The sequence below is a fragment of the Coloeus monedula genome, assembly GCF_965178545.1.
Source record: "Coloeus monedula genome assembly, chromosome: 6".
In the NCBI taxonomy this organism is placed as follows: domain Eukaryota; kingdom Metazoa; phylum Chordata; class Aves; order Passeriformes; family Corvidae; genus Coloeus; species Coloeus monedula.
Window position 1 is genome coordinate 37,946,943 of NC_138786.1, and position 288,358 is coordinate 38,235,300.

General features: G+C 36.5%; 2 protein-coding genes across 8 annotated transcripts in view; both read left to right on the top strand.

Moving 5' to 3' along the window:
* The first annotated feature begins 7,650 nt into the window (after positions 1–7,650).
* On the top strand, positions 7,651–227,736 carry AKAP6 (A-kinase anchoring protein 6). 2 transcript variants are annotated; one of them, XM_082284080.1, is made up of 15 exons: positions 7,651–8,086; positions 10,138–10,495; positions 43,486–43,737; positions 48,807–50,588; positions 72,336–72,458; positions 88,596–88,692; positions 89,952–90,115; positions 143,843–143,991; positions 149,849–149,969; positions 178,234–178,380; positions 181,800–182,024; positions 198,653–198,868; positions 218,282–221,333; positions 221,448–221,742; positions 226,787–227,736. In XM_082284080.1, exons 2-14 carry the CDS (start codon positions 10,172–10,174, stop codon positions 221,699–221,701), a joined length of 6,906 nt encoding a protein of 2,301 aa, XP_082140206.1. In that variant the 5' UTR covers positions 7,651–8,086; positions 10,138–10,171; the 3' UTR covers positions 221,702–221,742; positions 226,787–227,736. The 2 variants fall into 2 exon arrangements, with proteins under 2 accessions (XP_082140206.1, XP_082140205.1); XM_082284079.1 differs by having other exon boundaries at positions 218,282–221,742.
* A 52,908-nt stretch (positions 227,737–280,644) lies between these two features.
* NPAS3 (neuronal PAS domain protein 3) overlaps positions 280,645–288,358 on the top strand; it is a gene marked incomplete at its 5' end in the record, with an annotated part of 598,664 nt that continues 590,950 nt past the window's right edge. For 5 of the 6 annotated variants that reach the window (XM_082282977.1, XM_082282979.1, XM_082282980.1 and 2 more), the window contains one exon: positions 280,645–280,756. In XM_082282977.1, coding sequence (XP_082139103.1) covers positions 280,707–280,756 — 50 coding nt within the window. The remainder of the gene's footprint in view (positions 280,757–288,358) is intronic. The other variant, XM_082282976.1, reaches the window with a different exon arrangement.

Below are 288,358 nucleotides of genomic sequence, written 5' to 3' on the forward strand. Positions count from 1 at the left end.
AGAAAAGGACGTGGGGGTGCTGGTTGGAGCAGCTGAACATGAGCCAGGGTGTGCCCAGGTGGCCAAGAAGGCCAGTGGCATCCAAGCCTCTATAAGAAATAATGTGTCCAGCAGGACCAGGACAGTGATTGTCCCCCTGTACTGGACACTGGTGAGGCCACACCTCAAATCCTGTGTTCAGTTCTGGGCCCCTCACAACAGGAAAGACATTGAGGTGCTGGTGTGTGTCCAGAGCGGGGCAGTGGGGCTGCTGAAGGGTCCAGAGCACAAGTCTGATGAGCAGCTGAGGGAGCTGGCATTGCTAAGCCTGGTGAAAAGGAGGTTCAGAGGGGACCTTATTGGTCTCTACAAATACCTGAAATGAGGTGGTTGTCAGTCTCTTGTCCCAGGTAACAAGTGACAGGATGAAAGGAAATGGTCTCAAGTTGCTCCAGGGAGGTTTAGATTAGATATTAGGAAAAAATCCTTCATGGAAGGGTTGTCAACATTGCCACAGAAGTGGTGGAGTCACTCTCTCTGGAAGTGTTCAAAAAACCTGTGGATATGCCACTGGAGGATGTGATTTATTGGTGAACACAGTCAGGTTCTAGGTTTACAGTTGCACTTGATGATATCAGAGGTCTTTCCCAGCCTTAACGATTCTATCATTCCATGATTCTAAAGCAACTCTATTCATTATCTTTGGTGCCAATTGACTGATTACACAACAGGACTGGATATCTATTTTTGAGTGACCAGTAAGTCCACATCTAGTGGCAGGATTTTATCCACATCGTGATTGAGGAGGAAAGAATTTGCAAAATAGTGAAGCCATGGTTCGTCCTTGTAGTACATCAAGTGTCTTATTTTAATGTATATTAAAAATCATTCCCCAAAATAAAGAAACCATTTTACAGTGCACTATTACTGTGATAACTGAATGTCTGAAACAACTGAATGCACACATTTGATAGTGTATTATTGATACGAGACACTACCATAAACCAAAACAGTATACCAGAACCTTTCATGAGCATGACTCAGTACAAAAAACCAGCTTGCACTCCAAAGAACTTAGTCTATTTCTGTGAATCCCCAAATTGAGAAAAAAAGCAATTGCTATGGTGTTCTTCTAAAGAAGACCTGAGAAAATATTATATTTAACAGCTAAATTATTTATAGTAAACTTTACATGATAGTGAGAATTTACAGGACCAGCTAGTCATAGAGTGTTTTGTCTCATATAACACGGAATTCTGCTGTTCAGAAGGGCTCTCTGGTCTCAGCTGCATTGTGCGTCATTCCAAAAAGGAGGAGTTTCTTCAAAAGTCTGTCTTTATTATCATAAAATTGTGAAAATTTAGTGTAACAAAACTAGTTTCAGAAATGACAGAATGTCTTGTGGCTGTTTTGACCTATTTTATCATTAGGATTGGGGCTGGGGCAATTTAAATGCATCAAGTTTCACTGTTGGGTCTAACATGCTAATATTGTGCCCTGTAGAATTCTGCAGGTAGATTGTTGTTGGTTTGAGGTTTTTTTAATAATGTTCATACTGACTGACAGAACATCCAGTATTGCAGTACCTGTAACATATTTAAGGAAGAAGCTGAAATTATGGTCTTTCAGCTAGAGAAAGATGTGAGACTTGCACGGCAGGGAGACATTGGCTGTGGCTGACATACTTTGTCTAGTACATGTGAGGAAGTTCTTCTTATCTGACCTTTTATGAGGTCGTATTGTTCTTGATACAAGTAATTAATTTATTATAATCAACTTCCATAATGAAAAGGAATAAGCTCATTTAGCCCCTGGAAATTTTTCCCTGAAACAATGTTAAGATTTCTCCTAAGTGATTAGCATTTATTTGCAATGAAACTAGAGTGTGAAATTGAAGTGAAACATTATTTTTATTTGCCCTAACTTTGAGCTAAGAGTTGCAGCAGTTTCTTTCATTCTGCTATGATAGGAAAAATCCTGAAAATACTGCTTTTGAGATAACATCTGGGAAAAAGAACAGGACTGGGTGGAAATATTCATTGAAATTTGTTTGCATCAAAACACTGTTTTTTAACTGCCATTATTTGCTGATTTTTTTTTAATTATTATTTTTTATTTTCTATTTTGGAGGAGAAAAGGAAGATTTAAAAAAAAAAAGGTCAGAAAAAAACAAACTAAAATTACAACTGGCAACAAGTGACAACCAAGAAAAATCTCACCTATTTTTTTCTGAAAAAATTTAAAAGCTATATAATTGATCTAAGAATTCAAAGAGGTTATTTATAGGAAATTTTCGGTATAGGATTTTCCTGTCTCAAATCTGTAAGCTCAGACCAGTGTTGCAGAATGAATTAACCTTCATGTAAAAATACCCTGTTCCCAGCCACCAGATAAATATATAATTAAAGAAGCAAACTTGAACTTGGGTTCTGTGAGTGATAAGATATTTTCAGGTAGCTGAAACTAAATAAGGTGTTTTTTTATATTACTAGATGTTGAGTGTTTTCATAGCATTGAAATGAGGAAGTTTCCTTTAATGCACAATTCAAATAAAATTTAGTGTTGCAAAACAAGTGGGCTTTCACATTTTGCAGCATCAGCTCCTAGAGAGCTACTTGTGTCTAAGCTAGCTGTGTCTAAAGAGAATTAAGAGCAATCCTGCTTGGAGCAAGAAAAGTTTATTACTGACCTCCTGCGCCACTTACTTGGTGGAACGCTGGTACCCATGAGTGGATGAGAATTTCAAGAAAGTGACACATACAGATGTGAAAGGAAATGCAATGTTTGTTACTTGTTTCTTTTAGGGCATGGAAATAATCTGTTTGGTATTTTGATGGTGGATGACTTCTCAGAAGAATTTCTTAGTGACTAAGGTGTTTAAGATCATGGACATACAAATGCATAGAAACAATTGTGGATCTTTCTGCTCTCCTACCTGCCTGGTTATGAGTCAGATTTGGTAGGCAGTCAAGGACCCTCTGGTGTATACACTCAAGTGAATAATCAGATCCTCTTTTGAAACAGAGTGTTCTCACTTATATCTCACTGTCTCTGTCTGTACTGAAAGACCATTTTAAATCCAGATTAGTATTCAGCCAAGCCTAATCTTCATTTTGCTATCTTCCAATTTAAAAGATGTTTCACACTATCTCTTTGGAGAAAAATTTTGGAACAAAACACCACCTTCTTACTAGAATAGTTATTTTTCATCCTTTACCATCTGACTTTTGTAGCTGAAGGGAAAAACTATTTTATGTTTGCAAATGTTTTGCTCGCTCTTAATCACTAGAATGACAAAAATGGCTTTATCCAGGGAAGCTAAAACAACCTGTCCAAAAACACAAATCAAAAAAAACAACAAAAACCCACTCACGTGTATGCTGAAAAATCAGCATATAAAAGTTGCCACTATGTACTGCTGGTTTTCTGGAGTGAAAATTAGGACAACAAAAGCCTAAGGTGGTGTAGCTCAGTTAGCTAATGAAGGGTGCTGAAGTAATGATGAGTTAATATGAAACAGCTAATTTGTCTTTGTCAATTTTAATGCTAATCTCTTTGTACCACATCATCTCCCAGACACTGGTACTCACTGCAGGGCAAACCTGCACTGACTTAGAAAGGACCAGAAAACACAACTGCTCATGACAATATGTTTGACTCTCTGAATACATTCCTCTGTCTGTATGAGTCTGGCACTACACAATTGTTTTCAATGTCTGTACATGTTGTAGTGTAGAATTTTTTTCTCATGCACCTCACAGCAGTTGTCTAATGGGATCATTTCCAGCTAGTCTCCCTGCTTTTTTATAACTGAGAGCATAAAATTATATGAGCTGGGAGCATATAAATTTAATGCACTGTTTTGGGCAAGACTTCACTTTTTTGTTGATGGACTGGTTTTTTTTTTTTTCATGCACATATCTTAATATTTGTCTATATTAAGTTTAATCATATATGTTATTGCTCAATTTTTTTGCCTTGTGATGTCTTTCATTTACTCAGCATTTCTATTTGTCCCCAATATTTCAATACCTTTTGCTGACTTTTTTTGCTTGATTTTTCACCCATTTTTCAGGTCATTGATCAGTTTATTGAGAAGCACAGTGCTTAGAAGAGGTTTCTGTGAAACCCAGCTTGTGACCTGCATTTGTTCTTCATTCCACTGTTTATTGTTTCTGTTATTTGTCCATTCAAGGACCTTCCTTCTTATACCATGGCTATTTAGATTCATTTAGCCTTTGGCATTGGATCTTGTCAAAAGCATTTTGTTGGAAAACACCAATAATATGCTTTTCAAAAGCAGCAGGGGGTCTTCCTCTAAAAAATGGTGTTGCCTCATTCTGCTACAGTTTCTACTAGTTTTCATGACATAAACATCATGTGAAAGGATCTGCAGAGCCTTTCCTTACAATCTAATATCCTAAGAACCAAAAGAAGTTACAAATGAAAACCACGCACACCACAACCAGCAATTTGCCTATTTCACCAGTGGCTTCTTGCAGGTTGCCTGGGTGTCTAATGCCTAGACCTTATGGACTACTGGTTTGTTTCACAGTCTCTCCTGCTAGGCCATCAGTTTCAGACAGATCCTTTGCTAAATCCTCCAGTAGAATTTCCCTGATTTGCCACAGTAATTTCCAATTTCTGGCTGAACACTTGCCTTTTAAGTTCCACATTTGCCTTCACCTTGTATTAGAAAGAGAAACAGTAGATAGCAAAGAGTATGTTGGGTCATTGCAGTGTCCTCTGATTTATTCACATAGACAGGAACTTGAACATCCATGGTCGGATTTCCACTGTTAAAAATTGATGGTCTGGCTTTGCTTCCATTAAGCCTTGGGAGCAGACTTTTTAATGGACTTCAAATCAGTCACATTAAAAATTGTAATCATGATTCATGTTGGTGTTCAGGTTTAATATTGGAATTACTGTGCAAGCCTCTTTGGTCTATATCCTCAAGGAACTGAGGCACCATCTTATTCCCTATCAGATATACTTTCTAAGAATCTCACATATGAAATTGGAGGCCAAGCAGTCCTAAATGAAAAATTATCTGAATTGTTCAGAATTTTGTATGTAATAATAAGATAATTGCAAAGGAGTAATTTTTGAAGCGCATTCACGAGGAATTATGTGAATAGAAAAACCTAAATTGGGTCCATTACAATTCAGCTCTTTCAAAGCTTTTTGAAATTTATTTCTTAAATCATATAGCAAATCAGCAGCAGGATCAGTGTAGCATGGATAGTGTTACTGTAATATTAAATTCAGTTTGCTCTATATGTTACTGACATGATATATTTCAGGTTTTTTGTGTACTGACATAGTTTATCTTTGCAGTTGATACAGTTAATTACATTTTCAAGGAAAAGTATAATGAGCTTTATAACTTGGCAGAGAATTCCTAAGACTACTGAAATGGAAAAGACATTATAATATAAGTTGCCTGTGTAAGACATTCATTTTCACTCTATCTATTCAAGAAAATTTGGCATCAATGAACTCATAAAATCTGATGTTAAAATTTACATTATTAGACTTCAAAGTCAGCAAGCAGACAAAATTATTTAGTCATGGAGTTTCTCTGGGTTTTTTGTGGCATTTTTGAGATTGAAATAAATTGTTTACTTGACAGACAGGTGGCTGTAAAGTGATTACAGCTGATTTAACAATATGTGACAGTAAGGGAAATTAGAGCTCATTAACATTCATTAGACCCAGTGTCTGCACCACTGATCAATGACTGGACTACTCTATGGCTTAAAATGCTTAATGATTCTTTGTTTGACAGGAACTGCTACTGGAGGAAAATGTGGATGATCTGATAGCTGGCAGAGTGAATGTGGCCTGCACTTTATAAACGGGGGAAATGTGAACAACTGGGGAGCAGAATGAGTGCGAGAAGCCTTTCAAGGCTTGTGGTGATTGATAAACTATATTATAGTTGGCACAGACATTCTATGTTCTGCATAAGAGTGTTAGCATCCGACTGAGCAGAAAAGCAGGGGAAAGTGAGATTGTCTGTGTGATTAGGTGAAGGTAATCAGCCATCTGTTAGGCATAATGCACTTACTAAAGATGAAGATAGAAAGCATATGTGTGCATGTGCTTACACAGGATCTCTAACCTTTTATACAAGTATCCATGACAATATAAGACTGTATATAAAGAATTAACACAAGGCAAAAAAATATGCTCGATTCATCTATTTTTTTTCTCCCAGCAGAAGGGATGCAAGCTGGTAGCTGTGTTGTGTAGTTCTTAAATGTGTCCTTCAGCAGACTGAAAGAGTAGCTTTTGAAGCGGCAGAAATAAATAATTTGAGGAGTATTTTTAGAAATAATGGTATCATAACTCGCGGTCTGATTGTGACAATAAAAATAAAGTTATGCCCTGCAAATATTGAAAGATGAACTTTTTATTGATCAGGATATTTGACATTGCATTTTCATCTGTTCACCTGCAAATTTAAAATCAGCTGGTTTGTACAACTATTCTGGGTACAGAAAAGGCTTGGTTTAGAAGAAACCTGAAATGTGATTTAGTACGGCTTACCCACCTAAAACTGTTATTGATGCTACCAGGATTTTTCTGATGTAGAAAACGAGACTGAGCACAGCTTTTAAGTTTCATTAAAAAATTTTGGCAGCGATAGAGGTCCTGCTTAGAAACAAAATAATCCCTTCTTTACCTCATTGCAAAAATTATTTTTGCAAGGTATAAAGATTGCCTCGAAAAAATTTATTCAATTTTAATATGTGTTCTAGCACTTATTGTAGTGGTTTACAATTCACAATTTGTACGTCCTACAAAATCTGGAAAAACGAAATTCTCCAGAAATATAACAAAATGTAAGGCCAGCATTTACATCATAAGTATCAATATATGACCCCAAAGTATTGTTTAACTTGATCATCCCTTCTTATCCCGTTTTTTTTAGCAGATGTTTTAAGTCTGCTATACGACAGCTTGCTACATTGTTCTTAAATACTCTTTTCGAATTTAAAATTAAAATTGGTTTTACTAAAATTTATCGTACGTCCCTTATGGTACGTTATGCAAATAGTGGAACTGATGGGGATTTCCATGCTCTATCTTGCTGGTTGTACCTTCCATATTTCAGTATGAAATTGTTCTAAATATTGGAGGAGAAAGGATACAGCTAGATGACAGTAGATGCAACTGCCCCTATGAGAATGGAGTGGAGAATAGACACTTGGGTCCTCTTCAGTGGCTGGTGGCTTCACAAAACTTCATGAATACAAGGCTTGCACGTGGTCAGTAATCCAAAAGGCAGAACTTCTGATCAAGAGTGTTTCGGCAAGTTTTATAACTCCTAAATTGCATAAAATAGATGTGTCTATGAGGTTGGCTGCTGCTGCTGGGCCTTGTTGTTTAATACTTCGTACTTCAACATCAGAATTTTGTAAAAACACCTCTGCACTGGGGATTTTCCTATTCTCCTGCCATACGCAGGGCGTGCCGGTGCCCGCAGGGTGCCCTCCCCGCGCCCTGTCAGCGCCGGCGGGACGAGGCAGAGCTGTCGCTGCTGCTTTGCTCCCGGGGCAGAGGCGCTGCTGCGGGCGGGAGGTGACGCGGAGCTTTCGGTTTCTCCGGTGGTTTTAGGAGCTCAAGTGTGACCGCCCTCCATCAGTGCCAGTGTTCTTGGAGAGTGCAGGAGGATCTTTCTTTTGTCCTTTCTCGCAGCGTAGTTGGATGATGATGCCTTTTTATTCTGCCAAGAATCAATTTAAAGAAATCTGTGTCCTAGTGCTTGGATTCAGTCATTTCCAGCTGCAAGTTTCTCCTTTCAAGCATTTGTGAGCTTTTTAAAGCTTTCACAGGCCTTACTAATTCGTATCCACAGAGTATTTTATTACATTTGCAGAATTTTTAATTTTTTTTTTTTTTTAAGAATGTGAAAAGAATTATTTATTTTAAAATTTCTCCACATATTCTTAATTGAAGTGTTGCAACTTCTTCTGATCCGGCAGAAAGGAAAGGATTTAAAGGACTTGACTGTAAGAGCTACTAGGATTAAGGAGGCATTAGCTGTAATGCTGGAGAGCCACTCTTAGAGAGTCAAGCACATCGTAACAAAAAACAGGTCAGCAGGTTCCTAATGGTTGCTAATTGCACACTCAGTGTATGAAAGCTAGAAGTGCGCTCTGCATGCAGCATGGGCTAGCTTTTGTTTGCTTCTGCAGGAGCATGTTTTCATTTCTGTTTGCTAATTGCTTTACTAGAGCTGAGTCATACTGCAAAACTCTGTAAGAGTGCCAGGGGTTATTTTATGTGAAAAACTACGAAGCAAGCACTGCTCTTCCTGCGCTTTGGTATCGTTTAGTGATTCACAACCAACTGTTTTGCTGATCGGCATGTTTAACAATAAACATGCAGAAACAAGGACCACATGTGTTTCACCAAAATTTCGTTTTCAGGAGGAAATATTGTAAAAAAAATGTTTTAAATATTGAGATCGTTTTGGCTGTTAGAACAGATGAATTCTACGCTTTAGAACTGGGGCTATGATCAGCAGTGTCTAAGACAAAAATGTTACTACACTGATTTTTCTAACAGTATATGTTGAGTATTTCTGGCACCAGAGTTTAAGCTGAAAAATGTAGGCAACGTAGAGAGATGAGCTTAAAAAATACTCAGTTCCCTGGAATGTTAATTTCATCTGGCCCTGCTGCAGAACTTTTTATTTAACACCATTTAATTTGGAATTTTTCAAACTTTGAACTGAAAGACTTGGAAATTTTACAGCAGGCATGGAGAATATTTGCATTCTTCTTTCATTCCCTTTGCTTGATTGCACTGATAGAAAATTTTGTTCTGAAGTGCCAAATTAATATTTAGTAATAATATTTAGCATAATTTAAATATATTGTTTTGTGAACATGTAGATGTGCAAACGCTGATTTACTAGGTAGTGGAGGGGTAGGAAATAAAATCAAATTAACATAAAATATAATTTTTTTGTCCTTCCTGGCTATGATAAGTGAAATTGTCACTGGGTACTTTGATACTCTCACTGCCTGCAGGAGTAGTCTTTAGATGCTGAGACTCCGAGTGAAATATTTAGGAATATAACTCAGTAGTCAAGTGTAGTAGATTTAATAGTGAAAGGCACTGTTTTTTCTACAATCTTATAGCTTTTGTGTTAAGTAAGTAAAGTTGTTTTGGGTTGGTTTTTTTTTTGGTTTCTTGTTTTTGGTTTTGTGGGGTTTTTTTGGTTTTTTTTTGGTTTTTTTGTTTTGTTTTGTTTTGGTTTTTTTTTTTAAATGCATAGGGTTATGGCAGCCTTCTTCTTGTGTAGGACACATGTAAGTAGAACACACAGAAGAAGAGGTACAAAGTAAAATGTTTCATTTATTTACTTTTTCCAGTGGACCTCATAAGTGTATATTGATGACACAGAACTTGGGCTTTCATAACGACACTTTGTAAAATGGTGTTTTAATTTTCGGTATATATTTTCATATTTGGGATTATTATATCTACATTTTGCTAGTGTTGTTGCTTATTGCAACTGTTCTTAATCTAACAAAACGACCAGAATTTAAAATTCAAAATGAAAATCAATAAAACAACCAAGTGTCCTCAATAAGTGCTTCAAGTTTGCCTGCAAATTTTTTGTTGTACATGATCAATAGTAGAGTTGGAAATTTAAATAAATCTTGAAATAGTCTGTGTTTAGTCTCAAATTTCAGGCCAAGGAATATGTTCCAATATGTACTAGTTTACAAATACCAGTTTTGTATTAACTTGTGGAGTTCAGCAAAGTTCTGCTGACTTTGTCAATGCTCATTTATTTGTATTGCAGTTGTAGAAAATCAGAACGTACTTTTCATTAATGAAAACTATAATTTCCAAGGTGATTGGAAATTAGATGAGAAATTACAATTGGAAATGGCTATGAGAGAAGTGCAGTATTCGTTATTTTTCTTGTGCAAAGGCCTTGTTTGTTCAAATCAAAAAAGTTATTTTGAAAAAATCTATTTAGCCTTGAACTTCCAGTATAAATTTTTAGGGTGAAGAATTTATTTAGATGTGCAATACATCTCAGACATTATCATTTACTCCTTGTCTTTGAATACTTTGTTGCTAAATTTGGTCTTAAAACAGCAACGTGTTTTCTTTTTATCTTTGCAGCTATTTTTGAAAGAAGTATGGTTTAGTCTTTCACATGTTAGCCATGGATGTAGCACTTTCTCCCATGAGAACACAAGAACTGGATCCGATGCCATCTGATGCCTCTCCCATGCTCATAAACATGACTCCTACAGTGGAACAAGATGGGGAAGGGGATGTCATGAAGGACCTTGACTCTGGCCAGCAGTATGAAAAGCCTCCTCCTCTACACACTGGGGCTGATTGGAAGATTGTCCTCCACTTGCCAGAAATTGAGACCTGGCTTCGGATGACATCTGAAAGAGTCAGGGATCTGACCTACTCGGTCCAGCAGGACTCGGATAGCAAGCATGTGGATGTGCATCTCGTACAGCTGAAGGTATGATGAAATTTATATTACAGACTTCTCAGTGAAGGTGTCTCATTCAACTCTGCCATTAGTAAAATAAACAAAAGGGCTTTTCCTAACTGCTGAAGCGTGTCTGACAGCCTGTGTTAAAAAGTGAATCAATCCTTTTAAGGGAGATAATAGAAACCACTTAATTATCAGATTTTTTTCAATGTTATTCGCTCATCACTTAATTCAACAGTCATAACCACATTCATGAACATATTCACATTCCAAAAGTAGGTAATAAAACATTAGCAGTAACCTGACTGGACATCTCACAGGGGCCCAGAAATATTCCCAGTGATTTTAATGGGCTTCTATACCTAAAACTCCCAAATAAAAGTCCAACAAAATTCCAACAGAGCCACTCATTTGAAAAATATGCAAGTTTCAGAGGTAGTAGGATACACATGTGATCTAATGTCTGGCCTTTCAGTTATGGAAAGATTACATTGAAGTCTGAATTCAGGTAGAACTGCATTAAAAATTTTAAATATTAAAAAGTTTTTCTCAGATTTTTTTCAGATCAGAGACTTGGTGAGAAATATGAAGTGATGAGAGTTGAACAGTAAAAACCAGTAAATCAACATTTTTCCTTTCTTTTTCCAGCAAGAAAATGCATTAGCAAGACTGGAATTTGTCTCCCAAAAACGTGGGTTTTTTTAAGCTTTAAGAGCAACAATCTCCTTCCAACCCAACGATTGATCTCAAGTTTCTTTAAACAATTATCTCCGTCTTGGTCCCAGATCTAATTTTTGCTAAATCATTAAAGTTATTAAGGAAATTCAAGGCAATGTTCAAATAATTAGTGCCTGGGACCGTAAGTGTATGTTCATTTGCACGGCCTGGTTTGCTGCAGCAGATGAGGCACGCTTTTGAAAGGCGGCAATCTCCAAAAATAGCACAAATGTTATCTCTTCAGACTGAGCTGTCTTCAGAGTTGCATTCTGAGGCCTGTGTATGTGAACATAGTCTTCCTTCATACTCAGTGCAATGGTATTTTATTTGTGTTTATTTTAGGACTAGAGCTGCAAGCTGTCTTAAAATACAACACTGCATACTAACACTGACCAGGGTGATTGTACCGTGATCAGTCCTAAGCAAATAGAGAGCTGATCTTGATTTTTTAATGGTCCCAACATTTTTCTAAAAAATTTAGGGTAGACATTGCCAGCTTTTGACAAAATCTGCAATGTGCAGTAAATTTTTAGCAGATCCTGTGAAAAGGTATTTCTGCAGTCAGACTTGGGAAATCTTGCTGGACTTGGTGCTAGTTCTGATCTGGAATTGCTTGTGTCTGTATTAGTGCAGCGCTGAGCTGAAACTGAAGGTCTGTGGAGCTTGTGGGTGGTGTTTGCACCCAGCTTTGGGCTGGTTCAGAGCACAGGCAGAACTGCTTACGAAATGAGAATATTCTGTACATACAGCTCACCCTCATATGTCCACTAATACATTCCTCATGGTTTTTCTTCTTTTTAGAGTTTATTTGTGAAGTCACAAGAGTCGATGGGAGTTCATAAAATACTTTCCTAAGGGTTTTGTCTATGTAAACAAATGAAGCAAAGTTTTAACAAGCACATTAGGAATACAGACCCTCTGTAACCTGCTGACCTTTAAATCTGTATACAGACAAAAAGAAATATAACTGTAGAAACAAGTGTTGTGAAATTATTTTATATAGTATAATATAATATAGACTTTAGATGTATTTTGAATAGTTTATCTACTATATAACTAATGAAACCTAAGCAAAAGCCAAAACAAAACAAAAAAATCCAAACCAAACAAAAACCCAACTATAACTTCATACAGGTATTTTTTTTTCTTCTGTCCTCTGATAATATTCCTGAGGGGCTGCTTCCAAATGATGTGTGTCCTTCTGCAACTGTTGTGCCCAGGCTTGACACTGTGAAGCTTGACCGTTGCTGAGGAGACTGGAAAAAGTGTTTCCCATATCTCTCAAGCAAAACCTACCAGTTTAGTATTTTCTTTTTTTCCAAACCAGCAGGAGATGGTTGATTCAAGTTCATCTTGTAATTCACTCTAGTTCCCAATTGCCTTTCCCACAATATGTTTTTTTCACCTCACTCTTGCCCATTTTATCTGTGAAATTATACATGTAGGATTTTACCATTGTCCATTATTGAACTTTTTTTATTTTATCTCATTCCACGTCTCCTCCAAGCCCATTAATTGTTTTCATCTGCAAATTTAAGAAGTCTTCTTTCTGGTCTTTTGTCCAAATCATAATGAGAAAAATGAATTATACAGACTCTGGATAAAAGTCTATAACATAGTGGCTTCTGTATATAATTTTCAAAATGCAAATGTAGCAGTAAGACAAGCAATTTTTCATTTTCTCGTAGTTTTTTTTCCTCAGCCAGGAGATGTCTGATTCCATTTTCATGAAGCTTTCTATTTGTTTTGGATGCTTAGAGTTGATTTCCTTCCTCTGGCTGTCAGTTGGCTTGTGGTGATAAGAGTGGTTTGAGGATCCGGGCCATAGCAGACTCTTTATATTATTCCTTGGAAAAATTGCTCAGCACATAGATCATCTCTTTTGTGAAAATTTTCTCAGTATCTCAGTTGCAGATCTATCTGTGCTTCTGCTCTTTCTGTAATCAAGAACATTGCTTCTTTATTGTGGCTTGTTCCTTAGGGATTTTGGTGTTTGCTGCTAGTCTCTTTCTATGCTACATGAATTAGGGTTTTACTAACCACCACTGATCCTTTAAAAATACTTATTTGTCTCACTTTTGCAATGTCCTTTCTCAGAACTAGCCACATAGCATGAGTGGGAGGTTTTCCTTACATTGTCCCTTGGGAAATTTCCTGGAAAGCTCAGCTTCACATGAGTGCTCCGGGAAGATAGTTGAAACGTAACTCTTCTGATTCCAGAACGCCCTATTTTAGTCGTTCATCTGGCATCACTCAAGCTGTTCTGTGATACATTTGCATCTCTCTAACACATTCAGTGTAGCTGTTATCAATTGCAAATATTGTAAAAGAGATTAAAAAAATTATGGTTTTTCAACAAGAATTTATAGAAGTGCTCTCTTTGTCCTTGTATTGTCTTAAACAGTTGAGATGCTTTCATGATCCATTTAGTTTTTTATATTTTTAATAAAATATATTTGCTTTTACAGCAAAATCTTTCTTGGAATCCTTCTGAGGTATAACCTGGATTCTTCTGCTTTACATTATATCCCTTAACTCTCACAAGGAAGGGTCTACTGTTTCAAATGATTGATAACTGCTTTCCATCTTTTTGAAAAAAAAGGTAATTTGGGATGACCTAGTATAACCTTCTGTATCTGAGGTGTCTGTTAATTTCTAACTTATTTTGGAGTAAAGCACTCCATCATTTCTTTGTGACTTAAATATCTGAACCATATATTATATATTGACATCGAAACAAACACAATTTATGCTGTGATAGTGTCTCTTTTGCAGACCATAGATGTTTTCTCTCTTTCCAAGTAGAGAGATTTCAGTCATCTTTTTCCAGGATACCTGGGTCCGTCTCAAACATCTCTTGACTGGATCTCTCATCTTTTCTCTTGACTCCTACCAAAAAAATTTCATGAATTTTGGATAGAGATCAAATATCATGTAACCATTATTCTTTCACTATCTCTGTTTCTACATTTTGAGGGACACAGAATTTTTAGTTGCTCTTTTTCCTTGAATTTAAATTTTGGGTAAGAGGAGAGTGTGAGAAATTATCAAAACAAGATATTAAAGTGTATTAGAGTCTAATATATCTGCAGTTAGATACAGGTTATTCCTTTCTTCATTACATTGTGAGCATTTTGAAGAAATGTAAAACCCAGGGTAGAGTATATACCTTTCTCATTCCCTCCTCTTTAATTAGCTTTTTATAATCTTCTGAGTAGTTTAGTTTAGTAGGCCTACATATTTAAATTTTCACTCTTCTCCTGTGGCCTGAGCATACTCCTTGATTTGGAAAACGTCAAAATGGAAATAATGTAATAGCAGAAATTAATCTGTGTTTCTCAAGTTCTATCTGGTCAAACAATCCATTGCTTAGAAACCTTCTAACATGTCTGGCAATTCTACAGTCTTGCTCAGATGGAAGTTTTTTGGAAAAAAAAGTGACTTGTTTACCACATCTTAATGTGCTTTACTACAATAATAGCACACCTGTAAAAGTCGTCTTGGTTTTGTAGCTGTTAGGCTAACCTCTCTTCTGCCTAAGAGAAGAAAAATCACTTTTTCCACATCCCTCAAAAATTGTCCTAATCCCTTGCTATGTGTTGTCAAACAAACAGAGGCTAGTGCTCCCTTCTGTGCAGAGTGCAATCCTGGATGTGTTGGACATGCTGCTCACTTGCCTACCAGGTCAGTGCCTCCAATGAGGAAAGTGATGATCAAGTCAATTTTCTAGGTACTAATTAAGTTTAGAAATTAGGTACAAAATTATTTGTAAGGATTTATGGTAGTCTGAGTTCAAAAATGCAAAATTTTAGGCAGCAGAATACTTTCACTGAAATGAGCAACAGGGGTATTCTTGTGGTATTTAGACATCTACAAACTAATTGGCAACTGAGCAAGATGATGCAGGGCTGTGCTTTGTCTGAACACAGAAAGAGCATATGTATTTTACTGGAGATTCAGCTGCCTTCTAAAGAAAGCAGAATCAAATTAAGATAGAAGGCTGCTGGTTAGAGTAAAATAAGAAGCTCCAAGAATTGGGAGCTAATAAAAAGTGGAAAAAAATTGAGAAACAATGAGAAATTCCTATCTGTTTCTGAGTAGAGAAGAGAGTACTACTTTGGTTAGTCTGCTGTTATATATGTATCAGGGGAATAAAAATAGCTAAAAGCTGAAGTAGACTAAACTGGTAACCCCAGTGATAATGGAAGATCTGGCTTGCATAATTTATCAGGATAAATGAATAATTAATAAATGTTGCAGACAGCATTCTGGACTCTTTTAAGCTCGGACTCTCTTTTTGAAGAGCCAGGAAAGGTGACCAATAAAAATTGTTGGAATTAGTGTTCTTGTGATAAAGGGATTTGCATATTCCTTGGAGAGGTAGGACATCTGCACTGGATATTCCTTCTGGGCTTGGGCAAAACATATTAAAAAAAAAAAAAGAAAAAAGGAAAGGCATATGTTGCCTGATAGACTCATTTGAGGTCCATGTACATGGCCGTTGGAAAGGAATTTTGAACAATGTGTGAAGTATCTGAGCCCTCCCCTTAATGCAAGGGACAATATGAACACCTCCTTTAATCAGCTAGAGTTTCTACAAAGCAAACCACTAATGACACACTGAGCAAAAATTCTGCAACCTGTGACATTTCTTCCAAGGATAGAGACGCATTCATTAGTTCTGAGTGACGTATTTGGACATAGAAGGGTGATGTGTAATTCAGGGACATTGTAGATAGGAGTACAGTAGCATCTGCAATGCTGTGGAGGTCTTAAGGTTGTCCTAAAATAGACATTTGCATTGTTCCGCAGTCAGGAGACTTGGAAGAAGAAAGGTGAATATTTGTCTGTGATGAGGAAAAAAGTGGGTCTTCTGCCACTCTCAGTTTCTTCTAGTTCTAAAATAAAAACTCAGCAAAATCTCACTTTCATTTGGATATTTACACTTTTGAAATATATACTTACTCCAAAATTTCTCTTTTACATGTCAGCAATACATGAATGCATGTAAATGCACTTCTACCCAATACAATTATTATTTCTTCCTCTCCTCTCTCCATATTACTTTACATTAAAATATGGTAATACAGGCTGTAGAAAATGAACTAATAGGCTCTACCAATGGTCTCTGGAGAAATATTAAAGTAACTATAAGATTCCAGCACAGATGGTACTTATTACAGTCTCCTCTAGCCTATATCCTAGTCTGACTCAAATACAAATGTTTACTGGATACAATGCTGCAATGATATAAATAGTTTTCATTATGAGGAAAAATTCTGTATGTCAAGTCATCGTGTAAATTCATTAACAAAAATATTTGCTGAGAGAATGTATTTTGTTATATTGTATTTGTGTATGTGATGATAATAACACATACTGATGTTCAGAGTTCCTGGAAAACCCTACATTAAAACTATTCCAATGGTGTGAGTAAGATTTAGTGTTGTCAAATTTAAAAATGACAGGTCATTCACATCATATAATTATTTTTATTCAAAAGTAAGGATGCCAATGGGATTTTTTATTATGAAAGTTGTGACTTTGTTGCAAGAATTTTTTTAAATGAATATCTACGCTAATATATATGTCTGTGTAAACAAAGGCATAAGCACAAAAGGAGTGCCACATAAATCATAGTGGTGATCTTTTTCTTGATGATTTTTTTGAGTCTATATGTTATGAGGTAGGACAATATGACGTATTATAAGAGTCACCTATTTCTGATCTGCATTGTGAACTATTATGTTTATAGGTGTTTTCTTGCTTTGCGTATTTCGGTATTCCGTGGATGTATTTCTTATTAGTCCTTATGCTGGCTGGGTTTGTTACATTTTCAACTTACAATTACATGTCACTTTTAATAGATATCCAAAATCTGTAATATGGCATAAGGGAGCAGTCACAATCAGGCACAGAAAATTGCACAAAATGGAAGGAATTTTCGGTTTGTTACGTTATGTTTAAAATTTCCTTATGGGCTTTCATTATGGGAGAATTGACAGAAGAAATTTCAGGTTATTGGATGATTGCTGTCTGAATGCCAAAAATGCAACATGAATGTCTCAGTAACATAACAAACTTGCGTTTTAGTAAGAACAGGTTCTGAAAGTTAGTGATTTTTAAACATCCTTGGATATTTGCCTCTTGCATCATGTGAATTATTCCTCAGAATGAAATCCTTTTCGTAAATAACCATTAGAAACCCTGCAGTGAATTGATATGATTCCTTCATATATCAGCAAAGCAAAAAGGTTCTGTGTATTTTCCTGTGGAGAAGGCAACGTGTCTGTATAGCGACACTTATGCTTTTAATTGAAATGTTGTTGTACGCATAGCAGTCACCTTGTGACTGAGGCATGGGAGGTGCCTTCTGGAGGATTGAGATGAAGTTCATGTGACCTTGCCTGAGCTTGATCTGTCTGCTTGGGGCAGTCTGGGAACCATACTGGACCCTGACCTTAAGGATTGCTCTGCAGCTTGCCCTTGTTTGAATCTAACAAATACAGCTGGATGGCAAGTCTGGGCAGGAGCCTGGGTTCAGGCTAGTGTCTGACTGACACTGTAGATGTAGTGATGTCATCTGCTTCAGAAAAGGTTGTAAATAAACAAAAGATTCTTTTTTCATGGCTTGTCTAATGCTTTTTTGATTTGTATGTAAAAAAGCATTAGCAGGATTACATACATACATCCAAAAATGACTTGAAAATTTTGATGTGTTCCATTTCTCTAGTGAAATTGTGCAGAATTAAAGACTGATGAACAAGTTTTCTCTTTGAACAGGAGCTGAACCATTTACAATGGACTGTGAAGAAACAGGGAGGAAAAGGAGAACAAATACCTGCCAGTTTCTCCCTGTATATGATTTCCTGGAGAAAGACAGTAGTTTTCATGTAGTCAGTTATGATTCTCTATCTTGCATTTCAAAAGATGGAGCACTTCTTTTTTTGGAAGTGTTTCCATCTCTTTTTGGAAAACACATATAATTCAAAAGGCATAAAGCAGCACTGCATTACAGCACCACTACTACAGCAATCATAGCACTCCAAAGTTCTGACAGATCATTTATAAGTTTTCACAAAATATAAAATCTACTGAATGTAGTAGTACATTGCAATTTCCCTTTCCTGCTGAGCAGTGTACTTACTTTTCATAATCTGTATTAGCTGAGAAAAGGTATCACAAAGATGTCTGAGCTATATCCTTTTATTCTCTTCAGTTGGCTCTGCAGCCATACATGCCCTTTGCTGTGGTTCCATACTTCAAAAGGGACTTGAAGCAAGCTTCAATACATATTCTTCTCTTTTGGTGTGGCCTTTCGTCTCTTTGTGTTGAGATGAATACATTTGCTTGAGATAACAAACACTGCAGATGTTCCACAGGCGAGAAAGCAAGTTTCTTCAGAGTAGGTTCTGTAGGTTTAATCATAGTTTATCTGCTAATGTAGAGGGAAAAGATGATTTTCTATGTGCATTTCCAGTGTGACTGTGATCTGACATGATGAAATATGTTATTTTTATAACCGACAGACATATGTGGGCATATATATTCGTAAGTATATTTGTAGTACCGTAACAGAAATACAGTGCCACTGCTACCTCAGCATTTGCATATGCACTTATTCCTCATGCATTTCTGGTTTTTCTGAAAAATTCTTCTGAATTACCTGCCCTGTAATACTAGAGCAACTATACAACAGTTCATTGTAGTGCACCTTCAATGTGTGTGAGTGTAAGACCTCTGTGTTTGCAGCTCGCCTTGAGCTTCATAGATATTGAGAGGTTACTCTGTGTCTATGTCTGTTTATACACTGACAGAATAAAATCTTCTGACATGACAGAGTACGGTTAGTACCCTTTGAGAAGAAGGAATTCTAGTCAAGGAGAAATGTTATATTTTAAATGATCCCAAGTATCTGTACTTTTGAATAAAGTATTCAAAAGACCCACCAAAATGAAGACATAGAATCATATTTTAAGACCATCAAGCTGTGTGGGGTGGGCAAAGTGGTTTATACACCACATAATTGGCTTGTATGAAAGGTGTGGCTGACATCTCTTTCTACATCTCAGCACTGTTGAGCAGCTGAGCAGACAAAATCATCAAATGGAAGTCTGCAAAATCATTAATGAATGATGCTCTAAAATCATAGAGCTGAGGTACTAAACTGAGCATTCTTACTTGCTCTTCCACAGTTATATTGAGGAAGCAAGCAAGGCTAGAATCCTTTTAATTAAATCCAGGATTTTTAGGCAATAAATGAATTTCACAATCTGGACATTTAAGAATATTATCAGATATTGTAAGACTCATAATAAAACAAAGGGAAGAGGGATATTTCCATGGGCAATTGTAGGATTTCTACAGACATTGTACCACTGAAGCTAGTTTATGTTTTCTTTGCTAAAGTTGTCTGCACTTCTTTCATACAGTATTTATGGGGACTTCCTGAAAGCTGAGATGCCTGGTTTAACCGTGAAGAAAAAACAGTTTGCTACACATTTGTTTATTTATTATCAGGTACAGGATCCCTTTTTCACATGGGACTAGGATCCTAACTTGAAATAGATAATTTTGATACATTGGATTAAAATATCAACTTTTACACAGTGCATTACCAGTAAATGTGGGTAACCTCCTATGTATTACTAGAAATATAACCTTCTCTTCAAAGGGTACTTTAAGTATCCACCTTGTTTATGAACCTAGACCAGCAGTTCAGTATGAGAGATTAAAGCAGAGGTAAATAGAAGAACACATGGGAAGGGAGCCACTCTCTTTTCTCCAACTGAACATTGCATTTCTGGTTACAAATAGGATTGTCTGCTTTCAAAACACCTCACAAAATACTGGATGCTGTAGTACTTTCAAACTTCAGGTAGAGTAAGTAGTGCTGAAAACATGGGGTTTTTTTACCACATTACAATTTAAGTTATATGCTTTTGATTTTCAGCTGAGATCTACAAGAATATCTTCCCTGTCTCAAATCTGTTCAAGATTCGTTTTTTGATCCTAATTATGAATGAAATATTTATAGTATCTCTCAATGTCTGTTTTATCTTCCTTTTTTTTTTTTTGTTTTTACGCTAATGAATAGCTAAATCACCAAACTAAGCATTTGAGCAGCAAACACTTTGTGGTGATCTCCACTGCAATTCAAATTACTGTGCTCAGGTTTGTAGTTACAGTATCTGGGTGTGATCTGTGAATTTTGACCAATTCTCAATTATTAGATGGATTTTCTTTGCTATTGTGTTATCTTATATTGGAGACAGCAAATCAGAATGAAAGAGCCTCACCTCTAAGTTATTAAAGAGGTTGCTTGAAAATTACCAAAGAAAGACCTGTGTTGTAGAGGTGTCTTACTTCTGAAAAAGACATTTTCCTCAATTCACATGAATACATGTTGGTGCAGATTGGCTTGGGACTTTTACTTGTTAGGTTGCAAATTTTGTTCTAATTGTTGGTTGCCAGCTCTATTTTCCAGCCTTTCTCCTCTGTTTTATTTACCTTTCAGCTATGTTCAGGTTCTCTCTCACAAAGATTTTGTCCTTCAAAACCCCTATCTGATTCCTGTCCTTTTTAATTTTCTTCTTCCTGTTTGTCCCTCACTGAAGCACAATGCTGAGTCATCTGCTGCCATGCTGAATTGCTGCTTCAAAAAAGCTGTGCTTTCTTTCCTAACCTGGGCCAATGCCACGTTCTGTGGAGAGAGCAGGAGCCTGACAGAGCACAGGTTTAAGAATACTTACTGCATTAAAAATTAAGGAGGGAAGTAGATGACAGCACTGCTCTCTACACATGGGCCTTACTTCTGTGTAGAGCATTTTTTTTTTTGAAATCTGGTCTTGTGTAATGTCTATGACCATAAAAGGGTAAAGAAAAAAATTAAGTTTAAAGTGTATTATACCTTTTCTAGTATGCTCAAATCAATGAGTGCATAGGTTATTAGGATGCAGGACTTATTTTGCTTCAAACACTTTTGAGTATGGTCTTGGTATGTTCCTGCAGCAATCCAGGTTGTCAGCAGCTGGCTTTGTGTTGACACACAGTCCTGCATTACTAGAATCTGACCTTCCTGATTTTATTGGAGGTTTTATTCTTAGTTTTGTTTGTTCCCTTATTATAGGTGAAGATTCAGTTGTTATAATTGAATGAATGATGATTTTGTTGCCTTGATGATTGAATAATTTGTCCTTGAATAAGAGATACAGCTTTTAGCATTTATAGAAAGGAGGTGATTTTGGTAGTGAAATACTGCAACTGAGGAGTAACTACAAATTAGACATCTACAAGAATTTCTAGGAATTCTGCATTAAATGGGAATTATTAAATAGTTCAATTCTTCTTCGAAGACCTCACTTTATGAAACTGTTCCTGGCAAGTGGACTTTTCTCTCTTACAGAACCAGTTGTGATTGGCAAATTACTCAGTGCATGGAATTCTACTTATCAGGGCCAACCGAACAGGAGGAATAATAATAATAATAATAATAATAATAATAATAATAATACAAAAAGTAAAAATCTTTGGTTTTAGTAATACAAAGAAAGCCAGGAAATGAATGGACATTTAGGATGTAGTTTTGCAAATGTTCACATAGGCAAATTTATACTCCAGGGAAGCTGCTGAACTGTATGGAACTACAGAAATGGGGAGTTTAATAACACATTTGAATGACCTTTTAACGTGTAAATAACATATTTGTAATGTTGTACTTTGTTTAGTTATTTCAGTATTTATTTCATTGTATTTCTATTAGAAAAATTACTTTCACAGGTACAAGTTTTGTGTTGTATTGTAGGAAAATCTTTGCTATTTGTCTTCTTGGTTCACTGTATAAGACAAAGTAGGTAAGTCATAAGCTTAAAAACATTACTTTGTGGGTAATTAATTGCGTTTATTATGTATGTCAATTTTCTTCTTCTTTATTTCTATCCTTACTGCATGGACGAGAAAACTACACAAAGCATAGTGTCCTACAAAGTTAGAATTTATGTTAAAACAAGGCGAAAAAGCCCCCCAACAAAACAACATGAAAACCCAGATAGTCTATCCTGGGCGATAGTCTTGAGTAACATGTTTAGTAACTTCAATATTAAAAAGAGCAGTGAGACATTTCAGATCCAGAGGATTTCAGAGGCAGCAGGGTCTGCTGCGGCTGTGCTGCAGCACCATCTAGCGCTGTAGGAGCTGCCCAGCTGCTGCCCGTGCTGCTGGGGAGGGAAAAAAGAAAAAAGGGAGGGATGGGAAAGGGAAAAGTTTGCTGTCATATGCACAGAACTTTGCAGCATTACAAATAGTAATTTGCAAGTTTTTAAAAATATTTATCTGAAAAAAAAATTCTTTTCTAACGTTTCAAGTTTAGCATGCTTGCAAAATAATATGCTTGATCTTGTAGTGGTAAAGCTGACATAGAACCCCCAGAGAAATGTGTGTGCATTTATGTACATGTATTTATAAATACATACACTCTTGCTACCTCAAAACATTCAATATCAACAGTTAATTTCTGCTATTTCTCTATGTCAGAAAAATACCAATTTGGTAATATCACTAACAGTAGACAGTGTTTAAATTAAGGGTGTCCCTGAAGATGAAGATACCTATAACCCCAGACCTTTCTACTTGGATACAAAATTGAAGCTTCTTCAGGTTTGCATGGGTCACTGGGTAAATTAATATTTTAGTTTGTTTTGCCTATTGTTTTGAAGTTGTTTACCCGGCACACCCACTGTACACTTGATAAAGTGCAGTCCTTACAGACACAACGTGACTTTTACGATGTTCAAAATAAACTGGCTGCAAAATCAGCAGTAAGAGCAAGTTATTGCAGTTCAACCCATCCATGAGACCACTGCTGTTATCACCCCTTCACTCTCTCAGGCAGCCCCTAAGGCAAGCTCTTTCTCTGTAACAGCGTGGTTCTCTTACTGTTTTGCTTACAGTTCACAATTTATTTAAATCCAAATGAGCACTTATATTTGTGGTGTTATTACAAAATCAGTTTTCTGGAAGAGGAGCAGACATCAATTTAACAACATCCTGGAAACATAATGTACCCAACATGATAAAATGCCAGCATGAGAAATGTCCTTATGCATTAAGGAGACTAATGGATTTTGTTCAGCTTCCTTTGAAAAGTTTATGACCATCTAAATACCTAATGTCTAAATATGTTTCTAAATAGCAACATGATAAACTCCTTTCATCCAAATGTACTTATCCTTCACTGAAAGAACCAAAACAATCCAAAACAAAACCAGTGAAAAAGATATAAAATAAGCTGAATTTGAAGCAGCTGATTATGAGAGCTGGCACGGATCTTCAAAAGTATCTGTGCTCTGTCTTAAAAATCTCTGTGTGTGCTTTCCCTTCCTTTCTTTCTGTCTATGAAGTCCTGTAAGAATTATTCACACATAGCACATACAGCTGTGCACATCAAATGCTAATAAGAAGCAATGTGAAATATGCAACAAAATACTGCACTGATTTTGCATGTGGGGTGAATAGGGGACTTCCAGTCCATTGAAGCAGTGATAAGACCAAGATTTTTGTAGGTTTTGTTTTCTTTCTGTTGCTTTGGAACAATACGTGCATTCATTTAACTACGGTATAAAACTGTTTGGTCTTTTGCACAGTTTTATTTCACTGCAACTCACATGGACTGAAAGAACAGCTGAATAACTAGATATGGAAAACTTACAGGTCATGAATATTGGATGTAACAGCTGTTTTCTTTAAAAAATTTGAATGGTGTAATCCCATTGCTTAGAAATGTCTAGAATGTGACAACCAGTTGTTTGGAATATGAGAAGGAAAACCAGTTTTAGCCAGCCTTTCATTCCCTAGGAAAGACCATGTTTAGAGTTTTTCATTATTAAATCCTTCAGAGCAAAATCTAGAACTGTTTTTGTTTTATGAACTCAACATTTTTTATATAAAAGACTGAAAATGTAGTCCTTGTTCAACCTATTTATTCTATTTATTCTCTGTGAAATTTTAGAAATGGCAATTTAGAAAAAGGGTTCCTCTGCAGTAAACTTACTTACCTTTTGATTTGTTAGGAGGAGGGTGAAATGTTATAACAGAGAAGTCTGACTCCACTTAGAGTTTTGAATTGCAGTATATATCTTTAAATATGTCAACTTATACTTTGTAATGATAATGGATTGAGGATTTTTTAATAGGATACTAAGCTTGAATGGTGCGAGTGAAATCTGCAGCTCCAACTGTTTTCGGTTCAGTTGTTTGTTAGAATAACGAGGGAGTCAACGTGTGTGTACACCAAGCAGGTCCATTTAATTCCTTGTTTTCTGGAAGAAAGAATTCGAAAGTGTAGGGAGGAACAGATTAAACCTTCAGTCTCTGCTGTGTTCGTGGAAGATAGGCTGCTAATAGGTATGCAGTGAAAAAAGTGATTCTCCATGAAACTCACTTTAAATGACAGTAATGAAAATGCCAAAGGCAGTATTCACTGATGTTTCCTTTATCAAAAGGAGAGGTTAATGTCTGCTATCTCTCCTTGCCTCACATAGGTGCATTTCTTTGTGTAGTTATTCTGAAGATATTAAATAAATGCAAATATAGGCAATTGGACAATCACTCGGGACAGATTTGTTATTAAACTTTAATTTTTAATTATGGAGGTAGACTGCAATAACTGTATTGTTAAAATTCATCTGCTTTGCTTTCAATCTATTTGTTGTTTCTAACTGAAATATTTTCCTTTTCTGTTTATAATGAAAAGGAAACACTTCTCAAAGGTGGGACACTTAGGGAAAAGTTTAGGTGAAGTAATAAAACTGTCCATTAACTGAATCTTCATTAAGTTTGAAGATTCCCACTCCTGTATTTAGACTTGGTTATATTACCTGCAAGAGAATAATACCATCCTATTCTGGTATTTCAAAATCCACAAATCAGATTTTACCTTAAAAATTTTAGAAGAAGAAAAGACCACGCATCCAACACTTTTCTTGATACCCACCTTGAATTATTGTGCGTAGGTCTTTGATGTACTCCATGCATAGCTACACTTGTGTGAATTAGTAAATACCAAGTGTAAAAAATACCTGAATTTTGGTCTCTTTTATTGCCATTGAGAATTACAGAAACATAATAGGCTGTAAAGCACTTTTTTTCAGTCATACACATTTGAGTCCCATATACAAAGTGGATACATGGAGAGAAAGCCTATTCTGCTTTTGAGAAGCTTTTCCAGGTGAAATTTATTTGCAAAATTTTAATTTAAATTAATAGATTTTTTTCCAGTGAAGATTTCTTTAACTGGAAAATTTGAAACTAGCTTAACACATCTTGTCCAGGTCTGTTTGCTATATTCATAAAAAAATCAAGTTGGTTGTTAACAAGGACTGCATTTTTAGTCTTTTACATTAAAAATGCTGAGTTCATAACACAAATTTTGTAGGCTGTCTGGTTAGTAAAGGTTAGCTCAAGGGAAAAAGCAGAGGAATTAAACCTCAAGCAAAAGTGTGTAATTGAAAAATGATGTTACAAGTTTGAAATTAGAAGCCTTTCATATAATTTCTGACATTTTCCCCCCTAAAATAACTGCCAAACCCCTCATTATTAACAAATAAGTTAATAATAATAATAATACACCACCACCCCCCTTCTGCTCCCCCCAGTAATTCTATTTAGACTGTGAAAGTCAACACAAGTGAGGAAATCGATCATGGGTGTCACTTCATTGAGTATTTGCATTTTACCTAACCCTTCCAAAAGTATTTGTATTTTTGGGAAAACATATGACTCATTCATTAATTCTAGCCTCAGATGTTTTCCTTCTGGCCTTCTCTGTTTTACATCTCCAGAATAACTTCCTGAAAATGAGCCCCATTTTGCAGAGCTAGCAATAAAGATCTTCCAAAACACTTATGATGAAAACTTCCACCTCTGCTGAATTGCCCTCCTACTATGCAGTGTTTCGTTATTAACGTCAGACCATGTATATTATTCTGCTTATATTTCTTTCACCATGGTTTTATTTAGGATTTTTATAGTTTTCCTAATTAAGATGGTAGTCCATTTCCAACTCATCAGTAGACTACATGCTTTTCTCACCCAGCTTGACTCATCTACTTCTCCCTCCTGGAATAGGGAGTGCAATCAGCAAGTAAAACTCTACCTAGTAATGCAAACAACATTCTGAGATGTGTCTCTTGGAGTTACCTGATATTCAAAGGAAATGGATTTCCTGCTATTAGGCAGGTATGAATCAAGTTTCAAAGAGAGAACTGAGCCACTGACGCTCAGTTATTCTGTCACAAGTTAAGCCCCAAACCAGAGGAAATCCCTGTAGAATCACAGCATCTCAATGTATCATGCTATTTCTGCCTATAAATAAAATTGTGATTTTAATCTATTTCATATTGCCAAAAGGATACAATCTACTGCAGCCTGTGTAGCTACCTGTTTAAATACTAGCAGCTGATGAAAACTGGCATTTTTCCTAGGAACGATATAATATTTCCAGAACCAGAATTTTTTGAAGCTGAAAATGAAGAGAATTTCAACTGAAATGATTTGAAATAATTTTGAGCAATGGTTTTTTTTAAATTTTGCCAGAAATCTTCATATACTGTTCAAATGACTTGAATAAAACAGGTAATGCTGTGCAGGATATAATCTTTCAGCACAGAGCAAGCAACCTGGAAACACTGTTACAGTCAAATTTTTCTCCCCTCTACTTTGAAGTCAAAAGTCATAATCTGATTTTTTAGTAAGCACTGGAAGAACATATTGGCCTTACTGGTGATTTTACTGCCATTTTTCAATCAAATAATCTTACCCTAATTTTTTGAGACTTCTGCTTACTCCTACAGAGGTCAACCTATTTATATGTTCAGGAATGGATTTTAAATGGAAAAGATATTTATTTAAATGCAGATTTTGTGGTTCCCAAGTTTTTAAAAAGAGGATATCCAAGCAAGAAAAAAAAAAGTCTTTTTTCTTAACTTCCTTAGAGTTTTTATTGGCTGAGGCTATGCTGCAGTAGCAAGCCTATGCTTTCATGATGTCTTCAAATGGCCAGGTTATGGTATTTCATAAGAAATCTTCTCTCATAAAATAATTATTCTGAAGGAAGGTAATTTGTGTAATAATGTCAATAAGGTTTCTGTTGTTATGTTCAGTGTTCGGCTGTGTGTATGTATTCAGGTACTGTACTATCTGGGGTGACTATATTATCCTTCTGAGGGTTGACCATATCAAAAGTACATGAATGGTCAGTTACCTCAAAAACTCCAGCTATTGATCTTGTGATATATTTGAAGACTTTGCCTGCTGCCTATATTGTACTTTGAATTTTGCTATTTGGGATACCTCTAATGGTTAGCTTGTTGCTAATTGTTTTGAATGCCATCTCAAGTTTGTATGTAGCTCGGATACATTTGATATTTGAAAAGGACAACAGGAGTTTATGTTGTTTTCACCATTGTTTTCTTAATATTCTTAATTCTCCAAAGTACGTTTTGCCTCTGGTGAATTTTGATACAATAACAAATAGCAGTTTCATTGTGATAAGAGAAGTGTAGAAGTTATGAAATAATTTGCAAAAGCAGCAACTTTTCTTGGGTTTTGTTTGTTCTTCCTTTCATTTTCTCTCCTTTAAATGAGCCTCTCTCATTTAATAGTGTTTCCGATGGTAGTGCTTTCAGAAAAGCTTCTGTTGGGTGTATGTGCACACAGATGAGCTGGCTGACCAGTATAGCTCTAACCTATACAGTGAGAGAAGCTGTTTGTCATGGTTCACTTTGTGAGGTTAGATCTGCCACTATTGGTATTATGAGGATGGGTGGGAACAAGAAACTGACCCATGAATAAAAAAAAAGAAAGAAGTGGGGGGAGGGAGGGGGGAAGGGTGGAGGAATGAGAATGAACAGCAAATGAGGGTGTGGAGGTATGACTGAGCCTTTAGACATGACTTAGAAATAGTTAGACAGCCAGAGAATTCCAAAGGAATCCAGGGCAAACCAAATTCCAGGGTTACCAAAGGCCTGTACAGAAGAGGGAGCCCTTTTCAAGATAGCCAAGGAGAAACTAAAATGTATTGTTGTAGAGTCTGGCTGTAATAAGTTCAACAACTTATTAAATAAGTTATTTTCTCCTCCCATTTAGAATGTAATAGTTAATTATTACAAATGTGAACACTGCAAAAGTAACAGTCTCTGTTTTGTAAGCAGTGAATCTCTCCATTAGGGAAGTAATAATTTCCTATTAATACATTTGTTCCAAGCATATGATCTACCAGGTCCTAAAATAAGTTCTAAGCTTCCTAATATTAACCAGCTAGATATTTCCACTCTATCCAAAGCTTAAAAACAAAAGCTGAAGTAAATTCGGGGTCAGATATTTAGTTTTATGCTGTGAATTAGAGAGTCTTGTCTCCAAGATCAGCTTTACAAGGTTACCGAGTGACTGATATGATACTAGATTCCTTCCTGTCATAATGCCATAAACATTCTGCTGGAACTTAGGTCAGTGCTTAAAATAACCTTGCTAATTGCAAGTCTCCAAGTGTGGGCTGAAATTTCAGTGAGCTGCCACACAGCAGATCTGAATGTTGAGAAATCACTACTGTAGCTCGGAACGTGCAGGGGAAGAGCAGACAGGCCTAAACTTGATCTGCACAATAACACAGGTAGAGGCAGCAGACAGTTCTCTATATTTAATGTAAAACAAAAGCTGTTGACTCTGGACTGAAGATGGATTGGGTTACAGATCATCTATGGCTTACTTGTCTGTCTTTTAAACAGACATATGTTTTTTGAATTGCGGATTGCATGTAACTCCTTTAGCTGAGGAAAGGAAATGGGACAATCCTTTTTTTGCAAAGCTGATACCCAAAAGCTCTCCTTCCAGTAAAAATGAGGTAAGACACCATTAAGCTGAAATATTTTACAAAATGCTAAAAAAAGTGTAAAGCAATACATTTTCAGTTTGAATTTTCTTTATAAATAAAAGTATTTGTTTTAAATCAGTTGGTTTTCAAGTTCTTTAGAAGTATTGCCTAAATGTGTTTGGCTTGAAACAGTACATTGCATTTCCTGTGCACTGCGAATATAACTTGCAAAACTGACAGATTTTTTTCTCTGTAGACGTAGATTTCTGAATTCTTAAGTCTCTTTCACTCCCTGTTCTACACTGTAAAGTTTCTGCAATTACAATCTTAGGCTTAAACAGTTAAAACCTTTCATTTCAGAAGGTAAAAAAGATGCTTGTCATGTGTAAAGCTCTTGGTCTCCTGTTTCCATGTGAAGATTTTAGCTTTTTTGTGGGTGTTGAGGTGAAACTTAATGCTCAATCTTCTCTATTCTCTTAGACATTACTCAGCTAACTTTTTATAGGTCACAGTATAATTAGAAATAGACACTTTAAGATTATAATTGCATTACTTTGGCTACAGTTTTGACCTATATTGTAAAGAGAAGTGTTTAGTAAAGGCTTAGGAAACCAACAGACTAGAAATAATGTAAGTAATAGAAAACAAGGGACTTCATCATTATATGCAGGTTTTACTATTTCTACTAGAACTTTAATAAATTCTGTAGCTTTTCATAAGGAAACTGAATGTGCTGAACAATCTGGTGTTTATCACAGTTGCGCTAGTTTAGTAGACTATTTAAAAAGTATTCTGAGAGTTGTATGCTCTCCAAAGGCCCTTTGTTTTAGTTTTGTTCTCAGCTCACAAAATTCTGTGTGTGCCATATCCTGAGGAATATGCTCAGACTGCTCAAAAGCATCTGTTCTCTCTGAAAAACTATTCATTTTTTGAAATTTTATCTAAAGGAAAAGTTCAGGAAGTTTTTGGTTAGCCAAGAACTTTTTCTTCAAAGATTTGCATTGGATTAAGATGATAAAGCTTTTTGACTTCTCGGAAGCAAAAGTTGGCACTGGATAGAGAATTGTTGACTGATGCGTGGTTTCTACAAGGTGCCAGAAGAATGGGAAATCAGCCCATAGATTATGGCAGCAGTTGCATCTGTTATTTGGATAGGAATTTTTCACTGACTTTTAAAAGGTTTTTATTTTTGCTCGTCAGCTGCCCATGCATCAGTGGCCAATTGCTCTTGTTTAGACTTTGCTGGCTAAACAAGTTAGTACTTTCACCTCTATACTGGCAGTTGCCATATTCTTCTCCAAAGTGCTATTTGTGAAAGTTTCATTTAAAGCTCAGAAAGAAGGAGTGGAAAATTCTGCTACAGCTTTATGTGCTTAGTACTAGACTGAGAGTAGTAGGTGGCTATTATTGCTCCATTTCGTATCCTTTTCTGAGTGCTGCTTCAGATATTGAAATGAATCGGTAAAGTAGGAATCTGAATTCATTCTGTTCCATAGAAAAACTAGAGAGGTGTTTTTGCTCTTCTGTGGGCATGTCTATATTACTATTTTAGTTTGGTTTGGGAGTGTGATTTTGAAGTGGATCTGCTGTTCATCCCTATTCAGCCCTCTTGGGTTCATGCTGGAGAGCAGTCCCCTCCATGCTCAAAATGCTTGCTATTGCTCACAGTCTTTTCCATTTAGAGATTTCTTTTAAAAATTCGCTTTCTCAATTCCTTTGTCTCAGCTTATGTTTCATTTGTTGTCACTTCTGCAGTGATATTTTCTTTTGCTTTTTTTTCTTACTTGATAACTTTTTGTGCAAATGGATTTTGCATTTAATGTTGATGTGATTGCCTTGAATGAGATACATAGTTGGTATAGTAATTGCCTCTTTCATATCTATTGTCTGTACTGATAAGTGAAGAAACTTTCTCAGGAATTAATACTTATCCTGCTTTACTTTGTTTTTGCAGTGTCCTTACCTCAGACACAAAATCAGAAAGTGTAAAGTTTGATTCTGATTATTACCTGAATTTCATTTTAAGTCTGCAAAATGGTTTTCATAAGTTATAAACATCTTCAGCTGAAATTTATGGATTATTTTGATGATCCTGATGCCATCTGAAGTTGTAAAAGACATAATGAAATATAAACAGTAATGGTAAATTTTAGAATTTCTTCACACTGAAATTCAAAGGAAGGTAGGGTTAATGTTTTGGGAAAGGGTCATTACAATGAGCAATTGTAATGTTCTGTCATCCTTCATGCTTGGAGTGTGATACACCTCTATTAAGCACTATGGCCTCTCTTGACCCCTTATTAGAAGAGCTAAACAGTTGGTATGGGTTTTAGTATGTCTTCTTGCTGGAAGTTAATTTATAGTAATGGCTGAGAGGAGTCACAATGTTCTACATAACATATTAATATTTGATTAATGTAGGACATGTTTGATTAATGTTGGGCAGGATATTGAATTATAGTCAGTGGTACAATTTTAAGAGAATGGATGAAGGGGGGATATATAGATATATTATGTTGACAGACTTGCTTTTATCAATACTATTTCAAGAATTTCTCAGATGACCAAGCTTCCCATTGGCTTAGAGTAACTCAGTTTCTCACAAAATTATTGATAAAGTGGTGAAAATGTGTCTATGAAAAGGCCTCAATATTTAGGAGCTGTAAGAGAAATAAAAAAGATTGTTTTAAAATACCAGTGCTCCTTCCATTTTACCCAAACTTGCCAAGATTGACTGACCTGGCTGTGGCTTGTCAAGAAAAGGAAAACATTTTTTGTTTTTCTACAGCTTTATGGATTTAATGCTTTCGTAGAAGATGACCTGCACAGAAATATATTGTATTTTTGAAATGTGTTGAAAATACAAAAAATACAGGAGCCCCTAAGAACGTAGGCTTTTGGGGTGTGTGGGTGGGAGGGGTGTTTCTTGTTACCAGACCCAGACTAGAAATCACAGTTTTGTGGTCAGGGCTGCTTCAAGTGTTCTTTTCAAGATTGTTGTACAGTAAAACTGTAAAGATTGTTGTACTGTAAAACCTACCAGGGTTAGTCTCAGTGTCCATGGGCATTTTATACTGCCTGTGCAGGGGGTGGAGCCAGTGCAGCTGCCCTTGCTGGGCAGGGTGAGCCAGGCTTTGGCAGGGCTGTTAGCTCCAGGGGTTACTGTATTTCCAGGCTCACATCCAGCCCAGCGGCCGCACAGCCGCTTTATCACACAGCAAAGCTTGTGACCCAGCTAGGGCTCTGCAGAGCCAGCCCACTTGTTCCAGGAAGAACACGGAAATATGAACACTTGCAATTTATGTGCCCCTTACCTTTCCTATTCCCCGTCTATATTTCAGAATGCCATGATTCAGGGATCCAATGCCATTTATTGTGAACCTTATTATCAGAGGAAGATAAAAGATTTGACTTTGTCTAAATTCAGTCCAAGGCTCAATTGATGATGACTATTTTTGCAGGAAATATAAATATTTACACGTGACTAAAATGCACAAACACTTATGAGAATCTTAAAGCCACTTACATTCATTAGCTCCTGCACAGACCAGTTTGGCTATTGAATTTCAAAGGGCTGCTTTACAAGCCCAGGCATGGAAACACCCTTTCTCATTGAGCCTGCACAGTGGCGAGAGTTACACTCATCACTGAAAGCTACAGTCTACAAAAAGATAATTTATAACTTATTTCTTTAGCTTGAAAATAAAGTGTCATATAAAGAACCAGTGTGTCCAGAGATAAAAGTGTTTACTGTGTGCACAAGAAAAAATTTGTCTCACAGGCCATGCTGTCTTGCTTTCCTAAAGATGCAAATGACACTGACTAGGAAGTGCATTATAAATCAAGGATCTTATTCCAGTTAGCATCATATAATAAATATATTTGCCTATATATATGCAGATGTATATATAAAAATGAATAAATATTTAGATAAAAACTGCTCATTTCCTCCTCCTTTCAAGGCACTTCAGGCCTACTGTGTAGTGCACAAGTACTTTCTCAAGCAGCAACATCTTAAAAGCTGTTAAGTGTGTCAGTGCTTTACACTGGAAAATTCTCTTGTAAAGCCAAAAATCGGCACCATTAGAATTATCCTAACAGAGCGCAAGCTGTCTTCTCAGAACTGTCACACTGGAATGTTCCTTTTAGGAATATATTGTTGGAATGTGCTCCACAGTGTTGTAACATGTTTCTAAATTACAAGTACAGTGTATTTGAGTAGTTCTAACCAAAATATTATGTCTAATTTTAAAATTAAATATTTAGACCCAATTCTAGTATTAAAATGCTAACGTCTGTCATGCTTATATTTATAAGCAGCCAGGACAAGCATTATTATTAATGACAGAGAATTTTAGTTTGCTTAGAGATAATTTAATTATAAAGAAGTGTTGTAGATATGACAATTTTTACTAGCTTATGTTAGAAGTATTTCTGACCAATCTTCTGCGAATATTGTGCAAAATCTGAGTTTGTGATCATTTGCTACTTATACAGCACACTTTTTACATCTAAATCAAAAATTCAAGGATCTTATGGACATGATTTTGTTTGAAAAGAAGATACTATAGGCAGACTTTTAAATATACATTTGTATTAGTATTATACACATGTGTGATGAAAGTGAGATTTGGAAATAATCATAGCGTGAAATACTAGTTAATATATGTTAGTTGCTTTTGTATGTAAAGTCCCATGTAAACATGTGGTTTGAGTGGTTCAGATAGCTCTGAATGTCATGCCAGTCCCATAATTACAGGTTCCAATTTAATCTCCATTATATTCCTTCTAAAAAAGCCTGCAAAAACCCCTACCCTATTTTTCCTTTTGTGGATGTAAACGAGAGGATTTTTTTGTTAGGTTTTGTCTTTATTGTATTTCAGGTCAAAAACCACAGGAACATTCTCTGTGACCTATGTTGTACATATCAGAAACTAATGAGGAACAATTTTTAATGTATTGTCTAATCTGGAACAATAATAATCATAATCATCAGGAACTGTAGTGACAGGACAAGGGGAAATGGCTTCAAACTGAAAGAGAATAGGTTTAGGTTAGATATTAAGAAGAAATTCTTTATTGGGAAGGTGGTGAGGCTCTGGAACAGGTTGTCCAGAGAAGCTGTGGATGCCCCATCCCTAGAAGTGTTCTAGGCCAGGTTGGATGGGGCTCTGAGCAACCTGGTCTAGCGGGAGGTGACCCTGCCCATGGCAGTGGTGTTGGAATGAGATGGTCTTTAAGGTCCCTTTCAATCCAAACCATTCCATTGTTCTGTGATAAGGGACTTGATTAGTCTGCTCAAAGAGCTCTTTCTCTAATGAAAGCAAGAAATTTCATGTTCAATTTCAGAATTGAAATTAGAATAAAAATCTTGTACATTTTAGATGTCTTTAAGACATATAATATTTTCCCTAAAATTTGTTCCTTTATTTCTTCATTCACTTGAGATGTTAAGCATGTAAAATATCTTTCTGCCAGACTTTCAAATTGTTCTTCCTCAATTTGGCAAATATAGGTGGTTTTGTTTGGTTTGGTTTTTTTGTTTGTTTGTTTGTGGTATGTGGGGTTTTAATCCTCTTTCCCTTCCCTTCCCTTCCCTTCCCTTCCCTTCCCTTCCCTTCCCTTCCCTTCCCTTCCCTTCCCTTCCCTTCCCTTCCCTTCCCTTCCCTTCCCTTCCCTTCCCTTCCCTTCCCTTCCCTTCCCTTCCCTTCCCTTCCCTTCCCTTCCCTTCCCTTCCCTTCCCTTCCCTTCCCTTCCCTTCCCTTCCCTTCCCTTCCCTTCCCTTCCCTTCCCTTTACACAGTAAGTAATATCCAGAATGGAACAATTCTCCTAGTATGCTGGGTAGGTGGTAGCTGTTTCAGACTACAGGAAGTGCCTCCAGATGCTCTAAGCGCTTTGTAATTGTTGCTAACACATTGGGAGTTCTACAAGGGCTTTCCAGCTGACTTGAATATTTGTTGTTCAGGAGAGAGGGAAGGAAGGTCACAAACATCAAGCAGCATGCAAGATAGACTCTACGGTTTCTTTTCCATGTTTCTAAATCAAGCAAAAAAATCTCAGTAATCCCCATAAGATTTCATTGATTAAATGTTAGCTTTTGGTCTTTTCCAACCAAAATGATTCTATGATTCATTGAACAACATAAAAGGGAACCAATAAAGTGAAGTCTGGTAATAAAGAACAAGACAGTTTCTGTCCTTTTTGCTGTCCTAAATAATGACTGATGGAATATAACTTCAAAAACATGTCACAGAATCTCTCAGAGGCTTAGCTGCAATGATATAAACAGCCACTTATCTTGAAAACTTCCTATCATGCTATCAAGTTTCATATAGAAGACCTGGCACAGATGGTAGTTCTTCACTTCTGACTCTTCCTATCTCATTTGAGATGAGAGTAGAGTCTCAGCATCCTTTATTAAATTCTGTTATAGTCACTGAGCTTCAGTCAAAGAGAGTGAATGAGGTTAGCATTCTTTGGCTTTAGCAAGTCCAAATATTTCGAATAAAATTTTTCTGTTATGTTCTGCATGTCTATGCAGAAGGCCTGAATTTTTGTCCTGTGGGAACTTGAAGTTCCTTTTATTTATTTATTTATCCTGATATCTTATGTTTCAGTAGTTCACTGCTGCCCAAAATACTTTGTGCTATTTTGTTTGTAATTTAAAACTTCATTATTTCAAGAATGAGACTTTTTTTCCAAGAAATTTTTCTCTTTTACCTAAACTCTTCTCTTAAGAGCAGCTGTTCTCAAAGACCCTAATTACATATATTGAATTTAATAAAAAACAGAGTCTTTCTAAAGAGGTCTATAAACTGAAAAAATATTTTAAGATAGATTTTAAGATATTTTCTTGTAGAAACAACAAAGACAGATTGGCTCACCAGAAAATAAAGCTCAGACAATGAAGCACTGGAGAAATCTTAAACAATTATAGAAACTTTCTTATTCTATGCCAAGATTAATTCCAAATATTCTTCAAACTAAAAATGAGGAGAGAACAAGAGTGGGACACATTCAAAGCTGAGCTGTCAGGGTAATAGTTTGTCAGCATAGATGTTTGAAATTCAATGTTTTCAGAAGGATAATCAGTTTTGCTGGAAAATTATTGAACTATTAGTACAATAGCATTGAATTCTGCTATTTATTTCATATAGTAGATAAAATTATAGAAGTTATGATTGAATAATAGGAGCGGTCTTCTTTCTGTTTCTTCGTCTAGCTGACATGATTTTTTGTCACATTAAGTTCTTGTATGTCTTGCATGAATTGGTAGTAGGGGTTTCCTCATAGCCATTGAACTACTCTCTACAATGAGGTCAGAAACTACCTAGTCCTGGCTAGCAAGAGCTGGTTGGCTTAGCTACTGCAGAGTATATATGTTCACTGTGAGTAAAATGTACTTCCATTTCGTCCTCAATTTTTATTTGTGTGTGGTTATTTGAAATAGTTAGAAATGCTTCTAAATTACACTTAGTATATATGTATATAGAAAGCAAGAAAGTGCTGGGTAAAGAGAGTAAAAAAAGTAAGAATCAAAGGTAGGTATCAAGAGAATTGGAAAATATGTTCTACGTTCTTCTATTACGGTATAAAATGTAGAGTTATGTGAAGAGAACTATAAGGTATTTGAAGGATGTTTTAATAAGTCGTCTCTCTTCCATTTCAGACATGAATAGATATTCCACTTAGAGATATGAATGTATAATACATGATGAGTGTGCTTAGTATAAAGCTACCTCATAATTTTTTCTCATTTCTTTGTGGTCTTAAATAATCAGTATAATTTAGAAATATATATATAATTACCATTATCCAATGAACAGGCATTTGAAAAATGCATTTTTGTTCCCAAACTTACCTCTACTACCACTTGCTTGACTAGGTTTTCATAAGAGCTAGGTATTTTTCTTCTATTGTCAGAAGTAGCTAGAAACAAAACCTGCTACTCAATTGCACAGTTCAGTACTATTTATCTTCTTGCATGAACTGTTCTAGAGTACCTGTGCAATGATGTCTTCCAGAGTGTAGTGCAAATCCAGACTTCAGTCAGCACAAATGTAACATTTTATATCAATTTTAATTATTTTAAAATTTTCAAAGTAGCCCTAGATAAAAATCAGTTTGCTTTAACATGCTTAAAGTAAGATAAATGAAAATTTGTACAGTTATGCATGGAAGGAATGTTGTACAGCGATAACTTTATTGGAAGATTCCAATTGTGGGCTTGGGGATACAAGAACATATCTTTTATTCTGAGTCTTTCAAAGGGTTTTTAGGTTGTAGCTGTAGGCAGATTGCACAGTAGACCCAGTGGAAGTTCAGGAATATGAAAACAATATTTAGTTGCAGAGGTTGCATCTCTTCCCACAGCAACTTATTTGCTATATTCACCTTGCATTTGCAGTTTCTTACACAAATGCAATTCATGCGCTAACTTTACCGTTGTCAGGAATATCCCAGAAGTGGCTAGCCCAGACTTGTTTACACAACACTCTTTCACACTGATGTCCCTCATTTTACTGCCATAACTTCTCCTGTGCCTCTCCAGTTCCACCCCAGGCCTTAGAGTGGTTTTGTGCATCAGCTATCTGAAGCTTCCTGGGTGAACAAAATGCTTACCTTAATTAAGATTCTGGCCTGTGGTGAATGCTGTGTTCAGAAAGACTTTTCCCATTAAATTACTGGTTAAATTTAGTAGGGGAAATAAACATTTGAAAGCAGTCTCTCTTCCCTGCGGCCATTCCCTCCTACAGAAAAGGTACAGGCTGGACTAGGTTTGTGAGACACTGCAGCTGGTCCTGGCAAGTGAGCTGGAATAACTTCCACCAGCAACTGCCCTGTTTCTGGACAAAAGGATCCTTTTGCATGTTCCCAGTATGTTTGATCCTTTGGCCCCAGCAATGGTCCATATGGCAAAACAAATGCAAATTGCTGGAATCCCAAGACAGGAGTTTCACCATTAACATTTCAGACATTTTTCCTCAGCCTGAAGTGCTTAGCATGTGACGTCATATTTTCCTTTCTTCTTGCTCATTTTCCTTGTAGATAGATAGTCAACCAATGTACTTGCACAACAAACAAACAAATAAAACACATCGCATAAACAACTAATATATTATTCCAGAGCAAATCTGTGTTTGTTACAATCACATAGAAACCATTACTATTTTAGCAGCTGTGTCAAAGAACTGATGATTTGACATCTCTTTCACATTATTTCTAAGTACAGGGATATAAGAATGTAACTCATCAATTCCTGAGATAACAAAACGCAGTAGAAACATGCCTATTTAGAGTTCACTAAACTGAATATTTGTTTTCAAAACTTTTTTGAGAATTTTTCAATATTCGTACAATAGAAAGTGGATCATCTTAGATCCCCTTACTGGAATTTTGCAATAATTAGAATTTTGCTCACTTAAAATAATGAGAGTAACTTAATCAAAATAAAAGCCAACCTGAAAAAGAGAATAATGTGCAGAAAATGATGGAGCAGAAGGCAGGGCCAGTGATCTCAGAACCCTCTTGGTAGCTGCTTTCGTTTGCATTCTTCACCCAGTAAAATGCATTCATTTCCCTTAGTCACTGAATGCCACAGCCGTACCAGCTTCATTACTTTAGTACTTCAAACACTTTTTGACTAGATGGTAACTCAAAGTCAGTCCAGGTCTTTCCCTTGCAGTTGATTTTGCTTATTCAAAGTCTGGATTTTTCACATATGGTTATTTTGTTTGACTTAATTGTTTACTTTAAAATAGCTGCAAAAAATTTTGTGTAGAATTTGCTCTTAAGGTTTCACCAATAATAGAAGAGAACAGTTTTATCCTTATTATAACATTGAATGTACAGCAGGTAGGGATGAAAAAAATGAGAAATGAACTCTTTGAGAAGTCAGAGTGCATTTTAAAAGAAAAACACCATTCTAAAAGATGCATAAGCATAAAAGAGTAGTGCAGAGAATTAGTTTAATGTATAATTTTCAAGTTCAATTAAAGTAACAAATCTAAAAATTCTCTGGCATATATTCTAAATTTTTTTTCTAAAGAGAAGAATTTGTACATTCTGATTGGAATATTTGTCTTCTGAGGAATTAAAAAGCACTTAAAAGGAAACACCAAATAGATAGACATTTTCTTAAATCATAGATTATGTTTGCATGTACAGCAGTTGTAAGATGCAGTAGCAACTGTTTTTCCTGCAGAAGTTTCACTGCAAGATCAAAGAACAAAATCTCCAGTAGAGCTTCTCTGTCACTGATACTAACTCAAAAGCAACATATTCCAACCTTTCATCTTTCAGTAGTTTCATGTACATCTTAACACAATTTCTTGAAGACCAGACAGAAAATATTTTTAAAAGTCAACATCAAAGCTGCTTTCATTGACTCTTGCGGGTTTGTTTATGCACTTTTTCTTCATCCACTGCAGGGTTTGCAGTTCGGGCTATTTTAGTTGACGTGGGGGGGCAATGTGCAGGCTGATGGATTCAACAGCTGCAAATTACAGGATCAGCTGTCTGGAAGACTGAGTGAAGTGGGCAGTTGGCAGCCAAATGGGGTACAACCTCTGTAGCCTGAGAAATTCCAGTCAGTCCTACAGGAAAGCCCATGAGAGGATGACAAAATCTTTACCTTAATACCACAATGAAAATATGTAAAAATAAAAATGCCTAGCTGACATGTGAGATTAATGATCATAAAAATTGTTTTGGAAATGGTGCTTTCTAAAAATCAGATGATAATATCTTATGAAACTATATACTGTTAGAATGGGGAAGATTTTGCACACTTATATGTATAGGCTTTATATTACTATCAATGACCTGGACCTATGCTTATTTACAAATAGATGCCAACAGATTATTACTTAAAAGTGCATGATTTATTTTATCTACCCGCCACTTCTGGTAAGAGCAACTGGCACTCATGACAGCATTTAGCTACTATCTTGTGATACTGCTGATCTTTATAAATAAACACAAAGTGTAAAAAGGCACAAAACAGTGTTCTGCTGGTTTTGCTCTAGCTAACGCTGTCATCTACAAGCAGCTAGGAAGGATGAGAACAAAACCATATTGTACCAGGTCTTGATACTGAGCCTCAGTAAAATTGTGAACTAACATAACATAACATAACATAACATAACATAACATAACATAACATTTTTGTGCACTATTTGAACTGCATTATTACAGAAAATTATTAAATTAAAAGCTGCGCTAGGTGCAATTATTTAATTTTACTGAATTATATGTAAATCTAGACATCAGGTACAGTAGTAAGAAAAAGTTTTACTAGAAAATGTCCAGTGGATTTAACATTATATTGTTTCCTCTTGAGACACTGGTTTGTGCCAGGTGAGTGTAGAGAAAAGGTGCAAATAAATAGGATGCAGCTTTATTAGTGCCATTCCTCTGAACACTAATCAGAATTAACTTACATGGCAGAACTTAGCATTTCTTTGTAATTATTTTCTCCTGAAGGCTAGCATTAACCTTTACAATGACAGTTATTAATGACAGTTATTCTGTCATTGGCACAGCCTTCACCTTCACACCATCATATGACAGTTAAAATCAAATCAATAGGAGCCTAAATTATTTTTTTACAAGCTTTATTTAAGCCACCCATTCTGCCTATAACCTAAATCCTTTAAGAGCTGGTGCTTAGTCTTTTACTGACATGGTAGTCTTATATGATAAGATCAGGGAATGTGACCTTGGATGTGACCAAGTTTGGGCTTAAGTTCTCTCCATGTTACTGAAGCAGTAAGAAGCTGATAATTACCTTGTTAGTACATAAAGCACTTGGCTGTTGCTGTGTGCCACAGTAGTCTGTAAGCAAATAGGCTTTGCTTTTTGAGGAAAATGAGCAACTTCTAGCAAGCCATGCAAAAATTAACAGTGTATATTTCTGAATATCTGCTTCTTTCAAACCCCTAGTGGTGCTGGGATTTGCATTTCAGTATAAAGTTGGTTTGTTGTGCAAATTTTGTCTACTTCAGAAATTTGAAGTGCTTTGGTAGTTAGCATAATGGGACATCAAGAGAAAACTTATTTGAAGTATGGGTCTGAATTCTTGATTTATAGTATTATCTAGATTCACTAACCAATATTTTCAATACATTATCAAACAGTTGTCAGAAGACAATTGTCAGAAGATTTGTTCATTGATAGTTCTTTCTTCTTATGGCTTTGTTTTCAACCAGTCTGAGAATTCATATGGTAGTTGAATTCAGCATGTAACTGTATGTATGAAGCTGGAATATATCAAAAACTTGTTTTGGAGTCTGGCATATCTTTAAGCTCGTTCACATAGAAAGTCTAAATGAAGTATATTAAGTATTTTTCTATAGATTGTGTCTAATTTACAAAATTACAGTTAAAGGACACAATCTATTTTTTAATCACTGAAATTAAAATTAATTAATTAATTATTTCCTCTATTATGGCCAAGAGGAAAAGACATTAACAATCTTGGAGAAGTGAATACAAGTTCAGTTATACTAATTAATTGGAAATATTCTTTGAAACAACATAGAATTTCAGCTATGCTTTTCAGTCATGTGTCAGTTGTAGTTGGCTAAATGGATAATATTAACTTTTTCCAAAGCTCAGAGAGTTTTAGCTCTGTGTGTCTGTAGCATTAGATGAGCATGCTAATCTGGTAACTAGAGTGTCCATTTGCTCACCCGGAAGCGTGTGGATATTGGAAGCCCTGAGCACTAGCAGCACTACATCTTGGCAGGTGTTGTACTTGCAAGTACAGATGCTGCTTGTTACAGCAAGGTGACTGAGGACACAGGGGAAGAGATACTGCCTTTCTCTCAAGGCAGATACAGTGATCTGCTCATTGAAACTCCAGAGTTTTGTGTTCATCTGGCATATCTGAGAACTGCTCCTGAAGAGGACTTGATGTAACTGTCAGTGTTTCATTAAAATGAGTAACCACCAATAGCACCTGATGACAGCTAATATTGTACTATCTATTGTACAAAAATATTTAATATTATCTAGAGATATGATTTTGGTTTAATATGTTACATATGTGCAATTAAATATTCAATACTTCGTCTTTACTTTCATACTGAATGTGCCAAATCTGAACTTAAAGAAATTACTGTATTGTATTATTAATTTAGAAATAATCAGGTTTACTCATTTTCCTGTTATGCTATTGCCATACAAAACCCCAAGAGTATAACCAGAGACACAAAATTTCATTGTAATTTTCTGATAGAATTGTTTCAATAGGAAATTTGAAATGCAAAATTATGATTATTCTCACTTTTACTTGTATCTATATATATATCTATCTATCTATATCTATCTATCTATATTTATAAATGAGATTTCTGAAGGTTTGAATTAAATTAATATTTTTTTTTTTAAGAAATAGGTGTTGGATTTAAATATGCTATTAAGTCACCTTAATCTTAGTCACTTCAAGTCACTGCCAGAAACGTAAGAGAAAAAATTTTAGGGTTCAGTGCCAACTTTTTCAGTGTTTTAATCACATTTCCTTACTTGTATATAACATGCATTTTACACATTGTTTTCACGGAATTGTTATAGAGTGTTGTTTGCTAAATAGCATATGCCTAAATGTTCTTTATTATGGTGACTTGCCCTTTCACAAAGAAAATGAAGAGTAGACTGAAATTATTTTACTCTGTATGCAGCACAACCATAGTAATCTGTAATTAATTTTAAATTTGGAGGATACCATCCCATCAAAAGTTTAGCTTTATAACCTGGTAATCCATATTTTCTTTCTCCTTTCTCAACACAGCTGTTCACAGCATTTCTGTTTTCCCTCTTTCTCCTTTTCCACCCATCTTCTGCTCAGTTTTGTCCCCAGAGCAAGACTATATAAAAATGAGCACCCTGTCACCATCACAGTCAGCAGTGGGTAGCAGAAATAGCTTATTCCCATTGAGTCTATCCCAGAATTTTGTCCTTCTTGGTTATAGAGGTTAGATTTGAATTCTGTCCAAATGAATTTTTTTGATGATGGCACAGACCAGATTCTTTGTATTTTAACTAGTGTGTGTGTGTGTGTGTGGAGCAGAGAGGGAGACAGCTCCTGGAAATCTTATCACTTTCATTCCTATTGCTGTCTTCTAGGATGTCACATTATGGTGTTAGTTTTCTGCTTCTGATTCATGTGATCTTGTTGTGCCATCCTTCTTTATTGTATGCTGTCTCTGCACTTACTGAGCAGTACTGCCAAACAGGACAGCTGCTGGTTCAGTTGCTGTAGCATTGCCATGAATAAAAAGAGAGAAAAAAATCTGTATGTATTAATTACAGTATATTTCCTCTATGAAAAATATTTATTCTGCATTTAATTAAAAGTACATGAAAAATAGATCTGATCCATGAAAGGACCATGACCATACCTAAATATCTACTTTATTTTTCCATTACAGGATATTTGTGAAGATATATCTGATCACGTTGAACAAATTCATGCTCTGTTAGAGACTGAGTTTTCCCTGAAGCTTCTGTCTTATTCTGTCAATGTGATAGTTGATATCCATACAGTGCAACTACTCTGGCACCAGCTACGTGTTTCTGTCCTGGTTCTGAGAGAGCGTATTCTCCAGGGACTACAAGACGCCAATGGAAACTACACCAGGCAGACTGATATTCTGCAAGCATTTTCTGAAGAGACTAAGGAGGTACAGTAACTAAATCCAATTAAAAGAATTTCATCTGTGTTCAAAGCAGCTCATCCCTCTTGCACATTTAAAATTGCTAGGATGACAATTTTAAGGATGACTTACTTCTAGATATTTTGCTAAATTTGTTTTAAATTATTATTTTTTTTTAATCTTCAGCTGATACCTGTTCTTGTTGAACCAAATTAGTGCAAACTAAGATCAACTTTCAGAAATGTCGTGTTAGTGGCTAGCAATGTTTTCTCTTGATTGAGATATTTTTCAGGAAGGATTTGAAAGACTTACAGAGGTGCATCTGTTCCGAGATGTTCATCTGGTCACTCAGGTATTTAAGGTTTATAGCCAATTCAAAAGTTAATTTCAGTGTGCAGTGGTTTCTTCAGTGAAATTTAGACACTTCCTGCCTGCATACAGAAATCTGAACCTTACAAAATATTTCCAGAAGTTTCCAGCCTAGGTCAGCATTCCTTTATAGCAAGAGGATTGTCTTTGAGTGGCAATTCTGCACTATGTCTTTACACAGTCACACATTTTGTCTGAGAAACAATGATGAAATAATCATACATTGTTTACTCTGAGAGTATGCCAGATTCACACACATGTAAATGGTTTGTAAACCTGGGTTCATTTAACTAAAATGCCTTATCCTTTGAATTTATCGTTACCAAATTAACTTATCATTACCAAATTAACAGAAGAACTGGCCTAATTTTTTAAACTTAAAGAAGATGGACATTTTTAATAGTTAGGGCAATTAATGGTTAATAGATAGCATGTGGAAGATTTTTCATTTGATGGTCCGAAGATTAAGATAAAATGCTTTTATGATTAGATGCATTTACAGAAAGAGAACTCTAGATCAATGCAGTGAATTCTGTGACCTGTGTTACAGAGGAAGTCAGAAGTCCTCTAGACATATCCTGAATTTCATAACACTCAAGTTCAAAGAGAATGTGAATATTTCTCTGCTCCATGTTGGGGTTTATATTTGTCTTTGGCACAACAAAGTGGGTGGTCCAGAAATCAATGCCCAGAGATGCCCAGGCCCACCTTCCACACCCCCTCTTCCTGATGCGTACATACCTGGCTGCTTCAGATTCAGTTTCTGCTTTGCTCTTTTTGGTAAACTTCTGGCATGTCTGAAGGAAATCTACTCTTGTCTTAATATTCAGATTTGTGATTTAGTGGGAAGTCATTATTTTATGACAAGGCCGTGGTAATTTCAAGACATAAAGAAGGTGCATATTCAGATACTAAGGAACAGGAAATGTTCCATCTGGATCTGATTACAACTGCTATAAAAACATCCTTGCTATAGAGAGAAGGACTAACTGGGGAAGGAAAGATTATTTTTCAGTGGGGAAAACACATGTGTCCAAGTAGGCTTACATGGTAATATAAAAGACAAAATATACTGACATCATTTTTTTTATCCACCCCAATTAAAACATAAATAATATTTGATAAATTTAATGGCTAGCAATAGCAGGGACACAAAGTTGATAACATGTTTCTGCCCTATTGCTTGAATAGGTTTGGGAAAATTGCTCTGCAGTTTCTAACCTTGAGGTATTCAAGCTTTTTATGAGGTATTATGATAGTGGCTTTAGTTGATGACTATAAAAAATAAAATAGAATGTAGGGGCAATTGTATCTACTCCTACAATTGTATCTTTTTGGTGTTTCTCCCCCATCCTTTCCCAGACATGACTGCATTGTAAGACTAGTAAGTGCCTCATGCCTCATGATACAAATATTTTCCTTTAGGGATTTTCATGCATAGGTGAATAGTGAGTCTGTTTGAGAAAATCTAGAAACCTTTGCCTACACAAATAACTATTCCCTGGAGAAACATCCTCCTAATTTTCAGTACCCCTTTGGGATTATGAACCAGGAATGCCAGTTTATTTTCTCTCCTAAGACTGAGAACTCCTTGGTTTGCAATTAAAAGAAGGAAGATTTCACACAGTAATGAATTCTATTTTGAAATTCACTAGTATAGGACACTTAGAAGTGCAAATAAGTTTAAAAAAATGTGAATAAGCAAAGATTAGAGGAATTGTAACCTCCAGATGAGGAAATCCCTATGCTGCTCCCTATGGTTGGTAGAATCTGGGAGTGAGGGTAAAAAAAGTGTGTAGAAGGCCCATGTGTATATTCCCATGTCTTAGAGCTCAGCTAGCAGAAAATGTTTTGAACTGATGCAGAAACATGATACTGGGCCAGATGGAAATTTGATCTGAACAAATTTCACATGCTATGCTTTTCTGTAGTTCATGAACCTATAATTTCACAAAATATTTAGCTCATTCCTTAAGTCCAGTGTTCTGCATGATGCTGAAGAGCAGCTTTGGCAGCCAACTTTAACCAAGGAGTTCCCTAGAAGTGAAGTGCCAAGGTTTCCTTGGTGTTAAGTGAGACTGTTTGATCATGTTAATATTCACTGTCAGTTCATAGAATGCACAGTCAATCACAGCCCCACCTGGGCTGTATTTACACTGTAGCTGTAACACCCATAAATATGCACAAGCTGTCCTCAGCATAATGGACAGGGATAACCCTGGTAGACTAGCTACCAAAATCCACGAGTGTACAGCACAGGCTGCACTGCCTGGCTTAGGTACCCAGCTCACCACTGGGCAGGCAGTAAGTGTGCTTTAGGCTGGCCCAGCAGTGCCACACCCAACGGGATGCAGCAGGAAAAGGCACACAAAGCTTTATGGTTGGAGGAAATAGAGGCAACTGTGATGCAAGCTGTCTGCCATGACAGAGGTGCAAAATTAAGAAAATAATTGTTTCAATAAAAAAAAACTTTGAAAAGTTAAGATTTTGAAGGACCATTTCTCCTTCAGGACTTAACCAGAGATAGTTAAGAAGGAAAGAAAAATAAGTTCTGTGCAGCCTGAGTTTTATGCCAGAATTGAGAAACCAGGAAAAAAGAAAAAGATCAGGCTTTGGTAAAATACAGCAAATTCCTGTGTTCTTAAACAGAAATATCTTACACATTGAATAAGTTCATTTGAAAAAATAAAAAAAAAGGGCTGAATTTTACTGCTTTAAATATAAATACAAGAAGTATTGGAAACAGCCTAGAGACCTTTAAAGGAAGCATTACCACATGAAAAGGGAAAAAAAATTAACTAGGGCTTTTCTATTGGTAGCTGTACAAATAATTAATTTTTTTTCTGAGATAAAAACAATGAAAACATGGTAATATTGGCATTAAATAAAACTCATCTGAAGCACATACTTCAGAGGCTGCTTGGAAAATGACAAAGCAAGATGGTTTAATACATATGATTGTAAATTTTATTAAAGTTAATAAACACATTTTTAAGAGACGAAGGAATGGAGCTCATTATTCAGAAAATATAAAGGCCTTTAGGGCCTTGGAAAGGGTTTTGATTTATATATATGGCTTTACCGTTTCTAATAATTTCCTGAGATTAGAAGGACAATGCAGTTGTAATAGTGGTCGTTGTTTAGCCACCATTTTCCTTAACAAATGAAGCTCCAATATATAAATTTGACAGATTTATAGAAAATTCTCCTTTTAATTCTGAGCTGTTGATAGTGCCAAATTTGTCGCATGGGATCTACATCTGGATAGAATGTCTTAAATAAGAAATACATTCAGTATCCAAGATTATGGCTGATAAATACCCTTCTAGTAAATTTTTTCTATAAATATTTTTAGCTGGAGGATTTTTTTCTATTTTTACTTTGAGTAATGCAAGGGCGGGGGGGGTGGATGGAGTACAGGGCTTGGATATTTTATGTTTTTATGTTTATGGGAGTTGCCAAACAATAGCCTTCTTTACTGAGATGATTCCTGTTCAGGAAAAATCTGAGCAGTTTATTGTGAGATGGAGAGATTACTTGGTTATTGCACCTTCTTCAAGCATGATGCTAAAGGTCTTTCAACTATGGATTTGGGCAATGTATTGAGACAAGTTGTTCCAGAGAATAATTCAGACATAAACCTATTGTGGATACCCAGGAGTTTGCTTCAAAAAACTACTATGAGAACAAACCTGGAAAGACCAGTATACTGATTTAGGCATGTAAATTTAGAATCCTAGAACATGAATTTCTCCCCTTCATGATGTTTTTTTAAAGTAGTCTCTGTAAGCAAAAGTCCTATATATATATTAGAAGATCTACTGAAAATGTGCTTACACTGTATACTAAATATAATTTTGCCATGATTGTTATTCATCATGCAGTTTTTGGATCTGAATCTCATCAGATTTTTTTTACTGTCCTTCAAATAAGACCAAAATATTTATAAGCACTAATTTGACTTTGATCTTAAAATCTCATTTGCCACCTGAGATGGTCTCCTCTGGCTATGTCCATGTTTCTGAGATTGAAGGACTTCCATTGAGAAAAAATGGGAGGCTGGAGGCTTAGCATTCGTGGCTATAGTTTCTTTTCCTTGTGCAGTTCTTAATTTGTGCTCTAAATATCTGGCAAATAAATTTTCAGGTGATAATGCTACAAAAAAGTGAAATGTAATTAGCAATCTCTATTTTACAATTATGGGAAAAAATGTCCATCATTGCTACATGATGCTTGGAAAAAACATTCTGCCAATCAACTGAAGGACCGTAGAGCAGCATGAATTTTTGAGAACACAAGATTAACAAGGACACTGGTACACTCAGCAGCCTCCAAGGTACTCTCCCTCCTGCTCGAGGTAGTTAACACAGAAAATACTTCAAGTCTGCTGTATGGAATTTCTGAGTTCCCGCCTACACAGTAAGTAAAACTGAAAGCAGAATTAAATGAGGAAAATACCAATAAAAAAGTGAATTGCCGTTTTTAGACAACTTACTGCACCCGACTGAAATGAAGCATTTTTCAGCTTATTGCCATTTTTAATTCCCAAATACTTCAGAATGGTTAGCTCATCTACAGGGTACTGCAAAAAAAGGCAGGTCAGTGATGAATCCTTTTCTAGATCTTAGGCAGTGAAAAACAGGAAGTATTTTTTGCTTAATTACTTTGTGTGTTCTGTATATGAAAAATAATCTTCTAAAAAAGTACCAATTCTTTTTGTATTTCAGGATCGCCTTGACTCTTTAACTGAAGTTGATGATTCTGGACAGTTAACCATCAAATGTTCTCAAAATTACTTGTCCCTGGATTGTGGTATTACTGCATTTGAACTATCTGACTACAGTCCTAGTGAGGATTTGCTTGGTGCTCTGGATGATATGACCTCCAGTCAAGGGAAGGCAAAATCATTTGAATCCTGGAACTGCAGTGAGATGGATAAGGAATTTCCAGGACTTATCAGAAGTGTGGGTTTACTTGCAGTAGCAACAGATTCCATTGCTCCCCAGTGTAATGAAACATTGAAGGAGAAAGAAAATCCTGTACCTCTTTCAGCAGAAGATGGAGAAGAAAGCAAAGACAAGAAAGCATCACATGACCTCTCACTAGCATCTCCTTCTGCAAATTCCTCTCTTTCTAAAGGACCTTACTCTGAAAATGGTGTTTTACCTACTGACAGCAAAGCAGTTTCTGTATCAAAGAATCCAGAATGCAATCTCCCACAGCACACTGGGGAAAAAATCAAACACTGTGAAAATTCAACACCTAAGAGGTCCATAAGAGACTGCTTTAACTATAATGAAGACTCCCCTACGCAGCCTACGTTGCCAAAAAGAGGTCTATTTCTGAAAGATGATGTGTTTAAAGATTATATGGAAGCCAATGATCTAAAAAGGCAAATCTCTCAAATAGTTAAAAATGAAATGAGTAGAAGTACACCCTCATTGTTAGATCCACCAGACAGGTCCAAGCTTTGCCTGGCTTTACAGTCGCCCTATACTAACAGCCCATCTGCAGTTAGTCAGTCATACGATTGCTTAAATACAATAAGTGATAAAAATCTTGAGTACACAATAAATAATCACTTTAAAGACAGTCCCATAATTCTAGGAAAGTCTACTTTCTACACTAGTAAAGAAAAATCAAAGCACAATAAGTCTCATGATTCTCCAGAGAAAGTGAAAACTGACAGAACACCTGGAAGTATATGTAAAACAGCTCCATCAACACAAGGCAAGAAAAGAGGATGTTCTCTACAGAATGGGATTACTTCTCATAACTCTAAGTCTCTGGAGGAGACAGAAACAGATTCTTCTGCATCGTCAGATTCTTGTAACCAGAGAGATCCAAACGGGCAATCACAAGGTAAAGCTGAGCCCTTCGGTTCAGCAACGCATAGCCAAAAGAGTGCTTCTTCAGCTGGTTCTGAGCTTTCCAACTCATCCCCTCTTCTACTGAGAAGAAAGAAAAATAAAAGCTTATCCTCAACACCAGATTATACTCAAAAAACCAGTAAGGACGGTAGTGAGGTGTGGTATGGATCTGATGAATATTTAGCACTTCCTTCACATCTCAAACAGACTGAAGTATTAGCTTTAAAACTAGAAAATTTGACCAAGCTGCTGCCCCAAAAGCCCAGAAGGGAAACCATTCAAAACATTGATGACTGGGAGCTGTCAGAAATGAACTCAGATTCAGAAATGTATCCAACATACCAGACAAAAAAGCACAAAAAAAAGGGCAGAATTTCACCAAGTTCTTCAAGTGATATAGTATCCTCCTTAGGTGACAGTATTGAATCTGGGCCTCTCAGTGATATTCTCTCTGATGAAGATCTTTGTATGCCTGCATCTTGCATTAAAAAATACATTGAAGAAAAGTCAGAAAGAACTGCTGCCACTCAGCTCACTGGGAATGAGACTTCTCCTTCAAATAAATCAGCTTTAATTCATCAACTGATGCAAGATATACAACATCAAGAGAATTATGAAACCATATGGGAAAAAATTGAGGTAAGGCAATAATCCTATATTCTTTTGCTGTGTTCTTGAGAAGCCTGTATGTGGAGATTGAGCTGCTGGCAGGGATAGGGTTGCTTTCTTGTTTTCTTTTAATGCTGAAAATAGTCTCATCCAGTGGCTGCTGGAAGTAGAGAACAGCAGCAATTATTCTAATTATAATAGATTGAAGTTAACTTTAACTAACTCTACAGAATTTGCCTATAGTATTTTACTTACATCAATGCCTTTAAACTTGGTAAAACATTGTTTTACGAACACCACTTCTCTTTGCTGAGATTGGGTACATGACAAGTTATTTTTTGTAGGAAGGGAAAAATAAACATTAGAGAATCAGGGATCTTCATTGTATTTGAATGAAGCGATATTTAATATTGTCTACCTATTTTCTTCATTTAAAAGATTTGTTTTAGTCCAAGAATAGGAATTCCTTTTAAATTAAGTATAATAATATTTCTTTTTAATTACTTCTCTTCTCTTGCAGTGATTATTTTCCCTCCTGTGTTGGTGGAACTAAGCAAAAAACTAAAAAACTTTTTTAATTTACTTAAATAATCATTCTTAAATAATAGCAATGTATTAGTGCAATATGCTAGAGCAATAATTACATACTATTCCATTAAACTTCAGATGAGATGGGATTTTGTTGAGACGTTTTTGAGAAAAAAGATAAACTTTGGAAAACGAAGAGAATTTGAATGAATAATCAGATAAAGACCTAGCCATCTCACTAATATAATTCTTAGATTACATTTACAGCAAATGTTTGTTTCAGTTTTCTGATGCGTTTGTCTTCCAGGCCACTGTAGAGAGCTCTTCAACTCAGAGCATTTCATGGCCATCCTCAACAGCATTTAAGTTTTCAGAAAAGGAAGCTCCATCTCTATTAGATTTCAAAGTGTTTTAAAATTCATAGCACATCCATTGGAGGGTGACATTGGCATCTAAATGCTAAATCTGATATCTGCAATATTATCAAGTTGTGTATGAGCTGAGGAAAAAAAAGGACTTGTTTTATGTGGCCAGAAAGTCCTTCTTACAAGCATGATTTCTGTAACTTTTGAAGGCATGGGAAGTATTATGACTAGTAGGAAAATAGTTGAGCTAGAGGCGTTTGAGTATAAAGTCGGGGTAGAAAAATACGGAAAGTGAGATTTCTTCTTAAACAAATGAGGGTGCAGCAGCTGTCAGCTCTACAGGGCAGTGCTTAATGATGCAAGTTGTTCCTTCCATCTTCATGGGTGGGGTTCATCTTCCAGACTTTGATGAAAGAACTGTCTTTGTAAGTGCAAATTGTTTCTGTCCTTAAGTTTGTGTAGTGCTGAAAATTAGTCCATCTGAAGCTGGCAGATACAAGGCCCTTCATTCTGTGAAAGCAACAAAGCCCATCAAAGCTGCTTGTGAATACATAAGATGCTGTCTTTCAAATGACACTACAAGAGCCTGTTTAAGAATGGAATTGTTGAGTGTCTAGGGACCAGTGCCTTCCACTTGATGCTGACTTCTTTTGGCAAGAAACAGGTGGCAGAGAAACTTTTTGTATCATACTCTCAAATCATCATATTTATTTTTATCAAACTTTTAAAAAGGTAATTCCCTTTTGAGGGTCCTTCTGTCTTTGTGTGATTCCTTGCAGCTGCAGTTCAGTCCTACCAGAATGGAGGAGTAAGAATCAGCTGTAACAACTGGCTGCAGCTGTAAACACTCTCTTCTTCTCCATACCCACCCTTTCCTCACCTCCTCTGTAGAGTGGATTGAGCTTGTGACAGCTGGTAAAAGTAGTCAGCTGTTCTGTGGCCAGAGTAAACACTTCTAGGTAGTCACTCCAGGTGCTGCTCTTGTCCTTGAGGAACTTTACTGCTGCTGACACTGCTCCTTCTACAATTTCTCAGTGTTCCTGGTTGTGGTAAATGTTTGGAAAATGTTAATGTGGAGTTTGAAAATAATCTTATGAAGTATGTTTGGCTCATAGTAAAAGAAGACCTTTAAACAGAAAGAAGAGCAGATGCAAAGAGGACTGCTAGGAAAAGAGAGAGAGAGAGAGCTCAGTATCCCATGCACTCAAAAGCAGCACATAAGTAAGCTTCATATTTCACTAAATATGCTTCCTGAATAGTGGATAAAAATAATCAGGTGAAAATGTTTTAAATACTTAAGAAAAATTATGCTACTTTAAAGAAATATAAGTTTTTCCCAAGCTGCTTGTTTACCCAAGTTTTTCTATTGTTGCTAGTTATTAAATTTTTTGCTTGTAAGACTAGTTAAAAACCATTTTTTCACTTTTTCAAAAGCTCTAACCAAGGTAAATCCTGCCTCAGTGACAACATGGTGCCTTGCTGAGATACTTTAATTTGACATAAGTAATAAGAAAACAGAAAATTCCTCTCTTAGGTGATGCTATGAAATATTGTGAACAAAAATGAACCTAAGTAAAAATACTGTACCTGTGTCACGATTAAGTTCTTTCTTTTTCTATATCTCCTGTTTCATAATTCCCTAAGACAAGAATCAAAAATGTGCCATTGCTTTTTTCAATTATTTTAAATAGGCAATTGCATTAATTCTGTTATCCAAGAAGATATATCCCACTTGAAAAGGAGTTTCTTAATTTCACAAATACATGTCTTAGCAATAATTCAATACTGCTTTTGCTAGAGCAGTTTTGTGCTGAAGAAGTCAGATCTGAAAGGTGAACTTCATTTTAAGTACAGAAGAAGCACGCTTATTCCCATTTGCAATCCAGTTACACTGGTGTAGATGTCTAGCATGATGTATTTTGTTTATTAGGATTGTAAACAAAACTAAAATAACTTAGTCTTTCATTTTGGGATCACGACACCTTAGAAAAAACTGGCAGCCTCAAAATCATTGAAAGTCATGTTTTAGCTCGGTAATAGGAATAAAAAGGAAATTCTGGTATTTTATTATGATTATTATGGGAATAAATTTGAATTTGTGTAAATCTGGTGATATCTTGATAGAAAGCAATTTGTTGAACATATGCTAAAGTACTTATTGGAAATTTTATTAATTTCTTAGTTATAGGAATGATAGTCATGGGCAGAAACTGATAAATTGTTATTTTTCGTACTTGCAGATTATGCAGATCTCCCTGCACGGGCATTATCGTCCTGTTAATCTTCCTGTCTGTCTACAGATAGAATTCTGCTCAACTGCCCCATTTGCTGCTACATAGGGCCAGTTTTTTCCTTTGTAATAAATATTGCATAATCTTGTCATATTTTGTCTTGCACTGCAGGTAACCCTTTGGCACATGCTTCTTGTATCCTTAGTAATGGGCACCTTCACTCTGGGGTGCAAAACAATTTATGTGGCTGTTTCTTTTATGTTTCAGAAATTACTTTTTGGAGTGAAATGTGAAAATGAGTGATCCCAAATTATGAAAGTTCCTCTCACCGTTTTAGTTCAGCTTTTAGGAGCTACCCCAACTGAATTTTTAGAATGCAGATTAAGCTCTATATTTCCTGTTACACTAGCTGAAAAGGGAACAGATATAACAGCAGCATTCTCACAGATAACGCCAATAGAGTTCTTCACTATAAGAATTTGGCTGATTGCCACTTCTCACATGTAATACTAGGATGACAGAGTATCGGTTTCAGAATGCTTCAAGGTTTGTTTTCTGAAAGAAAGCTAAGTTTTCCTTAAAATCATATTAATAATTGGGTTTTTTCCCCCTTTTTTATGTGCAAACGGAAAAATTTGGAGCAGAAAATGATCTCAGACTGACCTAATGGCAATGCATTTTCAATCATTTTATGTGAATAAAATACAATAACAATAAAGTAACCTTGTTCAGGTAGTTTTATCTCTTTCTCTAGAAACTGATACTAGATTGACCATACTGATATCCTTGTGCTGTAATCTGTGGTCATTGATAATTCCATCTACTTGTTTTTTTTGAGGACACTATCACAAAGGTTAAAAATGTAACCATTTGCAAGAGATGTGTTTGTTTTGTAGGCTTCAGAGTTAATTGTATGGAGGAAATTGCTGATTTTTTTGTTGTTGTTGTTACATAGATTTATAGCTTATTTTATCACAGGCTCCATTTCTGCAAAAGGCCGCTGAATTTCCTCTGCAAGAAGAAATTTGATATCTATTGATCCCATATTTTCAGTTCATCACATTTCATAAATTTGCCCTGAACTCCACTGGCTCTATATTTTGTTTGGGTAGGCCAGTCAGACTTGGTTACCCACCTTCTTGATGTGATAAGGAGGTAAAATAATGCTGCTCTACAAGTTTTTCAGCTGTCAGTTACAGCATGCCCCAGGGATCCTACAGCAAAGACATGGATAAAAATTTTACTGCTTTCCAGGACCCTGGCAGGCAACCCCTCACCCTTCTGCAACCATTTATCCCAGCTGAACCTAGGATGCCCTAGTAGGGCAGAGATCCAAGACCCCTGTTTTAAATTGGAGTCACGGGAATAACTTTCCTGTTAAAAAGGAACTAAGGATCAGTGCAGCCTGCAGAGGAGACTGCAATATCATATCTAAACTTGTTACTGTGACAAATAGCAGGTCTGTTGGGATGGGAAAGATCTTCATTTTTAGAGAATAGTCAGAAAAAGTAACTAAATGATAAACTTCTGCAAGGGCTTAATGGACTTGTTAGAGCAAATTTGTGTTGGAGATGTGGCTGGAAGTCCATTTGAGTAGTGGAGAGCCAGTTTGCTAGAAAATAGTTGGAGAGCTGACACAAAGGGGAAATAATTTGATTTGATTGAAAGGGGACAGAGTTGCTTCTGGACGGAGAATTGACTGAAAACACACCAGTACAGCTAAGGTTGAAGCTGGATTGCTTTAGGAGAAGTTTACTTGTGTTTGGGGGTGATTTTCATCATTAGGGGGAAAAGCTTGCACAGAGGTCAAATGCAGTTTGAGCTGTGGAGCTACAGTAGTGAAAAACTAATAGGAACTGATAACTCTGATGAAGCTTGGTAACAAAGAAAAACATGGAACCGAAATCAGTGATGTCAGAACAGGTGTAAAAATCAAACATAATCAACAGGGCACACAACTGGCTTTTTTGGATTACCAGAGAAAGGATTTTTAAAGTGTTGTAGTGCTCCCCTTACCCCTCTTACTTTCAATAACTAAGTGCTTCTAATATTTGCTCTCTTAAAATAAGTGGATTTCTTCATTTTCCTAACAGTGTGCTTGCCAAAATCTGTTCATTTCTGAATCTTACTTACACTGCTTCATACAATTTAGATTGAAATACTGCTTTGGTTGATGACCAGTTTATAAAAAAAACAGTAAGTGAAAGAGGTATCAGATCCAGAAATTCCTTGGCAGCTCTGCAGTTTTCTCAGCAGTCTTGCTGCTTGGTCCAGCATAATTGAAAATGTCATTTCACATTTTGTACTGAGACACAAGTTTGTGCTTTGCTGTTTTGAGTCTGATGATACTCCCTTGCTTCAAAAGCCCATGCCTCAGCTTTCAAGCTGGTCAAACCATTATTAAGCAATAACGTAGCATACATGTGGAACTCTCACTTTTAGGCAGACAAATAGAGCTTTACTAGAAAATTATATTGAAATACAGTGAGCCCTCTGTTCCTCCAAAACAGTTCCTAACAGTTTGCTTGAATTTTAAACAGCTCCTCCAAGTACATTCACTTTTCTTTGGCATTTGCTTTACCAGAAATAGTTTGAGCAAGTTTGTAATCAGCAATTTTTGCAAAAAGTGGCAACTTCCATCTAAGCTGTGCAAATTCTGAATTATTACATCTCTAACTGACTGCAGGAATTATGCTTGCTTAATGAAACACATCTATTGTGAAGCATATGCTTGTTCAGAATGGTTTGAGTTTCCAATGTAAAGACCTCAGAATGATTTGGTAGTGAGTAGTTTTAGATCAGGGATTTTTTATATTCAGGATTTGGCAAGTCATTCCAAATAATTTGTGGTGGGGGGAAAGGACAGGAGGGGAAGACAGAGGAAGAGAAAGAAATAGAAATCTGCTCCCAAATCATTTTAGTAGCATTGATTTGAGGGTCCGTCTTTACTAGTATTAAGAACTGGTGGTAGGGGATATGCCTACATCCAATGTTTGGCTCACATCTGATGTGAGACCTTTGGCTGCAAAAAGTCTCATAATTCTGTCCTTTTGTGTACATAGTTAGATGCCACAGGGCATTTAAGCTACAAACAGCTTAAATGAACCAAGGAGCAGCTGCTTTTACATAAATGTTTCTGTGATCCATCCACTTCCATTCTTATGCAGTCACTCAGATCAGCTTTACGTGACCACTGGCTTTATGACCTAGAGTCATGTCTTAATCATCTGTACCACAGCCTAGACACAGGCTGGAACCAGAGCCATCCATGTTATTTTTTTATAACTGGAAATTTCTTGATATTGCTAGAGGATCTCTGGATCTCTGCTAACAGGCTAAGGGGTGTAAAAGACTTGAGGGTGGAGAGAGGGAACAGTAAGACCACAAGAGGTGGACTTCTTGCTCTCATTGTAGCTAAGGATAGGCAGGAAGGTGCACAGTGGATGCCAGGTAGCTTACCTGGACAGCCAACAGAGGCTCCAGGTTCAACAGGGATGCAGCTGTTTTTGGACAATGAATCACTGGTGACTTCAGGGTGATCTTATGATATACTTGTTTGTATTAGTGTGGAGACACTCTATTGTCTGTAATTGTTTGGTGCATTCAGTTTTCTCCTGAAGGTAGAGAAAGACACTCAGAAGCCACTGAAGTAGGTTTGGAAGCTTTCAGAACGCAGATAGAGTCAAATTGCTATTGGAAATTTACCTCAGTGTGAGTGTGGTGGTTTAAGAAGAATCTTCTGTTATTTAGGACTGAATCATCTGTAACTGCTGTCTTATAGGTGCAGGTGCTGGGGAGAAGTTTGGTTCATTATGAAGAGTTTGAGATAACTTCAGCTCTGTCCTGTTAATTACTTACTGTATTGATCTTATGGCTCCTTGAAGTGCCTCCATTATTAAACAGAAAACTATTACATTTGAAATTATGGCTACTAATATTCCCTTAAATATAGTAAATACAAAGGGATGAGAGAGAATGCTCACTGCTTTTTACATTCATAGGGGTATGCCTTTCACAATGTTTTAAGGTCTAGCTGTTCTGTTACATAATATACTTAGTCTCTGGGCTACTCATGTTTTATGTATCTTCTGTGAGGAAGTACAGGATATTCCAGAAAGATACAGTATACCAAAATCACCATGCTCTATTCTAAATATTTAATTTTTTAAATAATACATTGCTACTAATTTCCACCTAAATCAAATTCCAGTCTATCTACTGTTAACACATCATTGCCTTAAAATGTGTACATGCTAGAGATGAGTCACAGGAAGACAAATGAGCAAGGGTCTTGAGAGGATTAACCTGAAAGGAAAGATCAAATCCACTTATATAAGATTATTGCATAACTTCTCAAAGTCTCTTTATATCTTTTTCATCTTGTGTGTCTTTATATATTTTGACAGCAACTACTTTTCTTTCTTTCATCCTTTCCAGTATCTTATGATCAGGAATGAGCCATTAAATCATGTTGACTCTCAAATCACAGTTGCCATCATTAGGCATCAGAGTGAATATAATTTGTGGTAAATATGGTCAGGAAACTGTCTCTCAGAGGCTTGTTTCAGACTGTCTGTCTGCTTATGCAGGTTTTCTTTATTTATTTTGAAAGTAACCAAAAAGGCAAAACCCCTATTTTCTTGCCTTTGCTTCAGGATTTGGAGCAGAGATGATAAACCTCACAAACAGCTGAGACATCCTTCGTGTATCAAACTTGAGTTGTATCTGAATTTTCCTAAATTGTTAGTAATGACTTATTTTGATCACTGACTCACTTTCAGGTCAAGTAAGGTTTTCCCAAGCGAGAGCCAAATTTGCTTCTGGTTTCCTTTGGCCAGTATTTGGAGTCTTTCCAGGCTGACACTGGAGAACCACCAAGCAGACAGATTTTTGGTAGTAGACAGTGTAGACGTTCAAGTCATAGTAACTTAATATTACTAGGTCCTTTTTCTCTGCTGATGCCAGCATGTGACTACAAGAATGTTTCCTCAGTGAGCTAAGTAAGACCAAAGACACACAGGGTAATTTAAAATCATCTGCTGCACCAGTAGGTGCAAGAGAACTATAGCACCTAACCTAAAAATATCTCAAGTAAGTCCAAACTAGGGTCATGTATTGTAGTGCAAATCTCTTACAGCTTTGTAGAGGTAGAGAAAACCAGGAAAAAAATATAGCGAATGTGTTAAAACCAGCAAAGCTTCTGCAATTAAAAATAAAGAACACAAAAGGAAACAAGACCTGAGATTGTTTTTTAATTTTGTTCTGTAAATATATCAAAATCTCGGGATAAAAAATGGTCAGAATTAGGGCCTAAAGAGGGTGTAAAGGAAGGCCCCCTAGAGACCGCTAAAAAAAGAAGCTATCTAAAATGGAAAGTTGATGAATTAGGAAGCAAATGAAAAGCAGTTAATGGAGGAACTAATAGTGACAGGATTTCTTTGGAGACTGCAGGTGAACAGGAACCGAGTGCATAACAGGAGGCTAAATGAGGGAACTAGAGGAATAATAATGGAGTAGAGAAGAGGTGGTGAATCTTAATCTCTCCTCACTGTTGCCATATTTAGCAAAGAGTGGCAATCACCATTTCCCTATTTTTAAATTCAGAAATATTAACTGCAAAACAAGTTCATGGGTCAAAGAATTACAATATCTCTTGTGAGGTGACAGACTTAACCTCTTCTAACCAATTAGCCTTGAAAAATAGGAAATGCTGAATTAAACTTTCTGATTTTGAGGGGGGATGGTGGTCATTATATCTTAAATCATGTCAGTGATGCAGCAGAGGTCAGTATATTTAGCACTTGCCCACAAGCACACAGCATCTGTTCTATTTTAGTAAAAAGTGATTTTTTCCTTCCTTTTCGAAAACTTTCAGACATGATGATATATTGCCCTCTTGAGGCTTTAACTGGTTACTGCAGTTGTTTTACAGCTATTTTATTTCCTTCTCGAATGAGCGCCGCGCGACTTGACAAACGTTGTTGTTAGAAATTCGGAGAATAAATAAATCATAAGCTAGAAAATTTCCCCCTTGTTAGTAGTATTTTGGCTCTAATGTAGTCTCCAATAACTTTTTTGCTATGTACTTTAGCTCAACAAATTTAATTTTGAAATAGAGAACTAGAGTTATATTATTTAAATAAACAGTGTTTGCCCTTTGTGACCATCAGGTCAAGAATACAGTGGCTTTCTTTCTTTTTCTATCATTTACTGGCTAACTTACTGAAAATTTTATGTAAAAATAATGAGCATAACTTTTATTCAAAAGGCACTGAAAATCCCATGGAGTTAATTTTGTGCTATGGTTTAAGGGTATAAAATGTGGCTAATTTCATTCTTTTATGTGATTTATTCTTTGTTTGGGAAAATGTAGCGTTTTGGAACTTCACAAAGCATTGTTTAATTGACATCATTCCACGCAGACTTCAGGCAACAGGAGCAACCATGGTATGTGTATATCATGTGTACCTTTTGAGGAATTAAATGCTTGGGGAATGAGGTTCATTTCTAGCAACTATGGGATCAAAGAGTAAAGAAATGTTGGGACCAGTTAGAGGAGGTGCCAGCATGGCTCAAACTGAGTGTTCTCCAGTGCCCAGCACATGGCACAAGGTAGCAGCTGACCATCAGCTGGAAATAGCAGCTGCACAAGGGCATTCTACCCCAGTCCACCCTCTGAAGCTCAAACACTCAGGGTATACAAACCAAGGAATGATGGTCACCCATAACTGCTTATTTTTCAGAGCAGAATAAAGCTTTATATTAAGCCGTTACAAAGGCCATAATATGGAAAAAATGGTAAATGGAGATTAGTTTGTCCTTTGGATGCAGTTCATCCCATAATCAATACATACATTAGCTGTAAAAAAATCTGAAAATAAATTATGTTGTCAACACAACATTTAAAATAATTACATGAAGAGGAAATGCAGTACTTCCAAATACCCTGACATCATTGTAAGTTGCTTCAACATCCATAGTTATATTGGCAGCACTTTTAGACAAAGCGCATCAGACTAAGTCCCAAATTTGCTGAAAATTAAGATCCCAATTAGAGACTTCCATTATCCTTAGAGTTTGGTTTAAAGTTGCTGAATACCAACATTTCAAATTGAAAGAAAGAGAACAGTGCTCATCAGGAGACTTGATTTTAGGTTTACCTGTAGAATAAGTAATAAATTTTTACTTATGAACAAGAGGTCCTGAACTAACTTCTACATTTTCTATTCCAGTTTAGAGTGCACAAAAAAAAAAAAAAAAAAAGCAATTTGGGACTGTGAAGTTGATGTGAATTTACTGCAGCTTTGTGCCACTATCCTTTATACAGTACATAACAGCTCATTTTGGTGTCTGGCATTTTTACCAAAGACAGGCCCCTCTCCTGTGCTGTTCTCATGGTCCCTTCTAAATCCAGACACTCCTTCCCGCTGCTGCTGCAGCAAAGTCCCCCTTTTCTGGGAATTACTGGCATCATCTTTCTTGGCTCAGGCAGATTTATTTGCTGTTCTTGTCCTTTTCTTGATACATCCTTGGCTACAAATTTCTGGAGACATTCTTGCTCCCTGGTTTACTGAGTGAAGCAGGAATACATAACCTAAAAACATTTACGTGTCTTAGCTGAACTCTAGATATGGTAAGTCTTTGACTTAGACAGGGTCACATGAAAGTATAAGCTAAAAAGGCTTTAGTTTGGTGTATTCGAGACTGTGATACATAAGTGAAGACTCATCCTGTATTAGAAGATGTTTTTTGGCATCTTTGTTTCCTAGCTGTTGCTTAGACCTCCTGAATTTTATATAGAAAAGAAATCACTCAGAAAAAAGTTAAGAGCAGTGAGAGTTTCTCTAAGACATGACCAATAAAAGACATTGCTCTTTGTAAATAAATATATTTTCAGAAACTATATGTCAATCCTAGTAGTATGATGAACTTTGAAGACCAGACTTGTATGTTCCTTCAGAAGTTTGTACATTACTCAGATCACTCAATATCATGGTTTCTGACTGTTCCACTTTTAACTCTCAGAGCTTCTGCCTGCCTGTTTTATTGCCTAAGGCCCAAAGAATGTCACATTTTTTTGTTTAAACTAACTCTAAATACCTATCTTTCCTTTTCCTTTTATTTCCTCCTCCTCCATTTTCCTCCCAGCATATGCCTCATTTCCTTATATTCTGTTTATTCTATTTCTGTCTCATTTTCAGGGCTCTTGTTATCCTTCAACTCATGTGTTTCTCCTTTCTGCTGCTTGTACTATCCACTCCTTAATTTCAATATTGTTTCCTCAGGAGCCTTTTTCCAGTCAACCCCAACAATTTCACCCAGACTCAGAATGCTGAACGAGTTGAGTGCTAGAAATATTTTAATACAGATTCACAGTGTAGAGGTTTTCTGATAAAAGCCGTGACTGATTAGAACAGTGGAAAGCATTTGCTCCTTTAGCCGATACCTGTGTGCCTGCATAAGCCAGTGGGGGTGAAGCTTGCCTGTGGACAGGGATGGGTTTTGGTCAGTGTCCCTCCCACTCATCCCGGCGGCTCAGTAGAGCTGGCAGGCGGCACTCGCTGCGTCCACCAGAGGGCTCGTGCCCACTGCCCCACCTTGAAAATAGCTGGGGGTTAAAGTAGCGGGCATGCTAACTTAGGAGGCAGATGAGCAGAATTACTGTCTGTCATTCAGGATGTGAATGCATATGTAAGATTTTTCCATACCAAGAAGCATGTGCTCATTTGCTTACTCAGTCCCCGGGAGTTCTTTGAACCTCACACTGCTTTTTAGGTACTGCACCCATATTTTCTCAGCCTGTCCTCAATCCTCACCTTAATGAATGTAGGAAGCCCAAAACATTGTCTGGCTCTGTTCCAGAGCATTACATCTCAGGTGAGATGCATGGCCACGTCAGCATGAGGAGAGGCCAGCAGCCATTGCCATCAGAGCAGATGGCATCTCTGGAGGTTTACAACCAGCCCATACTGCTGTTCATTTTATACCAGAGGATTCCTTATATGACAGAAGAATCAGAGGTTCTTGTCTTTCTGCTTCCTTCTCTCTGCCAGTCCCCCCTGCTCTTCAACCCATTCAAAGTCACAATGACACTGGCTTTTCCTCTGCTGCTGTATTGTATTCCTATGTACAGATCTCTTGGCCTCAGGGCTACATGGTTCTCCCCAGCATTGTCTTTCCAGCCCATGGATTTTGTTTCTGTGGTTCTGGGTGTTCACTGATCCTTCAAAAGGCCAGGGGAAATGTTACCAGTGATGTTGGAAGTTTCTCTGCTAATCTAAGAATATACATCTCAGGAACAGGATTCAGGAAGCATTTGGCTTAGTTTTCCCGTATTTATCTTTGCTCCACAGTGAATCTGCTGGTACTTAGAAGATCGCTTTTTTAGATCTTGCAAGTTTCAAACAGCAGTAAAGGCCTTGTGATAGTACTTTAAAGGGAGAGTAGATCTTCACCTTGAGCCAAAGGTAAGACAAAGTATACAGCAAAGAAAGAATTATGTTTGTAGCATCATGGAAAAGTTTAAGTAGCTACAGAGATACATGAAGGAATTATTTTTAATATTCAGGTTAGCATAACCTGCTCTTTGTCTAGAAGCAGAAACAAAGTCAATAATCACATTGGGGCAGTGAACTTTCTATTGCACAATTGGATGCACTGTCTTCAAATATAGCTGTTTATAATGGGTAAAAAAGTAACAGTTCACATGTTTCTCTTCACTTTTCATGCTTTTAAAGCAAATTCTATCTTTATGGTTCTGGCTCTTTTACCTAGAAGGCTTTAGGAAACTGAGAAATTAAAAATCTTTTTTGCTATTCCTGCTCTAGTAAGAATACAGTATGGAAAAATAGCTTGGACTCTAAACCAGGAAAAATAATGAGCCAGTGACCATCTTGCGGTTATGGAACAGAAAGTTCCATAACCATATAATTCATGGCCAATTCAATAGATGCCCATTAGGGAAAATGCATTTAATAATAATTTCTGTGTGTGATAGTTGGGCACAAAGCCTAGAGGGGGCACTCATGAAAGATTTGTATAATTCAACAGTCTTTAAAATTCTTAACTAGACAGTACATAGTAGAATTTGTTTTGTCTTTACATGGATGTCCACTAAGATAAGTATTTGATCTTTATCTTTTACCAGTTTGGAGGGAGCATTTAAGGCACACATTCTCATAAACTGGGGTTATTGAGTAAATGTGGCACTTTAGGAGAAAGCCACCAAGTTCTATTTCTGAGTTGTTTGTGAATATATCCTGAACTGCACGTGAAGTATTTCCATCCTACTGATGTGTTTGGTCAGTTGTATGTTTCTGTGAGGTCACTGCCTGTCACAGAATCTTGACAATATCACACAAAGAGTATTTTCCATTGTGGCATCTTGATTCCTTGGGGATCCCTAACATCTGTATTGCTAATGGTTTTATTGTTGCCTCTGGCTCTACCTCCAATTAAATTGACCGTGGCAGTTTGTTGCAGCCTCATCCTCCTGAGTACCTGGATTTCTTTGACTTACCTTTGCCTATGAAGAAAGTGCACTTTTATCCTTTTGAAAATAAAGTCCATGGGCAGGAATGTGTTCCTCCTGAGACTAATATGCAAGTCCTTTTGTGGTTAGACAAAGGGTTTTCTTAATGTATTCTGTGATAGAAGTGCCCTAAGAGCCAGCCCATCCTTGTACACAGACACCTCTGTGAGCTCAGTCTTTTTGTAAATTGGGACCAAACTTTACAACACTGTCTGCTTGCAACAAAATTGGGCATTCATTTTTAAGCACACAGCCTCATAACCAATTCTTTTAAGAAGAGAACTCCCTTTGTGCAATAAAAGGGAAGGTAGAGAGAGAAAAAAGGTCTGGGGTAGTGATTTAATAAGCACTGCTGTCTGGTGCTTCCACACTGAGGCTTGTGGAACAGAGTAGACCTTCCAGCATCACACTTAGCTATCATGGCAGATAATTTTAGTATGTTTGCATTTAATGGTTTGGTGCATTGCTTTAATTCTGATTTTAATCTTACTTTAGGTCATTAGAAGGTCTTCGTACTTTTAGAAATGCAAGGACCAGAAGTGTCTTAAGTATAAGCCAGCATACATGTAAAATGAAAATGTAAGACTAATAAATTGAGTGGTGTTAAAACTGTATAGCTTAAAATTACAAGCCAAAAAGATGAAATAAATTTGCTACCTGTGCCACATATGCACAATAAATATGGGATTTTCTTTCCTTAAAATGGAAACCCAAAATTTGATCTAGGATGAGTACCACAATACTTTTCATAATGGTGCTAGTTGGCTGCAGTTGCTTTCTCTCTTTCATGGCATAATTTTGCAAAATTAATTTTGGTATATGCACTTCCTTAAGTACGTATATCCAAATTCCCCATCTAAAGGAATCCCATATCAAAAATCTACTAAAACCATCTAAGATGCTGCGGCTTTTAGTGTATCAACAACAATTTTAATTAATTCTAGTTTTTGGTAACTCTAAACGTGCTTTCAGACAAAAGCTCAAAACTACAGAACTGGGCTTTGGTTTACTTCCATTCTAAATGTGGTCTAATAAAAGCTGGACTTGTAAAGTGATAGCTGCAGCTGAGATAGAAACTTCCTCTTTTCCCATTCCATTCAATTAATGAAAGCTGAACTTCAAAGTCTAAATGAGATCATTTGAAGTGCTAAAATTATTGAACACCAGAACTGTTTACTTTCCTATCTGACAAAAAAAAAAAAAAAAAAAAGAGAGAGCTTGTAAAAGTAAAAGTAAACCACTGAAATGAAGCTAGGAAACTTTAAAAGTTCTAGTGCAAGAAGTGGTGTTAACCTAGCTGTGAGGCATTCGTGCATAGTTTTAAGTGACTCACTTAATAGCCAACACATTTTTTTCATGACTGTGATAGCAAAAGCTTTTCTGGGAGGTCTTAGTTGTGTGCTGCTCAGAAAATTGCAACCCAATGAGAAAATGTCTGAGCAACACCCCTGACAAGCATGCAAATATGCAAAGAGCCTTTCTATAGTCTCATAAGCACTTATGTTATCAGTAGCTTTCTAGTTATCAGAAGTTTTTTAGTTGGTCAACTCCGTGTTATTTTACTGGCAGCCTATAATATTTCTCCTGGGCTCTACTTTCTCTGTTTAGACCATGTGCATTGGCTGTGCAACCAAGTCCAGGAGCATAGGTACGACCAGCAGATACCAAACCTGCTTGATTGACTCATTTGATGGCAGTAACATCATTGTTGGTTCTGTTACTGCAAACTAGGAAGTGGAAAGTTAATGGATATATATTTCTAAAAGAGGATGGATGGTCTTTGTCCAGAGATGGGGTGAGCTTCTGAAATTCAATAGGAAAGCATAGGAGGGGGACTGTGGAAGCTGGAGAAATATAGGGAGTGAGGAAATCCTGGTCCATGCCAAGAGGCAGTAGTGGGGTGCGGGTAATGAGCAGTGAGGTGTGCTGAACAGCCATCATGATTAGGGAGGAATATCTAAACAGACCATCAAACAGGAAAAAGTGATGAAGTCAGGTACAAACTGCTTGGTTGCCAAAGACTACCTATTTCTGTGTTCATTAAAAGTGTTCAATTTTTATGATGTACATTTGAGATAGACAGAACACGCACAGTCCTATCAAATGTAATGAATTGCACGTGAGATTTCTTCATCTGTCCACCTCTGTAGCCCTCACCCTCATGCTCCAGGGTTTCTTGTACTGGCAGCATGGCACTGCAGCTGCTTTCCTGCTCCGTTATCCCACATACCAGAAAAAACCACGCTGCCTAAACCAAGATCCTTTGTGCAGCTGTACTGGGTGTAGGGAGCCCTGCAGCCCTGTGCAGCAGGTGGATGATACAAGATCTGTATCTTTCATATGCCGTTATATTTAACAGACCAAGGGTAGGAGGCACAATTCCAGGCACATCCTTCCTCAGCCTAATGTCCATGCATGCCTTTGGCCTCTGACCTGATCTATCCCTGCCCTCTTTGCATGACTCAGCAAGTGAATTCTCATTCTTGTGATTAAAAAAATTTGAGAATTGTGGTCATTAATAAAGAAGTCTCAAGATATTTTGTGAAATTCCATCAAATTTATTTTTAATATTTCAGTTAATTAATTAATTCCTTAGTTGTACAGAACAATTGAATTAAGTATATTTTAATTCTATAAGATAATTGAGAAGACACACTGAGTTAAGCTTCCCCCCCTGCCCCCAACTTAGAACTGTCTTTTTCATTCTTATCTATCCAGAGAAAATATAATTAGACCACAAAACCCCCCAACTTTGTGCCAAATTTCAAATTATGCCATTTTTGTTCTATCTTTTTTTCTGGGTTGTGTGATCAGGACTTTCTTCTTCCCCCTTGGAGAATCTGTAAAATTGTCATGAAACAAAATGGAAAGCTGAAGGTTTTAAAGGTCAACGTTTAAAAATTTCCCATGTGGGGTATGGCTTTATCATTATCTGCAAACTTTACTACAGAAGCAGCTACAAATCATCCAATAACAACCAGAAACATTTGTTTCTGTACTAAGAACTGTAAACTAAGAATAACTTTATGCAGTAGGAGCTCAACTTTTTTTGTCTAGCTTGCTAGCACAGTGCAAAACTATTATATTTGCAAAACCGAACCAGCTGGTGTAAAGGCAGAGACTGGATTATACTGGTACGTCTTTTTTACTGGTCTGTTCCCTTCTATTCTCCCTGAGGAATTCATGTACAGTAATTTTTAGCTTCGATGTAGCCAGCTATGAGTTTTCAACTTCCAAGAAGTTTCGACGGAAGATACAATATTTTAATTTCCTGTTAATTTCTACTAAAGTACAAGTCGGGTAGATTTTACAGTATTTTTATTGTAGCGTGATACTCTTTAGATCAGACCCTTAAACAGGAAAAATCAGCATACCTTCACTGAAGTTTATACCTGTTGAAACTTTTTCCCATCTTGAAAATGATGAAGAAAACATATCTAGAGAAAGAAAAACATAGTCTCAATTAGAAAAAGCAGAAAGGTAAGAAGCGTCTATAAAGGGATGTTAAGTGTTTTTGTGGGTATCTTATTAAATGAAGAGAAAAAAAAAGTCCTGCGTTGGTTAGAATTTGTCATCCTATGAATTTATTTATTTCCCTGAGTATTCCTGGATTTGGATTTAGGATTGCCTATTAAGCTTCATCCTTTGTTTCAATATAATTTATCTTGTAATCTGGTTTTAAACCATAGTTTCAGCTCTGTGAGAGTCTCACAATAGATTTTCTGCATTGTAAGACAATATTTTCTGCATTATTTTTTAGAACTGGTTTTGTCTAAACCTTTTATTTAAAATGTATATCCTGGGAAACATTCGAGATAAGAAGAGGAACTGTTCTAATCCTGTTTGTGTCCCTGATGACACGTACATCACTAATTGTGCTCTAGTTAACTGGGCCATCTTAATTACACAGAAATGGCTCCGTGTTGGTCAGTCTGCGGAGGGGCAGTGCCCCGTCAGTCAGGTATAAGTTATGTTTTGGACTTCCTCTGTGTTGTGAGCCTTGAGGGGATTAAAGACTCAGATCTATAGGTATGACAGGGCTGCATGGACCACCGATACCGCTCCTTCTCTAAGTGTGGGAAAGCAGGCGGCGTTGTTCGTGCCTTTGGCTGCCCAGCCTAGCCGGGCCCGCCGGGCAGGCTCGCTCGTGCCAGAGCTCGGCTAAAGCTGGCGGCCAGCACTGGCCTCAGCCTCAGAGCCTCTGGGTAACTGCGCCGTGGCAACGAGCCAGGGACGAGCAGAGGCCGCTCCGCATCCGGCCGGGCCCGTAACTCCCGCGCCGCTGCGCTCGGGGATCCTTGCTCAGGGCTCCGTTTCCGAGCCGGAGCTGCTCCCTCGCAGGCAGGGGGAGCCGCGGAGCGGGCGGCTGGGTGATAAAGGCGGCTCTCTCCCTTCCCACTGGCATCAGGCTATTCAAATAAATAGGATGGAATCCTGGGCACTGCTGTGAAAAAGAAAACCCCGGGGCATTGTTTCGATCACTAATTCAGGGCGAATGAAGTAGGACCTGCATTGCTGGGATTTGATCTCACGTACAATTTGAGATACAAGTAATTTTCTATTTCGAACGCTCTCTAGTAGCTGAAACCGGACCGTCTATAATTTGTGCTCCGGTGTGCGCAGCGGGGTGTCCTTTCGGTGGTGTCCTGGCGCTGGTGTCCCGGCGGTGTTGTCCCCGCGGTGCTGTCCCCGCGGCGCTGTCCCGGCGGTGCTGTCCCGGCGGTGCTGTCCCCGCGGTGCTGTCCCGGCGGTGCTGTCCCGGCGGTGCTGTCCCCGCGGTGTTGTCCCCGCGGTGTTGTCCCGGCGGCGCTGTCCCGGCGGCGCTGTCCCGGCGGTGCTGTCCCCGCGGTGCTGTCCCGGCGGTGATGTCCCGGCGGTGATGTCCCGGCGGTGCTGTCCCCGCGGTGCTGTCCCGGCGGTGCTGTCCCCGCGGTGCTGTCCCGGCGGTGCTGTCCCGGCGGCGCTGTCCCGGCGGTGCTGTCCCCGCGGTGTTGTCCCGGCGGTGCTGTCCCGGCGGTGCTGTCCCCGCGGTGTTGTCCCGGCGGTGCTGTCCCGGCGGTGCTGTCCCCGCGGCGCTGTCCCGGCGGCGCTGTCCCGGCGGTGCTGTCCCCGCGGTGCTGTCCCGGCGGTGATGTCCCGGCGGTGATGTCCCGGCGGTGCTGTCCCCGCGGTGCTGTCCCGGCGGTGCTGTCCCCGCGGTGTTGTCCCGGCGGTGCTGTCCCCGCGGTGTTGTCCCCGCGGTGCTGTCCCGGCGCCGGGAGGTGGCGCTGTGGGCCCAGGCACGGCGCGCGGGCGGGCGCGCGGCGCTCCCTCAGCCGGCGGCCCGAGCGGCCCGTGCCGCCCTGCCCTTCCCGCGGCCCGCGCTCCGCTGCGCTCGGCTGCTACAGATGTGCGCCTGTGAATGGTTTCAATAAAATTTTATAGCCGTCATTTGAAAAATGGTAGGATTATTGTGATTTGTGCAGCCTGGCAGAAGAGAACCCGCCGGGGCTGGCCGCGGCCGCTGCTCCCCCTGCCGCGGGCTCCCCTCGGGCACCATGTCCCCCGCCGCGGTCCCAACGTGCCAGGTGGCACTGCAGCTTCCAGCTTCTCTCCTCTTCTCTTCTCTTCTCTTCTCTTCTCTTCTCTTCTCTTCTCTTCTCTTCTCTTCTCTTCTCTTCTCTTCTCTTCTCTTCTCTTCTCTTCTCTTTTTTTCTTTTTTTCTCTTTTTTTTCTTTTTTTCTCTTTTTTCTCTTTTTCTTTTTCTTTTTCTTTTTCTTTTTCTTTTTCTTTTTCTTTTTCTTTTTCTTTTTTTTCTTTCTTTTTTCTTTTCTTGCTCAGATGACGTGTCTCATCGTGATTCTGTAGGAGACTGTCTCTGTTTTTTGTCCAGGCCCCCAGACGAGCCCCCAGGCTTTTCCTGCTCCACACTGGGGCCCGAAGCCCACCTGGCCTGGGCGGCGAGGGGACACCCGAGGCTGATGGAGCTGGACGCTTGCGAGTGTCTGAGCACCTGCGCGAAGTAGCAGACATTACAACACAGGCACGTTTTGTGAGAGGGCAGAAGTAACTCCGTGGCTAATAGTTGCTTTTTATACTGCTGCAAGCTTTCAGTGTTTCCAAGTACCCTTTTGAAGGCATACAGACATTGAGTACTGCAGGCAGATGTTATACGTGTCTGTCTCCGTAAAATACATGATGCATATACAAGCGAGAACCTTTTTTCTTTTTTTTCTTTTTTTTTTTCTTTTTGCTTACCATATCACCTTGTCTCTCAAGGACAGCACATTGCTAAAATGCAGGCAGAGATTTATTGTAGGGACAAGAAGGACTTTACTCCTCCTGCTCCTCTCCTCCTCAGCTCACGTCTCCCACTTCTCTGCCAGTCTGGCATCTCTTATGCTGCACTGTGAGCTGGAAGAAAGTAAGCAATGGAGCAAGGATAACACCTTGCCCCTGCCCATGTCCACAGATAGCCTGCTGTTGGGAGATGTAGTTGCCTTCATAACTTGCCCCAGAATAAGGGCATGTTGTCTCAGTCACCATAGCCACTGGGTTGCTTTCCTTGTCTTTCTTCCCCCTCTCTGGAATGTCCTGAAAAATAGCCTACAATGAAACCTGCACAATAACAGTTTTCTTCCTTATAATGGTTTGATATACAGTGGATTCCACGAATATAGATAGCAATAGTCTCCTTATCCTGAGGTCTTGTGGGGACTCACATAAAAAAATTAGATTCCTCAGAGTGCTGAAGTGGGTGCTATCATGCCTTCAGTATACACTACAGCTTCCTGCCAGACTCTAGCTTTGGTTTAGAAGCATTGCTGCTTCACCTGGAGCCAAGTGTTGGTTGCTGGACCCTGATTCTTGGCAGTGCTGGGCCAAAATGACTCTTCTACGATGAATTTTGAAGGAAGTGTGGTTCTGCTTGGCCTGGGTTATTACCACTGCACTTTACGTAACCCAGTTGTGCACCTACTGCTCAGACTCCTGTCTCTATTTTGTTTAGAATTCGAGTTTCATGGGCAACTTTGTAGAAGAGGATTTGAGGTCCTGAGACACACAGGAATCTTTAAAAGTTCTATGCTTAGTTTGCTTTTAGCTATCTGAATGGATTAATAATTAGCAGAAATAATTTAATAGATAGAGGGGTGACAGTGAGGTACTGAGTGTGTTTACTGAGTTATCCAACTGGAAATTAAAATTCTCACTATGCTGGAAATTCATAGGTAATGGCTAATAATATAAACAGTATTAGACCTAACTTAATCTAGTCTTATAATGCTTGTAATAGATGCACATTCCTCTTCAGAGTTAATTTTCAGGCTGCTTATAAACATCACGGTCAGTTTATTCCATTTACTCTCTTGCTTTGTGGTGGATAAGACTTTGGTAAAATTATCTGTACTCAGTATGTGCCTATAGAATCATCCAATCATGTAAATTCAGGGGCACTATTTTTAATCAGACAATATAATTGGTACTAATCTTGAAATAAATGGTGCTCCTGAGAAGCAGGAGCTCCTGTCTTCTCCGGAGCACCATCTGTGTGGCTCATATGCAATCAGCAATATTTATATTAAATGCTATATATTCTGCCTCATCTACTGTTTGATTTCCTCTCTCTGAGTCTCATGCTATGAACCAAAACAGGAATCACAGCACCCAAGTTCTGACAAGTAATTTTTTCCCTCGATCTGCTATGTATACCTTGTTCATGCAGCTTTGTTCAGTCCTTTTGTCAACATTCAGTGTGCATAGTACACCCAGTCTGCCCAGTGCAAGGTGTTTAGCTCAATTTTCTTTATAATTTCTGTGAAGCTTTTTATATATCTCCCTCACATCTTCTGAAACTTTGCTGTTTTCTCTATTTCATCACAGTCATGGGGATCCAACATTTTCTTGACCCGAAATACCACATTAGGTTAACCCCAGAAACACTATTCTGCTACTCAGATACCAGAAGACCACTCTCTAATTGTTTTGGTTGGTTGGTTGGTTGTTAGTTTTAGGTTGTAAGAAGCAAAATTTTGCTCTTTTGTCTAAAAAAAAGAATATAATAAAATTGAGCATATATTTTTCACATTGCCATTTTGCTAACAAATGTGCTTTTCTTGTTCTTTCTTTTTTCTTACATGGTAAGGGGTTTGTAAGCAAGCTGGATGAATTCATTCACTGGTTAAATGAAGCCATGGAAACAACAGAGAATTGGACTCCTCCTAAAGCAGATACAGACAGCCTTAAACTGTACCTGGAGACACACTTGGTAGGACAAGATTATACTATGATTGCTATCAGTAATTGAAGTGTTCTGCTGTGCTTTTTATTTGATTATTATTTTTTAATTACTAGTGTGCATCTATATTTTAATGCGAGATTTGCAGCACTGCAGTTTATTTTAATGAAAATACCAACAAATTATTTTCTGTACTTGAAATATGTACTGATAACTTTGTAAAAATTAAATTAAAAGGCAGAATTGCATTACAATTGAGAGTTTATGTCCAAACTGAAAGGGAAGACAATAGCAAGAGGAGAGAAGATATTTTTTTCTGCTGATCTTGCTAGGATATTTACTACAGTGTAACATTAATGAAAGTCTTATTAGTGAGGAACTCTTATTCTATCTCCCACAGTTTTAACATAGCACAGTGTCATTTAAATAAAATATTTGGAATAGTTATTTTAGTTATTTTACTTGATGTGCATTTCGGTCAATTAATACAGATTTTATACTGCAGGCAGAAAAGAGAGCTCAGTGGGTAGATATTTTAACAGGTAAACCACGGGGCAAAAAACTGCTCTAGCTGGTAAAAGGAAAATAAAAAAAGTATGGAAAACTAAACTAAGAAATTTCCTCTCTTTCTACCAAAATCTTAGGTTCTTGCCAGTACAAAATGGAATAAAACATGGTGATAACGCTACTCTGAGCCAATGACCTAGACACCCCAGCTATATGAAACAGTACATTAGCTGAGCCCGCATCAGATCATCAACCTCCAAAGCTCAGTCTCATTTCCAGTCTCTGATAATCTTATGGTAGAAAATTATTTGACAGTCCCAGGAAGTCACGTGATGCATTACAGGGAAAAAAAAGGCCATCTTAATCCCTACCATAATAGTGGAGTGACCATTATTAAATTAATTAAGTATACATCAACCACATATACAATTAGAACCAAACTGAAAACTGTCTTCAGGATTTCAGCTATACAGAAAGCTCTTGTGGCTTTTGTTCTTAAACATTTCTGTTGTAGTAGTGCCTACAGGCAGTCACTGTATTAAGTGCCCATTGTGGTAGTCTATCAAATGCAGTATGAAGATGCTTCATTTTTCCTTATTTTGCAGGTTTTGGGTTTTGTGGCAGAGTTCAGATTTTTGCCTTGCCTTCTGCACACACTTAGTCCCATGATTCCCATTGTATTTACAGGTGCTCTGAAGACACAGAGCACGTTGTGAAGTCAGACCTCAGAAAAGGCATCGGTCAGTTCAATTTGTTTTCCTTGTACTCTGCAACATGAGACTTTTGATGAGAAGTTTTTATGAGTAGAATCACAATTTTCACTCTTGAATGGATAAAAAGAAACATATTACAGGTAACAGCTAAATCACCAGGCTGAGAAACTCTCACAGTCAGTTTCTTTTTCCCTTTCTTCCATGGGAAGGAGCACAGTAGCTCATTTATGGGCAAATTACTTCCAACTTCGCCATGTGGTTCTTGGGGAGGTGAGGCCAAACCCATCTATACCAGACTGGAATGTGGAACAGTAGCTCAGAGGCAGCTCCATCATTGCTAGAGGTAGTCCAAATAAATGGGTATGTGAGCACTTGTACATCACTTTCCCCTGTCAGTACTTAGGTCCCAGCTGCACTCTGTGTATCTAGGGTAGAAAATCCTCATATACTTCAGGATCACTATGTTATGAAACAAGTTGGGGATTTTTTTACTCCACTGCAGAAATAAAATATCTAAAGAATGGTTCAGTTTCCATTTGATAATATTATAATAATTTTATGGCATCTATGGCCAGTGAAAAACCCACTGAATAACCTGAAAAAACATAACTGAGTTTTGTTTTTTGAATTTCAGAAAATGTATGTTATCATACTAGTTTCTACACAGCAGAAAATACAGAGCATTTTTGTAGCATGGAAGATAGTTATTTGTATTAACTAGATTGTCAGCTTTTCAGTGGCTTTTATCTGTCAGACATCCTAATCTGTGTTTAAACAGAAGTATATGAACTTCAATTCATGTTAAGCTCACTGTTGAAATTTCCCTTAGGTGAGCATTGTAAGGCAGTGGTGATCATGGTTTGTGTGAGGGACTTCTCATTTTCTTCTTTTGCCTGTCAGGTTATACATGTCAGACTCACCTAAGATATGCTGAAGTACAGGACTTAGAACATTACAAGATTAGGTTCCATACTTATGGGTTTATAATACAGACACTGGTAGTAAACTAGCTGGGAAAACAAAGAAAATATCTTGGTTCTTTCCCATGTACTGCGTCTACACCAGCATATCTTATAACTGTTTCCTCACTGATGCAAGTTTTCTCATCACAGAATGTGTGAAAACTCGGTGTAGATAAGTGTTTTTATTAGTAGAGACATGTCCTTAGCCTTTGGCACAAGTTATCAATTTCATGAATTGTGATACTGTTTTCTTCGAAATACATTTGTTGTGATGACAAAATCAGTGCCATAAAGAGAGAATATTTTGCATTTATGAATGAAATCTCTTCTGTCAAAATTTAAGAAAAGAAAATACCAGAAGAAAGAAAACACAAAGAATGTACTTGTTCCCTTTTTTATTGGTTGGGAAAAGTCCTGCAGAGGTGACAAGGACAAGTTTGTGAACATATTCCAAATTTTTCAGTACTTAAAATTGTAGGCTACCACTTTAGGATTCCAATGTAAAATGTTGATAAAGGTTTGCATTTTAAAATCTCTCCCCACTCAGCCTTGCTTTTCTTCATCTTTGACATTTCAAGAAATGGTGTGGCACAGACATGTAAATAGAGTGTGTTTAAAAAAAAAAAGGCATCACAAGAAACCTACAGCATCAACTAATGAAAATCTTTGCATAAAGTAATGCTCACATGAAGAGTCAAATCTCTTGAACAGGATAGCAAAACAAATCTCTATTACAAGTGTCATAGCATGACATCAGCTTAAATTGGTACAATTCCCCAAACAATTGTTCTTGTTGATTCTTATACTTGGCCTGCCAATACTGTCCACAAGGATGTTAATCGAGACTTTGAAGCACATGAATAGTGTTTGTCAATTGCTCTTGGCTCAGCAAGAGCTGCCTGCAGAGGCATCTCAGCAAGCCTCTGAAGGTCCCACCTGGACAGCTCCTGAAACAGGGAAGCACACTGTGGTGAAGGTGGAAGGCAGCCTCTCCTCAGTTTGGTCTGGTTTTCCCAATTATCTCATTTGCACAGAGACTAGCTGGAGAGTTCCTGGACCACCAAGGGAATTCACAACTAAATGCACTGTGTGTGGACACAGGCACAGGCCTGATACCCAAATATGCCACAATTATAATGATGAATTGTAAGACATACCAGAATTTCATTCTTAAATCACAGTTACTACTTAAACTCCATAGATTTTGCCATGATGAGAAACCATACAGTTTTCTAGAGAGTATGACTTTTTTCTACAAATTGAAAGGTAGTCTACATCTTGAATGTGTGCTGAAATAGACAATCTTCATCTTAGAGAACAGTTTCCTTGCAAATTTTAAAGCTCAGTTCCCTAATGTTCTGCAGAACAAAAGTTCCTATATGCTTCATTTTAGATAACACCAAAACACAAATCTATAAATGAAAATGCTCTCAGAGATCCCTGGAATAGTGACTGAAATTATTCTTTCAATTTTACAAGTCTTCACAACTCAGTAATGTTGGTTAAACTGATTTGGGAGCTGTGTGCTTCCAATTCATATGGAAGAGCTGACATGGAGCAGCCACCCCTTGAACATCTGGCACTCTGCAGGCAGCCATCCAAGCCAGCAGATGTCAAAAACACTAATATGTTTTCATAAAACAGGCGTGTTTTTCAGCAGAAATCTACTTTTCCACAAAGGCCTCAGTCAGTCCTACTAGAGAAAAAGTGAAGCAGTTTTTTATTTTTTTTAACAATTAGGTTAAAATCAGTTCCCAATGAAAAGATAGCTTCATTTACCTTACCAAAAAGGAACTTCTGAAAATGGTTTCTGATTCACTTTATCTTTTGTATCTCTCCTTTTCTGTTATGCTGATTCTTGCCCATTGGCACCCTGATCAAAATCAGCTGCTAGGAGACTCTAAGCATAGACTTGGTGGTATGCAAATCAGTTTTCATCAAAAACAGTATCCTGAAGGCAGCTTATGAGCTAAAAGCATCTGTCTGGGTGGTACTGCTGTGCTTGTGAAACCAAGCAGACTTTCTAACCAGCTTGACAAATAAGAATTCACCACGTATCTCTTGACCATTTTAGTTTGCTAAAAAAGATGTTTAACTTTATCCCTGGCCTGATAAGGTACATTGTTTTAGCACAGTAAAGAAGTAAGCTAGCTACTGTGAAGAACTGCTGAGGAAAAGATTTAGACAAAAGGCACTATATATATTTTCTGAGGCCCAGAAATTTTAATTCTGTAGTCTTAAATTTTTCCTTTATTGTTAACACAGCACTTTGTTTTCTTGTTGCTGCAGAACTCCTGCTTGGGCACTCTAGTGTGGGTGCTCTTAGGTAATTTGTACTAAGCCATTTCTGTGTATAGAGTCATACTTAGGGCTAAGGAACACAAGAATTTTAAATGGGGTCCTGCAAATGATAAATATATTTTACACTTATTTAGGTGCACCAGTTTAAATACTTCTTGCATTATTAGTAGATGTCGGCAAACAGTATTTTTTCAGTAGACATAAAAATAATTAAGGTAAAGTCTTCTTAGAAATTTTGAATTAGTAATCAAGCACTTTTGTCCATTTTTGTCCAGTAAGACTGTCCTAATAGTCTCTTCCTTGAAAAAAATTAATTGTTCACACCAGGGTTATTTGCTTCTTGGTTTTTTTAGGCAAAAATATATCGTCTGTTTAGTTGAAAATAGAATGGCAAATATTGTTCTGTAAAAACTACAAGTGGTGAGGATTGTGTGTAGTTATTGCAGTATAAAGTGTGTTTTGGATATGCTGATTATTTCCATGAATGGTAATTTCTTAGTTTTATTTTCAGATCCCTGTCAGTAATATTTACTCCAATTTAGTCACAAGCTTTGTGCCACATTAAAATCCTTTTAGCCCAGAACTGGTTTATTATATTAACCTTCTCTGTCACCATATTTATTTTACTTTTTAGAGTCTTAGAAATATCATAGAGCAAGCATCATTAGTATTTCAAAACAAGTTAGGCAAGTTGATTCACACTAGCACTTACTTTCCTTCTGTATATAAAGTTTAGGTGCCGTCTCCATTCAGAAGCAAATTCTTCTGAAGATACAGGGGGCTTGAGTTTTATTATCTAAAGAGAAATGAAATAAGAATTTTTCTGTCTCCTTTATAAATGTTTCTGGCCACATCATGGCTCAGCACTTCCTAAGGTGTAAACAGCAAATGCTTTCATACAGAAAATAGATTGTATTTTCACATTTAAGAAATTGTGTTGGTGAAGTAATGATGCCTCAGTGATATTTCATAATACCTGATTGTCTGTTTGTAACAAGGCTGCTATGTCTGAAAAAAAAGATCATTCTCATCTCCCTGGAAAATCTCATTTTCTGAAAAATGTCAGTTTAGAGAAGTATTAAGTATCTCTTCTTGTTGAAAATAAGGTTAAATACACATACCTTGGGCTAATCTACTGACTGTCTTTGTGGTAGCAGTGGTAACAGTAATTTTGTTAAAGGTATTAAAGCCTCTGAAATGGCTAAGTTATGTGTTATACTTTTGCTATATGGGAATTTCCAATGTTCAGGGCAGCTAATATAGATAATTTTCTCAAAATATAGAATACTTTCTGCAGGATGATGGTGCTAAAGATTGAGAACCCTGAGTGGGCCTAATCTTTTGTTTCTCTAAGGACTTTGATTTGAATTTGTTTAGCCTATTGCTAGTTTGAATTTTTAAATTTTATGGGTTTTTTTAAATCTTGAAAGGCATTTTGGGTATGCATGGGCTCCTGAATGTATGTCCTTTTATATAGGAAACAGTCTGCAGAACATACTAATAAGGGATGTAGACTAAACTCAGCACATTTCACAGGCAAATAAAATTACTTAATAGGAAGTAAGACAGCAAACTTAAACAAACAGAATACATGTATATTGTCAGTTTTGACTATTATTCAGCTTTTAAAATCTGTAAACCAAATAACCTTCATGTAAACTTTTCTGTTTCTTGAGTTGAAGCGTAGGAAATATTGCTGTCGTTTTAATACACTTGGCTATACCTGTATTATAGTCTGAATCCAGAGAATGTACTGTTGCTAGTTGTGGGGAAAAATAGAGATTTCTAAACTGTTTGGACTGTTCTTCAAATTTAAACAACATTTTTTGGTGACTGAAGAAAAATAAAAGCAGGCATATAAGAAAGAAAATCTGGGTGTATTACCTTGCTAATTACAGCACTGCTATCCTGACCAATACAAAAATACTGCACTTGATCTAAAGAGGTTTCCCATAAGGTCATGCAGTGAAGAAAAGCTGACACAAATCTTTTCTTTGTAAGGAGAAGGAGTGGGGCATGTTTATGGTCCTAGTAGCACAGACGTAGATCTATTGTGCCTGAGATCTGTGATTACTGTATGTGTTTTTAATGAAGGAAAGGGATGTCCCTTTACTGTTTTCCTGTACACATAGTCCCACTCCAGAGGTTTATTTTGTGCAAGCCTGTAGAACAAGGAATAGTTTCTTTGTAATTTTCCCAGATACTTAATACTCTTAAGAGTACTAGTTTTTTTCTAACCTGTCTTTCAAATTTGTAGATACCTACCCTTGTGTAGGTACTTTGTACAGCTGCAAATTAAAAAAAAAAAAAAAAAAAAAAAATTGCATGTACTTTGGTTTTTGATTGGTTCAAACCTTCCCAGGACAGTCTTTGCTACCCCTTCCAGATTTACACAGTTTTGCATAGGAAGGGGATAGGACCCCATAATAAAATGTAGCTCTGCTGTGCCTACCTGTAACGTATTGGTTCTTAACTAGCGTCATGGAGAGCTGTCCCAGCTTTTCTAGTTCTGAGAGCCGCAGTCATCTCTGGACAGAGGAGGCATTAAACCAGAGGCACAGCATATTAGGATGTCATCCAAAAATATCTTTGCTCCTTCTACTGATGAAAAAGGGAAGTTGTAATGTCCAAAATCTGAACTCTCTCAGTTGTGAGGATTTTGAAGTCTTGTATTCTATGTGTATGAAAGTATAGTGTATGGTCTGCGCTTCGAGAACAAATGTATTGCTCTGTTGTTTTGGGTTTTTTAGTTCATAATTCTTGAGGTTTAAAAAGTTACAATTTTGTTTTCACCAGTACCCAGGATGATTTTAAGCTAATGTTTTTTTCTTTGGAAGAGGAAGCAATGAGATCCTTAAAACACAGGGCTCTTCTAAGTGCGAGAATACACTGAGTGGTATATTCTTCTGAGTATGTATTAAATACCTGATGTGATTTTCTTAGAAAACAAGGCCAAATGCTGTCAGAGCACATTAAAACCCAGATCATTCATACTTTGGGAAATATTTTAATTAATTTGCACTTGTTGGTAAAGCTGAACAAGGCAGAGTAACTTGATTTGGTAGTGTTGCAAATGTTCCCTCCCTCTCAAGTCTCACCACCCAAAACTGTAAAACTCCTAGGTCCCAAGGTATCCCAAAATGCAGATACTGTAAGTCTGAGTGGTGAAAGGCATTCCACTGGGTCCGTTGTGTGTTTGACCTGCAGAAGGCATTCTTTGCAAACAGGCGATTCAGTGACTACCATAATATAATTAAATTAAATCACCATTATAACATGCTATGTACTAACCTAATCAGAAAATTTCAGTGAAAAGTATTTTACGTAAGTTCTGACTTAGAAGCTTTGTATCTTTATATATGACAGCCTGGTCACGCTCTTTACACAAATTTATCATTGTAACAATTTTTGAAACACCTTTAAAAATTATTTGAAGTTAATGCTTATTTTATAAATAAACTGCATAATGCTTATGTAGGAACTCTGTTAATTATAATTTTTTTGTCTATTAAAATGCATGCCATTGCCTGAAATTTTAGTATTATTATGCTGATATTATCAATATAGATGTAGTCAGAAATTTGTTTTCGGAAATAAAATGAAATTTATTTATATAAAATTTGGAGATTGTAAATCATTAAAAAATAGAATGCCAGCCTCTCAAAGCACAAACAAACACACTTTCATCAACATTTAAATTTGCTTTTACTTACCTGCAGAGAGCTATTGATCACTCCCATGGGTTCTGTGCTATGTTACTCAGAGGCATAATATCATTCACATCTTAAGTACTCGAAGTAACAAAATTGCTGTGTTTTGGTGTCTGCAATGCCAAAGCATTCAGGAGAAATATAGAAAATCCAGGAAATGAGTGGAGGTTTTGATTGATAAATATTTTTATTTGCATCTCCTACAATACTTATTTTTTTTCCTTTCTTAATTCTACAATGAATCGGGTTTAATAATTTGGGATCTTAATTTATTAGCTACATTTTTTTAAGAAGGAATTTTAGTTCACCTTTAAATTGCATGAAACCTTTTGTCTGTACATATATAAAATAAGTTACATCGCCTTCATATTCCCCTGGAACTAAAACCTTTCAAGAATTGTTTTAAAACTACATAGTGTTATTTAATGCCAGAGAGTTCATTTTGGTCTGATAGTTAGTAAATTTAAATAATATTTAAATAATATACATATATAAGTTATTTTCCCCTTGGTAACTCCATATTTGCCAAGGCTGCTACACCCCATGAATTCATCTTTGGTTTGGAAAGCTGTTATCTCTTGGTGGGCTTTTTTTTCTGCATATGGTAGGACAGTACAGCTTGGACATATTTTGATTAAGTAGTTTTCGGGCATGGTGTGTCTCCAGGTGGAAGAGATGTACCTAGAAATGTGTAAGATAAGACACACCAACAAGTCAGAAGACTGTGATTACTGCAGATTATTTTCTGAGTGTCTTAAGAAGGCAAGAAATGATTAAGGGCAATGGTATAAGGTGGGCTGCATGTGCAATTCACCATGATTGTGGCAACTTAGCAATTGTTTCACTGTATAGCAATTTTGCCCATGCCACTTCCTGCCTGTGTTCTTCCCTTGTTGTCTCTTGATAATAAACAAACTGAGATTCAATTTAGGAATCCTCATGTGAACTTTTTTTTTGACAATGAAAAATGTTTGGACAGCCAAAACCAAAGAAAAATTTACACAGTGAAACACAGAAAATAAATTAGAGTTGGCAGCAGAAGAGTTTATGTGAGTTTGAAATAAAAAAAATCTGCAAAAATAGCCTCTATGTCTTCTAAATTTGCAAAATAGGCATCCTGGAGAGTAGTCTAACTATCCTTTTTCTCCACATCTAAAATTATGCATTCAAAACTTGGCTAAATTACCTAAAAGATGACAAACCCAGTAAGGAATGAGAAAAAGAAACTGAGGGACCTAAAGTATTTAATGTGAGAAAGATCTTGTTGCTCATGTTTAACATGTAACAAAGGGGAAAACCCATTGATTGTTTTATGCTGGAATGGCAGAAGCTGTGACAGGGAAGAAAGGGGTGAGGTGATTTTACAGAAGTATGAATTACTATAGGACTGCTGGAGTAGAGCCTTTGTATTTAGTTTTGCCTGCCTAACGCAAATTCTGTGGCCATATGACAGAACTAGGTTACCGCTCTGTCAGTGCATTTGGAGTCCTTACTCCCACATTTTTATCCAGTCTAGTTTTAATGGTCTCAAGGGTTTCAGGCTTTCACTGTTTCCCTGAGGAGGTTATTATACAATCTGATAGATCTGTCTTTCATGGGAAATTTCATATTTACATTAAATTTCCCACTTCTTAATTTAACTCCATTAGTCCCTTCTACTATATCCTCGGATACTGTACTAAGTCTTCTTTCTGCTTGGTGTTCAGATTCATTAAATACAAACAGACAAAACCAGACAGGACCTTTATCTTAATCAACACTTAGTAAGTCTTCTTATTTGTTCCACCATTTCCACTTTAAAACAAATTTTGCTTGCTCTTCGCTAAACTCCCAACAGTTTTTCTCCTCATAAATGCAGTTGATTCCTTCCAGACAAAAAGTACATTCAGATCAAGTGAAAGGTGTAGAACACATATGAGTCATCAGAAGGTAAAATCATTCCCAGGGTTGCTATAGTTTTCTCATTACTAAGCATTTTGATCCCAGAATGTTCGGTTAATATTGTGTTTAGACAAATGATAAACTTACCCAGATAAATTATCTGAGCAGCCAAACCATGTTACACCTGATCTACATCTACAGTAGCACAATGTCTGTATGACATCATTATGGGATTTCAGTAGTGAGGTTCCCAGATCAGTTTTATGTCAATTTTAAAAGCATTTTAGATTATAATCTGGTATTGTGAATCAACATGAAAAGTGATATAGTTATTTTGCCCATTTTTAGCTGCCTACAGAGGCCAGTGGAAGGAGTTTTCCCCACAGAAACTAAAATAATTATCTTTTAAAGTCTTCTCATTGTTGCAGAGGATAGAAGACCAAATCTTCTTTCCACTAACTATTCACTCTTAAAAAATATGTAACAGTTTCCACTGGTTACAGAAGAAAATGTATGGTCCATATAAGGAAAATGATGGTCAGGTTGTGTTAGGCATTAAAGTTTTGCTTAGCATTTGGTGATAATTGGCCCCTTGGTCATCCTTGCTATAGGGAGGGCATGTTCTTTGCTTCAGGAAGAGAAGAAAAAAGACACATAGTGGGTGCTGCTTCTTCAGAGGAGGATTCATCATGCTCTCCTTTAAAAGCAACAGTAGAATCCCTTCTATTGTAAGACTCAGCCTTGGCTATGGAGCTCCATAAAGCATTTCCATAGTGCTTGTGTTCTGTTTAGCAGGTGGAGTGTCAGTCAGATGAAAATACAGCTTAAAAGCAAAGGAAAATATTCTTTGTAGACACCTAGATTTTATGAAAAACATGAACAAAGGAGACATTGACTGAAACCATTTCACATGTAATATTTAGTTCCCAGGAAAACATATCCTAGTAGTGCTTATTTAATACTAAGTAAGCTTAATTAAAAAATGTGAGGCTTTACTAGAAGCTAAATGTATGACCATTTCCATGTTAATAGAAGGACTATTTACATAGTAGTCCTTTTTTGTTTTACTGAATGTCATTGGTAGGTAGTATTCAGGAGTCTGAAAATACCACTAGGATATTACATGGCTTATTAGGTTATTAACTCAAATTATTAACTAAAATTATTAACTCAAATTCTCAAATAATAGGCACTGTCCAAACAGAGACTTTCAAAATAGACAACTGCCAATCCATGACCAAAAATTGAGTTCAGAACTTGATATCTTGGTATTTTGTCATAGCAAATTATTGGAAGGTAACTGTGTGAAGACCAATAGACTTGCAAAAGTATCTGTATATTAAGCATATAAGAATAAATTTTCAGGAATTGTTTCAAGTCATATTTCCTTTAAGACAAATGAAATGGGCATCCCATATCTTTTCTACAAATAACTGTTCCCATTACTCTAAATTTCACAATTGAATTACATCTGTCACAGTGGCTGTTATAATTAAAAGTGCTACATTCTTAGCCAAAATATACATGCAACTATACATAAATATAGAAGTCCATATTTCAGTAATATTGTAGATTTATCAAAAAGTGCAAAATACTATTAGGAAATTTTAAATTAAGCTTTCATTTTCGAATTCTGAAATCATAGAATCCAAGACAGATAATTTTTAATTGTCTGTACAATTGATGTAAAAAATAAGCACCCTAGAAACAGTAGTACTTTTCTTAAAGGTATTTAAAAACATAAAAATGAACCTCAGGAAAATTCTCTTTCAGGGGTACCACAGTGTACCACACTGATAATTTGCTGGACTGAGAAATTAAGATATTTCTTTTAATACATTGTCTTAATCTGGCAATAGGTGTAAACTGCTGTGTCATCCAAACTAACCCGTATTTATGTATACACTGTAGGTTCACATGATGCCTAGTTGCTGATTTGTGTTTCATAGACAGTACACTGGAATCAACTGATACGTTATGAGTTAGAAAGAATCATGCTTATAGTGTGTGTCATGCTCTGTGCCTCGGTAAACAAATAAAATTTACTAGTCGTCTGTCCTTACTGCAGATATGAATAGGTCAAGACCCAGGTGTTTTACCAAATTAGAAGGATTTTCTAAGAACAGATGGTTACAAAATGGTAAAATGTTGCATATCAGAGCTCAATGTGTACATAATGTAGGATACCTATGCAATAGAAGCTTCCTGAATTTGAGTAGCTACAACCATAAAATAAATCCTATGAGGAACTTAAAATACTTTTTTTCACACGATTTTTTTCTTATTCCCACTTGTGCAGACAAATAAAATATAAGGGAGAGATTATTATATGGTGGGAAAGTGCTCTTTTATTTTTAGTGTGTTCAGAGTCCAACGTAGATCAGGAGGTGCTGCTTTTTTAACCCATGGATGTTCTGCACTACTGTCATCTTGTGGATCAGTAAGTTTCCTAAAAGTCAAGGGACGCCTTCATTTTGTGAAGGCTGGGCTCCTTTGCCCCATGCGTCAGCAGAAGATAGCACTCCTGGGGCCTTGTATTTATACCCTTGGAGTTTTTATTCCATTTATTATGGTTCTGTTGCTTTTCCAAAACTGCATGATTCCTGCTTCACTTTTCCTTTCTTGCTAAATAAGAACAGTTGATAGTTACATATAGGTACATAGGGATCACAAAAAGCGAAGAGAACTTTGTAAGGAAATTTTGCGTGTTGCAGCTTGTAAACTACATTTTATACACTGTAGTTCTAGAGATAACATTAATGTGTTGTTTAAAATGCTGCTGTCAGGCCAATGCACATGCATTTTCCATAATGTATACGTGCTCATGTGTGATATTTAGACTGCTCTATAGCTGTAAATGTGCCTGGGAAAATGGCTTTGATTAATTGACTTCCCTCCTCTTCTTTCATCTCTTCAGATGCAAAGGCTTCATTCATTATCAGGAAAGATCAGAGGAGGAGGGGAGCAGAGTACCTGGGTCATACGCTGTTAGAGTTACAATTTTCCAAACGCCATAAGTAAACAGTCGGGAACAGGAAACATCCAGGATGGGAGAGGACCTCTGTGTTTGAAGGTCTTCCTCCATTCCAAATATTTGGTCTGATTTTGTCTTTAGCTATGCAAATTTGCATTTCTCCATTGTATATACATGTAATACTTGTTAAATCTTGAACTGTTGTCTTTTTCATGTGCCACATTTTCAGCCCCTGAGAATTGAGGGCTATTCCTTCCAGTGTTCCTTGTCCAATCATTCTTTTTCCTTAGGAAATTACTAAAAATTATATATACATATATAATTCAAAATTCAAATCATACTACACTACATCAACAAGCTTCACTTCTGTTTGTACTTATATAAATGGTTCTCTCCTTTTAATGTGTGCTGATTTTGGCTTGGATAGAGCTAATTTTCTTCATAGTAGGTAGTATGGGGCCATGTTATAGATTTGTGCTGAAAATAGTGTTGATAATACAGAGATGTTTCAGTTACTGCTGAGCAGTGCTTGCACAGAGCCAAGGTTTTTTCTGCTCCTTGTACCACCCCGCCAGTGAGTGGGGTGGGGGTGCACAAGAAGCTGGATACAGGCACAGCTGGGACAACTGACCCTGAGTAACCAAAGGGGTATTCCATACCATATGACATCACAGTACCTAAATTTGGGGGAAGAAGGAGGAAGGGAGGGACGTTTGGAGTTACAGCATTTGTCTTCCCAAGTCACCATTACATGTGATGAAGTCCTGCTTTCCTGGGGATGGCTGAATATCTGCCTGCTCATGAGAAGTGGTGAATGAAATTCTCAGTTTGCTTTGCGTGTGTACATGACTCTTGCTTTTCCTGTGAAACTGTCTTTATCTTAACCCACAAGTTTTCTTGCTTCTACCCTTCTGATTCTTTTCCCTATCCCACTGGGTGGGGACTAAGTGAGAGGCTGTGTGTGGTGCTTAGTTTCTGGCTGGGGTTAAACCATGACATGCTGCCTCTTTGCTGGGGAAAGTTTATTTCTGCTAAATTTCATGTATGTTCGTGGCATTTGTGCCACTCATAATTTATCCGTAAAATAAGAATTTTGCACAAGGAGAATATTGCTAGTCAGAAACCAAAAGTTTGGCCCCATCTTTATTCATCATATTTTGCTTCTTCAGTTTAACATTATTACTGGTTAATAGGTGCACCTGAAAATCAAGCTGCATTGTAGTATCTGGTGTGTTATGTTAAATGAATCTTTTCTAGGGCAGCAAGTCTCTTTTTTTTCCTAATGAAAGAGAATACCTCATCTTTTCCAATTTTCCTATCAAACACATCCACATCATCTCGAGACACTGCCACATCCAGCTGCATCTATACTCAACTTCAATTATATGAAATTACACAACCTACTCTCAGGTCCTTTAGGTTCTCTTTTGCTGTGTGAGGCACACGCATAGTGCATTTCCTGTGAAGTGCATGATTACAAACTATTCAGTACAAGCCTGTTTTAAGTAAACAGTAAATTAAATATTGTCAGTGCTTGTTCAGATATGCTCTTATGAAAGGAAAAGAACTTCTAGATTTGGTTTCATAAAACTCTAGATTTAAGAAAGGGACAGACATAAACTAGGTATCTTTTTTCCTTTTTAACTTCGCTTTACTGGCCCAGTTGTTCAAGAGCTGGTACAAAACAGTGTATTCTGATGTCCCTACAAGGAGACTTGGGCTAGTCAAAATACTGAAGGTAGCAAAATTTCTGTTTATTGCTCTTTATTCTAATGGAAAATTCTCGAAAACATTCTGTCACTGTAAGGTACAATGCTGCCTGAAAGACCATTAAGATTCTGTCTGAGCAACATGCCTCTTTCAACCATGCCAAATACAGGAGAAATACAGTAGAGATACAGTAGAAGTACCTCATTTTATTACTGTTCTGGCAATATTATTTTTTGCTATGCCAATCAACCTGACTGCAAGGGTAAGGAAAGAGAGAAAATGGTTGCGTCCCGAAGAATTGAAGGGTTTTGTGTATTCTGTTGTGTCTATCATTCCACTACTAACATGGTCACTACCATATGAAGAAGTATAAAATTTTATAAAAACCAGAAGCTATGAATGTGCTCTTGCAAAGTCTCCTTTCATCTCTGCCAGTTAACTTATTCCCAAGAGAAGGGAAAGCTCTTTTTTCCCAAGTGGTCAAATATTGTTTCCATTTATTCAATAGGCATTTCAAAGAGAAAATGTGTTGCCTGTATATGTTTAGGTCTGCACACAATTTATGATTACATACAGCAAGAATCCTTTTCTCTATTGTATTTTGTTCCTTTTTCTTAAAGGCAAGTATTGTGAGAAGCTCTGGGAAATGATTAAAAAATTAATCTGAGTTATCATTGGTATATTAAATGGCATAACATATAGTATATCATGTTTCCAGTTCCTTTATTACTAGATCTTAATGCTATTTGTAAAAATAAAGTAATAATAAAAAAAGAAATAAAATATTTTATTGGCTGTTAAAGCAGAGATTCTTTGCAAACTACTAAAAATATTAGGGGAAAAAAAAAGGTTGAAAAATATTTGCTTTACAAATTAAGAATGCAGAGATCTAAAGACTGATTTGTTCTTTGAAAATGGATATGAGAGTTAACTCAGGAACACAATATTAATAGATTTGTATAAGTGCACATAAGGCCAATATATTCAATGCTGTAATTTTTTTATGGTTTCATAAATAGTGCTATCACCAACATTTCAAAGAACTCTGAAAAAAACAGAGCTCATATGTGGTGGCATAAATTTAGTGTATTTTATAGAACACTGTTACTCCAGATATAGCCTACGGGTTGTGACTTTTCATAAAACCTAATGAATGTCTAGATTTGTCAGCTGTTTCAACACAGATGCACTTTGCTGATCTAATGGAAACATTTTGAGCCCAGATCCAAAATATCAATAGCTTTTAGTATCACAAATTAGTTTGACTATTGGGTGAATTGGGATGTGGTTCTTGATAAAAACCAGCAAGTAATTTTGTATATGTGTTTTATGATAACTACCTCTCCAGTGTCTGATGCTGAGGTTTTCTCCCTCTCTCTTTTTTTCCCCCTTTTCTTTTATTTTTGCAGAGTTTTAAGTTGAACGTAGACAGCCACTGTGCTTTAAAAGAAGCAGTGGTAGAGGAAGGACGCCAACTTCTTGAGCTTATTGTATCTCACAAATCAGGTAAATCCTTCTGAAATATTGCAAGTCTTTATGTCTCCAGACTATTAAAGAATGAAGAAGCATTGCTGTAAATTACTGCATATATTCACTTCCTTATGTATTATTAATATTTACATTATCAGATTGACCTTCAAGATTTATAAATGTTTCATATACTGCATACAATGCAGTGATACTTATAAAATGAAATACTGCCTCCAAATAGTCTGTTCATTTTATTTTGGTCTTGCTGTTCAGCTGAGTTTCAATTGAAATCACATCACTGAAAACTTCACACTGACATATTCTTTGATGTAGGTGCTATGGAAATAACATTAAGATAATGAACTAGGATTTCAAATATATATATATGTATTTACATACTCTGCATGAGTAATTGCATTGTTAAAGCTTTATTTTACCACTTAAACTAATTCTTACATTGATTTAAATATATTTATGAGGACTAGATTAAAATTAAAAATACCTTTTTCCTTGGTTAGGCTTGTCTTTTTCTTCAGAGGCCTTAAATTGAGAGGAGGGAGAGAGATATACTGATTTCCCTTTATGCCCAACACCTCCTATACCTTTAGATGTTTGCGTGACTTGTCTACTAATAGGGTTTTAATCAGCTTATACTGCTATGGAATGCCATCTTAATTTTGGCCTACTTAACATGCTTTTCATCCAGGTTGAAGTTATTTGCTATACTGTTTTCTCATCATGTTATATGTGTGCCTCTATTGTTTCGCAGCATCAGAAAGATCTGTGTAATTTGAAAGCTATAGGAAATTACTGACTTCTATGTATTGCTCCAAAAAGACAGAGAGGCCATAGCAAAGGAGGGTTGTGCATGCCATCTTAGATGTAGAAAACAGTAATGTGTAAACTACAGGAAATATTTGAAGGAGTTGGAGGTAAGGAAATTGTCTTTGGAGTATTACAAAATGTTTCAAGAAAAATACTGGATATTAGAGCGGGAGATTACCAGTGTTCCCAACAGCAGAGAAATGACAGCTTATGTGGAATTTTTCTCTTGAAATTGTCAGCTGAAACTCAATCAAAATTTAACGTGATGGCTAAGAGAAATATTTGTCACTATAGCATTGTTTTGCAGGATGAACAAGAGTAAAGCTTGGATTTATAGATGAGTAAACACATTAAAACTCTTCTTGCTTTTATTATTTTAAATGTCCTGTGAATTATTTGAATAAAGGATAATATTTAAAGATTCTGTTGAGTTTACAGCTTCCCCTTTTTCCCCCTTCATTTTGGAGAAGGACTGAAGGACATGCTGCAGATGATTGCAAGTCAATGGAAGGAACTACAGAGGCAAATCAAACGGCAACACAGCTGGATTCTTAGGGCTCTGGATATCATCAAAGCAGAGATACTGGCTACTGATGTGTCTGCAGAGAATGAGGAAGGGACTGGGAGCCCTAAGGTAAGTGGCTTGAAGTTTGCCTTATTTCCTCTTATTTCCGTCTTCTTTTGAACTAGGCACCACTGAAGTTTTCTTTCCACCCTAAGGCTTTTCATTTCTACTGGGTAAACTTTTTTTTTATAAACAAAATGAAATGCCTTACTCTGAAACTATAAAAAAATCTTAGAACTTTCAAGTTTTCCAGCAAGACCTGTCTCATTGTGTGTAGAGGGGCACGAGGGGGAACATAAAACATTTAGTAAACAAAACATAAAGCATCTTTAACATGAATAATCAGAATGCTTTTAAATTGTTTTGTTGCAACTATAAATCACTATAATCAGTGCAATCACTCAGCTCTGACATCCATTAGCCGCTTGGTTACAGCAAATTAACAAAGAAGAGAGAAAGTGATTCATTATCTCATTCCTGTTAATGACTATCAGATGCATTGCTTAATTAGGGGATGGCCATTGTAGTAGGAGGAAGGTCATATGCCTTTCCACAAATCTTTTTGCTCCAAGTTTAAGTCGTCCATAATAGTGCTTGTGTTGAATACAAGTAGTTTAATGGTAAGTTATTGACACCTGCCATCATTTTGTGGATATTAATTATTAAAGAGAGCTATAGTAGGTACCAGTTGCCAAACTTAGTATTTGTAAGAGCATTTTAAATACAGACCATGCTTATTTAAATTGGTGCAAGCAGTATAGAGATACTACACATTATAGAAACTTCTGGCTTAGGGTCCATGACCTTTCATCACCATCAGTCGTAAGCAGAGTTGTTTCCTAAGCAAAGAATATGCAAGAGAGCAATCCAATAACTCAATATCTTGCCACACATCCAGCTGAAATGTTTAGAAAAATTCATGGTTTCTGTTTCTGGAAACAACAGAGACAGTGTGCTGAGTGCGTTTTCTGGTTCTGATCTTAGACAATTCTTAGCATTGGTATTCAGTGCTTCCTAGAGAGTAGTTTGTAGAGTGACCCTTGGCTATGATTGCATGAAAAGTTCTGGTGATTTCTTACTATAATTCTGCATAGCAAGAATGGTCTTAGAGATGGAGGAAGAGCCAAGGAGAAAAATGAAACAAAAATACAGGAAAACACATATATGCAGGAGACAGAATTTGAACTGATATCCCTCATCACTTGCATGATGGAAAGTGCTCCTGGGCCATATGGCTCTTCTTTCAGGAAGTAGGTGGTGGAGCAACACTTGATTTCATAATGAGATCTCTTAAACTAAACAAACTAGCTCAAAGACAAGTTTTCATCCTGCCAGTAATATGATCCCACATCTCTGAACGTCTTGCCAAATCCATGCCCAAGAGTTTAACTGCTTAATCAAAATTATAATGTAAAAAAGTATTTTAAAATCCAGCCTGATTTTGCCATGAAAATTGTGGAATCCCTAGCTGGGAACTATTATATTCAAATATTTGCTCGAAAAGAGAGAAATGGAGAAAGGGTTTATGTTGCAGTACATTTTTCGTATACATAGGTGATAGCTCCTTGCCCCGTGCTTTTTATCATAGAGATAGGAACCTGAAGCAATGTGTTTTTTTTGTTTGGTTTGTTTGTTTGTTTGTGTCTACAATTAAATTTTAAAAAAGTGGACCAAAAATAAGATGAAACTAAAAATATTTTCAGGTTAACTCAGTGATTAAATTACATTCTTATAAGATTCTTGTAAGTATATGCAGTAGAGTGGTTGAATACCATCTACTTCACACTAAAATATTAACTAAAACTAAAATATAGCTGATAATATAGCTGCACGTTTCAGTTTACATTTGTTTCAAAAACCAAAAGGAACCTGAGAAGTGTAATAGAAAACCTAAAGATTATACCTAGAGGGTATTTTTATTTTTGCCTTTTTTTGAGAAACTACAGGAACAGTGTTGGTGTTAGAAATCTGTAAAGAAATAGGAAAAGAGGGAATTTCAAAGACCCTAGGAAAATTTTCCCTTAGGACTTTTAAAAACATGTTTTCATAGCACTGTGGCATTTTTAATGAGAGCAGTGAAGAGTGGGAGCAGGAAAGGGATGTTCTAGAAATATATTGTCAACATTAGTAGTCAAGAATTCAGATTTTGCTTAGGAAATTTTTCATTTTATGGTATGTAAGTTTCGTAGTGGTGCTATAGAAGACTTAGGATTGATTTTAAACATTGCTGATGCCTAAGCTCTTTTAATATATTGCATTCTCTGTAAAATCTTAGGAAAACAGTCAGTTCTCTAAGTATTTACTAAAACTATTATTCTGTCATTTTTATAAATGAAGAATTGATGACTGTATTTAGTTTAAATTGAAGGATATAAAGTTTTGCCTTCTTACTCCATTCAGAAGTGCTTTTAAAAATTATACATTCCAACAAGTACTGATCTAACATTATGATTAGTACATGAGACATACAATACACTACTGTCCTGAATCTTGAGACACTTAGCTACAGTATGTGTTTTCTTTTGATGGAAATAGTAAGTAATATTCTAAAATATCTGGAAAATAGGATGAATGTTTTCATATATGTGTGTATTTTTCATTTTTTCACCTTCTGAAGATGTCTGAGACCACTTGTTTTTTGTAAGTGATCTCTTAAATTGTGTCACTTCTGCATCACGAAAAGACTACTGGAACAGTATTGCTTTCAATAAACACTGAAGAGTGGTATTGAAAAAACCATGATGTACTTTCTTATCTGGTGGCTGTGAGTGTAAATGCCCAAATATTACCCTGATCTATTTAACTCATAGTTTGGTGGAAAAATTCACTGCTTTCTGAAGAGCCTGCAAATTAGTCTTGTAACTGATGTCCTTTAAAAGCATACAAATCTTAATAGCATTTGCCCATAGTACACATTCTCCTTCACTGAACCATATTATTACCATATTATTGTATAGAATAATATTCTTAGGGTCAGTTGCAAGTTCTGCTCCCAGCATGCATTCGTACAGTTAGTTCATTACTATAATTTTTGAGATCTGCATATGTTTGTTCTGCAAGTAAATGTTTGAATTAAGTTCCGTGGGTAGTTTTGGTAAAAGCTTAAGGAGTATAACATCAGAACTTAAAGGCTGGTAGGTCAAAAGAATAATGGTATACTCTGCAAATATATATATAGTTTTTACTTCTGGACATGTTTATTTCCAGAATAATTGCTTTATTACTGAAAAACATTTCTTATTTTCCATTCCAGCTTCAGAAAACTAAGCATGTAACTGGTTAAGACACTGGACTTAATACATAGAACATTGAAATCTGACTTAGTTGTTCCAGGTAAAAAAAAGTCTTGGGAAAAATGTGTTAACTCTAAAATAGACTTGTCAATGGGTTAATGATAGAAGCAGTCAGGATTTGAAGAGTATTGGAGGAAGAGGTAAAAACACATTTAACAAAGTAAACCGAAAGTCACAGAAATAGTAGGTGGCTCAGGAACAGAATTTGAAGTGGTTAAACAGGCCTTTGTATGAAGCGAAAAAGAAAACCAGTGTAATTTCCTCTTGATATGTAATTAAACATCGCACACTTCCAGGATCATTTCCCACTCTGTTGCATATAATTTTACAGCTTTTACAATCATTCTAAACAAACACTCTTCAGTACACAGAAAAGTGATTTTCATTTAAAAATTGAAACTTGGTGAAGCTGTTTAGTATCAATCACTGTTTGGGATTCTGGAAATACTGCTTCACAGGCAGTTTTATAGTGACACTGGTCTCAGACATAGTGGGTGGACCAAACACCACAGTCCAGAAAAATTATAGCCTGGTCAGTCTGTTAATATGAAGATGAATTTGTGAAATGGACAACAGAACAGAGTAAAGTTTAGAGAATGGTAACAGTCTTTTCTTTTTTACTTCAGTCTTGTAACTTGTCCTGGCAATTCAATCAGGCTGCTATGACTGCCACGGTTAGATTAATACTTTGATATGAAAGGAATATACAAATGAAGTGTTTTGGTATCTTTGTGATTAGTGCGGAGAAATATTATATTTGTGAGTAGATAATTTTCTTTTCCTCAAAGTCTTTTATCAGCTCTGTATTTCATGAGTATGGTGCATGGGCTGTAATATTAAAAGCAACATACCAGTACTTTTTTCTGATTTCTTTCATTATTTAAAAAACAGGGGAGGTTTATTACTGGGCAGATTTAAATATTACTGACAGATAACAGAGACCATGAATTCTAGCATTCTGAGAATCTAGTATTTTTACTTACATAACCACTTGGAAAACTTTTTGGTGTCCAATGTATGCAATTGGAGTATTGCATATATTATTGTAGTGGGTTGTGCTTTGAAGTTGTCAAATGGCATATGTAACTGGCCTTCATTTTCTTCTCCTTCACTTGTTTCTAGTGAAAGGGCAGGAATAACATATAACAGAAGGATCATTTTACTTAGCTTGCTGGAGTTACTTAAATCGCAGCAGAATTTTAAAACTTTACATCTCAAACTGAATTTATTTAACTTACAGTCTCTCTTTCTCTATTTTTCCACATGCACAAAGTCAGGATCAGACTTGTGGATTAAATCCTGTGTCTCATGTTTGTAACACTGTGGAATAAAATGTCAAATAAATAACCATTACTTATTCAGTAACAATTTGAAAAAATAATGAAATGGAAATAAGACTTTCATCTCTGTCATACAGACATATGGAAAGGGCTTTTCATCTGGTGATACACATGCCATTCTGGTCTATCTTTGTCACATGGCTTAATCAAGTCTTTTTTTTGGAAAAGAAAAGTTGGTATTTGTGCTTTAGAAGAAGTAATTCTTTCTTCTAATGTGTCCATAATGAGCCACATTCCCATCTAAATATGGGAGAGTTTTATCTCATGAGTGCTACACCTCGTAGATGAGACATTAAACTGAAGTTCTAACCACCTTTACCCAGGCTTACTTCCAGTATCAGTAATTACCATCTGCCACCTTAATTCTTTGCAGTTTCAGCTGAATGTGTTAGTCTCTTCTGTTCAGAAAAACTGGATAGTCTTGGGCACAGTTAAAAAGTTGTTACCTTTCACTGGTGAAAACAATACCTTATAATATCCTGCGACGTATTTCTGTGCTGCACAGTAGTACAGCAAGTCCGCGGTTCACCATTCACTACTTCAAAGATGATAATAGGGAAGTGCTCTCCTGTAATTAGAATAGAAGGCTCTGATTGAGGCTTATATAGTCTTATATTGTTGAAGTCTTATATAGTCTTATAATAGTCTTATATTGTTGAATATTTAAAATGCTATCTGTACATAAATACTATTATTGTGCCTAACAGCTGAACAGTTTTAAAGCATTCATGTAATATTTCAGTTCTGAATCTTTGGAAACTTTGGGAGTCTAGACTAAAGATACTGTCATCTCAGTCTTAAGTACAAATGATGCCATGAATTCTGCTGTACTAGAAAAAAATTAATCGCAGTTATTATTTTGCTTGGCTTTAGGTATTTCAGTATATGATATTACAGTAGTCTTGATCTGTCAGCTTCTATGGTGGGGATTTGAACCATATATGAGTTGGACAATGGGATAAAAAGGGTGATGGTATTTACAAAATCCTTCTGTAAATCAATAAACATAATTTTGGTTTTGCTAGGAATAGGCCTGTCTTTTAGTGCTTTTACTGGAGCATGTGAAACATGACTGAGTTCTTTTGATATTGTTATCCAAATAGAGGATTGAAAACATCCATTAAGAATTTCCAAGCTAATCAAAACAAGCTATGTTGATGTAACAATGAAAAGAATCAAAAAAGGAAGCAAGAAGAAGGAAACTTTGTGTCTTTTAGCACAGTTAGACACTTCAAGGTCCTCAGTTTTCTAGTTTTTAATACCTTGCTTAATAAGTTTAATTTTAATATTACAGACATCATCTAGATTGTGCACAGACCTACCTATCATTGTAAACAAAAATATCTTCAGGAAGGATTTGAGAGATGACACCATAATTATACACACCATTTTAGAGTGGATGAATAAAAGGAAAGAGAAAAATGGTTTAAAATAAGTTTGAAAGCAGAAACTAGCATTGCTGGAGAGAGTATGGATATGGATTATTGAATGGGACTGACATATAGAGAGTCTTTGTTGAAGAATATGGAAGAAAGGGATCTACTGAAGGGTATGAAAGATGTGACTGTGGCAACTGAGCAGAAAAGCTTTGTTTACTGTAGTACTATATCAGACCCTGAGAGTTAGTTGAAATATTTTGTGTGGTAATTTTAGTAGAGATAGAAAGAAAACAGAGTTTTAGTACTGTTTAGTACCTTTCTGCTACAGGGGTTTTATTGAAAAAACCAGTGCCTTGACAAGAATGTGTCTCATCATACTTTGAAGCAAAATTATCTTCAACTAAGCAGAAGCTTTCAAAAACAGAGGCAAAGCCAAAGTAACCATCTTTCAAGTCCAGAATATTTCCTTTAAGCTTCTAAGCATATACAATCTTAAGTTGATGTTTCATACAGAATAATATTCATAAAGCTGCCAAGATTCTTCTCTCTTGTATTTTGTATTTTTGTGCTTTGTTAAAATACTTTAACTGAGCTAGTAATTTTTGGGTGATTTTAAGTCTCCAAGCTGATAAAATATGAACTTTTGTGTCATTGGACCATGGCCTTTTTACCAAACACAGGCATAAGCAAACTGGACCTTAAAGTCTTCCCTTGGTCAGCTCTTTTGCAAGGGCTTACTCCTCAACACACCCTGAAAGGAAGCAGGTGTCAGAACTAATTTTCTTCTTCCAGAGGGAGAATGTTGCATTTCATATGGCTGTTCTTAAGGATTTACACAGCTGAGATCTTCCAGGAAAGGCTGTAAATCAAATTATGTCCTTGTTAGCCTCCTCTTGTGCCTCTGTGAGCCAGTTATGGATTGTGGTGGTGGTTGGTTGCTTCATAGAGAAAGAGGACGTGGTTCTCCCCTACTGCCTTCCTCCCCACTTGCTGGAAATTCACAGCCTGTATTACTGAGGCCGACTAGGATGAATCTAACCCAATGTTTTGAGGATAAAATGTTGCAATAATAACTACACTTTTGTTGCATGATAACTGCTGGCTAAGGTGCTGGATTATGCATGTGGGCTTGTAAATGGATTGGCAACACTAGACCACTGCTTTTAGAAGTAATTTTCAGCTGATAGATGATTTTAAGTGTTACATATCTGCAAGAGCTCTATTCTGAAAATGTTTCTTTTGTTCAAATAGTCTTAGTTTTTTTCCAGAATGATTGAAAGCAAGTGCATCAAAGGTTCAAAAAAAAAAAAAAAAGGGGCTGTTAGATGTATTATCAGGTTTCACATGGTAGATTCACTGTTGTTTATTGGAAGCTGTTTCTCTTGAGTACTTAATTGTATGCTTTTTAGTCGGCAGGAGGAATGGTTTTGTGCTTAATTCAGAACCTCTCTTTACGGAAAAAGGAATGAATCTTAGCAGTCACTGTTTGGACTGCAATAAGAGATGACAAATGAATAATAGCTCCACCCTAAACCTCGTCTTTCAGGTTATATGAGCCCTGGTAAAACTTCTCTATATCAGAAGTTAACTAAACATTTTTCTAGTTTTTCAAGAAATGACATCCCTGAAGTCTTGGTCAAGAAAATCTGGGTCCCATTTTAGCTCAGAGAGATTGTTTTCTCATATATCCATCAGTGTCCTGCAAATTCTATATGACAGTGTTGTTTTCATAGTATCTAAAATAATTTCAATCATTTTTAACAAGAATTTCTAAAAAGTAGCAAAGATCCTAATATTTTTTTCATTGAATCTGACAACAACCTTATCCATTATCTCACTACCAAGTATAAAATTGAGAGTGCCACACTTTAAAAATAATATTTTTTGCAGCTCTAAATTGTATCTACTATTGAGCACAATATTCAATCCTGTTATGAAACATAGGTGCTTTTTTAACCAGCACATTTACTGCAAAAATATCAAAAGTCATATTTGAATTGAAGATGTGAACAAGGACCCTGAGGTATCTGTGCTATTTATAATATACTTCTACAATTTTTACACCTTGGTAATTCCAAATATTTTATATTGATTGCATTTGGCAACTATTGGCTCTTTAACAGCCATCTCTGTTAGTAGGAGCAGTTATGCTTACACAGTTAGCAAAGAAATGATGACTTTTTACTTCAGGAATGAGAAAGGCTACTTTCTATTAAAACATAGATCAAGTTCAGTGTGAAAGATGTTTTAAATCTAAATCTCTCCACTGAGAACAAGTGCAGACTTAGAACTTGATGAGAACAGATATTTAAACCGACTTACACCCAAGGGGCAAATTTTATCATAATGCTATTTGAATCGAACATTATTACCTGAAACTCTGAAAGTATGTTAGGCTGTTGTTACTTCACCTCTGTAAGTGTCTACTTCTCTATGTGGGCTCAGAATCCCATGAGCTCATTCAAGGTTTCAGACCACAGCAGAAACAGAGCTTTTTTAAAATTTGTTGTTTGAGTTCGGAAGTTGATGGAACACACTAAAATAAATCAATAAATAAGCAAGTGAAAAGAAGGAATCCTAGCTAACTGAAAATGCCTTGGTAAAACAAGTCTGTGGTGGGATTTAAAGATAGTGATAACTAACAAAGCAAATTAGTTGAAATTCAGATCTTTTCAGTTAAGTTTCCTTTCTCATTTCTTATTCCTGCTCCCTCTCCCTCCATGCCATCTGTTGCTCCTCAAGACAGTTCAGGATTTCAACAGGATCACAAGTGAAATATAGTACAGGAGTGTGTGGGGAGGCTTCTCCCAGGGTTCACTGCCAGGTCAGTCGCAGATGGCAGTGCAGGGGGGCTAAAAGTCTGGCGCTCCACAGGCATCATATCTGACTTCTGACAAATGTGGTGCTGGTCAAATCAAATGGTAAAATTTGAATGTGTCTTCTACCCACGTGTTGTTTACCAGTCATCACAATGATAAATATTTTGGCTTGTTCAGATGATGTGGCATAAGATCTAGGCATTGGACTTAAAAGGTTATTGTCTTCTGTCTCCACTAGTCTATCTTTTTTCTAGCTCTGGTAATAGCAATGTAATATCAACTCATGCCTCTCATCCTAATTACCTCTGGTAATGAAGGATTTAGTTGAGTAAACTAAGCTTACCTTCTGTACTGAGATGCTTTCTTCTTTTCTTTTTGTGACAGACTGTTCCACCATGTTTTGCTTCTGAAAAAAAATCATGTTTGAAAATATAATTTTTCCCTTTTGATATAGTCCTGTAAAAATCCTGTACTTTAAATAGTACAGCTCAATAGGGATGCTGTTGTCAGTTGTCATCCCTAAAGATAGTTGTTTCTGTTAATAACATTCTAACTTTTTTTTATTAAACTTTTATTACTGGTCTGAAAACAAAAATTACTGCTTTATTCCATTAAAGAGTGACTGGCATGGCACTCCTCTGATCTTTAAAAAAAGAAATTTTACTTTCATTGTATTTGTGCATTAAATTAATGCTTCTATCTACAGAATAAACTAACGTCTTATAAATATTACTGTGCTTAATTATCAGTTAGGTATTTGAGTTTTTGCTGTTATGGTTGATGTCCGGGAGTGATTAAATGTGTAATAGAGAACAAAAGAAACATTGATGTGAACAAAGATACTATAAGATAAAGGCAAATTTTATCTTCTTCATGCTTTTATTCTTTTAAAATTATTTAAATTACTTTTATATTCAGCATGGTTTGGTGGCATTTCCCTTTGTTTTTTTCCAATTCACTTCTTATTTTAGTCTTTCAGAATATTTCTAGCAATGATTTAACTTGTAGTATCTTTCAGTTCTAGTCTCAGCTGTGTACTTTAAGCATCTGTTCCTCACTACGGTGGTCACAAAAGAGAAACCAGGTAAAAAACCAGTGTTTTAAGGAAAAATCTACTTGGACATCCTGCATTTTCAAACTGATTTATTCTTAAATGTCTTGTGGCATAGTATACTTGACTACACTTAAACTTTAAATGCAAAGTGATGTTACAGATTTTGCTAGTTTTTTAAGCCAATCTATTAGAAGGCAACAGAATATGGTGCTGAGTGTTGTGTGACCTGAGTTCTTTGTGCGTATCTACATTGTGAAAAAGAATAAACAACTTTTTCAGTAGGCCATTTGGTGAAATACAGACTAACATTAAAAGCCTGAAAGATGCTTATGGTAAAGGCATATGTATGTTTGTATGTTAGGTCTAGTAACTTTTGGGTAATACTTTTTTTTTTTTTTTTTTTTTTTTTTTTTTTTTTTTTTTTTTTAGTATTTTGCCTGGATTTTTAATTATGGCTTTCTTAAAGTATCTCAGATGTATCTCATTTATTGATAATTATGCTTACCCAAGGTAGTGTAACTAATGTGGGAGATACAATGGGGACTGCATCACATTTAGCAATTTAAACTTGTTCCTTAAACACCTGGAAGTAACCACAACAAAAATATGTGTGGCAGTAGTGCACTTTGCCATGTCCCATGGGCAGCTGTAAATGTTAATGACAGTTAACCTAAGATGGCTTTAAATGCAAAATGGGTTTTCTGACCAGAAGACAGGTGGTATGCCATATTCTTTTATAATCGCCCCATAGCATGCTTTATGAACCATCATCACGCCAGAGAGAAAGAATAGCTCATCTGGGCATGTACACTTCATTTCTTCATCCTATTTTTCCTCTTTGCAGTCATGTTATAGAAAGGAGACAGGCCTTTAGCACAGAATACCTTAATCCTTGGTTTATGAGCCCTAAGAAAATCACAGGTGTGGTTGATGCTGACAGTCTACATCATCCCTTACAAAATGAAAAAAAATTTTGAGGAAAAAGAAAGAAAGGAAATTGCAAAGGGGAAAGTTCAGATCTGATTAAGAGCTCAGCACCATGTGTTCTGAAATACTTTAACTTAAAGCTATGATGCACAACAGAAGTTTAGAATGGTGCATTTATGACTGCTTACATTCGAGGATCACAATTTCTGTTTGGGGGAAGGGGGCAAGAAGGTGACTGAGGTCAGGTCAGCTTGTCTTTTCTGTCCTTGCTGTTGGTTTGGAAAATTTTCCTGGAGACTTACAAGGGTATTTAGTACTTGTATTACATTTTGCAGGCTGCCCTTCCTATCTTAGATGTGAGATGCAAGCAGTTAGAGCACTGTATAATCAAGTACTACTAGAACTGCAAAATATAAAGATAGATGCAAAAAATAGGGTAAATCTATCTTTTAAAAATTCTGTGTGTAGTAAGATAAGCTTTTTCTGAATATGACAATTAATGGGTTAGTTTGAAAATCCATGGCTTTTTGTTATTAATTAGTCAAGAACAATAAGGTTTAAAAGTTCATATTTTTCTAATGTAATAAAATGTTTTTATACATTGGACAGGAAATGTATTAAGGAAATAAACAGAATAAATGTAAGTTCATTCTTCTGCTAGTTCATTTATTTGGGCATTGATTCTTACTCTTCAGTATAGATACTTCATGAAGCATCCATATTTATCTCTTATTCCTGACATGTATTGCTACAAAGGCTCTTGTTTGTAAAGTATCAGCTAATTAAAATAAATCTAAAATTAAACATGAAAAATGTTGATTTCCAATTCAGTGAATCCTAGGAATATTATAATAAGTTTGGTTTTAATTCCTGAAAAACATATTAAAATTAACTTTTCTCCCATTTATGTAATGCATATAACTAAACTTCCTTCCTACTGTGAGACAGTTTCATTTATTGTTATTTGTAAACAGCTTAGTAAAGATGCATAGTGGATTGGTCTAGAAACTCCTTGAACAGTTTCTTTTGAAATAACACTACATACGTTAAGCTCAATTACACATCCAAACAGCCACAACACACTTTTGGTAATTTATTCATTGATTTAACATAGTACCCAGAAGAGTCATGCCTGCTGTCAATTTTGTAATATATTATGTTTTAAATATACTCATGCTCACCCATGCACGCCATTAAGGTGTGCATAAACCTGTGTTTTTCTCTCTTGACAGCTATAAATGTTTGTTATTATTACACAAAACATATGTTCATGTTGTTTTTGTCTAAATTATTCTATCTGGGGCTATAAAGTTTTAATGTTATTAGTTGCCCTTAGAATTTTAATGTTTCACTGCTGTAACCTTCTTAGGATTTCTCTGCAATTAAATAGAAACTATTTCACTACAGCCTGGAAGAACAATATATTTTATACAAATAAAAAAATCCTTCTTGCTCCATTTTCTCCCAGTGTAGTAAACTGTCTAGTTGACAAGGCTCTATGCACTGCAGTCCTACCTGTAGTATTTTCCAGAACTGAATAGAATATTATACTTTCCTGCAGTATTCTCATTAATGAAAGAACCTAACTCAAGCTATTTCAGATAGAAGGCAAGTCACAGGCAGTTTGCTTTGAAAGCCCTCTCCCTGTTGTTCTCTGTTTTCCCCTTATTCAGAAAATACAGAGGAACCTCAATCAATGTAACATTTATACTATGAAAAAAGCCAAGGCTTTAGGAGATGGAGTATTAATGGGAAAAAATAATTTGGAGAAATTTCTCCTCTGTTTTTTTCTAAATAGCAGCTGTGCATAGGAAAATATAAGTGTAGCAGCAGCAACAGGAAAATGCTTCCCCCCACCTTTCAGTTTTCAAGGCCTTCTCTCTAAGGAATGAAAGCAGATGGGAATTCAGCCAGGACATTAGAAGATATTTTCTGCTTTTAAATGAGGAAAGGCCTCGCTTAGGGCATTCTTTTCCATATACTGGATTAAGGCATTATATGGACTTAGTTTTTTTCTTGTGTTTTGGGCCAAAATACCCTCTCATAGAGGAAATAAAGTAAAATTGTTCCATGCAGACTTTAAACATCTGACATTTTTTATCTTATCTCTAAGTACAGCACACTGGTGTTCCTATCAGTTTCTTCAGGCTTTATTCCACCATCTGACCATAACACTACTCATGTGAAGAGGTACAAGAGTGGTCAGAATATTCAAAATGTACTGATTAGAAGATGCTCACTCAAATTTATTAGACAAGATTTCATTTAAGAAAAAGGAATAAGGTATTTCTAAGTGAATTTGTGCAAAACGTTTGAGATACTTCAACCTGAGAATTTGAATTAGGAAGTGTTTCATGAATCTTATATTAAAAACTGAGGAAGAGGACATAAAGGCATTAGTAACTATTGGTATTTTTGAAGCACAACATATGTAAACATCATAACGCCTTTTGAAAAAAAGGTAATTTTCCCAGAGAAAGGAAATGAGGCAAAGATGGGGAAGAGCTTTCCCCACAGCCACAGGATGAGTTGTTAGGCCAGCTGGAATTAGAATTCAGAAGTTTTGTCTTCCAGGCTTGTGTTGAGCTGACTGACCCAGTAATTCTCACACTTATACAGTAACATCCTTTAACATTTAATGCTTCCAGGACTCTGCCAAAAAGATTTCTTTCATTATGAAATTTAATTCTGTCCCCCCAAATTTAATTTGTCTTGCCTGTTTTCCTTGCTCTTTGTTTGTTCTTTCATTCACTTTTTCCTTTGGCTTCCATTATGCTCCCGAATATTTCTGTCTTTTTATAATTAATTCTTCTTTTTCCTCCGTTTTCCACACGCTGTTAAAGAATTGTGTCTTTTCATCCCCAACAATATTTCTCTTTTTATTCCTCATTATCCCTAGGTACCTCAAACCCGTCTTCAGAACTGCTCTGTTTTACAGGGCCACAGTTGCAGCTCACAAACATTGTTTCGTAGCATCCTAATTTTCAAGATTTTAATTATGTCTGAAGGTTTGCCAATTATATGGTGAACTTCTGCATTGGAAAGAATAAGACCACAGCCTTTTCTACTCAGAACTAAAAAGCTTACAGTAGAAAAAAATGTACCATTTGTTGAAGAATAGAGATAACAGGGGAAAAGCAGTGTGTCAAGGTTCTTGGTTAAACAATAATCTCTTACAGAGCACTCATTACTGCTAAATAATTGCCTGTGTTGGGAGAAAGGTTTCTATGTGAAGAGAGGTTCAAGAAGGTCAGTTATCTAGTGGTAATGACCATAGCGGTCATTAAAGGGTATTAATGCTATTAAGAACAGAACTTTAACTTTTTATTGAAGTTTTTATTTAAATTATATTAACTTTGATTCAACTTTTAATTGAGGTGCAACCATCCAAATTCTGTAGTCAGGAACCAAGAAGTAATGAACATAAAATTACATGTTCTTCTGATAGGCTGATAGGTCTTTAATATATTATAATTTCAGGAGTCTCTACAGAGCAGTTATTAGTATTAAACTATTCAGAGGTATTCTATTAGAATTAGGGCTGGGTGATTGATTCAGGAAAAAATCCCATCTTGACCCATAGCAAATGCAGACAGTATATTTTCTGAATTAAAAAGAACTTCTTTTCATACATATAGTTGCATGCAATCTCAAAACAGTTGCTAAGTTAAAGTAGTACTATGGTTCCTAAAATGCTCTGGCTTATAAACCTGATGCATGGTGGCAGCAGTGCTGATTTCATTCTGAATTGAATGTGTAGTTCCATACTACGTTCAGTGCTTGTTGTATAGAGAATCTCACGCTGAAAGTACGTAGGGACAGTACTACTGCTGTCCTTCCAGACACTACAAGAACCAGAATCAGGGTATGGCAGGGGCTCCCAGGAACTGGAAACATGAGCTACTATATGGAAGGACTGAGCTAGTACCGAGTAGCCCTCCTGGTCCAACTTTTTGTGTTTTTTTCTCTAGGACATTTCAGGAATAAGCTACTGAGTAAGTCTAAAGGGCTGAAACACTGGAGAAGAGATGTGAGACTGGAAAATTAACTCTTAGGGATCCAGAGGAGTATCACTTGTCATGCCACCTTCTACTCTTGCAACAGAATTTTTTGTCCTTGCCTGTCAAACCTGACAATACAGTAACATGCTGTAAAATGAAAAATCAAACCCATCATACAAACAGAACAAAATACTAAACCCTGCTTCATTCACACAGAGGAATGATAAGCAAAGAAACGGCTGATGTATGATAGGAGTTAATCTCATTGCCAAGTGCATGTCTGGGTGGGTGCTGAGACTTGGGTAAGAAAGGAACAGCATAGCCTGCTGAGGACTGCAAGCTGAACAGTATCCTCCATGCTGTCATGGCAACTTTTCAAGGTACAACTTCAGAGCCAAAAGCTATATTGTATTTATGAAAAACAATGACATTAAGAGAGATCTAGCAGTCTTATAAAGTTGCAAGGAGGAAAGAATCTCAGGGTAAGGCATTTGTAACAAGGAGAACATGCTAGCCAAAATATTTTTTGCTGCTTTTATATGAATGCTTCAAATAAAGCAAATTATGTCAAACAGTCATTATTTATTGCCTTATTATCTGAAAGGTTTTTTTTTGTGGTGAGGAAAAGTCCCAATTGACCATACTGCAGGAAAAATTTCTGGGTTTTGGAAATGTTCTGGGTGTTTCCAAAACTTCCAAGACAATATTAAATTTTCAGTTCCATAGTTTCTTATATATTTCTGTAGTTTCCTCACGTGGAGTTATGTACCATTCTATGAAAACATCTTCTGCTTCTAAAATACTTCAAACTTGTTTTCTAATAATTACAGACTTGGAGAATACTTTGTATTAAGTTGGCCTACTGCCATTTTCTTGCAGAGAAATTTGCCATAAGAACTGATAATGGATTTTTTCTTCTTAAAAAAAAAAAAAATTCTTTGCGTTTTTGGTAGGAAGCCAGGTTTGTGTGTCATTTAGACATGTCACATCATTATGAAAACATCATTCATCATAGCACAATGACAGTGTGTTCTGCTGAGCTGCTGACTCCTCTAGAAAAATTGTAAAGTGGTGTGTGCATATTGCCATGCAAAGAACTACTTCGGTATTACAGAACATTTTTCTGGGGCTGCCTGGTGGAATGGTCTAATGTATTACCCTTGTAACTGGGAGAAGATAGGTTCTAAAAGGTGATGTGCAAGTCTTTGTAGTTCTAATTCATAGGTACATGACATTTTCAAAAAAATCATAGAAGAAGTATTAATAGACATTCCATAAGGTCATTTAGCCCTCTTCCCTGCCCAATGCACAAAAAGTTAAAAAGCATCTGAACTGTTTCTGCTGTTTTTCTGTTTTCTTACAATCAGCCAGTGGTGGGTATTCTGTGACATCCAAAACAATTTATTCCAGTGCTTAGCAAACTTGAAAGCTTTTTCCTACTCTCTTGACTAAATTTACCTTACAGCAGTTTATACACGGTTGTTCTTGTTCTATCCCCAGAAGACACAGAGAATCATTACTTTATCCTGCATGGCAAGCTCTGGTGTATTTGAAGATCACCATCAATTTGCTATTCTATTTCACAGTGTACGGGCTTGTTCTGTCAAACCGTAATCAGAGTATAAAACTAATAATAAATGGAAGTCAAGATAAATATCTTTCATGGTAAACACAAACAAAAGAAGTGTTATCCTCTAAGGCCTAGGGTGTTTTAATACTTTGCTGTTCAAAACTACTATTTTCTTTAGTAGACAAGTCTTTCTGGCCAACCTCTTTATTAGGACAAAATTTCTTTTCCTTTGGTGACTATGTGGAAATATTCCTTGATTGTATTAGGAATGAACTCCTGTATTTAACTTGCTACTAAACAACTGTTTACTCAAGGAGCTGTACACTTTCTCTCCTACTCCTTTTGTTGATGCTTTAAATTCTCCTCAATGTGTAATGTACTTTCTTCTGGACCTTACGTCCCATAGTAATATGTATGTTTAAAAAAATACAGGCTAAGTCAGTTGTTTTCAGTTTTTACTATGTCTTGACTAACCCCAATGTCACTAGCAGTTAATGTCTTTGGGATATTTCATCCACAGGGTTCTCCTTTTAAGGAGACCTTAATAGAAGACAAATAGATGAGTAGTTGGGGAGGTGGAGCACTGGCCAGATAATAGCAAAAATACTGTATAGTACTCACCACTGAAGTATTAGCACATGCATTTATCTATGTTATGATGTTATTAAAGATAAACATAAGTAGAGTTAAGAAAGTTCTCAAAGGCTTCCAGAATTGTGATGTCTGTAGAAACATACCATGAATAATGATAACAAAAATTGTTGGTCGTAGGAGTTTGGACAAATGGGAGAAAACAACAATAGAAAGTGTAGATACTCCATGTGTGCATTGTGGTAGCTAAAAATTAGGGGTCAAACTCATGTTTTTTGAAATATTTACAGTCCTTTCTCATTTGCCTGTTGGAACTGTGTAGTCTGGAGTAAAGAATTTGTGGAGAAGGAAGATGTCTGAAGCAGGCTGAATATGATGAGAAATTGAAAAAGCAATGATAAAAATACAAGGAATTGAAGCAATATAAAGCAAAATAATGGGTCAATAAATAAGGTTGCTATCTTTTCCTGTTTAATGACTATCCTATCTAAACAAGGAAGAGGGCTCTAAGCTTGCTGGAAACAGCTTCTCTGCATTACCTGTCATGAATGGGTATTCTTAGTTTTCAGAGGCAGTAAAGCAATGGGGAACATGCATGACACCACCAAAAGATGCAGTTATGAATAATAATGAAGATGTATCTGGAGAAGTTACAGTTATGAAAACGCATGGGCAGAATAGGCTAGGAAGACCTAAAGCTTACTCCCCTGGTGCAAGCTGATGCTGAGATCAGAGCTCTCCTGGCAAAGCTAAGCTGCTCTCAGAAGCTTTTCCCAGAGGAGTGGTAGAGATGGGGGCTGTAAAAGCAGTCTGGAATGAGTAATAATGCCCATCCTCTGGTAGTACCAGGGTGTATGGTGTACTTCATGTTTCTCTGGGTTTAAAGTGTGCTGTGCTAAATAAAATAATGTAAATTTTCATACTGTCTAGTCTATTTTGAGAATTTTGTGGAAGATCAGCTTGAGTAGAGTTCCTTCCTTATAAGAACACTAATAATATTATCCCCAAAAGAATGGAAAAAACCCCACCTTTAAAAATCATTGACTATATGAATAAATCAGTCATCTTTTGACAACTGTCATATGAACTGTTAGGCTCACCTATGCTATGTGAGCAATATTGTCAGAAAAGTCAAATGACCACATGTACTGATTTTTAACTGTAATTGAAATAGCTTAGTGTCACATGGTATCTGGTTCCGATTTGTGACTTTGATTTGTAGAGATTGTGAACTAATCTTGCCATCACATGTTACATTTGTAAACCAAAGTTTTAAATTCTGCTGATCAGACATATGTAGAAAATCACAGCTGCACTGCAGACTTGCACCTGTGCCTGGATTTCATCTTTTCTAGTCCCTATTCAGGGCACATGTATAAGCTATGAGAAAATTATGGTGTGGGAAACCTGTATTAGTAGTATGTGTTGATGCCTTAAGATGCTTCCTAGAAGCAGAGACTAGACAGGAGTAAGGGAATAAAAGTAGGTATTTATTTGAAAGGCCTTCAAAGGTACCCCCTGGGGAGCCAGAGGCTATTGCCAAGATGGACCCCAAGATGGATGACAGGTCACAAGTTCTTCACACTTTTATAGGTTTGGTTCATTTGCATATCAGGGTTAATTCTACAATTAAAGCTTCAGTTTAATGATGTAATTTCCCCTCCACTTAACCCCCTTAGAGGCTCTTTGGTTTATACTTTTTGGGCCTAGGACGGTCTGGGTGTCCTTGAAGAGCAGGCCTGGAGAGGCTTTGTTTTGTCTACCTAGCATGAGAGAGCAGAAATTAACAGGCTACAAGAAACTTCAGAGTTACACACTAAGCAGTACAGAATTTGAAAAATATAAAAGTTAAAACCTAAGGCACCATGTACCAGAAACAAGTGAATAGGAAGTAAGATGTGGTTCTGTTTTATATTGAGGGAATCAGAGGCAAAGAGATGGCAGCATGATTAAGAAGTTCACATAGCAGATCAGAAACAAAGCAAAACCATATATATATGTCCTGACTCTTTGTTTCTCTCTATGACTCTGCAAGTACAGTCTGCTTCAATTTCTAGTCCAGTGGTTGCTACCTAAACATGGTAGAACATAATGCAATTTATCTTCGATTATCAGCTCCCACACAGAGTGGTCAGCAGTGATACTATTTCTTTTGGATTTACAAGCTTGTTTGTATGGTGAGCACCTAGGAAATCTTACTAAATTTATAGAGTTATTGTGCAAAAGTTAAAGAGCATTAAATTCCCATATGGATATTATGAAGTCGCTGTAGCTTGCTCTAGCTCCTTTGAGAAGGATTAAGCTACGGCAAATTAAGGCCACTTTAGTCCTGAATGAATGTCCACATGGATGTTAACGCACTTCAACTTATGCACATTGGTTTTGAAGCATTAGTTAATTAATCTTCCAAGTCTTGTCCCTGTTCTAGGAAGGGCAGAGAGAGCTTCCACAGATGTTGATTCCCAAGGCACTAGTGAGTTAATATTTTTTTTGCATCTCTCCTAATATAACGTTTTCTGAAGGGAAGTATTCTTAAATATTTCAAATTTAAACACATAATTTCTAACTGTGAAGTTTTATTCTTTTGCTTATTTAAACTTCAAAAGCTCCATCTCAAATAGATGATGTATGTTGACATCATAATGGGTAGAACTCAGTACAATTCAGTAAATGGCAATCATCTTTAAAGGGGGAAATGTCACATAAAAATTAACAGGGTTAGATATACATTTTCAACAAAATACCATGATTTCAGATAAGTATAAAAACTATTAAAATTGTATTTGCCAAGTTAGGCTGTATCAATGAAAAGCAAAGTAGTATGTGGAAAAATCCTGGAAATTCAATACCTTCCCCTGGCATTGCAGTCAAATTTGACTAAAATATTTACTTTCCAAATTTTTTTTTTCCCGAAAGAGACTTTTCAATAGATCCTACACCAGGCATACCTGTATTTAGAACAGAAACCTGGTATTGGAAATAAAGAATGAATACTTGTAGGTAGTATTGTTATTGCCCATAATAAAAATAATTCCTCTAGAAGTGTTTGGAAGTTGGATGTTGAAACATAGCCAAATGGAAATTAATTTAAATGGAGACATTGTAAGAATGAAAAAATGACAATTTGGTCTGATGACACTCTGGTCTGACTTCATTTATTTCATTTATATATTTTCTTAAATGTTCATCTTGAGTGCAGCTGTTTGAATAAGAAGCTGTCTAGCTATAAAAATGGAACTTTCCAAATTCTCTAGGTTTTTTTCCCTGTTGCCTAACCTAATACTATGTAATTGATAGAAGTTGCCCTCAGATAAAACTGCCTGAAAAGATATGCTTGTTTTCTTCCATCCCAGACCAAGATACATCCAGAACATTACTTTACAAAGCTATTTATGTTGTTAAGCAGATACTAATTTATCCCCTTGTATACTTTGTTGCTCAGATTGGGGACCAAGCAGAAAAAAACCCAAGAAATGAACATAACAAAGCCTAAATCAAAACCAAGATAAAGTCTGAAAGGGGAAAAGATAATTCTTTATTCATCATGCATGCAGAGTTGTCTGTTCATTAAAGTATACCTATAATTAAAAACTTAAGTTAATTAAGTTTTTGGTTTTTTGTATTCTCATTATCATAAAAGAGAAAAAAAAGTCTGGAGGGATCTTAATATCTCATAACTGTTGCTAGTTGGAAAATATCCCACCATTTTTCTCTCCATGAAATAGTCTCACTGAAAAAAATTGAGCATGGCTTTTCAAGATGAAAACTGAAATGTTGTAGGTCACAATTTATACTAAAAAATGGTTATAAAAAGTTATTTTAAATTACTCTTTACAAAACAACAAAACATATTGTTAAACAATACAAGCAACAGTCAGGAAACTGAATACACAGTCTAACTTCTTGCTTTGCAGGTTGGTCCTCCATATATTTTTGTGTCCTAACTGTTTTTTTCCAGTCCTAACATTGCTTTGTGCGAAGGAATAAATCAACTACTGCGGGTGACCATAGTGTGACATATGGAAAAAATTAATCTTTTCACCTTTAGGATTTAATCTCAGTGATGAATGTAATATATTTGAGACCCCGTATGTTTTCCAAAATATATTGTTTAACAACACATTTAAAAAATCAAAGTGCTGGGGAATTATCTACGTGCTTTACTCAGCATGAAAATATTTGCATTCAATTAATTTTAAGAAGTAGGTCTGAATGGGTTTGGCAATAACTGCTATTGACAGATTTGTACTTAACACTAGTAGCAGATTTTGCTGCCTTTTGCAGTAAGCTTCTGCACCTGAAGTTTCATCAAAAGAATCCTTCTAATGAATTTACGAACTCAGAGAAACTTGTGAAGAAGGAAGTCAAGCTGGTTTCTACAGATCCTGTGCGAATGACAGTGTTGAGAGGAAGTCTTAGTTTTGCAAGCTCCCATTTATATACTTTGTATCATTATTCAGCTTGTGATAAATCAGGAAAGACAGCTATGTTTAAATTCTTATTCACTTTGAATTTTTTACCAAGTAATCTTTTTTTCTGTGTGTTAGGTGTTCTGGTATACAGAAAAAAAAATTTTAAAAAATCTTTTACATGTTGCAGACTTTAAGTACTTTCAAATTATTTAAAGCAAAAATAGGGGTGAATGAAGATATTTGTTCAGTTTTGGACTAATTTTTTTGTCTTCTTCTAAGTATAACTCACAGCTTTTCTGAGTGCAGGTCATTCACCACACACACACACACACACACACACACACACGTACAGACACAGAGACACACCTATGGACACACATGCACATGGAGGTGCACACAGACTTACATTTCCATGAGGAATCAAATCATTCAGTATGAACAGTCCTATTCCAAGTGGCAGTGGACTAGGGTTCTGGAATGGTGGCTTCAGCTCATTCATATGAGGCTCCCCAATGCGCTGATGATACTAACTATTTACATGTGTATTATTTATGTCCAGTTTGGTCAGTTCTGCATCAGGAACTGCTGGGCAGCCTCTGGTCCTGGCAGGTTATCCACCCAGGATGCAAATCAGCACTTTGAAGTGTACGAGTAGTGTCTGTCAGTTGGTCTAGGCACAGCAGGAGCTGCCTGCAGGAATTTCCAGGATGGAGAGTCCCACCTGGAGAGCTTGTGAAACAATTAGTATAGCACTTTTTTGTGAAGGTGGCAAGGAAGTCAGGCAGTTGCCTCTTGAGTTGGTCTGTTGTCTCCAATCAGCCCATTATCTCTGTTCAGAGACTGGGCAAGGTGTTCCTGGGCCATCCAGGGAATTAATGACTAACTGCCAAGCCCATGATGTCCTTGATTTTCAGCTGCACCACAATTACAGTTTTAGCACAAAGCTGAATTTTGTCCTTATATTACACCTATATCTTAAATTCTATAGCCCTTGCCACAGATCTCTGCTGGGAAGGACTGATTTAGGGTAGGAAGAAATGAAATACTTCTTGCAAAGGTATGAAACCATGAAGAAAAAAGAATTACAGAGGTGTTAGTATGTAAGAAACAGAATTCTTTGTTGTGTCATATTAAAATATGAGCATGAAAAAAGAGGATTTGTATTTGTGTATTTCATTGTCTTTTTCTATTTATGTATCTGTCACTCCAAAATCTGGACTGAGCACACAATAGGGATTAATTAAAATCAGAGTTACTTCAGAAAGCACTTTGTATAATAGAGCTGTATTAGTAAATTAGTTGTGACTAATAGTCTTTTGTAGATGGATTAGAGGAATGAATGAAAATGTAATCTGAAATAGCATTGATAGAAATTATGTCTGATAAATCCAAGGTAACTTCTATCCTTGGCTGGAAATAGAATACCATTATGCCATTGTGTGCTCCTAGAGCAACATAGACTAGAAAAACTGTGGTCTAGGCTGTTCATTTACAAAAAATTCATTAGCAAGAATAATCAAAAGCACAAACAATGCCCACTTATTGATTAGCTATCTTCAGATTCCACCCACCCAGAGCCCTCTGCTTGTGTATTTCTACCAAGGCACAAATTAAGCTAATGTTATATGTATGTGTATGCATGTATGTATGTATTTGCTATTTATAATGGAGGTTTTTTCAGTGTCTAAGGGCTTGTTATAATTTAATTCATTACTGTGACTATTTATTACTACTTATCTGGTCAGAAAATTCCAAGTAATTTTTTTTAAAAGTGCTCTATTTTGTCAGGTTTTAGATATGTCTAGAAGCAGATGAGGTGTTCCTCTTAGAAGTTACTACTGTGGGCTGTTACCTGCAGGATAATTTCCAGATTAATTTCCATGTGAAAAATAATGCATGACATAATAATTTTTTAAACATTTTGTTGGAATATAATAAATCTAAGACAATATAATATAAACCTCAAACTGTTAATTCCAGAAAGACTTCCAAATTAAGAAACAACATTTCTGTAAATGTGAAGATGACCAATAAAAATATTCAGATTGCACATATCAAGTTTCTGAAAGACCTTTCACAAATTAAAGTTGTTTAGACTTCTCAAATTCCATTTGCAAGCTTTCAAAGTCTGTTTTGAAAGACCATAATGAAACTAGTAAGCTAAAAGCATCTTATATAATTAATTCACTGTTTGAACACCAAACCCAAAGTCTACTTTGGGACACATGCAAAGTTTAGCAACACTTCATTGTTTCCACAGAAGGCCATTTTAGACTGAGCACTTTTCAAGTCCCAAAAGCATTATGTATTTAGACATTGGAAGCAAGGGTGATTTTTTGAAAGAGGTAGGTTTAAAGGGAGATTTGTATGAGGATTCAGCTACTGCTTGACACATAGGATTTGGGAAGATGATGAAAGCGTTAAGAAGTAGTACGAAGAAAGTTTAAAGCTGGGAGTGGGACTTGATAGAAGATGAAATTCACTGCTATGGGAAAGGCCAGCACAAAATCTATACATCACTTAGATCTTAGTTAATCCCTCAACGTAGGGGTTTATATAGCTATGAACTGTTTGAAGAAATTATGATGGAGCTTAAGTGGGACTCATGCAGAGCACTGATCTTGTGCCAACTCATTGCAAAATGAGCACTTACCATATGGAAGAGGATTGTGCTGAGTCTTAGGAGTTATATGGAATATATATATATATTGAAATGAGAGTACAGGTATAGAAGAGGTCAAACGATAGAGACTTTGAAAGTATAAGAGGATGAAAGGAAAATATATTAGAAAGTATAAAGAAAATAATATTTCCAGATGTACCTTCTTTAAGTAAATGGCAAGTTATGAGTCTCCTCTGACTAACATAAAAATGAAATGAAAATTAAAAAAAATAAGATCTCTAACACCTATCTTGTTTATACTAATCAGGGTTAGCTTTATCCTAATCAACAATCTTAGATTCAATCTGAATAATATTTCATTAGCTTTTCAGATCTACCTTTCCTGTCTAAGTCTAATTATATCTAATGGAATGTAGCTCAACTCACTATATTAAATCATTAAAAAAACCCTCATCATTTTAAATGATTATGGGGCCTTGGGAAAGAGTAGTCCCTCCTTCTCCTAAGACCTAAAGGGCTTGCCCCAGATACTCGTCATCATTTTTCTCCAGCCTGTTGTACGTCTGGAACAAAACTTAATATATCCATTTTCATTTGTAACCATCTATAAACAGCTACATGAGCACAAACATAAACATCTGTTCTAATCAATCCTTAGAGAAGGTTGCTTATTCATAGAATTCTGCATTCTCTTAAAATGAGAGATTCGTACAGCTGTAAGACTTTTATATTATACTTTTTTTTCTGTTCAGTCTTGCATATTTTATTATTTATTAAAGAATTAAAGCATGCATTGAACTGTATTCAAATAGGCTATATATGAAATTACCGTTCGCCCATGCTGTAAGTATTAGAAATAGAGACATGTATCACTTAAAAGATGTTTGCCAGAGCAAGACATAATATAAACAAATAAATTCAAAGAAAAAATCAAAAATATTTTAGAAATAATTAGTCCCAAACAGATTAGAACTCTCTACAATGACAAGGAGTCCTTACTGGAAAATCCACAGAAAAATGTAGCATACTGGTTGATCCCAGGATAGATTCTAGATATTTAGGAGAGCATTAAAGTAGAATTTGGAACATAGTGAATGATGATTGAATACTATCCGACAGGCTCAAGAAAATGTTACTTCTGTATTTCATCTATTCATGTCTGAGTAGCTGTTTGTTGTGTCACATTTTAAGGGCTAAAAATACATTTCAGGAATTCCCAAGGTTTTAAGGAATTCTGGGGGGAAAAAAAATTACGGGTTTTGTCACTGTTTATTTATCTTGCTGGCAACTATAATTCTGTATATGTGTGACTGTTGTATTATGACCCTAAAAGAATGAAGCAGTAAAACATAGTAATTCTATATTTTTTTTGTATTAAAGTTGGAGACCAGATGCATATACCTTAAGATGGAAGGGAGAGACCCTACTGTGTCATTCTAAGGAATCTTGTCTTGATGTTAGATATTGCATCTGTTTATGTGAAGAGGCAGAGAAGTCATGTTAAGATATTTACGCTGAAAAATGTATTTCCAGCTCTTTGGTCATTGAAGAATCCAGCTCTATCATTAAGAAAAGAAATGGTTAAGAGTAGATTTCTGTAAATGTACTATCAATTGTAGAGAAGAACAGGAGATCATTAATAAGAGTCTTTTTGTTTGAGGGAAGTTATTTCACAGCATAAAAACGTGTCCAGCTAATTAACTAGGTATCGGTATTATTTTACTTGGGGTTTTATTCATGTTTGCAAACTAACTTTATTGCTGCTTTGTTCTTGTTATACTTGGCTATATATTGATGATAAGAGAACAAAATTGACATGAAAGATTACACTGGAGTGGTTGGGTTTATATCTTGTAACTTTAGCATGGAGCCTTACCATTATTCTGCACTTGCATTCAATAACAGGCTTGTGGTCAGAAACATTGTATTTGCACAGTTTTGCTAAAACTGTCATTGGCAGAAAAATTCTGTTTCTGTTTAAAAATTTAATGTAACTTCTTGCCTCCCTCTTTCAGTCAAAAGAAGATGGTTTTATTTTCATTGATACTTCCTGTTTATAGCTGTCTATTTTTCTCATAGACTTCATTGGTAGATTTAATTCAAATAAAATGCAGAAAGAAAATCCTTGAAATTAGGTATCTACCTTTTAAATGGGTGGTACCAATAGCAGAAAATTGGAACAATGCCCATCCATAAAATTGTGGAAGTTACTTTTATGTTATTCTGCATGAGAAGCTGTGTCCTGAGTGCATGTAAAAATGAATTGTTTAAAAATGTTGAATAAGCCCCAATAAATTTATTAACATAGGAACATATTCTTATATTGATTCAGAAATATTTCCTTTCTTTACTATTGTAGAGGAGGCTGCTATATTTTAGAAAAAAATGCTATTGCTTGTGTAAATGAAGCCATGAAAATCCTAATAGAGTATATCTGTGAGTACACTTCCCAGGGTAAATGCATAATGGTAGTACTATACATTGGAAGATGGTAAACTCAACAGAAAACTCAGATTATGTTTTTAGTCTTCATTATTTCATTGTTTTTTGTTAAAACAACCACAGCTTGACACAGAATTAGTGTACATACAGAATTGCAAATACAGTTAAAGAATACATGTATAATATGTATATATAATATGTATATAATATGCATAACAATATATAAAGGAAGGAGAAATAATACAGAAAATACCCTTTCACTCTTGAAAAGGAGAAATTTTAAGCTTTTCTTTCTGTTTAAAATATAGTGTTATCCAATAATTCTTTGCTGAAAAATCACTGTCAGTCTTTAGGTTAGGGCCAGGATTAGGGCCAGAAAAACAGGCTCTCCTTTTCTTTTTTTTTTTCTTTACTCAGTAGATTGTCCTTTTCACTGGATGATAGGTGGACAAATCTCTTCTTCTCTGGCATCATGAATCTCACATTTCTGATTCTCACTGCCCAGCTTCAGCAGAAAGAGCAGACAATACCTCTCATGCAGTCTAACTATCTGAGCAGTTACTATAAGAAATCAAATCTCTATTTTCAGCTTCCCAAGAGAATGCTGTAATTAACAAGCTATCAAGAAACAGATTAATTGTAGCAGCTCCAATCCCAGATTTTTTTTTTTTTTTAAAGAAAACAGTGATCTTCTTTTCCTGTAGAGCAACCTAGAGGGATATCTTATATACATTTTGTATGTTCAGGAAGCATTTTACAGTCTGAATTCCACACCTCTGTGAGCTCTATCTTAGGGTTATAGGTGACAGCATGAAATTTGGCCTTTCTTCATCATTTCCTATTGATTCAATTTTTAATGATATGCTCAGTACACTGAATGTCAGAAATCCCATTTTTGCTACCCAGCTATCTCCATGCTTTGCAAGGAGAAGTTGGCCATGTTGCCTTCATTTTGAACTCTATTTCTAAATTCCCTCCCATGTGTGTTTCTTGGTCTGGGTCTGATATGTCTTTCTAATTTTACACAGCTTTTAGGTACATGCTACTCAACATGCATATAAGTCATGGCAAATTCAGGATTTTAGTTATAACTTTGGACTGAAAAAAAAGATTAAACAGCAGGGAGCCTAATATTAAAGTGCTGAATTGAGTAGGTGTAAGTCAACAGAGAGTTATGCATAAAATTTTTTCCTGACCTTGGAAAGGTCACTTAAGTAAAAATATTCAAACCTAAGTGTTTAAGACTGCATACACACTTCAATGTCTTCAATGATTCTGCAAATCAACACTTCAATGCCTGCGTATCTTAAGCTTTTTTGGCAAGAGCTAGGGCTGAGAGGGACCAGTTCAGACAAGCAGAATACTTTTTATAACATCCAGGTAACAGTTTAGCTATATAATTGTATGTCTGAATGTTTTTATCTTATTATCTGATATTAGATTGTCTCCTGAAAAAAAGATTTTCCCTCTGAGGTCCTCTAGATATCTTTACTGTTTGTTGCTCTGAAGTTTCCTTTCAATGCATTCAAGAGGAAAAGCAGTTAAAGAATATGAATCATAAGGATTTAATCAATATACAGGGACATCTACATATCAGCTATATATGTGAATATTGTTTATAATCTTCTTAACTGTTATTAGCAGTGGCTTTTCCTGTCAGAAAATAAATAAATTCACTGTATGAATAACCCACGGTTATTCGAAGTAACACGCCATCAAAGTTTATCCATTTTCTTGTAGACAGTCCAGGGGGTTACCATAGGAAAATACTCCTGGACCTAGCCTTCCATATCCTAATTTATAGCTTATAATTATAAATTTTACTCTTGTTGCCTCTCCAAGTTGAAATATTTGGTACATATAAATCACAGTGTCTGCTTCCAAGATAATGTTCATCACGTATCCATTCCTTTTCCTGATAGTAAGTAGAATTACTTTCTGGCACAGAAGCTGTCCATTTAGAAATAGAGGATATCCTCCCTGCAATGGTCTGGTCCTCAGGAGACCAGTGGTTCAATTTTATATTCTCTTTTCCTGTAGGAATATTCAAATGTGTACTAAGCAAGATGCTGATCTTCACTACTTTTTTAATATACTTTACACATCCTCCTCAGAATTCCATTTCCCCTGATTTACTTAATTTTACTTTCACTCCTCTATTTCTCGTAATCTTATGATGACATTTTCTTTGACAAGGGGCTGGATACTCCTTCACTTGGAGACCAGCTGAGAATGTCTAATGACAGGAAAGGTTTTCTGGGAGTTCTCATAGGGCTGCCAACACTGAAGATATCGTTAGCATAAGCACCGCTGTATTCAGCTGAAGAAGTCACAAAATAGTCAGCTCTGTTAAAGATTTATTTTGTGTGATGAATACTGAAGCTAAATCCTTTATTATTATCTTGATCATAAAATGTTCACAAGCACATTACTTATGTTTACACAGTTCCCCTATAAAAAAAGAATATCTGCTTTCTCAAAAGACCGTCCTTTCTAAAGGTCAAAAGAAGTCACTACCATTCTGACACCCTGTACCAAAATAATAGAGCAGAAAAAGCTGTTATTAATTCCTATGCATAAATCTGTGCGCATTTTAAAAGCAGTAGTGGCTAAATCTTATTTTTAGCAGGTGCCATGTCATGCTAATACTGAAAAAGTACCTTTCATGAAAATCACCGGAACAATCAAGAATATTGTTTATTTCTCCCTTTGCAACAGTGCAAATGCCAAACTTCCAGTCTGAATGCAGACAATCCTGCATTCTGGAATGAGTTCTTTTTTGCAGTTAAGTCCTGCCACATTTCTACAAAAGGCTACAAGAGATCTCAGTATCCAACTATCACTATTTTTTCCCTCGTGTTTATATATATTTTTTAAATTATATTTTTTCCTAGTTACTATCTTATGATCCCCAAACTATGCTGCGATGTCATATTCCTGTGCATTTAATATTATTTTTTGGGAAAATGGGTTGTAATGAAACAATGAGATATAATGTAGCAAAAAAAATTTGGCAGTTTCCTTAAAAAAAGAGTTTACAGGTATGTACTGTGCTTGATAGCAAGCATAAAAGGGGAATTCAGATAGTCAAAGACCATGTTCTTTTCAGGCTTCAAAAAACACTATGGTGCTGCAGTCACTTAAAGAGATATTTGCTGAGGTACTTTGGTGCCCAAACATCCCAAGGGTCTACAAAGCTGTAGGTGCTTTTTTAAGAGGTACCTGTATAAACTGAGCATGATGTCCCCCAGAAAACAATGGGAATTCAGACACATGCATACATAGCTGTGAGCTTCTCAATGTTAAAATCTTCATCTTGCAGCTACTTACACCTGAGCAGATACATGCTGATTCCAGTGGGGCTTTCTACACTGGAGTCCACAAGGGTTGATCTGTCAATGTGCAGCAGACTGCAGGAATTGAAGATAACATTTAGAGACATTCAGTCTCTGGAAAGTTTTCACAAAGGAAATTGAATTGAGGTGGTAAAAATTTGGGCTGATTTAGATGAACCATTTTAAAGGTACTAAGTCAATATGGAAGAATAATAAATAAGAATTGATGATAATTATGCTCTTTCTTGGTGTATAAAAGATAGTGTGGGGATAACTAAATCTTAAATGATTGAAAATGAATTATCAGTAGAAAGAAAATGTTGCACTGTCAAGAGCACATCAATAAAGACATGGAAACACCCAGGGAAACTTGGCTGAGCAAAAGAGATTTTATTCATCACCCCAAATGAACAGGTAACTTTAACTGACACATTTTCCCTTATCTCTTGCATAAATGCTCAGAAAAAGACTGTGGCAAGAATTCAGTGAAATGCTTAAACATGCACTAAACCTTAAAGCATGTATGTTGCCTGCCTCATTGACCTTGCTGAAGCTGCTCATGAGTCTAAAGTTCCTCTCTCTACTGGGGCCAACAAACACTGCAGTTGAAGGACTGATTAAAGACAAGGGTTTTAGTGCAGGCTTCAGTTCTGGGTGTAGTGAAGGTAGCTGTATTTACCAATGGTAGTTAATCTCCTGGATGTTCCAATTTGTCCAAGTTCTTTTTTCTTCAGAGCAAGAAATATTCAATTCCCAGTAGTATAGCCAGAGGATGAGTCCAGTATTTCAAAATCCATTTTTTCTTTAAAATCTTGGCTTGGTTTATTTAAGAATTAAAAAAAATTGTTAATGCACCACCAAAATTATAAATAGAATAAATTATGAGGTATAACTGTTGTAAGCATTAAATACTCTTTGATATTAAGCTCACATCTGTGTCTGATCATGAAACTGTTAAAATTAAACACAATTATCTGTAAGACAGGTCGGATACTTCATAAAATTTAACCTTACTAGTACAGCATTTTGAATTGTATGTCACTACATCTACATTATGGAATGTCTAAATTTCTTGTGAGTGTGTGCTCAGCAAGAACTGTAGTGTTGTGGTGCTCTTGTTCACAAAAAAACCCTCAACAAAAGGGTTTTCAGTGTCCGCATTTTCCAGTGTTCCTTTAGATGATGAAGTAAACTGTAAAGTGTTATCTTAGCATCCTGTTCCATTAATAGCCATAAAACACGTTTTCCCACAGTTAAAATGAAAAGGTCTTAAAATCTTCTAGTATGCAATCCCTGAACACAGGTAGCCTAAAGGTGTCTCCGGAAGAGCTGGCTTTTATGCACTGGACCCTGAGAGGAACAAAAGACAGCCCATACTGCCTTGATAATAAACAAACTACTCAGTGTTGAATTGCTACACATCTGCTGTGGAAGGTGGCTGAGGCACTGTTTGGGTAAGACACACTGTCGCCTTTCTTGCAGCTATTGTGCTATTCCAGTACATTTTTTAAAAAATAGGGTAGAATCCTCTTTTGGTTTTGAAAGCAAGTTACTCCTTTTTTTGAAGGAGATGTAAGTGTAAATTTTGGCTTTCACCTAATCCTAACTGCTTTCAAAATGTTTATGCACTGCAATCCAGAGCCCCAGTGAACATATATGGTAAACATTACCTAAGAAAACCAGTCTTTTAACATCTTTTAAATTAGTTGTCTTTTATTTCTGAAAAGCTAATATCCAAACTAGCAACAGTAAATATGTCCAGGTTTCATGAAATATATTTCATAAATTAGCTTATCATTGCACTGATTTAGCATGCCTAGCAGGTGAAAGACAAAAACATGTGTTATCTTCCCTAGGGAACCTTCAATGAATGTCATTCTAGCTTCATATGTCTTTCTTCTCTCCCCTTCTTGAACTGATATAAAATTCTAATGTGTGCCCTCTGGTTCCATCTTCATTGAAATCTAGCAAAACCGCTGAAGGTAAGATAGTGGCAATGGTGCATGAAAAAAGGGAAAAGGAATACAGTGATTCATAGCATACTTGAAGAAAGTTGCAGTTGTTAACAGTAGTACTTTTGTGTGTAGACAGGTTAAAATGTGTCATATATCAGTGTTAAAAATAAAGTTATTCATCTTGGCTATTTCCTCAAAGATTTGGAAAAAAAAGCTATAAAATCTATGCCATGTGCATCTTTAAAAATTATTTCACGTTTCTGAAAACAAACAAATTCAGTTTGTCCCAATGGTAGCAATAGTAAATGCAGTACTTTTACATGGATTTGCTTTTTTTTTTTGTGTAATTTCTGTACTTTTTGTGCCATTTCTGTAGTTTTAAACAGTGATTGCTCTTTACTGTAAAGCTTCAACATGTTCACGTTTTCAATCCTCTTTTGTCCATGGACAACCGAGTTACTAGTATTAAGTGACATATTTTGCATTTTTCTTGGAAATGGTCATTAAAAGTAGACATGGAAAGCAACCAATAGATCGTTGTTGTCAGAATTTTAATTTATAGGCACCACATGGTCAAAAGTTCTGTAACTTAATAAATTTGCACAATAAAATAGAAAATTTAACCAAAAAAGGCAAAATTATCTTGTTAAATATTGAGCAAATCAATAGCAGAAAGTTAAATGAAAATAACACAATATTCTGTTTCCCTGCATTCAGAGTAATGAAAATGAAGGAAACAATAAAAGAGTAATTCAGAAATAAAATGCTGTGATCAAGTTCTTTTGTCCTTCTCTGAAAGAGGACAGGAATGTGTCATGGCACTTGGTATGTCAAAGAAGTGGAATGTTGACCAAAAGATTTGACAGGCCTTGCTACCTTCCCTGGAACAGACACAGTCTGTGAGAGTTGACAGGTCCAACTTTACCATTCCATTTCACAGCTAGAGCAAAAAGCAGTAACAGCCTCATCTGGCAAACATATACGTGTGGAAACAAGTGATCACAGGAGTAGCTGCCATAAATTTGGAAACAGTGCTATAGGAAGTTTCTACACTAGTCCATTTGTGGAGTCTGACTTGGTGTACTGCCTAGTGAACTTGCGCTGACATAATGGAAAGCTGCACAAGTAAAACCATGTGCAGTGCTTTGAAAACGTAACAATGAGCACATTAGTGGAGTAGAACATCCAGTGACTTTAGACAGGCACTATCATGCTACACAGTTCTACAGCTCCTCAATTTAGGTCTTCTGCAGCTCACAAATGCACAAGCTGGTTTGGGGGTTTTGTCACTTGCATTTCACCGTTATTTGTTATAAGCTGAGGATGATTTCTAGGCAGTAAATAATTGAAAAGACCTCTAGCCATCCCATTCTTAGATGACTCATGACTGTACAAAAGCCACTGTCACCTAATCATATTTCAGGCTTGCACGATATTTTAAAATAACTGTAAAGAATTGGAGTTCTGGAGACAAATATTTTGATTAAGGATATTTTAATTGATTCATTGGACCTGGAATCAGGCTATGAAATTTTTCTTCATTAAACACTTCGGGATAGAGGGGAGAAATATAAACTGTATTGACTATGTGAAATAGATCATTAATGTGTTTTTGACAAGACTGAAAGTCCAGTGTCATATCTGTAGAGGAGAGCTTTCCTCTTTTTCACACTTGAAATAAAATAACCTACTGCAATTAGTCTTTCCATAACAGTGAAATTTTTCTTAGATTTTGGGTGCATATTTAAGTAGCATTCAGTTCACAAGTAAATAAACAAAAAGAAAAATAAATAGAGGTGGAGGCCTTGAGTCACCAAAACCTTTAAGCAAGTCCATGATTTGAAGTGGTAATTGTGAAAATAATGCTATTGCCCTTCAATGGGACAGATGTAATCTTGAAGGTAAGCATGTGTTTTACAGAATTAGGGCTTTAGCTATTTCGTTTGTGTTTTTATTACGAAAATACTGTCACTTTACATGTAGAATATTCTAGATCATATATTTTAGAACTAGCAAGTGGTAACAGAGTATGCTCTTTATAAGACCATAACATATCCTTATTTGGTATTGAAATTATACAAACCAGTTTGATTTTAATCACTTTCTCACTTAAGAAAAAAAGTGGGTTCTTCAGTGGAATTGTGGTTCATGCAGAAATCAAATTTTACATCAGTAAGACTATTGGATAAGAAAACTGTGAAATATTCACACATGGTAGATAAATTTTTAAAAAATATTTTCAATTAGAATTTCTAATATTTGTTTGCTGATTATAAATTGAATGGAATCCTTTTTTCCAGTAATAAATACTGTATATTAAATCATTTGCAAAAGGATTCCAGCCCACACTAAAAGCATTTCTGGCCCACTGCAGACAGTTTGGTTAATATTAGTAACAATAAATCCAAAATATTTGGAGGGACTCACTCCATCTTTGTTAGATTAAGGTTTCTAAATGGCTGGTAATGGATTCAAGTGTACAGCTAAATGAAGCTGCATTACTCATAAGCATATGTATCCTCATATTCAAATGTAGTAAATCCAGTTAAGCTTCAGCCCTTCTTAGTTCTTCATTCATGAGATGATACCTTTACAGCAAAAGCAAATAAGTAAAAAGTTTCTTTTACCCCAAATTAAAAAAAACCACAACATTTTTAAAATATAAGTTTGAAGTCAGTCTTCCACAGATAGCCAATTAAATTATGCTAAAAATGACATTTTTAATTAAACACCAAGGTAAGCATAAATGGATTTCAAAATAATTAATCAAACATCAAAAAATTGAAACCTTTTTCTGCTTGAGCAGCAGAAATGAAAGAACCAGTCTTCAGGTCTCATAGAGATTCAATCTAATTTAATTCTCTGTCTTCTCTAAATAAACATTCCTAAAACCTTTTTTTCATCTGGGGGAATAAGGATGAGAGGGGTAATCAATATTTCTAGCATTTTAATTAAAACCGTTAGTGGAATAAATCCATTTAATTATCAGTTAATGAAATACAAGGTCATTTACCTGACAGGAACTTTGAAGGTGGATTACTAGCTGGAATAAAGTAGAAGAACCCAATGTCACAGCCATTTAGCTTCTGTCAAACTTAAGGTTAAAATCCTTTTAGACTGTTTAACCTATTCTCTACCATTTTCTATTATGTATGTCAATTGGCAAGAAGAAATACATGATCAAAACTTACCTATCTTTAATTTTTCTCGAGCTTCTGCTAAGTTTCTATATTTCCTTTTCCATTTTTTTGTCTAAAGAGATGCAAAATGCCAATGAATCCTGGGGTATTTTGATTTCTTGCAGGCCTTACCCTTGAATTAAATTTGCATACTGTGTCTAAAGATTATCAGGAAATTATTAGCAATTAAACAAACTAAACATAATTTATTAACAAGAAATATTGTGCTTCTTTTTTCTTTTACCTTATGTGTTGAAGGAAAATAGATAAGTTTGTTAAAGAGGCTTTTTAAAGCTGATGTTCTCATTAGATGGTTAAGAAGGAAAATGGAAACAAAAAATGCTCTCTTTTAGTACAGCAGAAAACTTCCCATGCTCCTGATAATGTTTTAATAGGACAGCAAATCAAGTGGGGAACAAAAGTTCTGCCAGAGGCACAAATAGTGAATGTCAGCACTGGCTAGCAGCAAGACCAGCAGAGAAAGAAATACTCTTTCCAGGATTCTGCAGCCTTGCTAACACAAGGGGGAAAAAAAATCAACATCTAAGTGGACTGCTTCTACTTTGTGGAATGATTTTAAATTCGGGGTTGAGTTTATGTAGTTAAAAAGGGTTATGTTCAATTCAGAGGGATATTAATTTGAATTATAAGATCATATTTCTCTGCTATCTTTAAAAAAAAGTGTCTATCAGAGTGACTGGTTTTGGTGTTCCAGCATCTATACTATGACATTTTAAACATAGAAAAATAAAATGTAGGATTTAAAATTTGATTTAGTAAGCTAACTTCCAAGGTGAATTCTCTTATTCATTGTCACTTTTGGAAGTGTAAGTCACGTTTGTCAAATTAGGTATAAACCTCCAAGAAACAAAAATAATGGTTATCACTCCATAGAAGATGTTAGCTATATATTTTCATGGCGTAAGAAAAGTAATGGTTCTTAACAGAAAGACATTGGGTGCTGCATATCACACACTTTTAATTTTTGGTAGTTACAGGAATGTTCCAGGTGTGTTTAAAGTTGTGCTTCAGAACATGTCAAACTCTACAGGGTACAAGACTGCTCATAGTTTTTATGTGTAAGGAGAAGTGTGAAATGTACATAGGGGAGGCAAAGTTTAATATCTTTTATCAGACCATCTGCTAGAGTCAGAAAAATACAAGAAAGCTTAAGGGATGGCTCTCAGCACAACCCAGGGTAAGTGGTTGGTTATGGTAGACATGACCCTGCTGTTTGCACCTGGCTGTGTCATGGTTAACCTATAAGTACAAATAACTAATTTGGGTTAGAAGGAGTGGCAGCTAATACAGGAGGCCAAAATCCACTTCCCACAGGGAACAAAAGAGATTTTGTATCCCCAGCCTTTCCTTCCTGCAGCTGTATTGGAGAAGCAAGGCTGACTTTTCAACTTCCAGCCCAAGTTAGTAAATGAACATGATATTGTCCTGTTTACCTCATAATAAATGTGGGCTACATTATTCTTAGAGAAGTGAATTGGCTGAACTGGCTTTCAAACTTTTCTTTTCTTGCAACCCCATATCATGACTAACCCCATCAGTTATGCAATTATATGAATTCCCTATCTTAATAATGTGTAGAATATTAGTTTCCAGAATCCTTTTCTTTGAAATTATGAGTTTAGATATATATTAATTGTTGTCACATGATTTGTTGGAGCATGTTCTGCTTGCTTGAAATAAAAATAAGAAAATTTCCATTGATTTTGACAGAATGCAACCCATTCTTCATTTTCTATGTTTACTCTATTTTGTTAGAGGTGTTAGAAGATTTTGACCCCTAGCTCTTTAAAGAACTCACTGTGGAGACAAAAAAAAAAGGAGCAATGTTTCAAGATGTCATGAATGCAATGTGCATTATTCCCTGTATACTTACAATTCTTGTTACTGAAAACTTCTTTTATACAACTGTTTACTAAAGAAATGACTGTCCTGAAGAAGGGTATCATGCCTACTACACTGACCAGTCTGAAGGACTAATTTCCATATTTTAAAAGTGATAGCTTTAGGAAATTTTGAAGTAGCATATTTTTAATATTGCATGATGAGTGTGTGTTTTTACTATGTTAGGACTGTTTTAAGCAGTTCATTTTTTAAGTTTGTCTAAGAAAACTCAGAAATGGTGGCACAGATGAATGAAGATCTGATATTTATATGATAGAATTTCTGGGTCAGTTATTCCTAACTTTTATTTTTGTATTTAAAGGGGAAATATGCCTATTTTAACTTTGTGGTAATAGAATGAAGAGTATAGTGTTTGTAAAGTCCATCACCCAAACTTCATGCTCATGTAAGTAGAAGCATGCTATAAAAGCAAACAGAAACTCTTTTTCACCCAAACCCAACAACACTTGCAGATTACTGCAGTTAAGATTGAAGTTTTTCATTGTATCCTTCTGCTGTCCCCATTGCCCAACAATAGGGAGGATTCCTCTGGAACAGTGAGCTATATAGGTAGAACCAGCAATTTCATTAGGTTGTAATGATGACCTGAGGATGATTTTCTGATGGAGTTGTAGAGGAGCTGTCCTTTTGCAGAGTTGAAATATTCTAGAGAGGAACAGGAGCTTCTGTTGATCCTTATCATTGTGTGGTCATTACACTGTGGGTTCTTTACCTTGGGATAGGACTACCTTCGTTCTCAAGGTGCTGCTTATAATTTTTTAAGGACAGTTTTTGCATATTTTATTCTTGTTTTTCTGTTACTTACCATGGGGAGAAAAATATAGTAAAATTCAATCAAGTAAATAAAAAAAAAATTTATGGATTCATCCAGCATTACACATAAATCTGAGCGTGCAAAGACCGAGAAGAACTCTATATTGTGAAAGCCACAATATGTCATCACATTGCTTTACAAGAAATAATAGTTTTCTGATCACTATGAGTTACTCAGATATAAGTCAGGACAGATTTTTGGCTATTTATGTTGGTTTTGGTTTATCTATGGTTTTGCAGGTTATAAAATAGGGTGAATTCTACAGACTGCCATGAAAAGAACTCAGGAAAGTATTCTTTTAGCTGTAATGTTCTTTTACTTTCAGGGAGAACTGTCAAAATTCCACAATATGTCCTGCAGACTCCCGCAAAATCTGGCAAATTGCACCAAACAGACCTAGCTTTTTTTAGCTGGAAGCATTTTACATTCAGTATCTGGAAAGCCTTACATTTGAGACGTGTGTGCATGTGTGCTACGAATATGAAACAAAATGTAGGATTCACTCCCATGGAGAAAATGTACTTAAAATTGATTAAGTGAATCTTTCCAATTTTAAAGAATTTTTTTTTTAATCTTTATGTTTCTTTCATTAAAGTTCCTTCCCATTTAACAAAAAAAACCAGAGCCCCGATGTGACATTGATGTGGAAGTTGTAAGGCACTTCAAAAAGGACATACTATTTTCTCTGCACATGTACATGCTGTCTTTGAGACCTTCAGGTATTTGGATGCAATATGAATAGAATATATAGTTCTTTAACGTCATCCATTCCTTTCACTGCCAAATGCAGTGGATATTCAGAATGTGCAGATCTAGGTTTAAACTGACCATTGTTTGAACCAACACATCCAGCATTCTGAGAGTTATATAATAATAATTAATACATGTCCCACCTGTACATAGTGAGAAAGAAAACACAGGAAATAAAGTGAGTGGTCTGGAACAGAAATCTTTGTGATAACAATGAGATTGCACACATGGAACTTACCATATTTAAAGCAAAGCTGTTGGGATCAAATGGATAAGTACATAGCAGAAAGAAAGGATAAGGACGTTGAAGGTATCTTTGCTTTGTTTGGAAATGTATTTTGAAAGATACTGATGTTAAATTTTATTTAAAGAAAGGTTTTTAAGCTGGAGCTCTGCGCCATTTAATGTCATGGGCTTGGATGGAATTCCTTATGTTATATATCTCTGGAAAAATACTATGCTTCTAAATAACTTTTAATTTTAATCCAGGCTCAAAAGACCTTCTCTGTATCAAAAAAAAATTCCTGTATTTAGTTTGAAAGCATGAGTGAAACTGAACTTGTTCCCTTCCTTGTGAAGCTCCCTTGATTACAGAACTTGTACAGCAGTAAATGGGACCTGCTGTGCAGAAAGGCTGATCTTGAGCCAGGTCAGTGGTATCACTTCGGCTCTCCAGTTACTTGATGTCCCAAAAGGGATGCCACTCAGCAGTGGGCTTTTTGACACAGTTTTGGAGCAACAGGCTAGTTCTTGAAGTTATTTAGGCTTTGAGAAAACTCAAGAAAACCTTCAGTTCATGTTCACATACATTTGCAGTCATAGAATGATAAAACAAGCATGATGAGGAACAAAGCTAGTACTGTTGACAGGACATTTGTTTTCAAAACACCAGCTCTGGAAAATACTGTCTTGGATTCCACCATAGAATTAATAGTGACCAGTGAATCTGATTACAACTGAATTATTTTAATTTATAAATAACTAGATAATGATACGTATGTAATATGCATATTTATAAATTTCAGGTAAAAGTTTTGAAGTATCATGTGAGTTTCCTTCATATTTTAGATATTCTTAAGAAATATTTTCCACCATTTTAAGTGTTCAGTTAAAACACAGATGTACATTTTATATGTCTATTTCTCTTTTTAAAATATCCTGATGTGTTTAAAGAAAAAAAAATTGATATGTTGTATGATTTACAGTCTTGGAAAAAATAACATAGTCATAACTCTGCAGTTTTTGTGATGCATGAAGATCAGATTTTTTAATGTTGGTTAATGCTTTACTAATTAAAGTGTGCATGTTAATTAAAGCAGAGGCTAATGTTAATTACCTATATTAATGGAATCTCATGTAGCACCTGCCTGAAGCAATGGGTTCAATTTTCAAAATATCTCAATTAAGACTGAAACTTTTGATTTGCATCTAGTAGGGTTTCAATTAACTGCATTGCAAACTTAAATAACACACTTAAAGGGATAATATCACCAATCACATGCAGCACAGTGGAATTGGTCGGTTCAATTATTGACTACGGCTGTGAGAGCTTTCACAGTTGGTAGGTAAGTACTATGGTATTGGCAAGTGATTATTGTCTAGGGCTGTCATCACTTCTGTGGCTGTTGTAAGAGAGATGTTAAATTGCTGTACTTGGGTCTCACTGCAATTCCATTGTTGAGGGAGACAGAAATAGAATGATGTTTTCTCACATCCAGCATTTAATGGTGAAGATTCAGCTTGTTCCTTTGAAATAAATGACCACTATTCCATGACATGGTAAGGCATTTTATCAAATGGGAAAACAGCATTTGTGATAAAGTGCACAATGTTGCAGGGTACTTCTCAGCCAAACCATGAGATGTGATTGTATTCCCAATCTCGGTTTCAGCCACCACAGCATTACGTGTTGACATAGGAGCTTTTAATGAGCAGCTTCAGGAAGCGATTAACAAAGCACTAGAAATAGATGCAATCATGCTGATTGGAAATTCTACCTAAGCTCCATAAATAAGACCATAATGTCCTGCTACCATACAACTTTCTAGGATAATTATTTCTGATAGCTCCAAGACTTGAACTTTTAATCTGAGCCTACTCCATTGAAATATTGATGGTTCAGTTACAATGAAACCAAGATCCCCCCCAAAATATGCTAACTTTTCCTGTTTTGGACACACAATTGAAGAATAAATGTAGGATTTTGTGGTCGGATCCAAATTTTGTATGTACATATAATGCAAAAGTATCTCTAAGCATAATTCCTATGAGGCATCTGTGGAAACAGATTACTACAAAGTCAGTTTTCAACCATGCTCAGCAAAGAGGACCTGGAGCACAAGGTTACTTGTGTGGCTATAATCTCTCATCTGTACCTATGTATTTTCCCGTTAAAAATACCCTTAGGCTTCCACTACATGGATCCTGACTCTCTGTATAATAGTTTGCCTATGCCTATTAATAAAACCTCTAATGTTCCATTGTAACACTCAGGCTTAATGCCTCCATTTTAATTAATGCTATGACAAAAGCAAAAATATCTTCACAGTATCAGTCTACCTGTTTAAGAAATTTGTGAGATTATATTAAAACCTTTTTACCGAACTGCATTTAAAATATTTATTTTAAAATACGTTAATGACCCTTGACTTATGAGTTTGTGACCTCTCTTGGGTCTAGATTAATCAGCATGTAATGATTCTTGTTGCTATTTTCACTTCTAAGGAGTCCGTGTCCCACACCATTTTGTAAGGTCATTAAATGGTTTAGAACTCATGGTTGTTTTTGTCTCTGAAAACAGATTACAGTCTATTGTAATCTCAGTTCCCAGAATTCCCATGTAGTAATACTCAACTTCTTTAACAATATAATGTAAAAATGTAATTGTTGCCTTGTTTGTGGTTACTGGAATGTTTGTCTTTTCATTAAAGCTTTCCCTTGGCATATTTTTTGTAGTAATTGAACTTCAGATTCCTTGAGTCACTACACAACTTATTTTAGCTGCAGAAAAGTCACATTTTCATGGGTCAGATGTTAAACTAAAAAGATGCAGCAGGTATGACTATTATACTGTGATATGTTATTGTCATGTCAGTTACATGTCCTAGTGTTTGAAGGAAAAAAAAATTAATTCTGTAAACGTATAGTCACATGAACATTTGTTACACACATATGTCATCTTTGGACATCTATAACTTGAGAAGGGTGATTTTTCTATTTTTCAATCTGTTTCCTTTTAATTTTGAAATGAAAATGTTTGTTCATATCCATTTAAACATGTCTAAACTTTAATAAAAATAGCTAAATATCTCCTGTTTGTTGGACTCTTAGTAACACAGAACTCTGTAATAATAAATCTTGTATTAATATGGCAATTTAAACTACATTCTAAACGAAAAATAATACAGCAACAAACAGGCAGAATCTCATGTACTGGTCATGTCTTTGATGATAATCTGTTGAAATCATTGTATTTACAAGATTACTGAGATTAGGTCTCTCTGGGTATTAGCTGGCCCAAAGGCACTTAGCCAATTAGAGCTATTGGAAAAAAATGAAACCAATCTAACCTGAAGATTTCTGAAAGGAATCTTTAACACCATTTACTTCTCCTGTATAGGGACTATAATACAGCACTTCCAATATCTTGAGCATGCTTCATTTGGTTTTATGCATCTGGAGTGGTTTTTTTAAGTATGAGAGGAAAAAAAGTTTAATTCATTTTTCAAATTACAAAATAATATTGCTTTAAAAGCAAGCAATGATACTGAACAAGCAATGCTACAGTATAGTTTTATTAGGGAACAAGGAGGAAGGTGGCTATGCAAATTTGGATGGATTTTTATCAATGGTAATTTGAAAGGCAGACCTGTAAAACTCTTACATTTTGGCATTCATACTCCTCCTGGAATGTTTTCTTTGTAAGTTAAAACCTTTGGTGCTTTAGACAAATCAGCTGTACAGGTTTGGGTCTGGAGTCATAACAAGCTTGTAACAGAGGCCTTGACAAAGAGTAAAGCTACAAGTACACAGAATGCAGTTTGTTACATTGTGGCATTTTCAACAAAAATGGAAAGAATTATTTGGTTGAGTCACATTAGACAGTCATGGTCTAGATCCTGTGGTATGTTTTTTGAAGGGTCCACGTAAGACCTGGTTGAACAGTCTTTGCTCTGGAAAAATTCCCTTATACACTGTGGAAAGCTTACCTAAATAAAGCAGCTAAGCAATTTAAGTACTGGATATTGGCTTTACTTTTACCATTTTTTGTGGAACTTTGATACGTATAACATAGATGTGAATCAAAGTCTACCTTAAAGTGCTGAGGTAAAAGGTTCCCACTGCATTTGTCTTGGTAAAGCAATAAAGCGTTATCGCATTAGAATTATTGTCAAACTACGGTGTCTGACATGTTTCTGAGAAGGCAGTATTCATCAAAAAAATTACATCTTCTACTGTTAGAAAAACATGGCTCTTTTCTTACATTTTTGGGCTTTAATTGTTCTGCTACTTTGTTTTAGCCTTGAACAGTCTCTCTACATGAGTGGATGTTATCTTAATATTTTATATGTGTATATAAACACACTTTTAAAAATAATTTTATCACATCTGGTTTTACTGCATGTTGATGCATGTCTCTAGAGGCATACAGAATTTTTATTTTCAAGGAAATTTATATTAGTTACAGTCTCCAGCTGTTTTAGATATAGAATCATTTCCTGTTGGTACAGTTTCCAGGACAATTCCTTTTTTTTTCTTCTCAAAAGAATGAGAAATTTAATTTAACAAAGACATCCTATAATTGCCTTTGTATCTAGCAAGGTATCTAGCAATCTAAATATTTTATTTTATTTAAAACATCTGTCTACATAATATCATATGACTATACAAACCTATATCAGCCTTCTGAAAGACAGCTGCTGCCACTTTTATTTAATTTGTAAGAGACCAACAAAATTGCTCAAGATAAAGCCGGTCTGCCACTGAGTCATATATAAAAAAATTTTGCAGGATGAAAATTGCTTGCATTTACAGTTCTTGCTAAACTAATCTAGGTCTTTTTCAAATTTAGAAACATAATTTTTCCTTTTCCCTGTTTTCTCACCCCCACTCCAGTCACTATGGAAACATAGGATCTTTACATATACTTTTTATTATATGCCTTTTTTTTTTTGAGACTGAAGGTACATTTCTTTTAAAGATGAAATGTGAACTAGAGTCACATGTTAATTGCCTGCTTGTGGGATCTATTTATCTCCTCATTTTCACAAACATTTGATGTACATTATACTGGTCAGACTTTTCATGCAGTTTTTAAGAAAACATATAGGGGAAGTGATAATGTCAATACAGATCTTTATCTGTTCTGTGCTACTAAGCTTTGTTTGCAGTGATTGTAAACTGTTTCATTGTAGGAAGCAACTCATACTGAAAAGAAAATATTTAATAGATATTATCAATTTAGGCACAGCAGCTGTCCTAGAAAAATAGACATAGACATTTTACAGTATGTCTAAATAAGACAAGTTTACCTTTTTCCAGGGAAGTAATCAAAATATTCCTTTTTGGAGAACTAAGAGTATGAAAGGAAAATGTTTATGGTTCCCTACTGGCACACAGTTATGATTGACAGGAAAAACCAACATGTGTGCCACATGAGACATCTTGTTCAGGAACTTTCAGGAGGGTAGTAAATTGGTGTTGGCACAAACACAAAAAAATAAAATGGCTTGATTCAGCAGTTTTCAATTCTAAATCCCCAGGCTCGAAAGAAAGAAGTAAATATTCATCAAATGATAAAAATTTATATTGATTTTTATTCTGCATTAGCAGCTCAAAGTCAAGATTCTTGACAGGGTGGATGTCGGTTTGAATGATTCTCTTTGAAATAAGGATACAGACACTGGGCTGAGTGCTACCGTGCATTCCTGAACCATAGGAAAAGACTATTAGAACCCTAGGAAGCTAAATTTTTTTAAAGAATAGTATAAAGGCATGCTTGTTCTGTACTGTTTTGATAACTAAATTGTTGTTATTAGTATGTAAAGTGATTCTTGTTGTTCCTGCTTTACTCCATCCTTTCCATTACCATCTAAGGACAACTTTTTTATAGTACTTCAAAGGGAAACAGTACTTCATGTACTATAGTAACTGAGTTAATATCAGTACTTCCCAAAAGAAGCACATTTTAGAGTGCTAGCCTGGCAGAGGAAAGGAAGCAAAGATTGTATCTGCACATTATACATCTTTAATTTTGCAGTTTCTGCCAGGGAGTAAATAAAGATCTGGGGGAGGGGGTGAGGGAAGGAGGATGGAAATCCAGGGAAGGAGAATGTGAGTGTGAATGCAGTGCTGAAACATAAATGTGATGACTGTGATTACCGAGCTGTGAGATTTAATGAGAAAGCCTGTATTAGAGTGAAGTAGAAAATCATAACCATCACCTCTAGTCTATAGGAGTATAATTGGATCTCAGCCCCCAGAAAAAGTAAATAAATAAGTTAGTGACATTTTTAACAAACTTAAATATATTGAGAATAAAAGGGGAAGTTATTTTGATTACTTTACTGTTACAGTATACTTTTTTTTGTTTCTCAGCTTGCACTAAAATGAGATTCATTGTCATAAAATGAAAGAAAATATTTAAGTGAGTTTGTGAGGGGATTAAATAATAAGCAAAGTAAGGCAGAAATACTATAACTATCACAGTGTTAACAAATTTCCCAAATGTCCTAGGTGCTTACAATTCAGTAAACATCTTTAACAGCATAGCTTTAAAATTAAATTTTACAAACATTATGGGTAATGCTTTAATAGTATGCAAATTACAATGAAGTCAGCAGCAGCAAAGCTGACCTCTTAGCAATACAAATATTTTATGTTTAAAACAGTTATCTTTTTACAGTTCCCTCTACCTCAGTAAGTGTCAGGTGCTTCAAGAGGCTCCTCATCAGAGGAGCATAAATAAACTCAAAGGAGAAGCAGCTTGTGCCTGCTTTTTATACACAGCCAGGCAGTTGTATAAATCAACATATTAAGCTATACGTTTTGCTCTCGCTAGAATAATTACTGATATATTTGCTAAAATCCATATATATATATATAGCTGTGTATATAGCTATATATATATATATTTAGGATAGGAAAAGTAGTGTACAGGGAAAAATACTTAGCCCACATTTCCCTGCTCTTATCAAATAAATTAATTGACATTAATTGGCATCTCCTCCTTCAGAGTCTGACGATTCTTACTTAATTGTGCAGTGGAGACAGAGTCATGTGTTCATATTGCACAATTTTATGTTATTAATAGTTCAATATCTAAAAAGCTGATAAAAATACCCTGTAATTTCTCCCTGTAGGAGGAAAAAAAGTGTGTAGTAAGAAAACATTCACATCTCTAGGGGTAACATAACATCAAATAGACTATCAAGTCATGGAGAGAATCTCCTTCAATTTCAGAACAAGTTAAATAAGCATTCAATGAGTGTCTTTGAGGCACACTCAGTGTAGGAGTTTTGACTTCAAAATGTTTGACACTATTGAACCTCTCAAAATAGTTGACTCAAAACATTGAATCAAAAGAAGATTTTAGGTCAAAACTTTTGCAATTTTGTGAGTTGATATGGCTAGGAAATTTTGGAACTAGTTGTTAAGCACACACATATTTGTAATGATTAGGTTAATAAATATGTAACATTTCTCAAGCATTCAGAAATTTAAAATGGAGCTACTAGGGAAAAATTCGAGCTGTTTATGTACTACTAGTATAGTACGGTAAAATAATTAAAACTCAATGTGTATTACCAAAGTAACTTCAGATTCAACCAATGAATCTTACAATTAAAGAAGTTAACAATTACCTTCTATTTGCTTCCAAGTGAGATTTTTCAATGTATTAAATTCAGACAGCTTGGAAACAATTTTCTACAAATAAATCGTCAGGTTTTACTTCACTGTAGGTCAGTACAGCTCCCAACAGGGAGAACAGAGATTTCTCCAAAATATGCACAAAGTAGATCTCTGAGCAAAATTTCCAAGGAGAAGGCTGTAACATTTTTATGTTAGGTCTGCCATGCCTTTCTGGGATGTTTTGGATAGTTTTCCATAGGAAGTATTGGTTCTGAGAGAATTACCTTTCCTCGCTATTTTTAAGTAGAAAGGTACATGTCAATCTGCTGCGGGAACAGGGGGAGGTGGAATGTGCACCAGCACTCTGGAATTTCTCTTGCACAAGTGTGTTGTCCTAATTTCTGAACCTGGCTATCTTTAGCCTTAAGAGCGTGGCCATTTTGAATGCCCAGCCCTACAAACTGAGCTAGGTGCATTGCTAGTCTGTGTGATCTGGTACAGAAGCCTTATAGAGAAGCATGACTTTTAGAAGTATCCGCATGTTGGATGATAGACTCTTTAACAATCTCTTTTTAGGCCACTTCATTGCTCTCTAGACAATGCTCTCTTCTCTGCAAACACAGAAAATGGTAGGAACAAGCAGAACAATGCAAATAATGGAGATTTTAATTCAGTAAGATTAAGTTTATGATTTTAGCACATTGAAGAAAGATTTTCTGTGCATGACTTGTCTTTCCTCTTCTTGACTGTGTGAGGGTCTTGAGGCTGACCCAGAAAGGCTTTCAACCTACTTTATGTACAACATATTTGTGTTCTGGCCTCCTATAACAATCTTTTTCTCTTCCTGGCAGGGAAGAAACCAAGGTTGTGTTAATGAAATGCTAATTTAATAGGACAAATTCTGGGTTTGTAAGAATGGGAATGTTTGGGTTTACAGTTATTGTGGCATATGAAGAGGTGTCACTGAAGGAGATGGAAGGAATGTGGCAGTTACAAAGAAGTGCTCTCTATTATGTTGATGGGTTTGGTTGGATCTGTGTCCTTGTTAATTTGTGTCTTCCACATGGTTTTAGCAAGTGCTGTTCTGTCATCCCAGCCCTTTCCACTGTCAGAGCAAGCCTGTTCTCCACCTGGCCCCTGATTATTACAGACTCTTTTGCATCCTGTCTGTCACTCTTTCTGCAGGACGGAGATGCAGACCTGCAAGGCAAGAAAAGTAGAAAAGCATCCTGGCCTTTGTTCAATTTCCATTCTTACAAGAACTTTTTTTCACCTGGCAATTTTGGGATGCTATTGTCAGAAACTACTCAGTCTTAATTAACCTCTGGAGAGGTTAATTCTTTCATACTTTTCTTCAATGCTTTTTGATATTTGTCATGTAGGGAACTTCTCTGGGTACATAACTGAGATCTGTATGATGCACAGGGCATGCCATGCTCTTGTGTTGTGTTGATGTTACACTGAATATAATGAAAGGCAGGTGAATAGTCAGGAATAAAGACACAAGAGTTGCAGATTTTAAATTAGCAGCATGGTTTTGGCATCTTCATGGATTTGTTCAGAATGCTGGTGAGGACACACTAGTGACTGCATTTGCTCACAGTCCTGAAGTCACAGGTCATGGATTTCTGAAAGCCAAGGGAAACACTGAAAAAAGGTATTACTCTTATTTTATAGGCTTCCCCCTCACCCTCCCCCCATTATATCTGATGGCTCTGAGAAGTGCCTGAAGTTCTGCTTGCTATAACCCATCCCTACCTATCTAAAATTTCATTTTATGGCTCCTGTGAATGGACCTAAAATTCACTGTGCTGTTACATAAACTCTACAATGATTTTAAGTACCTTGATATGTAAGAATGTTGTTGCCTTGTAATTTTACTCATTCCGTGTGGATGTTTCACATTTTTCTGATGGTTTTAGCACACTGAAAAACAAAGTGATAGCATTATTCTTGATATAAAAACATTTATGACAATAGAAACACTTAGCTAAGATTTTGACTGGTAATAAGCATGCCCTGATTAACAGAATTAATTTCCTGCATGATCAAAACACAGTGTGTCCTTTGTAATAGTACTCTCAAATATTCAGCTCAACGTAAACATATTTCATGATATAGGATTTTTAATTTTTTTATTTGATTCAGTCCTGAAGAGAGTGTGTAAGATGAAGAGTCAAGGAAGCCAAAGGCAGGAGGGGTAACAGACTAAGAAAGTATTCAATAGCAGCATGGTCTCTGTTTCAATTATGCAGAGTATGGGGGGAAAAACAAATGCCTACACTCAGGGTAGAAGCAGTCACTTGAAGTCCAAGAAGCCTAATGCTGCCAAATGATGGTCCAATGATCTTAAAGGCATTTCCAACCATAATGATCCCATTATTCTGTTATACAACGCCTTTTAAAATGCTGGTGTGACTTCTTGAAAGCATTCCTTCTACCTTAGGTGTTTTCATCAATAGAAGACCTGTTGGCTGGGTGTAGGGATGGTGTGATGGATGATCAAGTCTGTCTGTACAGAGATTTTGGACAAACTCTTGCCTGCCAAAGAATGCTTTCTGTCATCTACATCTTCATGGAAGATATTTTGAGCCATATACTTCTCAACATAATTTTATTCAGTAGCTGTACTGTGACAGAGCCAGGGTCTTTTTTGTGTTCTGTAATGAAGCCTTCTCCACAACTTTATAATGTGGACAAGTAGTCAGAATATTGTGACAGAAAACAACAAAAAAATGCTTGACTGTTTAAGTGCAAATGCTACTCTTATCAACTTAATTCCGGAAAGAAATTATTCTCAATTTTAAATCTCAAGAAATTTCACCAATTGGAGATATGCAGAGTGACAAGCTGGAATGTACATAGTTTTAAAATGGGATATCTGAGTTTGCACTTCTTTAAAATATACATATGGGTGAGTATTCTAAGTCTACGTGCTGCATGGGGCCATCTGACTACCTCCTTGTTGGTGGAAACTGAATTTTGTGCTTTAATTGCAGAGACTGTTTTCATCCAACTTAAGTTCAAATAATAGCAGAGGAACTGAATTGTCTGTACTCACATAATTCTCACTAAGTACAGTGTAGTATGGCCGAAGCGCAGTTTCTCTACAGAACTGTAGAGAAGGGGTAACGCAAGATTGGATACTTTCATAATTTAAGTTCATAGCAAATGACTTTTGCTCCTTGGGAGACACTGTCTGAAAACACTTTCCTTTCAACACCAAATCAATGATATTTATTCTAGTACATTCAAAAAAAAAAAAAAAAAAAAAAAAAAAAAATTGCAGCAGAAAAACACTAGCTCTGAGTTCATAGCTCCAATTCACATTGGTGTAAATTTTGAGTCTCTTGTTTGATACTCTGTATACAATATAACCTTTCAATCTCCTTCCTCCCACAGTAAGAGTCATTATCCCTTGTCTTTCTCCACTTCAGAATAAGGTCATTCTAACATGTAGGTCTAACAAGAAATACAATGTATTTTCATTGATTTGTATTGTCACTGATTACTCCTTCATGTTATATAGTGATCTGTATAGTAAAGGACATTTTACGTTGTCATGCAAAGCCAGTCTTAAGGAACAGATTTGCACCTCAGGCTCCCCCGATTTATTTATAAGTTCTTGGTTTTTAGAAAATGAGCTTTAGAAAATAGTCTTGAAATTATTTACCACTATTAATCAATCACTACAACTGAGTATTTGGCACTAGTCTAGATTTTTTTCACTGTTTTTCCCCAGATTACAGTTTTTTCATAGTCTTGTTCAGAGATTGGTTCCTGCAGGCTCAGGAAAATGAGAGGATTTTGTCATTTGATTATTGGCAATATCTCTGTTTAATTTACAACAGAATATTTTAAACTCATTCCATCCAGTAGGTGGAGAATCTCTACAAGTGTGTAACAAGACCATCATCAGCATCTTTATTGTCTTTTTACTGCAAAAATGGTCACTTAGCAGAGGACCATGAAGTGGAAAACTACTGCTGAGTATAATTCCTTGGCATTTTTTCCACCATGTTCAATTTTTCACATATTCTGATGTACTACATCCTCAAAAAAAAAAAAAGAAGGAACTGAATTTCAATTCTAAGATGGGGCACTAGGAGTAAATGAATGATTACCTCCCACCCAATTTCTATCAGCTATATTTTGGATGATGCATATCCCAGTAGACTTTTCGGGGATTTGCTAGATATCCATGTCCACACAGGTGTGTTTGTTATAGAGACTGTTCTTAAAATTTGTGTTATATAATAAAAAAATTGTGTGTAGGGCAATCTGAAAATGCACACAATGCACAATTAAATGTCAAGTAGCTTTTCTATATTTGATTAGGAATTTATAAAGTTGCTACTTTGTTCTCCCAGAATACTGCAAAACTAGTCCTTCATTACCACTAAAGGTTTTAAGTTGAAAATAAACTGCAGTAGGTTTATTGCATATCTGTGCTGTGTACTTTTTTCCATATTATACCTTGTACCTGTTAGCTCAGATTCTGTAGAATGTAGTTTTTTGATACTTAAACTGATCAATACCTACTCAAGGTCTTCAAAACCTCTTTGGATTTGCAGTTGATATCAGTATAACAGAGACAAAAAAAAAATGCTTAAGTACAACAGTGAGATAGATGAATACATACAGAAAAGAAATCAGAGAGATCCATCTGAAACTCTGTGCTGTCTGAGTTTGAGTTGCTGTAATTGTTCACAAACGTTGAAGATAGAAATTGGGTTTAAAAATAAAAATAGTTGATTTATAGAGGGATCATATTTCTGAAGTGCAAGAAACAGGTTGTATTCAGGCTTCGTAGAATATGATGTTGATGGAGTTCATAATCCTCAGTACAAGAGGGCCTTATAGCTGCAAGGAAGAAATAGTGGATTCTTATTTATCTCTCTTCATATATTTACCTACCCTTTACATCCTGCTTTTCCTTTCCCCTACTATTCTATTTAACCCTTCTTTTTCTTCTCCAATTTTCTGTATTCATTATTGTTTTGCCTACAAATATTTTTGCTAGTGAACAGAGCATGACCAACCTGTGAAAAGCTGCTGGCTTGAGTTTTAACATTTTTTATTTTGAGATATAGAGGAAATCATAGGATGGGGAATTAGAAAATGCAAGGGGAAAAAAGTATCTAAATTATTGGGATAGTTGTGCTGTTTGAGAAGTAGCCTGTGTTCATACAGTTCAGGGCTCAGTTTTAATTATTATGTGTGATGTTCTGGAGTTTAGGCTATAAGTGAACTCCCTCTGTTTGGAGTCTTGGGGTGGGAGGGGAGAAGGAAGGTTGTGTACACAATTTCAATAACAGCTGAGAAAACCCCAAAACCTCTACCTAAACTCCACCCAAAACCCATAGCTGAAAAAGCAGGAATCCTGATTTACAAACTTGTCCTGAAAATCAGGGAAATTTTTTGCTTCTGCAAGGTTTCCCTTCTAGGCTTAAAACAGTCACAGATTTTAATTGATAGATTTAATTGTTTTAGAAATTTACTGGTCACTGACAACAGGGATTTAGACTGAATATGTCATGTCAACTATAATGAAAATAAAAATGATAAGTGGATTACTGCTTTGTGGTAAGAATAAATTAAAAGAGCACATTCATAGCCTTATATGGACAATATAAAATACTCTGCTGGAAGACTATCCTTACTAGTAAAGAATCCTTCCAAAAAAGGAATTTGTTCAGGAACCTCAGTATACTGTGGAAGAGGACTGTTTATCAGTTCAGAGGAAAATGTGTTTGGGAGTGGAAACATAACAGGAAGGAGATACAGTTTGTTTATTCGCTGCCTTAGTTATTTGTGAGTTATATAAATGGCCATTTTAATTATACTTTCTGAGAAAGCAGAATAGTTTTGAAGCTCTCTCAAACCTTAACATTTTACTCTAACTGGACAGTCCCAGCTACTTAGTCATCTATTGAGATAGTGTTTCTTCACTGGTAATCTTTTGTGGTTTCATTTTCCACTATTTAAAAGTAGCTATGAAAGCCTTGAATTATGATTAAATACACAGTGGAAGACCTGCATGGATTAGTTGGAATTCTTGTCTTTTTTCTCCTTGGAAAATTGCTAGCATTTTCTGTATTTTCTGGGTTTTTGCTTTGCTTGTTAGGTTTTTTTTTTTAATTTCTCAAAAACATATTGGGATTTATTGGAAAACATAACTAATTTCACTGTAAGAAGCAGCTGAAAGAGAAAGCTATAAAGGTACGAGTGAGAAATTTTAAAAATAAATGAAATTTCCAAGTCACTTACATTGTTTTTCAGTAAAAATTGAACCAAGGCAAAGCCTAAGCAAATATAGAAACTGTTATTACCACTAGCTTATGAAGACATTCCAGCCTTTCAGACTTTCCCTACTGACATTCTTCAGTGCCTGTTTCCCTTCACTTACTTGCATTTTTTCCTACATTTTACTGACTACCCTTCTCTCTAGCCCTTTCACTACTTTCTCTTTATGACTGCCATTGTTCCATAGATTGGTAACTCTGCTGTGCTGTCAGCAAACAAACTCTTCAGTTCCCTGCAAAAAGTAGAGGACAGTCCTTATACAAAATTTCCTCCATGCCATTTGCATTCACTTGCCATAGTACCAAATAGTTAAGCAGGCATTCCACTCCTAATGGAAATAAAAGTATGTAGTTACACAGAAGTAGAGGTTTTTGAAGCATTATCAGAATTTGTAATGTGTTTTTCTTTCAATGAAGCATATTAAAAGAAAACAATGGCATATCGGCCCCAAAGTGCTTTTGAACTTAGTCTACACTCTGTTCTTTCCACTGTTCCTAGGGGCAAGTGTGGCAAACAGCAGATTTTATCCTTGTGTCATCTGGTTCTCTGAGCCTCAGAAGCATACTGATCACCACAGCTGCAATAAATAAAGTGTCTGTTCAATAAGTTATGATGCCAAATATTATTCAACATTCTTCTGGACAGGCATAGTCTGATGGAAAACAGCACTTCTCACTTATTACCTTTTTCCTTGCAATTAAAGTTGCTGAGTAATCAGTCTGTGCCAGATATGAGAAAGGAGAATGTGAACAATGCCAATCTGCTTGGGTTTGTTTATGCTTACTATTTAAAGGAAAAATACCTATAGCAATATGGCTTTCATTAATTATGAAGCACAGTGTGTTAACAATATCAATCTTGAAGCCTGTAAGAAATGTAATTTTATGTATCTACCTGTTCTATCACAGTGCTTGGTTTCTAATATCTTTTTTATTCATGTCCAGACATTTTTATGCAGCATTTGATTGGATATACATCTCATGGAATATATAACACATTCTCTGATAGAAACCTCAATAGTTCATTTTTAGCATTTGGGATTACACTGTACTTTTTCTCCGACGTAATGGTTCAGCCTTTTTCACTATCATATACTAGGAGAAAATTAATAGTGTGAATAATTTGGTTAAAACTGTTACAGTCCAAAAGTATTTGTTTTGAATGTATTCTTTCTGAATTTTTTTTTTAATGTTCTGTTTTGTTTTTTTCACCTCTTTGTTTTCTTTTTCTAGGCTGAGGTTCAGCTATGCTATCTGGAAGCACAAAGAGATGCTGTTGAACAGATGTCCTTAAAACTGTACAGTGAGCAGTACAACAGTAGTAGCAAGCGAAAGGAAGAGTTTGCTGATATGTCAAAAGTTCACACAGTGGGAAGTAATGGGTAGGGAACTATTCTTTTTGTTGTTTTATTCTCACTGATCTGTATTTTTTTTTACACAATATACTTTTTCTTAAAAACCAGGATTTTTCTTCCTAGTTAACCAGGATTTTTCTTCCTAGGCTGAGAGATGGGGACAGCTGTTTCTCTCTTTTTTTTTTTTTTTAATATATGGATGCAAAAATAATGTGTTCTGGATAATTTATCCAAATGATGGTTTGTTCATAGGACTACCTAATATTATCTAATAGTAATCTGTTATCTAGATTTAAAAAAATATAATGTGTCCTTTTTCTTTAGGCTTTTCTCCTCCAGTCATATAATTTTCTCCTTCCTCCAGCTTCATATAATTTGATTTCTTAATGTCTTCCAAGGAAGAATCTTGCTAGTGTAATAGTACCTCTGCAAGAGCTCTATAGTCATTGTTCTCCTAGTGACTAGCAAATATGAATATGAAGCCTTTCACCTATAGTTCAAACATCCTAGTTTTGAACCTCAAGAAAGCATTAATTTTAACTGTTTTCCCCCTTTTTAAACTATTTTTCCTTTACTTGTTTTTTTAATTAATATTAACACACATACCCACTCATTTATGGTATATATGTAAGTGTACAAGCAAAAGCATTCTTAATATTTTAAACAAATTAATCACAGGACTATGCTGAAATGAGTTCTTGCTGCCCTCTCTTTTTAACAATCAAGGAAACTTGTAGTTGTGGATTAAGACTTTTTCTTTAAGGTCTTTTGAAAACCATACATTCCAACTACTAGCACCCCAAAATGAACATAAGAAACAAGTCTGTGGGATCGTAATAGTGTTGGCCAAAAGCAATTCAAAGGAGCCAACTAGTGCTCATTGTTTGGGTAAGCTCTTTTCCTGATAGTTTCTTTATAACTGGCAAATAGAGTAGAACTTTTGCCTGCAGTTTCCTATGTAAGGAAAGCCATTGACAGAGGTGTTCATGAGTTCTCTATCTCCAGAACTCCCCTTTCCAACTGTTAACTCAATGTTCAGGTCTTGGAAACACAGTTTTATTAAATTACCAACTGTAAAGGTAGATGAGCCTTGTAAACATCCCCTCTTATTACATGGAAAGATGACTGTTTTAGAAAAGTTGGTGTGGGCTAATTTTGTAGGATTACTAAGATCTTGATTACATATGCAGAAATCTATCAGATTCTCAAACATGCCAGTGCAGCTAGTGCCAACCATAAAAATAATTTGTTCAGAATTGGTGTGTATACGTACATAAATGTACGCTACATAAATGAGGGCTACATATTCAAAACCAGCCTCTAATTTTTCAGCCACCACTGAATGTGAGCAAGGCTTAAGGTTGGAATATTGAGGGGGATGTAAGACGCATCAACAGACTTTTGATTTTCCTGAGGGTAGGGGATGTAAAGCTTTAAGCTTCTTAGAGGAATCCAGTTTGTAACTCTACATACCATATATGATAAGCAAATGGTTTCTTAAATGCACTTGTTTTCACTTGTAATTTTATGTTTAGAACTGGAAATGGTCACCTGCTAGTATTTCCTACCTTTTTTGTGCTGTGGCCACCTTTTTGGGCCCATAAGGCCATCTCAGCCCTTAGAGGCTCAACAGTGACTTCAGGGGCCAAAGGGCTGAAATCGTACCAGTACAGTACCACATATTCAGCCATTTTAGAAGCTAATGGGGACTAAATTCAGCTGGAAAACTTCAGTTGAACCAGTCTGAGGTGCTATGTTGAAAAAAATGGAAATGCCTTTCAGCTATTTAAAAATACAGTTGATGCAACCTTTCCTTACTGCATGAAAAGTGCGGACAGAAACTCCACAGTAGCATGACCTAGCTAGAGACTGAGATCTCTACAGAGAAGGGGCCATTTGCATAAATTAGGGTATCTATCCATTAGCTGTTGTGGAAGTTTGACCTAGGAAAAAGAAGAATGTCCACAGGGAGAACAAGAGCTATTGTAAATGAAGAATATTTTATATGACGTGTGTGTGTGTGTCTGTGTGTGTGTGTGTAGGAGATTTGGGAGATGACTTTGTGCAGGAAATAGCTAAACTGAGATAGGTAGGGCAGTATTTGCAGAACAGTGCGATTCTAGTGGGTGTATAAAGAACAGGAGATTTCCTGCAAAACAGTAATCTTGTTGAAACTGCAATACAGAGGGTTTATGTGTATTAGCATGAAAATAGCCGAAGTGACAAAGGAAAAAAAAAGAATGAGTATCCGCTGCAGGAGAACACCAGCTAGCCAGGAGGTAAGAAGTACCCAAGAGTAGTTGACGGCAGGTACAAAAAGTTATAGCAGATCTGTCTGGAAATATTGGATCCCCTCAAAACTGGGGAGGAGTGGGTACAGGTCCTATTGGGAGATACAGACAGCACCATTGCACAACATGAAAGCCAGATCCTAAAATCTTGTCATCAGTGGGTGTTGGGCCTTCATGGATGAGACTTTGAGAGAAATGCATTAGAGGGGGCTTCAAGTACGTGCACAACATACTGCAGTTTTAAAACTATTAAGGTGATAACTCTGAATTCTCCTATATCTTCCTAATAAAAGCATGTGAAAAGAGTTCCATAAAATTATGACACAGAAACTTGAAGGAACTTTTTGTCTGGCTGAATTTTTTGGTAGGTGTACCAGTGTGTTTACAGTACTTCTAAATGCCATGTGAGTTATGCCATCAAAGAAATACTACAAACTGGAAGTGCGTGTTAAACATGGGGAAAAGGGCTGATGGAAATAGCTTCACATTCCTTTTTATTTATTAATGCCACAGACGAACTGGTTTTCTCATGAGAAAGGTGCTCATGAATTTTCATTCAAAATAATAAATTGGTGTCCACATTTTAAGAAATATGTTTAGGGTTCAAGGGATTAGACATGCAACTCTGCATATCTGATTCCCGGTTTACCAAGACAAAATATACTTCTAAATGTAATTTTAATTATTATATAGCTAAGGTTTTAGCTTGTTAACCAACAAACCTACATCAAGGAAGCTGTTTTTACCTGCTCTTTAACTCATATTATAGCATTTTTGTTGGCAATGTTTGGGTACTTTTAATGGAAGTTTTTTTCTTTTTCAGTAAACAGATGACCTAATTTATTCCTTTTTTTAGTGATTGGTGGATTCATATAATCAACCTTAGATATTTTCTATGAATCTTGCATCTTTAACACGCATCAGTATTTCAGAAGTCATGCTTTCCCTGGTTCTGCCTGTGGCAATATAAAAGAAAGATCTGCTAAGCTCAGGAAGAGTAGATTCTGAATAAAAAAGAAATATTAAATATATCACAGAAGTACTGACAGGCACATTTTAATCTCTCTCTGGTCCTACAATTTCTTGATTTTTCTGAATATCTTTTTAGTGGCTTAGTAACTTGCATCCTCTTCCAAACAGTAATTTAATAGTGATCACTAAATTCATCGATTTAGATCCAAGGCATTAATTTCAAAAATAAAACTTTTAAAAGTATATGTATCAGAGATATTCTAAAACCATTAAGAGTATTGCAATCATATTAAAAAAATATTGGTGATGCTTTGTAGGCTGACTTCACTATCTTCAGGCTCAGGCAAATAACTGCCACAGACAGTTGCTTAAAAGTGCTCCCAGGTGACTTTACTTCAGAAAACAAAACAAAACAAAAAAACCCCACAAAACCAAAACCAAACCAAAACAAAACAAGACAAAAGAGAGAATGAGTGTACAGTATGTAAACTATGGAGAAAAAAAATAAATCTTGCATTACATCTTGTATCTCTTCCTGGGCTTTTGCCAGTGAATTCTCACTGTTTCTCTCACTCTTGGTTTTGTGTTGAGTTCCTGTTTAGAACATGAGTTTCAAATCAAAATGTTCAGCTGTTTTCTAGTGCTTATCTGTGTTTTATAAAGGTCAAAGAAAAGTGCTTTTCTGTTTCTTTAAAGGATTGCTTCATTTCAATACACAAATAAATGGACCAGTTTGGACTGTAAGTAAGATGCGGATCTTTAGGCACAAAGCAGATGTTTGGATACAGCTTTGGATACATCTTCTGCCTAGTATAGAAAAATCCAAGCCCACTTCCTAGTGCATTTTCCAAAGGCATCCCATCCCATTCTGTATGTAGGCTTTGTTTTACCTCATCTTCATATCTTAATTTAGGATTTTCACTGGTACAAACCATCCAAGTTCAACTGAGACTGTACTGATTTATATGTTATGAAATCTAACATCTTATGTCACAAAACATATGTTTAAATAACTGCCTGTCAGTTTAATGGCTTTGAAAAATATTTGGATAAAATGAAAGGAAGAAAAGGAGCAGTAGGTACTGAAGATGCACAATGGTTTTACTGCTTTCTGATGAAGGTAAAACTGCCAAATATACCATTCAAAATGGAGTTTAGTTTTCTTTTATTTGCCAAATGATGTCTGAGTCAAATACCTCCTGAAATAGGAGAAAAGCCCTGAACTCCAAGCGAAACTATTATATTTCAATAATAATAACTTGACCTTTTGTGCTTGCTCTTCTTTCTTTATAGTAACACTGCTTACCTTCTTAGGGCAGCAGGCAGTTTTAAGTAAGTGCACCTCATAAATTATTGAGTAAAAGTATACTAAGTACAGTGGATTAAACTAGAGGGTTACTTCAGAAGCAGGAGTCAGTACTTGTACATTATACAATACTTTCTTTGTTGTCAATTCATTGAAAATAATACCACAGATGGCAAATGCTTTCTTCTGCCTTGCCTGCTTTCTTGAGAAGAGACAGTTCTACTTGTCACAACTTTATCTATAAGTTTTAAAAATTACCACGCGCATGGTACTCTAGTTAATAACAAATAAAACTGCAATAGTACTAACGACATTAAAAGCGTATTTAGTTTATTGTTTCTCTGTTGAAACACTGCTAATTTTTTTAATGGGGCTGCTAAAAAGTTCTTTATAATTGGAGAAATTAGCTTTAGTAGAACATGCACTATTCTTTGATCAATATGGGAGTTTTTTGATACTACTGGCAAGGCTTTTGTTAGTTCCAATTTTGCAAATTTGAAGATCCCTTTTCAAGAGGTATCTATTTGACCAATGCAGTTTTTCAGCGTGTACTTTCTGTCTTGTATCACAGTGTTTTAGAAGAATCTATGCTTTACTTATTCACCAGGCTTTCAATAGAGAATCACATTAATCCTTTTAAGCTCCTTATTCTAATGATTTATTTTGTTGAAAACCGTAGTGATCCTCCTTTGAATTTTAATGATTGCTGGCTATTCAAGGATTCATTGTTTTGACTTCCTGTCCTTACCTTTGTTTCTTACATGTCTGTAGGGAACACCTGTCTAATACTGTATCTGGCCTTAGTTCTCACTGGCTTACCATATTCACTCAAGCCTATCTTAAGGCGTTAAGTTGAAATGCTAGCCACTCATCCATGAAAATAAATGTAGGATATTTACAAAGATAGGCAGATAGACAGCAGAAGGATGGCTGAATGGACTGACTAATTTTTTGATGTAAATAATATTTTCATATGAATTATATCAAGAAGATTGTTGTGAAATTTGCTCAATATAAAGCCAGAACTGTAAAAAACATTAAACAACATCTATAGGGGATTTGTATTTCAATATTTTTAAACAAATGCAGGATGCCCACTATTGTCAGGATTTGGCATCAGCCACTGAATTTAGGTCATGGCACTGGATTAAATTGAATTTCAGTTTTCATTTTCATCCACACTGTATAAATACAGAATGTCTCTTTAGAAATATAACTTGGAACATCATGAGTTTTCAAGAATATATTATTCTAATACAAGATTTTAACAACTACACAGTATTTATGCATAATACATTTTGTTCCTTATCTACAGCCTTTTGGACTTTGATTCAGAATACCAGGAGCTCTGGGATTGGCTGATTGACATGGAATCCATCGTGATGGACAGCCATGACCTGATGATGTCAGAGGAGCAGCAGCAGCATCTTTACAAGGTTAGCACTACTGTTACTGCCTTTACCTAGCTATAGAAGATCTGATTAGCTTGACAAGTCTTTCTCTCACAGGATATCGCTGCGTTCATTGTATGTATCATGGTGTCTATTAGAATTCCCTTCCCTGTCCCCAACCTCATTTCCATCCCCAGTGCACTGACAGGCTGCACCGACATCATAATTGCAAGAAAGTTCCCTTTATCACATTCTATTTGGTGTAATTCTATAGAAGGACAAAGATTTGTCTTCAAGATGAATAGAAATAAATGAAACTGCATTAATAAATAGACTGAAACAAAATGAAGGAAAAAAATGAAATGGGAACATTTAACAAAATGTGTTTTGATTGGAGCTTTCAGCTGGATTTTTATCCACCTTTCAGACCTCATCTGGAAAGAAAGACATTTGCCTTGATTTTGGTTTGCCGCTGCCAGGATACAGGACTCTTTCAATTTAATTTTTATTAGTTATACATAAAGTAGACATTGTCATGTTAAGTCTTCACACTTGGTTGTGATTTGAGCAACATGATTTTGAACTTGTAGGGTGAAGCTATAGGGGCTAATTCTAGCATATATATATATATATATATATATGTGTGTGTGTGTGTGTGTGTGTGTGTATACACACACATGCATCCAGACACACATGGTTTCTTTTATTTGCCATAGCTGCCTTAGCCCAGAAGTTTTATCATTTCTTTTAGATTGTAAGAACTTCCTCAAAATGTGTGATTTGATTCTGAAATTGATTCAGGCTTCACTGTGTGACTGAGGAGCTATGGGTCTGAGGGGTGGTGGGGGGAAGAAAGGAGGGGCTTTCGACAGAAATATCAGGCTGCAGTAAATCTTCCTCATTTAGGCAATTTTTATTGGAGTAATTCTGACAGTTGTCATCCTTGAATTGCTTTGAGCATATGGCATATTTCAAAGAGCAGATTGTGAATCATAAAAAATAAAATTAATAACTAACCACAGAATCAGCAACACTATAATGATAAGAAACAACTACCCTCTAGCTTTTTTTTTAATTTCTTATCAAATAAATGGTACATTCAAGGTCAAATAGAAGTTGTTCTTGTTCTTCTATGATTGCATGATTTGATAATTTCTTAAATATAACATTTTTGTCTTGTTTTGGCATGCTATTTTCTTGACAGTCTTCTTGAATTTTATTCTTTCTTGTTTTAGTTATTTTATTTAAAATACCCAGTAAGAAGGTGTTGTCATGTGATTTAAAATATGTTTATAAATGTAAATATAGTTCAGATCCAAACTATTTTAGGCTGCAAGTGAGTTTCTTTCACTGGCCTCCATTTCTTGCTTTGACAATTATTTTTTATCTTTGCTAATGTCTTTTTTTGAAGTTTTTAAATACTTCATCAGACTTAATCACACTTTAACAGACCTGGCCTTGGCCAGGCTCAGAAGTAAACAAAGTCAGAAACGAGTAAAGAATTTCTTGTGAGTCTAACATAAGGTGTTTTGGTAGTTAGTGTCTGTCCACATAAGGCCAGCTTGTACCATGACTAATTTAACCACTAGTTTTAGTACTATACTAAAAAAACATAAATAGATAAACATAAATTTTAAGGTAATCCATCGATCAATATGAAAAAGAACAAAGATTAAGCAGGCAGCCCAAGCATTTTGGATCCTATTTAGTATAGTTCCCTTTCTGGTTTCCAAATGTAACCCCTAAGAATAATTATAGATGATAAGGCAGGGATAATAGTGCATGATGTGAAAAGTAAAAAAAGGCAACAATTTATTAATATGTGCAGTATAATATGGTGGCAAAATGGGTAATATTACATATGCAAAATGCGAATAGTTTCTTAATAGTCTATCTTAATTCTTAATTATGGTAGGCATGACCCTTCTGAAAGCAGAGTTTTTATGATAGAGAGTAGCTGAGTCTGCAGCCTGTGCAGCACAGACAAATCAGCACTGATTCCAAACAACAGGCACCTTGTTTGTCCCGCAATTTCTGCCAGGAGGTCACCGACTGCTGTACTAGATTTGATCCCCTATCTCAAAACTGCCTATCTAGTAGCTGGACACTTCAAAACCACTTGAAGAAGGGTAGAAAGAGACTCCTTGCCTTCTTGCAGTGAATATTCACTGCATTTACCTTTCTAGTAAGAGCAGCAGACAAATTTTTAAGGGCTGAACAAAAGCTTTCTCTAGAAATGTGGAGTTTGAATAAGAGATGACTAAGGAGTGTCCACAAATGGGGAGGAGGATTTAGTGCGTTGCATTTAGAACGATCATTTTTGCCAAAACACAAAACAAAAACAACACCAAAAGCCCCAAACACCACAATGAACAACCTCTCAAAGAAGTGTTGAAAGCCCGATAATTTCAGACATTTAGAAGTAGACAAAGGACAACATTAGCAAGTGTAATTGAGGGAACAGTTCTGCACTAGCAAAGGAAAGATCAGATAAATCACTAGGTCTTTACCACCCTTAATTTCAGAGATTTGTGTGACAATGAATCATGTCCTCAAAAAGAGTATTAATAGTTTTATAAAACTAGCCTAGTAAACCTCTCTTCTAATCAGTGGTGACACCCGTTTTATTCAGAGGCTTTTTTACAGAGTCGTGGATGGTCGAGTGCGCGTGAGCACTGCCTGCACTTCCCAGAGAGCACAGGCGTTGTGGTCCGCAGGGAGAGAAATCCAGGCAGCTATTATTGTCAGAATTCCTCAATGATGTGGGCTGTTATGAAAACACAGGTCTTGCCTTAGTTTCTCTCTATCAATTACAGCTTCAAAGTGAACCTGCTAATTGCACTCTCTGCATTTTCGTGGATTCTCCTAAAACCACAGATCCCTCTTCTCAGTTGCTGAGCTGACAAGTAATTGCAGCTCAGAGCCAGCTCAGCAAGCCGGCTCTGCCAGGGAACCTGCTGTGGTATCACTATTACCAACAGTAATCATTGCCCCTAAGGAGTCTATGAATGGGAAGGAGCAATGATGAAACAAGTAATTCGGAAGGGACAAGCATACATTAAAGCAGCATAACACAATATATAAATGCTAAAATTGTATATAGGAAAATGACTATATTTTCATGGTTAGAGTATTTTCACAGTACTCTATTTCCAGAGTCAATGTACACTTAAGTCAATTCTCAGCTTAATTTTGTTTTCTAATATTCCGGGAACTTCATAATTTTTTACTAGGATCCTTATTATATCTCTTTAACTTTTATTTTGCCTTGTAATAGGAACTGCACAGCCATATTTTTCGTAACACCTAATATGAATGTACTACTTTCTCTAGACTTCCTAGATTTCAGTTCATAGATTAAAAAAAAAAGAGAACACAGCCCTAAATGATTTCTGCTTTATAGCCCTAAACTAGCTAATGATTTTGAAAATCAGCTAGTGTTTGATAAAATGGCAGTCACAGAATGAATTGATGACAGTTTATTTATCCTCTAATGCTTTATCTATTAAGAAAATCTAAAAGGAGCATTTCCATGTTTTTGGATTCTTGCTTCTTTGTACTTCTATAATAGCTCAGTTTAATGCCAAATGTATCATGTTTATTTCATTTTAATCTACTGCATGTGAGCCTGATCTCGTAAGATTTAAGTACACAGAACTTGCATTGACTTCAGCTGTATTCATATGCCATTACTGGACGATCAAACCCAAAGAATTTAAACTCTACTAGTTAGCCCTTTAGTAGGAACTTGAGTAATTCTGTACCTTGACTGTTCAAAAATGAAGCAAATCAGTATTTTCTGGAACTGCTGAGATTAGAAATGACTATAGTAGCATAAAAGTTGATGATAATTCTTTCCATTTTCCTCTGAAGATTAATTGCAAAACTTAATTGTGTTAGATTAAAACCCTATTTAAATAAGTATCGTATGAGTGTTAAAATTGTAAGTATGTTCAGAACAAAATTAACCAAGCATTTGAAAATACCAAATAAAATAATTTTTTTTTCTGATTACAAGCAGTGTATGGTGGTTTTAATACAAACTGCATCAGCCGTAAGTCTTTTCCTAGTAATTCTTCAGCAATGATTATGATAGATGGAAAAAGATCCATATGTAGTACTGCAAAGATTTTGAAAGCATTTAGTTGGCTCAGCTTTTGAACAGGTTAACTGCTGAACTCTTTCATCAAGGGGAAGTGGTCCACTGTATTAAATAACACAAAAATACACATCAAAAACTAAGGATACATTTCAAAAAAAGTTGAGGGGAAAAAAAATCTCCCAGCAGTTTTTGTTTCCCTGCTGGAAGCTCTATCCCTGCTCGGAAGGTGCAGTTAATTTCCTCCTCTGGGTGTGCTGCTGCTCCATTGTGCCTTTCTCGCTGGCTCAGTGTGCTGTGGCCCGGAGTGGATCAAACAAACCGTGGTGAAAGTTTCCCTCATTTGCATCACTTCTAGACAGCCCTGTCGTACTCTTTGCTGACAGGAAATCACTGTCTTTGTCACCTTTTTTCAGTGATCTCCTTTTGGCAGAGATTGGCCATGTGACCAGGATTAATCACAACAACAGTTCTGGCTCAGAACTCAATGACATGTTTTCCTCAGCACTTCAATAATGGTGTAGAGGAGTCAGTAGGAAATGACTACATTAATTTCAGAGTGAAAAGATAATTAACACTTAAGGACTAGTGCTATAACCTATGGAGCTATTATTCAAATTAAAACTAATTTATTGCAAACTTGTGAAAAAAAAAGGAAAAAAAAGCCACAAAAAACTGTTCTTTAATGAAACTGTTAAAATAATCTTGCAAGAGTCCCTGAGTTTAAAAAGAAGCACAAACTATATTTAACGTGGAAATATAAATACATAAAAACTTCAACATTTGAAACTGGAGGCTAAAGTATGTAAAGTGCTTACTTAGATGATATGAATAGGATACTGGCAAACAAAAGCAGCAGTGTGCTCCTAGAATGCTGTGCTTCAAGGAGTTTCCTTGGCAACAGAAATGCAGTTCCAAAAGTAGACAGAACTTTCCTCAGAAAACATACTATTAATAACAACCTTCCGGAACAACTTGGAACAATTTGACTACTTGGCAATAAAATGCCAAGTGTTCTGCAAATTAATCTAACACATAACAGTTATATGTTTCTCTTGCCCATAATTCTCCTGAACTGGGGGCCTGAGTTCTCTGCTATTAGAGGATACAAATGTGCAAAGTGGTTCCAAATGCTGCACAGAGAGACGGCTCAAATAGCAGCAGCCTATAAGGATCAATTAATGTTCTTCGTATCATTTTAACTTGTAAACCAGATTAGTTTAATTGGATTACTTTCTTCCATTTAAAGCAAGTTCTGTGTACGTACTGAAGCTGCATTGTAGATCAGTCTTTATTTCAAGCAGATTTTCCATATAAAGAAAACTTATTGAAAGATTAACAGCCTGCAGAGTGATATATTTGGACAATATGCTTAGGGGATTGGTTATAAACTAAAAAATTTGAAGATTTTTGCTCCTCAGCTGCATATTCTGCACAGTCCAGGATGCTTTCTATCTGTCTGATAATCCATCAGTGCCTGCATGGAGTTGTTAAAATAGTTTTAGTCAGAAGAAAATGATGATTGTCAGTTTAGAGGAAGCGCACAGCACACTTCAGGATTGAGCCCCTTGTAGGGAGTAACTACAAATCTGCTATGCATGCAGTATTTTTAGGCATGTCATCATTTCTGCATGAGCCAAAAGAATAAACTAATTTCAGTTTTGCCTTGCCAATAGGAATCATTAGAATTCCACTAAAGGCCATAAGTTTACTAAACAGGAAAGGTAGGCTGTGCTAGTACCTCGACTTTTCCTGAATTCTGAAATCTAAAGGTTAAAAGTAATCAATATTTCATTGTGCAGCCTGATAATAAGTAATAACCATGATGTTAAAATCTAAATGACTGCAGATAGCACTTAGGTGTGTTGACCCATTTGGAAGGGCTTTTTAATTGCAATCAGAATAGTCATTATAGTTTGCTAATCAACTTTTAGGCTACCTTGCAAAAATCACCACCTTTATGAAATATTACTTTAATCCTCTTAGCAAATTATGTGCCAAAGTGAACACTCTTATTTTATCTGCAAAGTGTATGTAAAAATAAAAAGAGAGAAAGATTATTCTGCTAAATAATGTCCATAAAGATCTCATTAACAACAGCATGTCTATTACTTATATAATAGTATGCCTGTACTTATGTCTGCATATATGGATTGATACATGCTTCAGTGGAAGTTAATCTTTGCTTTTCACACTGTAGTATGTTTTTAACTGTCATGTACTGCAAAATGACTTTACACAAAACTGGCTTCAGTTACTGTTCTTCATGAAGTTCAGTAATTTTCCTGTGCTAGGCTGGATATTTTTTTCCCCAACAGATTAAAAACATCTATGACTTTCTCCACTAGGAAGGAAAACCAACTGTTTTGTATGAGACGTCTCAAAAATGCTTGATATACCAAATAGCAGTGAAAGTCTAACTGCTATTACAACGTGAACTAAATGAGTTCAGGACCTGATGCAGCAAAGTTTCCCACTCTCTTATTTCAAGGGGTGATGAAATTGGTTACATTTTTCTGCACAAGTATTTTCACTTTAGTTGCACTGGAGAACAGAGTAAAAATGCCTTTGTGACCCATCCTATAACAACTAGCTCATTCTTCAGCGGTTCATATGTTTAACTATGTAATAGGATTAAATTCCTTGCTAATTCTGACAAATTTTATATTTTAAAAAGCTGAAAATAAAATTATTGTTGGAAAAATTCTTGCTTAAAGCAGAGGAATGTTAAGTTTTAATGTCTTATATAATTACAACAGGAAAACACTGATTGCCATGTCTACAGAATTAAAACATCTAGAAATTGAATACAGAAAGAATGTGAAAAATATGCTTATGTTTTCTTGGTTGCTTCCATAGTATATTTCAAATGTTAACATGCATTTTTAAAGACAGTGTTGTAATTTCTATTCTCTGTATTTCTGCAAGAAGTGGCTTCGTGCATTTCCGAAGAGTAAGTGGGTTTTTCCCCACTTCTTCCCAGCACGATGTTGAAGATGAACTTCACATTGTAGCAATGCAGTATTTACTGAGCTTGTAGCAAAAGCCAGCACAGCTTTTTGGAGATTAAAGCAGTGTGTCTAGAATGAAAGAGGCATTCAACTTCAAACAAAAGTAAATGTGTACCACATAGCTGTCATCACCATTCCTTACTACAGCTGCAAAACGTGGACAATTTACAGTCATGGTGTCAAGCATCTTAGTCAACTCCACATGCTCTGTGTTTGTGCCCTTGCTGCTATAAAATAGTAAGATAAGGTCCTAAGCAGTGAGACCTTAAAGCTGCCTTCCACTGGTCTCTCCAGATAATATAGTGAAATAAAATAAAATGAGGAATGTTAATAACACAATGACCATATAATTTTTGAAGCTGTGCGTGAACAAGGTACTGGTTTTTTTAGCAGCTTGGTGTATGCATCCAATTTAAAGGAATGAAGAAAAAAAATCACAAGCAAAAATTATAGGTGGCAATAGTATTACTACCCTATTCCTCAAGTTAGTTGCCAACTTTTAATGCACTTCCCTATTTTTCCACCTCATAGTCCAGGAGAAAAAATATTTTTTTTAAACTCAAAGAACTACATGCTTTATCCATGATGTTTTGCTTCATAAATATAATACAGGAACTACTATTTTCTTTGCAAATTACTCCTCATCAGTATACCTCAAAAATAATCAATACTGTAATATTTCTTTCATAAAAATAAACAAAAAACAAATGACCACAGAAAACCTTTTTGGCAGGTTTTCTATATGAAACCCAAATTCACTAAATCTCTATAAACTTTCTGTGGCAATATATTCAATGAATTTATGTCTAAATGATAAAAAATAAGTTGCAGTGAAGTGTATCTGTTTATAATCTCCTGAATTTTTATTTGTATATGTATTGTATTTTTATTTTTATAAATATATATTATAGACTGTATTTATATATTGAAAATATGTAAAATATCAATATAAATTATTTATGTGTATATATTTGTAACCTTTTTACATACTTAAGGTTGGGTGATATTTTTACTTTGTGTGTATACACTTATAATACACTGTGCTAAAAATAGCTACAGCATTTTGTGTGAACTTTTCCTTCTAACAAGGTAAAATAAGCAATCACTACAATTTAATTAATAGTTTTTGCAGTTGTGGCTGCATAGGGTCCAGTGGGGTCTTAGGGCAGGCTGCAGCCAACTCCTGTGGCCAGTGTGAAATACTTGTGGTTCTTAACTTCTTGCGTGTGCTGTTGCATTGCAGAAAACATGGTTGCTATAGAATCCCGGTGCTCATGAAACTGTAAATGTTAAAGTTGGCTCTATGAAGAGGTGCTTTTGGGGGGAAAAAGCAGCAGTACCCTTCACATTGTGTGTTCCAGAATGACAGGTGCTATTACAGATGTGAAGGACATGTGCCAGCTGTGTCACAAGCTGCAGGGAAGGCTATAGAGAGGTTGTCGTTTCCCCAGTAATACACTGGGACAGGGGGTCATCTGTGAAGGCTGGTTTAAACTACTATGGGAGCAAAGCCGACCAGCCTCTCTCACAAGGAGATTTCTCTAAGGGGTAATTCAGAGCTGAAGTTTGTTAAGTACTCTGAAACATTTTCAGGAGAACCAGTTTCTCTCTTACTCCACTGATTGGATAAAGAGGCTATGAAGATCAGACTCACTGAGTTTACCACTCACTGATTCTGATATCACAAAAAATACTCCAGTTTGAAACTCATTTGTGATGCATCCAGATTTTGACAGACATTTCACTGGACTTTGATTATCTCTGCTTTACCCATAGATTTTTCTCAGAAATGGGCTACAATAGATACAGAATTTTTCAGGAGGTAGCTTTCTAAAGATGAACATGTCTTGAGACTTACATGCTTATTTTTTGATGGCTTTCATCCAGGAGTACTGTGTCTACTATTTAGGTGGAAGAACAATAATTCCTAAGATCTCTTAGCTTGTTATCATGTGTTGAAAAATCGAATAAACACCATCAGAGGTGAGAAGTGGACAGTCATCTGATCCCATTTTGTTGCCTGAAAAAATTCATTGCTATTACTTTGGTTTTTCCGCAAGAGTATATAATTTTTAGCCTCTAGGAAGAATTGGTCAGAGAGATACAAATAATGAAAAGTAAATTAAAAGCTATAAAATTTTTTCTTAACCAAAACCAGAAACAAAAAAAGAGGGTATGGTAAGGTGCCAGGAACTAGAGCAACCATATGTAACTGTAGACATGAAACATTTCTTAATTGTATCTCTTTGCCAGGATCACTTGTGAAATAACACAGTTCCCATTCAGAGGGAAGACAGTCCCTCCAAACAGTGGGTGAACTATCCGAAGTGCCAGAACAGAAACTGCAGAACACACACATAGATGTAAGTCAAAAGAACCCATGAAGCTGGGCAGATACAGACTGGCTGAAAATGCTGGCATTTCAGTGCAACATATGTAGTGTAACAGGCAACACAAAAAGTAGAAATAAAAATGTTCCTGACAAAAAGAGCCAATGAGACAGATTGAATATCACAGTTACCTTTGAAATTAAATTATAGTATCTGAAATCATCGAGAATTTAAGGTTTTAATGAAGAAGTAGATATCCATAATGTGGCTTAAGCAAATATAAAGATTCTCTGTGTTCTAGCAATGCAGAGGGCTGCCAGGCATTCAATTGCTATATTTGCAACTATGCTATTAGATCAATGACTAATTTGATACCAGCTGGATTATGGAGTCAGCTGCAGTGCAACATTGATAAGGAGCAAAATTAGACTGGAAAGATGCAACCAAGCACTGCAGATGTGCAATGAAATCATGATGAAACCAGTGAATAAATGCAGTCAATCAACAAACAACCCCTGAAATAAGAGATGCCATCTCTTAAAGCTTGCTATAGTTGTCTTACAAGAATTCTACTCACCCAAGTTCTGGTTTCAATTGAAAGACAATAATCAAAGCGGTACCTGAAAGAAAGAGGAAAGTTACTGTGATTGCTCCCTGGCATTCTAGCTGAATATAACATATGTGAAGAAGATGAGCACTTACATGTAAAATTGAAAATCGCCCAAATCACCCTAGAAAGAAGCTAAAGGGAATTCTGTTAGTCTAGTAAAACTGCTGGAAAATGCAATGTGGCAAAGCAAAGACCATAACCCCACAGAAAGTAATGGATGAAAAATTTACTAGTGGTCAGAAAATCCGGGTGTAAACTGATTCCAAAATCCTTGCACAAAATATCAAAAACCTGGGACATTTTTCAGATTTCTTTCAGGGTAACAGTGCTCACTGTGGTGTCAAAAACATGTTTTGAAACAGTGATCTGAAAGAACAACAAAGACATTGTTCTGCTGTGTATTTTGTCAGGTATCTGTAGGCTCTTATGCTCACGTCTGAGGTTCTAGGGGTATTCCAGTGTAACACGGACCTGACACCCTTCCTGTAGTGAGTAGCTGATGGCAATATAAACATAGAAAACAGAAATGTCAAAGAGGAGGCAATCCATAACCAACCCTTAAATAGAAACCTGGACAGGAATATTAATCTAAATGCAGAAAACATGAAAGAATGTGAGTCATCTGTGGGGGGCATATGTTGATTTTTGAAGGACTTTGCTTCTAGCCATGAGAAACTAGGAGTACCCCAGGAAAACAGGCAGAACAGCTGACAGAAGGAGAGTTCCGTCTTTCACAGAGGCGAACAAATGCTTTTACAAATTTTTTGCACACTTGGCAAAAGCCTATGAATTTCTGCCATGATAAATACAGAGTGACTAGACAAAAAGTTAATCATCAAGAGAAAATAAAAGAGAGGAGGCGGGGAGAGGAGAAGAGGGGCGGGCAAAGCAGCAAGATACCAGTCGTTAAATAGTACAATTATTTGAAGGAACTGGGTGTTAGGAGAAACTCCTGATGATACAGAGCACCTGTAGCTGTTCCTCTATAATTTTTCCTGGCACCATAACAGCAGTGGTGAATGAGTGTAGGGGTAAGTTGGAATGAAAGTAGATTCCTTCCAACAGAGACCCTCAGAGAGCTCTGGTTTCTGAAATCAGTGAAACCAGGAACTTCTGTCTTACCTGGAAGCAACAGTGCAACTTGCTCCCTTCTCACGCACATTGCACTTGTCTTCCAGGAGAAGTAATTCCTCATGAGTTATCTGGTGGGCAATAGCTCACCTTTAATACACCACCAGCTGCCTTCAGCTGCAGGCAGACCCACATCCCACCTCGTTTTTCTTCTCAATTCAAGTGCTGAGTTTATCTCTACAAATCAGTGACCAATACAGAGTCCTCCATAAAATCAGATCAACATTTTTAGCAATTTAGCACAGATGCAAAGAGAGAAGAATATAGCTATTTAAAGAAACATGTTTTCATTTAGTTCAGTTGTGCATATATATGTATATATATACACACACATTTATATATATATGTGTATTTTGTCTAACAGCACAAATGCTAAATAAATGAGCTTTTCTATTCCTGGCACATTTAAAAGTTACTCAGAGTATTAAATGTTGAGCAACAAAATGTGAATTTCATGGAAAACATTTCTGTTTGGCTCACATTAATTTAATTTAATTTAATTCTTCGTGTTAGAAACCACATTAAAAGAGATGCAGAATATTGCTGTCCAATTGCAGCAAGCAACAACAAGAATTTCCTCTTTTGGGGGGTATATGTGAGGAGATTTTTACATCTCTTCTAAAAGCTATGCATCCCACAAGCTATATCCTGACTGAAGAACAGGGTACTCTCTCTCTGTCAACTGACCATTTTCATAGACAATGCTTTTTACTGCCATGGTAGGAAATCCTGACTTTGGTGCTGAGGTATGCTCTAATGGTAGCTAAAATTTTCAGATTTACCCCTGTATGTTTAAATAGTGAGGAGAAATATTTCCTGTATTTTATCCAAGTGAATTCATGCCAGAAAATTAATCTTCTACCATTTCCCCCTGTTTCCTTCCCTTCAAGCCAGTCACTAGAACTATATTACTGTAATAACTTACACACCATTCAAAAGATGTTAGGCTTATGGGTGCCTGTATGTATCATGAACAATTCTCCACTGCCCAAACAGGGAGACCCAGAGTGATGGGAGATCTGATGGTTCAGGCTTTTTGTTTCATTAAATCAACATAGACTCTTTGGATCATACATATGATATTTTTGTGAATTTGATGTAGTGGTCTTGTGAGAAAAGGCTTTTCTATTGATATTTATGGTTTGATAAGGCTAAAAATAGGACAGAACACACAGTCACATGCATTCTCCAGTCACATGCATTCTGCTTTGCACTCTTGTGCTTTCTAAATTCTTCCCTTCAGGAGCATATTGTCCATTTTCCAGGTTCTTCAGAGGCTGCTGCGTCTTTGAATTCTCTTTGTAGCTTTTTTTTTTAGCTTTCTGACTTAATCTGCCATGGCCAGGATTTGCTATCCTAGTCCTGCAGATTTTAACACCAGCAGATTCTGATGGAGTAAATCTCAAAACCAGGCACTTTCCCATGTTCTGATCTCTAGTTGTTGGGTCACCCAACAGTTGAGGATCTTTCTGAAATTCTGACCTTAGCTCATCTGTTCAGGAATTTCTGCAGCTTGTCCATCCTTATATTTCACATGCCTTCTTTTTGTGAATCTGAATGCACAGTGTGGTCAGTAGCTTGACTGTGTCCTTGCTTTGTATGGCTATATTTGGATCCAGATCTGTGGGCACGGTAGTCTTAGTTCCTACATCCTTCTAAGGAGTGATGCCAGCCAACATATTTTTGTTTAGTCTGTGTTCAAGCTTCCCAGGGGAGCTACTGGAAAACAGTCTTGGATTTTCGTATCCAGAGTATCTTCCAGTCATTCCTAGGGAGCTGAATGGTATAGTGTGACAGATTGACCTGCTATGGAACCTTACTTTATAAAGTGGTGTGTAAAAACCCAGGAACTTAGCTACTGTGTGTTTTTCACCCAAGAGAACATTACTTCTTCAATTGGCATCCTGACTCAAGTAGTGACCACTCTTGGAAAACCTAAAATAAGATGAAGAAACACTCACTTTTATATATACTTACATTAGTTCCAATAGTCTTTAGTTGATGTGGTTTATGCACTTCTTTCATGTTTATCTCTTCTTTGTATGATAGTCTAATTATTAGATTAAAATTGATAATTGGCTGATTTGGCCAGCAGGTGGCCTACTACACTGTGTTGTCAGCATGTGCACTCATGTCCTGAGAAGGGTCTGCAATAATGTTTATTTGGATTTCTGATGTACAGTGGTGTTATTCCATGAGAGCAAATGTGGCATTTGTAATCTGAACGTGGTCTTCTTTATTGTACCACCATATTATTCTTTTTTATTGTAAGTGTAAATGTATTCATACTAGTGGGACTTTTTCAAGCCTATGAAATGCTGGAAAATTAAAAACATATATAATGTCCCTATAGACATTTTTGTACCTTTTTCTTAAGAGCTTAATAGCTTTACCAAAGGACAGTTAACTTCTGCTTCTGCCATTTCTTCCACACTTTATTAAAGAAAAAAAGAATAAAATCAATGCAATGGCAAGTCTTCAAACATCAGTACCAAATGCCAATCACCAATGAGCTGTAAAAATTAACTTTAATAGGGTTAATGTAGTGCTAGTGTAGTAATTTAATGTACAAAACCTCTATGGCCTGTTCTAAAATATGTATTAATTTCATTTCTTTAGACTTCAGTTCTATAGCTACATATTGTACCTCTAGCAAAATGGCAAACAAAATGGCCTGAAAGAGTTGACTTAGACATAGATTTGAAAAAAGGTAACCTAGTAGTGTTAAGAATGTGGTGTATTCAACAAGGTATGCTTTTTTATTTTTAGAATTGTTACTAATTGTAAAATGATTGCTAAGACAGGAAATATAGCCACTTAAACTAAGAAGTGAGACCACTTTATTTATGTCACTGAGGTGCAGATACCATTGACAAAGGTTCTGTCACCATAAAAATCAGTCATATATTTTGCTGATATTCTCAGTAGAATATAGTCCTTAAAAGTTTTGAAAAACACAGACTAGGCAGTGGGATCTTGTTCTTTGTCCATCGTCCTTTTCTCATTTGTTTTCTTACATTTTTCCATCTTTGTTTGGGACTACCAAATTCCCTACACATATTCCCATAACAAACATCTATTAAACAGACAGCAGTTAAAGTTGAAGACATCAACACACATTACTGTAAGCATATATCTTCTTTTAATGGCCACAGATCTTTTCAATTTGTGTTTGAACAGCCAGGCAGCTATCGTGGCATGCCTGGTTACCAGAAAAGGCCTTCCACAAAACAGGACCGGAATCTCTTGAGAGAATGCCAGAAGGACAAAAGTTCATATCTGCCCTAGTCTTCACTATAGCTGAAGTACATTCAAAATATCCTAAATTTGCTTCATATTATATTACTTCACTACTGGTTTTGTGTCCTGGCATTTCCTGCTGCTGCAGTCTTTTGAAGCATTTGTTTTCTCTCAGATATATGCATATATTTTCCCATTTTCAAGACATGTCCTGTTTCATCTTAAGTAGAATTCAGACATTAAAATAGCAATAACTTAGGAGTGTCTATATCCACTGACATGAACTTGGGGTGTTCTTTTTCTGAAATCAATTTCTACAGTTTTGTTGCAATATCTTTACAGAACTAATCTCTTTTTTTTTAATTGCCTTAAGAGAGATTCTATTAATATGCAGGTGTTATGCTGTGTGCTGATTTCAGAGAAGCTCATTACAAAGTGCTAAACACAGAGGGGCAGATTCCCTGGTCTGTCAAGATCACTCCACGTTCAACTTTGCAATTTCCAAAGTGAATCTAGAGCAGTTGATAGTGCACATTAGAAAATACTCACCTTGTGGGTGAAACTCTCATTGATATAATCAACTTGATCTGCTGCTATGTTCTTTTTTCTCCTACTCCCTATCCTCCTTTCCAGCATGAATAGCAGCAGCAAACAATCTTTAAGTGAATCGGGAGAGTCCAACAAGTAAAAGCCAAAATGGAAGTACAGGCGATGTTGTCCATAAGCACAAATTAAGTCTAAACCCATTGTTTTTCATTTATATCAGGGTCCAGTTATCAAAAATTTGCTTGCTGACAACCCTAGGAAGAACCAAGCACCTTAAAAATCTCCAAAATGTGTGTATTTGAGTTTACTAGCCTCTGCAAAAATAGTTAATCTTCTCTACGTTTTGGTTCTATAAATTGTAATCCCAGAAACATCAAACAGACATAACTCAAGATCAGTGCAAGTCATCTGTTTTCATGTTTGATTCCTGTAGTAACTTCATGCTTTTACAGACATTCAAGCCATTGGCAAAGGTATAAGAAGATAAAACAGCTGGAAGTTAAAAGTAAACATATTCAACCTAAAAATGAGCCATGCATTTCCTAACAGTGAAAGAAGCTAGTTGTTTATCATTTTACCAAGGAATTCCCTGAATTTACCATTATTTGTATCTTTAAGTCAGGGACAGATGCAATAACAAAAGATTTTCTCCAAGCCAGAAATTTGGGAGCTTAATATAGGCAGAGAAGATAAGATTAGGGTGCATTTTATACAAGTGGGGAGGTTAGATTATGAAAATTTCTTGAACTTCAGATCTGTGAATCAACCAGGGTTTTGTCAGAGAATATTTTGGCAGAATGCCATTAGAGATAAGAAGCTTTCAGCTTCCATCATGCCAGCAAATAGCAGAGTTCACATATAGCAGCACCATAAATCTTTGAGAACAGACACCTGAAGTCAGGGAAATAGAAAGAAACAGAGGGAAAATTTCTTTTGTTTCTGTCTCAATAGTTGTTCAGTCACAAAATGAGGTCACTGTCACTGCATTCTTGTATTTTTTTAAGGGTAACTATTAGTGTTCCTAAATATCTTTGAGAATGCAAGATTTCTTGTGTGTAGAGCTGAGGTATTTTCTGCAGTGACTAAAATGTACCACAAGTGCTATAGCTACTTTTTTTTTCAGTCTAATGTGAAACAAAGAGTGTTAAGTAGTTCTGACCTCAGACAACATAGTCTCTTGGACAGAATAGTGAAGTGACTATTGAAAGACTTGTGTTCCCACATCAGAGATCTTCCCTGAGACTGTACATGAAGTCTATCTCTGCCTCAGTTTCTCATTTTAAATTGAAAATGATATTTCTCTACCTCACATGACCGTTACAAGTCTGCAATTCACTGGAGCACAGCAAGCTTGAGTCTGTAAAAGGCTGCATTAGGCACACCCATGCTGGTGGCCATTTGAAAGAGGCAAAGTATCTCTCCTAGGCACAGTTGCTGTTAGGGATAAAGAGAGAATTGCTTTCAGCATGTCCTGAATTGTTTAGTTTCCAACATTTCTACGCAGACTTGAAGTTCATAGTCACATTTCATTTCATCACGGTGTAACAGGGGCATATTTCTCTTTCTGATGGTGTATAAGCATACTCCACATGCTCCTTGGAAGGTACAGAGGTCTTAAAGAACAAGCCCAGTGCCATATGCAGGTAGCCAGAAGCAGGATTTTTTTGTCTTTTTCCATTTTCCCATTATATGTGTGATAGTTCCTCTCATATTTATTGCTTCAGTTTTGTCTGTCTTAAATTATTTAAAATATTAAAATATTATTACATTCAGAAACTCAATTTTTATAAATGAACTCAGAGTCTAATTTTCTAAGACTCTGGAGGTTAGAAAAAGATGGTACAATTTATCATGTATATTAGCTTTTAGGAACAATGGCCACTGATATAGCCCTTTACATATTATTCAGCAAATAGTGTTGTTAATGTTCTAGAATTCTAGAATATATCTTGGAAAAAGTTCTTTCACCTTCAAGATTGTCCGGCTCTTGCTGAAGAAACATAGAGTTTTCCTGTTTTGATCACCAGTGAGGAAGATGGAAAGCATCTGTGTTAAATACTCACAGGTCTGTCAGAGTGTCATCAGCTTCAGATATCATGAAGAAGTCTAGTTCTTAGTTCTTACTGCTCAGTCATCTTTTTATGCTTAGTTTGTTTCAGGGACTATTGAACTTCCTATCGATAAGGCCAAAAATGATCATTGCTATAGCATTTGCTATCAAAGCTGTTAATAACATAAAAACTGAAATATTTTCTTCTAATTTAAAATAATCCAATGACATTTGGGAGGTGTACAACTTCTTGCCAGCTCTTCTAATTTAAAACATTATCTGTTCGAGGAAAACATATGTTAGAAATTTTTAATTCAGTGATAGGAAAGGCACTAATGAAATATGCATGTATGAATTTTGTATTGCATAAGTTTCCTCTTTCTTGAAATATGATTAAAAGCCAAACATCTGGATTATGTTTAAAAAGCTTGAATTTCCAGTTTTCAGAGAGATTTAGTCTATTTTGACACTGTACACTTGGCCTTAACATTTTCAGCATGCTGTTAACATTACTTGATATTGTAAAAAAAAAAAAGTTCAGGTTTAAACAAAGTTGGACTTCTATTGCTAAAAATGTTTTCTGAAATGGCTTTTTCTGTAGCATTCACACAGCCATACTTTAGGCTGTGTCAGCAGTTCTATTATATATTTGCTCTTGAGAGCAGTTTGTATTTGATCATAAAAATGACATTAGAAATTGTGAGTATTTTTTCTTTTGTATAAAAGTACTATGTTTTTTCCTAGAGTAATATTAAAAAAGAAATACTAAGTTCTTAACACCTTATAAAATTCTTCTAAAATGAGATTAGTCCACTGTAAATACTGATAATGTTGAGGGGGGGTCAACTTTCTCTTTTTGTTTTAATAATGTTTACTGGAAAAGTGAATTGCTATTATTTGCTGTGTCTCTTGAAAGGTTCAGAGTATGGCTCTCTGCAGATGATCATAAGCTGTTAGCTATAAGACTTACTTTTTAACATGCTTTAGATTTGATACCACTGTAATGATATTGCTGTAACAGGAATTGCACTGTGTGCCAGTGTTTTAGATAGTGAAGATATTTTAGCACTCCTTGTGGATCTGCTGCATGTGCCAACTTTGACATAGCACAAGGGACATTATAAGAAAAAGATCAAATAGCACACTTTAAAAACTATAGCTTTCACTTTATTTAATACAGTACAGGATGTACATTTAAAATAAAAACTACATTTTTTATTATAACTGTAAGACAAATTGAGAAATCTGCTGTCAACACCCTTTCCAATCAGCCCCTAGATGGGCTGTCAAGCAGGTGTAAGTTCTGTTGTGTAGGAAAAAGTTCAATTACTTTTAAAATCATGTTGTAACTCGATATTTCAGGTAGCGAGAACCAAGATCCACATGTTCTGAAGTTAGAGTATGAACAAGCTAGATGCAATGTTTTTCTGATCTTGGCTTGAGGTTGCTCACCAGCCTGCAAAGACTGTAGGGCTGTTGTCACAGGCCAGGGATGACTTGCTTTTCTCACAGTTGACAAGGTCTAGTTATTTGCATTACTAAAGCCACTGTGCCCTAAATGGTGGGTGTACTTATCTTTGTGGAATTACATGTTCCTTGGTGGAGACTGAGTTCTGCCTCTGTTGATCCAAGGAGCTTCAATTTCCATTTGGATCTTTTTCCAGTGGGCAACCTCTTCTGCCATGAAAAAGTATAGCAACCAGGTAGGAAGATGAGGATCCAGAGATATTCTACCCCAAACATATCCCAGTAGTGTTGCTAGAAGAACGAATAATTTATGTGTAGATTTTCAGCCAAGCTTCTCTCATGGAAGGCTATTACTGATCACCATTAGCATTCTAGCTGGGTAACAATGGAATAAGGACTTCAGAAGAGCCAGTCTGTGAAAGATAAATGCACAAGAACATCCGTTTCAAAACAGACTGATGCCTGTAAAGCACAACCTGACAATAGTAGGTGCATTTGGAATTAAATCTTTGTGTAGAGGAGTTCCAATTTTATGTTTCATGCATACTGCAACAGCAGGCATAGCTTAGCAGAAGAGAGAATAACAGGTTATAAATGATTTTCTTTGAATATCTTCAAAAAATCTCCATAATCTTACAATGTTGTATTTTATTTTGTAAAAATGTAAATGTAAAAGTGTATCTGTATCAGATTTCAAGAATATCCAGCCAAGTATGGAGCTGCAACTACACCTTTTTGTTTCCAGGCTGAACATTTTCTCCACCTTCAAACACATTTTCTACTCAATAATGGACTAACTGTAGTAATACAGCAGTATTTTGGAATCTCCCTTACTCTGTGGAGTTTTCTGTCCCTCAAAAAAATATACCTGAGCATTAAACCAGCAGTATTGTATCTACTAATCTCTAAAGAACACCATTTTTTATTTATTTAGTATCAATTCTCCAGGCAACTACATAAATGTAAACTTAGCTAAATCAATGTCTAATATGTTAAGCATATTAGACATATAAGGCATATAAATCTATTTGTTGCATCTGTATTTGTCTGTAACAGAAGTCACATCTCTGGTGCAAGGTGTGAAAACAAACACAAAACCAACAGCATTGTTGCAAGCAATGCAAGACCAATGTCAGAAATTCCTTCATAAGTCAGCCAAAGATCCCAGTAAAACACATGGTTTACAAGATCGATAGGTTGTTAAACATGAAGTGTACCAACTCTGTGGCCTTACCTGAGCTGAACTATAACCTGTGCACCATGTTCTAACATTGTCTGCCAGGGTTTACCTTTATTTGTAGATCAGTGGCCATCTCGGGTCTAGTGGGCTCTTATGTACCTGGTACTGGATTCCCCTCACCATATGAATTCAAACAACTGTATTTTGGCTATGTGTTCTCAGAATTTAATTATAGTTAAAAACTGGTTAATAGTATAGTAAATAACTGGTATTGCTACAAATTTGCATTCTGAAGGCAGTGGGATTGAATTTCAATGCAAGTTGACATTCAATTACAGTTTCCATATATCTAGTGAATAAGCCAGTTCTTGGCTGCTATATTAAGGTGGATGTCTTCTTGCTAAACTGAACACTGTGCAAGACAGGCCAAATGCATAATAAAGCCAAATCAAGGCTTAATATACCCACTCAAATTTTTATTGTTTGTATAAAGTAGTAAGCTTGCAGAACAAACTCAGGGATGTGGTCATAAAAAATTTAAATAATCAATATTTGAACAAAATTTCATTATATTTAGAGTAATGAATCTTAAAAAAAAAAAAAAAAATCCCAAAACAACCAAGCCTTTAAAACTACTTACTGAATTATTGCTATCGGCCAGTAGATCCGTGGGGCTTGTTCGGCTAAAAGCCACAACAGACTTTGTAATGCAATGATGTAATCTTGGCTTTGTGTCATTTATATTCAACCTAAAAAACCAATTTTCCTGAATAGACAGGCTGACAACAATATTGTTCGGTGTTGGTTTTTATTTGGATTGTTTCCAAATGATTCATATGCCTCCACAGCAACACCCCATGCTTGAGTTTTTACTCTGAATTACGAAGTTTCCCCTTTTTCCTCGTGTTTTATTTTGCTTTTAAAGTCCCAGTTATGTTTGTGAAACTAACCAGCTCGGCCACAAAATTAGGATGTATCTTGCAGAGTGCATTCATTTTACTTTTTGCATATTTTTCCCGAGGTCATGTCAAGGTTAGTTTGAATTCCATCCTACATTAAGACTTCTTTCACAGCTATTTAGCTCTGCAGCCTGCGCCCCGCTGGGGTCTGCCCCTTGGGCACGTCAAAGCTTCAGACCTGACAAATCACACACAGATGAAGCTGTACAGTTTTTTAAACAGTTTCATCACTAACGTGGGGGGTTTTTTTGGGGTTGAGGTTTTTTTTCTTACACTACAATTCTCCCCTCCCCCACCCCCACTCCCCCACTGGAGTTTATTCTCTGAATTGCAATATCCTGAAGACTGATTTCCATATGGAAAATTCCCTTGCTCAGGCGAGTTGTAAAATAGAAATGGCGTTGTATAGTATGTGCCACTCACAGATCCCCAGAAACTGAAAGCACTGCAGATCCTCTTTAATAACAAACTATAGCTCCTTGTCTAATATCTCTAATCATACTGTTAATACCTATTTGCACAGAAGAGCCTAAAACTATAAAGGCTGGTAAATACTCAAAAATTGTCATCCGTACTCTGAACCTGTTAGTTATCCAGGAGAGCTGTTAGTCGTTCACAGGAATAAACTTCTGTCATCTTTGGGATTACTCAGATGAGTAAATGTTCATCGGTGTCAAGAAATGACGTTGTGCTTCAGCAGCAATCCTTAAGGGACTTGGGAAATTTTAAGTGGGCGTATGTGTGTGTATATATATAATTAGCTTCACAACTATCTGCAGGGCTTTCACCACCTACGTTTATGCACAGACAGACAGACCCACACACTCCCCATGTAAATGTTGCTGCATAAAAAGTGGTTTGAAATATATAATGTAGTTTGCAGGTTAAAATACACTTTCTAAAATTCTTAACTGTAGACTGCTATCTGTTTTTTAGCATTTTGTGAAACTAATGGCGCAACACCATTTCCTGTTTAATTGATGAAGTTAAAATGCCTGGCTGCTAATGAGTGTATTAGCAAACAATATACCCTTAACAAGCTTAAGCAGCTCAGGATTTTAAAAAGCAGCTTACTGTCCTCCTCATTTTTATAAGACAAAATGTACTGCCTTCCACAAATTGCTTGATCGACTGATGAAGTACTATAATTATAGTTGTATTGCAGTTTTGACAAAGCCACAATAACAGATTGTAGTTTAGTCCCCACTCTGGGCACACAACTCTTTGCATTACAAAACCCAGTTTTACTGGTCTAATTCTTTGAGAGAACAAAAGGCACCTGGAGATGTTAACTATATACTAAAAGAAAACTTGGAATCTAGGAAATAATAATATTGAAGCATGACTTTTCTTCTCACAGTTAGTTCATTGGGAATGGTATCTAATGAAGAGTTGTCTAAAGGCTTGCTTGTTTGGAACTAATTAAAGACAGATATCCTAAATAGAAAAAGGATCATGTGAATTACATTAGGTGTCTGGAGACTTGTTATTCTTTTGGTACTCTGAGTAGATTGTGGAAGTTGTTAGGGATTCAAGAAATAAGGCAAGCTAATAAAAAGTTCTATTTTTCTGGTTATTGGCCAACTATTGTATTTTTGTTTGCAATAAGATTTGTGCCAACAGGCTAGGGGCTTGAATAAAACATTTAAACATTTGTGCATTAACACATTATGGTGAAAAGAGAGTCTTGTGCTTTCACTCAGTGCATTTCAGCCTTCAATTAATGTGAAAGCACTACAATGCCTATGCAACTTCTCTTGCCTAGTGGTGCACCATTTATCATTGCAGTTTTACATTGACCTTGACACCCACTTCATTAGAATAAAGATTGTCTACCATTTAGGTTACATTGTTCCTCTGCACAGAGACCCCATGCAAATTTCTGTTCAGATAGAAGAGCTGTGAGCCTGTCAGAGGTCATCTGCATTAAATGATTGCAGCTATTTTCCAACTGCTTCTTTTCATTCTACTCAATTCAGGCTAGGAGGATCAATCAAGCCCTCTGCCTGAAACAGTGGGACTGCTGGGAATATAACTGTTTTTGGTAGTAGTGGATATGCCCTAAACAGTATTAAATATTTAATATAAATTCATTAAAGGGCACACAAAGTCTTCAAAAAGGTATTACATATATAGTAAAATTTCAAGTGTTGGGATCACTTTTCTTTTAAAAAAGGCAGAACAATGGATACCAACTGCATAATTTTTTAATGCAGGTAAAATTCAGTTCATGAAGTTGCTTAATATTTCTTTCAATGTGTTTATTTCTCAAGCTGCCACAGAAGGAAATGCATAGCAGAAGTGTAATCTGCATTTGCTACTTTCTGAAACAAAAAAAACCCCAAGGTGTCTGTAGGGTTTTAAGACAAAAGTGCTAAGATTTGTTTTGTTTTATAGGCGTGCACCCATATGCACATGCACTCTCACACAAATACATGTTGTGCTGTTGTGCTTATTTGTGAGGGAAAAAGGCAAATGGAAATAAGTTAGCACTCTCCTTCTTGAGTTTTCCGAGTGATATAATTGGAATTAAATTATTAATGGGAGATACTTAAAAAAGATTGTTTTATGATCTTCTATTACAGAATTTGCAATTCATTTTAATATTTGTAGTTTGATTTATATCAAAGATAATGCAATCTATGTCCAATTAACAATACATAGCCAATGTAATATGATTTCCAGATCATGCAAATGGAATAAACTAGAAGAGGAAAAACTGATTCTTAACCTCAGATGTAATTTGCTATGTGAGTTCTGGCAATTTTAAATGACATTGCACTTTTTAATTTTTCCAAAGGCTCAGCAGCAAATTTATCCCAATCAAGAAAGCCTATTATTAATTTACAAGGACAATTGTAGGAGTCTTTATAATTTCTCTGTGCAATTATTTGCCATAAATTGCTAATAGAGAAATACATGAAGTTCGCAAGAAACAGAAACTGCTATTCATCTAGACAGATCGCACTGCCCAGATCTTGAATGTTGTCCAGAGGTTCTAGTGCTATTGACAACATAAGAAATATAACCAAGCTTCTGGACAGTTTCTAAAATGTTTCACACTGACAGTGCCAAAAAGGTAGAAGCATTAAGAGCTATTGTGAAGGGTAGGCTGGCCTCTAGCAGATTCCTTCACTTTGCTTGTATACAGCTGAGCTTTGGACCCTGGACTTTGGAATAAAAAGACTCTTTGTTCACCCCTGAATGGCATTAGGCATGGGCTTCCTAAGGGGCCACCATGAAGCCTAGCATGAAGAGTGCAAACATTATCCAGAAAGCAAAGTGAGAATGTGTGTGAAGAGATGATGGACAAATATTGCTAGATATGCATATATATCTTTATATCTATAGATCTATATATCTATATATATGTATCTATTACATATTTGGTGAATTTGCTTGCAGAATATTCTTTACTCAATTTTATGCACGCAGTATATTTTGCAAATGTGAGCCTCTGCTGACTGTGCATGCACATGCAGACACCGAGGGTATGTGTCTGTATTTATTGGTGTCTGCTGCAGTCAAAACACCCTAAACGGCAAAATTTAAAGTTTAGAATTTCAATGCAGGTAAAACTAAGGTTGCAGCTCACTCCATTCCGATCTCGGTTGTATATCCTACAGTGCCATCTGACTGAAGATACTTTGGTAGCCTGTGAATGATGGAATGCTGAACATCTACAAAGAGCACACCCTTATTCCAGTAATGGAGAAAGTTCATTGGCTTAATTCTTCTGTACTTCGTAGCCATAGCTCCACTGTGTGTTCAGTATGTCTGGTCTCTTTTCACTATAACCAACAGAAGCACCATACAAAAGTCTTACAATGGATGTCTTAATCTCTCTGTGTGCTTTTAGAGCATTATTTTGAATTCCATCATGCAGGCTTTTTTTTTTTCTTTTCTCTTCTGAAGTTTTATTACAACAACAGAATTCCCAGGGAGCTTTAGGGGCAAGGTTCGCATAATATTGCCCTAATGTTTTGCTCAAGGGGTGGAATCTGCTGATCTCCTGATCATCTTTTTGTGGTGTTTCTCTTTCTGAAACATGCAGTGCACAGTCTTACAGAGTTGTTAACTGTGTACAGATTTTTTTATTGTTTACCAGACAGTGCACATCTACAAACCTTTCATGATGATTTCTTTCTCTGACCTCTCAGTGACTAGGCATCTTGTTCCTTAACACTGAGGGAGACTGAAAAATGCTTGAGTTGCTCAATGTGTGCCTTCTATACCAGTTTCAAAATGGCTTATTCTTCTGGTTTCCATGGTGACAATTAACACTGTTACAAGGCATTGTTCCAGTCTCCATTTGGACAGAAATTTCGGGTGTGATTTTTCACACGAAAAATGTTTTATATAATTTTTTTAAGGAAAAAAAAGAAAAAAGAAAAAAAAGAAAAGGCACAGTTTAGTATAAAGTGTCAAAAAATATGTCTCAATCAGCCTGCCTGGATTTCTTAGAATGTTTTTATCAGGAGAAGTAAGGTTTTAACTTGCTTTGTTTTGGAATTCAACTTCTTTGGCTTAAATATTTTTGCTGAACTTATTAATGGATAAATGCTACTGCATTTATTTTAATTCCTTTCTTTGTCTTTCGAGAAATATTGATTGTATTGAGAGAGAAGGAATAAAAGGCCAAATCCTTTAACTTACATAACAATGTTTTCGATTTCTTTTGAGTGGCCTTGGGAACACAAAACCAGGCACACATGCACACAGCTAATCATGCTGTAAATATTTTGCGGTTTTTCCAGTATGTTGTTGTTTGGGTTTTTTTTTCCCAGTTTATATGACAGGTGTTGTGGGAAATTAAATATTACCCATGTATTTATTATTGTGGCTATTGCAAGAAACCTGTGACCTTAACTTCCTTAATCTCATTTTTGGCTATTAAACAGTAATCTATATCATAACACCCACAGACTGTCACAATGGAGCAGTCTTTGCTCACTTAAAGCTGAGGAAAGAATGAATCAGATTAAATTATCTTCTCACCACAGGATTAAGTAGTCCTACCAGACTAGGGTTGTGCAGCACTGATAGAGCTGGTAGCTAATTTTTCCATGCAACTGCTCAGGGTGTAGGTGTTTAATGGATTAAAAAATAGCATTAACAATAGCATCTTGTGCTATCAGTTCTCAAACTGTACCTCCTGTACATTAAACTCTTCCCTTAACTTAAAATATGCACTGCATTTTAAATATCCAGGAGTGAAACAATTCTGACTCTCAGTCATATACCAATACATCTGATAATCAACTGAATTCTCTCATCTTTTACTGTTACTGTATAATGCATTTTCTATCAATCAGCACTTTCATCATGCTTGTTTATACAGTAGGTTACACGGTGACAAAGACAGCATGTACATAAAATCTAGCTTATTTAGTTTTTAATGTAATAACCTTTTATAACATCTGTCACACTGTTAGGATTATGCAGCACTGAATTATTTTATCTAGTCCAAAATTAAATGAAATTACTTCTGTTTCTAAGTTAACAAGAGCATTTTAGTTATGAAACATGCAGTGTATTTTGTTTCATCAGTCCTGCACTGCCCAGGAGCATCCCCAGCCCCAGCCCAGGCAGCAGCAAGTGCCAGCCTAGAGCAGGTGATGAGCAGTAACTAGCTGTGCCTGCACCAGTGACACACAGCTAGAGGACTCCCTCAGTCTATTAATTCACTTGACAAAAGAAAGGGAGTTGCGCATACTGGATTTCAGTGCCTAGCAAATTGGACTCTGGATTCCCTTTGATATTACATGTACTTATGGAAATAATTATGCAAATCCTTTTCGGCTATATCATCTTTAAATAGAAATCAGATTACATAAAGAAGATTGTAATCTCCTCCAGCAGCCATTCTAGCCGAGAAGGCAATAAAACAGGACCAGGAATCATACTTGTTGAACACATCAGTTGAATAAAATGGTGTTGCCTCTTGGCAGGTCCAGCCCTAATGCCCAACCTGGTAGGTATTGCCTATGGTTGTACATGTCTCAAACCTCAGCCACAGCACACCGAGTGTCAAAAGGCAAGGTCTTGATAAACAATTCCTTGGGTTTTACCATGCATATTCATGCAATTTTGGATACGCAGACACCTGATCAGTGTTCATTAATAATGAGAAATGGTTTAAATCACCTCATTTAAAACATTTGCTCTATGATCCACAAATGACTAATATTTGCTGAAGTTTACATAATACAAATGATGTGCATGTGTTGTGTAAATGAGAGATTAAAATATGAAACTAACAATATGCAAACATATGCATGGAAATGCTGAGAACCTGTTAGCTGAAACAGTGATTTCACACCTTTATTATTTTCTTTAAGCTGTCTGCAATTGTATTTTTGCTTTGTTTTCCTACAGAGCATGCTCTTGGATCTGGCAAAAGAACCCATGTTTTAAACATTCCTTATTCCAGTTTAATTTTTGTATTTAGCCCAGTTATTAACATTTTCAGTATGAGCTGTAATAGCAGTTTTCTTGGGTGAATTTGAAGCAAAGAAAGCTTAATGTTTACGAAGCAATTCTCTAATAGCTTTGCATAATTTATGTATGTTTTGTAAACACCTTTGTGAGAATATGTGCTGAACTCTCCTCTTTAAGTAAAAAGCACTTTTTTGGCCATATCAGAAGTTCCATCTCAATAAGTCTTTTCATACTTAATTAGCTTAACTATATGGAGGGTATGTATATGTGGGTGTCTGTGTGTTAATTTTTTTTTTTAATTTACTGTATCAACTATGAAAACATAATTAACCACTATAGTAACTATTATATTTAATAGTTAATTCAAGTTTTCAGATAATACATTTTTAAAAAAAATATTTATTTGCCAATGTGTCTGTAGATTAGAATACATTTCTACAGACTATATAAATAATATAGACCTAAATATTTAGAAAGTCCTATGAATGAATTTCTGAAAGAAGCTTCCAGTTTTATACCTGTTTTCTCTGTCCTTTTTTTCTTTTTTAACAATAAATAACAGTGCATGAAATAGAAGGTATTTCCAACTTGAAGAAACTATTGGACTGTATTAACATTGTGTCTGTTCTCATTTGTGGGCCAGTTCACTGTTCCTGTTGGTTGATGCAATAAAAATCAAGTTACTGGTATTGTGTTTTAAGGGAGCTATGTCTACTTGTTTTTTGAAGGTCAAACTTCTCACATTTTCAGGCCCATGTATGACACAGAAACCACAATGAGAGAGAGAATAAATAAACTCTAGAGGAAACATAAGTATGAAATTATTTCCTTGGGGTTTTTTGTTTCATTTTGGTTTGTTTCCCATGAAGAACCTCAGTGTTATTTGCTGAAGTAGCATATTTTAAAAATAAGATACCACTAACCTGAATGAGACAAAGGCAGATCGAGATTCAGATGGGAGAGTGTTAGTGAATATTGTTGTACAGGTGAATATTGTGAGAGACTGAATATTACTATCTGTAATCAGTTGATAACTGCCTGAATAGATGTGTCACCCAGAAGTCTACATGCTTGGTACCTAAATCTCTTATGATATCATGAGAAGGTTGTGTGCTTAAAAAAAGTAGAATTAGAAAATGTTAGGTGGAGCATGATCATAACCAGGCACACACAATTAAAATTTTTTTTTTTTTATGGAGAAGATTCTCTACAGCTGCTAACAACATATATTTCTTTTCATTTTAGAGATACAACGTAGAAATGTCAATCAGGCACCCGAAAAAGATGGAACTGCTTAGTAAGGTTGAAGCTCTGAAGAAAAGTGGTGTTTTACTACCAAACGATCTCCTTGAAAAAGTGGATTCAATTAATGAAAAATGGGAACTGCTTGGGGTATTTGCATTTTTATTACTGTTTGTGGGTTATGTGTACATTTTTGTGTGTTGAAGTACACTGTCTGTTTGATTTCTAATTTGGAGCACAAATATCTCTCTCTTTCAATCCACCACGTACGTTTCAAAGAAGCTACTCATTCTATTATAAAAACTCCATAGCCTTTTCCTCTTGTGTTGATTTTTTTTATTCCATGCTTGTCTCCTGTCTGACTTTAATAATTTTAGTTCTTTAATACATAAAAAATGTAAGTAAAATATGCCATGTATTACGGGTATGCACCAAGTCAACTATAATGCAGTATATCTGATATACACTGACTGTCATGCTTGAGTGAATGTTAATAGAATTTATTCTGAAGGTACATGTTAGAGACATCTACTGTTTAACTATTTACTATACCTTTAAGATGAAAAGTGGGGTTGTCACTGCATATTTCAGGTCACACTGATGGCTCAAAAACAAATATACAGATTCAGTACAAATCTGCATACCTGAAGCTGAAAATACAGCCAGGATACGTTTCATGCTGCTGTATTCATCTCACTTTTGACAAAAGCCAAAAAAGTTTCATGTAATTCATTTCACGCTATGATGGGCTGGGTCTCAGCCAAAGAGTGAGATACAAGAATCTGGCAAAAAAAGCAATATAGGGATTCTGTTACCCAGAGACCGGTGATGGCACTGTGCAGGAGACACTATTGTCCTATTGTTGTAAAACAGCTGAGAGAGAGAGAGAGAGGTCAAACCATATATTTTTCCATCCACTTCTCTCCTTAATTGCCTTCACTTCAAATCAAGGGTAAGATAAATTTATAAATTACTTTAAATGATTAATTATAGATGTGTGATATTAGGAATACAGTTACATTGCATAATTTTGCATGTTATTATCCTAGTTTAAAAAATATTTCTAATATATTATGAGTAAGCTATACATGCAACCTGCCAACAGCATTTTAAATACTGACTTGTGTCACTTTAGGTTATGTGGTAATGCAATAGCCATCTCAGAGGGTGGGGCTTTTTTAGTTAAGCACAGTTGCTTCTAATCACTTGATTCTCTAAATGTGCAAATTGTCAGAAAATATTAAAATTTGCCTTATGACCAGTGATCTTATTACTTTTAATCTGCAGCATCACCATAAGCATTTTGAACTTGTTTGATCATTAATAAATTTACTGATAAAAAAAGGACTTATTAAGCCAATCTTTTACATCTGATCATGACAACTTTTATTTTTAAAATAATTTCAGATGTAAGCCTTAAATTTATGAATTTCAGTGTATACAATCAGCTTAATTCTGTGGCACTGATTAAAATTGGTAGGATTTAAAACTATGAAATAAGATCATAATTCTAAAAATCTAGAAAAAAAGTCTTTAAAAATTTTGAAACCTTTTGCTTCTCAGTATGTTAAAATCAAAATATACCTCCAGATTAAGATTTACCATTAACTTCAACATTTACAGAAAAATAAAATATAACTACTACATTTTTTCTTTTAAATGCAGTTTTATGAATAGTAATAAGAGTTTGATAGAGTTTTGTTTAATTTAATAAAAACCTCTGCAGAAACTAACAGCACTAGACATACTGTTTTAATTGGCATGATTACATTTTAATTGGCATGAAAAAAATTAAAGACAAGGATTTTAACTTCTAACAATGGCAAAATAGAGGGATATGGTTTTTAATATTACTTTCATCTAAGGTGAACACTGTGGAATGGAAATACATTAGAATGAAATGTCAGTGGTGCGTACAGTTTAATCTGTGAAATTTTGTCCCCTGTGCTGAATATTACTCTGTCTCAATTGCATATTAAACAACCCTATCAAGGCAGGCATTGGCATCTGCTGTGCTGACACAAATTGTGAATTAAATGAAATTGATGTCCTCTGTCGTATATTTATGAAGACGGACCATTCTCTGAAGTATTCTGTTTATGAAGAATTTATGATTGCAAACTGTTCCAGAACAAAAAAGTGGCAATAAATTCTTTTTTGTGACCCTACCCTCCAAGGGCATTGATTTCACCTCCTGCTGCTACTTTTGTTACAGCATAAAAACAATAGCTAGTGCTGGATTCCACTGAGGGTCTTCAAATTATCAATATTTGCACCATGAAAATAGAAGGGTGTTGCCAGGAAAGCATGTTTTTCAGTTATGATCTCCTAAAGACGTGATTTACAGAATGCCACATAGCAGATAATTATCTGTTGCTCTAATTTTATTTGTGTTTTAAAGCTTATTTTTGGAAGCTAATTTCATTGTTATAAATTATATTCCAGTAACTTTCTATGGCATGCACTTTCAATAGACAGACATACTGGGTCACCTAAAAACTGTATCTTCATGTTACAACAATTAACCACCACTAATTATCAGTTTAAAAGGTTATTGGATGTGAGCGTCAGTGTATATTCAATATTCTACAATCAGTAACACAGATCTAGTGCTTATAATAAGTGTCAGCCTGACAGCCTCTTATAGGTCAGATAAAATACTGCTTGGCATAGAAGAAGCAGGCAACGGCACATCTCCCTTGTGATGTTAAAGGATTGCCTTTCAAAACACTGAAAAGGAAGGTAGCTTTCTATCCCTGGCCTCTTCAGAATACTCATTAAGCACCCAGCGTCCACTATCAAAATGTTATTCAGTGATTCTGTTATTAGAAATACTACTTTGAAAAGCGATAGTAAATTAGTTTCATTAGCAATAAGAGGTGAAGGTTTACTTGGGTCCATTATTTTAAAGTGGATGCTTAACATGGAGAACTGAAATTTGAATTTGGTTGCCTTAAAAATTTGCCTTATGTTCAGCAACAGTGTGGATTTTTGGTGTCTGAATGAGTTCATCCACTTTTAACAACAAACCATCTGTTTTGTGACCTAACTGCTCCTCTATACAGCCTCAGGGCTACATGTTTGGAAATTATGACCTGACAGTTCATACCACAAAAAATATCTCAGTGTTTTGCCAAAAAATTTAGATGGTACCTTGGATAGGAGTCTGGTGAACTCAGTGATTGTCATATTTTCTGTTGCTGCCTAGAAACCTGTAACTCTTATGGTCATAAGTTTCTAAAGCCACAGACAAATTCTGTATAGTAACTAGTTTACAAAGTTATGAAGCGTTTTGTCTCCTCTGTCCTTAATTGCTCTTGGTAAACACTGATTTATAATCCTTCTAGCAAAGTCAGTGACCCAGAGAGAACAGCATAAGTGAGAAACAAGGGTACAAAAAATGAAATTGATTGAAACAAGGACACAAAGAATGAAACTGATTGATATTAGTCATAATTATTAAAAAAACCACATCTCTAGTCATTTAAGAGATTCTTCTTGTTGCACATTAACCCATATATGTTTTGGTACATAAGACTAATCTATGTTTTTTTTATCTGATGCATTAGAAAACCCTAGGAGAGAAGATCCAAGACACAATGGTAGGGCACAGTGGGTTAGGTCCACGTGACCTGCTCTCGCCTGAAAGCGGCAGCCTGGTAAGGCAGCTGGAGGTCAGGATCAAAGAGCTGAAAGGGTGGCTGAGAGATACAGAGCTTTTCATCTTCAATTCCTGTCTGAGACAAGAAAATGAAGGAACAATGAATGCTGAGAAACAACTGCAATATTTTAAGGTAATAAAAAAACCCAATCATAGCTTTTGTAGAGAAACTTCTTTATGGTGGGATAAAATATTTATCTTATACATCACATAATGCAATGCATGTATATATTTAATGATATGTTTTCACCTTCATTTATGTGTTCATTCATGTTTATTTTATTGAATCCTTACAATAATATTGATTTTGTAAACATTTGTGCAAAAGAGGGCTTTAGAGGGCTAATTGCACCAGAATTGCAAAAGAAATAGTATTCTTTCCTACCACCTCACTGTAAAACATAGAATCATGGAATGGTTTGGCTTGGAGGAGACCCTAAAGATGATCTGTTTCCAACCCCCCTGAAATGGGGAGGGGCAAAAAAAAAGCAACTGAATTTTGTCACAAAATCTTCACTCTGAATTTCACTCTTGGCATCAGGTAATTAAGGTCTTGTGTGATCATCAGTTTAATAAGCTATATCTCTGCACATATGAGTCAAGAGCAGCCTATCTGAGGTGACAATTACAGTGAGATAAATTTAGCATACATGAGAAAACATTCAAGGTTGTGGTGACTAGATATGTGGAAAAGACATATGCCCTCAGAGATTTGCATTAATCTAGGCCACATCCTAAGCCTAAGTCTGAAGATTTATAGAAAGGAGGGAAAAAGATTGTAGTCACAATGCTTTATTCAGATGAAAAGCTCTTTCAGCTGAAGGCCAGTGTTCAGCTTTGCAACTGACTTAGTGGAGGTTACATGTTTTGTTCCATTCCCCATTAGCAGTGGTACTATTCAGGAAGGAGGGCTAGTTTAGCAAACAGACCTGGTAGAAATGTGCAATTTTCTTCTGTTCATAGTTTCTAAATAAACCCTCACCTGAGTCATCATTACGGGTCACTTTACTCTGCAGGTGATCTTTGACCAAAGAATAAGAAAGGAATCAAAAGTCATTGTTGAGCTTTAGGGATAAAGAGGTTTTTTCTATTCTGCTAGTACACCAGGGTGTCTGGGGCAATAGCACCCTCAAGGTGATGGACAATTTCTTAAATACACACCTCAAAGTTGTGAACACTTCTAAACATACTTTTTTTTGTACAAGTGCTCAAGAAAACAACAGCAGAAAATTTACTTTCCTCCCATGTAGTCATTTCTTAACTCTTCATTCTCCAATCATGAGAATAGTGTCTCAATGTAGATAATGTCAGTGGTTTTCAGGTTCCTGAGCTTGTCCATTTGAAAGCAATTTTAAGTTTTCTTATGACATCAATACTATTTTTTTAATGATTTGCAGTCTTCTGCTAATGGGGGAAAAAAGTCATGATGATTCTGTTTGATCTATCAGAAAACTTCAAAGCTAGTGATTAAGAAGGACTGCTGATAGATCTGCAGAACTTCACAGCAATCGATGCATGTTTTCCATAGGAAATGCTGGATATTTTTATTTCTGTGGAAAATTATGGCATTTATTTAAGTGCAGAACTATGTATTTAAAAGCCTAATTTCAGGCAAGCTTTTTTTAAATCTAAATTTATGTATATATATATACACACACACCACACACAGAAATACCATACCAATCTTATGTATTGCATAAATCTCTCAAATTAAATCTTTTAATACATATATAAAAGATGTCATGCCAAAAGCTCTAGAGATGTTAAACAAGATAGTACAACCCACCATAATGTAGCCAGAGTATTTCCCTACTCAGTTGATTATTAATTACACAAATAATATATTAATTATTTTCAAAATGGTAGCCATTAAAGTATAAAAAATAATTACCTATCAAATATGGTGAGAGCACATAATTTTGTCATATATATTGAACCATCTTTGTCTCATTAAATCTGAAATCCACTATAAGTAAGTTTTCCATTCTTCACTGATCTCCTGGGGAAGTGTATAAAAGAGAAAATGGATATAATTAACAATACTGCAATGTATAATACATATATTTGAGAAAGAACATTTTCAAAAACATTAGCTATGCCACTAGTAGAAAACCTGCTGGGGTTTAGTTTGACTTACTTTCCACTTAAGAGTTTAACCTTATTACTGCTTTCACTTGGTAAGTGAATCACTGTTTCTTAATGGAAATTTACTGTGATGCACCATCCCAATTATACATGCAGGCACTGTACACAAGGAAACATTTTTAATAAAATAAACTCAGCAATACCCTTGATTTTCATTCCATAATGTTATACTTTAAATTACACTTATGCCTTAGGAAAAACAGTTATTCCACTTTTGAGGTGTTTTCCTTCCATTGTGCAATTGGAGGATGAATCAAATGTATAGTTCACATGCAGCTGGGACCCAAGATGAGAGCAATGTGGTGGGAGGAGTAGTTGTTAAATCCACTAGTAGGATACTATTTTGACTTCTTTGTTTTCTTTTATAGAAAATCATGCCATATTAAACTGAGTGTTCTTTTCATTAAAGTATTCGCTACTGCATTTCTTTTCTTTTGGAATACTCCTGTGTAATAATACTACTTAGAATTTCTATAATACTGTCCAGTCAGGGAGCTGTACATGCTGTACAAACATTACTGAACTAAGCCCCACTAAACCTTTAAAGTAGGTATTTTTACCATTGTCCCCATTTTAGAAATGAGGGAAATAAAATACCTGGAGATTAGATGACTTTTCAGGGTTTTCACAGAAAGTCAAGTGTAGCCTAACCTCAGCTTCAAGGGTGAAGGAATGAACACAAGTTGTTGAGCTGTAGAGGGGGAAGCCTGGGTGTCTTACTCCTGTTATTTCTTCTGTTGCAACACAAAATGTGGACGAAGAAAATTTAAAAAAAGGACTTCTAATTCTTGAGATCATCATAGCTACAAACATATGTTTATTTTATTTATGCTTTTTATTCCTCTTTAAGTCCCTTGAGTTCATGTTTTCTAGCTTTTCACAGAAAACAATGAGCGCCAGAACCAGAATCTTACTTTTTAAATTAAACACAAGATTCTCAGGTAAACACACAGTTCTAGCCCCTGAAATACCAGATATAATGAGACTAATAATTGGCACAACTGATTTCCTAAACTAACAATGTATAGCTATTTTGTGGGTCAGGAGAGATTTGGAGCTGTAAAGAATGAGAACCAACAATAAAAAGAGTTTGCATTCTTTCATGAAAGTTTTAGTAAGTTTCATTTGAGTAAGGTCTAGCCAGAAATTTATGTGTCTGTTAGCTTGTCAGTAGAAGTGGTCTGCCACATTTCTTTTATGTGTCTGGAACTTCAAAAAGCATGCTTTTTTCTCTGCAAAGTGCCCTCCAAAAGCAGCAAGGGAGCCTAAATAATTAGTTATATATTTCTGTCACTTGCAATAAAACGTAAGACTTTAAGTGTATTATATAGAGAAATGATCAGCCTCAAAAAGTTGTTTTGGCTTTGGCTCACAGACCAGCTACTCAAGAATAAGCTTAGACTTGTGAGTACCTGTCTGTCTCAGAATCCCTTCTCAATCATGTACAACTGGGAAAGCCTCTAGTGTTTTCAGTAGCAAGATTTATAAAGGAACCTGTTCTCTTTCCCTTCCAAACTTGGATGGGGAACAAGATTTTCCTGTTCAGAACAGGATTTTAGCAGAGATTTTCTGCTAAACTGTGCTTGGCAAAAATAATGTTGCATTTCATGTCATTTTCTCATCTGGTTTTATTTGAAGCAATAATCAACATGCTATATATAGTCATACCTGTCTCCTAAATCTTCATTTGTGTCTTTAACTAAAATAGTCCTGGTTTTCAGCAGTACTGAGAGCTTGTGGTTTCAATTGACTTTAGTCAATACATCCATTAAAGAAATCAGACTACTTAATCATACAAAACATGTTGAAAATTTCTTCTCATTTAAAATTTCTAAAAGTCAAGGGTTTGTTGAATTCTATAGCTAGTATATTTGTAGCCATTTCTGCTTGCCTTATAAACAGTGTAAATTATGTGATGCTTGTAACTATTTCTAATGACTAGACCCACTCAGAAGTATAAGTTCATCTTCCACTACGTTTATGAGTTCAGCATACCAGATGATGTAGTGTCATTTACAAAATAATGTATTTCTAAGCAGCATCTCTTATTTCTCCAATGCCTAAGGCAACTGAAATTTCTGATTAAATAATATAGGTTGCATTAGTAATTAATAGTCAATATGTCTTATATGCTTTTTATTTTTACTGAAAAGTTTGTAGAGGAGACAGCACTACATTCCAAACTAAAAAATCAGTTAAACATGCTTCAATCAAATAAAACGCAAGTGAGTTTGGGAGCATTTAAGATTATGGCCAAAATGAAGTAAAACTATTAGTTTTGTATAAAGGTTTGGAGACACAGAAATTGGAAAAAATGCTGGCTGTTCCCACAGGTGCCAGAAATTGCTTTCACTGCTGCATTTTGGATTCTTTACAGGTTTTGGAATGATGTTCTTGGCAGATCTGCAATCAAAGAATTTCAGAATTTCAATATGCATGTAACAAAAGTATGCAAAACAGTTTCCCATAGAAAGTCCAAAATAAGTCAAGCTGGATTTAATCCTTTTCACACCTCGATGATTATATTAAAAAAAAAGGTTATAATAGTTTTAATAAATTTCTCAAAAGGTGTGTGACTTCAGAGACCTAAAACTTTTCACAGATGAAGAATTTTTTACCCAGATTTTGTTTGGATTAAATTTTAGCAAACAGAAATTAAGCCTTAGCATACAGTATTAAATCTTACAAAATCAGGTAGGATTCCGAAGCTGAATGTATCCTGATGCCTCTTACAAAGATTTGAAGAAATTCAGACTCAGTTTCCTGACCCACCATCCCAAAGTAGCACTTCTGTGGACCACTGAAATGAGAAGCCACACCTTTTTAGTCAAGCAGCTTTACATACGTATTTTTTGGCCCTAATACAATATATGGTTTTATAGCTCTAAGTTGATTTAATATACTAAAATATCAATGCACAATACTATATATATATACAAATACACATAAACAGAGAGCACTTAGATAATTAATATGCTCAAATGTATCTCAAATTTTGATTTAATATACTTATTACTCACTGAAAAAAAGTTCACTTTGTGTTTCAATAGGGTCTCCCTATTTAAGGCAACACTGATATGACATAGAGTTCCCATTTAAGACTAAATACTCTGCTGAGATAGCAGCTGTCATTCTGTCATCTCGTTTGGGCTGTGAATCCTGAACCATAAATTCTCTGGTTTTTACATTACTTGCTTTCTGATTAATCAAAACATCAAAATTAATACCTAGTTGTCTAAACCCTTTTTGCCCCACAGTTGCTCCCCTTGCTGAGGGAAATAAAGAGACAGAAGAGATCTGGACTCAGATTGGGGTGTGGGATGGAGGTTTTTCAAGTAACAGGAAGAACTGAGCTCAGCAGAGCTCAGATACAGCAGTATTACTGAATGCTTTGGTGGAGAAACAATAATCTAATGGCTATTTTTTGGCGACGAATTCATATTTTGCTTACTTCTTAGGTCTATTTTATGTACTGTCCCCTTATTTCTGGTACACCAAGATGATTTCCCCACAAACAGCACAGGTAGAGGCATGTCAAAACAGACTTGCTACAGTGCAGAGATCTTCTCTGAGTTTCTTTTCCTAGTGATTGGAAGGGAGACAAGTACTTTTGGGATGCAATTAATCCATTCTGGTTTAGGCATCCAAAACAAAAAAACCCTGAAATTTAGGCTATGGAGGAGAGGTGCCGTACCTCAGAATACCTGCTTCTAAATGACTAGATCAGGCTCACATTCTCCATTAGTTAAGATGAATCCCACTCAAGAACTCAACTTGGGGATGAGACAATTGCAATTCCAATTTAGGATGATTTACTGATATCTGTGAGGTTCTTCTACACTAAATTCAGGTTTATTTATTTTCCAGAAAGGTTAAGCCCAATTTTCTTTTTCTGTCCTCCTGGATGGGCAATAGGGTGCTCATTTGAACCATCTTGTTAACTGGGGCTGGTGAGAAGGCAATTGAGCCTCAGACAGTCCTTGTCTTTCTTACTGTGCTGGGAGGATCTATTTTTAATTCTCATGTCATGGGTAAGCTTGAAAGACTTGGGGTCTCGCTCAGTTTGAGCAACACAGATGACACTCTGGCTTACTGAGAAAGCTTTCCCAAATTGGCCATTAAGTAAAACTTGCAATTTCATGGTGAAAAAGAGCTTGCAGTTCCTTCCCCAAGACTTTCATATCAATGACATCTGCAGATTTTGAGGTATATTTCCCCCTCTCAGTCATGGCCTCTTGAAGAGTCAGATGTGTTCTTTTGAGAGAACATTCTCAGTTCCATCACTTATTATTTTCATTATGGTTGAGGAAATAATTGATTTTTTTCTTTTGATCCACCCAAATGACTTCTTAAAAATGAGACTGCTTCTTGATCTGCTATTGCCTTGAAGACCTATTTACTGCAAAACCAGAATCATTCTCTTCTGTTACTATCAACCCGGAAAAGGAAAATGAGAAGAAAGCAAAAGATGACAAAAGAAAAAGAGAAAGAAATATTTCCCCTAAAAGTAAGCCAGGATTGACTTGCAGTAATTTACAGAAAGGTTTGATACTTTGGTTGGCCTCAAAGCTTTACCTTTGTCACTGATAACATGTTGAAAAACAAGTATAGTGTGGACTGGGAATATATGACAGTTAACAAAAATTCACTGTACAGTCTCCATCAAGGCTCGCTTTGTACTACTGCATGTGATTAGATGATTTATTTGATTGTCTGTAACTACCCCTTTGGAGCCAGAGGGGTGCAAATCTATCCAATATTAGTGGATTATTGATTGAATAATGTCTCTGGAGCCATTAAATCCTACTAATGAGGGTTTTTTTTTAATTGGTGGATCATTGACCTAGCAGACTGTTGCCTAATTTTGGTTTCATACTGGACAGTTTTCCCAAATTTTGTCTTTGTATGTAAGTTAATAGATCATAGTCCCAATAGGGAATATTGTTATGGACTGTATTATTACCTTTACTTACACTAAAAATAATTTCATACTGCCAGGAAACTAAATTGATTTTAGCAGAATTATTTGCAGGGTAAAGTGTAATTTAGAATGAGTAAGAATGTAAGTGTAAAAGAACAGGTCTTCAATATACATTCCAAAATGTTTATTACAATCCTTATCAGGTACATTATGTATCACAAGCATGAGATGTCAGTAGGAATGGGATTTGTAGACTGGTGCTATATTGCTAGGGACAGCAGAGTGTCTTAGATTATGCTTGCTGCATGAAGTCAATGGGGAAAAGATGTATGTGGATTCCTGTCCTTTGAAGGATGATTCCTTTACTATTCTCTTAGGGAAGAGCTGCATTTTCTCACCTCAGAATAAAACTGAAGGCCTGGCCTCTAATCTGATGGATTTTCTGGGCATTTTGCCAGTGGCTGATGGTGCAACGTCATTCTTTTGGAACCATCTTTCCCTTTATCACATTGACACTTATATTCATGTTTTGGGCACAATAAGAGGAACCTCATTATTTTCTAAGTGTTAGTGAAGGAAGAAAGCCTCTTTCATCCTGCCTAGTCCTCTCACCCCAGTCCTTTTGTCCAGGCAGTGGAAGAATGGCAGTTGGAGGTACAATACTATGAGTAACTCTAAGTCACCAAGACCATCATAGAAAAACAGTCACTGTAGCCAGACATTTGGCTTCTGACAACCCTTAGCTTTTTGACTGCCATTCACAGTTCATCTTGACCAAATCACCTGCTTCTGTCCTTCCCTGTAATTCAAGCCTTCTTGTTGTCCTGGGACTAAACCGTGTTCGTCAAAGCCATGTCTGTCTAACTTGTACAAGAGGCAAGTTAGTGTTAATTTAAAACTTAACATATTTATAGAATCACAGAATCATGAAGTTTGGAAAAGACCTCCAAGATCATCAAGTCTGACCTTTGACTGAATACCACCATGTCACCTAAGCCATGGCGCTAAGTTCCTTTCAGGTAGTTGTAGAGAGTGATAGCCTGAGCCTCCTTTTCTTTAGGCTAAACAATTCCAGCTCCTTCAGCCATTCCTCACATGACTTACCTTCCAGGACCTTCACCATCTCTGTTGCCCTTCTTTAGACATGCTCCAGAACTCCGATGTCTTTCTTGGAGTGAGGGGACCAGAACCGGACACAGGACTTGAGATGCAGCCTCACCAGTGTTGAGTAGAGAGAGACAACTGCTCCCCTAGTCAATGTGATCATTTCTCTTAATCTTATTTACCAAGTTAGGTACTGGGGTAGCTACCCTACATCCGAGAGGGGTGAACCTACCTCATCACAGTGCTGCCTGGCTCTGGTTGATTCTGCTGTAAACAGCTTCTCTGTGGGGGACTTTTGGTTTTGTCTTGAACTGAAACCAAAAACTGTGTGTCTATGTGTATATTTATGCTTAAGGTAAGGCAAAAGAATGTATATCCATTCTGAGGATGCACTGCCTTTTGGAAATAAGACGAAGAACACAATTTCTAGAAAAGCCTGTTCGCTGTCCCTGTGCATATACAGATAGACATGAAAACATCACAGTTAATATTTTACTCAGTTTACCCTGGCACAGCTCAACCTGTATGTTTTCGTATAGAGGCAAAGTTTACTTCATCAATATAAGAAAAAAGCCAAAGGAAATCTCTTTTTCCTTACTTATTGCATGTGCTTATTTTCCCTTTCCTGTTCTGAAGTCTCCAAAAGAATAGTCTAATTTATTTTATGTTAGCTGCTTTCCCCAAAACAAGGTAATACCAATACACTGCAGGACATTTTTTTCTGTAATTTAGAACAGGATAAACTCTCACTATGTTTTGGAATATACCAGGCCCATTGCACAAAGAGAGCAAAAATTCATGTCTACCACCTATGAGGAACTAGATTAAGAAAGGGAGTAAATATAATATTAACATCTGAACCTCTGCTTGAGAGTTACAGGTATTGATGTACACTCATGCAAGGAAGTTTTTCCTTTAAAGCCCAGTATATCACCAAGATAGGATACAAAGTTTTAACAGTTTTAATGGTCACTAAAAGTGGCTCAAATTCATACCTAAGGTTTTTAGGTGATTGGAGAGGGTTTCTTGGCATCTAAGATGTGATCTATGTTGAGAAACATCTTGATTTCTTTTCAGCTGTAATTCTAAGTGAATTCTGAAGACTGAAAGTCAACTTGAACCTAAATGATGCTTTACATGATTTTTTTAAAAAAGTTTCCACCTTTATCTAAATTTTTTAGGAGCCTTGAATTTCTACACATTTCATTTGAAATTCTACCCAGTGTGATGATCTAACAAAAATTTCAAATTTATAATGTCCAGTACAGGCAAACGTATTTTTGATTACTGTGGTTCGGGATTCACTACAAAAGCAAAGCACAACACTGGTATTTATTCTACCTGTCTGATGCTTAGCCTGCTTTTACCTTAGCCTTTTCTAGGGGCAAAAAAGGAAACCCTGGGAAATTGTGGCACTTCCTGCAATGTTTCTCCTTTGAATCTTTTTCACTAGAAAGATAATTTCTCAAATTAAGTGAGAAGAGGACATGAACCAAAGGCATTTATAAACACTATGCTAGACTAGAAAAATGGATCCTCCTGCCATCCCCTCTGGCTCCTCTATCTGAGTGACTTGGCTTATCCCCTGGAAGCAACTTTGAAGTGTGTAATATATAGCTCTAAAATATTTCAGTTTGAAAATGAATCTAATTCCCTGTATGAAACACAAGAAAAATAAGGCTTGGAAAAACTATGTTGTATTTCAGTAGGGAAGATTCCTTTTCATCCAACACCATTTTACTTTTATTTTTAAAAGTTATCTTCCTGTAATTGCACACTAGTTTAGAGTTAAGATAGGAGCATCTTAACAATAATGGGCACTTTTTTTAACAGATTATTGCCAAAATTGCGTTCTTTATTCCAGGGAGACACTGTAATAGATACCAGCGCTTTCGTAATGATACAAGCAATCTGTAAGCTATTATAGTTTCTTTTATAGTAACTTAATCTTCATATTGTTTTATACGTCTGGAATGTTAATAGTGTTTTTAATTTATGAAGAGGAGTATATTGCATATTACTAGTTACATGGGAGTATGAGCTAAATAACAGACCATTGAATGGTATTCTTACAAACAAATATTTTGAAGTACTTAAATGAGCATAAGGAATAGAACAAAGAAGTTAAATGATGTCATACAGATACAATAGTAGCTTTTAGGGAATGAGTCCAGAACCATCTATTCTGAATTGCTACTGTTTTTAATGCATATATTGTACTTCTAGAGAAAAATAGGAATGCTATTTAAAAGTAAATGTTTTACTTAATATAAATATATTTACCTAGTTAATACATTTAAGTATTAAAATAATAAAATAGCATATAATCTGTTATGTTAATAATAATAAATAATTCAATTATTTATTTCAAATAAGTACAAATCCCCATGTAACTTTTTAAAGCTAATGAAAAGAACTCATTAAGTACTTGATTATAGGTAGAATGCAAGCCCCTGTGTACATTTTTGAAGATAGTGAAAAAATGAAGTTTTTTTTTTCCTACTAGTTCATTGTCATTTTTAATATGTATAGAAAGAGACACAGTTCTCTTGTAAGTGAGATATTGTAACACTTTGCTAAGCAGTGAGTTACAGAGATATGATCAGTGTAGCAATTTAGTGGTTGTAATACTATTAAAAGTTGGGCTTTTAAATGAAGAGAACCGGTTTGCTGTTTTGAAAGAAGTGATAGTCTACTTTAAACTGTCATTCTGTATTTCTGACTTGCAATTAGATGATATTTCTAAAATGTCATTCTCAGATTTTGTTGTGACTGTTATCATAATAAAATGTGACAGGAAAGATATTCTATCAATACTTTTTCCATAATTAGCATTAAATTTCTCTCAAGGGTTAAGTACAAAGGTTTTTCACTGAATGGTCTGCAAGCTTTGTGCCTTTAAAATCTTTTAATATAGCCAAGACTGGTGACAACTGGGAGACAGATCTATGAACAAACCCCTTTGGAGGGAATAGTTTTGTGGTGGGTGATATATGTTACACAAATGAGCTTATTAGGACTCTCATCTATTTTATTATTGGTGCCCAATTTATAGAGGCATTTAAAAAACAATATTTCTGCCTGACTCCTTGAAATGAAGAAGATACATTGATATAATTGAGAGCAAATGATTGCATGTTGTGCCATTTAATCATGTCATTTTTCAATTGCTGTTTTTTGCACTTCACTGCATACTTATAGAATATTTAGCTTCAATATAGATTAAGTCCCACAGTATGCAGCTGAGTAGATTTCCTATCTTAGGTGGCATATTCTTTTAACCTTGAAATCAGCAAAAGCACACAGGTTTTTTGGCAGTATTTTTCTAAACAATGACAAGTAATCATTCACTTTCCATCTTTGTCATTTAGCTTTTTTATTTTAAGGAATTATTATCTTATTAATATTTTTTGAGGAATTGTTGATTTTCTTTTTCATTCAGAACCAAAAATTCTTCTGTTCACCATCTGTCCTGTAAGAATGGAATTTGAAATACAGGGATGCATCATCCTGAGAAGTTCCAACAGGCACTGCCATTTCACAGAAAACATTGAAAACTAAATTTTGCCCAAACTTTTCAAGCATTTCCTCTTTTCTTTTTCCTGTTTTCCTGTTTCTTTTAATTGATGTATTATTTCTGTTAGTTGTGATACTTAAAAGTTTTACATTATCACTTTTAAAAACTGAAATGCTTCACTAGCCAAAAATCAGACATAAAAAGGCAAATAACTTCTAAGAGATGTAGTTTGATTGGTGTACACGGAAGGGTGACTTCTGTTCTCAGATTCTGCGTTAATTTCTGCACGTGATTGTTTACTAAAGAACAGCAGATCCATCTTACATCAAGGAACAATTGGTGCTATCAGAAATGTATCATTCCCTCCCTCACATACCCACATCCTGCAACAAGGGGAAAGAGGAAGCCTTTAACAGACCAAGGCGAGAGAGAAACTTCCTCTTAGATCGGGTCATTTTTCTGCTGTTGAACTTCTTTTGTGTTCCTAAAAATAGACTGTATTGCCCACGCATACACAGAAGCCCAGAAATAACACTTATCTCTGTGTACCTTGGCATTTCTTCTGAACCTGAAAGCACAAATAAAATCCATCTAAGTTGCTGTTTGTCATTGTCCAACTTTTCAAAGCTCTGGCCATCTCTACATGAACACTTAATGCAGTTGTAGAGTGAAAACAAGAAACTTCAGATCCCATAAAAATGGATTCTCCAAACAATATGTAGTAAATGAGGCTATGAAAACCACAAACCACATCTCAATAATCTATGTGGAGAATGTGGGTTATGTGGATTTAAGGGAATTAAACTAATTTTACAGTGACTTTTAAACTAACAGTGACTTTTAAACTAACAATGACTTTTAAGCACAATAGTCCCACTGAATTAATCAAGAATCTTAAATAGTTAATATTAAACACCTGGTCAAGATTCTTGATGTAACAGTGTTTCAGTGGCCAACTCATCTTACATGTTGTGTGAGAAAGCTGACTTCCCATGTATGTCTTTCAGTTGTGCAGAGTAGGCGGTGCAGCTCAGCTCAGGTGCTGATATGCTGCAAGAAGAATGAGGGAAGGAGGCAGTCTGGGGCTTGAGGAGCTATAACATTCCTCAACTTCCCACCTTTCTATGCCTCTCATATGCTCTGGCACTGCCTAAAGCTGCAGACATGTTTCTGGTCATATGCCATTCACTTAGGAGTCACACAGCTAAGCCAAGCACCTTCTGCTCAGATCGTGGCCACTTCCATCCCCATAGATAGTGCTATTAGCCCATGGCTTGGAAGGAGCGTTTGATGTCATTTGACTCAGCAGGCACTTTTCCAGATGATTTAAGTCATGGTATTAACAAGCTGTGAAAGTAGTTTCAGCTAGCCCTTTTTAGCTATGCGGGTGATAACTTCAAAGCACTGAAAATAGGGGCAGGCAGAGGAAAGTAAAGCCTTCCAAGATTCTAGCAGCATGGACAGGAATTCTCAGTATGGGAAGCCATGACTATAATAACATTCTAATGACTAACACCTCAATGTTATCAGGATATCTGTTGTGAAGCAAATGACTCAGACACAAAGTCAAGTTCTTACACAGCATCTGCAGTTACTGTGTGTACTCTTAGCCTGCAGCAAAAAAGTCAAATACTTTTATTTAAGTCTCACTGCAAATTGCTTAGGTGAACATGTTTCACCCACATTTGCAAAGATTTGGATTGTGTTTACATTTATCGCAGCTCAATGGACACATGATAGTATGAGGGGACAAAATTGAAAGTGTCTGATTTCTTAATCTATACTTCAGCAAATCTGCACACATGGGAGACTAAGTGAGCCTAAGTGATGCTCCTCAGTCTACAGTTAGATCACAACCTAATTTTCTGAACCTTCAAGTGCCCAGTAGCTTACTATAGCAGCTGTAAACCATAAGGCCCAAGGCTCAGTAGAAATACTCATCATATTTCCTTTTTAAAATTAATTTATTTTTGTCAAACATTCACAATGTAAAATGTGCCTTGCAAATAATTAAAGTAACTGTCATCCTGGAAGCATACTTTGCATGTGAAATTATTGTATTGACAGGTTTTTTACAGAAGCATGCCATTTTAACAGTAGCAAAAACCTGGAGGAATATACAACACCACAGTGTATATGTCATGTTGTGGGATATATGCAATTATTGTGTCCCTTTAGGACACTGAATACAAGACCCTAATACTGCTTAAATTCATTATTGCTAGTGCTATTATATAGGGCTTAAAGATGTCTTTACATGATTAAGTTCTCTGGGTTTTAAAGTATTGTTGCTATAGCCAACTATTTCTACACACTGTTAGATACAAGCACTTCATTCTTCTCCTGTTTAATATTAACCATAATATCATGTAATAAAATTGAAACAAAAGTGCCATAGGCCTAATTGTACTGTCACAGCCATGTAAATCAGAAATAGCTTCAGTAAAGCTACTGTTATTATGCTGGTGTAAAATTGATATAAATTAGAAATGACTTGGATGCTGTAGCTCTGCTTTCAGATAACACAGTGTAAAGGCCTCACTTAAAGTCCCCTATAATGGCTTATGAGTGCAATTCTCCTTACCTCATCATATTAAATGGCATTGTATCAAAAAAGGCCAATATTTATAAGGGATGACTTAATCAGGTAGATCAAGGTAAATTAATGTTATGGGGCCAGATTCTGAGCTGTATTGACTTCTATGAAGTTAATGCAGACCTCCGTAAATTTGGCTATGATCAGTATATAACTCACCATCACTTCTAAGAAACCTGAATTGACTAGCTGTTATAAAATGTAAACTAAGAACCTTGACTTTAGATAGACTTTTTGGTTTGGTTTGGTTGGTTGGTATCTTTTCTGATGTGACATTAAGCTAATGAACAGCATCAGAAAGGAAATGTGGCAGACGTGGTGGTTACATCAAGAACTACAAAGGAAACTGGTAATGAACTCAAGGAAAATAAATAAGGGCAAGTTCAGGAAACGTAAATGAAAATGCAGCTCTGGTATAAATTGAATAATAAAATTCCTGGTCATATTTTGCCATAAATAGTGGTTTGGGAATTCGTCATTCACCTTATTTAAAATTCAGAAATATTAAAGGTACAGGGTTCTCTCATTATAGAAGTAATAGAATTCTAGCTATTATAGAGTTAGGGTAATTTAAATAGCTATAGAATGCTTTATATCAATAAGTGGAACATCTGTATGAAATGTCCACCTGCTACTATACTACTCAGTATACTTTACAATCAAATGTACTTAATCATTTTAAGATGTCTTCTAATGAAGGCTTATTGGGAATAACATTTTGAACACAAATACTTTCAGGCATTAAAACTTCTGCTTTAAATGAGATTTCTTTGCCTTGTTTACCCATGTTGATTAATAAGCAATCTGTTAGGATGGCCCAATTGTGCTGGTGAAAGTAGATTAGTACTTCAGCATGTTTGTGGTTTTAATCATCATTTCTCTTGAAGACTTTAAAAAACCCCTGTCTTTTGCACACTATCCATATGCAAAGAAAAGACACATGTTTTTAGATTATATACCAATCTTTTGGTTTACACTTGCAGCTTAATATTATTGATCAAGAACAGCAGCAAAATGCTCCTTTGAGTTATGACATTTCTAAGCATAAATTTCAATTTTTAAGGAAACAGTGACATGAAGATCTGGAACTGGAATTCACTTTTTATAGAATGTTTATGTTTTGCTAATAGAATTAATGAAAGGTGATCCTGGTTTTTTATCCGTTAATGCTTGTAAACAGCTTTGAGAGATATAGTGGCTTTTTTTGTTTACTTCTTATTAACAGTAAGTTTAGAAGCAAACACCCTGTCTTCAAAAAAGATGATAGTTCAGATTTTCTCATAGGGTCATGCACTTTCATCTGTGGCATCCCACAGAGGGAAACAGATGTTGGCAAGTTATAATTTAAATTATCTGGAAAGCTCCCATGTGTAGAGCACAGTACTGTTAAATTCAGGAATAGCACAGCCCTATGATAATTATTGAATACTTGAACCATGCAATGTTATAAAAGTATAGGGTCTCAGAACCTGGGCTGAAGCTGTCATCCTCACATGCATATCTGCCTTCTGTACCCCAGCTTCATAGATGTTATTATTAAAATATGTTATGAGTTAAAAAAAATCCTGGTTTGATATGCAGTGACAGTAGAGTATAATCACGGATAAACCCATGATTGGAAGCCCCCCATGCCATTTACTGCTTCCGGGTGGTAGATCTCGCTCCAGTTCTGGCGTGTAGGATGCATTATTTATACTGTTGCTCAATCAGATTCTCAGTACAATTTCTTGGGGGTTTGGAGAGAACCAACATATCCTGGCTCCCATCAAGTTTCAATTTTAGGGTTTAGCAATTGTCTCCCATTGTCCAGTTTACGTCAGACTGCATTCTCAGCAGCAGTGGAATCAGGATGATGAAATAAATGCAGTGAATTACTCCTCTTCAAGGATGATATCAATTGTCACCATTTTCCTACATTTACTTGAATATGGAACTACCCTGAAAATATTTTATGATAACAAAAACCATCTGTAAACAATTTTATACTGAATTTTCTCCTTCCGTAATGTTTCTCCTGTGACAGGGTGCATATGACCCGTGATTTCTATTGTTTTTTCTAAAAATATACATATTCTCATTGCATGACTACAATTTTTCCCTCTTATTTTCCTGTAGAATTTCTGATGCCGATTACTGTCAGGGTAACTCATTTCAGATGTGTCCCAGTTGAATGAAAAAGAAAGGAAGAATAAATGAGTCTACACCATAAAACTTTCAGCATTATTGAGACAGTTAACTATGTATGGCATTTGTTTGAAGAAGACTGAACGTAGTGTTACTCTTTCTGTGCTATTAAGGTTAAGACTGTATTTATCTGAAAATAAAACACTAAGCTTTGACACAAGTATGGGAATTTATGGAAGACCTGAAAAATATATTGCAAGACAGAGACTGGGCACCACTAAACATCAGATAATAATTAATGTTTCAGTTTGCAAAGTATTCCATGCTGACATCTGTTGTTTGTCTGTCCTTCAGTCTCTCTGCTCTGAGATCAAGCAGAGGCGCCGTGGGGTTGCCTCTGTGCTGCGATTATGCCAGCACCTCCTGGATGATCAGGAGACCTGCAACCTAAATGCAGATCACCAGTCCATGCAGCTGATAATCGTAAACCTTGAGAGAAGGTGGGAAGCCATTGTCATGCAAGCTGTCCACTGGCAAACCAGGCTACAGAAGCGACTAGAAAAAGACTTGGTGAGTGATGCTTGCTTTAAAAGATGTTGTGCAATTTCATTCTTCTCAAGAAACGCTTTTTCAGCACAAGAAAAACATATCCATCTCTGAGTGTTTTCCTCTGACTGAGATGCCATTCCTATTCTTTACTGTCTACAAGTGAATCTTCAGCTTCTCACACAGCATTGTATGGACAATATTTTTTTAATAACGTAAATGCACATATACATGTTGTGTTTGCTGGATATTTAATCTCACCATATCTGATCCCATCCATGAATAAAACCGATCTTCTCCTGGTGCTAAGTTGCTCAGTACCTAACAGAACTGGGCCCAGAAACATATTTCACTGATTGTAAATATATTTTAGAATAAGAATTTCCCATGTAACTAAGACTGGTTTTAATTAGCATCCTAGCAGTAGATGTGTATTTCACATCGAATGCCATGGGTATGTGATTAATATACAATCCTCTGTTATTTGAATATAAGTAAAATGCAGTAATTTGCTTTTATGTCAGGGAAATGATTCCTAAGAGGCAAAATAGCACTCTGCTTAAACCATCCATTAAGTGGCATGAATTAGATTGGTTTTCTACAGCATAAAACTATATTACAAAGCAGGGGGAATAAAATAATCCCTACAGTAACACCATTGACTGTAACGGATGAATTGGCTCAGCATGCTTTGTGCTGCTATCATACTGCTGAAGTCTGTATACTGCAGCTACATTGACAGCAATGATAATCCTATGTAGTTCATATACTGAAGAGTCTTGATGAGATTTGGGAAAAAGTGACATAATTTTTTAGATTTATATCAAGCAAAGCAAAGGAAAAAATGCTTGACATACTTCTTACCAATTATCTGACTAACAGTGAAATACTACTTTTGACATCTTTTTTTTAAAGTTCCTTTACAAAAGTAACAGAAGCTGTAATTCTCTGGTTCAGTATGGTCCTACATTATGAAGATACATAAGGCATTGTTTAGAAACACTAGCAGTTCCTGAGTGAAATGCTATTAGTCTAAACAGCCCAAGAAATGGTGAGTTAGTGAGAAGGATGCTGTGGACAGATGAACTGGTGAAGGTAATAACAATGTTGCTTGCCTGCCTTTATCAAAAGTTATAACATAGGAGCACTTCTCTGCCTGTTTGGTTTATGGGCTGTTTTGCTTTTGGTATTGACATAGAAATGGGACTTGGTGAAGGAAGAGGTTTGAACAGACTTTTAGGACAAGTCAAAAGGGGCTCTGTATGAGGCAGCATGGAGGGAAGACATCCCTGAAAAGCAGATGCAGTGTCAGCATTGGTTTTATAAGCATGGGATTAGCAATGTAAAAAGTGAAGATAATTAAGGAGTTAAGCTATCAAAAATTTGACCTGGTTGGAAGAAGTGTAAAAATGATGACGCTGCATGCAAATGTACAAGGGTATAGAGGAAAAAAAGGATAATTTTTGTGTGTTTCTTTATACATCTACGTAGAGAGAGGCAAGTACTAACTGAAGAGGAATGCAATTGGAAACAACCAAGATCATCTAAGAGCTTGCCACTATATGGCCAGCAGAAAAATGTCAAATCTTAATCACACTTAGATTCCCCTCAATGAGCTAGTGAGAGATGTAAATGTCACAAGCTGATGGAGATTACCAGAGGGAGAACTGAAAAAGCATGAAATAAAGAGGAGATCTGGGGAGGAAAGAACAACATTTTGTTTGTGCTTAGTTTATGCTAATAGATACTTAGAAGAAGATATTTAAAAGACAGAAGAATGAGGTTAGATGGAGGAAGTTTGCTTGAGCCCTCTGTCCTGAGATGGGAACTGCAGGTATCTGAATACATATTATTAGGTAAAAAGGAGAAAGGGAATCAGGTAAGGTAAAAGACTTGTTCAAGTCTTGTAAAAAGCAGAAGATGAAGGAAGAAAGATTAACAAAAAACCCCAGAGGGTGGAAGCAAGAACAGGTAGATTGTGAGGAACACATAGAAATTTTCCAAGCATTCAGGGATTGGGTTAGGAAAGATGGGACCCTTATAGGACTACATCTGCCCAGGGGCATGGAGGGCAACAAGAAAAGTTTCTCTAGATACACTGGTGATAAAAGAAAAAAAGAGAAAATTTGGTCCCGCTCCTGAAACAAATGGGAGATCTGGATATCTGGGACATGGAGATGGCTTAGGTACTCAATTACTATTTTGCCTCAGTCTTCACTAGCAAGTGCTTAAGCCACACCACTCAAATTGCAGCAGTCAAAAGCAGGGAATGGGAGAATGAGATCTTTCTGCTATAGTGGAAGATCAAGACAATCTAAGGAACCTGAAGGTGCATAAGTCCATGGGACCTGATGAGATGCATGCACAAGTCCTGCAGGAAGTGGTGGGTAAAGTGGCTAAGCCACTATCCATCATATTTGAGAAGCTGTGGAAGTCCAGCAAAGCTCCTGCTAACAGGAAATGAGAAAACAGAACCCAAATTTTTAGAAAAAAGGAGAAGTGGGAGGACCTGGGAAACTACAGGCGGGTCTGTCTCATGTCTGTGCCTGGCAAGATCATGGAGCAGGCCCTCCTGGAAACTATGCAAAGGCACATGGAAATTTAAGAGGTGATTCTTTACAGCCAACATGGCATCACCAAGGGCAAATGTCCTGTAAATTTGGTGGCCTTCTATGTGTTGGACTTGTGCAAAGCATCTGACACTGTCCCAAATAATATTGTCTCTAATCCTCAGAGAAATGGATTTGATGAATGGACAAGTCAGTGGATTGGAATTGGCTGGATGATTGCACTCAAAGAGGTGTGGTCAATGGCTTGATGCCCAAGTAGAAAAGTGGTGTTCCTCTGGGGTTGGTATTGGGATGGGCATTTTTAACATCTTTGTTGGTGAGATGGGAATGGACTGAGAGCACCCTCAGCAAGCTTGCTGCTGACATCAAGCTGTGTGGTGCAGTGGACAAGCTGGAGGGAAGGGATGCTGTCCAGAGGGACCTCGATAGACTTGAGAGGGGGCTTGTGCAAACCTCATAAAGTTCAACAGTGCCAAGTGCAAGGTCCTGCACCTGATTCGGGGTAATCCTAAACACAAACACGAGCTGGACAGAGAATGGATTGAGAGAAGCCCAGAGGAGAAGAACACACAGAGAAGGCAAAAAAATAAGAATCTAGAAGGCAGAAAAATCTAAGCAATAGATTTATTGAGAATCTGTTCCAGGGCAGTCAAAAGTAAAACAAAGATTGTGAGAAAATGTTACAGAAATTTCAGTGGAATTAAAGGAAAAAACATAATTAGTGAGGATCCAGAACGGAGCTTTGCAGAAATTGTAGTTAGGAGTTTTAAACACGACATTACGTTTAAATGAGAAGAAAGTCAAGAAATAAAAGAAGACAAATGCCATCTCAACAGTTGCATAGAGTCTTGATGGTAATGAGTCTGGGAGAGCAAAAAATGTGAACAGAAGTAAAAGAATTCATCAATGAAATAGGCTGGGCAACTGAATGGGTTAGAAGATAAATATGAGACTGAGGAATAGAAAAGATTGATAAAGAAAGAAAATACAGCAGCAGAGATTTTTAATTCTCTTGAGAAACTCTGGTTATGTTTTTGTGATAGTTCCATCTTTGGAATATTTTTAGTCATATTACTAATGTGTTGCAGCAATAGCTCTAATAAATTTGGTCAGTGCTACACAAAATGTTAATCTGACCAGCAGTAGGAAAACCAGTTGAATTTTGGAGATTAGAAATAAATATGTGCAGTATTTACACGACAACCAAACCAAAAAAACAGCTTTCAGAAACCTGAATTTTTTTTTAGAGACTGAATATTGTTGGGTCTATAGCAGCCCAAGAGGGAAAGAACTACATTCCAATTGTGTTTTCTTAAAGTACCATGAATCAGCTTTTTTTTTTTTTTTTAATTAAATGTATATCTTCAATTTGACTTGGGGCAGAAAGAAGTTGCATTTGTGAGATATCTTAGAGAGTGCTTAGAGATATCTTAGAGGTCTAAGCTTCTCTAGCGAAAACATATTATCCTCTTTTGCATGTGGACAGTTGCTGTGCGGAAGCAGTTGCTCTAAATAAACTGTTACGAGCTAATTAGAGCTTGATGCTGCTCTTGCAGCAGGAGTGAAGTCTTGTGTTTCTGTTTGGGATTGAAATTGATCAGGAGTTGAGGCATGGTGAGAATAGGAATCTTACTTGATACCTGGATGCTTGGAACTTCACAAGGTACCCACTGCTTTGTTCCCTCTTTGCCTGAGGTAGTCTGGAGTTATTTGCTGAGCTGAGCTGCCTTTCACCAGCCTAGGGGGTGTATCATTCTTTCTGCTGAGAAATAGCAGCCTTTTAGAGATACCATTGTGCTCATCTAATTATCATTGCAGGCTGTTTTGTTTTGGAACCTCTAATCTTAGGCTGCTTTCTAATAATGTTTCTTTTAAATATGTCAGTATCTACAAGTTTCTCTTGTTGAAAAAACTATCCGTATTCTCAACATTTAAATATGCCCCAGCCACTGCAGGATTCACTTTTTTTGACTTTCCTTGTCTGAGTTGGCATGTTCTAACCTTCCTTTTCACTCAGTTCCTGTGCAGTCATTTCTTGGGTAGGTACCAGAACCATTTCTTCTGCTACCCTATCTCTCTGTATTTGATGGTGTGCCAGTCTTGGCACACAAACTGTATCCCGTGGTAACAAGTCTGTCTTTGTGGTTGCCCACAAAATACTGTAATTTATGGAAACAAATAAGATGTTTATATACCCTGATGGCATCTGACTCATTCATGGCATCTGACTTGCTGACAGTAAATAAGATACCCCAGCTGATTATATAGCCTCTGTGCTAGAGTCACTTTCATCTTCTACTGTCTTCTTAATTTGTGTACTGGGATCTTCCTTTGTCCTCTTTCTGCCCCTTTTTTACATTCAGTCACTTATGTGGGCCACTTAAAACATTACAAAGGTACACTTAAATTAACCACAGAAAGCTTTTATGTTTCTTTTGAATTGTTTGTCTTCATTTATTGTCTTCAGCAATTTTTAATTTTGCTCACCTTTTGCAATAGTGGGCACCACAAGTTTATAAATAACAAGATATTAACATGTACTTCATGCACCTAAAGTCGGGTAAAAGCTGTCCTTCTCATGAACAAAAAGTTCTGTCTAGAATGTGGAATTATCAATAAGAATCACTCCAGGAAGACGAAATACGGTTATTTTATGTTAAATATGTCCCAAGTCAAATAGAAGGTTCAGCAGGTTAATCTAGCTATATAGTATGAAGTATTCAATGAAAAAAACCTCAGAAAACTGGAAGGAGTCCTAATTTGTTTTAGCAAAAGAGGTTTTTATCTCCCCCATCTGTTTTGGCTTTTTTTTTTTTTTCTTTTGTTTTGGTTTTTTTTCTGGTAAATTCTTTTCATCCAGATTTATCATTCCATATTTTGCGAATATAATGTTATATATCACCTTAATTTTAACTTCAGGATTACACAGATGCCTTATAGCTTGTATAACAAGACCCTGCTAGCAATCATCTTAAAGGAAAAAGGAGACTGCCTGGCAATTGCAATAGCAATAGCAACAATCTTCATTTAACTAAACTCAAAATTGCCATCTAAAATTCCTGCTCAACAGCTGGAGAAGTTTTAACTCACTGTGCACTTTCCTTTAGAAGGTAAAGGTTCCTTTCTACTTGAAAGACTGAAAAGATAAAAAATGGATTTGGGACAGACTCAGTCATAGCTGTGCCCATAAATTAAGTCAAAGTGTGAATATGTAAGTTGTTTTCTGCAATTTTTTTAAAATCTTTTGCTCAGCCAGTGGAATACCCAATGCAAGTTATGTGTTTAACCTCAACAGATTATTCCAGCTGCTACAGAGGATGCCAGTTTGGGTATGTCTTGCCCAGGTCAGGTATGTCCCTGTATGGAAAGCTACAATGAGGTGAGCCTGGAAATTCGCTTTTTTGGGACAGGGAGAGAGAGAAAAAACTGTGTTTTCTAATGGATTTTGCTTTAGCTGCAATTCAATATTCCTGCCTTTTTGGTGAGTGGAGAAGCTGATTTTTCTCCAGCCTGCTCATTCATTGAATGAGAAACATACCTGTTTTATGGAGCAGACAATTTCTTTTCTTATTCAACAGAGAAGGCTAATTATTGAAGGGACAGTATTACTCACACATTTAAAATGGAGATTTTGAGCTGAGGCAATTTGGGTTAAGGTGCCCTAATTCTCCCATTGTTCTGAAAAGGTCTGAAATATTCACTTGTCTGATCACCAAGTTCACTAGTATACCCCATTAAAAAAAAAAATCTCTTCTTCTTCTGAGTCATCTTATGTGTACATTACACTGTAAGTCCAGCAGAACCCTCATCTGTATTGGCTTGAAAGTATGCTGTACATCCAGCCACATAATTGAAAATAATAAGGCCACAATAAATGGGATGGCCTTGGGGTATAACACCCAAGGGATTCAATTGGTGTCGCTTTGTATCAATGTCCATGCATCATGGTAATTGAGGTAACATAACCAATTACCACATTTTAATTAGAGTTGTAAGGACTTGGGAAAATCTGCAATAGTGAGACAGCTCACTTGAAAAAAAAGAAAAAGAAAAATAAAAAGAAAAAGAAAAAAAAAAAAAAAGAAAGGCACTTCTTTCCACAAGCTTGTTTCTTAGGAGGTAAAGAGCCTGCTTAAAGGGCTGTTCAGGATTTTTACCCAGCATCCTCCTCTTTTCCTTCTTTATAATGCATTTGGAAAAACAAATTGTTAAAAAATACTATATTGCTTCTGATTTGGTATCTTTATTCTTCTACTCTATGTGTTTCTGTTTTTCTTTCTGAGAAAGAAAACAGTTTTTCATAATGTAGGAATGGTGTCTCCCCTTCACTTCTCTGTATTTACTTCACCAATGCAATATTTTTTCAACCCATGGGATGACACTTGTTCTAAGCTGAAGAAAACATGCACAAACCCCCTTCTTTCAAGGGTAAAAAATTATTCTGTCATTGTTCAGTATTTGCTAGATAGCTTCACTAAACAAAACTTGGTTTCTAAAAGTTTCTTATTTCATCACCAGCCATCATTTTGTAAGGTGACGCCTAGCTAAAAACCTTGCATAAAATGCAGAAGTTCATCAGGAGTCTCTAGCACAGCAAAGTACTGAGAGATTATTAACTTAATTGGGTGAGGAGGGCACCCTATATATTGTAAAGTGCTGAACACTCATTACGTGGTCTAGCCCTTACGAATTATTTAAGGACTTATGTTTGAACCTTTACAGATTTTTTTTAATATCTATCACAATTTTTGTTTTGCTATTGGACCTCTTCCATATAGCCTATGACAGTACCATCTTGAGGGCCTGCATTTGCTCACTTTGGTGCTTCCTTAAAATATTTACTTTTTAAGTGAATGGATATTTGATTTTAGAGTTTTTAATATGATGCATCTTCCTCATACTTGAGGTGTGTATGTTTTTGACCTTCTGGGTTGCATTACATGTCTGATTTGTGACATGGAACAAATAGCTTTAGAATCTAAAATGTAGTTACATAAGTGTTGAACATAGGTCTAGATTTTTCTTGGAATTTAATTGAAGATAGGTAATATGCCCCACATTCTTGCCAGAAATTCTGTGTTTCTGGTAATTTCCTTGAGGACCAGCCATAGTTATGAGGACAGCCATCATGAGAGTGCACAGAGTCGGGATGGTCTGACAAAATGAAGCTGGTGAAACCCTTGCTGTTGAGCAGATCTAAGTAAAAAAATTGCAGACCCAGTCAATTTTAGTCAAAATTCAGACAAATGCTGTGTCATATTCTTGAGAGAGTCTCCTGTGTGGTCACCTGCAGTGGTAGGTTTTTAGAGTGAATAGAAAGAAAAAAAGAAATATGTTTAAGTCTTTCAACAGAGGGCTCAACTCCATCCTCAGAGACTGCAAATCTTTCTGTCACAATTAAAAGTATAAGGTAACAATCCAAGGGTGCAATACTCCCTGTGTTTCACCAATCTGCTATATTATTCCACTGTTTCCCTCACTCTGGCAGATGTTGTCATGTTTTGCCATGGCTTTGTAAAATGATGGGAAGTTCATACTCATAACTCCAGCCAAACCAGAAAAATTCTCAGGAATAATCAGTTTTCATAGGAAAATAAGTAATTTTCAGAAATTAGAAATCTGATGTTTCCAAAGCATGCAGATGCTGAAAGAACTATCAAGCACCAAACAAACAAACAAACAGCAAAAATACCTCATTAAAAGAGAAAAGCTAAAATGGTTTTAATTTTCAAGGACAGAGGTCTTCAAAAGACTTCCTATTTAGGCATTTAAGTATAGAGTCAGCTATTTAATAGTGCTCAGCAGACAGTGACTCTCATTGCAATGCATTGTGTTCAAATTACAGGATGAAGTCAGTGTTTTATTTAGACACCTAATGTCCACTAATCATAAGTTCATGACTCAGGCCAGGATTGTCTTAAAAATTACAGTTAAGGGAAATATGAAAGTCACAAACTTGTGATTTTTTAAATTAATTTAATGACTTGTTGCTCTGTGTGTCTAATGAATCCACTTCTGCAACGAACCTTATATGAGTGCAATTGAAGATAATCTTCAGACCTTTTTTTTCAAGAGTTTTCAAACAAAATAGCTTTTAGAAAAAGAGGAAGAAGCCTTATTTTGTGACAGGTTGCACTGCAGTTTTTTCATCTTACAATGGCCTTTCACGTTGGATAATAAGGCCACAATACTCATGCCACTATGGAAATAAACTTGCAGGGTCTTCAGGAAGTATCTGCATATCTCATTGTTCAAGATTATAGGACGGTCTAGGAGGTACATCAGCTCTAAGCAGGCAGGAATATAATTTAAAACTATTTTAAAAATAAATGAAAATAACTAAGGAGCAATTACTTACTCTTTTTTCTCAAGACACAAAGTAAAAGCTACCCGATTAAATTATCAGGCAGGAGATTTAAAACAATCAAAAGGGAATACTATTTTCAAGAAGTGTATAATAAAAATGAAATTTGTTCCTACAGGATGTGGAGGATAGCAAAAATACAAATGAGTTCAGTAAATAGTCAGACAAATTAATGGAGGAGACATCAACTAATGCTTATTAAATTCCAAATCTGAAAGTCCCCACAGGCTGACTTCTCAAATTTGGAATGGCAACTTCTGTACCCATATATGTTTTTGAGGGTTTTCTAACTTTTCCTTAAACCTTCACTACTAAAAACTGAAGGAGATGGACTCAGCTGAATGGACTGTTGACTTCACCCAAAATGACAGATGCTGTTTGAAAGCCCATGAACTTGCAGAATTGGAGGCCTACCTATGCTATATGTAAAGTGAAGAAGTTTTACAGTATGCCTAGAGAGTTTTCATTTCATTAGGAGGGTTTTGTGCTATTTCCAAAATCTGGAACGTGGCCATTTAGGTAGTGTGCTTTCACCAGAAGAAAACTTTCAAAAGTGTACCCACTTAATAGTTTTCCAAGACATTTCTAACATATTTTTCTGTAAAACATACAGAAATTATAATACATCTACTTAATATTTAAATATGTACACACATTTATGTCAGAGGTACTATAATATGTGTTAAATAATAAAATGTAAATCATGAGAAATGATAATCTGAATTTCATTTCTCCTTACCTATAAGATGTTTGTGTCATCATTGTAGCTCTAATCCATATCCAGGTTTTCATGTTCGGCAGTAATATGTAAATTAGCTAGCCAGCTGCATTAAGCAGTGTTTGTTTATTCTATTTCTTTTGGCATAGCATATAACTGAATTTCTGCCAAAAATGTGGCTGCTTCAGGGAACAGTGTTTGAGTCGAAGGAAGTTTTGAAAGGAAAGATATATCATAAGTCTTTACTCTGTGAAACAGTAAAATCAAAAGAAACTCTGTTCATAAAAAATACCTATATTAATGTAAAAGAATGAGTTTGTAAAATATAATGAACAAACAAAATCTTTTAGAACACTCTGTTTACGTTGGCTTTGTAAACAAGAATACAATACTAAGAGACAGTGATTTTTTTCATGCGTGGGAAGGATGACAAAGTGGTGAAATGTGAAAATGGAAAGTTTAAGAAAAATTATTTTTAAATGGCATATTAATCTCCCCTAACACATAGCAGTTAAGTGCATTTAAATTTAGAAATCAGTGATGTTTAGATTTTAAAAAATTGCATTAATGATGCGTAGAGCTATCTACTTATAGTTGCAGTCATTTCAGTCTTCCTGCCTGACACTTCCTTTTTTATCCAGCCAGCTAATTTCCCCTCCTTTGTGAGGAGTAACTGTTTTCACACTAGTGCTTACCCAGCAAGCTTCCTCATTGTTTCATGGTTAATTATCTTCTTGAGCTTCACCTTCTCGAGCAAAGGGAAAAAGACTGGGCCTCCCCACAGCTCTAAAGAAAGCTAAGTTTTAGAGATTCACTTTGTGAATAAATGTAGTGTCTGATCTACAAATATAATAAATGCGTTCCTAAACTTTATGGAGTCAGCTCATTCAGCAGTTTTACTGAAAAATTCAGAAAGACACTTTCTAAAAATCCATTTTGATTTTTAGAAAGGGAGGAATAATGTTTCAGTGTGAAACAAAATACCATAAACTGTTCCAAAATTTCTAAGTGTTACACAAAAAGTACATGTCAGACATCTAGTTGCAGTGAAAACCTGAGCAGCTGCATGAAAGACTTTGAGCTCTATAATACATATTAACAACACTTCTACTGATAACATTAATACTAATAGCCCTGTTCCCCTCAGTTATTACTTTGTAAACTCTTAGTATTCATTGGACCTTTTGTACCTCGCCAGCACTGAAAATAGTCACTGTGGATAGACTGAAATCTTCAGCTTATATTCTGATTTTATCCCAAGTGTAAACTGTATAACATTTAAAATAAACCCACCTGAAACAGAAGAAAGTTGAATAATGGCAATATAGTGATTTTGTAACAATGAGTTACTCCCCATTGTTATTTTGTACTCTGTCAAACTAAGATAGGCACATATAAACCTCTCACAATAGCAAGATATGGTTGTCCACTACTTTGGCTTCTTAGTGAATTTCTACAAAGTATGCTTATATCAAATCATTTCTCAAGTGACCAGACCAAACTGTGCACATAATACTGGTACTTGAGACATTGCACAGGACTTATTCAATGTCCTAGCTTAGACTGGAAATTCCAATCCTTTTTTTCCAGACAGCTCCAGAGCTGTGCTGACATCTATTATGTATAGAGAAAGCTATAAACTTCATCACTTACCACAGAAGGAGACAAGAAAATGATCTGGAAGTTCAAAGATGAGATGATCTTGGTGAAAGAGCTCTGCCTACCTAGGGACTGCTTATATTTGGAGATTAGGCCAGTGTTTCTATATTGCAACATTTGAAAAGCATCTTTTCTTAGATATAGGCTGTGTAATGGCAAGGAGCAATTGTACTGTTGTAGCCTCAAAGTGCTTACCATTGTAATTTTGATTCATTGCCAGAACTCCCTGCCACTTACTGACAACTGTGGAGTTTAACTTAACACTTGGAAATCCATAGGTGGGCAGACTGTGCAAGTACTCATAATATGCAGTATTCTTCTAGCCTTTGAGTTAACAATACTTGCTTATTGACTCCCCTCAAGTTGCTATCTCAAATTTACAGATGATGAATCAATCTACTCAGGAAATGCCAGAACTTAAGTTGCAAAGAAATTGCACTGAAAATTTAAATAAGGGGGACAAGGAGTCCGTTCTCACTGATAACAGGAATTTGGTGGTCTCTCAACTGATTCAGAAGAAGAAACTGATGATAGGGACAGGTATTTTTCATGCAGTCCTGTTATTCATTAATAATAGATAAAGTTTCCCTTTCCAGTATACTGGAAGAATTCTTTTGTTTAGAAATTCAAGTGTCTCTGTTCCAGCTCTTCATGAGAAAACTTTCTTTCTAGGTTTCTCCTAAGGTCAATCTCCCAAGGGCTTATGTCCTGCTCTTTTGTACCTTACATCAGTCTATGTTTCTATGGCGATTCTCACTCTTCAGAGTTTTTCACAAACCCTCATTTCTGCTGAAACAAAGCTCTTTAAAAAGCCATGATTTCAGGTGTCCTGATGTGCCTGCTGCAGTTTGGAGATGGCTATTGTGTCTACTGAGCCCATTCATAGCATCCACTGAGTTCTGGTTTAACTGAGAGTACATTGTTAAAGGAGTACCAGTTCCAGTGCAAATGACACTAAATTGAGAGTATTCTAAACAGTATGTAGACCTCTTAACTAGTACAAAGAGAAAGCAGTAGTGACTATTTTTGTGTCAATTTGCTTGTACAAATTTGTTTATGAGCATCTAAATGCAGAATACAATTGATTTGCCAGTAATATGGTGTTCCACAGACTCCCTGATTTTTGTGGATATTTTGTAGTCTTAACTATAAAGATGCCATTTGGGTCAAATTCAGAGACTTTGCATGGATGAACTCCCAGCAACTCGCATGGGCATGTATCTGAGGTATAGTGCCAGGGTTTACTCTGTTCTGAACCATGTGTACATTGAAACATTTTGGGTTTAGGTAAAGCTAGGAATGTTTTTCTAAGAGTTCCATAAAGGGCTTATGATGGATTCTTGAACAAAGAAAATCATATATTTCTCTGAAGTAAAGGTGAGATATGAAATGACACTCAAGGGCAAAAAATCCTGTCATGTAACCTCTTGACAGATGAAAAGAAAGCTACAAAGCCGTAAAAACAACAGTTGGTAAAATATGCCATGTAGCCAGGCTTTCTCATCACAGAAAAAAAGCTACAAATACACAACTTGGGATATAGGTCTGGGATTGTAAACCTATTTGGGTGACAATATTATTCAAGATAAAAATGTTATAGATGTTTTTCTTTCTAGAAACATTTAAAGGGAGTCTTTAGCAAATAAGAAACAGAGATGTTAGAAAGGATAAGGTTGCCAAAAAAAGAGGCCAATGCTTCCATAGAGGATGGAAAAAAGATAATGGGTAGGTCATTAACAATGGTACTTTGGACACAGTGCAGGGACTGAACTTGTTGAGTCCCTGCTTTTGCCTGGATCTGTGATCAAAATTAGTTCCTGTAGGCCTTCTGCTGACATGGCTCACCTTCTGTTTCAGCCTGGCTTGTACACTCCAGCTGGAGTGTGATGGAGAGGCTGGAGACTTTGACTCTTTCTTTTGTCCATCTGGTCCTGCAGGCAGCTTACCAAGGACACTAGAAGACCCTCACAGGATTCATATGCAGGCACAACTGACCCCAGAATCTTACCAAGCATCATCAGGTGACATTGAAATAGCAGAAGAATGCTTAGAGAATGGACAATTTCCCTGACTTCTAAAACACTGCTCCTACTAGTAGGAGTTAATAGTTTTCAGCTGGGCATCCTCTTAAAACATCACTGCAGTTATTTTATCTGTCGCTTAGAAGATATGCCCACAAAGCTGCTGCCATGATAAGGAATATTAACCATTTTAAAATCTGGGTATTACAATAATAGTCCTCTATTTATTTATTTCTGAACATTATCAGAGATCTTCAAACATCATCATATAGACCTGAGCAATGGTTGAGCCTCTGTTGTTCCCAGCTCATACTGAGACCCTTGCAGGTGACATCTGTGACTGCAGAGGGCAGAGGCAAAGTCAATGTCCTTCTCTGTGCATACAAGCACCCATGTAGGACCCTGGCACTACCCGTAAGCATACATGACCCCAAAAAGAGAAGGAGGAGTTCTGCATGTGCAGGATTGAGTGTGTTATTTCATCTAGAGAGGCAAAAATAATTGTAAAATGCAGAAACAGATTACTGCAGGTTTAGATCTTATTTTCTCAGGAAATAAATATGTACCTGCCTTTAATTGCAATTATAACAAATATGTATGTTCATGATATGTTTCTTTCATGATCTGTGATAAAGCATATATTCTTCCATATATTCTGAGACTATTCTGTAATGTGTCGGCCACTTCAGTATTATGCACAGGGAATATTATGCATATGCATATGCTTATGCATATTAAAACATTGGTGTTGGGAAAGGGGAATAGTTTTTTTGATGACTGTGATATAGGGAACACCATTTAGAAAATGAGTTTAAGTGAGGCAGAGATGAAGTGGCACTGTACACATGACTATTTCCCTCAGCAGAAGTACTTGGCATGCTTGCATTTTTCAAAAGACAAAATCATGTTTGTCTTCCTTGAATGTGCACGCATTCCTGGATGTGGGGGATGGTTTTCTGTCCTTTTTCCCCTGGCCCCTCAGTGCAGTTGAGTTTGGATAATTTGGCCACAGCAACTGAAGGATATGTTGTAGGGAGGGAGGAAGAACAGAGTTTGTATTTATTATTGTAAAAGCTCTTTTTTTCATGTTAATTCCTTTAAAAAAATATAATAGTACGTAGGGGTTACATTACAGGCCTGTTTCACCAACACAAAGTATCTGTACTGGACTAGCACATGCAAATGAAGCCGAAACAGAGAATCATTGTTTAATATAATTTGCTTCAGAAAAAAGCTAAACTATTCTTGTTTTAGTAAAGGAAACAAATGAAAAATTACATTTTGACACTTTTCCTTAAAGAGCATTGGGGCTGAGGAAATGTCTTTATTTGGCTTAATAACTTTATTTCTTCCCATTAACATTTTCTGCAGATTAACTGGTTAGCCATTAAACATGAACTCTACAAGCATTTAAGCACACACCAAACGATGCTCACAAGAGTTATCCCACTGAAATGGGAATGCTTTCCTGAGCAAAATAGTTTTGGGTTCAAAGTAGGAATAGCTAAACTCCTTAAAGCAGCACTTTCAAACACATTAGAATTAATTTAACCTTTCACTCTTTGAGTCTATAATTGATTATTCACTTAATCATACTTAAAACTTTTCATGCAACAATAAATGCCTCCTAAGTGTTGTTTATCTAGTGGTAACAGGTAAAAAATAGGAATATGCATAATATTGTGCATCTTCTGATTCTTATTACATTGGGGTTTTTTTACTTTCTTGGTCAAAACTATTTGCCTTTTCTTACTGTGAACCATGTGACCATAGAGATCTTCTCTAAATGTAGTGGTATTTAGTGACTTTATGATGACAGAGGCCACCCTGACCTACTTTAAAACTACTAATTTTTAAAAAAATTAAATATAAATTTATACTCACACACTCTTGCACATATGAAAAACAGGTTTCTTAATTCCAGGAAAATTAGTGCCATCAAGTACACAAGCTGGTATCCACAAAGTTTCTGCCCGACAGGATGGTACCTTTGCGACATGTTTTGCCACAGACTTCAGCAAAGCCAGGGATTAAGAGTCAACACGAGGCTCACCCCATTGAAATGTGAAGCTCTGTAGCACACTCCAAGATTCCCTTCAAATACAGTCTGTCTTAGATGTGGAGATCAACATGTCTGTCTGTGATAGACCCCTTCCTTTTTGGGTATTTGCATTTCAAGAATGGATCATAGAATCATAGAATCATAAAATCAGGGAATGGTTTGGGTTAGAAGGGACCTTAAACATCATCTAGTTCCAATCCCCCTGCCATGGACAGGGATTCCTTTCATTAGACCAAGTCACTCAGATACCTTGACCCAGGCTAGATAGAACTTCCTCTGCAGTCTGTAAGTGCAAACTCTCTAGGAAAGCCTCATTCATAATCAACTGAAACAAAATAAAGAACATGGTGCAGCTCTTTCACAAGTAAAGCTTTCCCAGTTGGAAATGGCAGTAGGAGATTTATCTGCTTTGTGTAAAAGATGAATTATACAATACTATACAGTTCTTTTGAATGAAAAACATAGACAGAAGAAGAAACAACACCATTTTTTTCCCAATAAAGTGAGCAAACAATTTACCTCTGACTCTATCTGACATTTATCACTTGTACCCTCCTCTGTACAACATCAAGTAAAGGATAAGGTTAGCGAATTTTAAACATTCTTTTGGCAAGACCTAGTAATCTATTACTATCATGATAACTCTAACCATCCAGCACCCTACCTCTGCACTGAGCAGCCTGAAAAAGAGACATCTGATATGATAAAAATAGTCCTTTGAAATTCCTAGGTTTTTACCTTGCTGCTGCTGTCAGTGCAAATGTAGGCTGGAGTGACACCACCTTCCATTCTCCACTCAGAGATTTATTCAAGAGGCTAGGGTGTGGCTCTTCCAAAAACTACCTCAGTGTCTGTCTCGTTTGAACAGTTCACTAAATTTTGTAAAAAAATATATCAAGAATATAAATCTGTACTAAAAATGCCAAATACAAAATGTTTGTGACTTAAGCTGAGTGGTTTGCTTCCAAGTTAAAACTTTGTCTGTATTTGGGAAGGGCTGCCAATATAGTTGATAACCACTAAATTTATAGTTCAAGGGATATGATGTTTATAACTACAGTAGTAATTCACTAATATCAATTTAGTCAGTTCCTTGGACAGAAAAAGCTATATTGGTGAAATGACCATATCTACACAAGAGTTTTTGCAAGTATAACCAACAATCAGAAATAAAATAAAATAAAATAAAATAAAATAAAATAAAATAAAATAAAATAAAATCCTTTAGCATCAAGCTAAGCCTGTAAAACTTCTGAGTATATGCCAGGACTTGGAAAAGCATATGCATTTGAAGAATAAAAAAATAGGCTTTGAAGTGGGGAACACTCAGTGAAGATGAATGGGCTGAGGTCACAACTCTACATGTTTTATTGTTTTAGTCCATCTGACTTGCTGAACAAACAAGGCAGCCAAGTGCTGATTTACAGAGAGAAGGTTATCTTCCTGACCAATAAGGACCAAATGTTTTGTTTTGAGAAACAGAACCAGATTCTATGGTACATAAAATCCTTGGAACCTGCTGCTGATTTCCTGCCTTCAGTAATTTCTTCTTGCAGCTGGCAGAAGCTTAAAACAGTAAAATCAAGCAGTTTAGGAAACTTCCCACAGCACTGTCTTCCTAATGCTGAGTACGACAGAGTTGTAAAACATGACACAGAGAAAATGAGCCATTGAATCTGATTTCTTTTTTAATCTAACAGGTTTTCAAATGAACTTAATTATAGTCATTCTCTTGCATTTTACTTAAATGTTAGTTAAGGGTCAGCTACAGGTGGGAAACTGGGTCCAACTAAGTACAAACCAGGAGCTTTTATTAAAACATGGCAAACTGGCAAATCCAAATAAAGATTTCTGAACTCCACAATACAGAGCAGTACAAAACTGCTCTGATAGCCATAGCTGTCTAGCAAATGGGTGTTTTCATGGGAATTTAACTTTAGCCAATGTCTCATGGGGGAGAAAAAAAGGACTCTAGCAAAGGTACTCTATAAAACCTTTGGGGTAGGTAGATCCACAGAGAGACTCTAGGTTTCAGTATTAGTCATGACAGATTCACAAAATACCCAAGGCTTCCTAACCTGCCAAGAAGGAAAAAATTATTTCATGCCTACAATTCTATCCATTACTATGTGCAATATCTTAACACAGCTGCAGTACTCAGGGACCTACATCACAGCTAAGCCCAATGAAGCATGAGGATACAGATTTATCTTAGATGGAAAGAGTCTTGATATATCAACTAAGTTAATAACTGCATCACCCTGTTGAATGGTGGATAGCTACTCTGCCCAGTTTGGAGAAAACAATTCCTCCTGATTCCCTTTGATTGTTTTAGCCTTTGGCTTACTGGACATACTGGGATGATATAGCCTTGTGTCTTGCACAGAACAATGCCACCTATATCCATAATTAAATAGTCACTGGAGCAGAGGTTTGGCACTGTCTGTGTCTCTTGCAGGTCAAACATGACAAACACAGCACTGCAGGACAAAATTCTCCTCATCTATCTATGACCAAATTAATATTTAATTGTTTTATGCAAAATGACACAGGACAAACAAGCTTCTTTTCAGAACAGCATGTAGATAGGGCTTCTCCTGAGAGAATAGCTTGGTTCATATCTCTTATGCCCAGTCTGACAAAGTGTCCCATGCCCAAAATCAGTGTCCTAACTATTGAGCTCACAAAAGGGCTGAGCAGCTTTAGTTCTTACTTCAAAGAGAGTTTCCAGCTGAGAGTCAAAGTCAGAAGTACGTGCCTTTCCCTGCACAATTAACCTTGGCCGAGTCTTGATGAATCTAAGTCAGTGACTAAGTTGTGCAGAACTGCACTTCGTTGGAGTACAGCCTCATTTTATCTGCTTTATGTTTGCTGGGATTTGCTCTTGCTATTTGGCATGATGTCAATGCTGTATTTGCAAAACAACACTTACTCAAAGAAAATTAGAGAAAGCAAGTGATCAGAGTTGAAAGGTTTTCTTGGAAGAAGTGTTTGTGTTTCTGGATACAGTGATCACTGTTCAGCTGGTCAGATGATTTAAACTGAAGAATTCAACATTAGTCAACAGTTCTATTACAAGACTCCTTGTATAAGCAATGCCTTCTCTAATATGGAGGCCTCTCAGTAAATACAAAAGTAAAGTGAAATTAATTTGTGCTCAGCCCCCAAATCAGGGACCATTTCAGTCTTGTTTTCAAGGGCTTAAAATGGTTTGGTTGGCCACTCGACAAATCACATTTGAGTGAGAAAAGTTGTCAAGGTGTTCTTCCTCTTCCACACATTTCTAGAAGGAACAATTCTTGTTATCATATGTTCTGAGTCATAATAACAAACATTATTGGAAAGTTACGAAAGTCCTTAAAAAAGAAAATTAAGTTTAGCTCATTTGTTTGTCAGTCTTTTTCCAGAGAAAGGTACCAGGGCAGGCATTTTTTGAAACTCATATAGTACTTAGTTTTTCAGCTGAAGATATTAACATTCATTAGTCTTACTTGTTATTTTTACTGCCTTTATTATCAAGTAAAGAATAGATACAAATTTTAATAAAAAATTCATCAAGAATTTATGATCTGTTGTTTTAAAATTGACAATGAAGTTTGTTATAAACATTTCAAAAATCCTTTCTTATACCCTTTATATATTAACTATTTTAAACTTAAGCAGGCTAAGAGAGATTTTCATATATCCAACACAATTGCATGTTTTTTACTAACACACTCCTGTGTGATTCTTAGTTAAAACTTACTATATATAAAGTGACCAACCACCATTAATGAATATTAAAGAAAATTCAAATTTCTGTATTATATTTTGACATTAAATAAGAAGAAAAAACTAAGAAATCTAAGAAATCTTTCAAAATGTAATAAGTTTCATTTTAATTGATCATTGTAATAGCACACAAGAGGTAACAAAATTAAAAGGCTATTAGTGATCACTGTTCCAAAAATGCACTTTACTTCCATTAACTTACATGATTTCAATGGAAGCACATTTCAAGTACAGCTGTAAATATTTTTAATCTTTGACTTTTTCTTTTACAGGAGCCCCTAAATGTTATTGATCCCAGTTTGATGGATCTAAATGGTCCAAGTGAAGATGCACTAGAATGGGATGAAACTGACATAAGTAATAAGCTGATCAGTATTCACGAAGACTTAAGTGATCCTGATCAGGAGCTCAAGGATGATCTAAACCAGAAACCTGCTTCAGAAGAATGTGGTGATAATGATGTGAATGAAGATGAAAATATCACTAATCGTGGAATTCCTCTTTATTCTCCCAACATTACTTCCCCTCCAAATCCTCACATCTATCAGGTCTATAGTCTTCATAATATTGAATTGTCAGAAAAAAAACATATGCCTTTTTTGAAAAAAACATCCAGACTCTCAGATGTAATGCAGTCTAACATTTTAAACAAAAGTCTTAGTAAAGACTCATCATTTTCATCTACCAAATCCCTGCCAGATCTAATAGGAGGGACCACATTGGCAAAACCGTATAACTACATGTATCAGAGTGGAAACATAAGCAGGCATTCTGAGAGTGAGAGTGGGATAGTGAGTGAATGTGATACAGAAACCACTAATAATTCAGAAATTTTTTTGATAAATGATATTGAAAGCAGTCAGAGTAATCCTGAAATTGGGCATGTGGAAAGTCAAGTGGATGATGTAATAAAACCAAAACTAAAGCAAGATGAAGAAGATCATACTAGTCTTTCAGATGATTTCCAATTGGCTCCTTCTGCATATTGTGGAAGTGAAAATGATGAGAATTTGGACAGCATTACCATGTCTAACCCTGGTTGTCTAGAAGAATTGCAAGGAAAACATGAAGTGTTTACATTTTATGATTACTCATATCTTCAAGGCTCCAAATTCAAATTACCAGAGATAATCAAACAATCACAGATTGAAAAGACACATACAGAGGGTAGTTTGTTTCATGACTTTTGTTTTGACAAAATACCTGGCAAATCTGAACATAAGTCTGGAGAGTCACAACCAGATGGGTTTATTCATGATCATACCCTGGCAAATATCTGTGGAGAATCAGATCCCAATTCCTGTAAATCCACAGAAACTGTAAGAAAATTACCTGTTACAGAGAATATAAGACAGGTTTCAACTTTATCTCATAGTTCTTCTTTAGAATCTCTGTCTGTAGTAGGTGATTTGTTCAGCTCAGGTATTTTTAAAAGTGGAGATGGTCTTCAGCGAAGCACCTCTTTGGAGAGCTGGCTGACTTCCTACAAAAGCAACGAAGACCTTTTTAGTCATCATGGCTCTGGAGACATAAGCGCAAGCAGTGATTCTGTTGGAGAGCTCAGTAAAAGGACATTAGATCTTTTGAATCGCTTAGAGAATATCCAGAGTCCTTCAGCTCAAAAAATAAAGCGAAGCATCTCTGATATAACACTCCAAAGTAGCTCTCAAAAAATGTCTTTTACTGGACAGATGTCTCTAGATATTGCATCTTCAGTCAATGAAGATTCAGCAGCTTCTCTCACTGAACTCAGCAGCAGTGAGGATCTTTCTCTCTGCTCTGAAGACATTGTACTACACAGAAATAAAATACCAGATTCAAATGCATCATTTAGAAAACATCTTAATAGATCTGTAGCTGATGAGAGCGATGTCAATGTCAGCATGATTGTTAATGTCTCCTGCACTTCTGCTTGTACTGATGATGAAGATGACAGTGATTTGCTTTCAAGTTCCACCCTTACCTTAACTGAGGAAGAGCTAGGTATCAAAGATGAAGATGATGACTCCAGTATAGCAACTGATGAGGATATTTATGAAGAATGCAATTTAATTTCAGGACTTGATTATATAAAAAATGAACTCCAAACCTGGATTAGACCAAAATTTTCCTTGACAAGGGAGAAGAGAAAAAGTAACCTCAGTGATGAAATTCAGCGCAGTAAAGAAGTTTGTAATGAGACATCAAAAGCCACAGATACATTAAACATTGAAACACTATTGAATGGTTCAGTACAGAAAATATCAGAAAATAATGGCAATAGTAAGAATATACCACGTGACCATGAAAAAGGGACAAAGAGTCATCCAATGAAAGACATCTCTCAGGTTGTGAAGGATCAGCTTGTGGATGATATGGAGAATGGCAATGTTGAAAATACTCTTGGCAGTCAAAAGGAAGGTCTTGTTAAAGTAGCAGCAACCCTCAAAACTCATGCATCACTTGATGTCAGAGAAGCTGAAAATGAATGTGGTGTCTGTGAAGCATTTACAGATAGTTCAGATGATTCACATATGGATGGCAAGGAGACTGTTCTGTCCTCAGCTGGATCCAGAAGCTCTCCAAGAGAATGTCAAAGTCATCTTCAGCCTGATCATCACTCTGTTCCTTCCTCTCCTGCAAAAAAGCCTTGCCTTGAATCTTCCTCAGAAATTAATTCTGTAGGTGCACAGGACACAGCTTTACAGCCATCCTTACCTAATTGTCAACAGCATAGAATAAACACTGAAAAAATTCCTGATTGCTGTGCAGCCTTGAAATCCAGTGAAGTAGAATGCAACTCATCAGCCAATGGTCTTGATTTGTGCTGTAACTGTGAATCGGCTGATTTTGATAAAAAAACCATGGAAGACGGCTCAGTACACAATTTTGTGAGGGAGATAATAGACATGGCATCAACAGCTTTGAAAAGTAAGTCACAACCAGAATGTGAGTCATCTGCTCCAGCTTCATTAGCACAGATCAAGGAAAAAGTGTTAGAACACTCTCACAGACCCATCCAGCTAAGAAAAGGGGACTTCTATTCTTATCTTTCACTTTCTTCTCATGATAGTGACTGTGGAGAGGTAATCAAATACATAGAGGAAAAGAGCAGCACTCCTGTGCCACTGGATTTCACAGATGAGAGAGAAAATATTGAATGCTTCTTTGAAGCCTGTCCTGAGGAAGAACGGGTTGAGCAGCAGCAGCAGTCTATTTCTAATGGTTCTTCTGAAGCACAAGTAGAGCAGCAGCAACCTATTTCTAACCCTATTTCTGAAACATCTGTGGAGTCACTAGGTGAAGTGGCTCCAGAGTCATTAGAAGTTAAAACTTCTTCTGAAGGTAGGGATTTATCTTTCTTATGTGGGGATGGCAATGATATAAATGTTCCAAATACTAACAAACATTGTGCATCAAGCAATTTGAAAAATGCTGATGATAATTTGCTGTTTTCAGATGGAAAAACTGAAAGTTTGGAAAAGAATTCTCCAGAAATCAGCACTAAAGAGAATAGTGCAGGAAAATCACCTGGAACAGCAGAGAAAAAAGGATGTGTTGCTGCTTCTGAAGAGGCTTCAGCTACAGAGTTTCAGATAAAGCTTGGCCATTCACAGAAAAAGGATTTTTTGCATCAGAACAGAAAAACTCTTACTTGTGAAGAAAATCTCCTGAAACTTCATAAGGACAGACATATAAATATGCACAGATAGAATGTAACCCTCTCCAGGCACATAGATTATTCTAAAAACAGGTATGTACTCTACAAGTTGCACCTTTTTTTTACTTTTTTTTTTTTTTTAAACTTTTTTGTACAATGAAAGGAGGTGAGTCATCAGCCGGGGATTCTGTTTCATGATAGTGCTATATCGTTTGTTTTGATTACACTATAATCCCAGTTTACATGCCACTAGTCAACAAATGCAGTGAATACTAATTGCTTTCTGCCCTTTGGCTTTGCACTGACTGGAGCTGCTCCCTTCTGGAACAAGTCTGCTATCTTGCAGAACCTGGGAATTCTTCAAACATAATATATCAGCCTCCTTTCCATCCTCAGCTGAGGGAACCAGAAACCAGCTCTGCTTATTGATGCCTTTCTCTGCAGTCAGCTGGTCTTAGGAGGAATTCAAAAGCATTTGGTGAAGCTGAACTTCCAGTTCTACAAGAACTAATTTATTTAACTAGTGAGTTCTACAATATTTCCAGACAAACCATGAAGAATGGCTAAGCAGACTGGAGAATAGAGAGATAATAAGTCATCTCTTGTTGTCAGTTTACCATGCTCTAAATTCAGTAAGCCACTATTAAGAACACAATTCTTACAACAGAATGTTAGGCCAAAAGCTGAGGTTGCCAAAACAACAAATCTTTACAACTTCCTGAAAGTGTATAATGTGAGGGTAATGGAGATGGAAACTGATAGTCAACTAGCAGTACTGCAACCTTTGGTTCTATTTTGTGGTAAGCATTTTGAAACATGAATGAGATGGTGGAACCTAAGGTAAAAAGGTGGTCCTGATCTCTACCAATGTTTGAAAGTGGTTCAAATCTGGACTTTCTCACCTCACATAAATGTCGAACAATAACTGCACATTTAACAACAGATGAGGATCTCCAAAGCAACTTTTGGATCAGCTCCTAGCATGCAGCATTGCTCCTTTGAGTCTCACTAGTTTGGTGACCCAAAAGCCAGCACAGCTCTATCAAATGCCATTAGTCTTTGGAAACACTCCTCCAGTAGACCACAGCCAGAATGGCAACTCAGATGCCAATCCAATTCCAAATGCCACTGCTTGCCAGAAGCTGTAGCAAGGGAATTTCAATAAAACACAAGGCTAAGCATGGGACAGGTTTCCCTGAGAAGTTCTTGAATCTCCACCTGTGGAGATTTTCAAAATTCAAGTGGATGTGGCCCTGAATATTCTTTTCTACCTTTGAAAACAGCCTTCCTTTGAACAGGAGGTTGGACCAGTTGATGTTCAAGTTTCCTTCCAACCTAAGTTATGCTATGATTCCATGATGTTGCCAGGAGAAAAGGCTGTTATTCATCACTGCCCATGGAAACCATTAGTACTCTCCTGTTGCAAACCATGTAGCTGTAGCAGAGGATCTCATCTGATTTATAAAAAATACATTTCTTTGCTGCTCTTAGAGATCTAACTTCCTCATTTTTGATTTTGGTGTGTTATATTACTATGCTTTGGGCTTTTCATTTATTGGTTGTTTACCCAGCATTCACATTCATGTATATATATCTAGCAAAGCCTTTAGGTTATGACAACAATAGCTTGCCGCTATCTCAACACATCTCTGACTAATGCATTATCTTGGAACCATCATAGCAAAGAGGATATTTCTGGAATGGCTTTGAAATAGGCTATCATGACCTGCTGATTACCAATTAGGCTAATACTTGGACACATCCAAACAACTGGAGAAGTAATGGAAATCAACTATGAATTACAAAAGTCACAGATGATATTATGTATTCTAGAATTAAATTCAATGGATTAGGTATATATAGAAGCCTCTATCTGGAAATTGAGATGATGACAAAAGTCTGAGGTTGTTAACTGAAAATGATGTAAACATAAGCTTTCCAAGTTACTGTTTTATTAGTTTTCTTATTTTTTCACTCATTTTTATAATATTATTTTGAGGAAAAATGCTTGCTGTAGTGAGTGTGATTTTATCCTTGTTCTCATTCTTTCACTGATGAAGATAATGACATGTCTTTTCAATTTATCAATACTTTTCCTCTGAGGATCTCAAAATACTGCATAAACTTACCTCACTCTTCAGAACTTCATAGTTACTTGCATGATAGCCAAATGGTTTTATTTATAAGACTGGATATAAAAAATATGCAGTTTGTGTGAGGACTAAGATTGGACATGCAGAATAGATTTAATAATAAATGTCCCACAATGCAATAAAATATAATGCAGAATCTGTATACAACAACTTAATAGGGTTATGTTATAGCTTCCACTTTTGCCCAGGGGTTAACATATTATTTTAAGAGAACAAAGCCCTTCACACTACATTCCCACCTTTTCTACACAGGAAGATACACTGGTTCTTAACTTGTACATATAGCATTACTTCCTTGGGAACTATGTACTGTATCATTCCCAGTAGTAAAGTTCTAGAATACATATAGTTTATCTCTGACACACCAAAAATAAAAATATGAGCTGCTAGGTTTGGTTTCACTAAAGTCTGAGCTCCCTTCCCCCATTCACAAGCTTGATGCTTTAACTTCATCTCTCATGCTATGGGGAATGAATTACAGAAGCAATCTATCCTAATTTGTTAACTTATTCAAATAACAGTTATTATACTTAACTATGCTAAAGATTATCTTTTTGGTGGCAGATTGTTTATTTTTTGATGAGGCTAATTACTGATTTTCCAAAGGTAATTTACATTTATTACTAATACATCTTTTAAAATGTGACAGATAAATGTTGTTCCCATAAGTGTATTATGAAAAAAGTTACTATTTAAAAACACATTATTTAATTTGAAAGATAAATGGCAAACACCATTATTTTTCCTGAAGCACCTGTGCTGTAAGCTCATTTAAATGTGTAATTCCATGTGTAGCTGCAATACTTAGAAAGAAAAAAATCTATAGTATATGTGTACCTTAAATGTATAATGAGAATTCAAAGCTGAAAAAGGCATGGTTTCAAATGTAGGTTGATTTTGTACTGTTTTAGTATTTACTTTGGCTGTACAGGAGAATAAAACTAATAGTGAATAAATATTTTTGTCAAATATTGCAATCCTGTTGTTTAACAGTGTGCTACAAAAAAAACCCAAACAAACCATTGTGGGAAAATTATAACAATTCTATGGGCAGGCTCAAAAATATCTCTGACAGCACTGACTAGTCTTTCACATGAGCCAACATGGAGTTCTCCAACAGAGGTGCTCATAAAACTATGCTGATTTTATTTCTCAGTTAGGGGTCACCTTGAAAGATCTATCTGTACATGAGATCATGTGATCTTCTGCTGTCACTGTGACCCATGACTCACCAACTGGGATGGGAACTTTCAGTTACAAATTCAATATGCATAGAGATCAATACATTCAGGACATTTATGTGTTTTATCCAAAGTCTTTTCCAGAGGATGCCTTAGAATTCTGGGTGTAATCTGTTAGTTCTTACAAGTAAATCCAAAAAGCTATTTCCTTACTTCTGTAATTTAAATTTAGGTTTTAACTTAATTTAAGGGAAAAATAATTTACTTGCACTTAAGAAAACTAAATTGATTTTATCGGACAGTGCTGCAATATTAGATAGAATATTCTGCCACTTATTATCACCAGGAGAAACCCAGCACTGATGCTCAAAGAGCCTGACTGTTATTTCCTGCTCAGCAATAGATTTTTTGTATGACTTTTTCCTTCCTTGTCTCAGTTTTTTTAGCAACAAGATAATGAGAATAATGATCAATGGGACCTATGAAGAATAGCTTATTTACTTAAAAGTATTTTGAGATCCACAGATAAAAGATGGTGCATAAATGCAAAGGACTGTTAGCTATTTATTTACTACAGAAAAAAAAAAACAAAAAACAAGTTTACATAATAGTTATTATATATTAATTTACTTTTAGAGACTGGAACTACAATAATAATCTAAATGTTTGCTTACTTTTTTTTTTCCCTAGAGATTTTTATAGGGAAGTAAATAATATAAAGTTTCTTTATAGAGTTTAAAACAGTCTGACTTTTTAGCTCCTTACAATACCCGATTTTAAAAAAGCTAAATAAAGAGAGAATCATGTATTGAAATCTATGAATTACATAATTTTTGAAAAACTTGACATAATCCATCAGTGAGACTTTTCTTACTCATGCCAGAACTGTAGAAAGCTTTTGATACAATCTTCCCCTTTATTCAGATCAGTTCTTCATTAATATCTAAACAGATGGTTGAGCTTTTCACTATTTCCAAGTAAGTGTATTTCTCGTATAAATGGGGAGGAATGTGGTCAGTTACAGCAAAGAAGATCAAAGGAGATGGTAACTGGATAGATCCAGATATTCCTGCTTAACTTGGAAGGCACATAATGCATGTCTGGAGTGCCTCCTAGGAAATGCCTATGAGATGTACTTTGCACTAATCTTTGAGCTGTATTCTGACAGTTATTTTTTCATAATTCTCATCATAAGCCAATGCTCTTTGTTGAATAGTTTAACTCTAAACTCTGAGCTGGATAATTCTGTAGGATGCAAATTCAACTCCTTGCTGGTACTAGAAATGTCTAAATAGCTATTTACAATTTAAAAATGCAGTGATGACACTGACAATTCTATTCACGGACCACTTCTGTGACAATCTTTTCCTCCTCTCCATTGAAGTCCCATTATATATGTTTGCACAAATATTAAAATAATTGTTGGATAGATCTTTTTGTTGCTTGACTTTTGAAAATTTCTATGTTTTCATTGGTTGGTGCACTTCTGAGTGTGCTGAAGGTAAGTTTGCAGGTAAGGATGAAGACAAGATCCAGGGAAAACGTCTGATGTGATGAATACCCTTGTTTCTTTAGAAAAACAGTCTTTATGAAAATCAGTGACTTTTCTACATCAGTTCATTTTTTTACACTAACTTGTACCTCAGGCTATTAATAGTCATTGTTTGCCTACTGTATGCTTCTGCATTAAAGGCTCTGGAATGTGACCATTAATGGCTATCTATTATTGTTCTGGAAGACCTATGTTTGGAAAATAAAACTTCATTTTCTGTAACCTACTATTACTTTTTTGTTTCCTTTTAGAAACTTGGCTGCAATTCAGGTGCAGGTTCATCCTGTAAACCCTGGGATGACCTCCAATTCCATTGTATCACTGCCTTTCATTAGACTGACTCCCAAGACAAATTTTTTTTCCAAATGTGGTTTGTCCATGTTGGCTTTGTGGTCAGGCTGCATATGCTATTCCTATTTCAGTGATCATTTTTATTGTAGCAAGGCCATTTGCTTTCATACGGATTCCACTCCCAAGCTACCTCTAATGACCTTCCCTTCCTAAATTGGATGCTCCTGTGCTACTTATCAGTGGTTCTGTTCGTTAAAGTTCTATAGAATTCACGATCAGCCTGGTTCATCTTTTCCGAATTGTACCTGTCAATACTCTTCTATTTTATGTAACAAATTTAATATTTATCTGTATAATGCATAAGTTTATTGAAACTATTTTGCTTTTAAAGTGACTATTTTGTTGGATTGCAGCAAAAAGAAGTCATTGGTCCTCCTGATTCAATACATCTAAAAATTAAGCAATTAAAATAAATGGCATTTTATTTATTGAATTTAAAAATTTAATCTATGCAACACTTCAAGAAACAACTACATAGTGTTGTATATTAGAAACTGTTGACATTCTACTGAATTAAGTATTGCATTTTGGGTTTTTATGCTTCTTGAGGTGGTAATGAGAAAAAAAGTTTTTAAAAAATGTGTGCCTTGCTGTATTTCTTATACCATTTATTAAAAAGCTGCTTTCACAGTAAAATTATGTTGGTTTGAAAGGAGGAAATAGCAAGGTTAAGATGTGTGAATAATTTCTGTATATATGTATAACCAACTGCAAACATTGATGTATAATGACAGTATAAAATGCTTTCATGTTTGTGATGTCCAGTGATGTGGAAATTATAAGCCTTAAAATCATTAGATTGCATGGTAATTAGAATTGGCATAATAAACATAGTTTATTGGGGAAAAAATAAAGCAGAATTGGTGATCTGTTTTACCTGCGTTCCAAGCACAGAATGCTTCATCAAAATTCAGAAGAATATGGTTTTCTTTGCAAATATTTCCTAGAGATACATGACTTCTTAACTGGTGAAGATATGTATTAACTAACTCAGAGGTAAAGAACTTTGTCATTAAAGATTCTGCAGGTATTTTGGGCCAAACAAGGAGACACAAATATTTAGTATCTTATATAGTATTTTATAGGAATATTTTCATTGTTTATCAGTAACAGTTTGTTGTCCAATTCTTAAAATTTCATTCATTTACATAATTATATTGAATCAGCTCTCCCTATCTAGACACTCTAGCAGTTGGCTGTTTTGGTGACTTAGATTGTACATTTGAAGTGTTTTTATATTGTGCTAAAACTATTTTGAGTGGCCAAAAAAAGCCAGCCAGCCAGCTTTATAAGCTTAACTCTGAAAACATGGCATTCTTCTCCTAAAAACACTATTGGGAAGGAATGTCAAGGAATTTAAAAGACAAGCAATGCCCTCTGATGCCACCTTTAATCATTATTTTTCCAAGTATAAAAATGTTTTTACAAAAAGCTTCAACACTCCTCCTTTAAAAAGTGTGCATCAGTTTGACAAGCTTAGAGAAACTACACTGACCAGGAGATATATTCATACAACACTGAAGTAACAGGTATTTAAAAACAATCTCATGTTTTCCAAATTATTAACAGCTTCCTATTACTGCAAGAGGCAAATTATTTGTCTCTCAATTTAAATTTCCACAGTGTAGCCTTAGGCAGGTGTGTAGGGCAGCAGTAGCAATTCTAAAAGAATAAATAATAAGAAGTATTTACTGTGTGAAACTTTTGAATCTGAGAGATTTCTGCACTTACATATCTTCTACCATGTGCAAGTCTAACAGGTTAATCTATAATTACCTAAAATGTATAACAATATAGCTAAAGACCACTTAATTATATTTGAAATATTTTTAAGATATGTATTTATAAAATAATTCAAAATATAACTCCTAATTTTAGTAGAATTTTTGCAGTGACAATTATGTTCATTTATGAGTTATCTCAACCATGATTTTTAAATGATCTTGACAGAGGAATTGAGTTTAAAATTATTCTTCTTTTCTCCCTATCATTTTCTGGTTTATGCTGTATTTTTTTAAACTTACTTTGACTATAGTCATACCTTACACTGTGACAACAGGCAAACTCATAAGTCTGAGGCTTTTCAGATCTGTCATCTCACCCAACAGACTGTGCAGAACTCCATCAATTACTTGTACCATTCTATTAGGCCATTTGCCACAAATTCACTTTTTTCCTGGGGGAAAACAGTATTACTTGTCAAATCAATAAACCCCATATTCATCATACAATATCCGGAATATTATATGGTCACAACTCAAATTTCTGTGTTCCTTTCCAAGAGACTGGAACATTTTAATTTCACCAGTAATCCCAAATCTATATTATTTGGTCTCATGAGATATAGTCATCATTTTTATGACTGTGACACAAGACCCATCATTATCAACTACTCCATTTTTGGCTAGAAGATTTACCCTTTTAAAATTTTTATTCTCAGAATTGACTTTGTTGTCAATAAAAATTGATTTCTAAAGTAAAACGCTGATGTATATAATCCACAGGACTGTTTCCTGTCTTAGCATAAGTCATGCTTATGACCATATTGTATTGGCACTTCTTGCAATTTCCTAAAGGAAAATATTGGTATGGTGTAAAACTAGTGTTGATATACCAAGAGTACCTCCAAGATCAGGCCATGCAGAGAGTCCTGTACAGAACTCATCCTCTGCTGGTGAAATTCTTTTGTGGTGCAGAAGAATGCTGCAGGCTTTCTGCAGAATTTATTCCCTACTAAAGTTCCATAGGCTGCTTTTTATTCCACACACTCCCTGGCTCATGCTTGAACAACATCTGCAATGTGTGAGGAAACCATTTGACAGCAATGGCCCTGACACATGGATCTGCTTTTCCTGCCTACTTCACATTCTTCCCACAGAGAGCCAGAGCTCTCCAGCTCTAAGCAAAGGCAGTGCACACTAACACTAGGGCTAAAACACAAGCCTGGGACTACAATATAAAATGGTTTTTGCAATCATATTCATTTTAAATATAGATAGCCTTCTAAGCCTTGTTCCCTGTCTTTCTCACATAATGGTTTGCATTTTTCCCAAGACAAGAAAAAGACTTTTAGTGGAACACTGCCTCTCTACCACTGTACTGGTAAGAAAGCCAGGTGGTATCTCCATGTTCTTACAGTTGTTTGTGCTGTTCATTTTATACATATGTACATATCAGCATACAAACACAAGAAAATATACTGAAATTGTTCCTGTTTGGTTTGCAATAAACTCAAATAAAGAGTTACTCATTTAGACAACATCTCGACCTTCCTCCTTGGTAACAGGATGCACAGATTACATAGCCTTCCACACCACATACTTTAGCGTTTCGTTCCAATTCCCCTGTGTTGAGGAAAACAACATATTTTGAATATCATGTATCTGGTAAGAGGGCTACTTTTGGTTTTTTTGCCTTTTCTTTTTTGGCCGGAAAACATCAGGAACAATCTTGTAAATTTTCTTCTGCTGTTGTGCACAGAAAAGGGGTTACTAATGTTTAGGCCAGACTGTACTAATACTTGGCTCAGGAGGATTAACAGGGATGTCAAGTTCTTAGCCAAGCCAATCTCCTTCACTGACAAATTTTTACAAACTTATTCCTAATAATAGCATCACTTTGAGAGGGATTTTGGCCAATAAATGACATCTGATCTATTGCCTTCAGTGCTGTATGTCTGATTTTTCAGTTGCCCTGTCTTTTGCGCCTTTTCTACCATCCTGAAAAGCTTACATTTTTCATATGACTACTGTTTGCTCAGTAAATACATGTTCATCCCTGATATTAGAAATGCCTTAAAGGACTATGCCATAAGTGAACTTGGCATTACTTAAGTCTATGTACTGGAGGAATTCTAAGTGCTCCAGTGCTTTAAAAATGGAATTTCCTTTGCAATAGCAAGTAGTATTACTTTATTTCTGGTGAGTGGAGAAATAAGCTAAGTTAAAACTGAAGTTAGAATTGTATAAATCAGTAATTTTAGAGTACAAATATTACTGTGATATCCTAGGTATTGTCAAACTAATTATTAAAATTTACAAGAAATACAGAATTATATCATAATTAAAATTAAATTAAATATGGTATGAAAAGAACAGTTAGATAAGTAAATGTTTTTACCTCTGCCTGATGTTGAGCCCGTGTCTCTGTCACATTCTGGAAGTGGAAGGGAAAATAATCTTTAAAACACATGGAATATTTTTAAGATTTTTCTCTTTCTTGCAATTAGTGTAAGGATGTTTTGAATGCAGCAAGGATCTAGTTGTAGCATTTTCCAAACATTAGGAGAGTGACAGGGAAAGGAAAACATGTTTGACAAGATTTCAAGAAATAGTGGAAAAACACAAACTATTCTTGATGCACTTCATTTACAGAATGAAAAAATCAGACTTTGGAAGAACTGCTAGACAACATCAACTGTATATTCCAAATCTTTTTTTTTTTTCATGGGGAGATAAGTGCTACTGAAAATAACATGCCCTTAGGCAAGGTGGTATGTCAATTTCTCATACAGGCTATGGTGCATATATACCTGAATTTCTGCTCTGTAGCTCTTGAATAAAAAGCCTGAATCTAGAATTCACTTTAGAGGGCATGGGTTTGGTTGTTTCTTCATAAGGAAGAGGACCAAATTTGAGCTGAGAAACATCTGCCTCTAACAAGCTTGAAAAAGAAATTGTAGCAAGCAGATCTTAAATAATACACAATGGCAGACAAAAAATTATAAGTGGAAAAGAAAACAAAAAAGTAATTATTCCATGAACCCCAGTAGTCCCTGCCAGTGGTTTAATCAAGAATACTCTAAGTTGACTAGCATTATTGTAGTTCTATTAACTGATCATTATTTATCTTGACACACTGATGTTAGACAAATCTGTGCCTATCTACAGGTTTTGCTTTACTTACCTCAAAGTAGGGCTATTCAAAGTATTGAAAAGATTATGGAAATGTCTTTTCAGTGGTTGAAATGGTCTCATGAATCAAAAAAACAACCTGATGTCATAGTTCTGTTGGGTTGCTATCTGTGCCAGCTTAGCTGATCAGTGCAGCTTTTGGCCATATTTTGTGGAGGCAAAGCCTTTAAAAAGCTTTTCATGCACATAGAGCTCCATTTTCCACTGTTAATATGACTACTAAAGAAAGCTTCCTCTGTAAGGAGTTTGCCTTAAATGGGCACATAAATGTTTCTCAAACCTGCTGCTGCTCATTTTATATATTTCTGCATCTTATCCCCCTGTCTTCCAAGCTGCACAGTTCTCCACTCATACCTTTTCTTCTTGCACAACTCAAGAACTAAATGAAGGGTTTGCAAAGTGTGTTTGTAAGGACAATTTACAGGTAATGCTTTAAAAGGTGGCCAAGTGGCACCAGAGCCATAGCAGCTTGGAGAGAAGAGTAAGTGGCTGACAGGAGGAATTCTAAGTGCTTTGCTGCTTTAAAAATGGAATTCCCTTTGCAATAGCAAGTAGTATTATTTTATTTCTGGTGAGTGGGGGAATAAGCTAAGTTAAAAGTGAAGTTAGAATTGTATAACTCAGTAATTTTAGAGTACAAATATTACTGGAGATACATGATGCTGAAGCTGTGCCAGCTAGGCTGGAGGGAGGATTCAGATCAGGAAATGTCATGCTGGCTGATAAAAGAAAAAGAAAAGAGAAGCAGAGGAGGAGGTGGAGCCTCAAGGATGGTTGATGGGAACTAGCTTTGGTTAAAATATTTGTAGAATGATAGGAGCATACACTGTTTTGAAACAGATTTATCTTTATTGCTAGACTTGTTATTGGAAAGTGTAAAGTGATACTATTCATGAATACTCATTTTTCTGAATCTGCTGTTCAGTTATGCCAAGCATATCAATCAGGTGTACCATTGTCAGTTAATTAACATTTGATTGCATTAAACACAGGGTGTTAAAGAGGAGGTTTCTTCTTGGAGGGGGAGGGGTATCTGTGTGATTTCTTTGGAGGGGGAGGGATGTGTTCTTAGTAATTATTGTCAGCTGTGAGAAAAGTCAAACTGTAATTTGTTAGTACATATTTCCATGCCACTCACCACTCTTTATGGCCACAGTAAGATGGGAAGACAAAGGCAGCAAGTATATCAGCACCTTAGTCCTCAGCCATACCATATAGTGCATGCAGAAATAGAAATATTTCCTGTGTGGAAGTAGAATATGTGAGAAAGGCAAGGCAAGGCAGGGCAGGGAAAGGTGAGGCAAGGTGAGGCAAGGAAACGCAAGGAAAGGAAAGGGAAATGGGAGAAGAATGGAGGGAGAGGGAGAAGGAAATTTGATTTATGCCTATAGTATAGAACTATTTGATAGCATTTTGTAACGTAATAGACATGATAGCATTCAAAATAATGAATGGTTTGGTTAACACAAATCTGTCTTTCTTCTTTTCCTAGCCCCACAATAACAAGTCAGTTGTGGAAATGGACAGGTAGTGAATTCAGACATGATGGAAAGAGATACTATATTCCTTCACATGATAGATCATTAATCTGTGGAATTTCATTTTTTTCAAGAAATTATTGAGTCAAATAGTTTAGTGGGATTGTAAAGTAGTGTAAATATAGAATAGGGAGATGCGCCAAAAGAAGAGGTTAGCCCAAATGAATGACAATGGAGATCAAACTTCATTCTCCATGATGAAATCTGTTGTCTGCTGAAAGGACAGGAGAAATTTCCCAAACTCAATGAAAAAATTACTAAAGCAAGATGGAAGATTTCTATCTTTCTCTGAGGCAATCCAAAATGAGACAATGACAGGCTCAAGACGCATACAAAATGTATAGAAAATGTCTGGATATCTTTTCCTTACTCGTCATTCCACTGTTGAAAATGAAGATGTGTTGTCAGAACCAAATTATTTCAATTATTTGACAAGCCATTGTGTTGTAGCATAAAAAAAATCACAATTATGATTTTGTGGATAATTATAACCAGCTTTTCATATGTTGCATTTAACATTTACATGCTTAGCCAGAAGGAGTTGACTGTGATAAATTATAGGTCAATAAACAAAACACTCATATTTCAGGCCAATTGGATAACAATATTTCAGAAGAATAGACCTTCCTTAATCATATACATTGATGGAGGAATGCTCATGAGCACATCAGTACAACTCAATTCTTTCCATGGGGACTGACATCTTAAACTGCTCTACACAATGAGTCACCTTGTCAAACAAAGTGCGAAATGGAAAACTGTTTTCAAACTGATCTGATATAATGACATTTGCTACAACATGTTTTAGGTGATAAACCGATAATAATAATTATATTTGTCTTAGACTTTCATGGTACTTTGAAAGTTTTATGCAATAATATGCACTTGGAGTTTTTTTTCATTCAAGACAATTCTGTACAAGGACTTTTATTTCATGAGTCTTTAAAAGAAGCCCAGAGAGAAACTATGTTTTGCATGTGACTGGAATTCTTAATTTTTAAATTTTCCTAGGAAAAACCTATATAGTTTCAACTGCAAGCGAACTTGTATATCCTCACACAAAGATTCAGGTGGCTCTTTTAGGATACGATATACACTAAAATTATTTTGATATGGTTTTTCAATGGTGATCAGTAGTACTTATCTTTACTGATCCTTACTATGACAGTAAACATACTAATGAAATATATCTTAAAGTATGTCTTAAGCTTTGTAAAATTAAAGTGATGATTGAAATTAAAATAATGATTAAAGTTCATGTTAATCTTAGAAATCTACATTCTAATAATTATTTTTTATTGTATACTCATGAAGTTTATGCAAGGACAAAAAAAAATTCCTGGAACATACTTCCTGTCACTCTTGCCACTACCAGAACAATGCTCTTGGTTTGCCCTGTCTCACCTTCTGCAACTGGCATCTGTGAACAGAGGCTGAGATTTCATCAAAACAGATCTACAGCTGAACCCTGGCTTCTGTGAACAGGAGCTGAGATTTCATCCAGCTCTTCTAAAAAGAAGTTTGACGTGACATTTTTAGAGGCATTAGAACTGCAGTTATTTAGTATCTGCAACAAACACATAGAGATCTGGTGCTGTGGAAAAATGGGCCTCTAGGGAAAAGCTTGACTTTCAGCACTGAATATGTGTGTTGTGCTGGAAAACAAAGGCTTAAGAATGTGAGAGAAACTTCCCAGACACTCTGGTGAATGGCAGCTGACAGTCTTTAATAAGAAAGAATGAAATCACAGATCAGTTCCTTGGAAAGCAGAATTTGATAAGTGATATATATGAGCCAGTACATGGAGTAGAGTGATTTGGTGTGGCTTCTGCACAATGAAGGAAAAGATTTCTCAAGGTAGGTGTGGGCTACTGACAGAACTATTGCAGTGTCTACAGTTATATACTTGAATCTAAAACTCCCCAGTAAATATATCATTACAATATTATTTGCTGAAACATCAGTTTGGATAAAAATGTCTTTATCTTATGCTTCATTACCAATGAGACAATACACTGAAATGTTAAAATGAACATCTCATTTGAATAATTTCCCCCAGTCCTTCTTTTGTGCCTATATTGTTATTTTTGTCTTGCACTAAAGGTAACAATACAGTAGTTTTTGGGAGAATATCTGTTTGTTATTAAAAGGTCAAAACAAACAAGCCCCCAACACTTCCTCTGTACTCCTTCTCTCAAATAAACACATTATATGTTTCCCATCAGCCAAATTTTAAAAAGAAGCAAAACTACATAGTATAAAGTTCTTCCATTTATGGCCATCCACTTGTAAAAGTAGGTCTGAAGTCCTTAAGTGTAATTTCATTGTGATAATCTTAGTGAACAGAAGCCAAGCTGTTCCTACACAAGGATCCATAAATAGTGGTTCTGAAAAGGGAGCTCTTGCTGTTTCATCTACTCGTAATGTCTGCACCATAAAGCAGGCTACAGACGCTCATGGTTTGCTTTGCATATCAGGAAATTAGGTTCTCAACACAGAGAACATGGTTAGAATGAAAGGGGGAAAAGCTCTTTGAGTATTTCTTCCTCTGCAGTGTTGGAAAATGAAAGCTGGATAGCGAGGTCTTGTATTCGCTAGGGCAAAGCAGTGTATAAATAAACAAATAAGCGGTGATACAAGATACAATAGGGGAAACTGGATGAGACTAGTTGCTTAAAAAAGGCAGTATTGTTATGATGTAAACCAATGCCACAGTGGTCCCATAAATAGTCAGTCTTTATGCTAGATAATTTTCCATTACAGAGGTGAAAACCAGAAGCAGCTAATATGAACTCATAAAAGAGCTAATGAAGTGGGATGAATCTGCCTAAGGAATCAGATGGCCAGGACCTGTTTGAAGTGTGCCAAATGACTGAAAGAAGTATTGCAGCGCCTTTGCTTAGTATAAATCTTTGAACACCTTTGCATACTGTCTGCTTAAAAAAGGCATAGTGATTTCCTTGTGCTATAGCAGTTTCATCCAGACTATACTTCATCACCTGCCAATACTTTTGGCTAAGTAGCATTCTAGCACTTTAAATATGGTAAGCTTGCTATGTTGTTGCATATTACTTGCTATTTTTCATTATCTCATTCTAGACATAGAAATCTCTTTCACGGTTTGGTTAGAAATAGAAGGTTTAAAACTTAATTTATTTCATAATTAAATCTTTACTTTCTACTGCAGTAAATATTTTGGAAAAAGGAAATATAAATGCCTGTGTTCTAAAGAAATTTATCAATTAAATAATACATTTACTGGCTATATATTTTAATTTGCATTGCAATTTGTGATCATTGCTGCCAACACTAGATTTTGCAGAATTTAGGTCTTTTTCACAATTCAAGTTGCTGAATTCACAGTGCAATAACAAATGAAAAATTGCCCTTTAGTACTGGCTAATGACAGAGACCAAGTTTATTTGTAACATACCATGTATATTAGAATATAAACATGAAAAAAATAAACAATTACAGGAAAAGATCTTTAAATAGATCTTACAGATAATTCTCCTAGATTAGATGATAGACTAGTACCTGGATTTCAATTCCTTGCCACTTGTGCAAGACTAAGCTTTTAATATTTCTTAAGACAAAAATGAAATTTTTATTGCAGTATTAACTTGTTTTACAATCTATGAGGAGTTAAGAGTATTTATATAAGACATTACTGAAAGGCTCAGTGTTTATTAGTGTAAAAACAGAAGCTTTAACATTTTTATAGATTTAATACTCTGTGTATTTCTAGTGCTTGTATATGAACTTTGGGCAGCTGAATAATTTAGTAATCCCAAAAAGTGCACTTACTTCTCCTGTCCCAACCATTTGCTCTCACCATGGCTAGACAAGCCCACACTTTTGCAGAGAACAAAAAACTCTTATTCCCCTCCCTTTTGAAAGGTACAGAAAGCTGACCATAAATACATGGAAGAAAGTGTAAAGAAAAGTGTGTCTCAGAAAGGGGACTAGTATGGGGGCTCCACAGCAATAGTAGAAGAGATACAGTCTTTGCTTACACTGGAGCAACCTTGAATTTTCTTAAAATCAGTCCAGTAAGGCCAATATCCAAGTTCTAAGGAGGCCCAGAGGAAAAGGTTTGCCAGGCTATAATCTTTGTGGAAAAGTTCTTCCTTGACCTTTTTTGCCACTGTATGTCTAGGACAGCACAGGGAGGTCAAAAGTGCACTAGTTGTTAGCACCAAAGATGAAGCTTAACCAGACACTGAGAGCAATGATTGTCAAACGGCTCCATTTGCAAGACAAGAAGTGTATCCTTGGCAGAGCAAGGGGGATGAAAGAGATTATTTTCTAGGGGTCACATTTGTTCTTCTTTTTTTGACCTCTCTCAAGTTTGCAAAAGAAGCAGTGAGAGTTTTCTATAGCAAAGAGGTGCAACAAAGAGAATAGGACTGTGCTTTCCTCATCTCTTTGCTAGTCTTCCAGCCTCAGTTATGCCTTTCTTTCTTTTTCTTTCATAAGAGTCAGTGAAAGCATAATAATTGAATACAGAAATTAAAAGGACAATTTCAAGTGCCTATAATTACATTTTGAAGCCCTTCTTAGAACCTGGATCTGAATTTGGGGTGGAGTTTGGAGTTCTTGTTCGCTTCTTTTACTACCTTCCCAGTTTCTGTCTTTAGTACCAGTATGGCAGCCACACCTAGGAGCCTTACCCATGGATCTGTGAGATTCTGGAAAGGAACAAGCTGTTTCTGTTTTTCATTCTGAGCTGCCCTCTTTTTTATTGACTATCGCTTGAAATGAACTAACCCGATTTAATTTCTGTTTCCCATAAACAATTTCGTTCTGGGCACTGGAACATTGCAGGGGACTGGAGGGTTGCAAAGCCATGCATATTCATGCCTTAGTTGGCAGGGCCCACTCCACAATGGTACAAATATGAAATGTTGCATTTCGTTGCATTGAAGAGAGACCCTTAATAGGTGCTCAGAGTCCTGAAGACACTGCTGTGATACTAGAACAATTTGTAGATGTACCTTAGCTGAGTTTAAACAACTTTGATTCCTCTTAGAAGCAGGCAAAACATATCCAAAAGCTATTCTTGTTCTAGAATGTTGTCTTGAACTTGAAATAATAAGTAAAGTTTTGACCTAACACTGAAGTCTTCAGGTTATCATATATTGACAAGATGAATTATTTGTCAACCAAAATTATATGCCTTTTTTTTAATAATTAGTAAGTATGAAACTCGTTGCTTCTCTGCTCTTTGATAAAACATCAACGTGGTGGATAAATGAAGGGGTTATTATAAGGCACAGTGTGAAGTAGTTACTGATTTTTGCACTTCTTGACTGTGACCTAAAATTCAAGTTTGACCTCATTTTTAAAGATCAAGGAGAGGGGAAGAGAAGTTCTAAGCAGAGGTGGCTAAGAGATATGTTTCAAAGCAATTGGCTGGAAATACAGGATAAAACTCCCTGAGTTATCACAAAAAAATAACTATTGATTAGGTTTTCAAACACTCCTATCTTGACAAAGTAGTTAACAATTGAGATATCACTTGATGAACTTCCCCATAGTGGAAAGCTCAGATTGTGGCCAAACACCTCAAAGCTATGCAAAAATATTTTTTAAAAATGCGGCAAGTCAAATAGTATTTAAGGCTAAGGAAAGAGAAGTTCTGACAGTAATGGGCTACATTGTTTAAGCTTCAAATGGGGTTTCACATACCTTTGCAAAGCTCTCTATCATAGGAATGTATTCTATGATTGTTTTTCTTATGACTTTAACTTATATTTTACTGTCAGTCATCAATATTTGTTTTACACATGGAAAAGTTCTGTTTAAACATTCCCTCAAACTACTTGGCTAAACTTGCTATCCGTTGGGTGCCTCAGAGGATAAATTATTGAAATCTAAGCAGACTAATACCTTGTGCTTATTCCCATGTCTAACACAGAATTTTGCAGTTAGAATGAGCTTTAAGCCAAAATTTTATTCAATGGAAAACTTTGCCTACCTTATAAAGTAAATAGGTTCAAGTTGCCTCTCAAGTTTGGGAGGAGCCCTTAAGAATCTCTAAATGCGGAAAGGATAGGCTGGCTGTCCCTGTGAGCCCAATGAGCAACTTTTCAAAGGTGCATTTCATAACTAAAACTCAAGCAGGCAGCTCCCAGATTACAAGGATAACCTAGGAATTGAAAATATCTTTACAGGTATTTTATCTTGTTCTTGAATAACTTCATATCAGCTAATGTTCTTCTGAAGAGACTAAAACATCATCTTTAATGGGACAACACTGTCACTACTTTATTCCAATTTATGGACTGATTCGAAACATCGTTTTCCTGATAGTTAGAAACTTTTCTCTGATTTATTTTCTATGAACAAGAATCTCTGTCAACAAGATGTTAATGACAGTTACAATGTATAAAATATTTCATAGTTAAGACACAACATCTATCTTGTTTAATAAAAGATATTAAATGGGTGTTATAAGTCCTCCATTTTGTATTTCCACATTACCTTGATTCTATTAATCCTTGCCTTCTCTAAAAATTGTACCCTACTTCTTCCTGTCAACAGCAACTATTTGTCTCACTGTTTACAATTCCTGTTAAAAGCTTAGAAGGTATGGCATTTGCTATCAAGATCAACAAAAGAGATTTTCCCCCTCTTTTCTTAGACAGGTATCTTCTAAGAAGTTCTAGAATTTCACAGTACACCTCTAATGTCGTAAAACACCTTTAAAAATACCCTCTTGTTTCATTTCAAAGGAGTAGGGGGGGAAAAAAATGACAGAAATGAACCCATTCTTACAAAAACAAGATCTGAATAGAGAAATGCCGCTGCAGTGCTGCTGTAGACACTATTGGTTCCCTCCACATTCTCTGCAGCTTTAAAAGCAAGAAAGATCATCATGGTCTCGTTCAAAATAACTGAATGTAGGTCTCAAAACTGGGGATCTCAATCCATATTTGAGTCTTGAAACAAGAGAGTTGTTTTTCAGAAATTCTGATCGCCCCCATTTAAATGACAGATTTCAAATTAGGTCATGTAGCTTGAATTTAGGCTCCCAAATTTGAAATACCTAATTTAGGTGCCCCAAAGTCATTAAATCTGATGATCTGAGTGCTTTGCAGAGCTGTCAGAAGACTTTTAATTATCAAGGCCTATATTAAATATAGCTTTCATGGATAATATGGCTTGTGGATCTGCCTCCTCAGTTCTCTTTTACTCTCTCTGTGCTTTTGAAATTAAAGATTATCCTTCATTATAGCAATGGAGTGTTAAGGAAAAGTCAACATATAGCTTAACACTACTGTAATACAAACTGCCTGTTGTGATATGGACCATGCTTCCAGAAATGAGTACAAAATGCTGTACTTAATCCATTTTTTTCTTTCCTTAAATCTTCTGCAAAGTGCATTGTAAAGAGCAGGCATAACCTAGCTCATTGTGCTCAGCATGTTTTACGAACTCAGCAGAGATGTGGAGAACACATACAAAAAACATGCTTCTGCCTTGACATAAATCAGAAATAAACAAGAATAACACAGAGTTTGGCCTGAGCATTGTGGATGTATATCATGGAACAAGCCAGGATATGTGGTAGTTTAATTACTTCAGAAATATCTGAGTGACAAATAGCAGTGATTAATTTAACAGCAAAAAGTTATGCAAAATGTATCAAACCTAATGAAGATCCTACTGCAATTATTTCCTTGTGCTTGCTAAATCTTTCAAGATCCAGATGCTCTTCCAGTAATTAATTGCATAACTTACCACGCTTCTCTGATTTAACTTTTAATTATTTGCTTTGGAGAAAGGAAGTACTCAAGTTGGTTTGGGTTTTCAGGTGCAACAGTCATTTTTTTAAATACAGAGGTTACACCTGACATTATATTCTAATTATACATTACTCTCTAGAAAGAAATTCATTTCACAAAATTCAATATAATTGGTTACTCTGCACCCAGAAGGGGTTACTGTTGTTGGAATGAACGCCTTGCAGTGGGATAAAAGAGAATATGTTTCCCAAGTAATATAGACTTCATGCAAAGAATCAATGATCTGGTTGGTATTTATTTATTAACATACTCCAACCAAAGTAAAAGCATAATATGATACTGGGAGTGCAATTATGGGGCCAGCTTGTTCTGAGATATAATAATGGTATATAATACCATAGATAATATCCTGACTGCATATAAACGAACTTATTGATAATAACCACTTATATATGGCCTATATTTACAGGAAGGACTCAGAAAACAGAAAGGATTTGCATTGTCCTCATAGGGACAGGCACCATTCTAAGCCATCACTTGTTACTGGGTGATACCAATGCTGTAGTTAGAATATGCTTGTAGTTAATTTGAATGTTCAAGGTGCTTTTGTTTTGAATTCATTAGGGGCTGAAAGTCCAGCTTTAAAATCCAGGGGGAAATGCCTGCTTTCTTTGAACTCTTAAGGCAAAGGGCTGAGGATTTAAACCCAGGTATTTTGTGCTACATCCCTATACAGTCCAATAAGTGTCTTAACTGGTGCAGAGCTCTATTCACAGTCTTTGTCCTTGTAAATATTTAATAATTCAACAGACAGGACTAACAAGGATTTCCTTTCCAAAATCATTGCAGTCTTGTGGTTGCAGCACTAGCCAAACATTTGAAAACGAAGATTCAAGTCTCCCGAGGCAGAGTAATTTAAACTTTCTCCCATATTTGAGGAGTGCTCTTATCACAAAGATATTGTAGATAGGACAGTATTTTCTTTTGAAAGATGAACAGTCATCCCAATGGTTCTTGAGTCTTTAGGGGGAAAAAGTGGTTTCCTAACATATCATAAATCTTCAATTTAGAAGGATAGTGTATAAAGCTCTCCCTTGTTTAAGAAAGACTTTATTGGAAGGGTATTTGTTCAGTTATATAGCCAGGCTACTAGCTGAAAATATTACCAAAATTTTTTCAAAATTACAAATGCATTAGGTGTTGTGATTATTCTTTTGGTTTCTTTACCAAAGCTGCATATTTTATCCAGATGAGATAAACTATATCGGGTGGACAGGTAAAACAAGTTACAGTTTCTTTATCTAGTAATGTGGTAGGGAGTTTCATTTTGGTTTTTCTGTTTTGGTATGTTGCTGGTTTATTTTAATTAATCACTTGTTCTGACAATGCCAAGAGAATAGAATCTATCTGGAATATTCAAGAAGATTTTGTAGAAGATTTAAAATTGCTTTGAAGTTCTTATTCAGAGCACAAGTTCATGTGCAATGGTACACTGTCACAGTGTCCAAAAAAGCCACTGAAAATGGAATGCTCTTGCAGCTTAATGAAACAAGCAGAGTTTATAATCTTATTAAGCTGATGGCCTGCCTATATATAAAAGCTTCTCATGGAATTTGTGTATAAATTCCATATTCCCAGTACCAGAAGAATATTTACTTTGCTGCAGTCAGGCCTCTTTAACAGAAAGGGAAATAAAGCACAAAAATTGGTGCTGGGGAATGAATTCATGAGCAGCTGTACTGAATCTCTATGAGGTGAGCAACCGACAGAACAGCTATAAACAAGACTCAGTAATAAGAGGAGAGGTTTACGTTAATGTTTCTTGGCCTGCTTTTGAGGAAGGCTATGTCAACAATCTTAATGGCAGATTTAGTCTCTGCCCCTGTAAATCACTCTGGCTGTAAATAAGAATCCGTCTATGTGGATGTCTTCACTGAATTCAGGACCACTAAGAGTTGTATTTTTGCTGGAAAGATTAGGAGTCACTTCAAACTGTACATCTGAATAAATTTGGATACCAATCAGGCAGGTCTAACACCAGTAAAACTCTCATTGACTTGAAGGGAGTTTTGTCTATGTAAAGAAGAGGATTAGCCCATCATATAGTTGTTTTCTCAGACAAAACATTAGTGAAATGATACATGATGCATTTTTTCTGGATTTAACATTATTTGCTCAAAATAGTTTTCTCCTTTTTGGCATTTCCACATGCATAAAAACTCTTTGTGTTATATATGTTGGAAGTCCACTGACTTAAGGATCTTTTTCCTCCCTTTAAATCTATGTCATAGAGCACGGAAAGGCTTCTGATCTCTCTTGATACAATTTCCCAGATATTTTTATCATGCTATTAATTTATCATTAATGAGAATAATCCACAACAGAACAGCTGTGACACAGCTACTTCTGAGAACTCCATGCTGAAAATACTTTAAATTCACTTAGTGGGAATCTACATGGAATCTGGAGATGTAGTGTATTTATAAACAACAGGTGTAGCTGCACTTCTTGGCTGTCTTACGAACGTCAATGAAACAAATGAAAAGAGCTCGCATCTTCCTTGTCAGTCTCCATCAGCAAAGCCCTTTTCTAGACTAAGAAAATTAAAGCTATGATAGAAAATATCTGATAATGCAGGTTAACAGCTACTATATTTGAGAGATTCATGTAGGTAGAGACTTAGCTAACTGAACTAATACCATAGGAAAGAAGACATTAGAACTCCAGCAATAATCTTTATTTCATAAATACATGAGGAATTTAGAATTAGTATCATGTATTTTATTCAAGTGTAGGAAGGACAGAGTAACCATTGGGGAGGTCTCCAATCTGAACGACAGTTGTGCTCTGAAAACAGTCAATCCAGTCAGTGAATTGGACAAGTAATAATGGGAAAAATTGGACAACTATTACTAATTCTGCTGTGTAGATCAATAGAGGATTTCAGCCTCTAAATTACCTTTCAAAAGTACTGGTTTAGAATGAAAACAAAGGATTTGATTCATAGCATGCTTTGAAAAGAGTAGATGATGGGAAAGCTGTAGAGGTTAGTAAAAGGTTTTTAGTGTTTTAGGTGTGCATTAGCTCCCTTACACCATGGCATATTTCTACAGACATGCTCAAAACATGACTTTCCATTGAAAAACTAACAGAAAGCTTGAATTAGTGCACCAAACACCAATGCTAATCTTACACTATCAAAGATAGAGTAAGAGAGAAAAATTAAATGAAAATAATTTAAAATATTTCTTTATATTTACAGGATGAAGAATAACTTCCCTGTAATTCCCTCTTCCATTAAGAGGTTTTTTACCTCTGCCAAAAGTGCCTGCAACAAATCACTGCTTCCTTTCAAAGCTTCCTGAAAATCTTAGTTGGAGGCCCTTTGGTTTCAAAGGAGTAAAATGATTACTTTGTACTCTGAGGGAAGGCCCAAAAAAGAATACCTGAACTTTGCATCATCTCACTGCAACACATGCAATCAATACCTATCATTGCCCCATAAGCTTTATTCCATTTCATCGTGTTGTCTGCTCACTCTGTAATACCATGAATTCTACAGAGCATTTTTTTCTTTCATGTGGAAAAATAATTATATCATGCAAATATTGTTCTTCTGGTGCTAGGCACTTTATATTTCTGCTGGAATTTCAAGAGAAGGAGTGTAAACAGGAGCAACAATTATTGAAAGTATTTCCTTGCATTAACATTACTTAAATTAGTCAGTTTCAAATGCTCTGAACAAGAAGTCAGACTAACTCGAGTGAGATGCCTATTTCTGCATAGCCTAGAAAATGCTATTTACTTAAGAGTTTTGTGAGGAAAGCAAAGTGTATCTAAAAAAGCCATCACTGAGTCTGGTTTAAAATATGTTTATTGATCCTCTTTTGGTTGTGGCAAGAATATTGCACTCTTGATGGAAATGGATTAATAGCATCAGCACAGCATATTCTTTCTTGCAATAAATTCTTATAGATGGGTATTATGGCAATTATGTCCCCAAAAATTACTGGACCAGTGCTCTGTGTCCAGCACAGAGCTGGACATATATACAGCTTTCTGTCAGCCTTTCTGGTTCTTCCCATCTTTCTGAAATCTGAGCCAACATGGTATGAGGAATGTCTTGTCTACAGAGAGTTGCAGGGCAGTTCTGAAAAAATTGTGTAAAGGAAGTTCTTTCTTTACCTGTTGGTCTCATATCTCAGAGAGAAATCTTGTGCCATGTGCAGAGTCTTTCACATAAATGAGAAAGTGATGAAAGAAAGAGACACAAGGAAAAAGTGTGAAGGAGAGACACAAAGGTTACAACTGCTCAGAATTAAAGACATGTTAGGATTTACATTTTATACATCCGTTGGACTCATTTCCTTTCAGTCTCAGAATTACTCTCTGAACTCAGATCCAAAGGCATCTTATTACAGACATCAGTACTACTTCCGCATGAAAACATCAAAATTTCATACAATACTCTTGATAGGCAATTTAGAAATTGAGACATACCATTCCATGTCTTAAACAGGTTTCTAATTAATTACAGTGCTAGACTAGCTGGAATTTCATCATACTGTAGAGTAGAATCTAAACGGAATCTCAATTAAACTAATTTTACACCAAATCCATCAACTATCACATTTCAAATAAAAGGAGAAATATATGACAAAGAAAAAAAGAAGGTCTCAAAAGAATGCTAACATAGGGAATGTAAAATGTGAGATTGCAATAGCATAAATAATTTTCTATAATCACTGCCCTATGAAAGACTCTTATTTGCATCGAAAGACACCAAAGTTAGTAGTGCTTATATTGCAATGAGAAATACTTCAGGGATGAGATTTCATGGTTGCATCACTTAAGGAGCTGTTTATCTTTATGGACATGAATGTGGGATTTGTACCGCAGATTTCTATGCTCCCACTCACCCACTTCCTGGTCAAAAATTAGCTGTCATCTCTCTCCCAGCTGCTGATCATATTCTTGCAGAAGTTCACCTACAACTTTTATAGCCTTAATTTGCTGCAGACCATTCATATTTAAGATGATTTATACCTATACTACCATTTTAATTTGGATTCAGAGCATGTTTTGAGCAGTAGATCAAAATGATTTCCGCTTTCCAGACTTTGCTTCACATTGCAGGTGATGTGAAAGCATGCAACCTGCACTGCTCCCAAGTAAAACATTTTTAAACTTATGGCCCAATGTATAGGAGCTCTATCGCACAGCTCTGATGTACAGCACAAGACTAAAGCAAGTCTAAAGGAACCCTCTTCCAGTCCTTTAGGGGGATATGCATTGGAAAATGTATGATATGGGTTCTGGATCTTCAGCATCAGATATTCCTCTCTAGAGATCTGACTTAGGCTGTATTTATATGATGAAGTGGTGCAGCCAAGAGAAGCAGATTTGTAGAGGAAAACAATTCAAAACAGGGCAAAGAAATTTCCGATTTATAAGATATTTTGGTGGTTGGTTTGACTTTTACTGAAGTAATGCCAGTCTCCCCACTGATTTGAGAGCTGGTTCTCTGTGTCTAATGAGCTGTAATTAAAAATAGCAAACACTTTCCTCTCCCTCCTCCAAAATATGCCTGTTGCTCATCTGAAAGCTTTCTCTTCTCAATTTGGTAATTATCCCTCCTGTATTTCATGATTACTTTTTTCCTCCAAGGAGCAGTGCCAAAAATTAGGAGGCTGTATCAGTCCCATTAACAAGGTATTCAGAGACTGCTAAATCTGCTTTGTAATTTCAAAAGGACAGTTGTCTTTACCTGCCTGGCAGCCACACATAAGACACATAAGGTGAGCTTAGTGTTGGAGCTCTGCCCAGAGGGATGAGAACTCAAGATCAGAGTCCTACTATTCCACGCAGTGTGAACATGAAAAAAAAAAAAGCTAGAACTTGTGTCCTGAGCAAGAGCATCTGCTGATGGTGGGAGAGTCAGCCAAACTGACTGTCAGAAAATCAGTTATTTTTTCTCACAGTCTGATAGTTACATTGCTAATAAAGAGCATTCTACCCACATCTAGAGGAATCATATTCTACAATAATTTGTTGACTAACATTGCTTTCCTAAAGGTTTATTATTTTAATGCATCCTATATCCTTTTATGTTTTCTACCTGCAAAGGACAAAGGAAATGAACCACCCTAGGAGGACTAATCTACCATTTACAAGAAGGTGTAATATCCCCTCCCAGCATAGGTTAAGTTTAGGCACTCGTTTGTGCCCTGTGTTTCCAGGGCTTAAGTTCAGTCACTCCTGAGGCTGCCCATGCAGTTGTGACTGATGTTTTTTAAGAGAGCGTTAATGCTCAAAAAGCCTATTAGAAACAGCCTGCTTTCAGTCTGCTGTGGTTTTGCCTTTTGGTTTGGGTTTGTTTGTTTGTTTTCAAGATCCACAATCATTTTTTGCCGCTTCAGGGTTTTTTTGACTGAAAGTTATTCACCAAGATTTCTTGAGTTTATTTCACTTATTCCTTCAGCTAATAAACATGGTGTCTTATTTCCTTAATTTTTTACAACAAAAAAGAACCGACTACTTCTTAAATGGATGTGTGTTTCCTAAAGATTTTAATAGGAGCTCTGTGTATAAAATAAGAGATTAAATTATTTTACTATTATTTTACTTGGAAAAAAGAAACGAAGCTGGAAAGCAGCTCCTTTTCTTTTTTTTTTTTCAATATAAAACAGGGTGGAAAGCTGTCCCACCTTCTTCATCACTCAGGTAAAATTTTGCAATGGAAAGCCACCAAAGAAACCTGAAACTACAGTCTTAATCCAGAGAAAGTGCTCTTTGAATCCTATGAAAATTTTAGCTGAGGAATGATTTTAGGATCTAATGAATGAGACCAAAATGAAGACTTAAAGTTGACGAGTTGAGAAGCGTATGGTCACTTTTATCAAAACATTTTCGTTCACTTGCTACTGAAAATAAAAAAATCAGAGCATGAGATTCAGGACAGCCTTGTGAATGATGGAATAAGACTTTAACAAGATTCAACATGTTGCTGTGGAAATTGAAAATGGAAATAACATCAAGGGGGGAAAAAAAACCCAAACCCAAAACTCAGTCAAGACGAGAAGGCAGAAAGCAGTTCAACTAAGTGAGGTAATGATAGCAAATGAATTAGCAAAAGAAAGTTGTCTCTTTAATACCAAGGATAAAGTCAGTTTAACAGACAAGGTATTCACCCTGTGTGCTCATCAAGAGTATTTTCAGATATGTTACATCTCCTTTCCTGATCTGTCTTTATATGGAAATCAAGTTGCATGGTGGAGTGATTCCTGATTTGATCTCACTCTGGCGCAGAGGTGAGCTACATACACAGTGAGAAATGTGAGCTTAGTGCTATTCCTGAGCCTTCTGGATACACCATTCGCACGCCTGTTTACTTTCGAAGAAGGAAGGCTGAGCTAAGTGCTTGTCATAAATGATAAGAGAAATTAAAAAAATGCCTTAAAGCTGTGTCAGGTACAGTAAAAACAATTTTAAAATAATTTCTTCCAAGGAAGTAGAGGAAAGACATAAAAATTAAAGCAGACAGGCACTGCAAAATTTATATTGGGAAAGACCGAAAAACAGAAAAAAAGAATACTTGAAATACATGAGCACTTCCAAGCTGCTTATTCAAGATGACTGACACTCCAGCAGCACCAAAAGAGTTAAGCTGTGAAATTGTACTATTTCCATATTTTAATTCCTAATAAAGTAAGACATACAGGACTGTGGGAAGGGAAGGGAAGGGAAGGGAAGGGAAGGGAAGGGAAGGGAAGGGAAGGGAAGGGATTTCAGCTTTCAAAAATGTTCTGAGCCTGAAGAGCGACTACTTTGTATACCATGGAGAGGAGGAACAGTGCCACTAAACATGCACATGACTAAAGAGTCATGCAAAATACTCACTGTGAGTGTAAAACTAGTAAACTTTAACTGTTGAACATGATTTTTTTTTTTTTTTCTGACAGAATAACTGATATCCTTATTTGATAAGCTAAGAAAGTCCATAAGAAACTGTCTGGAGGAACAAGAAGTGAAGTTTATAGTGCTGGCTGTACTACATTTGGATTCTGATAAAACATTAAGCTCTATTTACTGCTAGGTTTTATAAAATTCAGATTACTTTGATTTGGAAGATAGTTATCACTTGATATGACAACCTGTATGACTATGTACAGAGGGTATTGATAAAAAGCATCACAGTCAATGGGAAAGAGAAACCTAGATTACCACAGGAATCTGTATTAAAAAAGCCTTGTTTTACTTCATTCAGAGCCCCATAAAGGTAATAAACTAAGCTAAGAATTTTCATAAATTATGTTGAATTGGGAGGAGCAGACATTGTTTTTTAGCAACAGAGAAGTAATAGCAGAGGAAATCTAGAAAAATTAGATTTTTGAATAGAAAGTAATCAAATTGGATTCAATTACCAAAAAAAAAAAAAAGAAAGCACAGTTAGGACAATATTCCTAAAATACCTAAAACTGTTCTTTCAATAAGACAGTAAGTTATGGTGAGAGCAAACGACATATGAAGATGCTGTTTGATAGAGTACAAAAAAGGAGCACTGCAAATATGGCCTCTTTGTGCATGTCTATCGCATCAGGAAGCCAGGAGGCAACATCCTTATAAAATAACCAATTCAAAGCTCACTGAAGCAAATGGAAGGGCTCCAGCCTCGTCAATAGGCTTGGATCAGGCCCTAGGCATGTCTGTGTGAAGTCACTTGGAACATTTCATTCCCTTTTTAGGCACAACCATTACCACAAAGACACTGAGAAACTAAAGGAAGGCCAGAAAACTCTACTACCACAAGCACAGAGACTGGGAAGACTGAATTCAGGGTGGAATGATTTAAATGAGCACACAGGAAGCTTGGATTTGTACCACTGAATATTGCCTTGTTATGCATTTGTACTTTATTTTCCTTAAAGAAAAGTTTATTCTTTTGCAGTAAATGAGCAGTAAAACATCTTGTTAAATAATTTTTTTAGATCCCTCAGATTTTAGGGTTTTTTTATTGCTTCATTTACAATGATCAAGTGTATTTTTATAAATATAGTTTTAATTTATATCAAGTTTTACTAAAGACAGAAAGGAGGATTGATTCTTTCTAGTTACTATGTCCAAGATTTTATAAATAATACAATTCATTTCCCTTAGTTATTATTCATAGACTAGAATAATAAAAAAATGTTTTCCTGCTTTTTAAAAATTGCAATCAGATTTACAGTTTTGAAAAAAGTGATAATGAACTAAACCTGTTAGAAAAATGGAAATTAAGGAAATATTTTCTCTGAATCTATAGACAGGATTGCCACCAGAAGGTAGTTTACTTTTGCAAAAAACTCTGGCTTTAGGTATATGGCTACTGGCTTTCAACAAGTTCAAAAGGCTTTCTGTCTGTCTTTTGAACTTTTACAGTAGAGAAACACTGTACTTTTAAAATTATAAATTACCTTCAGTTAGAAAAACTTGAGGTTTTAAGAAGTTTTCCTCAGTGAGAATCATAGAATATGCTGAGTTGAAAGGAACCTGTTGCTCTACAGGAGAGACGAGGGTGGACAACCTGGTGTGCCACGACCTTCCTAGAAAGAGTGTCCTGCAAGCAACAACTCTTCCAGGGGCGGTGGTCGGCTTCCCTGGGCAGCAGGTGATTTCAGCAAGTGTAGCAATTTCTCAGCTACAGGTGATTCCAGCTCTTGTGATTCAGCCCTTTGTGAAATCACCCATGGCAAACTCAGGGATAGAGAGACAGGAGCCTTGTATAGCAGTTCCACGGAGGTAGCCTTTATTGTCCAGCAGTCCCTGTGAAGGGAAGGCCAGGGATGAGAAGTCCCTGCTGAGGGGCAGAAACGGGGCTTTCCCAGCCCTCCACAGGAACCCACAGGGATCACTGAGTCCCATTCCTGGCCCTGCACAGGACACTCCAAGAATCACACCCTGTTCCTGAGAGCATTGTCCAAACGCTTCTTGAACTCTGTTAGGCTGGTGCTGTGACTACTGCCCTGGGGACCCTCTTCCAGTGCCCAACCACCCTCTGGGGGAAGAACCTTTTTCTAATATCCAACATAAACCTTCCCTGACACAGCTTCAGGCCATTCCTTGAGGGTCACAAGGGTGGTGAAATCTCTGGAGGGGAAGCCATATGAGGAGTGGTTGAGGTCACTTGGTCTGTTCAGCCTGGAAAGAGGAGACTGAAGGGAGACCTCATCTTGGTCTTCAGCATCCTCATGAGGGGAAGCAGAGGGGCAGAGAGGGGCAGATACTGATCTCTTCACTCTTGTGACCAGGGACAGAATTCAAGGAAACTGCATGAAGCTGAGTCAGGGAAGGTTTAGGTTGGATAGCAGGAAAATGGTCTTCACCCAGAGGGTAACTGAGCACTGGAACAGGTCACCCAGGGGAGTGGTCACAGCATTAAGCCTGTTCAAGAAGAGTTTGGACAATGCTTACAGGCACATACTGTGATTCTTGATGTCCTGTGCAGGGCCAGGAGTTGGACTCGATGATCTTGATGAGTCCCTTCCAACACAGAGTATTCAATGATTCTATGATTCTGTGATGAAGGAGAGTACCAAAGAATTAATGTAATGATAGATCACCTTACAGCTACTGCTGCTCTGCCACCTGTTCTCAAGCAGTCATGCCAGAAGGCCTTTAAAAGTGAGCCTCTGCACCATTTAAAAATATACACCCACTCCAGGAAAGCTTTCTTCAGCATGGTCTGCATAAGGAGCTACTTACGAACCATAACAATTTTGCTGATATTAAATTTGACAACACTGACAAACTTCTGATCTAGCCATAGCACTTTTTTTAGACATTGTTCTGGCTCTTCAAGCTCAAGATGCTAAATGTCCCTTTTATGTCTATAATTAGCTTTTCATGAGAGTGTGAAATTTACTCAAGAGCTAAGGACCTGAGCCAGCCTCAGTGAACCAGTTCACTGTCTGATGAACTCCAAAAGAGAGATTAAAAGCTTTTGGTTTTAATGGCCACTGCCTTACTGTCTTTAGCAGTACTGGATGAAATTATATTTCACTACATCTTGGGCAGCCCTTTATTGCCAGAAGAAACATTGTGCAAGGTGATAGAGAATAAAGAGATGGTCCTATGATTTACCGTTTATGTTGCTCTTGCTGAAAATATTAAATTTAAGCATCTGTTGTTATATAAGCCGCATTTTATCTCATGTTGGACTTTTCAGAAGCTGGTTTCATCTTGGCCTCCAGGATGTCTTGTCAGAAGGGCATGAAGCCACATAGGCTGTAGTCTTTTCCAAAATTACTCAACATTTGGATCTTTGTGTTTCAGAGTATTAATGAGATTACAGGTCATAATCTGTAAAAGCTCCCCTGCCACTGCTCTGCTTGACTCCATTCCAGATGAAATCTCTTCAAATAAATCCTGGATCACAACGATACTGCTTTGTGTGTCTACAGCCAAAAAGATGAGAGCAGAAAGGAGGGGAGGAAAGGAAAAAATTGTATGTATCTATAGAAAGGCATTTCTTTCAAGGGTAAAGACCTAAATTAATGAAGTTCTTCATTTATCATCTCTGGAATTTTACAGTATCCATTCTTGTAAGAGAGGCCAACTACAATATTTTGGGTAAAGTAATTAATCTAATGATCTCTCTTCCATTTGAAACTTCTTAATTCCTTACGTCCTTTTCTGTGGATTCACAATGTGAACATATCTAGGCAGGCATCTGTCAGTTATGGCAATTTAGAGCAATTACTTAATTAGCTATGATATATGGTTTTGTTTTACATTGGAGGTATTAGACCTGTTTTCTTTTAAGATGAGGAAAGAAAGGCTAGGTGCAGACAATACACATGAAAGGAATTAATTTAATTTGTAGCATTGCATTAGGCCATTTACTGTTTACTATTCAAGGCAGTTAGGGATCCAGCTACCTGTTCTAAATCCTTCATGAAATGGAATCTTGCTCAACTTCTCCCATTCATGGCAAAGACATTACGAATGCAAAAGACAGGGAAGGCTACACTTGCAGTCAGGGATGTAATTCAAGTAAAATGTATTTGTAGACTTTTCTGTAGTATGACTTCCCACACTGCATTACTGCTCCATATAGATTCATCTCTGTGAGAAGGTGAAATTTAACATCACTGGTCCCTTTACAAAAAGGACAAATTTCTACAATGAAGAAGGATGGAGTAAACAGCTTCTTCAGGACTACTCAAGAGTCCTGTGGAACAAAGATGATTTGAGAGCTCTTCATCTTAAGCACCACCTTACTGTATCTAAATTCTAGACATTACCATTCAAAGAAATGGAAGAAAAGAGAAATCAGCTGGCAGTTTTACAGACTGTTATAGGTAAAAGCAAGGGTTTAACACTAAATCCACTGCAATGTTTGTAAATAATAAAGGTGTTGGTCTCACCCTCAGAAATGAGTTTCAATCCCACTGATTTTTCTTCAGTGGCTTTTTTTATATGTTGAAGCCACCTTGGAAGACAAGACTCAAGAGCCTAAGTCCCCAGTGACCTTGAAAAACCTGCTCTATATAAGACGAAGAAAGACAGAGTTGCAACTAAAAAACCTTTTGGTTACTTGTTAAAGGAAAAATAATGGCTTTTCTTAGATGTCATGTTCACACAGAAAAAAGTCCAACATTCATAATCCAGCAATATCTGCACTGTGAGGGAGTTCCTAACCAAATGTTACACCAGGAAGAACTCAGCAGTAAGTCCAATAGTACACCAAGTATTTTATAGCATAATTTAACAGGGTCATAAGCATCAGATCTGGGTTTGGTTTCTTTACTACATCCAGGGTGTTTAAGATGTTAGAAAGGAATGTTAAGCTTTTTTAGGTTTGTTGGTTTTGGATGGGTTTTGGTTATTTGAGCGTTGGGGAGGTGGGGAGAGATTTTTGGGTGAAAAGGTTCCATAGGAAACATCATGAAGGGCAAGGAACAACTTTTTTCAAACAGGATCTTAGCTCTAAGTCTTCAGATTTAACAGATATTTTATTTATTCTCTTCATGGTCTAACAACAGTTCATTATTAGAAGTATTGGTTCTAGCTACTGACTACATAGTTATGCTATATTAAATCCAAACTGTCTTATAGGAAGAATGTGGATCTTCAGCACCTTTCAGGAAACAAGTCCTGAGTGTCAGGATAACCAACTTTGGTAAGGCATCAGAATTTAGAGAAAAACATTGACTGCTGGGATCTTATACCAGGAAAAGTACTACTCTATGTGATGCTTCTGATGCTGTTTCCTCAGGATCCATTTTTGACAACCCAACTGAATGGTACCCAATTGTCTCAGAAAAGCAAGCCTTACTCTCAAATGATAAAGGTAGTAGTAGTAGCAGTACTATTACTAGTAGTAATACCCCAGACTGCTCACTCTTTAGGAGAAAAATGCATATTGATGCTTCGTAAACTAAAATCAGTTTTTGCACTGTCTTGTTGACTCTTTCTCAGACTTTGAGTACTAAGAAAGTCTTGTATGTGAGATGCCATTACTGACACTGCTAATGGGCTGATGTTTCTTCTGTTGTCTTTTAAGGAACACTGCAGAGATATCATAACTCCCATTAGTTTGAGAGTCTCCCAAGAAAATAATTGGAATATAGATAAAGGAGGGTACCTAAAATGTCATTGATATTCTAACATGAATTCTCTTTGAATGTGTCTAGCTGGAGGAAAAAAATTAAAAATAAGATATTTGTCTGAGGTGGAAATTAGAATAACAGTGACCATTGTTTCTAATAAACAATTACCTGAGGAAACTCAAAAGAAAAAGCACAACAAATTAGATAACCTGAAATCCAGAGACTTGAGAAGAATATTCCATTTCTCGGGGCTGGCAGGAGCCATGGAGGGGCACCCACAAGGGTTTGGCTGCTTACCTTGTTAAACATTGCCTGGTTTCACCTGACATGATCTGTAAGCCTGTAAAGCAGTCACACTTCAAGTGCCTTTCATGTGCACTTCAAATCATTTTTCTTTTGAGATATTCTTCACTAACAGGATTTCCCACTTTGGAACGGAGGACTCTTTCAAAAGATAAAAAAACCTCTCAAAAGCACAGCCAAAATGAACAAAATAAATACAGGTAAAACCAAAAACGGGTTGGTGCAGCCCTAAAAGGTAATGTTAAGTACCAAGAGCTTTACTTTCAGCTTTATTGAACAGTTTTATTACCTTACATGATTTTTTCACTTTAGTATTGCTTAAAAGCTTGCTTTTCCTGTAATATATACTTTCACAACAAATTACATGACAGACTAAATGCGTTTGAAAGTGTCCTTGCATCCTTACCATTTGCATTTTGCACTGCCCATATAGATTATACACGTATCACAAGATGTGTTGCCAAGGCATTCAGCTACAACACAAAATGTTTTCAAGTTCAAAGCTTGTATCATTGTTCACTGCATTCTTATGTTTTACTCTCACTTCTTTTATTTCTCTAGATGTTTCCCTTGCATCAATAAAATCCTGAATACTTGCTGACTTTTAAAATGTGCAAGCCATAAAAAAAAAGAAGAAAAAAAAAGGCCCATATATAAAGATAAAAGATGCATGCTTTTTACAGCTGCTATATTCAGGTATTTTTAAACAGTTAATGTATTAGGATCCAGAAAGTTCAGTTAACCCATCCATGGAGATATTATTGCTCTGTTAGTAACCTTGTCTCCCACCCCAGAGCACATCTGCAGACCCTGTTGCCAGGAGGTTTCCACACAGGCCTGGGGCTTCAATGACAAATCTCCAGCTGCAAGACCAGAGCCTTTGTACTGGCACTCAATGAGAGAAAAAAAAAAAAAATTTAAAATATAGGTCAAGTTACCTGAGTATGCTCTACTTGCATATAGTATCAGTGGTCATCTTTCTTTTGTATGTATCCTGGTATTAAATTATTCCCTTTCTTAGTAAAGCTTTTTAAAAATAAATAAATATATAAATAAAACATGATAGAGCTGGTTTTCCCCTCTCAACAGTCAGGTTTTCTCTCTTGAGTGCTAAGTGGGTAGGGGGAGTACAAATCTTGCTTTGAATTTCTTGATTGTATTTTCATGTATGTTGCCAAAGTTTTTCCTTTCTTTATACATGTACAGTCACAAAAGACACTTGGAATAAATTCTACTTGGAAAATACTTTTTAGATGCCCCGAAAGTATCTAAAGATAAGGCTTATGACTGAGTGGAATATAAGAGCAGAAGACAAACATCTCTACAGTGTCTAGAAATTCTCTGGGTTTTCTGATCCTCCTTATTTATTCAGCAATATGCACAGTACTTCATTGTGTCTCATAACCTATGGCATCTGTGACAATTTACAAAAGTTAAGGACTACATCTGCATACTCTTGTGTTCTCTCGTGTTGCGCACCTTTTTCTTTTGTGTTTCTACTCATTAACTTTTGAGAAGCAACTACCTCACAGGCATTTATAGTAACAACAGATTGTTGGACTCATACAGCCTGAAAGATCATGTTGGGATACCTGTTTCTTACTGAGTGTATTGTATCTCACTTGAAATGGTGACATGGTACAAATACAAATCAATAAAAAAAGGTACACAGCAGTCTGTGTTATGCTCTAAGAACAGATTACTGTGGTGATTTGGGGCACATACTCACAGGACAAGCACTCTCACAGAATAAAGCATGTTATGATCAGACCTCAGTACTCAATCCCATCCAGATTCTGTCTTGAACTTTAAGAAATCCAATCTATCCTCTTAATTTGGGATAAATTACTGGTATCACAGAAAGGGAGATTTTTGTCTCTAAAAATAAATAAATAAAGGTTTAACATAAGGATATGGCGGAAAGAAATAGTTTTCCCCTGGATGAAAGTCTACATTTCAGGATGACAGCCTTCAACCACTGTGGTTGTATTGAGTTTGAAATTTTGCTTGCATTTACTCAATGTAAACTTCACATGTGTTTATCTAAAAGGAAAATAGGTTTTCTAGAGCCACTCCAAACACAAGGAAATAGTGCTGAGTATGTGTTGCAATAACCTTGCCCTTTTTATTTTTCAGTGAGGTGGAATTATTTGGAAAATGTTCTGTGAAGCACATGTTCAATTATTTCAGTTTATATGTAATTTTAATAAATGTGTCAAAGTTGTATATGGGCTCAAGTTATCATGATGAATCAGAGCCTATGAATACAAGGTTCCCTGAAATTCTGGAACTGACAATTACACAGGAAAAGGAAAGGAAAAATGCTGACAAATAGGTCAAAACAACTCCAACAGAGGCTCTTCAGTAAGCACAGGAAAAGGGAAAGCTGATGAGGAAAAGCATATCCAAAATCTGTAAAATGCCTGTAAAAGTATGCTCTTGGCAGAACAAAAATAGTTGGTGGCAGAAGAGAAATACAGAAATTAATGGACCAAAACTATGCATATTATGGGAAAGACTTACAGAAGAAGCTGCAAAACTGCATTTCCTTTCCCTCCTGTTCTCCACTTTCTGTCCTTCCTCCCCTCTTCTCCATTTGGTGTTTACAAATATGTCTTTGAAAATAAAATCTTGATCCTGTAAAGTGAAATAGAGCTATGGCACCAATTTCAAATGAAGTTTCCTGACTTCAACGCACCACTTGAGTGTCCAGGAGGAAGATGATTTGACCATGATCAGAAACCTGGAGTTCAACTCAGTGCCTAAACATAGATGGGCTGCTGTCACTTTTGCTACCCAGGGATATCCCAGCAGGGCTGTAGTTACCACTCTTGGAGCCCATTGGTCTCCTTCAGGATCTGCCAGCTCAGTGTCACTGGCTTAGGTATCCCAGGTTGACTCTGGGGCCTAAAAGGCAATGATAAGGCACCAAACTGCACCCCAAATTCACTAGTCATGTTTTTATCCCGAATACTTTTTGCTATCTACAACCATAGTTTACATGAATGGCCAAAATCTGTAAGTAATGAATAATCATGCATCTGTGCTAAAAGGTCAACAGTAGGAAAGTGTACAGCTAAAACAGTAAAATTTTACCATGTCTATATAGTAAAATTTAGCAGATCTATATACATTGGTCTATTTAGTATAACTTAAGGCTGCTTCAATGAATATTATATATGGTCCTTATGTCCAATATCTCAAATTTCAACTAAGAGAAAAAAAATTGCAAGTGGAGAATGTCTCTTTACCAATTAGAAGAAGATACTTGGAGCTGAGGACAATCGCTGAAACTTTCAAGTTACCAGATTGTTTGGGTCAATGTCAAATGTTAAACTAGGTTGTACAGACAGAGAGGTGTAATGCAGACACTACTGTGTTATTAAATTTCTGGGAAGTAATAAACTGGCACTGGAAGTGTAAAGGAAAAAAAGCAGTAATGTGGAATGGCCCCTTATTCAGGAAACTTTGAAAATGTGCAGCCATAATAGCTGTGGTGAAGTTCCCTTAAATGAGGCCTTGGTATGCTGTGGAATAAAGTCAAAATAGGAGATTGTGGCATTCCAAGTCGTACTGAATAAATGCATACATTGGGCCAAATTGTGATCTTACTCATGAGGGAACATTTTTTTCCTCTTTTCAATAAAAAAAAAGGGAGCTGAGAACACTTTAAGATACGGGGCACAAATGTGTAATTATTCTTGGCTAACATGGTAGCTGTTGATCATTTAATGAAACCATAATTACCATATAATGGCAGGGTATTTATATGACAGATTACTACATTATTACAGGGTAAGTGTGTGATTATTTCTGTCCTCAAAATCAGAATAAAAACACATGGAAGTGGAAAAATAAGTTGAAAAAAGAGAGAAAAAAGATCTGAATTTCCCAGTGCCACTCCCATATTGTTACTCTATCCGCACCTCAATCACACAGTGATGGCAGTGGCCACCGGCATTCATGATGAAGCCAAATCTCCTCAGGAAACCCATGGCATAGCACAACAGATCATAAGGCTCTCTGCCAAATGGCTGCAGCTCTAGGCTTCATTGTACTCACAGTTCAACTGATTCAATAGCAATTTGGTTGCTGGCCTCTTGTCCTCAGAAGACACTCTACTCCTGCTTGTTTGGAGGGATCGTATGCATGATGGATGTAAAAAATTTTACTGAGAGGTCCTTAACTCCCCCTTCTATGCCTTTAGGAGAGAACAGGGAACTAATGTGGGTTTCAAAGTAATACCGGTTTTGTCCTGGGCAGATAAGTTTAATTTGTCAGAGCTGAGCACTGTTTGCCATGGTTAGATTTCAGTCAACACTGTTGGTGTTCACTGGTGGAGTTTTGACCTTTTAGTAAGGATTGATTTAAATTGTAGGAAAATACTTAAATGATTCAATTTATGGGGCAAAATGTGATGAAACGTTTTGACTTTATGAAGTTGCAGAGAGTTTTATAAGCTGAATACAGTCCATCTCAAGCTTTATGAGCAGGATGGCAACTTTCCATGTGGAAGGCAAAATCAAATTGTAAACCCAGATGATTCATTTATTCCCCAAACTCTACATGTGTGTTAAAAGAGCTATACAATCATCTGCTCCACCTGAATTTGCCTCTGCATCTTCAGAATGCCACTTCAGCTGTGTGGGAGAAGGTTGACAGCACTCCCTGTTTCCAAAAAGCACTTGCTGAGGCAGTATTCTAAGATACAAGTTATTGTAAATGCAAGACTTTGGCCCTGAATAATAACTTCTGAATTCGGCGGGATTCTTAAATCTGTATTTCCTAGATTTTTATCCAAGAAGCAGATTACTGTAGCTATTTTCAGTCTTTAGTAATTTATTTCCTTTTTTCTTCTTGAAGTTCTTTGCAGTGAGGGAAAATGGACTTAGGTAAAAGACACATGTTGTTATGTTTGCTCAGGATTTATCTTGTAGATATGTAAAAGAAATACAGGTTGGAAGAGAAAAGAATTTTGAGGCACTAAGAAATCAGTCTCTGTATATTTATTTAGAAGTTAGCTGTAATTGCAGTATTTTGTAAATAGCTTCCTTAATAAATTGGTTATTACTCCAAGTGGTCAAGGATTGCTCATAACTCACTGTTGCTAGGTTATTTCTCCCTGCACAAAAAAAGCCCCACTTTGGTCCTTAAAATAATAGTTCATGCAAGATGCTGGTGGGAGCTCAGTTATGTCAGAGCCTAACCCATCTCTCCCTGAACCCAAATGGAGCCTCAGCACACTTCCAACAAGCAGCAGCATTCATTCATAAAGGGCAACAGGTAGGGAGATGATGCATGTTGTCTGGGAGAGTAATGACTTCTTTAAACTGTTTCACACTTATTCAGTGTTGTGCCTTTTGTGAACCATGCCCCAGATTTACTCTAGATGAAAATTAATGAATGAAAGAAGTTCTATGTACTGCACCCTCTGCTTCTGGTATCTCTTTATTAGAGGCTGCCTCTGCCTCCACTACGTTTTTAGAATTATAAATCAAGTACCTTTGCAGTAGCACCTATAGATCCCATGGAAAATAAAGTCAGTATTAGGAAGGTCTAAATTCAGAAGATTGAAGTGTTAACATTTTTGCCTCTCTGGTGTTCTTCATAAAGATTATTCTTATAAAGATAAATGTAGATAGAAACTGAGTTATTTTAATGTTTTTCAGATTAATTGTATTTGTAAAATCTTGTCAGCAGGTGCTGGTTTCAGCAGACATCAAACACTAAGACATTCAGCAGCAGAATACAAATAATCCTATGCTGCTTCTTTTGGGAATGTTGTTTTGATTATTAACATTTCCATTAGAAAAAATATCATAAGATTTTGATAAAATGTAATTTTTTTCAAAGTCTTGATCACTCAATGGGACATGAGGACACATTTGCCCTCTCACCAAACCATCTTACACCTAATATTAATCTTTTAAAAAATCTTCCAGCAATTAAATCATATGTTACTCTGGAAATCCTTTACAGACATTATAACACTGTTATCAAGGACCCAAACCCTTCTGGTACAATAAAATTTCACTGACTTCAACCTAACAAAGTAGAACTTCAAGGAGGTTCCTTGAAGGATGGGCTTTAAAATACAGTTGAAAAAAAATTGCAATTACTTCTTATAAATATGTACTGTTTTTCAGCTATTGTTATCTGTACTTCTCTCTCATCCATTTCTAAGCAAAGGTCATATATTAGTCATTTTATTATCAGATTCTCCTGGAGAAAAAATCAGAGGCTCAAGAAATTTTCTCCCAAGCTAAAATAAGTCAACTTCCAGGGTTTCAAATTCTGGCAAGCTAACTTCTCCAAGGTCTCGTAAAAATTCTGGGCTGTTATCTCCATATGCCTGATAGATTTTTTTTTTTTTGTGATCGTAATTAAAACCGTCTGTCCTTTCTCTGTGACTTCAGGAGAATGGCAATGAATCACAAGAGCTCTAAAGCAGATAGAAGGATGGAGGCTGAGGTTAGCAGCTCAGAATCACTTAATCTGCTGTATTTCATCCATTGAAATATAGATCCAAAGCACTGCCTCCTAATTCAAACAACTGTAGAACAAGTCACCATGGCAGAAGGTTGTATCACAGTCATCATAGGGAGACAGAGTAGTCCTGGGTTTGGATTGAAGCATAAAGAGGTGTAAAATAAAATAATTGATACGGAACATCACTATCTCTTAACACTAACTTTTACTCTTCTTGCATAATCTATTAGAACTTTCCAGGAATGTTTTCAACAATCTCTCAGTAATATACATCTTTTGAAATAAGAGTGTGTGAAACGTGAAATAAATTCATGACGCACAAAAATGACACTGAAACCAGTACTGCAGTCTTATCAAGTCAAGAAATACCTAACCTTCAAAATATAATTTAGAAAATTAATTCTTTATTATGTTCTCATATTCTGTTGTATTTGACACTACTCTTTCTTTCTTACACCTTGCTATCCATTCTCCAAATTTAATTTTTTCCTGCCTTTTTGGAGCAATTTCCAGCTTTAAGACTTTTTCGCCATTTGGAAGAAAGTTGCTCACTAGGTGGGTCACTTCCCCCTCTCCCGGAGGCATTATCTCCTTCCCTTTTAAAATGAGAATGAATTTCAGCAACAAATTGATCTGATCTCAGAACAGGAGATCTGGAAGATATAATCTTAATGAAAGTCTTAATAAGCTAATCACATTCCTGAGGATCTTGTACATTGGTAACCTGTTGCTCAGGGAAGCAAAAATGAGTTTGACACGGTCCTTTGAAGTTCAGGTCCTCCCCGATGAGTCAATTTCTTATGCAGAATGAAGCAAGCATTCATGTACTCTGCTCCCATCATTCTCAGACTGTATATAATCACCAGCTTTGGCTCCCAAATTCAGGGGAAAATGTTGAATGTCATGTGAGAATGACAGCAGATGTCTGAAGCATCAATACACTGGCTGCCTACTGAGACTTGATGACCTTGGCATTCACTGAAGTTCAGAAAACCAAGTATCTCTGAAGGTCTAAATCTTAGGTAGTATCACTTTTTATTTTCTAAAAGAGTTGGGTACATAAAACTATTTGAGAACCTGGATCTAAGCACTCCATGAGGTAAAGCTCTTTAAGAAGAATAAGGTTTGCTGATCAGAGACTAGTTTTCTATCAAACAGTGTGCAGTGCTGCCCTAATAAAACAAAACATACAACTACCATGACACAAATATTCTAAGAGGAACAAAAGCATTCCTGGTATAATTCTTTTGAAATCAGCAAAAGAGATGAAATTAGAATCAACCTTCTTAGGGAAAAATCTTTTACTTTTAATAAATAATATTTGTACAGCATATAGTAATTTTAAAAGTCTCTTTTATCAAATTTATTTTGATTTCATGGAAACATGTATAGCTATTAATATAAGAAGGCTTATCAGTCCAATTTCCTACTGAATGTTCTTTTTGTTAGTTTTCTTTATTTTCTTTTTAGTTTCCTGCTTTATCATTCAGAAGGTTTGCACTGTATTCCTGTACATATTTGGTTTGGTGCCCAGAAACGTATTATTTTAACACGGCTATTCATTAGAAGTTATTACTTTACAGGGGTTCTACCATGCATACATAATTATATATATGCCCTTCTATGATGAACGCTGTGATAACGTTACCATAAAAGATTTTTCTTTTTAGGGTTTATCGTCTCTGCCATTTCAAGTCACATTGGTTTGACTAATCCTGGCATCTAACTTTCTAAGTTCAATTATTTTTTCAAAAGGTACTAAACTGCCAAAACATATTTTTCATTCTTTTTTCAGTAACATTAATCCTTCAGAAACTATTGGGACTGTGACTTGTCCTCCCTCTACGTTCTTCAAGGAAGAAGCAAGCATCACTGCTAACATACAGAATGTCCCTTGGCCAAAACCAGTAAGCCAGTTTTCAGTGACATGCCCAGGACTACTGTGATGCTTTCTCAAATTTGTTTTTATTACCGTATATTTAAGTAGCTCTATGTCACTCCATAAAGATAGGTTTTTTTAAGAATATCTCCAGATACACATAGGTTGAGGGGTTTTATTTCTTAAGACTTTGAGAAAGTTTTAAATGACCAATTTTATGATGACAACAATTTAAGAGAATGTTTAAGATAAAAAGGTAAAAATAGTGATATTTCCTTGCAACCTGTTTCTATGAATCTGAATCACAAGGCCAAGCAAGAGCAGATAAAAATTCTTCACAATCTTTGCAGAGAGCTGGCATTAAAAGTTCGAGTAACTGTGTGAGCAGTGTAACAGAGCATTGTACCATTGTAGTTGGTCAGGAGCCAACACTTCCAAGTGGACCTGAAAAGCATGCTATATGCTGGTGTGACATTAAAGTTACAGAAATGTCTTCAGTACTGAGATATCTGATTTGCTTCCAGCAGCTAAGGCAGAATGAACAAGATCACCTAGTACACTTGAAGGAGACAGAACATTTAGCATTTTGCTGCTACATTCTCATCATTGCCCACCCGGAGTATTGGGAGGATAGATTTGAGACTTAATCTACAAGCTAACTTAGACTTCTTAAATCCTATATTGCACATTGTTTTTCTTTTGTCACCCTCTACGCATCTAAGATGGCTTATGCCCTTGTTCAAGTGTTGATGGGACATTAAGTGATATTTTCACTCCAGAGATTCCACAATTACAGAATTATTCTGAGCTGCAAAGACATTCATGAATATAAAGAATTAAGCATCCAGTGAAACTTGGAATTGCTGTACTTATACTAAAAGAGTTTATATTATAATATTTAATTGATGGGAAATGGATCTAGAGCATAGAGAATATTTTAGAATTGTTGAGGAAAAAACCCCCAAAACTGAAAGCTATACATCAATTATACAATATGTAATAATTTTGAACTATATACTTGCCTTCACATATGTAATTCATGCTTTTGTATAATATTTTTCCATTGACACAGTTTTGTACTGTAATGTGATTATACAGTGGTGTTGGTGGAATGACAGAATCCATGAAATGGCAAAGCAAAGGATGTCTCTGGACTCATACAAAACGTAACAGGATCTAGTTGTGCCTCTGCTGGTTTTATGTGAGTTCTTCTGAATGTTTTAGAAGCCAATAGTGATTAAGTTGAAAAAAATTGTTGAAGATTACTTTTCCTGATAAGTAGCTAAATTTATTCTCCATTAATCAAATGTTGCAAACCCTCTAAATGTTCACTAAAGTGAAGGTAGTCTTGCTCTCATTTCTTTAGTTTTCAGAAAGAGAGGCAGCGAATGTGTTTTTTACAATTGCCACCCTCTGCATGAGACTCCTTCAGCCTGATTCTCATGACTATCTAGCAAAAGCAAGAGTTTGAGGCACTGTTCAAAGAGTATAGGATATGGCATACCCTGCCTAACATTTCTCTCTAGAAAGCATGCTGTAGTAGTATGTGATCTGTGCTGTTAAATGGTATTGTGCAATTTCCCTAAAAGCCTAGCTGAACTAGCTACCTCACCATCCTCTGTGACACTACCCTGCTGAGTTTTTTAATATATTGTGTGAAAGTGGTGATACACTAATCTTGTACTTAATAAAGTTGGTTTTTTTCTCCACAAAATGAGGCTACATTGAATGTAATTGGTACTGTGTGGGGTTAACTTTCTGTAGCCTGTTACCTTTGACTTCAATGACTTCAAATAAAAAATGAATCTCCACAGCTCCAATGAGACTCACTTCTGATAATATTGGCCCATTGACTTCAATGAAACACTATTAAAAGTTATTCTCAATTCACTTTAATAGTAATTTTTAGCAGTATCAGGCCACTGATTCCACTATCACACTTTCTAGACTGAATGTTCAAACACTTCATAAAGACAAAAGCAAACCTTCATATACTTCAGTGAAAACTTATTTCTTGTGATTGTAGTTTGTTTACTTCCTGATAAGCAGTACCAAATATTATCTCATAGGAAAGAAAGAAGTATCTTCCAGACTTTTTGTTATGTAAACGTTTTTTGGGGGATACGGGGAAAAGATAAAAAACCCAGAATGGCATATTAAAACCAAATGGATTAACATTCTTCCTTAACCCTCTTGAAAGTCATATGAAAGGTCCAATAAAATATAAGTAAGTATTTTAAGAATGCTTTTTGGTTTTTTTGATGATGATGGTTTGCGTTGTGTGGAGTTGCTTTTGGTTTTGCTTTTGTTTCATTTTGCATTTTTGTTTGGGTTTTTCTGTGGATGTTTTTTGGTTGGTTGGTTGGTTTTATTTTTTAGGAAACTGCAGAATTCTTCCATGAAATTAAACTGAAAATTGAGATAATTGAGGGATGAGGAGTATGTTTGCTTTTGCTTCCTTGCTTGAAACAGACTACATCTCAATTACTCAAATTCATGACTGAATTAGGTGTATTGAAGATCTAACCACTATGCTGTACTAGAATGCTCTTCTTATTTTTGTTTTCTCAGAGGGAAAGTGTTACTGAACCTTTTTTCCCCACCCATCCAGATCTGAGGTTTGATCTCTGCTCAAGACATACATATGCCTTCTGATATTTATGTATTACAATTTGCTTTGTTTGAGCTCTTCAGAGTTTGTCATTCATTTGGATTTTTTTGTTCTAACCCCCGATTTAACTTGAAATCTATCCCTCTACATGCAAGACAATTTTGCCATTTTCCTTCAGAAGCCAGACAATTTATAGATGAGCTCAGACCAAATAAATCAGGCAAGATATATTTATAGGTATAATATACCATATATATTAATATATATTTTTAATCAACATCATACTGTCACTCTGCAGAAATAATTAGCTGTTAGGAAGGCACACACTGCTGCTATCCAAAGCAGGCACTATTGCTGGTATCCAGGCTAGGACACCAGAACAGCCAGCAGTCAGTCAGCCACTGCATACAGCTTGTGTCCATTAGTGATGAAGTGAGTCTTCTTTGTTTCCCTGTATTAATTCACTTGAATGACTGTGTAACTACAATCATCTTTAGAATGAGCAATTTCTCCACAAGAGAACATTTACAATAATTCTGAGCAAAGACATAGAGATTCAAACACACGTTAACTTCAGTACTTGGTGGTGGGAAAATGCATCGACTCGTCTTTGGCTCCCCAGCTCCTCTTCTCACAGCATGAAACCTCAGGAAATTCTCAGTTTTACTCTCCAAACAAGAACTGTATCTTGGACAATGGTCTCCATTTTGGGTTGACTAGACTTCTGAATACTTGTGCATGAAATCCAGTGGTCTAACATTCCAAGTTAACAGGCGAGTCAAATTCTAGTGCCTATATATGACAGTGCTTATATATGATAGTGAATGTTCAACCCTGGAATTCTTTTGAAGGTTAGTATTAATTTATCACCTTGTAGCCTCATAACTGAAACTAATAACAAATCACTAGGGTTTTGCTTGCAAAATGATGTTATTTTTAAAATTATGGAATAATGTGTATATGATAAAATGAACAATATCAAAATAAAGTTCCTACTTGAAGAAATATTGTTTGATACCTATAAAGGTACATTCAAATTAGCATGCACAGAGCATATATATAGTATGTTTGTCTTTTCTTTTCTTTTCTTTTCTTTTCTTTTCTTTTCTTTTCTTTTCTTTTCTTTTCTTTTCTTTTCTTTTCTTTTCTTTTCTTTCTTTTCTTCTAAATGTTTGTTTTCCTAGAAAGCCTTATTAAGGGATATTCTTTCAGTTTTTAAAGATCTTTGTAACTAACAGTGAAGACAGCAGATATTTTAAACTTTATACATTATATAAATTAACTCCAGATATGTGTGATCCACAAACCAAACAGCACCATATGAATGCATGTACACATATATCAGGACTTACAAGTAAAAGGAAGACAGAATGATTGGCAACGTCAAGCATCATCTGTTATAACAGCGGTTTGAAGAGTTTGGAGTCTCTCAAAAGTCAAATTATTTTGCATTATTCCCACTCACAGATTCTTCTTCACCTAAAAAGCAAATGTAAAAGAGCAATGTTAGTGGAAATAGCAAGGATTCATAAGAATATTCTGAAAGCTAAAAATACTGTTGCTATTTAAACTGAATAATTCTTCTTCTTATCTTCAGATATGCAAACTTTGAAATATTATTAATGCATACCATAAAAAGTGTAAGGTGTACAATGAGTTCAAGAAAAATCTTAACCTTGTGGTTTTTTTCTACTTCAGGTGTTTGATTTATCAGCTTCAGTCATTTTATTAATTCAAGGTTCTTTTCCATATAATATCTTTATTATGCAGATTTTCACCCTTTGTATTTATTTATAAGCTGGAAACACTTGACTAAAACTGATAAAAATCAAAAGTTCAGCCTAGAAAGAGTAACAGATTAGAGTATATTCTAGATTAATCTATTCACTGTGCTTGGCTGGCATATAGTGAAAGACAGGACATACAGACAAGCAGTTGTTGAACTGACGGCACAGAAAACAGCATGGACTGTTAGTAACATTCTTCAACAAAAATTGTAACTTTTTAATGAATTAGTGATTGCATTTGAATCTTAGAAGTATTACTGCTATATGGCCAAAATACTTCTACCTGTATAATAGTTTTTATCTCCATATGGTTTAATTACTTTAGGAAAAAATATTGATTTAGTTCAGTTAAAGGAGGAGATAAATAGTGATTATTACACATTGCAACTATAAATAAACTCTGACATTGTGCAGATGTTGTTGCTGTTGTTATAATACCTACTTGTATGGACTCTGATATTTCTTCTTGCTCCAAACTAAAAAGGCCAAATCTATTTTAAATTAAATACTCTTGAAAATCTGTAGGAGGTTTTTTGCCAGAATAAAGGACACATTTCAAAAGAAATTATAGTTTGCTGGAGGAGTTCCTGTTGCTTTTTCTTCTGCGTTATGTAAGGAGAAGAAATAGGCCATATCATCAACAAGTAATAATTTTCACCAACCTGTCCTATCGAGGTACTAGTAAGATGCAGTCATTGCTGGTTGTCAAGTTATTACAGAAAAATAAGGATCCATAAATCGGGGCAAAAATAAAAAAGGTACAATAAAGCCTCTTTAATGAATTTTGAACTAAGAGAAATTGCAATTTTCTTCCAACAGCCATTATACACCCAAATGATAGATACTCTATAGCCAAATATATGTTACCTCAAATGTGTAATGAAGAGAATAGTGGCTTAATTCCGTAACACCTAAAACATATATATTGATGACCAGAAAATCACATTATCTGTTTCCTTCAGAGAGTCCAGAAGTTCTCCATCCAATATGTTGCCAATACCTAATTTTGTTTTAGTCTCAAAAATCACAAAGATTCTTCTATGTTGTGCACTCATTAATAGAAAAATGAGATAATATGATACACTGATAGTGAAATTCAAGAATGTTAGGTAGCCTTCCTAAGTAATTTCAAACAAACAAACTATTCAGCTTTATTTAGATACAAACTACAGCCCAGACCACTTTCTGATAATGAAAATACACTTTGAGGTGGTGGGAATACTTACAACCAAAGAAGAAAAGAGGAAACAAACTCAGTGTATTCCAAATTTGGTACAATTTAAGGCCAATCTGTGGGCTACCCTATCTGTGAAAATGAAAATTAAAATAAAGCTCTAGCAGTGGGCTAAGAAGATCTCCAACTGTTTCCAGTTTTGTCAAAATGAAAGTCCCCAGGCAAGGAATTCTGAAGTGTGAAATGTAAGGACCCTTCTCAAGTGCTGCACGTAACATTGGTAGTTATTTTCAGTAGCTATTATAGTATGGCTACAAACAACAGAAATGCAAGTAATGTGGGTGGAGGTCTATCTTTGAAATGAATAAAGCTTCCTCTTTAAGGTTTGTGATAGGCTATATAAAAATACTAGGAAGGTTTGGTTGGTTTTTAACCCAAGAGAAATTTGAAATTGAAAGAGTAAGATTTGATATGTGTTTAAATTTTGAAGACCACCTGTGAGTATGCTTGATGCTTCAATTCCTTAATTAAGGAAAAAAGGAATGAAAAAATTTGGACAATCATCTTCACAGGGACAACTGAAACTACATAATAATAAATATTTATAAATAATAATGGTACTCTGTTAGAGATTCCTGTGCCTGGAAAGATGCATTTTCAGACAGGCTAGCCTGCATTCAAGTTTTTGACACATATATATATCCTTATAAGTTTTGATTATTTTTGGAAAAACACTAAGACCAAAGATCAAAGTATTTATTTCTGATCCTTATGTATGCTTGAAGTTTCAGAAACTGTTAGCAGAGTCACAGATATACCTGGCTGCCCACCTGGGACTGCTACACAGGAACCCAATGCACTGCCTTCAATGAGTGGAAAAATAATGCTGTTGTAAAATAGAACCCCACCACACCAACTACAGAGAAGCATGTCTTTAGGGACCTAGCACAGCTTTAAACTGCACTGGATACAATTTGGACAGCAGGAGACAAGACACAGGCATAGGGATATTCTTGTTGGAAGTTCATTGCTGCATGACTCAGCAGAGCACCAACAGTGGCCACCGAAGAAGAAAGGCTATGTTGGACTGTACTAGGCTTGCCTGAAAAGCTCTGGGTGAAAGCTCAATGCTTTTTTTGCTGTATGTATAATTAAGTTGGATTCATTCATCAGAAAATAATTAGGAGAAAGAGAGCATGTTTGTTTTCCATTTCTTCTGAGTTAGAAGAGACTGACTGCTTAGTAAGGGAAAGAGCGAGAATCCTCCTCTAAGAGCAGTCAAAAACCTTGAGCTGTCTTTTGATTCCGCCTTTCCAGGACACACCAGTAAGTGCTTCTTCAAATTATTTTGTTTAGGAGCACTGACAGAGGCTACAAATAAATTTAAATAAATAAATGAAAGGGAAAAGTATGTTGACTAGCCCTGTGTTTTTTAAAGTTTCACTTATCTTATGGATGAACAGGACCAAAAATCTGAATGTGGTGAGAACACAGGATAATGTGATGACATTTCTTAGAAGGCCTGGAGACAAAAAACACCTACATGATTTGGTTTTCCACTTTTTCAAGTAAGGCTTCTTATCAGGCTGTGTGGATGAATCAGGTTTTTGGGGAGGTGGAAGCAGCAAAATTTAGTTGTGGTCTCCGTGGCCCTAATTTGATGTCAGTGAAGTAGCAGATTACTCTACTTGGAGGTGTAAGACTGGTCTTGAAGACAAAGGAATTGAATACACAAGTGCTAAAACTGCCTGGAGGAATATCACAGATCTGCAGAAGCAGGTAGAGTTGGAAAAAATGATCTGGCTGCCTCTCGATCTTCTCAAGGTGCTAGAAAATTTGTGGGTGATCAACACTGCAGAAAACCTCTGGAGATAACTCACTCACTAAAATTTAGGGCCAGAGCAAAGTGTGCAACACACAAGAAATTGACTTTAATGCTGATTTTCCAGCCTTGGAAGATGACCTGTCCTTTGTCATTACATGGTGGGCCAGAGGTGCTCCTTTGCTTTCACATAGAGAGTGAATTAGGCTAGCAGATGATAGGGAAGACATGATACTCCTTCCTGAGGCAGCTTCAGTGGTCAAAGCACAGCCTAGGTACATACTTTTGGGTATGTTAGGAATGTATCAGTCTTTCTCCACTGTGGACCCCCTGTGCTCAAAAGGCTCTCAGCTGCCAGTACCAATGAATGGGATCCTAAGATTAGCCTCAAACCTTCGCTGCACTTTCCCAATGGCAGCGCAGTGTACTAATCGCTGAGCCATTGGGATAGCCCTGTGGGGCATCCTTCTAATAGTTTTTCTAGTTCTTCCACTGATGTCCTTATACATCTTTTATGATTTCGATAGTGATGCTATGTTCCCCAGGCACTTTCCTTCTATCTTACTCTCTGCTTGTTTTTTTTTTTAATACGGGGGGAAAGGGGCTACCTTAAACTTGCCCTTCATTCCTAGCACAACCTTTCAGAAAAAACATTTCCCGTATCCGTTCTCCCACCCATGAGTGCCTGTCAAGGAATGGGGAAGATGGAAAATATTTGAGTACTTTTGTTTAAGTTGTGATGGTCTTTTTCCTGACTTCATGCTCTATTTAGAGCTTTTTCTTCTACACAGATGAACAGCCAGTTCTTCTGGATTTAAAATTAAAATCCAAATATTTTCTTTAAACTGCACTCGTTGCTTTTACAAAGGAATGAAAACAAAATGCAGCACGTGACATCATTTGAAAGAGAAAATCATGTTATCTTATATAGTTCTAGAAATAAACTGTATTTTTTTAACTGTGGCTCTTCCCTAATGTGCACTGCTGATAAATAGTAAAAAGAAATTTTTTCCTAACTATATATTTCTCTCACATTACACATATATAAATTCCTCTGGGAATAACTTGAGCAATATAACTTGAGATAGGAGGTAGCTGATATATATGAGGTATTAATATGAAAAATATTTTCACTGCTTGTACGTTATAAAGCGCTTGGAATATTTCAGACAACAAAAGTATTGGTCAGTTAAAGAATTTCCTTATCCCTGTTCTGCCCATAATTTTTTTCCTGCAGGTCCATTTTCTCTTGTTTTCTTCTCATCTGTTATTTTCATTTTCCTTCTCATCTTTCATTCAGTATTATACAGGGCACATTTTGAGGCGCTTATTCTGCTTCCCACTGACGATACATACTGGCAGCAGCAACCGAAGCATCAGTCAGTGAACACTTGTAGAGATGGTGAGTTGTAAAATAATAAATCGAATATTTAATACTTAGACAGAAGATGTGGACTTTATCTACACTTAATGGGTGGGGAGGCTGATTACTCATTCATAGCTACACCACTTGTGAATGATGAGGTCACCCCTATCTCAGGAAGATAAATGCCATATCCTGTTATGACATATTCCTTTTATATAAAATTAGTTCAATTTTCTCACTAGTGAGGAATCAGTATAACTAAAAAAAAAAAAATCACTTCAAGATAAAGGCATTTTTCTACTGTAATTCGTTATATATCCTATTTTCATTTTATTTCTGTTCTGTTTTGTTCTATTTTATCCTGTTCTATGTATACTATTTTACTCTCTACCTAAATGATATCTGACTAAAGTGAAGCAAAAATTAGATGATACAATGAAGCTTTGTAGCATTCTCTCTCATACCTGTCACAGACTCCTTCCAACAGCAGATAATGAAAATTCAAAGTCAAACCATTTAACTTTAAGTAAATGGAAATGAATTTCCAGAGAAGAGATATTTTTTCACCTGTGAAAGAAAGGAACAGTAGTACATTGACAATGCGAATAAAGATATAATATATAATTGTGATAGAGAGGTATATGAAAAGCATAAATATTAAATGTTATTGTATTACATATTTTCACGTGTTTTTAATTTTTATCTTTGCTATGTTTTTGCCTGAGAGGAAGGTCTACTGCACGTAGTTAGAAACAGCAGTACTCTATTGGAATATTTCTTTGCTTAATCAATACTACAGCAACTTGCAGCATATCTAGCAATAGTATATGGTACTGAGACAAAAACTATGCCATTCAAACACCAGAAGCTGTCAATAATTTGACCAAAATGAGAAATAAAGTAAATTAAAAATATTGGGGTTTATTCTCATCTCATTTATGCTAGCATACTACAGCAAATTAAGTTAAATCCATCATGGTATGTTGTAGCATTGGTGAAGTATGTGGCAAATTGGGTCCACACTATTTAATATGGCACAGAGTATAAGCTTGATGATGGATATTTTCATTGGTGAATAAAACAAGTCTCAGAAATTCCTACTGGATTTTACCATTGTGATTAGCCTGGGGGGGAAAAAAGATACAAACAATCAAAACGGACTTTTCTTCAAATATGAGATAATGTTTTTTATTTGGTGTCTTTTAAGAGCTATGAGAAAGAAAATGCATCTGTATTGTAGACATTCACAGACCTACCTTTGAATCCTGCTTGTCTTCTAACATACAAAACTATTTGTCAGTACTTCCAGCAACTCAGTGGGTCTACTTGGGCAAGCAAAGCTAAAGTAAAGAGTGAATTTTTAGTTACATTAACACTTAACATAATAATCAATACTCATAAAAGATCTTATTAAATATCAAGAGATCCTGGTTCTGCCTACATGGATGAAAAGCCGTGACTTTCAAGACTAAGCTGAAGCAAGCTTGGCTAAAGGAAGGCTCTCTGTCCTGGCTGTCTCTTTGAAACATGAAAACCTGCTTAGAGTTGCCACTGTAGAGCAAAGAGTGACAATCAGTGCATGGGGACTTCGACATTATTACATCCACTCTACTGCCCGGCCATACATTGACAGACAAAACTACTGTAATGGAGTGATCATTTGGAAAATGGCTACTGCCCACATTTAAATTCCTTTCAGTGTTATTCCATAGCCAATTAGAGTGGCCCAGCCTATATTCATGCCAGTCTTGTACTATAATGTAAGAAAAAGGAAAGGAGCAGCTCAGAAGTCTTTAATTATTCCTCCAGCCATTTATTGACCTGCTCTCTAAAGGCCATATAGGGGCCTTCATCTGCATGCAAAATTCCTATTGACATCACTGGGAGGGCCACAGGCAGATGGAGAGTACTTTGTAAACCTTACATTTTAAATATGTTGTAGGAGAAAGGCACAGAATTTGCAGTCCTTTAAAAAAGTGAGCAGTTTTATCTAATACTGGTCTTTAAACATGGAGTTTGAATAACAGTTTTCCTAGCAATAACAACCCCCCACTTCTCTGCAAGCTATCTAACCTACACGTTTCTGTAAAGTCTTCATATTTAACACTCAAACAATTGATGTCCCTATAGTATAAACAGGATAGATAATGAATATAAGTGGGATAGAAAATTAATCCTACTTGCGAGGAAAGAGAGTCATAATTCACTTAGGCTTCTCAGCTCTTACGTTATGAGGTCTTCAGCTAACTCATGGGATCCATTCCACATCCCACAGATGCTCATTATGAATTCTTTTTATGTGCAACATGTGGGGACTAACCAGTTTCATATCTCCTGGTATTAGCCGCAATCCAAAGCATTTTGTATTAAAACAGAATGCAAACACAGATGCTATTTAATACAAAGGATTTGAATGCAGTCTCTGTTTTAACATAAAGTTGCTGTGTCTTAACTTGCTTTGAAACAGCAAAAGGAAGAAAAGTCAAGATAAGAGGATATTTTTAGATTAGGAGCCAAGCTTTGACTCCAAAAGGCACAAGGTTGCATGGGAAAAGGGGATACTGGCCCAGGTGACCGCTTTGATTCTTGGAAGCAAAGGTTACGATGCCTTTGGAGCAAGGGGGCATCCTGGGACCTCTGCCCCCTTCTGAGATGCTGCCATAGCCTTTTCAACACTACACATATTCTGAAGTGCTACTACCTGCGTTCTGTCCCATGCAACTCCTCCTGGTATGAGCCTCGGTTTCCTCAGACACGAGTTAGCAGTACGGCTGCTGTTTGTGTAAGGTGCACTAACGCAGCGTGTTACTTTCTGTTCTAGCTGTCCACTCACTGGGATGGCGAAGAGTCCAGCTCAACACAAGCACTACGCTTTTTAGCTCCAGCAACCAGCAGCTTGGGGCTCCAGCTCTGTGGTTTCAGAGGTCCCCCCCCCCAGAAGTGAGGCGAGCTGGTGGGACCCTTCTGCGGGAGGGAGTTTTTCTGCCGTTCCCCTGCTGCCTCTGACTGGGTACAGCCGCTGTGCTCCCTCCGAGACGGGATCCTCGCCCCTCGTCTCCCACTGCAGCTGCGGGAGGAGGGAGCAGCCCGAGCATCACTCGCCGAGCACCATGGAGAGGAGGGCTCGGGTCTCCGTGTCCCCTCCACCGCGGCTGCCCACCCCAAGGCCGAAGCAAGGCGAGGCAGCCACCGGGGCAAAGCCGAGGAGGGTCCGCCGCCAACCCGCGCTAACGCCCAACTTTTCCGCGCTTCCTTCCCGGCGTCCGCCCCCGCGCAGCGGCGCGGCCAGGCGGACTCGGCGGTGGGTGGCCCCGACCGGGGTAGGGGCGCGGTCCCGGCGGGCTGGCGGAGCCGCGCAGCGCCGCGTCCAGGGATGAGCACTTGGCGGAGGTAGATGAGGGCAAACCCGCCCGAGCGAGGCGGGGGGCTGCGCGCAGCCCCGGGTGGCACAAAGGCGCCGCGACGCTGCGGCCGCGCGTCCCGCGGGGCGGCGGAGGCTGGGCCCCTCCGCGCCGCTGCCGGTGCGGTGCGTGCCGCACCCGGAGGGGAGCTCTGCGCAGCGCTCGGTCCTATAATTGATATGTTGAAGCAGCAATAGGGATCAGTGCGTGCATAGACAGCACACACCTTACAAGTTTGACTCGCAATAACATTGCTGCACACTAGGAGGGGAGGAGAGTCAGCTCCCTAGAATAAGGAACAAACTCTGCCTTTGCACAAAAGCGGCGCATTTCCTCGCTTGTGAAAACCGTCCCTTCATAGAGAGAAAGAAAAGAGACGGAGGGGGGTGAGGGGTGCCGCTAGGAGAGCAAAAGCAAGTTACCAAGAGCGAGAACTTGTGCTGCAACAATCCTCCACTCTTCCTCTTCTCCTCAGGACTCTGGGAGCAGGGATATTCCTCCCATTCCACCCCCTCCTCCCCCCCCGCACAGTTGGCTCTAGCCCAGACTGTGGTCAGCCGCCTTTATTATTACTTCATTGAGACAGAGAAATCCTCTAAGACTTGCATTTTGGGTGGAGGGTGGGGGGTGGAGGGACGAGAAGGAGGAGGGAAAAAAGGCAACATTTGCTGCTCATCATTTTCACTGCACCGCTAAAGTAATTGCGCCCCCCTCTCTCCTCCCCGTCCCTCCTCAGCTTGGATTTTTCTCCTATATCTACAGCTCCAGTATTATTAGACATACCTCTTTTTTTTTTTTTTTTTTTTTTTTTGGTACCTCTGATATTCCACTTCGCTTCCCAAATCTTCACGCGCTGCATGTTTGCAATTCGGTAAATTCCCCCCCCCCCCCCTTTACCCTGAGCCCCCCCAAACTCCTCAATCTCAGCCCAGCCGCTCACATCAAAGCGCCCGTCCTCACTCACAGTGGCCGCCACTCACTAATGGGATTGCAGTGTGCCTGGCTCTGCTGCTGCAGCCGCCGGAGGGAGAGTCGCTGCTGCTGCACCTCTTCGCCGACACTCGCCGGGTGCTGAGCCGCGGGGATGATCAGGATCTTCCCGGATTTCAGCGTGCAGGTGACGGCGGCGGCGGCCGGCGGGGCGGCCGGGGGGGTGCCGGCGGCGCCGGGCATGGGGCGAGCCGGCGCCGCGGCCAACGGCAACCCGCAAAACGTCCAGGGCATCACCTCCTACCAACAACGGTGAGCACCGAGTTGGGAGAGGGGTATGCGGCTCTTCTTGAGGCTCCCTCGCTTGCTTTTTCTTTGTGCTTTTGTGTTTCTTTGTTTTCCTTTTTTTTTTTTTTTTTTTTGGTCTCTCCTTTCTGTTTGTTGCGGGGGGGGGGGGGGAGCTTGGTTGGAAGGGAGGGTGTTTTTTTCTTTTTCTGTTTTTTTTTTTGTTTTTTTTTGTTTGTTTGTTTTTTGGTTTTTTTTTTTTAATACAGCATCTTTTAAAATGCACTGAGAAGTAAACACAATCTCCTAGTTTTGTCTTGGATGAGCTGTAAAGCAACAATAGAAAAAAAAAAGAAAAAAAGAAAAGAAAGTGAGACCCCGGCATCTTAGCTTGGCTGCTGCAAAGTTTGGGATCCCGTCCGCTCATCCTTTCTAAAGAGGAATTTCTCAATGTCAATGCCTTGTGCAAATCCCAGTGTGTGGCAGCCAGGGGGATAATTGATCATGGTATGCTGATTGATAATTTTCTTTCAACCAAGAAAGAGAACAATTTTCACTTGGGGTTGCACACTTGCAATTCCACATTGTAGTTTTAACAGTTTTAGCATGTCACCTGTTACTACAGGGAAATATAGCCGAAACCCTAAGTATGCTCAGCACTGTTATTTTTTTCATCTTAAAAGCATTCTAATGCAAATGCAGGAAATTCACAGAGAGCGCCTTTAGGAAGCAAAGCGTAGAAAGTTGGCAGTAAGTCATAAGGAAGTTTAAAGACGTTCCCCATTCGCCCTAACAATTCATCGATATATGCTGATACTAACATGAAGCTTAATTAATTACCTGACATTTCTTTATGTTTCTAAACCTGAAGTCTGAATCTGTTAGTTTGCTTTATCATAAGCTTATAACCTAAGCCTAATCCTCAAAAAAAGTAGATGACAACAGATCTACTGAAATCGGAACAAAACATTTACATTTCTCTAAATGCAGTAAAAATGGCACTGTCCCGAGTATCTCGCTTTCCACTATTGCAATAAATTAAATACCGAGAAAAATGCTGTGTAATCTTAAATGTCCAAACTAAACATCCCTAAGATGTAAAAGAAAACAAAAAAAAAAAAAAAAAAAAAAAGGAAGTTTCAGCATAACATTTCAAACTTAATTGGTTTAGGAGCCAGATTTAGATAACTGACCATTGCCTGCTTTGTCCTTCAGCAACTTTTGTGTTGCTTCCCATAGTTTTGATGCCTGTGATAGAAAACGTTCGATGGTAACTTTTGTAGGTTTTATCAAATGAGAATTAATAGGGAGCTGATACTCCTGAAATAATCCCTGATGATACCTAAGGACGTTCTTAGCTAAGAAACATTGGAAACTAAGCAGGAGTCTTGTTTTGCTCAAGCAAACACACCAATCCTTCATAAACTAAAAAAAAAAAAAAAAAAAAAAAAGAAAGAAAAGAAGAGAAAAAGTATTGAATGTGAGAGTTATAAAGAATGGATTAAAGTTTATTTCTTTTCATGGTTTCTGTATGATTTTATTTTTGTCACTTATAAAATATTTAAATTACAATGGAAACTGACGGACACTTTAACGAGGAAGTACAGGCAGCAATCACAATAGTTTAGTCTGTGAAGTGGGGAAGTCAAGGGTCAGAAATGTCAGATTGGCTTTTAGACAAATGAAAGAGACCTCTGGAGACTTTAAGTTAAACAGAATTATGTAGACAAGGCAGCATACATTTTTTTTAGTACTTCGCGTTTAATAGTTTGGTTATATCAGTCTGTAATCAGGAAGAAGTTATAAAAGCAGTACTTCTCTGAGAAACTACTAACACCTCTAATCTAAATAGTGCTTACTAGATATTCAAGTACTCTTACTACCAGGAGTCCAGATCAGTCTGGATGTCTCGCACACTAACCTACGAGGGAAAACATTTACGCACTTATTCCAAATTTTCATTGTATATTATGGATGAAACAGCGTGGTTTATGTCGAACGATTTTTCTCCGTGCTTTCTGAAAACGCTTAAAATACAGCAGACACGACACCTCCTTACGCTATTGCCACAGCCGACGAGACACCTGTTAACTTCTTTTTTTTTTTTTTTTTTTTTTCTTCCCCTCCATTTCGGAGGCGAGGAGACAGGATTGCCGGCCGGGAACGGCATCTGCTGCTTTGCAGGCAGCCCCCCTCCCTGCAGCCCTCCGTCCCCACCTTGCACCCCCGCCGCCGCCCGGCGCGCAGCGCGGCCCTGCCCGCCCGGTCCCGCCGCGGGCTCGCGGCTGCCGAGGCCAGGCGGCCGCCACCGGCCGCGCACGTGCGCAACGGCCGCGCGAAGGCCGCACGTGCGCAGCGGGCGGCGGTGCCCACGAGCCGCGGCCGTGTCCCCAGCCCCGGGCTGCGCGTGGGCCGCCCGCGCCGCCCCGCGCAAAGTTACGCCGGCCCGGTTGCCTCCGGCGGGAAGAAATCCTCCGGTCCCCCGGTGCGCCAAACTTCCAGGTGTTTTGTTAACTTCTTCCCCTTGGCTCTGCCCTGAGGCTCGCACAGGCTCTTGGCCCCCAGCCTCCTCCCCTCCCCCCCAAAACTTTTGGAGTAGTCGCGGAAACGTTTCTCTTGAATAAATGCGCCCGACCTTCGGGGCTTGCCCCTTTCCCCAAGGAAGCCCGTTGGATTTTCCGAGGGAGCAGGATCAGGCCCAGGCAGCTGTACTTCCAAGGGAGCAGCAGAATAGCCACAAAGTTACCTTGGAGATGGAAAGCTTTTAGAGAACGAGTGATTTCTTCTACAAGGGCTAGTATCGCTCGGATTCTCCCGGTGTCCTGGAAGGAACGATTAAGGTAGCGGTATCTTTTCCCCGCTCCTTTACTTCATGATTAGTTTCATAATCTCCAATAAAACAGCGTGAAGTGCTACACCCTTCCCAACAAAGCGGGTCATCACTCTCAGTTCACCTTTCCAGCATTACGCCTTTTTGTCCCGCTAGTACCCCATGCCCACTCTCAGGACGTGCGGGCGCGTTCTCGGAGGTGCCTGGGGGGTACGCGGGGTTCCCCCCGGCCCGGCCCGGCCCGGCTGGCTCCGGGCACACCCGCGTACGGCCCTGTGGGTCGCAGGGCCCTTGCATCCCCCGGCCGGCGGCTCCCGCCCGAACCCGTCCTCCACTGTGGAAGCCCACGGGTGACACGCTGCTCGCGCCCGGTGTGTTCCCGCCGCGCTTCTGCGCCCGCGGAGTTGAAGAGAGAGTCCCTGCCTCCCTCTGCTCCTCTTCCCTGCTGGAGCCCAGACTCCAGAGGAAGAAAGTGTGCGAAACTGCAACTGAGTGGCGTTGTTGCGCCGGCAGCAGAGGCTGTGTCCCCTGCACGCAGAGCAGGAGCGGAGCTGGGAAAGCAGCTGGAAAATGCCCAGAAATACTTTCACAGCGGTCAAGCCTGGAGATCCCTGACACCCCTCCTTCCCTCCCCCGCCCCCGCCCCGCTGGCCCGATGGCCTGGCACCCCGCGTAGCCCGGCCCGCGGGCGCGGGGGTGTGTGTGCGAGTGTGCGAGAGAGTGCGTGTGCGTGCGTGTGTGCGAGTGTGTGTGTGTGCGTGTGCCGCACCTGCCGGGCGATGCCAGCGGCCGGGCTGCCCGCCGGGGCTGCGCCGCGGCTAGCTCTTCCCGCCGCCGCCGCCGGCCGCCGCCGCTGCCTGCGCTGGGCATGTCTCTGGGGCCGGCGGGGCCCCGGCTCCCTCCGCTCCTCGGCTTATGGACGGCGGCAGCGGCAGCAGCAGCGCTAGCAAGCAAGCGAGCAAGCAACCTGCACCAGGACTGCGCGGAGGAGTGGGAGCCCGCGATGCTTTGGCCTCAGTACTTTTCCTTAGCCTGTCTGGCTAACCGGGGCCATTGCTGCCGCCGCTGCTGCTGCTAGACACACAACACACACCAACATCAGGAGGGGGAAAAGTAAGGGAGAGAGGAGAAAAAAAAAAAAATCCCAGGAAGATGGCGCCCACCAAGCCAAGCTTTCAGCAGGATCCTTCCAGGCGAGAACGGTAACACTTTCTCTTTATTGAACCGGCAGCAGCAGCAGCAGCAGCAGCAGCAGCAGCCGCCGCAGCAGCGCCGGGCCGGGCCGAGCCTCCGGCGCTGGGGGCCGGGGCTGGCTGCCATGCCGGGGTGGGGGGACCTGCCGCCGGCACCCGCTGCTCGCACAGCCGGGCACCGTGAGTTCCTCCTAGTGCGCACCGCCAGCCGCACACACACACACACACACACACACACGCACACACACTCAGAACAAACCGCGCAGCAGCGGCCCCGCTCCGGTGGCCGCACCGCCGCGGCTGCCGGAGCCGGTGCTTGGCGGGGCGCGTTGTAGAGCGGGCGTGTGTGTGTTTGTGTGAGCGGGGGGCGGAAGGCCCCCCCGGGCGGCCCCCGCCGCTCGGAGGCCCTGGGGCGCCGCGCCAGGCCCGGCGTTCCGGGCGGAGGGGCCGGCCCCGCCGGTGCGGTTCAAGTGCGGCTAGGCCGGAGCGGGGGGGCGCGCCGCCAGCTGCGCCCGCGGGGCTGCCCGGGCCGGCCCCCCCGCCCCACCGCCGCCGAGCGGGCCGCGGGTGCCGGCGCCCCCGCGGTGGGCAGAGCGGAGCCGGTGCGCGAGCGGGCGGGGAGGCGGGGAGGCGGTGCGCGGGATCCGGAGAGGGAGGCGGGGGGTGATCTCGCTACCCCCCCGCTTGGTTCCCGGCCCGCCGCCTGCCCCATGTACTTTTGTTGTGAGAGAGTGCTTGTGATTAATCTGCTCGGCTGGTGACACGAATTGCCCGTAGCGGATTTGTTCTAGTAAAGTGAATCTTTCTAGAAGTGACTAGTAGGAGACAAGAGTACAAGTTCATGTGATGTTACTTTGTGATTCTTACAAAAGTATTCAAAGCTCCATTGCTACACTGCGACGAGATATATGGCCAGAAGAAGAGCAGCCAGAGGGTTTGAGGTGGGCTCTTTCCTTCCCGCCCCTTGAGCGTTACAAGTGGACTTGAGTGTGAGGGGTGAGGAAGGTTCCTGGCTAGTTGGAAAAATGGAAATTAACATTTAGATAGCCTTTAAAAGTAGCTGGATCATGTGTTAGTTGGTTTATATTTCACAGCACAAATAAGTCTGAAAAATATTTAAACAAAAGTACTTTAGCCTTAATTTCATACTTGCTTATTTTAGAATGATCAGCATTTCTAGTACAACTTCCAAACCCCACAGATTTTGTCTAAATAGCTGTGCCATTTTTCCTGAGAAAGCAGTCTGCCCAGTATAAAAACCCCATATACTTCCTATTCACCACTGAGGTGTTAGCGTGCTTGTCCTAGATGCATTAGTATTAACTGTTGCGCTTTGACAGGGCTATATTATATGTAGCAAAATTAGGAGATTCACGTAAAGAAGAAAGAGTGCATCCTTAGAAGTCAATGACTTAACTACAGATTTTCATTTTCAACTGCAAACATTTTTTTTTTAAAATCTTCATTTCAGTGGTTGCAAAGGTGTTTCTACTGTGTTAATAACACTTAAAGCAGCAGGTTTTTCTCCTACAGAGTTCTTTGTTGGAAAAACAATTCATATGAATAAGTCCTGTCCCCCCCCCCCCCCAAACAATTCTGCTGTCTTCTTTCTGAGAATGTTACTATATTAGTGCTAAGTGTATTTGCCAGGATAGCTTCAGTAATCTCTCCAGCAGAAGCATATTTGTGTGCCATTTTGGGAATTTCTCTGAGATAGGAATCTTGAAGATAGAATTAATTTCTAGGGGAAACTTCATAGCCTGTGCATGAGTGCTTTCTTTATCACCTGTCTCCATTTGGCATTCGGAGAAGGTAAATCAAAGTGCGCGATTTGTTATTCTGCTCCACTTGAGAGCTGAACTAAATAACACTTGGTCTGAAATTCTGATTGAAGTTGTAGGAGGATATACTGTATTTAATTTAATGCCCTTTAATAGCATCTTCTTGTTCAGCTCTGATGCTGTCATTTTAAAGGTTGGATCGGAGTAGTTTTTCCCTGTAGGGAGTAGGAGGTGTAATCATTTCAGGGGAAAAAGGTAGTCTAAATTCTGAGAACACTAATAGCCACAAACTTGGCCTAGTGTCCAAGAAGTTGTTTTTTGCCCTTAGGGTTCACTTTGTTATCACTCTGTACAGTGCTCTGGACAGTTTAGGTATAAGTATTGCATGTAGAAGTTGATGATATTTTTTGTAGCAGAAATAAGGGTGATCTGTTTATTCCTTAAAAGTTTTGGAGTAAATCGATCAGTGCTTCAATAAACAGATACTCATGTATATTTTATTAAAAGTTGTGTAATGTGCTCATGAAATCTTGCATGTAACTATTTTAACTGTCTCTGTACACATCCTGTCATCTATGTGAGCCAAGATATTTGACACACAGGAGCGTAGCACTTACTGAAAGGGTTTTGCAATTTCTTAGCTACTACTTCAGTAAACTAGTTCTCAAGATTAAGAATCCTCTAAATTAACTTTGTGTACATTGTTTTTTTAATCTTCACTACCACAAGTATTTGGGTAGATTGTGTTACATTTTTTCAAGCAGAAAATGTGCTTACAAAACAGTTGTAAAAAGTAGTAGTCTCTGATGTAACCAGGCACTTGAATAGCTTTGAAACTTTTTTCGCCTGTTTAGGTTCTTAAAAGGATATATGAAAAGTTACACACTTACATTTGTTTGGTTTTCTTTTAAACTGTGAGTGCTAGCAAATTTTACAGTTACAGCAACAGTTTCATTTTTTCAACTGTGTGGATATACACCCAAGAAAATGAAATAGACAGAAGTGTCATGCATATGATATGCCAGCATTGATTTGTATAGCATATCATAATATTAGAGTGCTATTGGTTTAAAGTGAAAGAGAAAAAAACCCTTTATTTCGGCATTTTTTCTAGAGCATGAGCTTAAACATAGCAGTGATAAATGATGATATGCATTGTCCAACACTTGCTTTTATATAAATAGCTCCAGAAGATTGCTTAAATGATAATCGAAAATATGAAATAGGGTGGCCTTCATATCACAAGGCCAAGGGTCTACAAATGGAAAAACTGAAATAATGAAATATTTCCAAGGCAACAGACTGTCAACAAGAACAGTAATGCATGGGCATATCATAGAGCTACCAGAGAGGATATTAGATCTTATAGCTCTAGAGCCAGGAGTTATAATGACCTTTATTAAATAGAGCCCTCCCACATTACAACAATCTTTCTGATTTCTGATTTATGGATTAGCAGTCATACTACTCTTCATAATTTGAAACATTTTTCCACCATATTTGATTTGCTACATTTTTCTCCACTGGAATCATACATTATTTAGAGCTTACATGAGAGTATTGATCAACAAAACTTATATTAGGTATTTTCAGTAACTAATGGGATTCTGAATAACAAGGTTTTGTCTGCAGCACCATTTCTACACTCTTTACACCACAACTGTTTTTTTCTTACAAACTATATCCAGTTAGCTTGTTTTCTAACAATTTGATGGCATTATATTCTAATGCTGTACTATAAGTAAGTTACAAATAATTAGAGAATTTTGTTAACAGATTAATACAACACCTGGAACCATAGGTATATTTAAGAGATTATGAAGATCTATTGTCAGTATCCATCTCTTTTTATTAGCATCTCACTTGAATTTCAGAGTCTAATATACTGGCAATTTCAAATCACATTTGTTTGAAACTTGGCACACAAGTTGCCAGCCCAGATGGGAATTTTACTGCAAGAGTGATGTAAAACAGTTGTTGAAGACTGGCATTCTAGGCATCAGCTTCATCAGCATACTTCCTAAAAAGTAAGGAGTATTTAAAATTTTTTTTGTTTTATGAAATTGTCTTTATAATAATACCCTCTTTATTGGAATATATATTCTGAGATAAGAATTTTGAATAACTGATAATGATCATTAAAACTAACTGTTACCATTTTATAACATTTTTGGAATGATTCTTCTCGCACCCAGGTCGGTAGAATGAAGCCATTTAACCAACGTGGCAGAAGTACATTTGATAGCAATTAAGTAACTGTTTACTGTTATGAAACCATTTCCTGAAATCTCATCTCATCTCATGTGAATAAACCTTACATTCAGTTAGTTCATCAGATCAATTTTTTATTATTATCAGTAGTAGCTCTTGCAGGTGTAAAAGCACCTCATCTTGTGTTTTCAGCATAGTCGTGTCAGCATAGGCATAGCATGTTTTGAAATGCATCAAACAAACTTGTTCTGCAGGATGTCACCCTAGAAATTTGTTTATATATTTTTAACATAGGATATTTTTAAGGTACATAGTAAAGACTGCATTTTTACCCCAGTCATTTGTTTCTTTGGGTCGTTTGCTTATGCTTAATGTTTGGCTTTTTTTTTTAAGAAGCTGCCAAAGATTTATGGCCATGAGAAGAAATGTTTTGAAATTTCATTTCAAAAGAATTACATTTTTTCAGAAGAGGCAATTTCTTTCTATGTAATATTTATAAGGCTACTGTATGTTATCTTTAACATACAAAATCCTATTAGTGCGAATGAGGTGTGTGACTTTTTGTTTAATAGGACTTTGCATAATAGGGATGATTTGTAATAATATTGTATTTTGCTGCATAAGAAGATGTGCCATAGTAAGAACATAATAGTTGCTGCCATGTCTTATATGACTAGAGCATTGTTCTGTGACTAGCTCGAGCAGTGGTTTTGCAATACACAAAGTCCTAGTCAAATGAATAGGACCGTTGTGCCATTCATTTGAACAGGACTTTGAGTAGTACAAATATTCGTTAATTTTGTATGCCACAGAAGTATATTACACAGGACAAAGAAGGTACAGTAAGGGTAGGATAGTATTTGTGTCTGTAACTTGGCAGAACTGGACCCTGTCTTTGGGAGAATATTGAGTTCAAGTTGTACCTTAATCGTAAGAAAAGTCCCAAATGAAATTACGTACACAATTAAAGTATACTACAGAGAATCACAAGCAAGGATAAAAGTATTTTTAACATATAATTTAATAGATGTGAATTTGTTCTCAGAGAGATTGCAATGACAAATATACTTACTGAGAGGAGGAGTGAACTTTGCTTCTGTGTGTTATTATAAAATGTGAAAGTCTTGAGATTGTCAAGTGAAAATGGAGTGATTCTCAAGGAGATCCTGATCTCAGCCTGCTGCAGCTAGATACTGAGAGTTATGCCAGGCCTTGCCCGGCACTCTATGCGCAGGCAAGAGCCAGGCACATTAAAGAACAAGTGATATGTTAGAAAGAATTTGAAGCGGGTTACTGAAAGCAGAGTTTTGAAGATTTTCTTACAGGCTATTTTCCCAGCCTTTCTTATATGTTGCATTTTGGACTTTGGACTCTTCTGTCATGTTATGTCATTTGTCTGTTCTGGAGAACTTCTGATTGATGTCATCCAATGTCTGAAGAAGACTTTAATATTAATACTGAGTATTTCTGTAGATATGTTTCTTTATTTGGCTTAGCGTGTGTCGAAAGGTCTGAAAATGCTGTTCTACATGTTTTACTGATGAGATAGTTACACACAAAAGATTTTTGAGAACTAGCAGAAGTGGCAAAAGATGTCAATGTTAGCATTAGGAGTAAAATTCCAGCCCCCATTTTGACTGTGTATTCAAAGATTACACTGCCTTCATTAGAGGGATTTACATTTCTTTTACAGGCAAAACCTCCACTGAAATAAAGTGCTTTCAGAGAATGGCTTGATTGCAATTTAAAATTATCTGTTAGCTTGATATATAATAGAAGTTCAACACTTATGTTAAATAATTTAAGTGGAAAAGTACTGTTCCATTACCTGCAGGCATGTTAGGTTTACATATGTATATAGTGAACTTAGGGGATATAGTCTGAATAATATGTATGTACATAATCTACGATAATGTCCCAGGGGCTTGGATTTTCTGAAGAGCCTATTGGATTTAGGCATTCAACACATACTGCATTTTAGTGAAATATGGGTGCCTAAATCCTATAAGCTCCCTTTAAAATACTTGCCTGGGAATTTTGTCTCCAACAGAAATTTAGAACAGGCTTCATTAGATATTAATTGTTTTAAACTGAATTTTATTGTGTAATGAATAGTCTTTGAACAGTCATTTTGGATGAAATCCTAAAGGGTTATAGTTTTGTTGAAATATAGGCACAGAACTGTATAATTATATATTAGAACTCTATACTTACATATTAGAATAGGGAGGGGAGAAAGGGATTTTCTTTCCCTCTTGCAGAAATGTCGTATTTGAAAGTCATGTGCAAAGTCACATTTGCAATCAGTTTACTCACAACCTAGGCTTGTATGAGTTAGGTGCCAAAGCTGTAATTCATTTAGCAAAAGTATAGTATACCAAATTTTAGAAGGATATTTGTTAAAAAACTGTTTTTTCTTAGAGATGATGGGAGGCAGAATTTGTTACTTTGTGGGAAAAAATGTAAGTGGGCAGTTTTCACAGGTCAAGGTTGAGGTCAGTAGAAAGAACTGAGTGACTGAATGTGTACAGCACTGGCAGCAGGATTAAAAAAGGAAAAAAGTATTAAAAAAAGAGAATAGCTGCCAGTGGTACTTATCCTTCAACCTTCACAGCTGAAAAAAAAGTAGCTGATTTTATTTGTCTGACTATAGTTAGATGTAGGATTGGCATGTTTGCTTCACCTTTGCATAAATTGCTAACAGTATGGACAGGAGGTTCTTGAAAAGAACTGCATTTTAAAAAACAAACCCGATTTCTCTTGCTAAGTAACAAATAGAAGATGAACATAAAAAGAGAAACAAATATTTTGTGCTAATTTATCTATTCATTCTTTCTGAGCTGCTGTTCAGTTTTACAACAAAGTTGCTTTTCTTGTGAAAAATCAAAAGTACAGTAATTTTTTTCATTGGCTGAATGAGGTAGATAAATGGTACTCAAGTAGTTGTTTGCAGGATCCAAGTAGTTTACTACAGTATCTTAATTAATTGGATGTTCACTTTAATAGTGAGGTTTCCTGTTTGTAGGCAGTGCTCTGTAACCAGAACATATCTTTGATACATAAATGATACATATGATTTCAGAAGGCCGAATTTATTCAAGATCTATTTTTACTAAACAACTGTTTCAGATTAACAAACAACAGGAAATAAATGGAGGTGACAGAAAATAGACTTCAGATGAGAAGCATGATAGAAAAGATACAGCTGATTCCAGATCTGTCAAACATATATGCTGTTTCTGTTATCAATCACTCTACTTACACTCAAATTTCCAAACTAAGAGATGCTGTCTTTCTTTTTATTCCTTTTTTAATAGAAAGAAAAATGCTTCTCTACAGAACTGCAGTTTTGAAGCTGTTATTCCATGCTTTTTAAGGGTAGTATTTAAAATTTTTTGCATCATTTCCAAAAACCAGAACAGGAGACTGCAGGATGTAGCAAACATTGCAAATCTCCTTTCCCCCAAAATTATTTGACACACTGAATGTCTATCTGTAGGAGCAGCCACTATTTAGATTATGGATTTAGAATTCCTTTAGGAGTGATTTTTTAAAAAAATTGTTTATTATGGTACTAGTGCAAAAAAAAAAAAGATATTTAAGTTCTATTCATTACTTA

What these genes read in the sequence shown, in the direction of transcription:
- AKAP6 (XM_082284079.1), top strand. Translation starts at nt 10,172, where the DNA reads ATGTTAGCCATGGATGTAGCACTTTCTCCCATGAGAACACAAGAACTG. An exon ending in TATTGTATCTCACAAATCAG is followed by an intron (nt 88,693 to 89,951) that starts GTAAATCCTTCT and finishes ATTTTGGAGAAG; the next exon opens with GACTGAAGGACATGCTGCAG. An exon ending in CACACAGTGGGAAGTAATGG is followed by an intron (nt 143,992 to 149,848) that starts GTAGGGAACTAT and finishes CCTTATCTACAG; the next exon opens with CCTTTTGGACTTTGATTCAG.